We start from the raw sequence: 288,358 nt of genomic DNA on the forward strand, positions 1-288,358 counted from the left end.
GATGTGGGCGTGTATACAATGCAGTGGCAATATCATTCGTAGGGTTGGGAGCAAGTACAGCCTATTGCAGCAATGCAATCTGCAGTGATGTAGGAATGTGCAGGATACATAAAATAAAATTGCATTGATGTAAGGAAGATCAGACCAGGCTTATTTCTGCAATGACATCACCCTGACTAAGACATAACAAGGGTAATGCAGGCAGGCAATGTAGCCGACACCTGCACTGATGCGCAGAATTAGAAGTTAGGTGAGCATTTAGTGCTGCTTGTAAGTATAGGACAGGACCATGACGAAATCTGCAGTGACAGAACTGATGCGGCAGTGATGAAAATTGCGAGGGTGTACAGACAAAAAGTCAGATACGTAAATGCTGCCAGCGATTATACGAGAAAGTGCACGATATGGCCGTAATTAGACTGGGTATGGCTGGAATATCTGTTATGACGCAAACAAGTTCTTGTTATGAAAGGAAAGATATGCGCAGTTATGTAGTCAGATGCAGCACAGCAGCAATGCAGAACATGGCAGTGGGTAGATATGTTGTGCCGTACAACAGGGCACATGAAGATTCCGGAAATGCATCTCATGGGAAATTACAGAAATACCATCTTCATATAACATGTACAATTTTTCAATGGATCTTTGCAAAAAATGAATGTAAGCCTGGTTAGTCAGTCATTATTTCTTGACTAGATAAGCAAAATGATTAATAGATTTTTAATGCACATACATTTGTTGTGATCCACTAGGCTATTCCCCCACTTGGATATACTAATCTCCCCTTAATTTGGTTTTACTTTCGATGTTCTTAACTTCCTGAAGACCTGTACTTCAAAAGTCGATCACTCCTTCACATTTAGCTAGAATCCCCTGGATGTATTATAATTCTGGGCTAACATGATTCAGTTTCGAACAGCAAGCAAACTGCTAAAACACAAGGTAGGTAAACCCATAGGTTTCATGCTACAGTGTTCCGAGATTACCACGAAATAGCCTGAAATGAATGTCCAGCAAAAAAGCCGCAGGGAGGTGACCCTTTTGCTATGCAAAACCACAAAAAAAGAAAAGTAAGGGAAAATTAGTGTCAACTCTTGAAATAAATAAATTTAAAAAAAACACATTCCATCCAGGCGGCGCTGCTGATCAGAACTGGTTTGTCCGATCTGTCGACTGTCTTGTTTCATAAATCTCTGTCCCTTTGGTTGACCATCTCGTCAGCAATGCACCTCTAAAAATGCATAAACTTATCTTGCCCAACCCTCTAAATCAAGTGATTTGTTTGTCATCGCAGTTCATTGAGGTTCTGATTCCGAAAGTTCTGATGGTGGTGGGTTAGCTGGATTGAGTTCCTCTCGTTGTTGACATTGTCCAGAGTGACGCCACCAAAGCCGCACGGGGCAAGAGGCATGAACTGACGGAATATGCTGACACTGCCGTGCCAGAAGCTAGGCTGTGGGAGCCGGCCCACAATGTCCCAAGTCCGAGTGTCAGGATCGAATGTTTCTACCACGTCTGACAGTTCGAATGTATTATCGTAGCCGCCGGAGACATACATCTTACCGCCCAGTGCAGCAACGCTTCCACCGACGTGAACCTAAAATCAAAACAAGCAGAATGATCAACTGTGTTTCTTCAAAGATTGAACCTTATGCACCTTCCATATCAAAACCTGCCTGGAATTTTAAACCAATCAATCCTACCTGTTCCTCTGTGTACCTTCTCGAAGGACATTTTTAATGATCGCCTACAGCAGCTTTAGCAGTTTGCTGTAGAAGACCCATTGTGAACCATACAATACATAGCGTGGTCTTTGGGTCAGGGCCTTACTGGTGATGACTTCAATGGCTTTTCTCCCTATTCTTGTGTTTGTTCCACCTGAAGAACATTATGGTATCATCGTGTTTTGAATGGAATGTATCGTTCTACTGCTGACATTAGATCTTGTACTGTTGTTCATATGAACAACTAATTTATCTAAATGTTCCTCCTTCTCCCGCTTCCACCAACGCCTGCTTTATCAAAAACTATTCCCCACATAGCCCACTTGTCTCTCTAACACCCTTGCACTGTGAAAGCCACTGTATGGACAAGCAGCCTATCAAAAATGGCCTTTTAACTATTCCAAGATGGCGCTAAAGTGTTTGCATGGGTGGTACCTATTTTTGAAAAATGTTTTTTATTTTGAAGAATAACATTTAAATTGGGGGCATCCCACTGTGTGAGTGTGCACACCTGGTGGCTGCATTTCAATGTTTTTTCTCATACTTTAAGTCAATTCATTTAAAAATGGGCACCAAGCGTGACAATCTAGGCCTAGGTGGAGTTCGCAGGGTTCCGCAAAGTCACAAAAATCCTCCGCCGCATTACGCGAAGTTCTGCAAGCAGCGGCGTGTGTTAGGTCACACTGTTCATGCTGATTTTTAGCGCTGGGTGTTTGTCCCGTGCTGTAAAATCAGCGCAAACTGCAGCATGCGCAGGGCACGAGGGCACTGATTCTTTCTGTCGCTCGCGTTGATGTTCTACTCGAGCAGCAGCTTCTTCAATGCAAATGGAAAGTTTCTCAACCTGAGCAGCGGTGGCCATCTGCAACCGTCCGTGTTGAGAAATCTCGCCGAGAGGTGGTCTGGAGTAAGATTTTCCTCGCTCGCCAACTTTATGATGGCGAGCGAGGACAAAACTCTGCTCCATGGAGCGGAGTTTTTTGGAAAGCCGCGCACTGCGCAGAGCGGGAAAAACTCCGCAAACTACACGAGCGGAATTTCACGACCAGGCCTAACTACATCACATGCAACTCAATCACTGGCATCACTTCAAAAAATCAGTACTTTAATTGATGTTTTTGATTGTGTTATCTTATATGTTTTTCAAAGCTGATGTTATATCATTTTATTGTTACTGCACATTTTCCAGTGGATCCGCCTTTGTAAACTCACCATAACGATGTTTGCTTTATAAGTTTCTTGACATTTTTGCACCACTGGTATCTCTTTATGTGCTGCGAATTTGCTTTCTTCTTAAAAAAACAAAACAATCGCTTTTGCATTTTAAGGCTATTGTGCAAACACTATTAGCAGTTGCCTTAACCCTCACATAAACTAGGATTACTCAAAGATATCTTTTTTTTATTGCCCTTGTTAAATGCAGTGTTTCCATAAGAGGGCACTTGCTATGTAGTTATGAAAAGTGGCTACATTAAGTAAATAACTAATTTCACGACATGTTGCATTGTAAAAGTGTCAGGCATGATGATACCTATAACCTATGATGATTGTCAAAGAGTGACAACGTTTTTCCACTTTAAAAAAATTACAATCATAAAGCATATTATTTTTTTATTCTGTGACACATTAACACAAACATTTACACCAGAGAAATGAAAATAAATGTGTCCCAACAACACCCGTACATTTATTGCTAGAGGCAAATATAAAATACCATGATATTACTACAGTACAGCAAATCTGACATTAGAAAACCAATGTAATGCCGATATCATGTTACATACATTACATGTTCAAAGAAACACCTATGCTGATAGTCAGGAAGCCTCTTCAGTGTGATTTTATGTCTGTGCACAAATTCAACGTCTTGCATTCTGGTTTTGATCAAATATCTTTAATTTAAATAATACATATGAAAAAAACGCCATTGCGTTTATATAGTGCATGGCTGCCCAGAGGGCGTTTCAGCACTAACACGGAAAGGGTTCAGAGGGCAGCCACAATTGGGTAAAAGAGCCAAGTCTTCACTTTCGTACGAAAGATCTCAGGGAGGCAGCAGTTCGGACTTCGAGGGGAAGCGAATTTGAGAGCTTGGGATCTAATTATTTGAAAGAACTGCCTCCCTGCCTGGCCAATTTCATCCGAAGGACAGCCTTGAAGGCTAAGCTGCACGAGTGTAACACACGCTTAGGAACGCACAGGTGACCAGACTGTTTATGTAATTATGAGCCTTCTGAGCCATAGACTTTAACATATAACACAGTGCTTTGAACTTGACCCGTTTCTCAATGGTCAGCCAGTGACGCTCATGCAGATGGGAGGAAACAAACATAACAAGGAACATGGCAAAGAAGTCTGGCGACGGCGTTCTGCCATCTATTCAGAATTTTACACAGGCATTCAAGGAGCTCAAAACAAGTGCCAGATATCTTTGTTGATCTGGGAATCCATCCGGAGGCTGCTGGGCAAGTAGAAGCCTAGATCTTTTACAACCTGCTTAGGGGTGGGGACCAGACCTAAAACCTCTGGCCAGTGCGCCGGCCTCCAGAGTGGAGGTTGGTTACTTACCACCAGCACCTCAGTTTTATTGCCACACAGATGTAAGCACTCGTCTTTCATCCATGGCCTCAGCTTAGGACTGATGTTGTCCTCTGTAGAAGACAAATAAAAAATTATTTGAGTGCTGTTACCATAGGAAGATAAAGTAATGCTGAAAGCTTCTACAATGTCGGCTAGGGGTCGAACATAAGCACTGAAGAGAGTAGGACTCAAGGACAATCCCTTACGGTCCTCGAAAGGCATCTTAAGAACTGAAGAAAAGGATCCGGAGGTCACTTGAAAGGCATGATCCTGCAAAAAAAAGAAGAGCGGGATCACTGAAGGGCAAAGCCCACGATACCGTAGTCGGCCAACTGGTGGTGAAGGATGGCAAGGTACACGGTGTCAAACACTGTGCAGACGTCCAGAAGAATCAGCGCAGCTGTGCCTCCAAGAGTCAAGTGTCGTTCTAAGATGCGATTCCTAGCAAAGCTGACTCCGTACTATGGCCAGGTCAGAAGCCAAATTGCGAACCATGGAAAAAGTTGTGGAGTTCCATTTGAGAAAAAAAAAAACTTTTGAATTAATAATAGCTTTTTTTTCTCATTAATAGTGGCACAACCATAGCATTTTCCCAAGAGGTGGCGACCAAAGCCTGGATCATGGACGGGTTTAAAGGTTGTATCCAAATACGAGAGGGTGAATAGTGGCCAAGCTTAAGTATCCGCAAAAGAGCAGGGTCAGATGGTGACCCTGATTTGAGGATATTAAAAAATGGCTCAAAACTTTGAGTGTCAATTAAAGTTAAGGACTCCAAGATGGGACCATGTTAGAAATGGGGGTCTCTAGTTGGCAAGGGCTTGCACCTTTACCCAAATAGGGATCCTTCCTCCTAGTCAGGATAAGGGAGTTACACTCCTAAAATAACCCCTGCTCACCCCCTTGGTAGCTTGGCACGAGCAGTCATGCTTATCTTAGAGGCAGTGTGTAAAGCATTTGCACATAACCCACAGTAATACAATGTAAGCACTACAAACGGACACCACACCAGTTTAGAAAAATATCCAATATTTTTATATACTTAAGACAAGACAAAAACGATAAAAATCCACAATACAGTACTTAACCCGCAAACAGTAACTTTCAGAAATGCAGGGGCGTCGATGACCTCTCGTTGAGCTTCCGAACACACTGCGTCGGTTCCGGATGTAAGTGCAGGAGTCGTCAGGGCCCTCGACGTCACATGCGTTGCAGATCGAACTACTCTTTGTTGAAATCAGGAGCGCTGGCGTCGCCCGGCATCGGGTGCTGTGGTGCGAACTGCAGCGGTGCGGTTCCCTCAGGTCGCAGTGCGAGCAGCGGCTCGGTGGCAGCGTCATATGGTGTAGTCGGTGAGACCAGGGTCGTGGTGTGAGATGAAGGCGGTGCTTGTCACGGTGCTGGCAGGTCACGGTGCAAGCAGCGTCGTCGTCGTTGCTGAAGCGCTGTCGTCCTCTGACGAACTGGAGTTGATGGCAAGGCTGTGGTGCAGGATGAGGGTGGTGCGTCGTGTAACTTTACGAGCGTTGCCCCCGAACCACGGTGCAAGCAGCGGCGTCGATTCCGTCGTGGAGCGGCGTTGTTGGGGATACCCAGGCGTCGTCGTGAAGCGAGGCGGTGCGGAGTGCACAGGTTGCGGTGCAAGCAGCGGCTCAGTGGCGGCGTCAGCAGGCGTCGTCGGTGAGACCAGGGTCACGGTGCGGCATTGCCGTGGTGCCGTCAGGACACGGAGTCGGCAGCGACGTCGTATACGTGTCGAGCTTGAAGTCTTTGCTGTTCCTGAGACTTCTTTAAAAGGGGACAAGCTCTACCTCAAGCCCTTGGAGAAACTCACAAAAGTAGATTGCAGAAAGTTCAGTCCAGTCCTTTCACTGCCCAAGACAGAAGCAGCCACTGCAGGCCAATACAGCAAAGCACACAGCAAAGTGGTAGTTCCTCATCACAGCTTCTCCAGCTCTTCTTCTTGGCAGTCTTCTTGATCCCCAAAGAGTTCTGAATTGTTGGGGTTTGGGCCCCAATATTTATACTAGCAAATCCTTTGTCCTCTGAAGGCAGAGGCCGTGTACCTAGTTCAAACCAGTTCTGGGTGCATTCTGCCAGTGTACACCTTCCTTTGTCAGTGTGGGCCAGGGTCCACAGACGCATCACAGGAGGTGGAGCCAGCATTGTGGAAGGCAGGCACGGCCCTATTCAGACCCAGCTGCTACTGCTCCCACCCATCTACATGCAGATAGGTCTATTCAGCCCTGTGCTGACTCACCCGGTCTCCTGGAGTCTCCCCCAGCCCCAGTCACTCACAAACCAGACAGACAATACACAACCTAGCAGAGGCAGGCTGGATGGTTAGGCAAGAAAATACCTACTTTCTAAAAGTGGTATTTGCAAACACAGAATGTTAAAACCAACTTCACTAAAAGGTGTATTTTATCATTCTGAGTTAAGGCATACTAAACGTGAAATTCTACCATGTTCACTGGGTCAGTTAGGATTATAGGATGTTATAATCAAACTGCTGCCCATTCTGGTCTATGGGAACAGGTGGCCTTGCAATAGTGAAAAACGAAATTGGCTGTAATTCACTATCAGGGCATGTCCTACCTTTCATATACAATGCAACCTACCCACAGGGATACCTTGGGCCAACCTTAGGGGTGACTAACATGTAGAAAAGGGAAGGTTTAGGGACTGGCAAATGGGTGCACTTGCCAAGTCGACATCGCAGTCCCAGACTGCACACAGGCTCTGCAATGGCAGGCCAGAATTACACTTTACGGGCTGTTTGCGTGGGTGGCACAATTCAGTGCTGCAGCCCACCAACAGCATTTGATTTATGGGCCCTGGCACTCGCAGTGCACTTTACTAGGGACTGACACATAAACCAGATAGGCAAATCATGGAAACACCAATCCATAACACATTTTACACGGAGAGCATATGCACTTTAGCACTGATCAACAGTGGTAAAGTGCCCAGAGTCCTAAAACCAACAACCGCAGGTCAGGAAAAAATAGGAGGAAGAAGCAAAAAGTTTAGGGATAACCCTGCAAAAAGGTCCAGTACCTTCTACCACATATAGTTCTTCCACAACTGTGGAAGAGAGCCCCTCTTCCACTGTAGCATCAAATGAGGTACAGATGTTAGCTACTTTGTCGAAAAAGAAATCATCTGTTTTTTACAACTTTCAGAGGATAAGGGCACAGAAGGCGCCATATAGGCTGATCTGACAGGGCTTGGACTATCTGAAATAACTCTTTAAAAAGACCAACGCACACAAAGTAAATTTTAAGGCACCAATTCCACATAAGATCCAAGTGATTGCCAAATGTAACGAAAATAACTTCAGCCAGTCTTGAAAAACCGACAATAAAACGTAGACTAAAAAGCTTAATAATGAAAAGTACATTTTTAAATGCTTTATCTCCCTATTCCAAATAAATATTGAACTGCCAGTCCCAACTTGATGGATAAGTTACTTGCCTTGGGTAACACCTTATCTGGTAGAGGCATGATCTAGCTGCAGATTCTTTACCTTTGAATTTCCAAGGCGTCAGACTGGAACCAGAAGATTTTTCTTCAAGCAATACCTCTGTGCGCCAGTAGGTGGTGTCGGTCGGCTACGTGTGGCGTCATCTGCGGCATTGTGAGGTCCGCATCACCTATGTAGGCACCACCTCGACGCGCTGACGTCAGTTACTTTCCATTTCAGAAGCAGGGAGCAATGAAGTGCACTGCCATTGGTGTGTTTTGAATAACTAGGGGACTGAAAGGGACCAGCCCTGACCCTAAACACCTGTCCACAATGAGGTGAGGATGGGTGGGCCGGTAAAAAATCTGCAGCTAGACCATTACTGAAGGTAATTATTTTGTACATCTAATAGAGACATCTAGCTGCAGATTCCTTACCTTTGAATAGATACCCAAGCAATACCATCTCAAGTGGAGGGACTGCGGACAAGTTTAGACCAGGAAGCCCTGCATGACAGAGTAGCTAAAAAGGCTACCCCTGCAGTAGTGCTTGGTAAACGTGTGCAGGGATACCCACGTTGCTGCCTGACAAATGTCGAGGACTGGAACTCCACTTTGCAATGTTTTGGTAACAGCCTTAGCTCAGGTAAAATGAGCCCTTAAGCCTACAGGAGGCTGCTTTTTGGCCAGAGCATAGAAAATTCTGATGCAGAGGACGACCCATCGAGAGACAGTCTTCCTCTGCACCGCGAAACCTTTCTTTGATCCAATGTACTCCACAATGAGTTGGTCATCCACCCGGAACTCTTTAGTAAGGTCAAGGTAGAACGACAACGCTCTCTTTGAGTCCAGAAGGTGTAGTCTCTCCTCTTCTTTAGGGGGGTGTGGAGGAGCATAGAAAGTGGGCAAGGTGACAGTTTGCCCCACATTGAATAGTGTTACTACTTTCAGTAAGAAAGAGGCCCAAGCGTGAAGCCCCAATTTAGGGAAGATGGTCAGGGAACGAGGATTGGCAATTAACAGAGCCTTCAATTCGCTCACTCTCCTGGCAGATGTAAATGGCACGAAGAAGGCTTTTTTGATAGTAAGCAGCCGGAGGGGGCAATTGTGCAGAGCTTCAAATGGAGCACACATTAGGAAGGTAAGAACCAAATTAAAGCCCCACTGACGCATAATAAAAGGAGAAGGTGGAAACATATGTACAAGTCCTTTGAGGAATCCATCTACAAGAAAACAAGTTACTTACCTGTAACTTTGGTTCCCCAGTATTGGTAACTTTCATAGATTCTCATGCTTTGTATCATTCCCCGTCGTCGGAATGGGAGCCTCGGTAAACAACAAATATATCATAACCATAGAAACAAAAGAGAAAATGGGCTTAGGCCTCATCTCATTTTGTAGTACATCACCCTCTTTGTGTAAAAGAGCCCAAACTTTTGCCAGGACCAATCAGCACAGCCTCACCCTTTGGAACCTTCCTGAGAGAGCTCAGGACCTCAGATTTGTAGCCGTTGTGCAAACAGCCACTACCTCAGTAAACCGGCAGAGCTTTTCCAGGGGAGGTGGGTGGGCGCATGAGAATCTATGAAAGTTACCAATACTGGGGAACCAAAGTTACAGGTAAGTAACTTGTTTTCTTACCCCAGTATTGGAACTTTCATAGATTCTCATGCTTTGTATTAGAATAGCTAGCAGTAAATCACAAAAGCACATTTTGGTAGACACTTGGCCTTACATAACCATCTCAGTTTACAGTTACAACTAGTACATGGTAACCAAGAAAAAACAACATTACTGAACCAAATGTGCTTACCAGGATGGAGGGATTGTAGGGAAAGCTCACCTCTCAATGAAAAAGATTCCTGAGGACTGCTTGACCAACAGCAGCGTCATCTCGTCCCACCGACTCCAGGCAGTAGTGTTTCGTGAAGGTGTGTACACTGCTCCACGTTGCTGCCCTGCAAATGTCCTTGATAGCAACTCCAGCAAAAAGAGCCACTGAAGATGCCATCGCTCGTGTAGAATGAGCACGGGCCCTTCTGTCCAAAGGTTTGCCTGCAGCCTGATGACAGAATTGAATTGCACTGGAGATCCAGCGGGAAATGCCACTCTTAGCGAGAGGCAACCCCTTCCGTGGTGCACTGTAGGCAATAAATAGCCGTGTAGACTTCCTGAAAGATCATGTGCGCTCGAGATAGAATTTCAGACATCTCTGGACATCCAAAGAATGCAATGTTCGTTCCGCCTGGGTCGAAGGACATGGAAAAAAGGAATTCAAAATCAAGGGTTCATTCAGATGAAAATCCGAAGGCACCTTCGGGATGAATTTTGGGTTGGTTCTCAAAATTAGCACATCCTTTTTGAACTGCAGAAAAGGCTCCACTATGGACAGACCCTGGAGTTCACTAACCCTCCTAGCCGAAGTCAATGCTAAGAGGAGGGCTAGTTTCCAAGATAGGAACTTCAAGTCGGCCCTGTGAATCGTCTCAAAAGGAGCTTTCATGAGCTGAGCCAGTACTAGGTTGAGCTGCCAGATCGGTGGAGGTGCTCGGACCGGAGGATACATCCGAAACAACCCTTTAAGGAACTGTTTTACAATCCTTGCGGACCATAGAGATGGCCCCGATGTCTTCCGTCGAAAACGGGATATGGCAGCCAGATGTACCTTGACAGAAGAGTGCACCAGACCTGATTTTGCCAGCGACAGGATGTAAGGTAAAACCTGATGTGGCAGGGATTTATAAGGATGGAGTTTATTCCTCTGGCACCACAGACAAAACCTCTTCCATTTTGCCCTGTATGTCTTATTAGTGCTTGGCGCCCGCGCCTGAGACAAAACATCCCTGCACTCCCTGGAGAGATTCAGATGACGGAATTCTCTGTATTCAGGAGCCACGCTGTCAAGTGTAGTGACTTCGATCCGGATGGAGCACCTGTCCCTGATCCCGCGACAACAGAGGTGGAATCAGCGGCAAGCGAATTGGGCGATCCTGGGAGAGAAGCAGGAGTTCCGTGAACCAGAACTGCCGGGCCCACGCTGGAGCAATGAGAATCATCTTGCACGGTTCCGCCCTGACCTTCCTGAGAACTCGAGGAATGAGAGGAATGGGAGGAAAAGCGTAGCAAAATGCGCCGAACCAAGCAATCGAAAGGGCATTCCCCAGCGATCCTCGATGGGGAACCTTGCTTGCGTAGAACCGACATTTGGCGTTCTCCGGGGACGCAAAGAGGTCTATGGTCGGAGTACCCCATCTCTCGAACACTCCCTCCAGCGTGGTTTGGTCTAATTCCCACTCGTGAGTCACTTCCGTCTGACGACTCAGAGCATCCGCCGTGATGTTGAGGCAACCTACTAGGTGCTCGGCTTGTAGGGTGATCTTGTGAGAAATCGCAAAATCCCAGACCGTCTGAGCTTCCTTGGACAGAGTCCGCGATCTTGTTCCCCCTTGCTTGTTGATATAGTGCATGGCCGTCGTGTTGTCTGTCCGGACCAGCACTGCACGATTCTGAAGTCTGGGGAGGAACGCCAGCAAGGCTAAGCGAATAGCCATCAGCTCCAAGAGGTTGATGTGGTGTAGGCTCTGCGCTGGACTCCAGTGACCGCTGATTTGAAGCTCCTGGAGTACCACTCCCCAGCCTTCTAAGGAGGCATCTGTGGTCACCACCATAGGAGAAGGAGGAGTGCGGAATGTTAATCCTACTGCGATGTTCTCCTTTACCAGCCACCACTCGCAGGCCTTGCGCATCCCTGGTGTTATCCACACCTTGTCATTGAACGATCCTTCTGCCTGGCGCCATTGCTTGTCGAACTCCTCCTGCAGAGGACGCATATGAAGCCTGCAATGCGGTATTAATGGTATGCAGGATGATATCGATCCGAGTAAGGACTTGTACCGGCGAACCGACACATTTTTCCTCTGCAGCACTTGACGAGCGGAGGTGATCAGCTTGTGTTGACGCTCCTCCGACGGACGAGCGGTGCATAGTGTCGTGTCCAGAATAGCTCCAAGGAACCTTTGGGACCTGGAGGGTATCAGCACCGACTTGGATCTGTTGAGCTGAAGACCCAAGTGGGCGAACAATTGAATGCAAGTTGACACGGCTTGAGAAGTTGCCTTGAGCGATGGAGCCTTGATGAGCCAGTCGTCCAAGTATGGGAACACTTCTAGCGATTGCTTTCTGAGAAAAGCAGCGACTGGTGCCAGCATCTTCGTGAATATCCGAGGTGTAGACCGAAGGCCAAACGGAAGCACCTTGAACTGGAAATGGCTCTTGCCTACTGTGAAGCGTAGATATTGCCTGTGAGCTGGGTGGATCGGAACGTGGAAGTACGCATCCTCTAAATCCAGGGACGCCAAAAAAATCGCCCGGATTCAGTAGACGGAGAATATCCTGGAGAGTGACCATCCTGAAGGAGAGCTTGATGAGATAGGTGTTGAGCTCCCTTAGGTCTAGTATAGGACGCCACGTATCTTCCGTCTTCCGAACCAGGAAGAACCTGGAATAGAAACCCTTGCCTCTCTGCGAAAGAGGTACCGGTTCTATCGCCCCCTTGATGAATAGTTGGTGGGCTTCGAGATGTAACAGTCGGAGATGTTTTGAGGGACGGGCGTCCGGAGCTCTCGTTGGAGGAAGATCTTGGAATTCCAACGTATGGCCACTCTGAACAATATTCAAAACCCACCGGTCCGATGTTATAAGGACCCAGCTGTCCAGACAATAGGAGATCCTGCCCCCAACCGGTGTCCTTGGTAGGGGAGGAACAGTAGTCAGAGCCAGGAGGCCGCTATTGCCTCTTGGCATTGTCTCGTCCCTGACGATTCTGACGTCCTCTCTGGGACTGACGAGAGAAAGACGCCGATTGACCTTGGCGTTGGTTTGAGTACTGATTCTTAAATGACTGTCCTGACTGTGTGGAATACGGACGTTGGTTTCCTCTATAAGTAGAGAATCCACGTGCTCCTCTGAATGGAACCTTGCGATAATTTAAGGATCCTAAGGACTTTGCTGTGTCCGTGCCCTTCCTTATGCTTTGCAGGGCCTCATCGACATGCTTCCCAAAAAGCATTTCTCCGTCAAAAGGAAGGTCCAGGATCTTGTTTTGGACCTCCTGACGGAACCAGGTTGCTTTTAACCAGCCTTGACGGCGCAAGACCGCTGATCCTGCTAAAGCCCTGAAAGCAGTAGAGGCCATGTCCATAGCACAGTCAATGACTTCAGAAGAACATCTCTCTCCTTCCATGAGAACCTGCTTGGCCTCCTCCTGACTCGAATCTGGTAGCAGATCCATAAACGGCTCCAAGTCGCACCACATCTGGCGGTCGTACCTGCCTAGAATGGCTAATGAATTTGCCGCTCGAACCAACAAACTGGCCATGGTGGAAAATCTCTTCCCTACATTGTCCAGCCGCCTGCCATCCTTATCCGGAGGCGTAGTCAAAGGTGTTGACGGATTCTTGGACTTGCATTGTGCGGCCTGAGATATTACAGAGTCAGGCTTTGGTTGTCCTAGAAGACATGCAGGACTGCCCTCAGGGGCCTTGTATTTCTTCTCCAGCCGGGGAAGAACCGGGATGACCGTAGCTGGGTTCTGCATAATCTTAATTCCCTCATCCCACACATGCTCAATGATGGGAATTGATCTGACAGACTTTATACTGCGCCTTAAAGTCATACAGAAAACAGTCCGACTGTTCCACTGTAAGAGGCAGACCAAACCTCTTGGATGCACGCTCCATAAGATTATCGAACCCCCCAATATCTGCCGGAGGCGACCCGTTCGTCTCCCGCCCTGCAGCATCCGGATCTTGAATTCCAGTGTCCTCAGGGTCCACATCCGGATCCCCTGGATCAGTTAGTGGGAACACGTGCCCCTCATCGTCGTCATCCGTATCCACATCCTGTGTATCCTCATTGGTAGGTTCCGGATACGAAGTTTGAGGAACCACTACCGGTACCACCATTGGTGATGTACGGGGTATGTCTTTAGGAAGAGGTTGCAAGTCCACTGCCGGCCCTCGCGGAACCACTGATGTAGATGGGTGCACTGGTGGAACGTCAGGGTGTGATGGAAATCGAGCTCTGTAGTCCTGCAGCATCATCTGCAAATCCGTAACCAGAGCAACTGGTAAAGCTATCATGTCCTCCCTCAAAGTGCGAGGATGTACTTCCTGTTGAACATCTTGTTGCTCCTCCTGCTCTTGACCATAATACTCCTCAGTATCAGTGTCTTGCTGCTTTACATGCAGATCTGAGGGACTGTAGGCATCCCCATACTGCTCACCCTCATCCTCCGACTCATCCAGAAGCATAGATGGTGGTAAAGGCGTAACCCGCCTAGGTGAAGTCATGTCTGGCGTGATTTTCAACCTCTGTATTGAAAATCCTGAAATTTTCGCCGTGAAATCGTCGACGGCACGGTAGTCTTCGTCGACGGAGTGTGAATCGTCGTCGACAATGAGGTCGTCGACGATGCCTGAATCGTCGTCGACGGTAGGATCGTCAACGGAGCCTTCTTCTTCGTCGACGGAGCTTTCTTCATCGTCGACGGGACAACCTTCGATAGTCTCGTCGACGAACTCGTCGTCATCAGCATCGATGACGACGTCGCCGTTATCATCGTCTTCGTCGTCGACACCGCCGTCGAAGACGAGAATGAAGCGGTCGTCGACGATGAAGCAGACATCGTCGAAGGTCCCGTCGACGACACCAAGGAAACAGTCTTTACTATGGAAATCGTCGTCGACGTACCTGCTTTAGTCAGCATTGATGGACGCTGTTTCTTCACCGGAGCCATCTGAGGAGTTCCTGCAGAGTGTTTCTTCGCAGGCTTTTCCTTTTGGGACGGAGGAGAAGATATGGAAACCTCCTTTTTGTCCCTAGAGGCTGTGTACACACCAGCAGCCTGTCCCTGCCTCTCCTTTTCACTTCCGTGAGGAGATTTCATGGGACCAGCCTCCTCAGACCTTTCAGAGATCCCGTGAGGGGCTTTGACAGGGGGTTCCGCAGAGATGGAGGGAGATGACCTACCACTCTTCTTTGATCTCCTGGAGGAGGTGCCAGAAATTGAATCCTCCTCATCTGAAGAGAGAACCTCCTTCCTGGTCTTCAGCTTTTGCAGCCATGTCAGCAACCGACCTTCTCTGTCCCGCAAAGTCTTGGTAGATAAGGTCCGACAAATCTTGCAGTCTGTGGCCTTGTGTTCCGGGTATAAGCAATAAATACAACTGTCATGCTTATCCTCAATGAATAGTCTCTTCTTTCCACAAGAAGCACAGGGTCTGAATAAGGCTTTTTCCTTTTCTGACATAATGTCACTATAGATGGTAAAATGTAGACTTCTAAAAGAAAAATTTGTGAAAACTGAGCAGAGCTCAGTGGAGTCTCCCTAGCACAACGTGCGGTAGAAAAATCTGAGGTTCTGAGCTCTCTCAGGAAGGTTCCAAAGGGTGAGGCTGTGCTGACTGGTCCTGGCAAAAGTTTGGGCTCTTTTACACAAAGAGGGTGATATACTACAAAATGAGATGAGGCCTAAGCCTATTTTCTCTTTTTTTTCTATGGTTATGATATATTTGTTGTTTACCGAGGCTCCCATTCCGACGACGGGGAATGATACAAAGCATGAGAATCTATGAAAGTTCCAATACTGGGGTAATGGCAAATTTGAAAAATGAGGGTTTTTCTGGCAGTCTCAGGAAGGCAGACAGGCCCGAAAGGTACCCTTTGAGAGTGCCCAGTGCAGAGCCTTGCTAGGCAAGGTCAAAATAAAAAGCAAATCATGAGAAAGGGATGCAGAAAGAGGAACATGCCTTTCTGTACAATATTTCACAAATTTGTGGCACCGGCAGATGTACCCAGTCTTAGTAGAGGGCTGCCTGGCTGCCAAAATAACATTTCAGACTTCAGGAGGAAGGTCCACTGCTATCAACTGCCGCCGCTCAATCTCCAAGCAAGAAGGTATAGAGTTGAAAGGTTCGGGTGGAGGACCCTCCCCTGCTGGTGCGACAGAAGAGTCTCCAGAACAGGCACCCTGATTGTACGATCGATGCTCTGTCGGAGAACCTCAGTGTACCAGACTCTCCGTACCCAGTCCGGAGCCACAAGAATGACCTGGGCCCGGTCACTCCTGACCTTCTTGAGCACTCTGGATAGGAGTGGTAATGGCGGAAAGGCTTATAGGAGGCCTGTGCTCCACTCAAGATGAAAAGCGTCTCTGAGTAAGAGCCACCTTGGAAACTCCAGCACGCAAAGAACAAGTTACTTACCTTTGGTAACGCATTATCTGGTAGAGACTATCTAGCTGCAGATTCCTTACCTTTGAATTTCAAAAGCGTCAGGCTGGACACAGAAACTTTTGCTGAGCAATACCCCTTGCACACGCCGTCGGGTGGCTCAATTCTGCTCTTCGTGACGTAGTCGGCGTTGGTTATGACGTTGCGCTGCCTATATAGGCACCACCCAGGCGTGCGGACATCAGCACTTTTTGTATTTTCCACACCAGAAGTGCAGAGCCATGAAGTAACTGACAGTTGTGTGCAAAAGTAGGCCCCTGAAAGGGAGAGTAACCTTAGCCCTACAATATTAGTCCGCAAAGCGGGGAGGCATGGGTGGGGCTGTAAGGAATCTGCAGCTAGAGTCTGTACCAGATAATGCATTACTGACGGTAAGTAACTTGTTCATCTGATAAGAGACTTCTAGCTGCAGATTCCTTGCCTTTGAATAAGATACCCAAGCCATACCATCCTGCAGTGGGCTGCGGACAAATACCTTAAACTAGAAAGTCCTTCAGGACTGAGCAGGCAAAGTGCCAGTCTCTGCAGACCTGACCATCCAGGCAGTAGTGTTTTGCAAACGTGTGCAATGATGCCCATGTTGCCGCCTGACAGATGTCTTGGACTGGGACACGTTGAGCCAAGGCTGTAGTCGCAGCCTTTCCCCTGGTGGAAGGGTCCCTTAATCCATCAGGGGGCTGCTTCTTTGCCATAGCATAGCAGATCTTAATGCAGAGAACGACTCAGCGAGAAATGGTCCTTTTCTGCACTGCCCTACACTTCTATGCTGCTGCGTACCCCCACAAAGTTAGTCGTCCACCCGGAACTCTTTTGTGCAGTCACGGTAGAACGACAACACTCTTTTTGGGTCCAGCCGGTGGAGACGCTCCTCTTCCTTAGAGGGATGCAGGGGAGCAAAGAAGGTGGGCAATGTGATGGCATGACCCAGATGAAATAGGGTCACAACTTTTGGCAAAAAAGAAGCCTGGGTGCAAAGCACCACTTTGTCCAGAAATGACATTCGATAGGAAGGTGAGTACTAATACCTGCAACTCACTCATCTTCCGGGCCTATGTAATCGCCACTAAGAAGGCTGTTTTGATGGTCAACAACCGGAGGGGACAATTGTGTAGAGGCTCAAATAGAGCACACATCAGGTAGGTGAGGACCAAATTAAGGTCCCACTGTGGCATAACGTAGGAAATCTATGTACAATAGGGGACTTGAAGAGACGGTTGGTCTGGCAGCTGCAAAAAAGCAGACCGAGCAGAGAGATAACTCTTGAGGCTTCCCAAAGCAGAGCACTGTTAGGCAGGGGTTTGCATGAATAGAAGGACAGTAGAAAGGGAAGCAGAAAGAGGGTCAATAGACCTTTCAGTACAGTAAAAACATACATTTCTGCCAACGCCAGGCGTATACCTTCTTACTGGAGAGCTGCCTGGCTGCCAAAATAACGTTACAAACTTCAGGAGGAAGGTCAAAAGCCATCAACTGCCACCGCTCAATCTCCACGCATGGAGGCGCAGAGTTGACAGGTTCGGGTGGAGAACCGTCCCCTGCTGCTGCAACAGAGGATCTTCCCGAAGGATCGAAGCTCATCTTTAGAAGCTCTGGATACCAGACGCCCCTCGCCCAGTTCGGAGCTACAAGAATGACTTGGGCCCGGTCGCTCCTGAGCTTCAGAACCCTGGGCAGAAGTGGTATGGGCAGAAAGGCGTACAGCAGGACTAAGCTCCACCTGCGAAGAAAGGAGTCGCCAAGCGATAGCCGCCTTGGAAACTCCAGTGCCCAGTACTGCACATTCTCTTTGGAGGTGAACAAATCTAACCAAGGTTCTCCCCAATGTTAAAAGAGACCTTGTGCCACCTCCGACTGGAGAAACGATTCGAGATCCGCTAGGCATCGATGGATGAGCTCTTCTGCCATAGATTTCAGACAACCTGCCAGGTGCTGAACCACCAGGGTTACGCCCTGCTGTCCCAGCCATGTCCAGAGACGCAGGGTATCTCGACAAAGGTTCCACAACCCCACCCTGCCCTGCTTGTTGCAGCACCACATGGTGGTGGTGTTGTCCATGAACACCTAAACTAGCTTCCCCTTGAAAGAGGGAAGAAATACTTTAAATGCCAATCGAATCGCTTGGAGCTCCAACAGATTTATGTGGAGCCCTGACTCCGCTGGAGACCAGTGTCCCCTGATCTCTACCTCTCCCAGATGACCGCTCCCCATCATAGAAGTGACGCATCTGTCACCACTGTGAATTCTGGTTGAAGAAGGGGAAGGAGACTGCTGTTGCCCTGATCGCGGTTCGTCAACCATCACTGCAGATCTCTCAGTTTCTTCTGAGATTTGGACCATGTCGGTGAGCTTTCATCAATGCTGTGTCCACTGGACAATCAGGTCCCACTGCAGAGTCTGCATACGCCACCTGGCATGCTTTACCAACAGGATGCAGGAGGCCATGAAACCCAATAGCCTCAGAGTTAGTCTCACCGAAATCCAGGATAGAGGACGAAACATCGGATTCATAACTTCTCTGGGGCTGCACCAAGAATCTGGAACTCGCTGCCGTCCTCCATCAGAAGAATACCTTCCCTATCAATCTTTAAAAAGTAAGCAAAAATGTTCCTAATGAGCATGTTACTCCCATAAATCTCCTTCATCGCGCATACCGCTCTGCGGCATTGCTTTTGTTTTTCTGCAAAATTCTTGTCTGCTTGGTTGCTCGTATTCTTTGTACTGATTTATTACTCCCTCAAATGTAATTGCTGGTTCTCTCTGCATATTGCCGACATGTCACCCCCTCAAATGTAATTGCTGGTTTTCTCTGCATATTGCCGACACGTCGCTCCTCTGATTATTGTATATACCCTGTTTATGTCCGAATGTAGTCACTTCCTTCTATCCCTAGCCATGTTTATTGCTTATGTCAACCTTGTATACAACGTGTTATCACTGTAAAGCGCTCTGATACCCTAACGGGTCACTTTTGCGCTCTATAAAACCATAAATAAATAACCAGAATATCCTGGTCTCGTTGCTCGGGAGGTTAAGCCCGAAACTGCACTGTGTCCAGAACTGCCCTGATGAAAGGGAGCGTCGGTGAAGCAGTCAGGTGTGACTTCGGCATGTTTATAGAAAACCCCAGAGAATGTAGGAGGTCCACCGTAGTCTGAAGGTGGGCGACAACTGCCTGCGGCGACAACGCCTTTAACAGCCAGTCATCGAGGTAGGAGAAGACTGAGACCCCTAACCTGCGCAGATGAGCTGCGACCACCACTATCACTTTGGTGAACACCCGAGGGGCACTGGTAAGGCCGAAGGGGAGAACGGTTAACTGAAAGTGCTTGCAGCCTACCTTGAACCGTAACGCCTGTGGCTCGGCAGGATGGGGATGTGAAAAAACGCATTCTGCAAGTCCAATGCTACCATGCAGTCTTTTTGGTCTAGGGCAGACAAGATCTGAGTTAGAGTCCGCATCTTAAATTGCTCCTTCTTGAGGAAGAGATTGAAAGTCTGAAGATCTAAAATGGGCTGCAACCCTTTGTTCTTCTTCGGAATCAGAAAGTAGCGGGAATAACAAACACTGCCTACTTGTGAAACGGGACCCTTTCTATAGCTCCTTAAGCCAAGAGAGCTGTAAATTCCTCCTGGAATCAATTTCAGATGATCTTCCATCAGCCGTTCCTGATTTGGCAGAATGGGAGGAGGAGAAGAAAGGAAAGGCAGAGAATCTCCCTCCTGAATGATCTGCAAGACCCACTTGTCCGATGTTATGGATCTCCAGTGAGGGAGATGGTGACAAATTCTCCTGCCAACTGGGGTACTGTGGTCTTGCAGACTCAGACTAGGAATGCTTGGAGACTGCGGCTGCCGGAGGCAAGGTAGCCGATGACTTCTGGCCTCCATTCCTTGATCGTAATGTACCACGTCCACGTCCTCGCTTTGCTTGGGCAGTCTGTGCAGGATATTGGCTGGGATAGGGCTGACGCAGCTGGAAGCCACTTCTGTTGCCGCGAAAGGAAGACTGGCCACAAGGAGTAGAGGAGAGGCCCAAGGATCTGGCCGCAGCTCAAGAGTTCTTGAACCTGAACAGGGCAGAATCTGCCTTTTCCCCAAAAAGACGGGTTCCTTCAAAGAGCATGTCCATCAGATTGGCCTGGACATCACCCGAGAAGCTAGTTGTCCTAAGCCAGGCGTGGTGCCTTAAGGCCACTGTCATTGAATTCGATCTGCCCAGCGAATCAGTCTTATCTAGGCCACACCGAGTGGTGAATTTTGCTGCATCTCGCCCATCCCATGGCGGAGTACAACTGTCCTGTTCACAGGGGCCCCTATGCTAGGCTTGGACCACGTGCGTAGAAGGACGAGTGTAAGTGTCTCATTAAAGGGCAAAAGGGGTTCGGAGGTGGAAGCCCCAGGTTGAAGCACTTCAGTCAGGAGATTAGAGTTGACCTGCACGGAGGGTAGTTCTAGTCCAAGGACCAGAGTTGCCCTTTTTACCATCATGGATGCCCCCTCCTCTGTAGCCACTGTTGGCGGAGAGAGCATGCCAGTATCTGGAGAAGTGTCCAGTCCACTGGCTTCCGCAAGTTCCCCATTTCAGGCCAACTGCTACGCAGAGTCATCCTGGTGTTCCAGAGGGTCCATAGACTCCTCCCATTCCTCTCCTGAGCCTAGCACATCCTCAAAGTGCTCAGGCAACAACATAAAACCCCTGGGTTCAATCTGCATCAGAATCGGCGTTGAGCAACGTCGCTCCGACTCCGTGTCGTCATGGATGAGGATGGGGCTGGCACCGGCGGCGCTTCAGGCACAGACTTCGGGTCAGACGCCGGAGGAGGTCACGTTGGCATGGCCAGTGTCGACCCAGATCCTGAATCGGATTGATAAGGCCCCACAGACGCCGTGGCTGGATTCATCTCGGGGCCCGAGGGCTCGCCAGCAGGGTTGGCCGTTCAAATACGCGGCAGATGGCCTCGTAAATTCTTATATCTGACCTGGGGTTGCTCCGGCTGCCGGAAAGGGAGGGAGGGGCGAAGTTGACCCAGGCTCCGGCTCTGCAGAACAGTGCCTATAGCGTCAGTGCTCCTTACCTCTCTCGTCGAAGGACGACAGCAGTGGTGAAGATGAAGTCCGATTGGGCTTCCCCTTCTTATTCCTCTTCCCCGAATGTCCCAAGGACGTTGAGTGGGATGAAGACGACTTGGGGCTCCAGGAGCACTCCCACGACCTCCTCTTCCTCAATCGGGACCCCATCCGCGGAGTCTCGATCGACTGTGTCGACTGCCGGGCCGCAAGGAGCTTCATCGCCCTCTCCCTCAACGCCTTCAGAGCCATGGCCCGGCAGTCCGTGCACGGCTTTGAGTCGTGGTCACGCTCGAGACACCGGAGACAGTCTAGGTCGGTGGGTGGGGTGGGATGGGGGGGGGGTCGTCGTTAAATGATATCGTGGTGGCAGGCTCCGCACAGCTTGAAACCAGTCTTCCTTGAAGACATCCCTCGCACACAAAGTTGGAAAAATCTTCTGAATTCGACAAAAGTCGAGAAAAAAACCTGTCAAAAAGCGACAGAGGGGTAGCTCTTATCAGAACGGAGCTTAACTGGTGCGTAAAGAAAAGAACTAACGTCCGCGCACCAGGGTGGCCAACAACGTCACGCAGAGCCGAATGGAGCCACCCGACGATGTGCGCACAAGGGGTATCGCTCAGCAAAAGTTTCCGGATCCAGCCGAACGCCTGGATAATTCAAAGGTAAGGAGTCTGCAGCTAGAAGTCTCTCTCAGATACTGCCGACATTGCGTGTCTCGGCGGTGGTGAACAGATCTAACCAAGGCTTTCCCCACTGTTGAAAGAGGCCTTGCTCCATCTCCGGACAGAGACACTTTTCGTGATCCGCTAGACATAGACGGCTGCATTTATCCACCCTGGCGTTCACAGGAGGAAAGCCTCAAAACTGCACTGTGTCCAGAATAGCTCAGATGAAAGGGAGCACCTGAGAGGGAGTCAGGTGTGACCAGCTTGTTGATAGTGAACCCCAGCGAGTGCAGGAGGTTCGCCATAATCTGGAGCTGGGAGACAAACCTCCTGGTGCGAATTCACGTTCAACAGCCAGTCTCTGATATGGGGGAAGACTAGCACCCTAGATCTACGCAGATGAGTTGAAGTTTTGACTTATGTGAAGGTAGTGTAGAGGGTTAATATGCCTGCTGCAAAGAACGTACACCAAGTAAATTACAGAGTGCATATAATGTAAACAGATAAGCAGGTTACTGCTTTTAAAATATACATCCTTTTGTTACTTGCAATTAATAACTTAAAGTTCTAATATAGAACAGTGACCAATTAACTTTCATCATAGAACTGCATACACACTGCACAGTATACATTAGAACATTGAGTAATGTTGCAAAAAGGGTTAATTTGACTAGAAATCGATTCTTATTATTAAAGAAAACTCCCACCTAAATGCTGTTTTTTTGGACTCTGAGTTTGTGCATCTCCACACCAAGCCCCCTTAAACTATACTGCCTACCAGTATAAATGACATGTGACTCCTACACTTTTAGTTCTTTGGCTTATGTAACATCTCCTATACAGTGATTTACACACGTATGATTGATTGTCACTGTGTAATGTGTGTGTGATGCAAAGTGCTTTGACATCCTTTGGTATGAGTGGCACTATATAACTAATTCAATGCATCTGAGAGAGAGGTTATGGAGACTTGGTCACTGTTAAAGAGTGCTTGTGAGCGATTCTGTGGTGGAGATGGTCATTGGGGGCGCCAACTCACACGGTCGCACTGGGCGCCACCAGCACTAAAGCCGGCACTGAGTGAATGAACAGTTCTCGAAAGAGCAGTGAATGAACAGTTGCAATGATTTACAAGAAAGTTAATTGTTATTAAGATTGCCAGCAGGCTTTTGGCCAGGGACACCTCCGTGTTAGACAACATCTAGTTGGTGTGGGCAAATACGTGTGATCTTAGCAGATCAGTGGGCATCAGCGGAGTCAACGATTTGCTTAAGATTGGTATTGCTTTTTTATAGTAATGGAGCATTAATTAGACATTATTTTGCTCAACGCTTACCTTGATCACTCTTTGCTCTACTAGGGTCACTGATCTGATGAGTTGGAGGTTTGTTTTACAGTTATGCAGATTATATTCAAATTATTCTAGAACCACATTAGGAGGTTAAGAAATGTGGTGCATCCTGCAATTCTGCTTCTTCTCTGCCTGCGGGTAGCCCTGGTGGTGATGTTTAGATATTTTTTTTCTTTAAATCCATGAAGTGCCTTTTTCTATAAGGATCATTCTCAGAGTTATCCCTACTGCGATGCTCTGGATTGACTACAGCAATTGAATCTTTTTGGGCATTCTGGCAAAGCTGATGAAGAAGCTGCCATTCTTGCAACATCTGGCCACCAAACTCTGAACTCGCAGTGGACTGCAGGAACACATCTCTCTGGCCATGACAAACCCCATATTGCCTTCCAGGAAAAAAGGGGTCATTTTAAACGAATTATGCTTTGAATTAGTCATAATGCCATTTTTAATTCTCCGACCTAATGTCTTGTAAAATCATACCTCTTTCTCAGTTCAGTAGGCCAGTAGAGTCTCATGTGTACATGTAGTCACTTTTGGGCGGATTTCCAATCTTTCCATTCATGGATATCCTCTCCTTCACACTTATGCAGTATAACGGTCTTGTAGACCTTCCCTAATAAGTTAAAAACCAAGCTATCCTCCTTTTACGATCCGTAGGTATCAAGTGGTATCATCCATAAATTCCTCAGTAAACACCAAGAAAATATTTAAATAATGTTAAAAAGCGTTTTACAAAACTAACTTCAAAACCAATCATAACTTGAGGTAATGTTTTAGAGTACACAAATAATTCCCAGACATTTAAAAAAAATGAATACCTGTTTCATTGGAGGAATTTTACTCCATTCATTCTTCCTTGGGTTGTACACGTCCACTTCAGCAGAATCATCCCTATAAAAACAAACAAAAACATGGTGAATATGACAGACCATGATAAAAGACCCCAGCCTGTCTAATAGTTAGCAGATAGGTATGGTAATCGGAGGCCTTAGAAGCTTATCTCTTTGTGAAAACATAATCACTGACAAAGTCAGTGCCAGCTTTTGGGTTATGGCACCGCACCAGGCACCAAACGCATGCACCATTGGGAGCTACGTTCCCTGCGAGATTGCCACCAACCAAAATATTAGGCACATCAATGGTTTTGTAAGAGACAGACCGAACGTTAGTTAAGATGTCCTAATATTCTGTAAATGGGTATTTCCAACGATTTGAAATAAATAAGAACTAAATTAAAGGGGTACACATTTAAACAAAGCCAATCTCCTTGACTTTTTAAAGGGATTAAAGTCCTCGTATGGCAAGGTAAGCTGTGCCACGATCCTACTGTTTGAAATGTTCCAGCCAGCTCTGTGATTTGTCGTCCAGTGAACTCAGTGGTCTTTGCGTCCTTTGCAGGTGCACCTCATTCTCCCTGCGTTCCCCATCAGGGGTCCACCTAAAGCGCACACCCACACACAGTCCAGTGTGTTAACTGCTCTGCTTTCTAACATGAGAATAAAATACTTATTCTTAATAAAACTTAAAGAGCTGACTGGCCATAAGCTTATTTATGGAATAATTTGTGGAAGAGTATTAAAGTTGCAGACCATCTACTGCCTCTTGGAATCAGCCTTGACTGCTCACCTTGCTATCTTTGGAGGGTCAAGTGTCTAAAGGGAATAACTTGATTATCCAATTAGAGAGCATGGCATATAAGGCTCTGGAACACCAGCGGTGAACAGTGTCCAAAACAGATAATATCCAGTATCCAATGGATGCCCGGATCCAGAAACAAACTCCCACACATGCTGCTGTGCACTAAGTCACTGTGCACAGGAACCCTTCTTGTAGGAGAGCAGGAAATGGCAAGCCACTTCTGTACATCCTGTGCTCTCTTACACTCTTCATTAAACATTGTGGTGGCATCACTAGTTTTCAAAATGGAACAAACAGTGGCAAGTCTAATAGGTCAAGCGTTGCCAGTTTTTAGCATTGGCAGGTTTTTCTTTGTCAATATCTGTTTGGTCATTTTTGTTTGAAAAATTTTTTTGAAGACCTGCTGGTCAGTTGCCAATATATTTTTTTTAATTGTCTCAAAAAGCACACTTTGCCATACAAGTCTCTGGCACTCAAGAGAACTACTTAGTGTGCTGATGTGCTTTTGAGAAAGCGCAGAATGTCCTCACTCACAGTGAAGTTAGTCAATTGCTGAAGTGGGGTTACACTCGGGCCCAGGTTGTACGATGTAGTGGATGGAATAAAAATGTAAAAGACAAAACAATCGACTAATGAATGAAGAGGACCTGGCTGAAAGCCCCTATAAGTGTATTATATATAACTTTAGTAAAATCACAAGATTTTGGCTAACACCAGATCTACACTTTAGCCAGGTATTTCTTCAAAAAGAATGAAAGCTGCCTGCCTTGAATGGCTGGCATGGTTGAACAACCTTTACTCCTTCATAAACACCTAAGATAATGAAGCCATGGTAGCTAAGATAAGATGGTGGGGATGGACTTTTTTTTTTCTCCCTGTTAAAATAAGCATATGAACTAACGACCATAAAAAGCCAGGCCAGCTTGTGGCTCTGCCTTGTAAAAGCAAATAACGTTTCCTTTTAATATAATTAATTACACTTACTTTATGTCCTTTTCACTTGCTCTGTGGTATGTCTTTAAAGAAAAAATCTAAGCTGAAATACTATTTTGGAGACTAAAATATTATTGCAGGTCCCTCTGATCTAGTGTTATAAATTGTGCTAAAAGGAATGGCGAAGGAAGGATCACACAGAATTGTTATCCTACAAATCCCTCTTAATGGTAAACTCTCTAAATCACATTACTCTTCTTTGGTCATTGCCTGTAGGTTCACAAAGAGACCTCAAAAACTGTAGTTGCAGAGATAACATTAAGACCTATATGATGGTGGAACTAAATCACAACCAACTGTATGTGGTAATAGCATACACCGTAATTACCATATGTGGGTGGAATTAATTCCCTAATTATTATCTATGGATGGAACAATTGATCTAACAAATATCTGTGACCAGAGGTAATTCCCTCAACCTCCCTTTAATCTTCTGTGGATGGATCTAAAGCCGGAATAACCATTTTTGTGTCAAGTCTCAAAAACATTTCAGAGAAGAGTTGTATGTCTGCATATAAGTATATAGTATTTCTACAAGGTATTTAGCCAAAAGGCAGCTGAGCAGTGACTTAGGCTATCACTTAATATGTGGAAGCAGAACTGACTGATGCTAAATGCCTTGAACAACTTTCATCGTTTACAAACCTATGCTGCATCGGGCAATGCAAACCACGGAATTTTTCTTTAACTACTTCTCTGGTAATCAATCAGGACCTGATAAGGTCTAAAAGAAGATCGGTAGGTCTTATATAACATAGTAAATGTGCTAACCCATCTTTTAAGAGATTAACTTTTGTGGTGGGCATCTAAGGTTATTAATATGAGAACATTTAGAAACATACAAAAGCATGATTAAGAGTTTCGAGTGCACGGTTGGTATGGCTCTTTCGTCAAAGATGATGGATTCAGAAAGAATCTGGAAAAGAATTAGTCTGGTTTACAAGGAAATGTGACATCGCCATAGGTAGAAAACTGGGAGGAGTTCTCATCACTACTCTTTTCTTATGGAACAGTGTAAAAATCCTAACTACATAAGCCATGGATCTAGCAATCAGGAAAGCAGCTTTTCAAGTCAGATGTTGTAAAAATGGCTTATGTATAAACTCAAATGGTGACGCTACGAGCTTAGAAAGGTTCATGTTAAACTCTCAAGGTGGAAAAGGAGACCTAATAGGAGGAAATACCTTTCTTACACGATCTGACAAATCTTTCACCAATGGTATTCTGAAGAAAGAAAGAGGTCTGGGAAGGAGTTTTCCTATAGGTAGTAATCTTCGCAAGGTGTACCTTAAGTATCATTAAGTACAACACAAATCTTGCTTAATGGATAGGATATGGCAGTACCACTGCTTCTTGACATTTGGAAAGATCATAGCTGCTTTGGATACAGTAGACCCAGAACCCTCTTCATTTGAAAGTATACAGCACTCTGGTGGGCGAGTGCTTTGCCTATTTCAGAATGTGCATGCAGTCTAATGGTATATCTAAATGCTTATCATATATAAGTTCAGAAGCCAGGCTGCTAAGTTACACAATGGAAGGTTGGTGTGCAAGATTTAAACCAGCAACATTTGCAGGCCATGTGGTCTGCATGGCCGACCCCTATGTGGTAGCTCTGACAGATATAGAAGATCTGTAAACCACCACTGGCGACGCCACTCTGGAACTATGATGAGCATGCTGACTTTGCAGTGGATAGCTTGTTTAGCACTGCTGGAATCAGAAAAATGTCCCTGGTCAGCCTATCAGAAAGGGATTCCCCCAAATCCTGGTTGACAGCACTTGGAGGCCCAGTCTAGGGATTTCTTGTTTTCTGCGTCTGTGAATGGGTCGAACAGTAAAAAAAATAAAAAATACTCTAAAAACGTGAAAGACATTTTGAAGACCTTCACTACGCAGAACCCACCCAGGGTGCAAAGTGATGGTGTGCGAGTTTGCCTATGAATTCTGCACACCTGGAAGGTGGGCAAACATGATCTGCAAGTCCCAAGCTATGAGCCATTTCCGGAGAGTTTATGCTTCCACTGAGTGGTCTGAAATGTGCCCCTCCTTGCTCGTTCAGACAGTACATTTTTATTGTATTGTCTGTTTGAGAAGGGAATTATTCTTGAAGGATGGAAGAACATAATTTAGAGTGAACTGATCTCAGTTACAGTTGGTTGATGTGGTATGACATCTCCTATACTAACCTTGTTCCTGAACTTAAAGATGGCTTATATGAGCACCTCTTCACAGAAGAGAGCCATCTCTAATGAATGACTGTGTTTTGATTTCTCAATGAAAAAGTTGTTCAAAAGGAGCATTGGGTTGTAACATCATGGAAATGATTGAATAACAGACTGGGATAGATTGGGTTTGTCTTCCTAGCTGTCAGCCCAGAGGCACCATTTCCCCTCCAGGCATATGAGGTCTCACATGGAGCCTGGCATGAGGCACTATATAATGCAAGAGCCAATTGATCCAAGCAAAGATATCTGATGGGCAGTTGAATAAGTCCATAGTAGACTGTGGAATTTCAGATGGAAACATGAAAGTATTTTTCTTGAAGGATACACTCTTAACTGAGGATCTATAATTGTCCTTAGGCAGTTAATGAACTGAAGAGGAACCACAACTGACATTTTGCGATTGACTTGCAGAACCAGGAGGCCAAGATAAGCCAAGGCCACTCAGTATACCCTTAGAACTAATTTGGACATTGTAGCCTTGTTTATACAATCGTCAAGATAGGGACAGACTAAAAACTTATGTTTTCTTAGGTATGCAGGAAGTACTGCCAACAATTTGGAAATGTTCTTGATGTCAACTTTTGTTTCAATGGAATAAGTTTGAACTGGAAATTATTTCTGCCCACTAGAAACCTTAGGAACCTCTGGGGTTTCTTTGAGACTGGGATGTGGAAGTGCGTGTCCTGAAGGTCTATGGTACAGATACAATCCCCTTGATGTACCTACTGGCACACCTGATGAAAAGGCTATAGTTCTGAATTTCTCTTTTCTTATCCATTTGTTGATCTTTCAGAGATCGAGAATGAATCTGTAGTCCTGTTTTGGTCCCTTATTTCACACCAGACAGTAACAGAAACAAATCCTCATTCCTTTTTGGTGAGAAGGTGTTGACTTCAATTTGGAACTGCCCTGGAAGTCCCAAGTGTTTTTTGTTAGTGTAGAGGAACACAAGGCAGAGGAGACTTGAATCTCAGTAAATATATATTTAGCATACTGTTCAGCACCCATCTGCCTCCTCTTATTCTTTGCCTATCTTGTAGATGCCCCCACAACCCCAATAGCATGGTCAATAAGCAGGGGAAAGAATAGCCACTGTTTTGCTGGTGTCTCCCTGGCCGTTGCAGCTGGCTGGTGTCTGCCTCTCCCTTTGGAATACTTACTATGATGATGGGACAGTCTCTGCTCATGATGCTGTTGTTGTTACCCTGGTGAGTTTTCAACACTCTGTTAAAACAATATTTTGTTGTAAGACCTAAATGGAGGTTTTCTACACTGTCTTCATTCGATGCATTTCATCATCCGCATAAACTTCAAAAAGTGTTTTGACAGAGGATGGAAGATTCATAATTCACAATTCACTGCTGGTCTCGGTCTTCAAACCAGTCAAGGAGAAACAAGAACTCTGCCTTAGAGTCAAATAATGGAGTTATAGCACCGAGCAGACAGGTTAAACTTAAGGCGCTGTGTAAAGTATTCATGCAGTACCAAAACAAGTGATATAGTCAGAATACAAAACAATAAAAATGCCAGTAGTCACTAGTTGAGGTAGACCAGGACCTACGCACAATATGAGGCTGACGTTTATGGAGTGCTGAATAGATATAGCAGCCAGGTCTGCCCTGGTCAAATATTTTACCTTAGTCCTTTAAGTCCCAATCCACAACAGGAGTAGGTTTCTAAAGTCTCCAGGGCATCAGAGGGAGGCACTCAGAGACTCAAAGGGGTTCAGACAGAGATTAACAGCAGGGTTCAGCCCAGGTCCAGTTGCCACTGGTTAACTGGGTGCTTTCTGGGCAAAAAACCTCTTGCAGAGTCCTTTAGCAACTAGACAGTGGATCCACAAGAATTGTCCTTGCATCCTGTTCTCTTTCCTTTCAAGTGTGTAAACTCAACCAATCTGTCAAGTAGGGTCTGACACTCAAGTAGGATTTGCCACTCTAGTGTCAAAAAAGGATGACCACAGCCCCCGCCCTAAAGGAATCATCTCTGCACATTCAGGTCAGCCTACTGTAGGCTCCTGGGAGGCATTTCACACCTATTCACACTGGCTTAGGGGTGGAAGAGGCTTATGTTAATCAGCCATCTGACAGTTCAGTCAGGTAAAGGGTAACTTACTAAAACGTTACTTTTCCTTAATATTTATTGAACCTCTAAATTCATCACTGAATTGGATTTTGCTTAATTTATTTTCTAGCTGGTCAAACCTGAGGTACTTTATTTGTTTTTTAATTTGTAGTTTGCTTTTCTACCAAAGCGCAGATTGGAGCCAATGAATTTTAGAAGGAGTGCAGTAAATATACAAAATAAGATCAATTACACATCTAGATCAGTATTATACCTTCTAAAAGAAAGGCTGGGAAGTATGTATTAGGCCTCTGAGACATTGATTCTTAGCTAGGAAAGAGATAACTGTTCAGCAATCAATAATTTCAGTTATGACCCGAACACAGATTTTAATTTTTTACGTTACTTTAGCCATTCCATGAAAGCCTTAATGAAAGGTACTTAAAAGGTTGACTGATATTCTATAGTTTGCAGGCACATAGGTAGTGCTGCCAAGTGCAATTGCATAAAATTACAGATTAGCCTTGAATTTTGAAAGACAACAAACAATGTGCTGGACTGTGGCTGAATGGACATATCTAATAGTACAATGGCCAATAGACCCATATTGGAACAAGCTACTTGTGTTCCATACCAGTCTTTCTGGTAGAGACTATCTAGACCTCAACTTTAGAATATTACCCAGCTACCAGTCTGGATCTGGCAACTTTTCAGCAGTACTCGGTGCACTGTTGGATGGTGCTGTGGAGCTCCGTACAGACACAGTTTCACTCTAGAAATTACATACAGAGCCCATATATGCACTACCCCTGCATGCTTACGTCAGACTCTCCCCAGACTCAGAACTTCATGAGCAAACCGGTTGTGAGCAGTGTAGAGATTCCTAGACTTGTTATCTTATTAATGGGTAGAGTCCAAACAAAACATGGAGGATCGGTGAGGAACCGGCTGCTAAATAAAGCCTCTATCAGAAAGACTCACCAAAGGTAAGTATATTGTTCTTCTGATAGAGAGTTCTATTAGCAGATTCCTCACCTTTTGAATAGATACCAAAGCAATACCTATTTGGAGGTGGGTCTGTGAATGGACTCAATCCAGAGTGTCCTGCAGGACAGAGTGGGCAAAATGCCCTTCTCAGCGAATGACTATGCAGAAAATAATGCTTTGTGAATGTATGGAGGGATGCCTATGTAGACACATAGGATTTGTCCAAGACAGGGACTCCGTAGGCCAACACAGTGGTAGCAGCTTTGGCCATGGTCACGATCCACCGGGAGATGGTTCTCTTTTGTATAACCTTGCCTTTTTCCACTTCAGCGAACCCCACAAACAGCTGACCTTCCACGCAGTGTTCTTTGGTACTATTATTATTATTATTATTATTATATTTGGGTTTGTAAAGCGCACAGATACCCAGGGGTTTCCCGGCGCTGACAGAGGAAAAGAAGCAGGGAAACAAAAGATGGGAGAAGATTAAGCAGAGAAAAGCCAGGTTTTCAGGCCTTTCCTGAATTTCAGGTAGCAAGTTTCAAAGCGCAAAGAAATGGGGAGTGTGTTCCAGAGTGATGGCGCCAGATAGGAGAAGGAGCGACCACCAACTCTGGTGCGTTTGAAACGGGGCACGGAGAAGGTGCCAAAAGAGGAGGATCTGAGGGTGCGCACTGGACAGTACGGTTGAACCAAAATGGAAAGGTAGGGGGGGGGGGGAGTTGCCTGTTTTAATCCGGTGCATATAGCAGAGGGCTTTGAATTTTGCTCTTGATTCGATGCGCAGCCAGTGAAGGCTGCGCAGGGAAACGGTGGCAGAGGCAGTTCTGGGCAGGTTGCAGAGCAGGCGAGCTGCCATGTTTTGCACCACCTGTAATTTACGTGTTACCTCCTTGCTAGCCCCAAGGAGGAGCACGTTACCGTAGTCTAACCTGGAGGTTACTAAAGCCTGGACCACAGTTCTTTGGGTGTCTGGCGGAAGCATCCATGCTGTTTTTCTCAGCCACCGCATGATATTAGTACAGGTGGCTGAGACTTTCACAACATGCTGCTTCATGGACAGTTGGTTGTCAAATGTAACTCCCAGGTTGCGAGCCTTGGTGGATGGAACCGGCAGGGGACCCATTTGCTGAGGCCAATGCTTAGGGCCCCAGAGAGAGGTGTCAGGACCGAATAGAAGGAGTTCGGTTTTGTCGCTCTGCATCCAGTTGGCAATATTAATGAGCCCAGATCGGAGAGATGAAATGGGGGCGTTTTTATTAGAAGAGAGAGAAAAAATGATTTGGGTGTCGTCCGCGTATGAAAATATAGAGAGACCAGATTGTTCTGCCAGAGAGGCGAGAGGACTGATATAAATATTGAAGAAAAAGGGGGCTCAAGATAGAGCCCTGGAGTACACCGTGTGGGGACGGGAGGGCAGTGGAGGCAGAAGTGGAGGAAAAGACCTTAAAAGTGCGTGCGGACAGAAAACTGGCGATCCAGGCTAGAGCAGTGCCATGGATACCAGCGGCCTTTAGGGTGGAGAGGAGGATGTCATGGGAGACGGTGTCGAACGCAGCGCTTACGTCCAACAGGATAAGCGCCACCGTCTCCCCTCTGTCCACCTGCTGTCTGATAGCCTCTGTGACACCTAAAAGGGTGGATTCGGTGGAGAATCCAGCCCTGAAGCCAGACTGGGATGGGTGTAGGAATTTTGTGTCCTCAATGTGAGAGAAGAGGCAGAGGTTGATGTGTTTTTCTAATACCTTGGACAGGCAAGGGAGTAGAGATATGGGTCGGAAATTAGAAGGGTTGTTGGGATCGGCGTTAGTTTTTTTGAGAAGGGGAACCACCATGGCGGGTTTCCAAACTGCAGGAACGGTGGCTTCCGACAGAGATGCGTTCAGGAGGGCTAGGATGGGTAAAAGAGCGGGAGTGTCAAGGGTGCTTAGAATTTGAGGGGGCATGGCATCAAGTGGGGAGCCAGATTTGATTTTAGCCATGAGTTTAAAGAAGAGTTCTAAGAGATCGGATCCCATTTGTCAATGGAAGTGTGAGGGGCAAGGGTAGTAGTATCCTGGGGGAAGGTGGTGTCAGGATCTGTACTGGGGGGGTTGTCCAATGCTCGTGGGGAGGCATCAAAACCGGCATAGATGCGGTCTATTTTCTCCGTGAAAAATTCAGCAAGTGTATTGCATTGGACTGTGTCCAAACAGGGGGCTTTTGGAGAGTTTGATTGTCCAGAAAGTTCTTGGACTGCTCTAAAAAGAGCTTTTGGACGGTTTTGGGCTGATAGAATAGAGGTGTTTACATAGTTTGCCCTGGCAGATTTGCACAGGGAGTGGTAGTATCGAAGTTCCGTTTTATAAATTTCTTTATCATTGGGGGAATACTCAGATCTCCATATGCGTTCAAGTTTCTTGCACTTGGATTTGGCGCATTTGAGTTGGTCATTAAACCAGGGGGCAGGGGGGTGGGTAAAGTTTTGTTTTCCATTTCGGGCCGGGAGACAGATGTCAATGGCTGAAGAAAGCCATGTGTTAACTATCTATGTAGAAGCTCAGTGATCTCTTGGGGTCCAAGCAATAGAGTCTCTCCTCCTAAGAGCAGTGAGGTGAAGCATATAACATCTTCAGGGTGATGGTTTGACAGACGTGGCAAGGGGTCACAACTTTAGGCAGAAACAATTCCCAAGTCTGCAGAACCAAATTGTCTGGGAAGAAGGTGGTAAATGGTGGACGAGCCTGAAGCTCACTTCCCTTACATGACGTGGCATGGCCAAGGCACAAGGAACACAGTCTTGATGGTAAGGAGCCATAAGGGGCAGCTGTGAAGCGGCTCAGATGGAAAGCACATCAAATAAGTGAGGACTAGACTATGGTCCCTTGAGAAAAGGGAAACATATCTTGTAGACCTTTTTTCGAAAATCACATCTCACTGGTGACTTAAAGAAGGAGTGCTGATCTGGCAACAATAAAAAATGCCAAAAAGATAACCTTGAACCGTGCTCAAAACCAAGTTCTTGCAAGGCAAGAGACAAAACAAACATAACGTTAGATAACTTGGCCTAGAGTGGGCCAATCTGACATGTGCTGCACCAAACCACAAATCTGGCACACTGACTGGGGTATACAGTGGTTGGAAATGTGTTTGGAGTACGTCTGGTTGCAGAGGCTTGCACCACTCGGCCTTCAGGTGAAGGTTGGTGGCAGAAAAAAAACAGGGTCCCCTTGGAGCAGGGCGCTCATGCCTGGCAATTTTGTACAGAACAGGGTTTGGCCCAAACCTCCAATAAGCTATCCATCAGTGCCTCATTAAATGGAAGAAGGGGCTCCAATGATATATGCCCCAGTTGGCAGACTTCTGTCAAGATTTTCGTTTTAACCATCAAGGAGGGGAGCTAGAGGTCAAGTAATCTGGCCACCCTATGCACCACCATGATGTAGGAAGTGGATTTATCTGTGGCTGCTGAATGGGTGAGAGGAGACCAGTTTCCGGGGCGGTATAGAGACTACTAGCCTTCAGAAAGTCATTGTACCAATTATCATCCTGGAAGGGTTGAGCACAGGGTCACAGTCGTTATCGGAGTCCATTCCAAAAAGGGAATGCAGAGTTTCTGTTCTCCCTTGTGGAAGAGGTCAGTGGGAGAAGCGGCACCTCTGGCCGAATCGGGTGTGATGTTTGTTGAGGTTGGACTGCCGTTGACACATAATTGGCGCCGAAGTGCATGGGTTGGTGTAGGGAATGGAGCTAGGTAGGAAGGGCTAAGGGGGTGCAACTGGCGCCAAGGGCGAGCCTGCCGGCTGTACTCCAGATGGGAGGCCTTTTGGTTCACTGGGCCCAAAAATGCATAAGAGGGTGTCAAGTAAGCTGATGGGCACCCAGAAACTAACGTTGCGCCGGAACCAGCTGAGGGATCAGCTCTGAAGTCAGCCGATCGAGAGGTGTGGGGAACGCCCCGGAACCTGGTGAGGCGAGTGGCAGGGAGAGCAGAATCCAGTTGGATTTGTTGTGTTTCTTTTTCGACTTTCCCAGCAATTTTGACAACGAAGAAGCCCAGCCTCTAGAGCGACTTTGCTGTTCCGGAATAGGTCCAGGATCAAACTTTGGATAAGTACTGCTACCTGGCATGTTCACTGATGACTTTCGCGTTCATCAAAACACAGTTGCAGCAAGACTTAGAGCCGTAGCTCGACCACAGGCATACCTAATGGGGATCTGTCACAGACATTTATTGTTCTTTTGGGGGCTGATATTCCTTGCACACTGAAGACAATTTGAGGTAAATGTCTGAGAGACACAGAGAGAGCTCCAGATCTGCATGTGGTGGCACAGAAAGAAAGGAATGGGCACCAGCGCACACGGTTGCTTTAATATGGGGTTCGCACATCATTTCTGGAGCAGGACAGAATCAGTATGGAGCTGCACAGCACCTCCCGATGGCACACCAAGGTAATGCTGAAAAATGTCGGATACATTCTTGAGAACATTCGAAAGCTAAGGAACCTAGCGTCTAGAAGTCTCTCTCAGACTAAGCGTTATTCTGCCTGTCATATTTTCCACATTATATAAGTAATCAGTGGCAGTGATGGAAAAGTGAAAGCAAATTTTCTTGACCTGCTAATTGAGAGGACAATGCCCAGGGACTTTGGGAGTAACTTAAAGCAAATCTTTGGCATTTCTCACCTAGACAGGGCCTGTCAAATTCTCCCCTGAGCTTTTTTCAGTCTTGAGAATAGGCAAGAACCGAGTGCTGTGCTCTGTTTTTGACAGCATTTCTATGCCGAAAGCTTACTTCTCCTTTTATCAAATGCATCATGCCTTAGTGTTGCGCTTCCACTCGTGTTATGACAGCGGGTGGGGAGGAACACTGTCGAAGTTTGCTTCTCGATTTGTCCCTCTCTTGCTGTATGCAGATGATGCGGTGCTCATAGCAGAACTGCTAACGGACTTCAAATTTTACTTGATGCTTTTAATAATTTTATGGAAAATCTAGGACTTCAGACAAACCACACAAAATCATTCATATTGAAATGAGGCCCAATGTTAGCCAAAACAAAGACATTTTTATTAAGGGACACAAATTTAAATTAGAAAAAACATTTTACATACATAGCAGTTCCTGTGGATGTTGATTTTGAATGGAAATTGCTGTTGAACATTAGAGCTCTTTAATTTCAAAGGTCAATTGATGCCCTTTTTAGGTTTTCTAAAAGAATTGGACGTAGGCTTATAGAAGAACTACTGTGTGTATTTAAAAGCAAATGTCTTGCTACTGATTCATTTAGTGCTGGTGGTTAGGGACATACCAATAGTGAACCCCTTCAAATAATAGGGAATGCATTCTTAAGAAGGCTGCTGGCTGTCCCAAACTCTACCCCAGCCTCGTTCTGTCATGAAGAACTGGGCTGCACTAATTTGGAAGATTATTTAAAACTCCAGCCGTGTTAATTTGGTTTAAAATCCTGAGGCCCATTTTTATAGACAATTTCTGACTGATTGTTTGGCCCTGGAAAATGTTCTAGAAATTACTTGGTTGAAGTTTATTAAACTTAGTTTTATTTAGATAGGTGCCCCGGAATTTTTTTTCAACCCAAAATTTCTTGAAGGTGTTTCATCATTCCGAATCAAACAAATATTTTATAAACATAAGAATTTGGCTTGGGTGGTGAACAGAAGTACTGGAGCCAGAAAACTCTGCCGTCTTTTTCCTGTTTGGCCGGCATCCTATTTATGGATACTTCTAAATCAAAGGCAATATTTTTGGTGACAAGCTTTCGTCTCCAAACCCCAGGGCTTTAAGTGGGCCGGGTCTCACCGGTGCTGAGCACCGGCAAGGAGGTCTCGAAACGGGTCTCTATCGGGCTCTGTTTTGTGCTCTGGCACAGGTGGTCCGTTTTTCTCCGGACTGCAGTGACAGCAGGCACATCGATGTCCGCATGATCCCACTGCTTACTTCTCACTAGTACAACGCCCATTTGGCTCAAAGGGCTTCAGCCCTGTCCCCTCATGTGTGTCAGCCAGGGCTGAGGCAGCACTGAGCAGGTCTTAAAAGACCATTTACTTGGTAATGAGGCTTTGTTGTTCATTCACTCCTTCTTAGAGGCCCTGCATCTTCACTCTGCCGATTGCTAGAAGAATTAGGCGCCCCCCACCCCCCAAAAAAAAATTTCACTCTAGTTGCGCATCTGCAGGACGTCATGCCAGAGGAGCGTTCTGGGGAAGGGAAATCCTTTAAAGAGAGTCATTTTCTCTCTGGATTTCCCTTCTCTTTTTGAAACTCACGAGCAGCAGCATTGTTGTGGTGTCACCAGGGCTTGAAGTTTAAGCTTTTTCAATATTATGTACAAGCCAAAGTTGCTGATTATTTATCCTATGCAACTAACCATTGATAAAGCCAATAGTCGTGACTTGTTGTTGGTACGATGTTACTTGTATCATATCTGGATTCAATGACAAACAGCAAAATATAAGTAGGGCGGCACACTATGCTAAGCACAGATTTTTTCGCTCACGTGTTTTAAGCCACACCCTTAATTACAGTGGCCACACCCCTTTTGAGAGACCCTCCAGTTTTTTCATCCCACTTAAAGCCCTGCCAAACCCTACACTTCCTGATAGCCTTTGCAGAACAGGGTACATAAATTCCATCTTTTCCTTCTTGTCCCTGCTATTATGTTTGCACAGCAATACACCAAGCACTTTATTTTACCATGCACTCTTTACACCATGCAGAGAAGGCAGTTTCTCCGCCCTTTGCTTTTAACACTAGGGACAAGTTCTCATGAACAGGCTCTGGACTACCTTTAAGATTGGGGAGGCCCACAAGTCATATACGCCATTGTGAACTATAATTTAAGCACTTTAAAGATCCGCAATAAGTATTGATGTTACTTTTATGTAATACCATGATTGTGTATTGTATGGCAGAACATGTATGAGGAACTCACAATGTACTGCATGGATTAACTAGTTTTTTCACCAGTTCAAAACAATGCTGCTATGAAGATATTTTATATGTGAGAATTTTATCTGTACTTTTATGGTTTTATTTAAAAACCGAATAAAGACTCCGGATGATGATGCCAAAGCTTGTCTGATGTAGTCTCTGTTGCGTTTTTTTATTGGAGTGTGGTTCAGTCCATGTTCCTTCCTCTTCTTTGACCCACCCCACCCCACCGTTGCAGCTTGTCTGTATCACCACCTTCTTCCCCTGTCTTTGCCTGTCCATCTTGCCGGAAAAAAGAGCTGTGGCACTAGCCGCGTCGTAACGCTTTCTTCTACCTTTACTTTTAGCCATGCTGCACAGCCACGCTGCAGTACAACTTAGTTGAAATACACTGGCAAAGCCAGTAGCTCTCGCATAGGCAAGACCGATGGGCTTTATCAATGCTTGTTTATATAAAATGGTCACTGCTGCATTTGCCCTCCAGCGCTCATGCATACAGTGGCTTTTCTCATATATCCCAGTAATGGATACCACTCTGTTTATATGCCAAGAAGCGAGACAGTTCCAGGGCTAGGAACATGCTGTTCTCTGCTGTAACAAGATCCCCAGCCATTAAAGAGGACTGCGTTGCTTCGCTAAAACAGTATATTTATAGCGGGGCCTCTTCATAAAACGAAAACATCGGCAGCCTGTCATCAGACACACACGAACAGAAAGATGAAACGGACACGTGTGGCAGAGGTGCCCCATGCTTCATATATAAGACTTTCTAGACTATCCTTATGGAAACAGAATCCCACGACACATCGGGGCCTCTTTCACAAACCAGGCTGGAGCAAAATAAGTCACAAAACAGAGCCCGTAACCACTTGAGAAATCTCCGTTTTTCTAGGACCAGTCCGATCAGACTACGCAGGCAAGACTCTTGCCCAGCTCTGTCAACCTCTCACAAGCACTGGCTTTACACGATCCTGACGGTGCTATAATGAGTTAAGGGTCCCATGTATCAACGCGTTCATTTACATGTTCATTCTTATAAACAAAGAGTTCTATTTTGACAAAAACAGAGTCCCGAAAACAGGATAAATTGGCTCCCGAAACCTATGACCGTCCAAATTCCAGGCCTGACCAAACAAAAAACTTGGCCTGCCAAATACTTGAAACAATGAAGTCTCTGTTTACTGAGGACGGATGCCTTATGGGTAAATCCCACAGCTGCTAGGTCTAAACACGCTTGAAAATCAGAAAACATACAAAAGAACGACTAACAGACTAGCGTCACAAGCACATATGGAAACAAGTGAACTGCGAGTCAAAAGAGCCATTTATTTGCCTTTTACCGCAACAGAGCTACTGCATTTAGCAGTGTATTTGGGGCTCCATTGAGAAAAGAAAAGGCTGACCACCGTTGCCTCAATCCAGCCCCGATCCTTAGGATGCTAATCGAACTCGACATTACGTTTGACAGCGAAGTGTTCTTTAAAACGTAAGGGAGTAGTCAAGCCCCTGGCAGAAGCACTTGTGGAGCTCGGGTCACAAACGTCAGGCGGGGTTCCTCTCAGGTTCTCCGTTAGCATGAAAATAAAACCTATATGCATGTCCAGCGACAAATTTAGATGCAGCATCACCTTAAGGCATCATCTGGTGGCGCCTGCCATTAACCCCTTCGCCGCGGCAGGAATTCCGCCGCGGCGCTGGGGGGGTTTGGGGGCAGTTGCGGTGCCGCTGTGCTCGTGACGGAACCACTCTGTCACGAGTCACGGGTGAGCTGTGCTCATGACGGAGTGGTTCCGTCACGTCTCCGCCCACTGCGCTAATCGCCCGCACAGGCGGGGAATTAGCGCCGCGTGGGCAGAGTGGCCGCCAAATACAAAAAATTCTTCCCGAGCAAAAGAGATTCAGTGTCCAATATGAGAGTAAAAGTTATGTAAAAGTAGAGTCCAATCCATGGGTATATTCTTCTTTATTATCTTGGTTGTCAGGATCTCCCTTCATGGGATTGCATAGTAAATCATATATCACAAACAAGCCAAGGATGTTTGTAGCCAACACGTGTTTCGTCTAAGGGCAAGTAGCCCAAACGACTTCCTCAGGGCTACAAAATAATAACAAAAAGTACTGATCAGACAGTGTGTAATTGCTAATCATATAGATAACTGGTTAACAAAATCACCGAAGAATAAAGTGCTGCAGCATTAGCACAGGACAACCCAAAGGGTTAAAGGTGAAAAAAAGATCACCTTGTGAGAAATTCTATAAAATCAATAGTGCATTTGAAGCAGATAAAAAAATATTGTGATGAAAATGTGAGAAGTGTATGAAATGTATATAATAGTATATCCCGAACCAGGAAGGAGAAAAAGAGAGAAAAAAAGAGAGAAAAAAAAAGAGAAACGCCAGGGGTTTCAAAGACAAGCCACAGACCCAAAACAAGAATCTTCCACAATAATATAACACTCATAATGTCTAAAAGATTTTATGACAGATTATAAAAATCGAGCTATGCATAGGCATTCTTAGAATAGCGACTCCGGTTCCCCATTTTCAGATTAATCTTAAGTAGATAGGCTATATAAATTATCCGAACAAAGAGCCACTTAAATATGAGTAGCAGATAACACTCACCATAAAGGTGTATATTTTGCTTACTAGCGTGTAATACAACAGGTCTTCGTCATAATTAGCCAAGTTAATTCAAACATGATTCAACAGCGGTGGTGTTAGGCAAGAATAAATATCTGAAAAATGAATAAAAACGAATAAAAACTAATGTTGGTACAACATATGTAAAAAGCAACAATATCTTAAGAAAAACTTATCATAAAGTATCAAAGGGATACCACAATTTATGTCGAAATCCCCATACAGAGTAATGCCTTTAATAATCAAAACTGCATAGTGCTTATCTTAACGTAGGGTACATTCGATGCAGATCCAAACAATTAGAAGTACCTCTGGAATGACTTCAGGAGTATATCCCAGTCAAAGTGTGTAGTCAACGAAACAGAGAATAATCTGTAAACAGAGAATATATATAATGCATGGTTGTAAATAATCAACCAAGGGGGAACATGCATAATACTACTAACACAAGTCCCTATACAGACCGTCATCGACAGTGTTTCGTAATTTAAGAGTTAAAGATCCTCTATCTGGGACCACAATGTTTGATATTGCCGATGAAAGACCTCTTGATAAGTAAAAGCATCTAATCAATAGCAACAGTAATAAAGCCATCCTTTCCAAGTCCAAATATCGTGCCTTATAATCTAACTTGAGGTGCAAGTCAAAATACAAAAGCGTACATCAAGCTGCCATCATAGTCGCCATTAGTACAGTGATTCGCCATTGGTTAAATTGACAAAGTCTCGTAGTTAAATAATCAAGTGTACTCGAAGTAAGGGCACATTAAATCGCATTGCCGATAATCGGAGTCTCCAACAGCAAAGCGATACAAATAAACAAAAATAACAAAAACCAAGCCATTCTAAAATCCAAATGTCATACCTGGTAAACGGAGAGTACTCCGATAAGTTTCTGGAATCGGATGCGAGTAAGCGGGTGCCATGATAGTTCCGGATATATACGGACTGGCCCCAGTGTATACGTCACCACTGAATAATTAGAGAACGGACTCTCGAACGAAACCTGTATAGTGGGAGTCGCCATCTTGAAAAGGTGTAAAGCAAAAATGAACTCCAATAATATTAAGAGCGTGTAACGTTTAGTTGCAATAGTTGCAAAACTAATCTCAAGTTGCGTAAAAATCCATAATATTGACAACTATTTCAATCATGGGGTGGTGCAACCCTCAAACAATACATCAAACTAGATAGGGTCCCACGAGGGTTGCGGGCACAAATCTTCCCAACTTACGATGACTTAGAGCCTGATTTACTTCAGGCTTGGGAAAAAGAGCTGAATGACAACAGTATGAGGTTAATGAATATCCTGATTGAAAATGCTGATCGAAAAGTCGCAAAGACAGCTTTGGAAATAGACTTACTAGAGAAGGAGATCACTGACCTTAATTTGTTAGAGCCCACCAAGAAAATTTTTGTAATTTTGGAAGAAATTTTGGTTAAATTTGAGGAGGATATCAAACAACGTAAAGCTCGTAAGCTAAGGAGGGATGAGACTGACTATGCCACTGGTTGAATTTTCACTTTCGCAAAAAAATGAGACGATATTATTAAGTATGACCTACCAAAATCTGACACCAATACACCAGTAGTCAGTATTACCAGTGCAAGCTCCTCTGGCAATATATCCAGCAGTGGGGATGAGGGACCCAGTAGTGGACCCATGGTGACACTTCCTGATAATTCTTTTTTAAAGGAAGTGCAACGTATCAGAATGGGCAACAAAGGGAACGAGATGAGATCAAGACAGGATATAAAAGGAAAACCAGAAGGGGGAAGAGGGGAGGAAGAGGAAACAAAGAAGGTACATACCAGGTCTTGGAACAAGAACAGGTAATGGACACAGGACAAATAAAAAATGTACAGGTAGTTAACTTATCGAGTAAAACTCTGTCCAAGGAACTTATCACAGCACTTCAAAAGGGGATGAACTATTGTTCAACTATGTTATATGATGTCACTGATGTCAAAATTGATGTATTTAAATTCGTGAGACAACTAAAATTAAAAAAGTTTTTCGAGCAAAATCCGAAGCCTAATGTTTCTAAAGTATGTAATGAGATGATTGGGGATGTATCAATTCATGATGTCCTTAATGTGACCACTCTTCTATCTTTAAATGAGGATGCAGATGCACCAGTCAATATTCGTGATGTGGCTTCTGATTTAGACCATTTAACTAATCTTAGTATTGATAGTGGCCTTAAGAACAAGTCTCTTTGGACCCCTCAACTTACGAGTGGGAATAATATCGACCTTTTTTTCAAAAAGGTCAATCTAGAGACAGATAAGTGGGATAAACGAATGACTGCCACTAAATATATACCTAATCACGAAATTTGACTTGTAATGAACGCAAAGCACATGAAAATGTATCTAAAGATACAGACCTTATAGTGAGAGAAGCTGATAAGGGTGGAAATATGGTCACAATGGACAAATCAAAATATGATAAGGAGATTTTATCTCAACTTAACAATGACATCTGGTACAAAAAAATTGATAATAATCCAATGTTTGACATAACTAGACTTCTAAACTCCAAATTGCATAAATGGCACGAACATGGTCTCCTATCCCCCGATGAACTTCAATTCCTTAAGACGGACAAACCCAGATATCCCTGTATGTATTCTCCCCCAAAAATTCACAAAAATCCCAATAACCCACCAGGCAGACCTATAATATCTGGTATTGGAGGCCCTACTGAAAGGATGGCTGAGTTTGTGGATACTTTTTTACAAATGTATGTACATAACCTCCCCTCATATATAAAGGACACCAAACATGTTTTAAATATCCTTAATGACCTCACATAGGACCACGATATGAGATTCGTCACAATGGACGTTGTCCTATTGTATACCAACATCTCACATGAACATGGTATTCAAGCACTAAAGCATTTCCTGTACCGACGTCCGATAGAACTCCTTGAGCATTCTGAGATGCTGATTGAAATGTCATCATTAATTCTTAGCAACAATGCCTTTATCTTTAATGAGGAATGGTATCTGCAGACCTGGGGTGTGGCGATGGGTTCTAGATTTGCTCCGTCTTTTGCATGTCTCTTCATGGGATGGTTTGAGGCGGAGCATGTCTGGCGCCCATCGGGTGCTAAATGGCATGACTCCATTTTATATTATGGACGTTATATAGACGATTGTTTACTCATATGGACTGGCAGTAGTGAGGATCTGATAGAATTCTTTCAGTACATGAACACCAATATTTTAAATACGACCTTCACTATGACATCTGACTCTAAAAGTATCATTTTCCTTGATCTTGAATTATTCCATCAGGATGGGAAAATACAAAGTAAAATGCACCGAAAAACAACAGCATGTAACTCCTTGCTTCACACCAATAGTGCCCATCCAAAGAGTCAAATCAATGCTATACCCTTCGGCGAAATGCTGAGGGCCCGTAGAAATTGTAGTAGAAACGAGGACTTCCTTGAACAAGTGAAGGAAATTGAATGTAGATTTTTAGCTAGAGGTTACTCAGTCAAAACTATCTGCAAGGCCAAGAATAGGGCCATGCGACTTATCAGGTCTGACACTCTGAAGAGTACCCCATACAAAGATAAAAAAGAAACCAAGTCTCTAGTAAGACTTGTGACCAATTACCATCCTTGGTCACATAAATTATATTCGATCCTTAAAGACAATTGGTCTTTACTGACTGCAGACAGATCCTTGGAACAATACATTTCCAAATCTCCTAGTATTACTTACAGGAGAGTGAAGACAATTCAGAGTATAATTAGTCCAAGTTATCCCAAACAGATACCAGCTAAAAACACATGGCTGGGTTTACTCAACATTGGATCCTACACATGCGGTAATTGTAGCATGTGTAAGTTTACCAAGAAGGGAATAAAAGATTTTGAATACAATGGATCAAGCAGGTTTCAAATCCATGATCATCTTGATTGTTTAACCAAGTACGTCGTGTACGTGATACAGTGTAAATGCAGCAAGATTTATGTGGGTAGTACCATACGCCCTCTTAAGAAACGCATGGCAGAGCATTTTCGTGCCCTAAAAAACCTTGATATTAGATATCCAATAGGTAGCCATGCATCTGTGTGCCAGGAACGAGGATCCTCATTAGGATTTCTTTTTCATGGTATTGAAACTGTGAAGATTGACCACAGAGGGGGAAACAGGGAATTAAGGTTACGTCAATGTGAGGCACGTTGGATATCTAGACTACGTGCAGTCGAACTCGGGATCAATGTTGATCACGAAATACACTATTTTCTGGATACATGAATATGAATTATCTGTTGGCCCATTTTACCATTCCATGTTGTCTGCCATTTAACTCTATTGTATCTTGTCTGGACCATCTGCTTCAATACAGAACTGTTGAATTACCAGATTTTCAATGAGTACACCATGTGATATGTATGAAACAAAATATTATACCGGGGTATCCTATATATGGAGATCTGAACCGCCTCTTTGTCTGTCTATATATGTTGTAACAGTACGTTAGTATATTTCTTGCCATTTACTTATTCTATTTAAATATCTGTTATCTGTAATAAGCTTATGCTCATGATCATTGTTTGTGATTTTATGACCTTAACAATAGATCCTTTTGTTATTATTTTGCATTTTTACTTATGTAAACTGTCAAAGGTTTACTCAAGTTTATTCATTTCTTCTGGGACGTTTGGCCTTACTATATACCATACCTTAAACATAGGTGACTTCCCTCGCTCTCAAACATAAATATCTTCTCTTCTCTATTTGTTTTTTTTCCATTGATTACTCTTTGCGATTTATTTTTCCGGCATTTGATGCTGTCTGGACAAATATTCTTACATATTGCATTACGATTCAGACCATTGAACCGTTCTCTGTTTGTCTGACGATCTACTTTACCCCATGATTGAAATAGTTGTCAATATTATGGATTTTTACGCAACTTGAGATTAGTTTTGCAACTATTGCAACTAAACGTTACGCGCTCTTAATATTATTGGAGTTCATTTTCGCTTTACACCTTTTCAAGATGGCGACTCCCACTATACAGGTTTCGTTCAAGAGTCCATTATCTAATTAATCAGTGGTGACATATACACTGGGGCCAGTCCGTATATATCCGGAACTATCATGGTGCCCGCTTACTCGCATCCGATTCCAGAACCTTATCGGAGTACTCTCCGTTTACCAGGTATGACATTTGGACTTTAGAATGGTTTTTGTTATTTTTGTTTATTTGTCTCGCTTTGCTGTTGGAGACTCCTATTATTGGCAATGCGATTTAATGTGCCCTTACTTCGAGTACACTTGATTATTTAACTATGAGACTGTCAATTTAACCAATGGCGAATCGCTGTACTAATGGCGACTATGATGGCAGCTTGATGTACGCTTTTGTATTTTGACTTGCACCTCAAGTTAGATTATAAGGCACGATATTTGGACTTGGAAAGGATGGCTTTATTACTGTTGCTATTGATTAGATGCTTTTACTTATCAAGAGGTCTTTCATCGGCAATATCAAACATTGTGGTCCCAGATAGAGGATCTTTAACTCTTAAATTACGAAACACTGTCGATGACGGTCTGTATAGGGACTTGTGTTAGTAGTATTATGCATGTTCCCCTTTGGTTGATTATTTACAACAATACATTATATATATTCTCTGTTTACAGATTATTCTCTGTTTCGCTGACTACACACTTTGACTGGGATATACTCCTGAAGTAATTCCAGAGGTACTTCTAATTGTTTAGATCTGCATCGAATGTACCCTACGTTAAGATAAGCACTATGCAGTTTTGATTATTAAAGGCATTACTCTGTATGGGCATTTCGACATAAATTGTGGTATCCCTTTGATACTTTATGATAAGTTTGTCTTAAGATATTGTTGCTTTTTACATATGTTGTACCAACATTAGTTTTTATTAGTTTTTATTCATTTTTCAGATATTTATTCCTGCCCAACACCACCGCTGTTGAATCATGTTTGAATTAACTTGGCTAATTATGACGAAGACCTGTTGTATTACACGCTAGTAAGCAAAATATACACCTTTATGGTGAGTGTTATCTGCTACTCATATTTAAGTGGCTCTTTGTTCGGATAATTTATATAGCCTATCTACTTAAGATTAATCTGAATATGGGGAACCGGAGTCGCTATTCTAAGAATGCCTATGCATGGCTCGATTTTTATAATCGGTCATAAAATCTTTTAGACATTATGAGTGTTATATTATTGTGGGAGATTCTTGTTTTGGGTCTGTGACTTGTCTTTGAAACCCCTGGCTTTCCTCTCTTTTTCTCCTTCCGGGTTCGGGATATACTATTATATACATTTCATACACTTCTCACTTTTTCATCACAATATTTTTTTATCTGCTTCAAATGCACTATTGATTTTATAGTATTTCTCACAAGGTGATGTTCTTTTTTTCACCTTTAACCCTTTGGGTTGTCCTGTGCTAATGCTGGAGCACTTTATTCTTCGGTGATTTTGTTAACCAGTTATCTATATGATTAGCAATTACACACTGTTTGATCAGTACTTTTTATTATTATTTTGTAGCCCTGAGGAAGTCGTTTGGGCTACTTGCCCTTAGACGAAACACGTGTTGGCTACAAACATCCTTGGCTTGTTTGTGATATATGATTTACTATGCAATCCCAAGAAGGGAGATCCTGACAACCAAGATAATAAAGAATAATATACCCATGGATTGGACTCTACTTTTACATAACTTTTACTCTCATATTGGACACTGAATCTCTTTTGCTCGGGAAGAATCTTTTGTATTTGTATTTATCTTCGGTTGCTTAGTGTAACGGTGGATTTTGGGATTCCAAGTGGCTGTTTCCCTTTCATTCCCTGGAGCATCATGTCATTTTACCTTTGCATTTAAACTAATATTGATTTTTGCGCAAATGTAACCTAGCCACTGTTCGAAGCCTTTTTGTCTAGTAGATCCTTCCAGTTTTCCAATTTCTTATATACACGACCTGATCATCAGAAATCTCATCTGTTATGTCTTCTAGGCAGTAGCCATGGTCACTTTCGGCTCCCGTTGGCACCAAGTGAGTCCTGTGCATGTCTAGCACACAAAAAAGAAATCCCTGAAGGCTTACTGGAAAAGTGCCTTTTCTGATTAAAAGTAGCATGAACTGCCTGATGATGAACTGCATGATGATAAAAAGCGTCATGGCTACAAGATGTGTGTGGGGCGAATCTCCCAATGTGCCCAAGAAAATGCACCCACAGACATTGAGAAGTAGACTTGAAGTGTGAAAAATCAAACGGGATAATGAAAATCGTGGAGGGCTTGAGTACGAGTAGTGGAGAGGAGCGGGCGGAGGAAAGGTGAGGGAAATGAACAACGGAAAAAAGCGGAAAAAAGAACTTACCCGCTGCCTGCAGCTCGCCGCATCGCCGTCTTCTGCTCCTCGTGGCTCCACTGCAAGGCAGAGGGTCACAGCTTCCCCTACGACCAATCCTGAAGCTGTTCTCATACTTGCGCTGATGATTTGCGCTCCCAGGGAGACTGGGAGCCTGTGTTTTGCTGTCTCCAATCCAGCAATGCAGCTGGGTTGGAGAGAGCATTAATGCACATGACAGTATGGCCGGCCTGAGACAGCCAGCCAAACCATCATGCACATTGATAACAGTGTATACCTCTCCCTGGGGGTGCCTGTTATCGCCCCAAAGATTCCAGGGAAAAAAATAAAGCGATAATAAACTCAGGTTTATTATTATTTTATTTTTTACCCTGCTGGGAGGGGGGGGGTGGGGGGGGCGATGCTTCTATCTGGCTGCCACAAAAATGAGGGGGGCACACCAACAGCTCAAAAGGAATGGTATTCACAGATAATAATTAACTGGATGCCTGTTCGAAAATGTAAAAGCGTACACGTGTTGGCATTTCCATAGCATGGACCTAACCAGAGAGCAACAGAGCCTTGCACATTATGGGAGGTAATGGAAAATGATGCAAGCTTGTATTCATCAAGTGGTGGCATAAATCTTTGTGTTACACACACTAACACTAGTATCTCACACGTTTACATTTTAGGCACATTATGATTAAGTGATTTCCCAGAACTGCACAATTTTCAGTCCATGCCAAGCTGGATTCATACTATGGTCCTCAGATTAACAGCTGAGCCACTAGACCACCTCTGCTTCCTTAGTTGATGTAATATAACTTTCAAACAAAGCTTTAAACATTTGATTTCATCACTCTTTATGAACACTTATGTTCTGCTGATGTTATAACTATTAGATAGCATTCCTCAAGCTGTATTGTAATTAACCGGAATGCAAATTATTTTGGTATTTATGTGTTATACATGGCTAGCACCTAATTGAGTTGTCTCTTGTTTACGGTTGAGGACTATCTATTGCATATGCACAGTGATTTAAAGTTATGTACATACAGAGCATGCATAACAGGTAACTATGCAATCTGGTCCAACATGATTATTGAGGGGTTCTGGTGATATCTTTCCCGCTGTAGTTTGTAAATGTCACCAGAAGAACAAGATGGCAACAACGAGGTAGCCATTATGTATTTTTTATATTACAAGCTGTTTTATTTATAGGGAAGCTAATAATGGGCATTGACTGTAATTAAAATGCTGAGCTTTTGTTTACCTTCCCAAATAAATTATTGATAAAACAATATGCAATGATGAGATCAGTCGATCCATGTGAATCTGCAGAGTTTACAGCATAACCATGGATTTACTGAATTTTCCACATATTTTCTAAAATATGAAGATTTCACAATTGTTGTTTTTGGCTCAAACGGATGGAAATAATCCCACAAGATAAAGTGCCACATATTTGTCTTTTTTGTTGCATAGTATAAAGATAAACACGGTCCTCCAAGCTACATAATCCTAGTAGCCTGGACAATGTAAAACCTCTGCACAGTGGTTTTGGGGTCTACCATTAGGACGACAAAATCTGTTTTTCATTCGTAACCATGAAATATTTTCCATGGTTACTTAATAAATGGGCTTTATACCCCTGCCTTTTGTGCAATAAAACCACCTAAATATGTAAAACACATTTTTACTCAAAAGACGTAATGACCTCTCAATAATCTTCATGCAGAGCAGAAATCGTGGTGGGGAGGAGTATCATCCATAATATGGTATTTTTCTGTCATCTAAGGTAGTGTTCAAACAGATGATGAATTATTTTTTGGTTTTTGGCTCTGCAATACTTCTTTAAAATGGCTAAGCATTGCTGTGAGAAATTAGGTAATATCTTAAATTACAACTATAAGGCCAGTTCCCATTTTGTTAGCTATGTGTTCGTTTTCTTATTAACATCCAAAATTACGCCTAAGCCGAAATTGTCACCGTTTTTTTCTCTTCAAAAAGATGCACAGATTTCAATGTGTGCATGCTGCAACAGAAATTCATCATGGGAAGTAGTGTTGGCAGCCATATTAGTGAAGGAGCTGAAGCCATTTAAAAATTAAATTCATTCTTGTTATGGTGAGCAGACCGAGTAAGACACTAATGAGGGAATAGATTGAGATAGCCATATGGAGACCTGTAAGTAGACCCATGCATGTGGGAAAGTGTATGCCTGCCCATGGCCCTGCTGCACCGCTCTAAAAGGGCTCCTGTAGCTCCAGTCAGTGCACGGCTGCACCCTCAGCCAGTGTGGAGCTCATGTTCCTCCACCTGAACTGGTGCTCTCTAGCATAAAGATAGAAGGTACAGCTAGCATTATAGGGGAGTATGCAGAGCTTTTGTCCACTAAGGGGACCATGATTTAAGAGCACTTTGATTGGAGTCCCTCCCTTTGTTTGCGGTGACACCAAGCCATACATTAAACGATTAGTGCACATGCACTAATAGAGGCACTGCAATAAAATCCCTCCTATTGTACCCCTGAAGTTGAGCTGCCCTCATAAGCTTTATACTTTACTCTTCCATTAACTCACTTTGGGTTTGCTTGCTTTAACCAAGCCAGGGAAGTGACTACATAAAACGCAAACTATATCAGTATCTGAAGGGTTTACGTTTGATGTTCCATGTGAAACACAATTTCCAAATGGACTAGACCACCTTTTACAATTCTAAAACGTATCTGCAAAGTGAATCTGTCAATTGTGCAACACCTTCACTCCAACCCAGTGCTTAATTTGCTAAAAATAAAAGTGTGATGGTGACCAAAATGTTTCTTTTGAGATTGGTATTGGTACGATCTACAACCAGCACTGCCCGACACAGTGAAGGGCGGACATCTGATGATGGGAGCAAAAGGAATGGATGAAATGTGCTGTAAAGTTTGCTTCAGTCAATGTAGTCACCATTTCCTGCTTCCACATTCTCAAACAGCTCAACTAAATGTTCAAATGTCTCCCAGCCAACACATGCAGAATGGTGACCCAAACCCTCATCACCAGCAAGCTGGACTACGGCAATGCACAGTCAGAATAATGGTCTACCTGCAAGAATACCACAAATCCCAGTGGCCAGACTCACACTCAAGTTTTCCCTCGCATGCCTCTCAAAGACCTCCAATGGCTCCTCATTCCCTAACCCACTCTTTAAACTGCTCACACACAGATAAAAATGCCTGCACAACTTTTATCCCACCTACTCCAATAGCTGCATCAACTATAACAAACCCAACAGACACCTCTGCTCAGCCAGACTCTTGCTCGCACACATACCCCACATACAAAGAACCAGAGTCTGCTATTGTGCTTTCCCCTACCTGTGCCCAAAGGCTAGAACAACCTGCCCCTACAAATTAGAGCTGGCTCCTCAGTACTTGAGATCTGCAAGAATCTGAAAACATGACTCTTCACATGGAAAAGGCCCGGTCACAGCAGACATCACCACTGCTTTCTCAGCACCAGGATACTCTCTGGGGTAAACGGTGCACTTCACAAATACCCTGAACACATCATAATATAAAGTTTGCTTAAGCAGTATTGTTGTGGTGTTGTTCTTATGTCTCTCACTCTGGTGACTCCCATTTCACACTCAGTTTGTATTCTTTTCTATCTCAGTCACACTCTCTTCTCATTACTTTCTCCTCTTTCTGTCCATATTCTCCCACATGCTTAATTCTCTTTCACTACTATCTACCTTGTCTCTATCTCTTTCTCTCTTCAAACACTTGTCATTACCTTCCCTCTCACCGTCATCCTCCCTCCTACCTGCTCCTCCTCACCCCTATCAGAAACAGGCCATGTAGAAGATTAACCCGGGTGAGAGACGTGTGATACTCTCACAGAATATTAGCGGATTCTGGTTTCTCAGTCCCCACAGAACCTCAGGTTTTAGATTATAGGAATTAATGTTAAAAGACCTCAGCTCTGCCTGTGAACTGGCCCACCTCGTTCTAAGTCTGCACAGGGGCTCAGCACTGCCTGCAATGGAGCTCAGCTCCATACTTGGAAGAGCTCAGCTCTGTTTGCCCAGAGCCGCAGCAATATGTATGCGGGAACTCCACTCCAGTTCAATGAAAGAAATTGTGTATGGGTACACGGTCTCTGCTCTAAATGTGCATGGGTTAAGCACTATGTATGCAGGGACTTTGCTGCAACTATGCTGGAGCTCAGCTGTAGAGGAGTGAGTTCAACTCTACAAAATCATGAGGTCGTTTTTTGGCCAAGCGCCATGTTTCTGTAGGCACACGGACCTACTTGTCTCTGTGCAAGAACTCGTTTATGTCTTTTAAGTGTTCAGCCTATCTCCAGAGGACCAACCAACGTCCTCCCCTTAATAAAATAAACAACAAAATGAGCTTCTTGATACCAAACACACTTCCTCTTTTTGAATGGTATTTTTGCTGCAAATGTTTGGACACAAGGTGCTTTGTTGCACAGTAGCACTGCTGATCTCCATTTACCTGGTCTTTTTATAACGTCTCTACTGTACAGCCTCTTCCTTTACAGAGTATACTTTAATGTGAACCTCTTCTTGATGTTCATTGCTTTTATGTCATTTTGGTATGTCCTTTGGTCTACACTTCTAGTGAGAAAATTTAGAAAGAGCAGGGAAGATCAGGCTGAGACAAGGAGAGAAAGTTAAATATGAAACGAGACAGAGGTGAAATGTATTGCGTGGGAAGGAGCAGGTTGAGAAAAATGAAAAGGGCTGATGACAGGGACGAAGAGAGAATGCAGAGACATGTGGAGAGTGACATAGAGCAGGAACAGTGCTGATGTCCAGTTGACTACCTATGGGCAATTGGGAAGTTAAAATGTACTGTAGCACATGGGAAGGAAAGACTGGGCCTGAGCAAAAATGATATGTTAAATGAAAATACATAAAATTTGAACTCTTGTTTCACAGCACCACGTTTGAACTTTAAAGAAGGCGGATTCTGTAAAGGGGGGAGTCAGGTGGACCATGGCTCTGAAGTAGGTGTGTTAACCCATGGCTCTACATTTACCAGTTTAGCTCCTCTGAAATGTGAACGTGTCTTGGATTTGGAGCAGGCACTGTCCTCTCTTTGGCTTAAAGTTTTCCAACCACTAACTACTGCTTGCAGAGATGGTATGGAGGATCAAGAGGTAGAACACATAAGAGCATAGTAGACTGGGGAACACCATGCTGATGTGGCAGAAAGCTTAGGGTGGAGAAATGGCAGGTGCTGTCTATCCACAATGTAATTCTGATCTGTCTCTTCAGTCTATTATATGGCTGTCCATCAAACACAAAAGGGGAGAGGCACACAAGGACCTTCTGGGAGGTGAACCATGAAAGGTCAGAACCCAGCAGTCCTCGGCTGTGCTTAGGAAAACAACTGCATCGCATGTGTGTCCCTACTGTGTTGCGCATGCCCAGCCCTACCAAACTGAGCGAAAATTTAATTTTGACGCAGACGAGCACAGTGAATTGCTGCACTGCACCACTGCATGCATACTGCCTGTTAGAGTAACTGCGTGACATGACTTCATTGTGAAGCCACCACATTGATGCAATCAGCAGCAGCTTCTTATCAGGGACTTCGGGACACTGGGCACAGCCCCCTGCCTCCTGTGAGGCCATGTGCATTTTTTTATTTAGCACTGTTCATGAAAACACAAGTTTTGTGTTTTCATGAACACTGCCGGTCAGCCTTCTCTGCCTCCACCCCAAGCTCCTGACGACAGAAGGAGGAGGCTTGAGAGGGCTGGGGCATGATCCAGCTACCGAGTGTTGTTTCAAAATAAAACACTCTGTAGATGAATGTCTGGATTGTGCATGTGAGGGGCATAGTTCAACTACGGTCCCCTCACATAGGCACAATCCATTTTTATTAAGGAGGCATACTGTGTATGCCTCAGGCAGCACAGTATACCTGCTAAAATGGGGCTGTCAGGTTGCACATCAGTGCATCGCTGAAGCCAATGATAAGCCACCGAGAGTAGCAGGGGCAGGATACTCAGCACTGCCCCTGTTTCTTTAGGCCTGAGCTTCCAGCTCTATCAAAAAGCTGAGACAGGTATTGAGGTGAGTCTTCCCATTTTCAATCCTCCCCTTGCTGCTCTATCTGGCACCTCGTTGGGAATCATGGATTACTGGTTTCAATGCCCAGCACCAGATTCCTGTTTTGTTTCTGTCATAGAGCTTCCAAATTGCCAGCCAATAAAGCAAGGTAAGTAAAACAAAAATGTTATTTATCTATCCTTTCAGCCAAATGGGTGTTGTGTGCCTGGTTGAGGCCCAGAAAATTATCAGTGGCTAGAATATAAGCATTCTGTCACTTTTCTAAATTTTTCATTGTCATGCCTTGAGACGGGTATTCCTGTGCTCACTGTACCACAGAAATGAACCTACACCCGACTAATGAGGTAAAAATATCCATGGGTCCATCTGATGGGAGAATCCAGGTGTCGAACGGATGCCTGGCTTTGGATTATGTGTGACTACAAGCCAACGCCCCCCAACAGGGACCCCTAGTGTAAGGCTACCCTACACTATATATTCACTTTGGCTTTCAGGAATTCTGAGGGCCCCACTTAAAACCGTAAGTTGCATCGGTACTTTTTACTACCACAGGTCAGGGTGCGCCTTAGCGTGCGCATACCGCTGTGGTATACGGTCCTGACGAATGCCTCGGTAAGGGCGATTGGAGGCAGAAACATGTTGACCACACCCCTTTTCTCACATAGGATGTAGCTGGTCAATTTATCCAGCCCAAAACATCAACCACACCGTTTTTAACTGTGCCTGATTTTCCACTAATAAACTTTTTCTGGATGTAATCAAGGCATTTGTTGACTTCACTCTTCTGTTGTTTAAGTGATGATGTAAAAAATATCCAAAACAGTCATGGGCTGCTTGTGCTCCGGTCCAGAGGACGGGCTTGGTTATTCATCCTGGTGCTGGACCAAGACTGACTTGTTCACACCTGGGTCTAATCAGAAGTGGTATGATGGGCAACAAAACAATGGCTTGGTATGTAGCCGAGAGCAATTACCAGTGGCAGAGATTAATTCAAGCAGTCCATCCAACACTTTTTTTGTATTGTTCACAACAAATATATGGAAAAAGAATGACAAGCCAGGTTTTTGTGATTACAATTCCATTAAACAGTGGCAATGCTGGGGCCTGAAAAGAGAAGAGCTTGTGGCAAACAGCCAAGTCTGTTCTCCCATTGAGATGGCCCTACCCAGACTACTTCCAGGGTTTTCTACAGTGCCAGTCTGTTTTATTATTTAATTTGTTATACATCAATATATATTGTGGGTAGAGACTGTCCTCTTCCTAAGTCCCAGTCGCTTGTTGCTTTAGCACGGGCAGCTCCCATCGATTCCATTACATTGAAGACATTTCCCAGTGTTATGGCACTACAGTATGGACAACTCCTTGTTACGTCCCAGCCCAGCAGTTAGCACAGCTACCACTGGCATGTCACTGTAGCAAGTATAACTTTCAAGGTCATGACAGTGCAGCAAGAGCAGCTTCCAGTTTGCAGTCACGACAGTGAATGAAGCATCCAGTGTTGCGTCACAGCAGTATGGGCAGGCCAGTGGTCGCTGTAGAGTATGCAGCTACTACAAGGAGGGCAACCCACAGTACTTTTTGTAACTGCACCAGAATGAGCACTCTGATTTATATCATTGCAATTAGAGCAACCCCCAGTGTAATACCACTACTGCAATCACAGCTGCCAGTGTGAAGCATGATGTCCCTAGCATAAGCAGTCCCTTCTTGCAACTCTTGACCAAAGACATCATAGGAGCGAACAGACATATCTCAGGGCAAACTAAAAAGAAAATCTAAATAATATCACATCAAAAGAGAAGTGTCAGAATAAATGTCAAAGCCTAAAAACACCCAACAAAAGGGGGAGATTGTTTTTTTTTTTAAACCTGCTAAACGTAGCTAAAAAAATAATAATAATCATCACCACCAATCTCTAGTATTCTAGAAAAAAAAAGTTGAAATCAGCACTAGGCAGTTACTTACCTTACAAAATAGATGAGTCCGTTGAGGGTCACTGTTTTGGGTGCGAAGGACCATGGGGGCAGCTGGCCGGAGTTCACCAGGGACCACAGGTTTATTTCGGGATCATAGCACTGTATCACCATGGCCTCTTTGCCTTCGAGGGATCCAATGGCATACAGCTTGCCACGGCATGAGGTGGTGGAGCAGTTGTCCATAGGATGAAGCATAGGCTTCAAGGCCTCCCATGCATCAAGGGTGGGATCATAGCGCTCTGTGCTGTCCGAGGCAATCACGTACAACAGTCCCTTGAGCACTGTCGAGCTGTGGTACTCTCTGGGCTTCAGCATTGGCGACGCCTCGGTCCACTCGTTCACACTAGAGTTATATCTCCATACATACTCGTAGAGCCTGGAACCATCAGACCCGCCTACAGAGATAAGAAAGCAAAATCAGCATCTTTCATGGCAAAACGTACAAAGGGATACAGAACAAGTTTCCCCGTGTTCGAACCTACGCATCAATATATTACATATTTACACGTATATATCACACGTGTACAAACAAATCTGTATGTGTCATGATGTTTAGAAAGTTAGCAAAGAAAATATTTCTTTATTTTAGTTAGTGTTCCATTTATCTATCAATTCATTCAACACAGCTAGGGTATCCAGTCATCAAGTATGCATCAATCCATCGTGTAAGGCAAAGAATATTTTAAAAAGACAATATCCCTGTCATTCCTTATAAATAGACATGATGGCCTGGAGGGGTCTCCATACAGCAGTATGGCCAGGGCCCCTGGAATTATGAGGCAGGGCTAAATTATGTGGCAAGAACAGCCACAAATTGGCGGTGTAACGTGGCACATTTTGTGGCAGAGTTACTTCATTTAGTTGACATTTTGAAACAAACATTAATGTTGTCTGTGAAAAGGCTTCATTTCATTAGTGCAGTTTAAGACCTGACGATAGCAATCAGCACATACATTTTGACCTGAGAACCTTTGAATTGGCCAGCCACTACGGGCACCACGTGTGTAACTTTGTTCTAAGTAGTTTTAGATCCCTTTGAGCAAAAAAAAAAAAGTTTTTTAATCTGCAAAGTTTACAGCAGATGTAGGATTTGGTGGAAAGTGTGGGGATCCATAATTATGCGGAAAACATCGCAGCTGCAGTATCACATAATTCCAATGGCACTGTGCAAAGGAAACATGTGGTTGTGACGATTAGGCTACAGTTGAGAAGATGCGGGTTGGGAGTCCAGCAAAAAGGTATAAGATCCCAGTGGATACAAGCAGGCTTCTTTGTGTAACTATCAGAACTCTCACTTTGGTCTAAGCCAGCTATCCTGAGCAAAGGATTAACCTTGGCGGTTCCCCGCAACATGTGAAATAGCTATTAAAACACTTACCAGAAAAGGTAAGGATTTTTTGCTTGACTGTCCATGTTTGTTTCTAAGATCATACTCACAAAAATATAGTTCAACAGCAATCACCTTTTCCTATTTTCTCCATACCTTGCTGTGTAGCCAATATATTGTCCTTGTATTCGGTGCAGTTGTTCACCGTGTAGATATAAGCCTTTTGGAAATCATTTACTATTCCGTGTCACTTCTTCCACTAGGAGACTGTACCATGCAATCCATCCCCTTCGTAAAACAAATATAGCCTTTAAAATTCAGTTTCTCTTTCCCTACCATTCCCTATTAGGCAGCCTCCTATTATAAAAGCAATGACCCGGCCAAGATTTCACAAAGGTGAGGCTTTTCACGTTACGTGGACAGTGGTTTTATTTTTCTGGGGAAAACCGTCTATATAAAGCTGCATGAATAAATAATCTGTGGATTTTTTCGCCTGAAAGGAACAAACTGGGGATTGGGCTGGGTTACCATTTGAAAAATTGCTTTCTGCAGAGTGATGTTAAATGTTAATGTCTTAATTGGTAAGGGCAATGAAATGTGGGGGGCACTCTCATCTAATGAGTAGAATGCCACAGAAAAGTGGCAAAACCATCCTTATAAATTAACAAGTTACTTAGCTTCAGTAACACCTCATCTGGTAGAGACTCAATCTAGGCGCAGATTCCTCCCCTTAAAATTGTACGGATCCGAGGAGGAGCCAAGATGGCGACCGGAGCAGACGCTTGAGCGCCCGGCTCCGTCGGTCCGTGGCCTCGGACTACTATCCTGATGCCCATCCTCGCCGATTTTCGAGGTGCACCGTGTGCGAAGACGCGCTGACCGCGCTGCTGCTTTCCCGGAGTCTCAACCCGCCCGGATGCCCGAGTTCTGGGTGCTTTTGTCCTCGGCACTGAAACCCTGCGCCCTTACGGCCTTTGCCGGCCTCCTGGAAGCTCCGCAGTTACCGGACCAGCTAGCGCTAACCTGAGCCCCGCGGTCCCGATCTCGCCTCGCACCATGGATCGTTGCCGGATGAGCCCGGGGAGAGACGGCCGGACACCTTCTGCACCCTGTGCCTGACGGGCTGGAGCTGTGGGGTGGGCCCCGGTGCGGTGAGTCTCCTGCCCCGCTCTGAGGACCGAGCTGTGGGGGGCTGCTGCCCCCTTTGCCTATTGCCTAGCCGGCGGCGAGGGGGACCGGCGAGAAGATAAGCGACTGTCGGCCTTTCCTGTTGCGGCGTAGACCTGAGGGGAATTGACCCCTTGCCACGACCCCCTCCCCCTGGCCATTGCACGGTATAGCGGCAAAACATGGCGTTGAGTGCCTGCTCGCGGCTGGGGGGTGATACTCCGGTCTCGCCCGCTGCCCACTTCGCCCTCCCTCTTCCAGACACCAGCTCCACAGTGCCGTCCCGGATTGCTGCCGATGTTGGGGCCCAGCTTCCGCTGACATGCGGCTCCGTTCTGGCTGTCCTGCGGGACTTTCAACTACAGATGTGCGCTGGCCTGCAGGCGCTGAGTGAGAGGTTTGACCCCATACTGTCGGCTGCGGGCCGTGAGCGCGCTGTTTGTCATCCACAGGGCGTGGGTCATCCGGTGCTCTTGTCCTCTTGCGGGGACGCAGCGGCGGTGTATGATTGTGCTACATTGGTGCCTTCATCTAGCGCTCCCGGCGCCCATGGTCCACCGCTCTCCACCTCAACTGCGGATACTTTGTCCCCCTGGTCATGGCTGCCTGCTTCATTGTTCCCTGCCTCACCGCGTCCGCGAGGCTATCCTGCTGAGCGATACCTAACGGCTTCGAGGGACCGTCCGCGGTGGCCCACTGCTGCCTTTTTGTGGAACTCCTGTACCTTACTTGCCAGGTTTGGATTTTATGTGGTGCAACGAGGGACCTCAATCGATGGTCGGCGGCCATTTCGTGATCCTACTTCACCATCCTCTCACAAGCGGCCATCTTGTCTTTGTCTGCTCGGGACACGGGGCCTTCACGCAGGAGCTGGTTTAATCCCAAGCCCGCGATCGGGCCAGGGCTAGACTGACTTCTATCGCTATGGTTTATGGACGGGCTGGACTGGGACTGTATGTATGTTTTGCGCGCACTCGTCGCGACTTGTATCCCTTGCTTAAACTGTGGTGCCATGGTATCTTTGCATGCCGTTTTTTGGCGTAGAGGGCTCTCAGTGTGTGGGGGCCATAACTGGCTGATGGTTCGGGGCGCTCTGGTGTCCAGTGGGCTCCTCCCCACCTTCTTTTCTGTTTTTTTCCCTTCTTTACTCTGTTCCTACTTTCTCTCTTCTCTATATTTCGGGTTCATTGGGCGACAGGCACTATGCTGGGGGGGGGGTAGGCCGTAGCCTCCGCATTGGTGTAGGGTGGGGGGGTAATACTCTGTTCTCAATTAGTTCTATGGGCCTTTCTTCTTTTATGTCTCTGTGCTCTACTTTCTTCGATTCGGGGTCCGGGTGTGGGGTGGATCGAGTGGGGGCGGCTCTGGAGGGGCGCGTACTTGCTCATGTGACTATCCTGATATATCTCTGCACCGCCTCACTGATTGAGACTTTACTCCCATTGTTGTTCTTACTGATGTTGCTGCTCGCCCGTGTGGTGAAGCTATCTTGCGGACTCGAATCTACTTTGCTCTTATCCTTCATTGACCTTTTTTTCTGATAAAATTATCAAAAAACTTAAAATTAACCTTCACCTCTCCTTCCCCGGGTTTCAAAGATATCTCCAGTATGTGACTCATAACCTGTTAATCCTGACCGCTGATGCACGGGGGCTGTAATGTGGGTATTAGTGCTTTACTGTATCGTGGCCGGCCTGACGGTTGTAGGCCCGTATTTGTTCTTTTAAGATGCACGAATAAAGGTTTTTAAAAAAAAAAAAAAAAAAAAAAAAAAATTGTACGGATCCAGTGTGAAGCCTGGGGTATATTCTGAGCAGTACCTCTACGCGCCAGAAGGTGGCGCGAATCCGCTCCCCATTGGCATCTTAGGCATCGTCCACACTGAAAGTGATGTGCGCTGTGCCTATATAGGCACCAGCACAGCGCACTGATATTAGTTTAGTTACATTACTATTTTTGCCCCAGCAGCACAGAGCTACATCAGAAGACCGGTTGACCAATGTGCAGAAACTAAAGGCCTACAGGGACATTTTAGGTAGAGGAACAAATTCGCAGAACGGGAAGGATAGGAGGGTCAGTAAGGAATCTGCTGCTAGATAACGTCTCCACCAGATAAGGAGTTATCAAAGGTAAGTAACTGGTTCATCTAATAGAGACTTCTAGCCCCAGATTCCTCATCTTAGAATAGGTACCAAAGCAATACCTCCATGGAGGTGGGTCTGCCTCTAGCTGGTATATGAGTGGGACAGTCAGAGCCCATAACTCATTGACCCTCCTGATCAATGTGATGGCCACCAAGAAAACAGTCTTGAGTGTCAGACGTCAGAGAGGTCCGCTATTCATCGGTTTGAAAGGGGAACACATGCAGTAGGTCTGCACCAAATTAAGGTCTCTTTGGGGAACAACAAAAAGGTTTGGAGGGAACATGTGTTGAACACCTTTCAGGAAACGTGTCACAACAGGTAACTTGAACAGGAAGGGTTGATCTGGAATCCGCAAGAAAGCCAATATAGCAGAAAGATACCTCTTAACTATGCACAGGACACGGTCTTGCCACGATAAAGATAGAACAAACACCATCATTTCGGGACAAGGGTGCATCAGATAATGGATCAATATAATTTGAGGCACCAAGCCACAAACTGTTCCCAACGGCAGGCGTATACAGTCTTTGTCAATGGACGCTTGGCCATAAAGATGACATCACATACTTCAGAAGGGAGATTGAAGACTCAACTGCCACTGCTCAATCTCCACACATAAAGGCAGAGCATGCGCAGGTTCGGGTGTAGGACCCTGCCCTGTTGCTGCCACAGGAGATTGTCTCACAGGGGCAGCCTGATCAGAGGACTGATGCTCATTCCCAGGAGCTTGGAATACCATACTTTCCATGCCCAAACTGGAGCCACTAAGATGACTTGGGAAAAGTCTATACTGATCTTTTTCAGAGCTCGGGGCACAAGTGGTATTGGCGGAAAGACGTACAGACATCGAGTCCCACTTGGGACGAAATGTGCTCCCAAGCACGCAGGATCTTGGGAACGCCAATGTACATTCTCGGCAGTGGTGAATGGATCTAAGCAAGGTTATCCCCAGTTGCGGAAGAGGCCTTGCACCACCTCCTGATGGAGACACCATTCATGATCCCCAAAGCATTCACGGCTGAGTTTGTCGCCCTGACATTCAGAGATCCCGACAGGCATTGTAAAAGCAGAAAGATGTTGTGACGTTCTAGCCATGTCACGAGGCACAGGGCCTCAAGGCACAATGTTCAAGACCCCACACCACCCTGTTTGTTGCAGTACCATATGGCGGTAGTGTTGTCGGATTACACGAACCAGCCTCCCCTTGATGGATAAGAGGTTGACACATCGGAATCATAGCCTGAAAATCCTGGACTCATCCGCTCCAGAGGATTGGCGCTGAATTGTAATGTGTCCAGAATGGCACAGATTAAAGGGAGTGTCTGAGAGGGAGTCAGGTGTGCCTAACGCACGTTTATAGTGAACCCCAGTGATGCAGGAGGTTCGCGGTCATTGGAGCATCTACTTGTCCGTAAATATGGCTTGCCAGTGGGCGGATGGTGCCTGATTTGGCCGCCAACTGGTTGCCGTGAACTTGTGAGGGCACATGAAAGGGGTTTGGAGGCTGCTGGTGGGGTGGAAAACTGGGCAGATCTCTGGCCCTGGGTCCCACGAGGCTTGTGGGATCCACGTCCCTGATCACGAAAAGGACTGCAGAATCTGTTTGCTGTGGTGGCTGGCCTGGTTGAAAATGAACGCTGTTGGCAGCCCCTATCAGAACCACAGAAGGAGTGAAAGGAACAGTGTGGCTGGCGTGGGGTCATTGTGAGTACTCACGTACCGGTGATGGCCCTACTGTCCTTAAAGCACTTGAGCGGTGTGTCTGCCTTGTCGCTAAACAGACAAGTGCTGTGGAAGGATATGTATCTGGCGAGGTGTCCAGACCACTGGCATCTGCCAGTTACTTATACGTTATCCTCAGCCACGGGTTCTTCATGGAGGTTAGGATAACCATAAGGATCCTCAGATTCACCCCAAGCATATTCCTCATAGGGCCTTTCAGAACAAGCATTGGCATAGCCAATAGGTCTCCCTTTTGGGACCTTATAAGTGTTTAGCCATGCAACAGTTGCATAACTAAATACTTAAAGGGTCCCAAAAGCGAGACCTATTGGCTATGCCAATGCTTGTTTCTGTTTATTACTGCTCTGTAGTAATGGTGGCGCACGGGTGCCACCCTTACTACATAGAAGTAATAAACAGGGAAAAAAAACCTGGCTCACGGAGAACATCAAAGCGGTCGTGAAAGTGAAAGTGATCGCAATCAAACATCAAAGCAGCCGTGCGGCCGCGAAAGTGAGGCTCGCGCGCCCGGGCACATGCACTGTAGCTCTAGGCTACAGTGGTAGCACTTTTTCGAGCCCTCACAAAATGTCTCGCCAGACCAGAGCATGCGCTGGGTCAGGCGAGACCTAAAAAGGAGGCACTGTCTTCAATCCCAAAGGCCTTGATCCGGTCGGCGCTGCTGTCAACGTCGGAGGAAGCCAATCCGGCTCTGAATCGGAGTCAGGTAGAACTATGGTGTTGGTGACGGAAACAGTGCCATTGAACTGAACTCGGGTGAAGGTCATGGATTTGTGACTGAAGTTGGTCCAGATCCAGGAACAGATCCAAAGGCCCAAACTGGAGCCGGGATGAAAACCCGCTGGTGGAAAACCTGTCAGGACACATCCTAAACCCATGGGGCTTGAAGGTCCTCCAGAGGGGTCAGTTCAACCAAGGTGAGTTGCAAAGCCTTGTAAAATTCCTTCAATTGGGCAGGGGTCACGCCAGCAAATTCAGGGAGATGCAGAGAGGGCCCAGAATCTGGCTCAGCGAGGGAAGTGTAGGAGCGGGACCTAGACTTGTGGCATTGTACCCGTGCCACTTCCCTTGATTTGGAGCAGTGTGGTGAAGTCGAAGAATACTTTGATTTCTTGTTCTTCCCTTTGTGCGACTCACCCGATGAAAATTTGCATTTCCATAATGATCGTCTGGAACGACTCGGTGAGCCTACCCGGGACCTTCCACGAGACCAGAATTTTGAGTGGCATGGAGCTGTTCGTGTAGAGCAACCAGAAACTTCAAAAATCAGTTCCTGGACCATTTTGGGATTCATTGTGTAGCAGTCAGGGCAGGACTTCGAGTTGTGGACGGCTCCTGGCACCATAAACAAACCAAGTGGGAATCTGTAACGAACATTTGTCTGTGGCAGTCTCCACAGGGTTTATAACCCACAGGTTTCTTAGGGGACTGCGAGGAAGACGCAGGGCCGGCAGACCGGAAGTGGAGCGGAACGGGTTGGGACACCCTGCGGGGTCCGGAAGAACCCAGCAGTCTAGTGGCAGTGGGAAGGATCCGAGGAACACACCTGACGTCACGAGCGGAAGGCGAAGAAGAAGGCGTGGACCCAGACGGCGTTGTCAGCGGTGGCAAGAGCTGCAGGAGGACGGAGCGGAAGACGGAGACGGCGGAGAAGAGTGGAGAGCGAGTAGAGGTGGAGGAAGGACGTGGAGGAGAGAGGAACGGAGGTATTGAGACATCTGGAAAATCGTACCCTGTTGAAACGCCCGGCGGCCCAGAGAAGGGAAAGGACGCCCCGGATCCCGATGCCGCAACCCAGATCCTGGGTCGTGGCACAAGGCGAGTACCACTGACGAGTTTGTTCTGGTGGGGGTGGTGGGGTGGCACGGGGAACCAGGGCACGGGTGACGTTTGAAGAACCTGCACGGAGAACCCCCCCGCCCCTCCCCCCCCTTTTTTTTGTAATCCCTTTTTGTTATCCTGCACAAACGGCCGGTGGTGGTGGCGGCACTTCAGTAAAACTCATAGGGGCCCTGAGACTAACCCAGACCTATTGTTTTTACCTTTTTCTGAGTGCCTGGGTGACGAGAAGACGGGACGCCCCTGACTGTGCTGGACCAGGAGTCTGAGAAGCCAAAAGAGGGCAGTTGGAAGGAGAAAACAAAAGACCCAGCCGTGCTCCCCTTTGTTTTGTGTTCTGACTTTTTGTTCGCCTTTGAACCCTCTGTTTCTTTTGCCTGAGAATCTGAGTCTTATGGGACTAACCACCCGAAAAACGCAAAAGCGGTCATTCCATAGAAAAATAAAGACCCTTAAAAGCCTCTATTGCGTGTGTCCACTGTTCCCGTCTGCCCAAAGGGCCATTGAGCCGCTCACAGGGACAATCCTAAAGGTACAGTGGGAAAGTAAAGCTCAAACAAGAGTCAACAAAAAGTCGAAAAGGCAGTCAAATAATGACTGTGGTCGCTCCTCCAGAGCCATGCGGATGGTGTGGAAAGAAAGGAACAGATAACAGACCTCAGAATCCCCACAACCCTCACTGAATACCATCCTCAGTCACGAAATCACAGTCTTAGTTCTCTGTGGTTATGGTTAAACTCCATTGCAACCAGTCTCAGCCATTCAGTGCATGACCAGTTAATCGAGTAAGAGGCAGCAAAGAAGGGACAATACAGCCTGAGCACCAACCCCCTCCAGACTGCTAGAGGATGCTAGTGGGTCAATAAAATACTACAGGATATCTTAAATGGTGCCCAAATTAACGCAGAGGATTCTGGAAAGGTGGGGTGCTTGTCGAGGTAAACTTGTTGTTAATGGCTCATAAACATAATGTGTTAACACAAAGCACAACATTAAAGTGAATAACTTTTAAATTAAAAGAGGGGGAACAGACAGTTTGTGGTTGTAGACTAACAGGAGACAAGACGAGGGCCAAATGCAAGAATGTAGGACTGCGTAATCAACCAAAAGGTGTCAAGAGAGTGGGTAAGTATCATTAGTTGCAGGATGCCATCTAAGTGTCCTTTAAAGTAGTCTGTAATGGGTGAGTATTAGAAGTAGTAAAGGGGCTCCAGATAAAAGGCAAGCAGGGCGACAGATTTTACTGAAGTATATAAGGTGGCACTGAGGGAGATTTTGTGTAAAAAGAAGTAATGGGACAAGGGTATCATCAAGAGTAAAATAGCAAAGTGAGTATCAGAGAGAAACAGGAGACAGAGATGGTGTCATAAAAGTGACAAAGGAAAGCGTCAGTTGCATAGGAACAATGAAAGAAGGGTATCTTAAGGGGTAATATAGCTAAGGATGGTTGCTACTTGCCAGGAGAGGCAGAAATTAGAACCACTGTTAACATTAAAAATACAGCAGGGTTTCAGACTTGACAAGATTAACAGGAGTAAGTGCGAGCTGTAAAAGAAGTAGCAAGAGACAGGGTGGGTGTCAGACGAGGTAAGGGGGCACAAAGCATGAGTGGACATGGTCAGTACCAAAGGGAGTGGTGGTGTGAATGTCACGATGAATGTCACTTGACGAGTAACTTAGTAAAATGGATACTGAAAAGAGTGGCAGAGGACTAAAAGAATATGAAAAGAAGAAACAGAGACAATGTGGGTATGTACAGAAAGTTCAGGATACAGGTCATAATGAGTAAGAGGACACGGCTAGGAACATAAGAAGTAACCACAGAGAGTGTGAATTATTAAGAGCAGCATTGCACAATACGTACCAAAGGTGCAACACAGACAGACAATATCAAAAGAAGTTATGGAAAAGGACATCAAAAAATACAACTGAGGCCATGGATAGCGCCATATGAGTAACAGAAGTCTGGGCAGGTGCCAAAAGAAGAAACAGGTAAAGAGTAACTAAATGTGTAATAGGGAACAATGTGATTGCCAGGAACTAGGGGGTCAGGAGCAGAGTCAATGTATTAAAAAAAAGCAATGTATCATGGGCCCTATGGCTTGACAAGGGTTATGAGGGAAAATGTGAGTCTCAAAAGGAGTATCACTGGACTGCGGGAGTCAGAAACTCTTACAGTGTAAATAATTAACATCTAAAGAAGTACAAGTTCAAAGGAGTGACAAGGGTAGGTTTAGTATCACAAGGGGGTGGGGAATTAATCCAATTAAGTGTAATGTGACATGGTGTGCATTAAACGGAGTAACGGAGAAGAGGGTGAGTATCAAAGGTTAATAGGCACCGACTGTCAGAACAAGTAACAACAGAGAGACAAAGTCAAAATGATAACAAGTGTCATATCAAATGCCATGGGACGAACAGGGTAATTTTTTATTAAAACAAGTTATGGATGAAGTGTTCAAAAGAGCTTACTCGACAGGATGAAGCAAAACCAAAGGGGATGATGGACGGAGTGTTGAACAATGCAAGCACTCACCCCAGTCAACTGATCTGGGTTTAATCCATCATCATTCTTTAGCTCACTCTGCCACCCAAGTTCAGACATGGACATATGCAAATCAGTCTGACCCTGTGCCTCATGGGAACAGTCCAGCCCGAACTGCCAAGCCATGTCTTCCCTGGACCGGAAACAAGCATCCTGGGACCGGTTTCTGGCTAATCAGCCGTCATCAGCCAGGCTAGCTTGAATCCAGTGGCAAAGTGAGCAAGGGACCCACATCTGGGCATTCCCTGCCAACTTAGGGCGAACAAAACAAAACCAATGGGGATGACTGTTCCCATGAGGCAAGGGTCAGACTGATTTACATATGGCCATGTCTGAACTGGGGTGGCAGAGTGAGCTAAAGAATGATGATGGATTAAACCCAGATCAGTTGACTGGGGGTGAGTGCTTGCATTGTTCAACACTCCGTACATCATCCCCTTTGGTTTTGCTTTACTCGACAGGATGAGTCGTGGAGGGGTGACAGAGGACTAAGTATTGAGACAAGTAAGAGTAGGCAGAATGAGCATCAAAAAAGACTTGCCTGGATTAACGAAGAACAACAGTTCAGGTTGAAAAAAACTTAAGCGGTCAAAGCCTGTATGAGTAACTAGGTAAGTAATTTTTTCAAGTGCGGGCAGGGTGTGCGTTTTAGGTGCTATGGACAGGTGGAGTGTCCATAAAACATATTATGAAAAGGATTTAAAAAGAGGCAAGTGACGGTCTAGTGAATTACTGAATGGCTGTCAGGAATAAATCATAACAGGGTACATGGTGACAGACACTTGACAGGAATATAGACACATGTGCATGCATAAACTCGTGCCTTAAGGGGGCACATACATACCAGTCACATAGATGTCGTTGCCCAAAGCTGCAATACTGTAGCCGCCTCCGAGGTGGTCAGGAAACTCAGCCAGGTAACGCCACTGGCCAGTGTGCGTGTTGAAGCAGTCCACAGTGACAAGCTCGTCACAATCCTGGTCGCAGCCCCCAATCACCACCAGAATTTCAGCCAGGCCGGTTGAGGGACGCGGCCGCATACGCTCGCATGGGTAGTCGTGGCGGTCATACTCGCATGATTGGAAAGCACGGGCCTCAGCAATAAGTTTGAGACAAGGCGGGCAGTAGTAGACAATCGGGTCGCTCTCCACGTGTGCCAGCAAGTAGAAACGGCGGATGAAGGGCAATCGTATGTGCTCAAATAGCTCAGGCCAGAAGTGTTGGCGCCGCTTGGGATCAGCCTTGACCCAGCGCAGTGCTATCTGATAGGCCGTCTCTTCCTTGTCCACATACAGACGGTCGTCCCGCACGTACTCCAGAATCCGCTTCTTCGGCAGCCGCTCGAACTCTTTCACCTGTGCCAGCTCCACAATGTGGGCTAGGATAAATCGCTTGGTGCTGTCGGCCAGGCCACGGCACGCGTAGGCCTCCGCAAAGTCCTGGATCTCCAAGCAGTTGGCCACATCTAACTGCTGCTCCAGGTAAGCGCAGCAAGCCTCCTTCACTGAAGGGAACTGGAACAGGTCCGCTGCCTGCAGCAGCAGCTCAACGTTCTCCTGCGTGACGGTCACGCGGCCAGTGTAGCAGAAGTCCACCAGCAGACCCAACGTGCCAGCTGACACATCGTGCAGCTCCACCCGCTCAGCTTGGCTCTCCCGCAGGCACCCAGCAAACATGGCACGGAAGTAGTTGCTGGCAGCAGCGAGCACGGTGCGGTGGCATGGGAAGTCCTGGCCATCCACAGCGATAGTCATGTCGAAGAACTTTTGCTCTGCCCGCAGTTCATTGATGCCTCGGAGTAGGTGCAATGCATGTGCGTTGTCGTAGAATGGCAGGGCTGTGGTAGTGCTGGCAGGCAGCAGTGTAGTAGGCATGGTGGCAGTAGCCGTGGGTCTCTCCATGCTGTGCTAGCAGCCTCCCTCAGCTCCGGAAGCAGCAGACCATCTGAAAAGAGAACAGAGAAGTCTTTTGGTGAACAGATATTCACACATACCACGCAGAAGCACAAGGACGCGCTATTAATACACCTCTCCGCCTCCTCGGGACACGTGTCTGCCGCCTGCGGTGACCTCAGCTTGGAAAGCCTGCTGTAAACAGGCGCCCTGTCCAGCTCCTCAGCTAGGCCCACGAAGGCCGCTGTGGAGCCTTAACTCTTTCAGAGGCACCTGGCAAGCGAGCATCCACCGTTGGTTTGGAAGCTAAGTTTACAAGGAGCAAACTGGAGCAAGAAGAGATAGAAAATAAGATGACATTTGGTCGTAATACTCGCTGAACTCAAGCCCTTTATCGGCAGACTGCAACATTCCTTCCTGAGTCTCTGCCGTACCGTTTATAGCCTGTGTTTCCGGGCTGACAGCAGACGACGTGTTATGTCTGCGTGTTCGCCCACCCTCCGGAGACGATTGCATTTAGTCATCTGCGGTGATTAGTTAGGAGGGAATGGCGGAGAAGGCAGGAGAAATGGGATCCCTTCTCTTTTCTGAACCCAGTTTTAAAGTGCTTGCTTCCTTTTTAGAAAGTGTCAACTGAGGGACAGTAAAAGAACAAGAGACGTGCTGAAAACTTCTGGCCCCGTCACAGTAAACGTAAAACGCCCCGTACAGAAGAGCCAGTGTGGCCGCTTGAGAAACAAAGTAGGATGCTGAGAAGCAGCAACACTGTCCACTGCCAGTACACTTTCTGAAAAGTACACTCTAATAAACCACTACCATCCTGTTAGAACTGCTGGTGTTGTGCCTTTAGAAATAAGGTTTATCTGTAGGTGGCTTTGGGCTTTCACTTTCTCTTTACAAACATGCACCTCAGCACACAGTGCCAGTCTGTGTTCTACACAAACACTTTACACCTCACTGTGTACAATGGCTACGAATGCGTTTTGGCTGAGGTTTGCAGACTCCAGACGCATGAGTACTCGAGTTTACAGGAGTGGGTTGGGTGAGTGGGCAAACAATGCACAGTCTGCATAAACTGGGAAAAGGACGCATAGGACTTGGACGACTTGTAAAGTATTTCTGGCCAGTCTTGCTTTTGCCTTAACAAGGAGAGAGCCCTTCCACGTAAGCAGTGTCCTGGAACTAAGGGCACTGTGGGAGGTTTAGGCTACGGGTACGAAATGACTTCATACCACTGGGGACATAATTTTCTCCCCATAAACCATCCAAGTACACATCGTTGAGAATTAGCAATTAAATCCAAGTGGATAAATGATGTGAAGTAAGACTACAATTCCCAAAAGGCTTTACGTTGTTTAACGGCCCCTGCATCTAAAGGTTGAGGTATTGATACAGTACCCACAAACCTCGGAATTTTCCCTTTCCGCTCTTTTTTTTGTAATACATATTTATTTATTATGATAGGGATACAACATCAATAACAAAATACACCATTAGTGCAGAGTCACACTACGAGAGCATTGTAGAGGAATACATTTCATTCATTTTGGATATCGTAGAGAGTGAGTGTTTGTGTACACATAAACACACTCAAGCAAAAGGTTAAATGGACATTATAGTTAGGAGACAATTTAAGTGACAACTTAACGTTAACTCAAAACCCCACTGAAATTCACCAGTTATAGCTATCTCTAGTAACTATAATTCGTGCCCCTAGACACGCAGCCTTCTCATTAATTATGTTATTTCAAATGTTAAAGTGAAGTTATAAATGATGTTATAAAACATGCCATGAGTGATGTAATATGTGGGGTAATTAGCTGTGCATGGGAAGCAATACCCATGGGGTTCAATACCCGAGCGGGGAACCAACCCCGCAGCACATGGCCTTTTGGCAGTGCGCAGCATGGAGGGGGTTGGCCACAGGGCAAGGCCTGTAGCCAAGCCCTGCATACGACTCCCCCAAACTGGCAGCCAACCTCCCACTGCACACTGCGTTGGTTTAGTGAACTAGTACTAGGAGCTTGGCTACTCAATAACACAAGCTCATGTTCGTCACTGCATGCTCCCATCAAAGGCGATGGGCACAGTTCAAGGTGAATCTGATTCTGAGGGCTGGCATATATATTTCTGATCTATGGCAGGAAACATGTCAACAACCCATGCTGGTCAGTATCCCGAGAAGGAACATCCAGTTGAGGGTATCAAATGTCTCCGAGTTTGACCCAACATGAAGGTTTCAGATATTTGAAACTTGTGAGCCTGTGAGCTAGTTGTAGTCTAGACGCAGAGCTTTGTGCTCTGTTTGTACATAAAGCTACATTGATTGGAATACCATCAAGGGGATGAAACCAAAAAACTTCCCAGCAAGTGCTTTTGAGAAAATCTTGGTCTCTGTTGTAAACAGAAAAATTGGTTGGTACAGTGCAACCATCATGTTGTTGCCACTCTTTTGAAATGACGACAATTGTTGCCAAGTCAAATAGGGAGGAAGCACCCTCATAGTACATTTGCAGCTGATGCATCTTACAATATTCAAGCGGAAAGCCTTTGGGGCCGCGTGTTTTGCCAGTCTGCATATCTACAATGGCCTCTGCAACCTCCTACTCAGGGAGAGGACTTTCAATCACATCCTTTCTTGGGCACTCAGGGTCCAAAAAGGGATGTCAGTGATAAGTGGGCTAGCCTGTTTATGGGTTGATAATTTGTGCTAAGTACACAAAGTCTACGAGTAGGAGTCAAATGCAGAGTAAATATATTCTGCCTTATCTGCTAGAAAGCCATCTGGCACTAATAACTGGGGAACAATTTGCAGTTTCCCTTTTCTCTGTGCAAATTATCATCACAGGTTTTTTAGGTCTCGCCTACGCAGCGCGCATGCGCTGCATAGGAGGACCTTTAGCCGTCGTTCTGCTCTTTTTCGAAGCACATACTCGTGCTTGTGGCAGCATCCACCTTGCGGGAACGAGCAGGGAGCGCGCCACAAGCACGAGTATGTGCTTCGAAAAAGAGCAGACTGCACGCGCACTCCCTCCCTGACGTCCCTTCATTGCTTTCACCAGGCATTCATCCCCATTGTGCGTGTGCCTGCTGCCTGCCTTTCTGTTTGACATGACAGACATGGTGCACTCCTCCGCCTCTCTCTCCCTCTGTGACGCCCCTACTGCTGCAACCTGCTCGCCTTTTTTTAAAATTTATTTTTTAACTTTTCATCAATCGGGGATAACATCGGTACATGGGTGAATCGTTCCCACGCCTTCTGGGCAGCTCTCAGCCTCCTCCACTGCCACACTGTTATGGGAGTCTATCAGAAGGCAGTTCCTGTTTAATGTGCGATCCAAATGCAGGGTCATTCTTTGAATTGCGACTGAGAGTTTTACTTGTGTTTTTAAGCAGTCTCCCGAAAGCACAGTAATTGGATGTGAAAAGGTTGTCCAGGGTCTACTTTTCAGCGCTGGCACCAACAAAATGTTTTTTGTCTACTTTTGCTCAGATCAGATCTTTGACGCTGAACTCTTAGAAAGGATTAGGCCATATAAGGGAAAACTGTGTTCTCGCTCCCTCGCGGCTCTGCCCTCCTGCCTTTCCTCTGGCTTCCTGGTTTCCTTATTATACCCCCATCGCTCTTACTTGCTTAATCCCCCCCTCACGCGGCTTACTCTCTCCTGCACCTACTTACTGTCTTTCTTTGCGATTCTTTTGACAGCACTTTACCTAATTCTTTTCCCCGCTTTTTCATCTCTCCTTCCTCTTTTCCGCTCCCCATTCGTTTTCTGTTCCTCACGCAGCTGACACCGTATAGATTTTTCTCCGCACGAACATCACTACCCCTTCTAATTTCCTTTCCCAATGTTAATTTATTTCATTTCTTGGTTTAAGCATGACTTTCTCCTTTTCTGCCTAATTTAATTTCATTCTATGCCCCTTGTATTTTTGCCATTCTCTTTCCATGTGGTAGTTCTCTTGCTTGAACATTTTCTAAAAGCATAAGCCACAACTTGTGGGTCAACACGCTTTTTCCCCTATGTTAAATCTATGCATAGTGTAGCGCCAACCTGTGGCGAGAAAAGGGACTGGCGTCAGTCCTGTGCGTGTAGGAGCCCCCTAAACCTTTTGGCGGATGATAAGATGTACCCTTACAAGTAAAGGTGGAAATGAATGCCTTACCGTCCGATCACTCAAGAAGTAAACACACTCCTGCACTTTACTGCAGTAAGGAGACACCGTGCAATAAAGGGCACTATACCATTACGCAATCACTCCACATCAAACCTCTCTTTCTCGTCCTTCCTCTCTTTCTTTGTCACCTGCTCACCCCTTAATTCTCTGCTTTGCCTCCTTGTCTAATAATTTCATGATCTGCCCATCCTCTCTTCGCCTACCTTCGTCTTCTCACAGCTCGCACCCACCTACTCATTTCCCTCTTCCATCTACCCCCTCTCTCCTCCTCCTACCCCTCTCTCCTCCAGCTTCTTTCTTTGTATATTCAATTCGCTTCACTCCCTCGTGTCTTCTACCTCTGTCGCCCTCTCCTCTCTTCTCTCCTCTTCATTCCATCATCAACACCTTTCTCATTTTCCTTATGTCCTTTATACCCGTTCTCCCTTCCTTTACCTTATTGTCTCCATCACAACATCACTCTTATCGCTTTCCTGCCTGGATACCCCTTTTACACAGGCATCTCATTTAAACCGACATCATTGATCTCCACCCTTATCCACTATTATGTTTCTCCCCCTATCTTCCTCTGCTCTGCTCACCCAGTGTCTCACGCTTGCCACTGTCAATACTTTTCTTCCTTTTGTTTTTTTCTTTGCATCTTCTTTTAGCCCCTCTTCCGGTCTACTTCACTCTTTTCCATGCTGTCATTTTCACTCTCACTGTCTCCTCTTTCTTTTTCCCCTCCTTGCCTTCCATCGTTCTCCCTCCCTTAGCCCCTGCTGGACCCCTGCTTTCTCTCCATTTCTTTTTTCTTCTCTCACTTTTTGGTCTTATACCTCTGTCCTTGTGTTCCCTCTTCTTCCTTTTGTTTTCCTATTTCCCTCTTTTCTTTCTCATCCTTTCTCGTCTCCTTCTATGCTATGCTATTTTCTTTCCCCTATGTCCCACTGTAAGATGGTGCTGGTATATGAATGTGTCAGAAGGCTGGATAAGGATGAATATCTGATTCTTCCTGCTCTCTCCTCCGACATGATGTTAGTGGACTAGTTGAGATGACGCAGAGCTAAACCTGCAACCAGCAAGTCCCACCATTGGCACCCTTGACATCCTGATGATATCACGATCTGCCCCACTCCTAGCCCCTCAACAGTTTTCTGCCGAGGGTTTAGTTAAAGGGTAAAAAGTGCAAACTATAGAAAGTAAACTGGGGTCTGAGGCCTTAGTTACGAGCTGGCTAGCTAGGTAACAGGCGCTATTTATCACACCCATTAAATACTGATTCCCCGGGTAGGGAATTTAATGGGTACTATAGCGAGCACCTAATACCAGATTTCCTTATTGCATTGGGAAATAATGAGCATTTTGCAGTTTTCCACACCAAAAAATAAACATCTGCTAGTTAATTGATCTTTTCACCTGGTAAATATCAGCAGTATTGACCTGCTAATATATTTAGTAAAAACTCAGAGGGTGCAGACAATTCGTACCAACAGTAAACGTTTTCATGTGTCACAATTAACCACGGCACTCCTAATCCAGGGTATGTGTCCTGGTTTCTTCTATTGCTGGAGCTCCTTAATGGCTGATGAGACCCTGGTAGTAAAGTGGTAGCAAAGGGCAAGCTAGGTATGGCAGCTGCTGCTCTTTGTTACCCCTTCTGTCATCCCTGCTCCAGATCCCTTAAGCGGACCCCACTGCACCGAGCTGCTATGCCAGCAGGCCCTTCCAGATCTGAGAGCTTCCTTTTTGTGATGCTCTCCAACATCAGCTACCACCCTCTTCTGTTTTTAGAAACTAGTTTGCCCCACATCCTGTTTCAACCTCCCGTTTGCAAGCATATAATTCTAAATCAGACTACTTGAACTAGTGTGTAGCAGTTGTATAGCTCTTCAATTTCTGGCTGCACAACACCCAGGAAAATGTTCTGCATGGCTAAACACTTATAAAGTCCCAAAGGCGAGACCTATTGGCTATGCCAATGCTGGTTTCTCTTTATCCTGGTACTTGTAGTTCTGAATTCGTAATGGGAACAGTAAGACTACAAGTACCAGAATACATCGAAAAATAACGTGGCGGAATGTGCCACTCACTCCTAGAATTCGAATACTGGAGAACTATGCAACCCATCCTCATAAAATTTGAGAGATGTGATCACTGGTTTACATCTTGTGATTATATATCCCACACCTGCAATATAAAAATTAGATTCAGCACACTGACTAGAGCCAACCATGAGCACGCCCAGGAAGTCACCTCTGCCCATTGCTCTAGCTTACCAGAAACCTATCTCAACTTGTCAGGAAACGCATGTTCTTGAATTCTCCTTCCCACTCCCTCCCAACAGCACCTATTCACCGGCCTCGCAGGAACCTTTTCCAACATACCGGCATTTCTACAAAGCCCACCATGATTCTGTCACATTTTGCTAGAACTTTACCACAGACCAGAATTTCACCAGGGATAAACACCGCCCAATGTAGAGGCAGACCCAGTGCAGTCTACCAGGACAATTCCTTGTCATCATAGGGACCACCTTGGGCCCCAGGATCTTCTCACATTAAAACTATTACATGCAAGTATGGATGAAAAGTTTCCTATTAGGAGATTAGCCTTCTTTGACAGAACCAACAGTTCAACTGTCAAAGTTAAGTGTCATAGAAAGGGAACACACCAGTCATTCCAAATAGAACATTTCTACTCTGTCTTATAGGAGAGACTCTACGTAGAACTCCAGTCTTTAAAAAAGACTCAAAAACCAAAATCTTACTATTGCTCCAGTCTAAAAAATACATAACAACATGGTTGCTATACACTTCCAAAAATGTAAGTTATCCCCAAGATCACAGGGGCTTCCACCAACTACATACTTCTGTGGTCATGGGTAGCTGCATCCAGAAGTCTTGCATTATAACACGTTCTAACTTCTAATCCAATTGTGTGCCATTTTCCTGACTATTTCCTTTTAACAACACTTTCTTTTACCAACGCTCCACTTGTCCTTCTATCCCCACTTTTGTCAACATCCTCATCCAAGGAAGAATGCTTTCATCACCCTCACAAGCAGAGTTGTTGCCATCATAGTTATGCAGTTGATCATCATCAAAGCTTACACTTACATCTTCCAATCCATGTCTACCTCCTCTCCCACTCTAAAACTTGGACAACCATGTCATCTCCAACAGTTAAAAAACATTATCTCCTAGTTCACATTTTACCCCTTCTTCCTTCCCTTCAGTAGAGAATATCTTCACACAACAATGAGGCCTCGTAAATCATAAAAATGTTACCAGAGCTGAAGATCTTGTGACCTGAATAATCTACTCAACTTTAACTGTAATGTTATTTATGTTTATGGTGTGTTCTATGGGAGCACCTTCAAATATGCAAATTCAGCATTTCTGATGTACAAAAAAGCCTTCTTTTTGATTGAATAGGCTAATCTTTTGCTAAATGTAGAATAAGAATCCAGTTCACATATATGGTACACATGATCTTTGACTTGCTAATTAGGTCACTAATAGCATTGTCGTCAGGGTATGAACAAAATAACATTTCTCATTTCATGTTTAAAAACACGTGTAATAAATATATTACTAAAGTATGATGTGTTAGCGCATTGTCAATTACAAACAGCCAACTTTCCATTTAGATGACCACAACGTTTCCAACTAATGTGCAGTTCTACTGATGAAATATATAGCGTATAGATAATCTGTAGAAATTGGGTTTCTGAAAAAACATCACACAGTTCAAAAAATGTGGTTTCATAACGACTGAAATACATTTGAAAATGTTAGTACAGTTCATTTACAAGCGATTTAAATGTTGTGTTAGAAAAAAAAAGACATCCTACAACCTTTCACTTTACACTTGTACAGCACAAATGTCAGACAGTTCACTTTAAAAAATCGTCTAACTTGGAGGTCCGAGAAAGAAAAGTAAACACCAACCTCATGATGCAATAAGCAGCAAGTTGTAAGAAGACAAAAGCTGGCATCTGACCTCTGTCTCGAAAAGGCAGAGCAAACGTAACAAGATAAAAACAAGATTTAAATACATCTTTATTGCTCATTCACTTTTTGAGTGAACAGAACACCTGTTCTTTGTCAGCTTACCGGAAGGGCCAGTAGGCCCTAAAATGAGTTCTGCCATGGCGAGGGGGCTAGTAGATTTCTGAAGGCCAACAATATAAGTGAGCAAAATTCAAGAACGAATGTCACAAAACCTCCTTGAATTACTTGGGTTCACAAAAGAGTCTCACCCTTTGCCACCGTAGCAACATTGTGATGTATACACCTTTTTTCAGTTTGTTATACTACTCTTTCTGTTACTGCATCTTTAGCAACTTTGAACTGCTTTCACATGTGACCTTTTCTTGGTACCTTGGATTGTGGCACCAACAGGAGTCATCTATATGTTTGTTATCCTTCACCCCATTAACCCAGATCGGCAACATACAGCAGTCTTGTTGGCTGTAGTTCTGTATGATTTGTTTGCACATCCCCCCCCCCCCCCCCCCGCCCCCAAGTCATTTCTACTGTGCCTGTCCCATTATGGAAAGTGCACTATACCTTTAACCACTGCAATAAACCTTCCCACTTACCCAATTCCTCTTTAGATGATACTTGAAAATCTGTGTATGCTCTATTCTCATGCTGTATTAAACAAACATTTTTTTTCTGACCCGAATTGTACTCCATTGTTACTGAGACCGAATAAGCACCTTTTCATAAAATTGTGGACAGCCTCAGAGTGGAGTGTTTCCACATCTCCCAAATCAAGAAATTTTGAAAAAGAATCTGCTTCCTCTAGTGTCCCTAGAATTATCCCACTCATCTTCACACCCCTATATCTTCACTAGCAACCCATATAGGAAGTCAGCAATTAAAATTTATTTACGGAAGAAATCTAAATTATGTTATATGTGTACTCTTATTTCCGTTGATATCCTATCAATCATTGCTGATGAAAATTTTCTATTTTCTGTAACAAGTCTTCTAGCGGATGCATAATTTCCCTCAGATTACTCACATTAAGAATATATGTCCAGGCGTCAGACTGGTCTATAAAACCATTCACTAACAACGACTCCTCAATGCTTCCTGGTGGCCCCATGCACCTTCAGATCTACAACTGGGCTCATCAGATATGACAACATTAGAATACATTAGGCACCAACTAGGAGTCATAATTATAATCTGTTCAGGAGCAAACTCTTGAGGATCACAACATTTCCCTGAGTTTTTATTTTTCAGACATGATAAATGATGGTTAACTGCTTTTATTATTTCTTTTGGAAAACATGCACATCCATAGCCACACAGTTTATTCAGGAACTCAACATTTGTTAAAGGTGCATTATAAGGATTTATTTCCCTCTTTATCAGCATCTTCATTTGAAACGGTTTTATCTTTGCTCTAGATAGATTCCACTGGCCTGACAGAATGCAACAGAACGGCCTTCTTCTCAGGGGTCAATCTTTCCTCCTCAAATGTAATTTAAAAACTTTTCCTACTCACCAGTTGCCACTACCGGCTCGTTAGGGACTGAAAGCAAAGGCACTGGGAGAGTAAGCACATGGTCAAGACAAGTGTAAATTAATCAAGTTTCCCTAATTTGACTATGTTGATTAGTTCCAAATCCAGTCTTCCAGCACCATAACCCTCGGAAACAACTAGTAAAATACAGTGGAAAACGCCTAATAGGGTCTAAACTGAATGTTCTCACCAATGAAGAAGTACAGAAATCCCAGTTTTTTTGGGAGGAGGACCTCTATGAACCATCGTCATTCTACTTAGGCGGTTGCCTAGACTACTGTTAACCTGTATCTTTCATTGCAACATGTTATTGCCCGTAGCCAAATAAACTAGCCTAGTGAAATGTTCTGTGTTGCATCTTCCAAAGAGTGCTGGTAGAGACAGTTCCAAAAGACCACACGGCTTCAGCAGGTTCACAAAATCACCTTGTGCTTAGAACACTCAAAACAGATTGTGCTAAGCAGCTCAAGTGTGCGCTGATCTCTGCACAGAGTTCTCTGATGCACACAGGTATGCCAAATGTTCATGCCCATGAGACATAGCTAGACAGGTGATATCTCTCATTGTCTGGGATGGTGCTTTTGCAGGGCTGTATCACAGCCTGCTCTTTCAAATATTGTGAATCGATCTTAGGATCTACTGGTTCTCCAATCACATTACACTGGTACTCCCAACAGTCGTGCACCCCATAATTGGCACTGTTAGAAATGTCCAGCGGCCTAATATGCATGCCGGACCATACGGAGAGCAATGGTTCAGAGGATCCTCATCGTGTCATTAGCAGGACAGTCAAGTCAGAAATCTTAACAGCTAATTTTATTCCTCAACATGGGAAATAAAAGCACTTATTGAGCTAACACACTCCCGAGCCATGGAGTACTGGCCTTGAAACTGATTATCTCTGCCACGGTACGTACCAGTCAGCAGTTCCATGGGGCACGGTACGACCAGTGTGCGCGCGATATCTTGATGAAAGTGTGACAATACCAGGTGCCCACCCTGAACTGACCATGTGGCAACAAGCATTTAAAAACAAGGTTAACAGACCTGGAGATTTTAAAGAGGTAGGTCTTCTCTACATATTTTCTATGGTACTCTGCACTAATGCTACAGTAGGGTAGGGATACACAGATTTTGCCCTGAAGAATGCCGGAGACCGTTTGGCTAAAGACTATAGGTAGAAACATGTTGGCATGAGAAATTTACCAATTCAGTGACACATATAGGTCAAAATAACAGTATATGTTCCCTGATAATTCCTGTTGGTGTTTTTAAAACAAGCCTTGAATACCACTTTGTGGTTTATCCGAAGGCTTTTTTAATTTAGAAACTGGATCCAAGTGTTTATTAAGAAAAAATTAATTTCTTAGAACTCCCTCTGGCCAGCGCCCTCTTGATTTTGAGTCTGCCCTGATAGTAGCCCTTACCAGTGTCGGACGAGGTGGTAAATTACATTACTTGAGCAAGCCTACCTCGTACAATTATTGGAATTGCCCCTTTTTTCTGGAGTTTTTGTAGTAGTAGGTAGCAAGAAAAACATTTGTGCGTGTGTGCTTGAAAATAACTGATTATAAGGGAAAACATGGTGGAATGCCATTTTTTTTGTGTTGTGATTCTAGTGTGAGAGCAGGCGTGAGCCTAGCAGTGCACTTTTTCTCTCCTCTTTGTGTGTTATATGGCCGGTCAATTAGATTTCTCCTTATTGTAAATTTGATTGAGAACATACCCAGGTAAAGATGAAATTTACTCAACTGGAAGATCAGCCAGAGACCCTCTAGCACTGACGGGACTTACGATTTAAATGAACAGAGTTCATGGGTAAGCAAAGTCTCAAAAACGACATATGGGACATTCCCCAACTCATTAGACTTTCACAAAATACAATATACTTAAGCCTGCCAAAAGCCCACTCCAATCCTCCTCAAAACCATAAGAGCCCTCCAGGAGAGCATCAAAGCCCGCTAGAAGCTACCACCATTACATTGTACCAGGGGTTGCAGAACTGGTACATTTTAAGAATTTAGGCACAGAATCTTCATACATAAAGGCCAACCCTGATTGGCGAAATTCAAGAATAGCAGGAAAATCCCTGGGATGGAGGCACTGAAGCACTAACTTCAGAAATTCAAGTTTAAAGCCCCTCAATGCTTGTGGTCGAGGGCTATGTGACTCTTTAAGAGAAGTAGATTTCGCTATGCTTTTGGCTCCCTGTAGTACACTGAAACATGTGACATCCTCACAAATGCTAACACACTAGTGAGTACCTGTTCCCACTCCTGCCTGGAGTACTTATATTATTAATTAGAATTAACCAAGACCGAATCCTCTGAAATGAGGAACATAAAAAATGCTGCCAAAGACACCTCGAAAATCAAGACCATCAAATTTTTTGTATTACCAAACAATGCACTCCTCATACGCGTCTTTTATACTTGCAAGGATGAAATCTTGTGCGTAACAACCCCCCCCCCACCCCATTGTTCCCTGACCCAGTGTTTTGATCTGAGGTGGCCCCTGGAGCTCATAACCTGATGTTAAGCCAATGAAGTCCCTAGGTGCGTTTCTCAAATCTGAAATGTTAAGGGTATGTCATGGGTGCATATAAGACTTCATGCTTTCAATTTGAGCCCCATACTGAACTAATTAACATGGACAATGAAATACATTCACTTTGTGTTCTGGAGGGCTGAGAGGTCAGTGTGTATCATTGGGGAGAATCGGCTGCATATCAGGCTAGCATTGCAAAGGCTAGTATGGATGGTGCTTGCTCTGCGAGTTACATACTAGGCACACTTGTTACAAGCTGCTGGTAGGGCGGGAGGTGGTGATGACAGAGAGGTGGCTGCACCCTTGTATGACCCGACCTTTCACATGAACATGAGCATGTGATGGCTTGCCTTTCCTGATTTCCCAATCCGGCTCTATTCCCTATATATGATTGTTGTGTTTCTTTAAATGGTAATGTATTACTCTGGACCTCGCGCATAGTACGAGAAATGTTCACTCTGTTTACTTTCAGAATTGCACGTTCCATCGGTCAGTTCTTTGTCCTGGTAACCGGGATTCTTGTTTACGGTTGGCCAGGGAGAAGAACTGATGGTGGTCGCTCTGTCGGTGTCTTTACAAGAATAAACGTATTGGATTGAACTACGCTTGTGGACCCCACTTCTTAACAAATTTGGCGACGAGTTTGAACGACACCGACTTCACGTACCCACAATCTTCTTCATTTTCGGAAAGCTGCAGGTTTTCTCTATTTCAAAGTAATCGGCGAACCTGATGTAACTCACTTGGCTTAGATCGCCGACCCAAATCCTTGTGGAGCGCAACAGAGTCTTCCTCTGCCTTCCTTCGCCCTGATTTTTGCCGATCCTCGTTTCGTGAGGTGCAGATTCATCGGCTTCATAAATTCAGACGCATTCTCCGCGTCGAGTGGGCGGAGCCTCCAGGGTTGCCTGCAAGTATTCCGCTGAGGTTCTAAAGGGTGCCTGTTTTTCTTCAAATAACCTGAGCTGCTTAAAAGAGATCCTCCCACACACTGCAATCATTTTGGCACGCACGAGTGAGGGGCATCTTCATGTTTAACGAGGATTATTTCATATGCTGTGAAAGTCACTGAAATCATTTTAGCAAGCTCGAGTAAGAGGCACCTTCGTGTTCATTGGTGTTCTTAAGAGAAATTTGCTCAGCAGCGCGTTTCCTCGTTAACAATCATATTTTAAGCAACAACAGTTTTTCCTTTCACACGTTGGGCAAATTCATTCTGCAAAGCGACTGGTACTAGGTATGATACTTATTTTCTTTCTTATTTAACAATACTTATAACAACAGAGTCATTTTAACATGGCTTCCCAAACTTACACCATTCAGCCTCCTCAACCTTTTTGGCCTGCTGGAATTGAACCATGTAGGAAATGGTTAGATTGGAAAATATACTTTCTGAATTTCATTAAAACTATTGATGAGGATAACATGATGTCAGCTGACAGGAAAAAATCTATTTTTCTAAATTCTGTGGGTCCAGGTGGAATAAAAGCATACGACAGTATGCAAAAGGGAGCAGTAAGTGGAGATACTAATGAATTTCTAGCCATTCTCAAAGATTTTGACAATCATTTCGCTCCCAAAGTCTGTATTGGTATTAGTAGATTCAAATTCTTTCATAGAAAACAAGAATCTAACTGTAACGCCCTGAACGTCTCAGGATCGTTTAACAGACACGACAATGAGGACGCAACCACTAGTGAAGGGTTAGTTGTTTTAATGAAGGCAAATATAATACAAAGAATAAACAAAAGTTATAGTCACTGGAATCCTCCAGGCTAAGTACGTTACCAGCCCACAGCACGGATGGTCCTAACCGTCCTCTGCATATACGCCGGTCCCGGCGTATGCCAACAGAGGGCAGAAATGAAATGGCCGACAATGCCAATCGGTAGGCTGTGAGGGGCACGAAGAGTGTTGGGGAGAATCGAGGAGTCAGGGAAACACCCAGCCGGGGTCTCTACCTGAAGGGAGCAGCCGCTCAACCTCTTCCTCAGACTGCACCGGGACGCGGAGTCACCTCCTGGTGATGCGTCACCGATACCCCAATCACAAGCAAGAAGACTGAACCGAGAGCAGCCGCTCGATCGATCGATCCTGTGGACTTCCGAGTCTGTAACGCGGCAAACACCTCCTGGTGTGCGTTACAGCTGGCAGTCCCTGTGTCTCTGGTCGGGCTGGGAGTTACGACTCCAACCAGCAAAAGCGCCACTGCGCTTGGACTCAGCCGAGTCAAAAAGCGAAGCTCAATGGTTGACCGGTAGAGCTTCCGGGTCCTTCACAGGTGACGATGGGGCAAGACACGGCCCAGGGAGTAACGACTCGACCTACCTCCGTTCTTGCCTTACTGGAGCACCACTCCGGAACACTGCTCTTCACGAAGCAGGTACGTCGGTGTGAACACAATATCCGACAGCCTTGTACCTCCCGGTTCCTCCCTTTATAGGGCGTGTTTTCCTTGAGTTATGTAACAGCTCTCCTGTTTACATAAGGGCGTGTTTCCCTTGAGTTATGTAACAGCTCTCCTGTTTACATAAGGGCGTGTTTCCCTTGAGTTATGTACCAGCTCTCCTGTTTACATAAGGGCGTGTTTCCCTTGTATGACAGGAATTCTTGACACTAACGAGTCCATCGATGACTACGTTTCTGACCTTAGAATTATTGCAGATGACTGCAAATTTGATCACTTACAAGATCAATTCATAAGAGATCAAGTCGTCATGCACACCAAGGATCCTTCAATCCAAGAATGTTTATGGATTAATGGGGATGCAGAATTAAAGGACATTTTAGCTTTAGCGAGAAAGGCTGAACTATCCAGCAGAAGTGCCAAAGCTTTAAAAAAAGAGTCAAAACTGGATGATAAAACTGAAGTTACTGTCAGTAGAATCAGAGAAAAGTCTTCTGATAAAAACAAGAAATTCAATTTAAAATCATCAAAGTATGAGTCCTCCAATAAGAATGAAAATGTTAAGTGTTACCGCTGTGATAGTAGCTCACATCTGGCTTCTAGTAAATTTTGTCCCGCTTTGAAACATAGATGTTCCAATTGCAACATTATGGGACATTTTGCCAAAGTTTGCCACAGGAAAAAATTTCTAAAAGTGAAATGTGTTGATGATAATGAAAATGTTTCTGATGATGATGAACAATTGGTTAAAAGACTCTCTTCTCACATAATCACAAGTGTTGAGTCCAATGGTGGATATGAGGGCAGAGAGTTATTTCTACTAAATATTGTTGATAAGAATTCAGATAACAAAAAGAAACTGTTATGTTTAATTTCATTTGGTGGTGTAAATGTGCAAGTATATGCTGATTCTGGTTCTCCATATACCATTGTAAATGAGGAAGTTTGGCAAAACAAATTTGTAGACAAATTAGGGAAGGAATTACTCCCACCTGATATCCAACCTGAAGGTTTTTCGGGGGAAAAGATTGATATGGTTGGTTACCGTTCCCTCTTATTTAGATTCAAAGGAAGAGAAGCATTTGGGAAACTATGTTTCTAGAAAGGGACCTTCAGTACTTGGTTGGAAAGATCAAGGGAACTTGGGAATTATACTCAATCCCAATAGTGATGATCCTGTAATGTTATTAGATGATAACACAGATTTGTGTAAAGATATTTTAAGTTCATTCCCAAAAGTGTTCAGGAAGGAAATAGGCAGAATTAGTGATTTCGAGCATAGAATTGTTTTAAAACCTGATGCTTGTCCAAAGATTCATAAAGTAAGGAACATACCCATTTTATTAAGTAAAGAAGTGGATCTTGAGCTTGAAAAATTAGTCAAGGCAGACATTATTGAACCTATTGAATCCTCGCAATGGATTTCTCCGATTGTCGTTGCACGTCGCAGTAATGGAAAATTGAGACTTTGTATTGATTTGAGACATCTGAACAATAATATAGCGGTTGACAAATTTCCTCTGCCAAAAATCTCTGAGATGCTTACCCTAATTAAGGATGCTAACTAGTTTTCCACAATAGATTTGTCTGCCGCATATCATCAGATTCCTCTCACTAATGATAGTAAACCGCTAACTGCTTTCATTACCCCTTCAGGATGTTTCCAGTATAAACGTTTACCTTTTGGGCTTGCCTCAGCTGCGGCAATTTTTCAGAGATTGATGCACCAACTTTTTGGGAAATGCAAAAGAGTACGGTGTTTTCAAGACGATATTTTAGTCTTTGGAAAAGACAGGCAAGAACATGATTCTATGCTCAAAGAGGTACTAAATACACTGGAGCAAAAGGAATTAACTGTAGAACACACTAAGTGTAAATTTGCTGTGAAATCCATCACTTACCTAGGACATGTAATCAGTGGTGAGGGTATTTCCACTAAGCCGTCTTTGGTAGATTCTATAATGAACGCCCCACACCCTAAAAACAAAGATGAGGTATGTTAATTTGTTGGATTAGTGGAATTTTACTCCAAATTTGTACATAATTTCTCAAGTAAGATTTTTAACATACGTCAATTACTAAAAAACAAGAATACGTTTGATTGGTCTATTGATTGTGATAAAGAGTTTGAAGGAATCAAGAGATCAATTTCTGATGCTCCAGCATTAAGTGCCTTTGATCCAGATCTAAAAAACTTTATTACTGTGGACGCAAGCAATAAAGGTTTGGGGGGTGTTCTTTCTCAGGTCAATTCAGAAGGAAAGGAATTCATTATAGCTTATGCTTCCCGTGCTCTTTCACCTACTGTGGAAAAGTTCTCGGTAATTGAAAAAGAGACTTTAGCTTGCATTTGGTCCCTGGAACATTTTAGAGAATTTGTGTGGGGTAAACCATGCATCCTTCACACAGACCACAAACCCTTGGTAAAACTCTTTACCACAGAAGGATTATTCAATGCTTCTCCAAGAATTGCTAAGATGTCCTTAAGATTACAAGACTATATTTATAAAATCATTTATGTCCCTGGTAAGGAAAATGTAGTGGCAGATTTTTTGTCAAGAATGCCCACAAATTTGTTGGACAGCTCAGAACATGAATGGGAAAATATTCAAGTAGCATTAGTCCATGATCATGGTTTACCTAACATTGACAAATGTGAATGGAGAAGACTTTATGAAAAGGACAGTGTATTAGGAAAATTATCTGAATTCATTACGAATGGGTGGCCATCCAAGAATAGATTGTCAGAGGAATTTAAACAATTCTGGGAGGTTCGTGATGAACTTTTAGTGTCACATGAGAACATTAAAGAGAGGAGACAGAATCATTCCTCCTTCATTAATCAGAGATGATATCATTAAAATGTGTCATGAAGGACATGGTGGTATTGTCAGAACTAAACAAAGGATTAAGCAATGGTATTGGTGGCCAGGCATGGATTTGGCTATTGAGAGGATTATCAGAAATTGTGTATGGTGTGCAAATTCTGATAAAACTCTGGTCACTCTTAGACCGCCTATGGCTGATCCCATTATTCCAAAAGCACCTTGGCATACTGTTGCCGTGGATATTATGGGACCCATTGGTTCTCAAAACAAGTATGTGTTGGCCATAATTGATCTATTTTCAAGATGGCCGGTTTTGAAAATTGTTGACAGGGTTAACTCTGAAGTGGTTATAAATTTCTTGGACTGTGTCTTTGTTGGTGAAGGACTCCCTGCTCTTTTGATTAGTGACAATGGTGTTCAATTTACTTCAAAAATAGCTAAAAGCTACTTTAGTAAAGTAGGAATTAGACATTGCACTACATCGTTGTACAATCCAAGTGGAAATGGAATGATTGAGCGTTTCAACAGGGTATTAAAAAATGCTATACAATCTGCAGTCAGTAACAATGATGACTGGGAATTACAATTGTTCAAAACCATCTGGATGTATCGTACCTCTCCCCATGATGTTTTAGGGGTGTCTCCTTTTGAGGTTATGAGAGGAAGAACTGTTCGAACCAAATGTAATCCAGAATGGATGTTTGATGCTGTCAAACCTTGTGTGTCTATGGAAGTCATGAAGTCTAGAATTGAGAACAAGCACTTAAAAAGCAAGGAGGTCTTTGATCTCAGGCACAACGTAAAAACTTGCGATATTAAAGTAGGTACATGGGTTAAAATCAAGAAACCTTGGAAAGTAAAGAAAGGAGAGAGCCAATTTTCTGAACCAATGAAAGTTGTTAAAATTTTTCGCAATGCTGTGCAATTGCATGATGGGAAGGTATGGAATTTAAGGCGTATTGCAGTTCTTAAAAGTGAAATTAAATTGTACAAAAGTACTGAGGATCCAGCCTTGTCAAGAAAAGCGTCTCAATATTTTTTTATTGATGATGATCTGATTGATAATGGATCTAGCAGTGTTAATATTTCTCATCCCTGTGTTTTGGGGGATACCACTCTTGATGATCAAGTTGCTATAGAGTGCCCTGTTGATGACAATGATGTCTCCTCTGCTGTAGAAACTTCTATTGCGGCAGACAACATGGTTGATACTAGTGTTAATCCAGGGGGCCATGGCACGTTACCAGGGGATGGTGTTTCAACAGACACTACATGTACAGACACTACATGTACACATGATAAACTTAACAAGGCAACAGATGTTTTGAATGATCTATCTATAATTGCTGATGAAAACAATAGTGCGACAGCCATCACTACTAAGAATTTTATTGGTGATGCTGATGAATGTTCTAATGTAGTTACCACTGAAGATTGTACTGATGTTGTCAGTGAACGTTCTGCTCGCACGCGTAATAAACCGAGATGGTTGGATGATTTTATATGCGATGATCAATCAAATTGATGTTGAGCAATTATTTTGTATTTTTGTATACTCTAATTTATTGTTACTTGCATTGTAGCTTTTTTTTTTTTTTTGATTAAGGAGGAAGATGTGTTGTTTCTTTAAATGGTAATGTATTACTCTACCTCGCGCATAGCACGAGAAATGTTCACTCGGTTTACTTTTAGAATTGCACGTTCCATCGGTCAGTTCTTTGTCCTGGTAACCGAGATTCTTGTTTACGGTTGGCCAGGGAGAAGAACTGATGGTGGTTGCTCTGTCAGTGTCTTTACAAGAATAAACTTATTGGATTTAACTACGCTTGTGGACCCCACTTTTTAACAGTGATGAATTTTTGCAGCCATTAATCAGACCTCCTAGGATATTGCGGCATAGTTTTGCAAATTTTGCGGCTCTTTAGTTACTCAGAATCATTCGTTTTCAGCCTTAAACGATTGTAAACTGTTTTAGGAGAGTATTCCACTTTGAAGTAGGCATGTTTAAAGAGTCGAAGTGTTTGTTTGCTATATTCCCCTTTGTGGTAACATTCTGGAGTATACATTAAGCCAAGCAGATAGGCAATATCAACAGCTGCCATTAACAACAATTCAAATCGCAAGTCTGCATGCAACACAAAGCACTATATAAAGGCATGCGAGTCACGTAATCTACCTGCTGCCTGTTTCAACGTAAAGTACAAAATAGGTGATGCTGCTAATAAGGAGGACCACGTTTATCTCTTTTGAAACTAAGTTTATAGAGACACTGGGAAATACATACCTAGTTAGTTGCTTAATCTACATACAAAAGCCACTCAGAGACTTAGGGACAGCTCCACTGAGACATACTGAAGCTGTACAGAGACACTGGAACACAGACAGGTCGATTGAAGCTGAACAGAGACAGCAGAGCATACGTAGCTAGACAAACACTCTACACAGTAAAATAGGCAGAAATACATGCACAGTGTCGAGACAAAGGAATATGAACAGAGGTACTGAACAGAGACACAGAAAAGCAGACAGCGATACTTCATAGTAAAAACCCATTCAGATGGACTAAAACTATTCAGTGACCAGGACAGAACCTATTATATCGACCCAAGCTATACCGAAACACACAAAAAGTGATAGGAGGAATGCTTGCAATTTGTCTAACCACTGGCGATCCCTCGGGGTAGCATCCTAATCCATCGTTCTTTTGCTCACTATGCCACCCCAGTTTAGACCCAGCCATATGCAAATCAGTCTTGAACCTTTTTCTCATGGAAACCCTGAAACTGCTCCCAGGATGCTTGTTTCTGGACCAGAAAGGACCTGGTCTGGCAGTTCGGGCTGGACTGTTCCCATGCATATGGCTGGGTCTAATGGTGTGCAATGCACAAAAACAATGGATTTAACACACACCTGTGATTGTGTGAGGGGGAGGTGTGAATATGTCTTTGGTTTATCATTCAGTTCATCATATGTTCTTTTTGTATTTGTCACCTTAAGTGGGAAGGGTATGCGCAGACGTGGGACCCTTGTTGACTACGCCGCCTGATTCAAACTAACCTAGATGATGAGGGGTGTAACCCTGAAACCGATCCCAGGATGCTTGTTTCTGGTCTAGGGAGGACCTGGCCTGGCAGTTCGGGCTGGACTGCTCCCATGGCGAGCAGGGTCAAGACTGATTCGCATATGGCTGGGTCTAAACTGGAACGGCATGGCATGAAAAATAACAATGGATTTAACCCAGATCTGTGACTGGAGGGGAATGTTTGATTTGTTCATCATTCCGTCCATCATCTGTCCTTTTTAGGTCTCGCCTGACCCAGCGCATGCGCTGGTCTGGCGAGACTTATTGAGAGGGCTCCAAAAAGTGCTACCAGGCCAGCCTAGTGCATGTGCGCGGGCGCGCGCTTTACCGATATTACTTTCGGTTTCGCGGCCGCACGCCCGCTTTGATGTTTGTTCGTGATCGCGATCACTTTCGCGGCTGCAGGGCCGCTTTTGCATAGCCAATAGGTCTCGCTTTTGGGACCTTATAAGTATTTAGTTATGCAACTGTTGCATGGCTAAACACTTATAAGGTCCCAAAGGTGAGACCTATTGGCTATGCCAATGCTTGTTTGAATTGCCGCCCAAAGTGGCAAGAGTATGCCCAGATGTGGGTCCCTTGCTCGCTATGCCACCGGATACAAGCTAGCCTGGCTAAAGAAGGGTGAAACCCTGAAAACGGTCCCAGGATACTTGTTTCTGGTCTAGGGAGGTGGCCTGGCAGTTCGGGCTGGACTGCACCCATGGCGAGCAGGGTCAAGACTGATTTGCATATGGCTGGGTCTAAACTGGAATGGCATGAAAAATAACAATGGATTTAACCCAGATCTGTGACCGGAGGGGAATGTTTGATTTGTTCATCATTCCGTCCATCATTTGTCCTTTTTAGGTCTCGCCTGACCCAGCGCATGCGCTGGTCTGGCGAGACTTATTGAGAGGGCTCCAAAAAGTGCTACCAGACTAGCCTAGAGCTACAGTGCATGTACGCGGCGCTTTACCGCAATTACTTTCACTTTCGCGGCCGCACAGCCGCTTTGCATAGCCAATAGGTCTCGCTTTTGGGACCTTAAAAGTATTTAGTTATGCAACTGTTGCATGGCTAAACACTTATAAAAGGTCCCAAAGGCGAGACCTATTGGCTATGCCAATGCTGGTTTGAATTGCCGCCCAAAGTGGCAAGAGTATGCCCAGATGTGGGTCCCTTGCTCGCTACGCCACCGGATACAAGCTAGCCTGGCTAAAGAAGGGTGAAACCCTGAAAACGGTCCCAGGATACTTGTTTCTGGTCCAGGGAGGACCTAGCCTGCTAGTTCGGCCTGGACTGTTCCAATGAGAAGCAGGGTCAAGACTGATTTGCATATGGCTGGGTCTAAACTGGAATGACGTGGTGTGCACAAAAATGATAGATTTAACCAAGATCTGTGGCTGGGGGTGAATGTTTGATTGGTTCAGCATTCTGTCATCATGTTCTTTTTGCATTTGTCGCCCTAAGTGGGAAGGGTATGCCCAGACGTGGGTCCCTTGCTCACTGCACCACCGGATTCAAGCTAGCCTGGCTGATAAGGGGTGAAACCCTGAAACCAGTCGCAGGATGCTTGTTTTTGGTCCAGAAAGGACCTGGCATGGCAGTTGGGGCTGGACTGTTCCCATGGGGAGCAGGGTCATGACTGGTTTGCATATGGCTGGGTCTGAACTGGAATGGCGTAGCGTGTAAAAAAACAATGGATTTAACCCAGATCTGTGACTGGGGGTGAATGTTTGATTGGTTCAGGATTCCGTCCATCGTCTGTTCTTTTTACATTTGCCACCCTAAGTGGTTAGAGTATGGCCAGACGTGGGTCTCTTGCTCACTAAGCCACCGGATTCAAGCTAGCCTGGCTGATGAGGGGTAAACCCCTGAAACTCGTCCCAGGAGGCTCGTTTCTGGTCCAGGGAGGACCTGGTCTGGCAGTTTCAGGCTGGACTGTTCCCATGGGGAGCAGGGTCAAGACTGATTTGCAAATGTCTAGGTCTAACCTGGAATGACGTGACGTGCAACAAAACAATGGATTTAACACATATCTGTGACTGGGGTGAAAGTTTGATTGTTTCAACATTCCATCCATCATCATCTGTTCTTTTTGAATAAGCTGTACAGAGGCACAAGAAAAAAAACAAGTTAGACATACCCCAGCAGTGCAGACACACAAACAGACCCATCCAGATAGAAGATATTTTAAGACACTAGAACCGGCCTAACTAGGCCAAATACAGTAAAAGAAAAATGAATAATCAAATAGAAACTCCAGAGAGACACAGGAATTCCAATGGATACATAAAGACACAGCAAACAAACATTACTGTACTGAGACGCATACACCATAAGACACTTCATGAGACAGAAATATGGTCATCAACAAATGCACTCAAGAGAAGGAGAAAATGGGACAGGTGCAGCCAGATAGACACAATGATCAGTGATAAATGATTGGTTGCAGTTAAACAACCCCCTCTACAGAGACACAGGAAAAGGTGCAACCAGGCAAAGTCACTGTACAGACACACATTAGAGTAGTGTAACACCCCGGGCAAAACCTCAGGAACATTAACACACTGTACAGAGACACATGGGCATTCTCAAACACACTGCAGACTAGAGAGAACAAGCATTTACAATGCAATAGGTCTCGCATTATAAAAGTGTGAGCAGTTGGCATTGCTAATAATAATGCAACACTAGCTATTGGCATTGTGAATGATAATGGCATTTATGTGTTTGTTTTATAACCACCTCCACCAACTACATCCTCCTCGGAGACCTGAACTATCATCTGGAGAACAACAACGACAACTCCTCCACCCTGATCGAAAACCTCGCCAACCTCGGACTAAAACAGCTCGTCACAACGCCGACCCACATCGCCGGTCACACACTTGATGCCATATTCTCCTCAAGTCCCCAAGTCACCTTCAGCCACGCCGCCGAACTCACCTGGACAGATCACCACTGCATCCACTTCTCCTTCCGAAAACCCCTCACACACCACCGCACCATACAGACTCCCCGCCGCTGCTGGGGCAAAGTCACTGAAGAACAACTACAGACAAGCCTCGCACTCAACCCTCCGACCAACCTCACCAACCCAGATGATGGTGCACTTACCCTCGAACGCTGGATGAACGACTGCGCCAACACCGTAGCCCCGCTGAAAAAAAAACACCAACAGAGACACCAGCAAAAGAGCCAGCTGGTTCACCCCGGAACTCCAACTCAAAGCGCACCTGCCGGAAATTGGAGAACATATGGCACAGCGACAAGACGTCGGACAGCCGCGCTGCCCACAAAGACGCCATCCGCAACCACCCCTACCTCATCAGGACCGCCAAAAGGACCTTCATAGACCGCCTTGACAACAACGCACACAACAGCAAGGAGCTCTTCAACATCGTGAAGGAACTCTCCAACCCCAGCTCCAGCGCCAACGACATCCCTCCATCGCAAGCCCTGTTCGACTCCCTCGCCACCTTCTTTCACCGAAAAATCACCAACATCCATGACAGTTTCAAACCCCGGACAACCCCTGCGGGTCCCGCCGCACCGGACCCACCGCACCCCACCGTCCACGACTCCCTGGGCCAACATGAGCATCGAGGACACAATCAAGACCATGGGCACAATCCACTCCGGATCCCCGTCCGACCCTCTCCCACACTACATCTTCAACAAAGCCGGCAATTCCATCGCACCCCACCTGCGCAACATCATCAACCTCTCCTTCGAGAGCGCTACCTTCCCTGAGAACTGGAAGCACGCAGAGATCAACGCCCTACTGAAGAAACCCAAGGCAGATCAGAGCGACCTCAAGAACTTGTGGCCCATCTCCCTGCTTACATTCCCAGCAAAGGTCATCGAGAAGACAGTGAACACCCAGCTTACCCGTCACCTCGAAGACAACAACATCCTGGACCCCTCCCAATCAGGATTCCGCAACAACCACAGCACCGAGACCGCCCTCATCGCTGCCACAGACGACATCAGGATCCTTCTAGACAACGGCAAAGCGGTGGACCTCATCCTCCTGGATCTCTCCGCCGCCTTCGACACCGTCTGCCACCACACACTACGCACGCGACTCCAAGACGCAGGGATCCGGGAGAAGGCCTTGGACTGGGCCACCTCCTTCCTCTCCGGCAAAACTCAGAGTCCGCCTCTCCCCGTTCAGGTCCGAGGTCTCCGAGATCATCTGCGGCGTCCCACAAGGATCCTCCCTCAGCCCGACACTGTTCAACGTCTACATGGCACCACTAGCACGCATCGCCCGACAGCACGACCTCAACATAATCTCCTACGCCGACGACACGCAGCTGATCCTTACCCTCACAAAGGACCTTCTCACCGCCAAATCCAACCTCCACCAGGGAATGAAGGCAGTCGCCGACTGGATGAAGGAAAGCCGACTTAAGCTGAACTCAGACAAAACGGAGATCCTCATCCTCGGGTCCAACCCCTCAGCATGGATGGGACGACTCATGGTGGCCCGCATCACTGGGGACCCCTCCCGGCCCCCACCGACCACGCACGCAACCTGGGAGTCATCCTCGACTCAAAACTCACCATGACCAAACAAGTCAACGCAGTCTCCTCCACCTGCTTCAACACCCTCCGCATGATCTACAGATGGATCCCGACAAACACGAGGAAAACAGTCACCCAGGCCCTAGTCAGCAGCAGACTCGAATACGGAAATGCCCTCTACGCCAGAGCCTCGTCCAAGCATCAACAGACTACAAAGAATCCAGAACGCCTCCGCACACCTGATCCTCGACGTCCCGCGCCGCGACCACATCACCCCCCCACCTGAGGAACCTGCACTGGCTCCCCGTCGACAGGAGAATCTCCTTCAAGCTCCTGATCCACACACACAAGGCACTCCACAAAACCGGCCCAGCCTATCTCAACAGTCGGCTCTCCTTCTACGTACCCAACAGGAAACTCCGCTCCGCTGACCACGCCCTGGCCACGGTCCCGTGCATCCGTAGAACCCCCCCCCCCCAGCGCCTTGAACCTTACGGGTAAGTAGTGCGCTCCACAAATTAACTGATTTATTGATTGTGTGTGGGGTTGTGTGTGTGTGTGGTTGTGTGTGTGGTTGTGTGTGTGGTTGTGTGTGTGGTTGTGTGTTGTGGTTGTGTGTGTGGTTGTGTGTGTGTGGTTGTGTGTGTGTGGTTGTGTGTGTGTGGTTGTGTGTGTGTGTGTGGGAGTGTGTGTGTGGGGGGGGGGGGTTTGTGTAACCTAGTCTCATTAGTGTACCCCATTGTGTCTCATCTACTACGCAGTACATGGCTTACGTTATTGGTGATTCATGAGGCAGTAATAGCTGATCATGATTGCTTGCATAGTATTTCCAATAGTTACACAGTGGATTCTTAATAGGACTGCTGTATTAATGCTCTGGTATTTAATAGAGTAGTATTGATGGCTCATTGGTATGTTTGGAACTAGGCCCTCAGTGTATCATAGAAACAACCACTGTTCCCATAGTTGTCTGAAACTCAAAAGCGACTTGACTATAATCTTCTAACACCAAATGTTGTCAACGGGCTGCTAACTTGTTGTTCATCTAGCTCACAGGATAATAAAAAAGTCTAAAATGAACATAAAGTTCAAGTTTTACTCCTACCACAAAATGTTCACTGAATTGTTACAAGTTACCGGTTTGCTATTTCTGACCAGCAGAGACTCATCCCTCAAGAAAACGTAGTAAGCCTATACACTTCTACAAAAGACGACCACAGAGAAAATTATTCACGGGGGCAAGCAGAGGGACATGCTGTTATTTGTATAACATTTTGCAACACACACTGGCCTTATGACTAAGTGGCAGTGTGTAAAACTGAGAATTGTTTTGATTTAGCGTGATTGAGCTCTAAACCAACAGAAAGTGATCGCTAGTCACCGATTTTACCATACAAAATGTCCTCCTTCTCCGCGGGTAGCTTAATCTCAATCACATGCCGGGTAAAGAAGTGCCACAACAATGGTACATCTTACAAATATCCTCAATCAACAAGCGCGAGCAAAAAGCATGCATGCGGAGAGCGTGAGAGAACAAGGAAGTTAACGAAAAATGCAACCGCCGGCCACAGCTTGCAGTGCATGCGCGCGAGTGGTGCGCGTGCAGCAGTAATCACGCCATATGGCGCCTCTGCTCAAGCGCGCGCCCGCGCACATGCACTGCAAGCTGTAGCCTGCGGTAGCATTTTTTGAAGCCCTCACTTAAAGTCTCGGCCAGACCAGCGCAAGTGCTGGGTCAGGCGAGCCCTAAAAAGGGAAACAACAAACACACTCAAGCCCTCCAATTGTAATTGCATTTATATAGCGCTTACTACCTCCGACGAGGCGTCGAATGGCTTTTCTGTGAGTAGCACGCTTCTCCGGAACCCAAAAGGGTCAGTGGTGAACACTGAGATAAGAAATTAATTGGAGCAGTGGCCATGTTAGTTGGGTTGAAAAGGATAGTGGAGGGATAGAAGAGGGAAGGGTTTGCATTTATATAGCGCTTGCTACCCTTGATGAGATGTTAAAGTGCTTTTTGGCGAACTCAAAAAGGATTAGTGGTCAATTAGTATAGGGAAATATGAAATTCATTTGAGCAGTGGACATGTTAGTCTTATTTGGATTGAAAAGGATAGTGGGTGTATAGAAGAGGAAAGGGTCTGCATTTATATAGCGCTTGTTACCCTTGATAGTGTTGAAGCGCTTTTCGGTGAGTAAAACGCTACTCCGGAACCCAAAAAGGATTAGTGGTGAATAGGGGAATATAAAATACATTTTTCGCGGTGGACCTGTGATTCTGTATTTAAAAACGATAGAGGAGGGATAGAAGAGTGAAGGGTTTGCATTTATATAGTGCTTGCTACCCCTGATGAGATATTGAAGCACTTTTCGGTGGGTAGCACGCTACTCTGGAACACAAACAGAATTAGTGGGAAATTAGTATAGGGAAATATGAAATTAATTTGAGCAGGGGACAGGTTAGTCTGTTGTTTGGATTGAAAAGGAATAGTGGAGGGATAGAAGAGGGAAGGGTCTAGAAAGCTTTTTTTTTTGTTCATAGCAGAAGAACGAGGCTTGGCTTGAGTAAAGAGGAGGTGGAGGGAGAAGAGTCAGAGGAAAGGGTTTGTTTGGGAGATTTGAATAGTAAAAGAGGTATGAGATGATGCAAGGAGGGAAGAGTAGAAAGGGTTATTTTGGCGATCATAGTAGTGGAATTGGGTTTGGGATGAGTGAGAGAGTAGAGGTAGTGGATATATTGAGAGAGGTATAGGGTGTGAAATAGGGTAGTGCATTGGAAACAGTAGTAGAATGAAGTTTGAGAAAAGTCAGAGTGGAGGTAGAGGATATATTACGAGAGATATAGGGTAGTACATTGGAGATGCGGATTTAGAAGCAAAGTAATAAATATAAAGATACATAAGTACATGGAAGGCTTATATTTTTGAGGATGGTAATATATATAGATTAAAGTTGGGTTTAGTAAACTCAGACTTTCAAGTGCTGCGATAATTTAAGTTAATTTGTGTTTTTTGTAATTCAACAGTGAAGCAATTCTACATAAATAGTTATGATAAAAGATTTACTTATTAATGCAGTAAGCTATATACATGTTAAACATAGAATAATATAAATATATAATATGTACATTTGTTAAACAGAACTAATATCTATATATTTAAAAACAATTATACACGTTTATACAATGCAAAACACATGTAGGTACACATCTTTAGTCCAAATGAATGGTTATATACTGAAGGATATGCTGTATATTTATGTTTGAGTATGCTGGTTATGTGGGGAAGAGCTAACTCTCGAGTAGTCTACTGAAGATAAGGTAATTATCCATGGATCTTATGTTTGGGGGTAAAGAGTTCCATAGTTTGGCTGCTTGAACAGAGAAGGATGAGCTACCTATGTTTTTTTTCTTGTATGGTAGGATTTTGAGGTGAGGTGCCAATTTAGAGCGGAGGTTCCTTTGCTGAATGTATTTGGTTATTCCTGATGAAGAGCGGTCCTGTTCCATGCATCGCTTGGTGGGTGATACAAAGCAGCTTGAATGTGGATCTAATAGCAACCGGTAACCAATGTATAACTTTCAAGGCTTAGAACAAATCCAAATCTGCCTTTGAAAAATAGGCAGAGGAATTTAAACCAAATCCTGGCTTCCACCTCCTATTGCCGACATCTGACGTGCTGTGTGTGTGCACTGCAGCGAATCTGTGCTTGTGCCCGCCCATCAAGTTGTGAATCACTGTTTTTCAAGAATGAGTTGTTTGGTTGGGGTGTGACCCCAACGTCGCAAGTCTAAATATCGCAGTCTGCCCTGACAGCAGTTCCAGGTGACAAAAACGGAACCCGGCTGTTACCCAGCCTCCCACGGCTGAAGGAAGCGACACATTGTGTGCACCGATACTGCTGGACCCCGAATCTCCCACACTTACTGTGTGCCATGCTCATGCACATTCCATATACTATACGCAAGTCACTCTTACAGCAGGCCTTAGCTCTCTAACGAAGGGTGTATTATATGTGAGGACATATCTGCATGAGCGGATATGCCCCTGTGATGTCTGGTTCCATTGCCACAACATTGCAAGATTTTAAGAAGCCACCTTAAACATACATACGGGGCACTGGTGATTAAGAGTTATCCAGCTACATAATGGCTTCACTGAAAATAATGGTGTTTGGTACTGAACACCTCGTCTTAATTCTGTAATGTTGCCAGTACCAGATATATTGCGACACGCACCCAAAGAGCACCTTGGAGGTGCCCCTTGAAAACCTACTAGTCCTTTAGTGTGCTGGCTGACTGGTATCACCCAGTCTGACACCAAAGACGAGTTTCAGACCCCCTGTAGGCGAGAGCCCACATACGCAGAGGTCAGAACCAATGCCTGCTCCGCCAGAAGGTGATCACACGTCCTTCAGCAGGATAGCTAGTGATTCAGCATATCAAGGCCAATGGTTTAAAAGCCTCTGCAGCCTTTGATATGCAACCCCGGCTTCCACCAGGCCTGGGAGATGCCAACCCCTGCCCTGAGGCCTATTTGGCACCAGGACAGGCAGGAAGATTAGCTAGTCAGAAGGTGTGTTCACTCTAGCGCACGGGTACTCATAGTACAGCCTGCGGGGCCCGGCAAGCCTTCCTTGGCGGCCCACAGAACTTGCAGACATTGTACCTGTGGGTTTCCCCCCCCCCCCCCCCCCAAGAGTGTCAGCAAACACCACCACAGCAGCGCGGACTCCGTGACTCTCTGCTCTATGGGGGCTGGGCGATTCCAACAATAGTCAGAGTGGAGATGCAGGGGCGCTAAGAAGAGGTGAAATACAACAAAGTCTCATTAACAAGTAAATGGTCTTTTAAAGACCTGTGAAGTACTCTGGTGCAGCTGTGTGTGTGCCCGAGAAGCTGTCTCAGCCCGGGCTGCCACATGCGTGGGGTGAGGTGACAGAGGGTGACAGACAGGGGGAGATAGAGAGAGGGAGATAGAGAGAGGGAGAGAGAGACACAGAGGGAGGGAGGGATAGACACAGAGGGAGGGAGGGATAGACACAGAGGGAGGGATAGACACAGAGGGAGGGATAGACACAGAGGGAGGGATAGACACAGAGGGAGAGAGAGACACAGAGGGAGAGAGAGACACAGAGGGAGAGAGAGACACAGAGGGAGAGAGAGACACAGAGGGAGAGAGAGACACAGAGGGAGAGAGAGACACAGAGGGAGAGAGAGACACAGAGGGAGAGAGAGACACAGAGGGAGGGAGAGACACAGAGGGAGGGAGAGACACAGAGGGAGGGAGAGACACAGAGGGAGGGAGAGACACAGAGGGAGGGAGAGACACAGAGGGAGGGAGAGACACAGAGGGAGGGAGAGACACAGAGGGAGGGAGAGACACAGAGGGAGGGAGAGACACAGAGGGAGGGAGAGACACAGAGGGAGGGAGAGACACAGAGGGAGAGGGAGGGGGAGAGGGAGATAGAGAGAGGGAGGGAGAGATAGAGAGAGGGAGAGAGAGATAGAGAGAGATAGAGAGAGGTAGAGAGAGGGAGGGAGAGATAGAGAGAGGGAGGGAGACATGTAAATGAAGACGCCTGGAAGTGCAGTGATGTTTATTTGCTGCATTTCCAGGCTGTCTTCATTTTCTCCAAAGCCCTCAGAGTGCCGTGGGGCCAGAGGTCCGTGGGTGTACTGCTGGGGGCTTGGCTGGGCAATGTCTGGAGTCCTATTAAGACTCCAGCACGCCAGAGTTTTTCACAGGTCTTTAAAGACCATTTGCATACCTTTGGAAACTGGTTACCAAGGCTTAGTTTTATTCTTTTTCCAGTACCCCCTGGGCCCTGACTCTTCCTTACATTTGTATTGTAAATTTACTGCTGTAGTGTGAAAATGCATTTATGAAAAGGAATATAAAAAAGGGTTGCCAATAGAAAAAATGCCAGCCATGTATGTTTAAAGAGCCTGCAAAGACCTTGCTTTGACACTAAATAGGGTCTTAAATAAAAATGTATGTACTCATTTGTTATTTGACTTTCTGTCTGTTTCTTTTATTTTCAGTCATGAAACATTCAGGCAGCCCTAGAACACATTTAAAAGTGCTTTATATTTGATTTTCGAAGTACGCACAGATAAGAGCTGAAAATAGGGCTTTAGGTGACTGTTTATTTTTGTACCATCTGCAACATCAAAATAATGAGCTGGCAACCCTAATCATAAGACTGGAAGTTTGCTGCAGGATCAGCACATTATTTATTTCCTTCACCCTCGATTTCCCTGATTAATTCCATAATAGCAATAGTTTAACTTATATCTGAAACCCTACGCCCCGTCAATAAAATGCTGATTAACTTGAAGTGTCTGGGAATTCACCCTGCATTCAGACAACTCACTCCTCATTCTCACCTTTCACTTTCACGCTCACCCTGCACTCACAGCGCATAGTTATGGTTTTCCCACATTTGCCACATAATCTATCGTCTGCGGCATGATTTGCAGATTAAAAAATGCAGCAACACATGTTACCTCACAGTGGAAGGCCCTTTCTACAGGTTGACTGGTCACCTTTCTGTTGCTTATTGGGTGTTAATGTGGTACTTATGAGGGGCAATAAAGGCCAGGACAATGTTAACAAGTGTAAAAATAGCAAAATAGTGCAGTAATGCTATCGCAAAATATGCAGCATAATTCGCCTTTGCTTGCTGCAGAATTTAGTCATCCATGCTGCATAATTTGGCCTTCTCCTGCCGCATGATTCCAATGGTCCTGTTTCTAGTGCTATGAGGTCCCAGCCTGTGGCAGAAAGCACTGTGAATATGTCATTATTTTAAAACAGTATTTACATACTCTAAGCTAGGCCGCTGCAAAAGGATGCAGTGATTGAGATAAAACAAGTTCTTACAAAACATACTTTTTAGTAATAAGTAATCAAACTATATCTAATGCAGACATTTTTGTAAGTGTCTCCACTGTTCCAGATCCCAGACTCCTTTACATTACATATTAAAAAGAATAGATCTTTGCCACCATAAAGCTTTAAGCAGATCCACTGGAATTATTTCAGCAGAAGAGGACAACATTATGCGGCAGGTTTGACTAAATTATGCAGTAAGAAAAGGGTAAATTATGCGGCACAATGCGCCACATTTTGTGGTTAGCATTACTTCATCATTTTGTCAGGGGAAATATTTCACCTCATTAGCACCAGTGTAGCACCCAAATACAGCAGTAAGCAACTACAAGATTACCAGTCAATCTTTGCAAAGGGCCTTCCACTGCTGCGGAACACTTTGTCACGCTTTAAGTAACTGCGATTGAGAATACTGAGAGACGTCACTCCCTCCAACTATGTGTTTTTCAACTCAACAGATAAATACATCTACAACAACGGCATATTCTTGTGATTCCATCCTTATGGATTCTTATGCAGACTTTCCAGGAAAAGATGGTGACTGTGTTGCCCAGTTAGAACAAAATTTATCTAATGATTTTTCATGTCGGGCTAGCAGACCTTCTATTACACGATGATGCGGTCACAACAGCTAAGCCAGGAATCATCTCTCCTCATTAACGATACAGTAATTGTAGAGGAGAAGGATGCCTGTTCTATTGTTGATTCCAATCCAATAGACATGGCAAACAATGAGAACCACCCACAAATATCTAGAGGGTGAAAACATAAAGGTAAAGGAAAAAAATTAACTAGCAGGAAAGAACAGCCTGTAAATAAATCTAAGGGGAAAGCTAAAGGCGATTGCAAGAAAATAGTACACAATCCATCGGCAAAAAAAGGGGATAAATGTGAAGCCCAGCCAGTCACTGTTGAAGGACAGATTAATGAAGAGAGATGTAGTGTCCAACCAGATATTTTACCACCAAAGCCAGTGGGTTTTATGATCCATCTAGAGCAGCTAATGAAATCTTTAACTTTACCGCTGCTGGGAAGAATAAAGGACCTAGCAGAGAAAATAGGGAACCTAGAAAAGCTGGTTATAACAAATGCAGATCTATTGAAACAGCTTGAAACCTATGATAGACCTGCTGTTAAACCCAGTTCCGGTTCAGTTGTAAGTACAGCCAGGGATGCTCAAAAACAACCTCTCAATCTAGGTATACTAGAGGCAAAGAGTGATAATTGCCAGGCTCAACATATTTTATCTGCAGGGACTAATGTACAGGTTCATAACAGTCCTGGGCGAAAGGGGGTTGAAAGGGAGACGGTAAAAAAGACGATAGGGAAGGAACGTACCGGGGATCTTAGTAAAAGAAACCCAGAAAAGAATAGTTGTGATTTTGAGCGGGCCAACTATCCCTGTATTGATCTTCCTCCACAGTCTACCCCTTATACTGTGGTGTTGACGGGGGTGCCAGAGCTAACAAAAGATAGAGGGGAATCTTACTCGGAATTAAAGAACAAGGTTTTATTTTGGTTAAATACCAACAGACCCTTACCAGGGCATGTGCAAGTTGAAATTGTACATGTCCGTAGAGTAAGTTGGATAGGATCTACAAAAAAAGATCTCCTTGGGGACTGTATAATTGTCAACTTTAGAGACAGTCATGCAGTAAGATTCATATGTGGCTGGAATAATCACTGCAGGAATAGTGGGATTCAAACTGAACTTATCTAAATTTTATCCTCCCACGAATCTTATGATGACTAAATTTAACTTATGGCATCAAGGGGAGTTGAGGGTTAGAAATAGAGATGATTATGATTTACCAATATCAAATCGATATCACATTTTGCAGGGTTTAGAGGACATTGACTGACTCAATACAGATACCCGGTCCACTAATTTTATAAAGCCTATGATATTTTGTGGACATCGGACAGCCACTGATGAACGAGGTGTGGACATGATTAATGTAACGGATGACACAGGTACGGCGGGTAAGATGAGTAAAGAGCAGATGTTTATGAATGATAATACCCCACTTGATAAGTCATAAGATAAGGGGTTATTCCAGAGCTTACTGGTAATACGGACGCTCTGGTTAGACAAACAAGTAAGGGAACATGGTCTTTTATGAGCTGGAATATTGCAGGGTTAAGGTCAAAACTGGATAATGAAAACTGGGTAAACTTGTTGAATAATTACGATGTTGTCAGTCTTCAAGAAACCTGGACATTGGATCCAGATCATGTGAATGGTTTTAGAACTTATTTTTCCCCTGCAATCAGTTCGGCCCATGGTAGGGCCAAAGGAGGTTTATGCACCTATGTTTCTAACATGCTGTTATGTACTAAAGTGGAAATGGTATTTAGCAACATGTTTTATCATGTTATCAGGATTACAAATAACAGTATGTTTTTTCTTGTTTTGGTGAATTTTTATAATAATGTCCCGGGAGGGGACGTGGATAAAGTTTTTAAACTATTAGGGGGTAATATTAAATCCATGTTGGATGGAAGATCAAGAGAGGTCTGTGTTATATGGTTAGGAGATTTCAACTGCCCTATATGTATGAAAGGAGAGAGAGGAACATGAGGGGTAATGTTGGATAAAGATAACAGTTTTAGTCACTTTGAACATACTAAATCTGGGGATTACCTAAATGAAATTATATTTGGCTGTGATATGAATTTTGTTAACCGAATGACTAGCCCTGAGATTCCATTTCTCCCCACTTTTAATGGAAGGGGAGCAAATACAACAATTGATTTTGTAATTATGACTTCTAGTCACGGGGAATGATTCAGGAATTTACCATTCTTGATAACTCATTGAGCGACCATTTTCCCCTCAGTTTAGTTTTACAAAGTAGACTAAAGGTGATAAGTGGAAAGGATATGCCCAATATATTAGTAGATAACATCTTTATGGCTAGGAAAAATGGTTATTCTGTAAAGTGGACAAAACTTGTCCCGGAAGACTTTTTGCAAAACTTAGTAAAAAGTACTGTGCTTCAATTCTATGCTTGCACAGATGTGAATACTGATGATCCTGACATTATTAAGAACTTCCTAACGATTATTGCAGAAGGCAAAAAATTACTATGGGTAGAAACAAAAGGTGGTAATAAGGCCCAAAAGGGGTGGTTTGATACGGCCTGTACTAAGGCCTATTCAAAATTAAAACATGCTCTAAACGCCCCAGTGAGAGATACTATCTTAATTAGAGAGTGTAGAAACACCTATAAGCAGACCATAAAAAGGAGGAAGCTGATTTTAAAGAAAGAAGCTTGGGATACCCTGTGTGCAGCGTCATTAAGTAAAGATACTGCATCATTTTGGAAAGTTGTTAATTCCCCTTTCCTGAATTATAACAACACTGCTACAATAGAAGTTGCAATACCTGAGAAAGAGTGGGTGAAACACTTTTCAGAACTGTATTCTGCTAAGTCCAAAAAAGGGGACTATTTAATAGAGAAAGATACAGTGCGCAATTGTTCCTATTTAACCCCTTCCCCAGCCACGGTCGCCGTGTGCTCATGACGGAGTGGTTCCGTCATGCTGCGGCCGTTGGAGGCCGCGCCGCTAATTCCCTGCCTGTGCGGGCGATTAGCGCAGTGGGCGGAGTCATGACGGAACCACTCCGTCATGAGCACAGCTCAACCGCGGCTCATGACGGAGCGGTTCCGTCATGAGCACCGCGTTGCCCCCCCACACCCCCCAGCGCTGCGGCGGAATTCCCGCCGCAGCGAAAGGGTTAAAGAATAATTTAGTCCCTGACATTACTGTAGCAGAAGTAAATGCATGTATCGATGCAAGTCTGGGGGGCAAGGCACCGGGCCCTGACGGGGTTCCGGTGGACCTATATAAAAATAATAGAGAACTTTGGGCCCCGATTCTCACACGACTTTTTAATGTTACATTTCAAAACGGCCTTCTTCCTTCTTGGTGTGAATCATTGATAGTTCCTATATTTAAAATGGGTGATAGAGCGAGTTGTCAATGCTATCGCCCAATATCCCTTTTGGATTCAACCATTAAGGTCTTTGGTCGGGTAATTTTAAATAGACTCCAAACCTGGGCAGAGGAGAATATGAACCTTAGTGACTTGCAGTATGGTTTTAGAAAAGGGCTTGGCACGACAGACCAATGTTTGAATTTGCACCTTCTAATAGAGAAATACACAAAAGCAAAGGAGGGTTGAATGTTTTTAACTTTTATAGACTTAACTTCTGCATTCAACTGTTTCGCATAGTAAACTTTGGCTGGTTATGAACAAAATGGGAGTAGATCCTACAATTATTAACTTCCTTCGGGAACTCTATCTGGGTGCATCAGCCAGAGTCAGATATGGCAGAAATGGTGAATGTACAGAATCCTTTGAAATTGCAAGAGGAGTACATCAAGGCTGTGTCCTTGCCCCGTTTCTTTTCACACTATACATTAATGATATAGAGAACATTTTATTGAACGAGTGCAGGGATATGCCAATGGTGGGGGAAAGACCAGTCCCAATCTTGCTGTACGCCGATGACGCTGTCCTGATGGCCAGAACCCCCCAGGCTATGCAAAGGTTAGTCACCTCCTTTGCAAATTTTATGGCAGGGTTAGATCTGAGTATTAACTGTTCAAAAACTTTCACCATGAATTGTGGTTTGGGTGCACATAAAAAGAGAAAGATAGTTTTGATTGGTTCGTCCCCAGTTGATTTTAGTTCAACCTTTTCCTATTTAGGGGTTTTACTTGATCATACAGGATTATGGAATAACACAATTAACACTAGGAAATTACTGTATTGTAAATCAATTATGGCATTAAAAAATTTTAGTCATAAAGTAGGCAGGAAACCAATCGGGGAAATGTTAACTGTGTATAAAGCTACTTGTGTAGCAATTGTAACATATGGTGCGGGTTTGTGGGGCCATGCGAATGTGTCATCTTTACAGGTGGAGGAAAACCTCTTTATGAAATATCTTCTAGCCGTCCCAAAAAGTGTATCCACATATGCCTGCAATGTAGAGCTTGGGGAACCATATCTGGAAGATATTATAAAGACTGCTCCAGTACTACTATGGCACAGAGTCTGGACGACTGATGAATGTGGGTTAAATCGCCTGATTATGAATAATGTGATTGGGCTAGAAAAGAGTGGTAAAATAAGATGGTTGTGTTATGTGAGGAAATTCCTCACGGACTTGGGTATGGGGAATTATTTTTCTGAACCATCTTCACTTTGTAACATTTCAAGAAAGTTTTTGAAGGAAAAGTGTATGACCTACCTACATGTTCGCAGAACATCAATCGAAATGAAGAAAACGACGGTGGCGGCCCACGAACAAATAGTGATTTCTAGAAAAATGCAGCCATATGTTAAATTACAAATGAGTGATCAAGAGAAGTTCTTATTAACCCGATTTAGATTTAATTTATTGTATAGGTTATTCAGTTTTCCTGTTATGAATGATTGGTCTAAAAGTTTGATTAAGTGCCCCTGTGATGATATGTCAGATCAATCAGATATACATATACTATTTTTCTGTAAATTTTATACAATGCCAAGACGGCGGTGGGTTGTTCCCTTACTGAAGACAATGGAAATCAATCGTTGTCACCCTGCCTTTTTAGCTGTACAAAAATTGGATAATATTTTAACTATTGTACATATTTCTTCATTTTTAAAAAATGTTTTAAAATCACGTAAATCAATTGTATCCTGAACTATGATGACTTGATTTTGTTATACTTGATGAAATTAATTGTGATATTTACATGTACTTTTATGGTTATTCTGTTTTAATAACCGAATAAAGAAAGAATTGAAGTAACTTTTGTTCCGTTTGAGCTAGAATCAAGATTTTTTTGTTGAAATCTGCAGATTATGTAGCAAATGCCTTACACTGATAATTATGTGGAAAACGCTGCTACTGCTGCAGAAACTCATAATTCCATGGGTTTTTTTTTAACTTTCTGCATTACCACCCACACTTCGATTTCAGGCAGAGGCATCTCAAAGTCAGTATTAACCATTCAGGGGCAGTTTTTTTGTGAAAGCTGGGTCCATGGAGTGGCAGGTAGAAGGCCAGCAGGGTTGCATTCAGATGCATAGCCCTAATCTTCTCGATCCCTGGGGCCTCACAGTAATGGTCTAGGAGACAGAGGAAAGGAGCGCGATTCATAGATATTGTCAAAGAGAAGGCCCAGAATAGGGAGCACTGTATGCGGACTCATTTTTATGTTTACAAATGGCCAGAGACCCCTTCTTCAGAGAGATACCCCAAAGAAGGGGACAATATAACTGTTTTTGTTTTTTTAAAAAGGACATTCATTAGTGAAGCTGGTACTGCTGCCAAGTGTGTAAGTGGCCACTGCTGGTTATCATAAAGGAGCAGATGCAGCAGGACTAGGGCCCAGTGATTTGGGGGGGCCCACGGCATCACAATTATGACGGTCTACCTTTAAAAAAAAAAAAAGGGGGCACGAGAGCTTATTATCCCCTCAAGCATTAGGACAGAGGTGATGATCCATCCTGGAGGGGAAGAGGTAATAAAAAAGGCAAAGGAGATAGCCTGATACTCAAGACTGCAGTTATCATTAGTGCAGCAGGTATAGTTGCATTGGAGTCAAGGAGTGTGAGGGGCTCACAACACCCCAATTATGTGGAGCAGTTTGTTTGGGATATCAGTTTTTGTTTGATGCCTTTGCTGTTTTATAAGTCTCATATTTGGTGCAATTCATAAGCTAGACAAAATATTCCTGAAATCATCTCATAAGCACTGCTCCTTGTACGCAGCCATGTCCCTCCCGCTCCCTCAATCCTTGTCATAAAGTTTTGGAGGGGGGCCCGACCTCAAAACATTTTGCTTAGGGGGGGCTCAGAGTAAAAAAGTTTGAAGACCTCTGCCCTAGGGGTAGGTAGCCCATTGGCTACTACCTTACACTCCCCTTAACACCCCTAAATTCAGTATTTAGGTGCCCACCCCCGACACCATAAACTCACATTTGACTACTGGGAGCTGGGGAAGGACAAAGAAAGACTGACAGAGCGAGAACAGAGGACCTAAACCAAAGATTGGCGCCAAATCCTGCCAGGTTGCTTGCACCTAAATAATGAGCAACATTTCCTGCTATTATTGCGCTTGGGCTGGGCGTGAAGTGGCGCACTGGGCGAGGATTTTGCAAGTTTAAAAAGTCGTCTATGAAAAAATGTTTTATCTCGATAGGAAAACGTAAATCACGATTTTAATGCACGCACCCTAAGGTGACATGACTACTTTCTTGGACCGGTATTTAAATGCATCAGGGTTCTCTCCAAACCTGTCACATGTAGCCACTGATCAGGGATTTTCAGCCTCCCACTGCACATGTTGGCATAGCAGGTCTGCAGGTTTTGACTGGGGTCCAGCGTTTTCAAAGGATTAGTTTAAACGCCAGGGCTTGCAGCTCTAAAGACCCAGCGACCTCTGCTGGACAGTGACAGATTCCGCGTTCATTTCTAATCTGATCTCAGCGCCCAGTTCTGCACCACATTTTTTATTCAAACTATTCAATTTGTTTAGTGGTCCGATCAAATCCAAATGTATGAGCACAAAGTCTAATTTAGGCTTTCTGTTCATACATTTAGATCTGTCGGGGTAGATACGGGCAGGCTCTGCTGTGAGTTCTAAACATCGCTTGATAAAATGTGATCCTAGAAGTATTGGCTCTGTATGTCACGGCAATGTGAATTGATATTTTCCTTGCGTTTCAGTAGATATACTTACAGATAAATAAACGGAGAACACGCGAAAGCAGCTATTTACGGCTGTATGGCCGTGTATTCTTAGCCAATAAGATGTCCATTTTTTTTTGCTGCTTGCCAAGAGACCATTTTTTGCGGCCAAAATCGTATTTTCGCGTTAATCACGCTACTGAGCTGATTTCGCGATTAGTACGTGAATTGGAAAATAGCTAAAAAGCTGGAAAGTCTGATTAATGTGTTCGCTAAATGAGACTTTCTCCTGTGGTTGCTTCAGCTGTTACTGTCTCGCAAGTAGCTCGACCTGTGGAGCGACAGACACAGGGGTCCTGTAATCTGATACCTGTGTACACCACACAAACCCGCCCCCTTTCTCCACTTAACCCCACCCAAAGCAAAGGACGGCACATTCTGAACATGTGCCGAATGAGGTCGCTCAGTTTTTTTCCTAAAACTTAAGGGATGACACTGACCTTTCTGCATGTGGCAGCGCATGTCAAATATATACCCCACACTGCTACAACGGCGCTGTTAGTTAGCTATTGGACCGTCAGTACAAGCTATAAATAATTTTGAGCACTGGATGTCCTTTATCACTAAGGAGTCTAGCAGGAAACAGAAAAGTCCCAAGGTCATCCATATAGCACACTGCTTTACCACCACTAACCACTCGCTCCCCATGGCTGCCAACCGGCTCCCATGATGTCCTCAGAGTCACCTTCATCAGTCCGTCCTTTGTTGGGTTTTTATTTTTGAGCCATCAGCACCCTCCTCGCTGGGCCATATTGGACCATGTTAATGAGGAAAGGGGCACCAAACCTGCCACGATTCAAGATGCTGTGAGCAAAAAGTCATATCCCGCTTATTTTGATCCTAATGACGGTTTGCATACAAGTAACGCCAAGTTACGTTATGTGCCTTTCGTATAGCCTATTTGTAAGGTAGTGTAGCCCTTTCAGAATCGGCTCTGGGGTACTTGTGCACAGAACCAAAGGCGGTCTGATGACGTTGTATCTTCATGAGTTTTTGTATTCTTTAAAAGTTAACCAAACAGAATAGTGGTCGGCAGAACTAAAAGAACGCGTTCTTCATGCTCCTCGCACTCGTTTTGACCTCGGTCTCGGAAACACAAAGAAAGTCTTTAACAGCATAAACAAATCAATGTCTCAGTGGGATACTGTTGCTTGGAAACCTTTGTGACTTTTTTTGTTTTAGTAAGTAATCGGAGAAACTATTCGCAGAGAGTCAAAAAACAGAAAGTAAGCTTCTAGACACCCAAGATTTGGTCTATACTAGATTTATGGTCCTCTACCAAACAACTGGCATTTCATAATCTTCTTGGTGAGTCTGTGGACTCGGTACCAAAGCCTGGCAGTATTTTGAAGTCGATGTTGGTGCTTAAGACCTTTCCATATTATCTTAGCCTTGACATTCTATATAGCCTGGAAAATCCTCTCAACTTCGAGAATCTAGACCTTTTTGTCAGCATACCCATGGTATCCACGATGCCGTTTGGTACAGAGTTGATCCTAGTGCAGTGGGCAGTGCCAAGTGTTAAAGCTTTTTCAGTTGCAGTCATTCAGATAAGCCAAGGCTGACTCAGAGCAGTTCCATTCCACTGAACGCAGAGTCCATTCAAGGCTGATCCCTGGACATAAGTTCGTCTTTAAGTGGTTGGGTTCTTGAAGCGTTGGATTTTCAGAAAATTAGATGTAACTGCTCTATACAAATCAGTCATTCTCCTATTTGTACTTTATAGCTTGTATAATGGATTTGCGTTTCCCTTCCTATGTATTACATTTGAAATAGTTTGGGTCAATTAATTGCAACTAATTGCATTTACATTGCGCTTACTACCCCTGACGAGGCGTCAATGCGCTTTTTAGTGAGTAGCACGCTACTCCGGAACCCAAAAAAGATGCTTTGTTTTCCAGGGTGTCTCTTCGAAGAGCTGCAAGGCCTGATCTTTGTCCGGGACCAGTCCGTATGCTAGGGCGTCCCTGGAGGGACCTTCACCACAGGAAGATGTGGTGGAAATAATAAAACAGCAGCCGAGACAGCCAGCGGTTGATGCTGACTGAGGCATCACAGAACAGCCGCAAAAGCTAAGAGCAGCTCACACGACAGCCTTTGCTGGCCCGGCAGGCCTGAATATGAGGCCGACCTCGATTGGGGCATTGCCCCCATCGCACAGCATAGGAAGCGTGGCCAACAAAGAGGACCCCTCAGGAAGGGGGCAGACACCCAGTCTTGTAGACTCACGGTAGCAGAGGAATGCCAGTATTGCATCAGAGGAGTGACCTTTCTACCTCCTGTAGAGTCTAACACATGAATGCCTGGTAGCCTTTGCGGTGGGGCTTCACTGAGAAGCACAATCTCCTCTGTAAGGATATTTGATTTGAGCATTTTCCCTATGCAGCCGTTGATGTTCGCTGCACGTATTGCAAAGCTATTTAGTGCTACAAGCAAGGGCCGTCTGGCGACTTTAATGGCAGTTCAGCTGCAGGCAGTACACCACACGGCTAGCACCTTCCGAATCACAGCATAAACATGGTTTACATTGATATATTGATATTTTGTACATGATGTTTATTCCCTTCAACGTTAATAAAAAAAATTATTAAACAAAGAAGAAGCACAGGACAATCATTTACTGGGGTTGCAGGATGGATTTTGAGCTATGAGCCTCTGTTCATTTTGCACTTGCCTCCTATTTTGAGAAGTCATGGACTGCTCAACCCGCACTACCACTGAATGTCAATGGCTGGAGTGGCACTTGGCCCAGTTGAACAAAGCTCAAAGTAGGTTGGGCCCCGGGACATCAGGAATAAAAGGCCTCAAACACTACGGCTAAGCCTAGTAGCTCTGCTTGTCATGTGGCCCACCAAAAGGGGATCTGACACTGAGGTGTTCAGTTATCTGCTTTTCTGATATGTGTGTTGGGGAGGGGTTGCATGTTAAAAGTGATCCGAGGTATAAGACAGTAGATACCACAATAGGATTCTGAACTTTAAATTAAGGCTTACACCAAAAACGATCTTAGATAAAAGTAAAAACCACTGGACACTAGATGTGGGGAACATGGTTGACACAGAAGCAGCTAAACAACATTGGAGGGAAATAGCAATCAGAGGAGGATTCATACGGTACGATTAAAAGATTAGATAGAGAACACTTTAAGAAAAAAAGGCTGGTAACAATCTGATTCTGATGTATACAATAGAGGCTGTAGATAAGTGGGAACCAAATTCCATACTGTGTATGCCTATGGCTAGCTTTTGGGCTGAGATTGTAGCTCAACTCTATTGCGAGTGAAACTGAAATACCTCTAGATCTTACGGTTATATTTTGGGTATGTGTGAAGGCATATATGGCCCCCTAAATGTACAAGATTATTTGGGGAGTAGGATTGATGGTGGCCAAAAGATTTTTGGAGAGCTTCTGGAACAGCAAGGAGGCAACCTCAGTGGAATACGGATTGGTGCATATTAGTAGAAACATACGTGTACGAGTGTAGGGAACGAGTGTAGGGAATACCCAAACAATGAAAAAAATTATGGGTTTCACATGGCGAGTACAGAAGGTCACCGGTTTGATGAGCACTGAATGACACTCCCATTCCAGAACGGAGCCTTGCATAATATTAAAAATGTCTGCATTTCTTGGTGTCCAAAGTTTGTTGCTAAAAATATTAGTATGCATGAAATGTTTAACTGGTAGACCTCGGATGGAGAGTGGGAGGACACTGGCTTATCAGTACTGGGAACACCAACTAACATGTATGTTTCTTTTTACTTTATTATATTGGAGAGCAATTAAAATACCTTTAAAATATTAATTTACAAAGTCGGTACATCCGGATTTACGGATATTCCGCTTAACTCGCTTGCAATTAGGTACAGAGTACAATTTGTTATCAATTTGTGTTTTTATGTAAACCTCGAAATGTCCTCATATTTGTTTCTGTTTGGCAGCCAGGGACCATTAGCACCCAATCTTCATACATATACACATCTCTCGATATACATTCTGTACATACAGAATGGTCATTATCCTTCCATTAAAAAAACGACATCTGTTTATACTCACTAGAACTGCGGTGTTTAAAAGAAATCATCAAATGGTAAAATGTACTGAAAGCGACTAACTAATTAAGTAATTAACTGTGACAAGGACTTCTGACCAAGGATACTGAAGATTACCGGTCAGTAAAACAGGCATTAACCAATCCTGCTATTCGGTGGATTGTTTTTCAAGTATTTAAAAAAACTTTAGTTAGAGAGTGCTATGCCTCGCCATGGCAATTAAGTTCATTGCACATCCCTTGATATCCAGGACTGACAAAGACTTTACATATTGGAGCGCAGTTCCCTTTATAGTTCTGTGATGTTATTAGGACTTGCTTCTTGTAAGTGAGGTAGTTGATGCCGGCAGTCCATATACAGTGCATGTGGCCAGCAGTATACCTTAAACTCTTCAGACTGTGCGTACTATTGGGTGGACAATAAAAGCAAGGCACCTTAATATACAAAATATAAAATATTGGAGCATATCAACGAGTAAGAACACAGTTATAACAAGTTAAAATATAAAGGAAGGGAATTAAGGATCCCGTAGGATCTTTTTTTGCGATACTCATGGCGATGATACCTTAAGCATATTAATTAAATGTGTATGAAATTTGACATGGAAGAGAATAGTATATTAAAAAATCATGTCTATTGATGCTTGATATGTATAAATATACACCTATGTTGATAATCATGTTTTTTGTTTTAATATGTGGTATGTATAAAAGAATTATAGTAAGAACATCGTATACCCAACCGTATTTGTTTAGGTAATCTGTTTAACAACTGTTTTTATGGAGATATATATTTTATGTTTTCTCCTAGTTTTAATTCAGTTACTGTTCCTGAAGAAGGTGGACTAATGGTCAAGGAGCCAGTGAAACGCTGCCTTGACACAATACCTATTTTAGTATTTAGATTGTATACAGTTGTTTTCTGTTACTTTTGGACCAAATGTTTTTGATGATTTATCTGGTCCAATGGATGATAAACTAGATTAAGAAATGTCACTTGTAGGTTCTTAAATATTTATGAGATTCTGAATATTGTGGTTGGAGCATAATTGTTTACTGCTTTGCATCAAAAGTAGATCTATTGTTCTTGTGTTGATAATTATGCATCCACATAGCAAACATTTGGATTTTACCAATAAGTTCAGGGGAAAAACGTTTATATTGGTTTGATTGAATCCTATCCTCTGTGCCTTTATAAAAGGGGATACTCTCTAAATTGTTGATGTCATCCAGTACAAGCCTATATTATTTCTGCCACAAAATGTGCCACCACAGTCCTAAAGAACTTTAAGGTAAGCGGAATTGTGGGTATTGTGACCTATAGGTTTAATAAAAATGAAACTTACCTCTCTAGTCCATAGCTCTGTGTTCATTCACCAAACATAGATAGACATAAGTTCTGCCACAGATGACTAAGCACTAGCCTAGCCTGCTGCCAGTGTGCTTGTTTCTTCGTTCCAACTCAACCCAGACTATGGTGCGAGGCTGCCCTGGTACAATAGTGGTTCTAGGAAGTGTCACAAATATGTTGCCCTCCTGCTGTCTACTCGGACTTTTGTACAATGTTGCCTATGGAGCACAACGTTGCTCTGCTACAGTGGAGAGGGGTTGGAGCAGACTCTCACCATGGTCACCCGCAGAGGCTCAGGGAGGTCTTGTATGTCTCTATGAATCTCTTGGATGCCCTATGTGTCCTCCTGGAATGTATGGCACCCACTAACATCCCACCCTATAGAACAACTGGCAGAGTCAATGTTAGACCAAAGAGGAGTCCGACTGTTAATGATATAGCTCAAAGCCGCTCGATCATGGATGCCTCCTTCTGAAATGACGTCCTCCGCCCTGTGTGCACAGCATCGTCTCCAGACACCCAACATAGAATTGAAGCAGTGCATTATCATGTGTTTTGGCTGTCGCGCTTATCCTGTACGAAAAATCTGATCATTGCTTGATCTAACAGACTTTTTATTCAAACTGAACGTTACCCTTACACAGTGTAGTATCAGCATCTTTCGCTGTATTTACCGGACGGTACTTGACCAGACAAGATTGTGTATTGAATCTTCCAACTCATTAGTTGAGAGTACAGACGCTGTACGTATTATTCTCACTGATGACAAATTGATACCAAGCATCGTCCACATTGATCGTTGCTGAACAGAGGATATTAAGTTGTCAAAGTTGTGGACGTTCCTGACGAAGGCACGCTTAGTGCCGAAACGCGCGTAGAAACGGTCAACTGAGTTTGTGCCACACTGCTTGTCCTAATGCTAAGAAAACCTCTTTGGGAATGTTTCACTCTTATTTGAATCTGTAATAAAATATTCAATTATTGTCGAAGTAAAAAAGAGTAGCTCCTGTCAAAAAATATATCAACTATCTTGTGACTGTTCCTATATATTATGTTTTTAGGGCTCGCGCCCTGCGTTGCACAGCGCAGCAGTGCTCGCGCAGGCGAGAGCCCTTTTGTCCGGGGTTTGAAAACGGACCCTGGAATCGCACATGCTCGTGCTTTTCCTTTTAGGTTTCGCTATTGGGCTTTGCTCCGCCTATGGCCTATTGGTGTCTGTTAGGCGCACCAAAGCCCATATGTTTTCAATTATCGTGCCCAGACACGGGCGCGATAATTGAAAACACATATGGCTCACAGTGGCACGCGCGCGCACCTCTTGCGGGCATGTTTTTTAAAATTTTACATTAGCGATCGCTTTTGTTTTTGCCTGCCTGACCCTGGGTACCTCTCAGATATCAGTCGATGCCACAGACCTCAGCGTGACCCTCAAGCACCGCCATTTCCGCCCTCCGCCTGCAGGTTTGTAAAGCTCCAAAGATGCCATTTCCGTGCTTGCCCCTTAGCACCATGCCTTCCCTCCTCTGTGCTTCCATTTGCACCACGCCTCCTCATGGACTGGACTCCCCTTACTACAAGCCTCTCCTTGCCCCGTGTCTCCTCTCCTCTGTGCTCTCCCCACCCCCGCCATGCCTCCCTCTGCTCGAGTCTCTCCTTGCCTGTTCCTTTCATCAGCCGCACTCGGCTCCCACTCAGCAGCTGCTGCCTTTTACACAGTTCCAGCTGGGGCTTGAGCTGGAGGCCTGGCAGCCCTTCTGCAGGAGAAGCCATTCTCCCACCACACTACCCCAGCCACCCTCCTGAGGGAAGCGGATGGGGTCACTGGGCCAGGCTGCTCTGACTGCCCACCTGACACAGCACCGCAGCCCCCCAGGTCCATACGGTCCTGAGCGTATCACACTGTACCATTGCACAGTTGCTATGGCAACAGGTTTCAGATCCTGTACCGTTCTTTTTTTTTTTTTTTTACAGCAACTCTTTATTCTATAACAATGCACTCTGCTCTCAGATAGAAAGGAACAAAGTGGGCACTCTTCTATACGCGCATGTTAAATCATTCATGCGTACATTCATCAATGACATGTATGGGGGGGTCGCTTTATATATCGCCTTTCTGGTGCTGCAATATCAGATAAAGTACGTTCACTGTGTTCCGAAAAACCTGTAAGACGATGGATCAACGTCAGTCAATCAGAACATGGCAATGAAGCTCCTCGCAGCCTTCTAGGAGCGCTGAAGAAGGGGGATGTGCTGCCCGTGGCAGTGCTAAGCTTTCTTGGATGCTAATTCCAAAGAAACTCAGTATTGTGCAGTGTGTCAATGGCCCTACTGCAGTGGTCTGTGCATTCACATAACATGTAAAGCGCTCTGATACTTTCGGGTCTAGCTAGCGCTATATGAAACTCTAAAAAAAAAAAAATATTGCATACCCTTTGAGAGTTGAAGGGGGGGGGGGGGGGGGGGATATTCAGGCGATCCCATATCTGTAAGACGCAGAAGTGTCAGGGGTCCTATATCCTGTTTACAGAAGGCCATGGCATACCAGGCCTCAATCCTAGCAATGCAGACTCCGATTTTCTTTTTCTGATGTTGGTAAACAGGGTTGGGTGATAATATCAAAAACATTACAAACAGCAGTGATTGATGCATATACACAGGGGCACATTCTTTTAACAAGCATTTGCAATGCAATAGGTCTCGCATTATTAAAGTATGAGCTATTGGTGTTGTATTATTTAGCAATGCCAATAGCTCAAACTTTAATAATGCGAGACCTATTGCATTGCAAATGCTTGTTAACCCCTTCAGTGTCCATGACGAGACTATCTCGTCATGAACCCCGCCCGCTAATGCAACGCCCGGCACAGGGCGGGGAAAGGGCGGGGCACCGAAAAGGTTAAAAGAATGTTTTGATGTGAAGTATGCATGTGGACATGAGTGAGTTTGTATGAGTGAGTTTTTCAGTGTAATATGTATTGACGAGTATTAATAAAATCCTGCTTTGTATTTTTGGATAAAAAAAAGTATGTTTTGGTTCTTTCATTGCATGTTGCAAATATTGTGCTGTTCAATAGTAGTTAGTTGCCTTAAGTCTTTGCACTGATTCACTAATCCCTGCCTTAAGGAACGTTAATTCTATTAGGAGGCCCTCTTTCTCTCTTTTCAGAAGCTAATGCAATTCCATACATTTTACAAAAGAAAGCATACTACATCTGGTTACGGATTTAAAGAGACAGCGACAAGCCTATCAGAAGTGCCAGAACACTGGTGTGACACCTTCAAATACTGATATATTTTAGAGAACTGCTAGCACATGTGGTTTTGCTTCGCATGCTGAAAATGTGGTTGTACTTTTCCAACAATAACCATTGATCTATATGTCGCAGAATATAATAACAAAGCACTGGCAAATCCAATAGGCCTGGCCTTGCAAACATTGTGATGGCCAACTTTTATTTTTATTGCTCCAGGTGCGCTTCTGCACTCATGAAGCCAGGACCAGAGCCCCAAGTCTCTTTGAAATGGCTGGGGTTGTATTTTCCACCGCCAAAGTTAACACTTAGGGTGGGATTATCACCACTCATAATGATGAGCCAAAGTGTAATACAGCCCTAAATGAAAGGAAAACAGCAGCACCATCTTTTATTTAACCTGAGGCGAATATTAACGTAGATTTAGCTGGCTCAAACAGCAGATCCTCTTTTACCTTCCAGTAAACTGCACCAAAATAAATATTAACATTGCAAAAAAGACATTACATTCTAGACTGCAAAAACAATGTGATGTGCAGAGAATTTTGAGAGTTTATATGCAAATTGACTGAAAAATGGCTGGGGTTCCACTTCAATTTCTTTCCCCAATATTTTGTTTGCCATACCTAGAGGTGATGTGCTCCTAAAATGTTTCACTGAGCTGGAATGCACCTAAGAAATACATTCTAGTTTCAAATTGTTATCATTGCAAATGCATTGCCGCATCTATGCCACCAGCAAAACAAAACGTAGACAATAAATACAAGTCGGTCTGTACAACCATCATAAAAAATACAATAAACTGAGTTGTAATCGCATATTGTACTTCATTAAAAATAATGTATATGTGTATGCTTCTTCTAGGCAGGGCACTTCACATTTTCTGCTCTCTTTTGGAGACAGGAGTAGACAAAGAGAAAAGCTGCAATTCCTCAATCAACCAACCAATCAGGGGAATTGTAAGCGCGCTACACTCACCCGTTAGGGTCTCAAGGCACTGGGAGGGGGGTGGGGGGATAAGCAGCTCTGTTCAGTTGAAAAGCCAGGTCTTGAGTGTCTTCTTGAAGGTGTTCAGGGAGAGGGGCGCGTCTAATGTTGATCGGGAGCTCGTTCCAGGTCTTGGCCGCGATGTAGGAGAAGGATCTTCCACCTGTTCTGGCTTTGCCGATGCGTGGGGTTTTGGCGAGGGCGAGGTCGGTGGATTGGAGGTTTCTCTTGGGTGAGTAGAAGGAGAATCTCTCGTTGAGGTATTGTGGGCCGGTGTTGTGGAGGCATTTGTAGGCGCGGGTATCTTGAAGGTGACTCTTCTCAACGGGGAGCCAGTGGACGGTCCGTAGGTTTTGGGTGATGTGTTGGTTTCACAGGACGCCGAGGACGAGTCTGGCTGCAGTGTTCTGTCTGGTCTGGAGTTTGTGGAGCAGAGATTTGTTGATCCCGGCGTAGAGGGCGTTTCCGTAGTCCAGTCTGCTGGTTATGAGTGCTTGGGTGACGGTCTTCCTAGATTCGGAGGGGGGGGGGGGGGTTCCATTTGAAGGTCTTTTGGAGGATGCGGAGGGTGTTGAAGCAGCTGGAGGCGACGGCATTGACCTGTCGGGTCATGGAGAGGAAGGAGTAGAGTATGATGCCGAGGTTTCGGGAGTGGTCCATGGGTGTGGGAGGGCTGCCGAGGGCGGTGGGCCACCAGGTACTGTCCCATGCTGAGGGGGAGGGTCCGAGGATGAGGACCTCTGTCTTCCCCCAGTTGAGCTTCAGGCAGCTGCTGCTCATCCAGGATGCAACAACCTTCATTCCCTCCTGGAAGTTGAGTTTAGTGGTTGCATGGTCGTTGGTGAGTGAGAGGATGAGCTGGGTATCGTCGGCGTAGGATATTATGCTGAGTCTGTGCTGTCTGACGATGGCGGCGAGGGGGGCCACATAGATGTTGAAGAGCGTGGGGCTGAGCAACGATCCTTGGGGTACACCGCAGTTGGTTTCCATGAGTTTGGAGCGGAAGGGTGGCAGTCTGATCCTTTGGGTTCTGCCGGTAAGGAAGGAGCAGATCCAGTCGAGGGCGGTTGCCTGTATGCCAGCGTTGTGGAGTCTGGCGTTGAGTGCGCGGTGGGAGACGGTGTTGAACACTGCAGGGAGGTCGAGTAGGATCAGAGCCGCGGTGTGTCCTTGGTCGAGGAGGGTGCGGATGTCGTCTTTAGCGGCGAGTAGAGTGGTCTTGATGCTGTGGTTGCTGCGGAATCCGGATTGGGAGGGGTTTTCTTCAATTAATTTTCTCAGCTGGGCATTGACGATCTTCTCTGTGACTTTGGCCGCGAAAGGGATGAGGGAGATGGGTCAGTAGTTATTGAGGTCGGTGGGGTCTGCTGAGGGCTTCTTGAGCAGAGGTCTAACTTATGCGCGTTTCCAGACGTTGGGAAAGGTGCCGGTCTTGAAGGTAGTGTTGATGGTGAGTCATAAATCTAGTGCGATGATGGTGGCTCTGTGGTAGATGTGTGGTGAGCAGGGGTCAGTGGGGGGCCCTGAGTGGAATCCTTTCATGGTCGAGGTGGTGTCTTAGGAGATGACTGGGGTCCAGGAGGAGATGGTATGCTGGCTGGTGTTTCTGGGGATGGAGGTGGTTTCGGCGTCAGGTGTTTGGTCGTTGAAGTGGCCGTAGAGGCCCTTGATTTTAGGATGGAAGTAGGATCCGAGCTTGTCGCAGGGGTCCGTGGTTACGCAGGGGGACTTGGTGAATTCCTGGATGAAGCTGAAGAGTTCCTTGGAGTTGCTGGAGTTGGCGAGAATTTTGTTTTGGATGAAGGTCCTTTTGGTGGATCTGATGCGTTGGTGGTATTCTGTCATAGTTTTGTAGTAGGTGGTGTGGTCTTCTGGCATTTTGTGTTTCTACAGTTCTTCTTGAGACGTCTGCAGGTGCGTCTGGTTTCTTGGCGGTCGGTGGTGAACAAGGTGACCTTCCTGGGGCGCTGTCTGTCGAAGTTGCGTAGGGGTGCGAGCTTGTCTGCGCAGTTGAAGATCCATCTGTGGAGTCCTTTGGCCGCGAGGTTGGCGTCAGTCGAGGTGGTGGGGGTTTCGCGTTTGAGGGTGGAGTTGAGCTGTTCCACCGCGATTTTGCTCCAGTTCCTTCGTGGGGGTGTGGTGCAGGTTTGGGGGCGGTGGGTTTTGTCGATGGTGAAGTGTACACAGTGGTGGTACGTCCACAGGGGTAGCGTTGTGTGGCTGAAATGGATGCTGTTACCTCCTGCGAAGATGAGGTCGAGGGTGTGTCTTGCCTTGTGGGTGAGCGTGGTAACGATCTGTTTCAGGCAGATGTTGGCGAGGTTGTCCAGGAGCGTGGTGGAGTTGGGGGTCGCTGGGGTTGTCGAGGTGGAAGTTCAGGTCTCAGACGAGTATGTAGTCCATGGAGGTGATGGCATGGGCTGCGATGAGGTCGGCGATGGTCGTGGTTAACGAGGCACGAGGTCGTGGGGGTCTGAAGGCGAGGGTGCCGCGAAGTGTGGTTCTGGGACTGGGCTGGATCTGGAAGTGAAGGTGTTCTTGGTGGCGAGGCAGTCGTTTGTGGTGGAGGAGGAGAGTCGGAGGGAGCTCTTGTGTGCAATGGTGAGTCCTCCTCCAGGGCGGTTGGGACGGTCTTTCCTCTGGATCTTGTTTCCGTCGGGGATGGCTGTGGCGATGTTGGGGGCGTAGGCGGCGATGGTCCAGATTTCTGTGAAGAAGGCAATGTCTGGTGATAGGGTGTCGAGGAGGTCCCAGATCTCAACGGCGTGTCCGTGCAGGGAGCGTATGTTGAGGAGGATGCACCTCAGGGTTCCGGCGGTGTTGGCGTTCGGTGCGGGGGTGATGGCCGTGGGGTGCTGATGGTGGTGAAGGTCTGGCGGCAGTGACGGCAGGAGAATTGTCCGTGGGTGGGTCTCGGTGTGGACAGCTGGCAGTTGTTGTTCTTCCCAGGGTTGAGTGCGAGGTGGGTGGCTGAGTCGTAGCTGTGGATGATTGGAGATCCAGGGGTCATGGTCGCGGTCGGGTTGCAAACGGGCGCAGGCGGGCTTGCCTTCGGCGTGTCTGCTGTGCGCGGCCGCTATTAAGTAGGGAGGGCATCGCAGCTGGGAGGCGGGACCGGGGAATCGGCGGGGAGGAGGGGCCGCGGGAAGGGGAAGAACAAGCAGGAAACAAGCCAGAAATGGGGCAAAAAACAGAGAAACAGCACAATTAGAATAAAGTAAAAACTAAACAGACAAAACAATAAGGCACAAACAGTTACAGTGATGCACTTACAATTAAGGCAGAACGAAAAGCAACAGGACAACAAACAGAGGATGAAGAGGGCCTCGACCTCCTGACAATGCAGAGTGCGCCGCAGAGCGGGCAGTGGCACTCACCAGCGGAGCTGCAGGGGGAGAGAGCTGGTCCCTGACCTCCATACAAATCCTTAACAAATTCCTTGTAAAAGATGGCTTAATGTGGTGCCGGGGGAGAGTAGCCACCTCGACGTCTAGTCCTTGGGCTTTCTGGACTGGTGGTCAGACCAACACTGGTCGGGTTTGAGGATTGGTTAAGGTTCACCTCCAAGCTTGTGAAGAGTGGGACAGAGCGCCAGACACTTTTCTCCAAAACACCAAAGAGACCCTGCTCAGCATGGTAAGATGGAAGTTCAGAGGAATAACTCATTTGATCCGTGACCTCTATATTGAGACAGAAAATATGGACCCAAAACAGTTGAAAATATTTGAAACGAACTTTGAATTAGAGAGTTCCAGATTAGATTACAAATTCAAAATCTGTTTTTCCCTATGCAAAAACACCTCAAGTACTTAAGATGTTATTTTCGGAAGATGTCTTGCACATGATGGTGTCATGATCCTCAGAATGGCCCATCACGTATTCCTAGCGGCAACTGGGTGGGCTATATATTACAAAGCATGCAACGTAAGGCTTAGTTCACATTTTATAGTTGGACGAGGTTGAATCCCGAAAAAAATATCGTCCTTGTTACAAGCCTATGACAGCACAAATGCGACGGAAAGAAATATTTGCATCAAACCGAACCACTCTTGGCACATTCCCTGTAAAACGTTATAGATCGTTTGTACTTTTATAGTTGTGGGCCAGTCATATTCAAATCAAACTTGCACTGCGTACAAAGCAGGACGGTGGGGCATGACTTCCAGGCCACTTCCCACTCTGAACGAAAAAACAAGCGACTCCAGGTGCAATGCGTGCTTTTAGGGCCTCACTGGCAAAGTGCAGCTTGAGTCCCTATAATTCAGCACACTGGGAACGCACATCTGGCACACCCGTGCCATTTTCCACTGTCCTCCCACAGCTGCCAGTAGAGACCAATAAAATATGTTTTGTATTACTACCAAACGGAATCCGACAATCATTTTCTGTTAAATTGCAAACATTTCTAGTGGTAGACATTCATCTATTTACTACTTAATATGCCCTTTTCACGTAAAATGTTTTCAGGCTTGTAGCCCTGCAAATACTATTTCTAGAATGGACTGCACTGTAGTCTTTATCAATATCAGCAAACGAAAGGCTCAGTAAGCCTTTTGAGATTTGAACCCAAGGTTTCACGCAGATTACTCCTTCAGATGTAATACACCACTGTGTTGTTTTATAGGGGCTGGGAAAGCACAAACTCTTACACAGCATATAGTTGTGTTGTCTTTCTGTTCTAAATACTGTACACACATTTTTCCTTGAAAAAGTTTGTCTTTATGTGAGACACAGCAAGTAACCTACCCATTGGCATGCTGGGTCTTTAAAAGGATGTACGTAATTTTGGGTTTGTCTTGCATTGGGATATATTTGGTTTTATGTAAAATGCTCTAGAACTTTACATATTTTCATTACTTCACTTTTCGTCAATTCTCTGGCTTGTTTTTGCGAATGAATGAATGAATGAATAAAACTTTTAAGAAGTACTGTTGCTAGGGATCAGGGCGTCCTGGAGCTGCAAAAAGGTCAGACTGCGAGATTAGAGGGATTTGAAACTCAAATTCAGATAGTTCCTAAAAACAGCAAATGCGAAAGTAGATTTTGGAGTAGCAGGCAAAGCATCCCAATCATGTAACAAAATTATCAACACCCTAATCCGAAAATGAATCCCTCACACAAGACACACTTCAGTGCCACTGAGCTACATAAAACTACGAATAAAATAATTCTGCAAAATTCTTTAGATTACTCCTTGAATCAAAAACGAGCCACTGAAAAGCACAGGTCGCCAGTAAGTCACTTTTGTATTGCAGCAAAACACACTTGCCCCTTAATTCTTCCGAAATCCACAAAATGGAGTACCACTGAAGTGAGTAAGACTTCTTCTTAGTTAATCCTCAAGTACTGAGCATCCTTGCTTATTGATGGGCCCAGGCTTTAAGCATACGTGTTTATGTACGAAGATTCAGACTGTTCATTTCCACTTAAGTCTTTTTCTCATTATGTAGTAAGCTTTATTATGACTCCAGCCCTGGTCTGAAGTCCTGATGTTTTCAAGTATATTTAAATACACGTCAAGACTCCGTTTCAACACTATTGGGTGCAGCTTATTATTGGAACCCCTTGAGTCAAAGTACTGTAAAATGTGTTTAAATGATTATAAAGAATTCTATGTGGATGAATATTTCTTCATAATCATTCAATATATGGTAGAATTTGGCGTAATTTTCAAATAAGCAATTGAGAGATTGTCACCAAATGGCCAATGTTATTCTTCGATTCAGGTAGTAAGCACCATAGTACTTTAGCTGTTCACTACCATCATTAACGATCCTTGAGTTCACAAAATTAGATATCTTGCAAATAAATAGTATTGTGATATTCTGAACTTCCAGTTATAGAACATTAGAAAAGCTAAGAAATAGGTGTTCAGAATAATTTTCGGCAGATGTTGTGAAATACTTCTTTGGCTTCTAGGATCAAGGTTTGAGAGGGTCTCGTCTGATCAGCCTCAAAGGCTTACACAGGAAAAGATTGTAAGGAGATCACCTAAGTAACGATGCAACCTACCGAGTTAGTTTAAAAAAATAGTGGACTCAAACAACTGTGTCCATGCGCTTAATTGTTAGGCTGTACCCTTAAACGGGGTAGTTCATTTTATAGATTAAGGAAGGATGAAAGCCTAAATTTGCCTCACCGAGATCCGCAAAGTCCAAGCGGATTTCTGAAGCCGGGGGCACTAGACTTACAGTAATATGTAAGATGCTGTGGAGAAAAAGAAACGTTCAGGCTTTTCTCATGTTCTTCAACTAAAAAATGGAAATACCAATTAATGATGCAATTGAGGCGGAGGGGGTTCACTAGGAGTATTACAAAGAAACGTAAACCTGCTTCGTCCATCAATAGTTTGAATCAATGTGCACAGAAGCGACTCGCTCACTGATTCTTGTATGACTGTATACTTGGCTAAGTAACACCTCTACTGGGTAAAGCGTTAAACAAAGGGGGCATTATATAAAATACCACGATTGCATTTCATCCCACTTAACGTAACGTTTTAAAACCAGTTTTTCTCGTGGTATCTGAACTCGCCCTGCCTATAACTCATCACACAGTCTTGTGATAAATACTCCGAGAATCGTTGTAGGTCAAGATATTTATTTTGCTCAGAATAACGAAGCCAGCACAGCAACGCAGCTACGCACAGCTGCACTCCACCGGTGAAATCTCCAACTGATCACCGATGACACTCGGGGATTCCGAGCGTCATCAGTGATGCCACAAAGTGCACGCTACAATACGTAAATTAATTCTAACTTAAACACAACACACAGTTTAGATGTTGTTGTGCGGCGAAGGACTTGTCGATGCGATATACGTGGCGCAGGCATGCAGATAACCAAACGCGCTGCGGCTCGCTACTCACAAACACAGGGCCCGGTGGATGAAGGCACAGCTGCCCGCTTTTGCGAAGAGGGCGACCCGGGGCCGAGAGAGTGCGCTGTGGTCTCAAAGAGCCGTTACAGCGCATCCCGTGCCAGGCCTGCTCTGGCCAGAGGCGGAGCAAGGTGGCTGCATCAGGTCCATAGAGGGATGCGTGCTGTCCCAAACCCTGCCCCTAGCCCAGACAGAGGCGGCCCGCTCTAGACAGACACTTCCCACTGCAGAAACGTACCCCTTGAACCGAGAACCGCCTCCTCGTCACATGGCAAACAGTGTGACAGTGACTCTGCGCAATCTCCCATATACGCCCGTCGACCATAATGGAAGTCGGAAGTGACGCTCTGTGACGAGCCTGCGCGAGCTGCCACCTCCAGCGCGTCACTAGCTGTTCAACGGGTTAAGTCTGAGGCTTGAGCTTCACCGGTCGGGTTGCTCGCGCGCGCATTCTGACCTCCCCCCATCAACTAGCTGCCAAAAGCTCGCTTCCGCACTCATGCTTCACCTCTCTCCGCCGCCCACCCCCCAACAAACTGCCGAAAATTTGGCAGACCTTTGAATGTTTCTAGACAAATGCCTTGTGAGGAACGTGGAGTACAGGCGAGCCATAGGGCCATTTTAATATGACAAGTGAGTGAACCACGGGCGTAGGAGCAAAGAGACGGTTTCCAATTACTTACACGCTTACTGTGGGGCAAGACAATGCGCAGTCGCATGTAAACAATCTTGTGACCCCAGGAGAGCAGCCTATTTTATGTGACAATGGAGTATTTTTCGCTATAAGCTTTGTTTTGAGGTTTTATTCATTATACTAGATGGAAACCGAGGAGAATCTTGGCTGGCAGGATTTCAGTTTGCCCATCTTTGGCATACATGTAGCGCGCTTATATGTGATCCAAATACGTGTGACACGATACTTTGTAAGGAGCATAGTGAAGTAATTAAGTAGATTTAGGTAGCACTGTCTGTTACAGTCATTTCTACCTGTTTATAGAGTAGAATACGCCCCAAATTAAGGTGTCAAAATGTAATCTCCCTGCAATCCTATGTAGCCCTTAGCGTTTCCACCCTTAGCCCTTATGTCACCTGACGTGTCTACATACATAGTTTCGTGGCAATACACAGTTGCATCACTAACAAAAAACTGACCACACGATGTTTGTGGGAAAACGGTGTCAATTTCATTCATATTCTGTTATGCAGTACACACGTAGGGTTAACATACGGGTAATTATATGAGTGCAGCGCCATTTAAACAATAATGACACATGTGTGCTAGGCTCCATGTATGAAGAAATACACATACATGAAGTTTGATTTAGATACTGTATTGCAAAAGCATGCAGAATGTTAGAAGTAATTTTCCAATAACACCAGACAGTCAATAAGTAGATGTGAAATCTGACAACTTAATGGCATGTGTTCTTATACTTAAACATGATAAATAAACAACACAGTAAATTTCTATGTGAGAATAAAATTGCTTCATGTGTTAGAAAACAGCTAATACTAGAATGTGTAACTTGAGCACTGACATTGACAAGAAAAGTAGGTGTTGTACGAGGTAATGTTATGATTTGCACTTCATAAAGTTCATTTCAGATGTGCTTTTACATCTTGTATGCTGTAATAGCATATAAAGTGCAAAAGAAACTTACAAAACTATATGTGAGGTGAAAATGAATATTAAACATTTTTTTTATGGGTACCCTGTACTTAAATGAACTAATTGGATTTCATAATGAACTGATATTAATATGCTTAATTGAAGAATTAATGCATCATTCTATGTAATGTGAGATTCATATTTCAGTACAAATTCATCGTGCATGAGCTGTATTTCATGAAGGCCTCAAACTTTGCTCCCTTTCCTAGTATGAAAATATGAACTGGGACCCTTTTATAAAATTACCACTTGTGTTTCAACACTCAAATACCTTGCCTTCTTTGACGTTTGTAGCTTACTTGATTAGTCTTGCAACAAAAGTGTTACTTCATAGAGTAAATGCTTGAGAATGGATAGACAAGAGATGAGAGTATGAAATCGCCTATTTTGTAAATGCAACAAATGTTCGTATGACTAAACTACAGTGACTAAGGAAATGGCGAGTAATGGACTGCTTAATTCTTCCAGATCTGTATATTCTTACCAACTAGAGGGAGGGCGTGGCTAACCGCCGTGAATGGCGGCTGCATAATCGCGGGTCTCTGGCCAGGGACCCCTGTCGGAGCCGATTGCGGCAGAGTGACGGCACCCTTTAACCCCAAAAATGCAGTGGGGAGCAGTGCCTCCCTAGCGGAGGCGGCGCTGGCACCGGAACCTTACATGATCGCCGAGAGCTGTTTATGCGCGGAATGTGTGCCATCACCCACTCTGAGGCAAGATGGCGGCCTCCGTCTTTCTCCAGCTGTGATGCGCATATCGTGAGGCCACCACGAAACCCTTTGATGAGCCCTGACAACATCAGCAATGATTTACTGCTCTGAGAGATTGGAGGCTTTCTGGCTTTGAGCCGCGGACGCTCTATGCCGTGAACCGGACTCCTCTACACGACCACGGAGGCGGAGACCCGGGACACGCCAGATGATTTAAATAAGGTGAGGGACGAGAGATCCGGCACTTGAACTGAGCCTTCTGTACCGGTCTGGGCTGCATACTACTGTTCTGGAAAGCGAGCGCCGGGCCGTAATTGTATCTGGCAGCAATGACCGACATGTGGGGCGCCCCAGATGCTCGGTCATAGTGGTTAACCCAGAGACATTTATACTGTCACCCGTCCTCCAATTGAAAGACACAGAGCTGCCGTGAGCTGTGCCTGGGCAATTGTATGGCCTGCAGTATGAGGTGTTTTGAATCTTGAGGCACCCGCAATATATCTCTCGCGGGCAGAAGCTGCACTTACGCTTATCCTGGTGGTGCACACAGCGTGTTATAAGCCTATTAGACCTGCCAACACGAGACATTACAGAACCTGATCAAAGCTCCTCCCTGGGTGTTGTGACACTGAGATTCACCTTCTTTTACAAGAGCAAGGTGACGATTATTGATGAGGCAACACTTAATCTTGGACTGCTCAGACAGCGAGTGTGCCTGAGTGCAACTTACTACATCTACAATATGTCTGCCCTTATCTGAAGCACGCTGCTATTTACCAGGAAAAGTGGTATGTTAATGGAGACTAATAGACTTGACGTGCCTGACTCTAAGATGGCTGCCAAAACCACACCCCTTCTCCTACCTTGCCATCCTCGCCAGCGCCTACCACCTGTCTTTGGTTTCTAGCCTTCTGATCCCCTCCTGATCCTCACTCTTCTTTGGCGGAGCCCTAAACGCATACATGGCCGCTTCCCGGTGGAGCTGCACCAACAGCTACAGGGGAGATTGGCCCTGGCACACCGCTATGGCCGTTACCTACCCAGCCGGATCACAGACATTTGTCTTGTTTTCTTCCCGCTGCTGTCTCCTTCCTGTGGATTACCAGCTGTCCCTGGTCTTTCCTATCCTGACTTTCATTTTCACTAATTTATTGCTGTATTGTTTATTTATCTATTATGTAACTACTGTAAAACTTTTGTAACTTGTAACTCGCTGTGTCCTTATGTAAAGCGCTCTGATACCTCCGGGTCTAGCCAGCGCTATATAAAACTCAAGTAAATAAATAAATACTACATCATCTCATCCTATTATGAGCAACCAATGGGACAGAGTGGTCCTTACATATTTGGTGATGTCAAGGGGTGTAAAAATGGAATCCATGAAGTATAATTGCCTACATTCTGAACTAAGGGGCATCACCCTTTTCCCCATCTTGCGGTACAGAGACTGACAACTGGGACTTCCAGAACAACGCGAACTGTGACGAAATACTTCGATTTGCTGCCGGCTGGTATGCGAACGTAGTGGAACCTTTTCAGCTGCATGGGTTTGCGGCAGAGCAACTGTGCCATTGAAGATACAGTGCAGACAGAGACAGATGATTCTGTCCATGAACTGGAACTGGTCATGCGGAATTTACTGAACTCTTCTAATAGGGTTGGTATGAGATGCAACTAATTTCCCTATTAAATTCTTTCCTTTAGGATAAAACCTCCCTAGGCTGAGGAAGATATTTTCTTCATAAATGGATCTCGCAGAGTTTGCAAATGCTTATTAAACCTGATCTAATTTAACTTTTGGTTGTATGCTAATTATTTGAAATCTAAAGAAATACAATTTAAGATACATTTCTCTGCTGGGTCTGTCTCATTATTTGTTACAGTTAAGTTCAAATTGAACTGGTTGTTAACTAAACTAGGGGTAGGATTACTTGAGAGACTACACCCAATATTGAGTGTTAGCAATTATCTTATTCCAGGTCCTCATATGATATTGTTCATCCTCTAAGTGATAGCTGAGGTTTAATCTGGGATGAGATAAAAGAAAAGTATTCGCTTATGAGGCCCAACATGTAAACGCTACAACACTTTTTCTGGTAGGGTGTCCGATGGTTACAGTCTGACAAAACTGGGATATAAGGGGGATGTGTAATAAGGACACTTCAGATTTTCCCAAAACCCAAGTTCAGTTCTGAAGACGACGAGACAAGTGTTGTGAGTATAAATAGGGTTGTGAAATATTGGTACTTAAATGTGTTACTAATGATAATAGGTAGAAAAATGTTTTTGTATTTTGTGTTGAATAGGGTATTGATGTATTGAAGTTATCAGCTCTGAAGTGGCTAAGATCCCGGTATATACACCTAAGGGTGGTCTCAGTGTGGCATATGCTGAGTAAGTTTGTCTGCTGTTTTGAAGGTGCTGTACGTGAGACGTCGTCGGCAGTACCACCAGAGAAGGGAACTTTGTGATAGTGTGAAAGTTGAAATCGTTGGATTTTCTCTCAAGTTTATAGAAATTATTCGTAAGTATTTTTAGGTGAAGTCACGCTGGCTGAGATTTTGCTTAAGATTGGATTAATTTATTCTGGTTGTATCAAGAGCTATAATTTCTTTTAGTGGAGCAGACAAGAATTTATTTGTGTTTAGTGGGTTGTTTAAGATCGGAGTTGAATACGTTGGATTTTAAAGGAGGGGTCAGTTGTGAGGAGTTGGTTTGATGTGATAGAGTGTTGTGCTGTGATAGGATGGTTGATGTAGAGCTGCGCTGAGACTGATCGAGGGTGTCAGAGAGAGCTGTGCAGTTATTGGGAGCCAGAACAATATTAAGTAAGTGTATTTCTCTGGAAATATGAATGAGATAATTTGTAGAGGACATAAAAAAATTGCAGCCGAACTCATGAACATTTTAAAGAATTTAAAAACGTTGATACATGGAGATGTGAGTGTACCTACTAGAAAAGGAGTACAGATAGCAACCAAAGGCACGCCTGCTTTGTATATGACTTTAGAGAAAGGATATCATACATGTACTTTGTCAGAGAATTCAATGAAGTATACTGAGAAAGATAGCAGTTTAGCTTTTTCCCAATATGGTACCTTTAATGTACAAATTCTTGCAAATTTAAGGAGACAGATGAATGATATTAAAGCCACCACTCAGACTTATGCAAGTCGAAGCTCTTGGAGAATGGGAACATTTGGCTCTTCAGAAAGAGAAATACCAGGGACTATATAAAAACACTTTAAATAAGTATGTAGAGGCTAAGTGGGACGCTCAACGGAAAATGTGGAGAAGGGATATTGCAGAGGGGGTGCAAATGTATCCTGTATTGGTTGCAGAAAAAAAATGAGGGAGAAAAATGCAAAGAAAAGAAAAAACATCTTGAAAACTCTCAAGCTCTCACATTGACTGGTGAGAGTGGTGATGAGATCGATTGTGAGTTTTTGAATCAATTATTGCTGTATCGACCTCCACCTTATAACAAACAGGCACAGACAGGGTCAAACCCATTAGTGGGAATTCAATCAGATGCTTCCACATTACCAAATAGTTTAAATCCTTTCCTGATTGAAGAGCAAATGCCCAGAGGAGTGGGGTTTAATAACCCCATAATACTGAATGCCCCCAGATGCTCTTTCAGTTCCAGTAACCATAGAAACTGTGGTTCCTTTGTATCAAACAGATATGGGAAGACAGCAAATACATGCACTGTTCCCACTGGATTTGGGGCGGCAAATACTGCTTCACAGGAATTGAGTAGAGATCAAATAACTTCCAATTTGACATTTCAGAATGAAAATACCTTACAACAAGGTAATGAATCAGGAGTTTGCGAAAGGACCATTTGGACTTCTGTATCATCTAATCAAGTGAGACCAACCCCATTATCTAGTATTGCAGAGAGGATTTACGGAGACTCCTAATAGAGGAACACAAGCTATGGCAGGAAAGGCTTTACAAATGGAAATTCGAGGTCCTGGAACCTGCGTCACCCCACGGATGGAGGGAGCTAGTGGAGGATTACAAGAGAGTGTATTAAATCAAACAGTAGGGCCAACCCCACCGGAACTTGAGGACTGTATTAAGGACATAGCTCCTTGGACTTTTGACAAGGGTGTGAAAGAACAGGGAATTTCAAGAACAAGAAATATAAGCAAAAACTCATTTGATGTAGCTAAACTTAAGTTGGAATTGAAAGAATTTATTTTGGGGACCATTAGTTCTGGAAGGATTGTTAGTAATCAGGATGATTAATTATTTCTCGTATGTAAGGATATCACCAGGAGAGCTAGAAATACTCATGAGAAATTGGCTGAAGTTGCACAGAAATATGGGGGGGGACATACAGAAATCAAAAACATGACAAAAACCTTATCAATTGGATTTCAGTGACAAAGATCTAGAGAGTCTAAAACCATCAGGAAAAAGATTACAGATTGAAGAATTACTGTCAACACATGAAAATGGGGCGAGTTAGAGAGATCGGAAAGCAGATGGGCTAAAAAGAAAGAAACGAAAAAGGCAACTATGCCGATGCTATGCAATGTGTGAAGGGGGAACTGAAGATACAGAGACGAAAATATTTCCTATGAGGGAAGTGGCAGGAGGAGGGTATGTTCATGTTCCATGGACTACACCAGATATATTGTCCTCCACAAATGATGTCCCAAAATTGAGAGAAAAACAGTTGAATGGTATAGACAGGTTAAGTGAAGGTTTCAAATGTTTTATTAAAGGACTAAGATACCTTGTTTAACATTGTGGTACCAAGTGATCTATGTACAGAATGTAAGATTGCAGTAGATTGTAGTGTAGGTTTAATCCACTGAATCAGATGAATGGGAAAGTAATGCAGGGTGTATCTATGCAGGCCCACGCAGGTGACATGATGCAGAATCTGTAGACTCCCAAGACAGAAGAACTTAAATTTGACTATACCACAAGCTCCTATGCCTCATATGAATGTCAGGTTCAAAAATATGATGCAACCTTGGGATTCCATACAAATGAATAAATTGACACAAGCCCGAAGGTAACAGTGGTGGAGAGGACTGAGGGACAGGTCATATGTTCCAGAGCAGATCAATATTCAGGTACTCCTGACAGACTGAGTTGCCCGTCCCTTAATTGAGAAATCAGATCTCCTCCTGGGCGGAATGGCAGAGGGAATAGACTTGAAAGCCTTAGCATCCATATCGGATGGTATGCAAAAACAATTGAATACGTTTAGGGGTCGCGGCCGTGATGGACACGCCGTAAGGAGCCCCGGAGTGGGCCCACTCACTCTCCTCTAATATCCTTCCCATCCTGTCTTATAAAGTGGGGTCCTTACCACCTTACCTGCTGGAGTAGAGACTGGAGTCATCGGCGGCCCGAGCTAAGCTAGCGGACGGCGCTGGACTGGACTACACTGGCTGGCTTCTGCCGCGAGGCTAGGCCTTCCTCGTGCTGGGAACAGCTGAGGCGGGCGGAGGACTACAGGCCAGGGCCATCAAACTGGTGGGGGGCCAGACGGGCTCTCCACTGCTGCTTGTGACTCTGTCACAGACCTGCGCGGGGACGAGAGGTACGACTGGCTGCATCTAAGCCGACACCCAGGACAGTTCAAAGTTTAAGTTTAAAATTATAGTGATATCTCTGGCCGCGGATATTTCGCAGAGGTTTTGTGATGAATCGCAATTGCACGCGCAAACAAGAATGCTCTGATTGGCTGGACGCACCCTGAACAGAAAGTTGCGGCTGCCATTTTATCTATCGGGTATGATACCCGGGGCTGAAATTTGTGTGAAAGCCCACATAAGGGGTTAGGGCTGAGATATTCTGACCCCATGATTGAGAATTGGGGTTCTTAGTGACACAAGTTATGTGTCCAAAATGGATTTTTTTAATAGCACACAATATTCGCGACGATGCCATCACCGCTAGTGTGGCTCCCATGTACCGTGGAGGGGACATTGCGACTATAAACATCATCACTAATATTGGTGTAAATATTAAACAAAATATCAGTGAATCATTAATACGGATTGGTATAGAGATATTAAGATTCTGATAAATGTTTTTATAGAGTTATTTAGATAGTGAGTTATCTACTGTGATGGTTTGAATTAATTATATAGTTATAATTTTTTTATGTGGTGGTGGCTATTGAATTCCTGCTTTTGTTTTCCGTTTTCGTGACGTGTCTTGGGGGATCATTTCCGGAGTCATCGCAAAAATATTAAATATATTTTAGAGATGGTTTTTATAGAAATTTTCTAGAAAAACATGAGTTTAGGGAATACTGTAAAAAAGCCCTAGTGTGTAAAATACTGTAGTATGTGTGTAAATATGTATTTTAGACTTTATGGAAAAGAAGCGATCGTCGCAGTTAACGTTATCGCAACGTCCCGAATAACTGCAAAAACAGAAAATAGGTCTGAAAGATGGTTTTTAATGAAATTTAGTAGAAAAATATGAGTTTAAACATGCTTTGAAAGAAGTATGTTTATAGTAATATGTGTAGGGCAATGTTCAGAATAGATTTTTATCACATAAAATTTTTGAATGTGTTGGTGGCCATTGAATGTCTGCTTTTGTATCACACTTTCGTGACGTGTCTGGGGGAATCTCAATTACCGACGTAATCGCTTTCTCCGGAGTCACCGCAAAAACAGAAAATAGGATTTAGAGATGGTTGTACTAGAAATACACTAGAAAAACATGAGTTTGAAATGTACAGTAATACCCCCTAGTGTGTGAAATACTGTAATATGTGTGCATATATTTGTTTTCAGTTTATGGAAAAGGCGAAATCATCACAGTTAACGACGTCATCGGGACATCCTGAATAACCGCGAAAACAGAAAATAGGTCTGTAAGGTGGTTTCTAAATAAACTTAGTAGAACAAGCATTTGCAATGCAATAGGTCTCACATTTGCAAGAGTTTAAGCTATTGGCATTGTAAATTACAATGCCTCTTATCTGTTTCGATAATTAACACATAAATAAAAGGCACTGTCATTTACAATGCCAATACCTCAAACTCTTATAAATGTGAGACCTATTTCACTTAAAAGAAGCTGCCGCCATTGTCCCGAGCTGCATGAAAAGTGAAAGTGCGCATGGCACTCTGAATTTTACATGAAAGCATGTTGTGCTGCATTAGGAGAAACTCATTAGAGAAAATAGTACTCACAGACTAAGACATCAGACGTACCAAAAGAAATAAAAGGGCCAGTCCTCATGGCAGGTTACAAATAAAGACAAGGGGGTACTAAGGAGGGACAATCTAGCCTATTGACGAATCAGAAGTCAGCATTTACAAAGGACAATGACACAAGCCTATGCAAAAGATGGGAGGAGAGTGGGCGGAGCTTCAAGTCCATATTCAAATACAGGTTGCCTCGCAGAGCAGCGCATGCTCAGGCTCGACAAAAAAATATGAGTTTAAACATGCTTTGAAAGAAGTATGTAGCTGTGTAGGGCAATGTTCAAGATGGACATTTTTTTACATATTTTTGGATGTGTTGGTGGTCATTGAATGTCTGCTTTTGTCTTCTGTTTTCACAACGTGTCCACGGGGATCGCGATGTCGTCGCGTATATAAATAATGTAAAGGAAAAAAACAACGCTTAATAATCCACTGAAGAAAATACAAGCTTATAAAAATACCCCTTATAGAGCCATTTTAGATAGAAAATACAATCTAAAAACCTTAAAAATTCTATAAACAAATCACAGGCTACATGGACGTTATAGTTAGGAAATAGAATTTGAAACACCTTAGAAGTTCACTGAAAAAGCCAAAAGGTTACAGGGAGGTAATAGTGAGGATTTTACATTTTAAAAACCTTAGAAATTCACTGACAAAAACAAAGGTTACAGGGGCGTTATAGTTAGGGAATAGAATTTAAAAAACCTTAAAAATTCAGTGAAAAAAAGAGGTTACAGGGACGTTATAGTTGGGCTGATATTTCACTCTTACAAAACCAGAGAAATCCAGCAGTTATAGTTAGCTGAGCTAACTATTAATTTGCGCCCCCGCAATGCACTACTTATGATCTCACATATTAAATCACTCATGACATGGTCAGTGACATCACCGATAACATCTCAAATGACATCACTGATGGCATCATATGCAGAATCTCTAATGCAACCACTCACACCCCAATATATCCTTTCATACACCCACTCCAACTTCCACACTACCATTCTCAAAACTATTGGCATGCCCATACCAGTACTTACACACCCACTCTGATTCATAGGTCTACACATACATTAACTCAGTCACCCCATGCATCCACTACTATACCACCTCGCTCACTAATACAGCCACTGATATATTCACTCATACAGCCACTCACACACTGTCACTCAGAGCTACTCACACACCTACTCACTCACCTAGTCACTCACACAGCCATTTATTTACCTTTACAGTTGTACACACTCACTTATTCATACAGCTACTAACACACTCACAGTCCTATACAGTCACTGACACAGGCACACACTCACCCATACAGCCACTATCACAATCCTTCACTCACACATAGTCACTCATATATTCCAACACTCACCTATACTGCCGTTCACATATCCAGTTACTAACCCATATACCACTGACACATTCAATCATTCACTGACACACTCATACACACACTCCGTCACCTATACAGCCCCTCACTTACACACCCACTAACCCATACAGCCACTGACTCACTCATCCATGCAGGCAGTCCCACACCCTCTCATCCAGCCACTGACACTCCTACACCCATACAGGTACTCAGACACCTAATCAATGACCCATATAGAGACTCACGTACCCACTCACCAAACTATACAACCACTTAGACACCATCTGACAGACTAATAGGCATTTTCAAAACCTAGACATTCACCCTTACATTCACTGAGACACCTAATCACTCACTTACACAGTCAGTCAAGCACCCACTGAATCATCCATACAGGCACTCATACAGCCACTGATTCATCAATACACCTTGTTATAGATATTTAACACTCATAAACATTTTAAAAACACTCACAGTCACTGGATGATGTCACCAGTGATGTCATTTGAGATGTCACTGACCATGTCATGAGTGATGTTGTAAGTAAGGTCATAAGCAGTGCATTGCGGGTGTGTGAGTAATAGTTGGCTTAGCTAACTATAACTGCTGATTTTCTCTGGTTTTTGCACTAGCAAAATATCATCCTAACTATAACATCCCTGTGACCTTTGTTTTTTCACTGAATAGTTATATATATATATATATATATATATATTCACTGAAAAAACCATAGGTTTCATACATGTTATAGTTAGCTGTACATTTCACTCGTAAAAAACCAATGAAATTCCCCCGTTATAGTTAGTGCAGGCAACTATAACTTACGCGACCGCAATCCTCTGCTGATGCTAATACTGTATTTAGACACTTATTTGCCCCTGTCTTCTTCCATTAAATTTTAGCTATACATATATTACAAATATTTTTTTTTCATAAAGACACATATGTCATCAGCAGAAGATTGCGGTAGCGTGAGTTATAGTTGCCTGCACTAACTATAACGGGGGAATTTCATTGGTTTTTTACGAGTGAAATGTACAGCTAACTATAACATGTATGAAACCTATGGTTTTTTCAGTGAATTTGCAAGGTTTTTTAAATGCTAATTCCTAACTATAACGTGTGTGAAACCTAAAAATCATTTCATAAACACAACGGCTCTTTTTAGAGCCCCCTAATATCTAAACACTTAAATCTGAATTTCATTTATTTTTTTTATTTTTTTCTACCGTACGCTTACCGTAAGCTTACCGTACGCGTACCCCGTGATTTTTTTAAAAATCAATAAATGTTTTCTTTGTACTTTTCAGTCCTTCTTTGACCCCCTCACAAATGTAAGGGGGTCTGTAACTCTCCTCATTGCCCCCTTTTCTTGTTTTCACTCTTTTTTTTCTGAGTGAAACACACAAAATGGCGGCCGCCGCTTCCTGGTTTCGGCCGATTCGAATGTTTACTAAGATCTAACAGCCAATCAGAATCGCGCTCGCGCACGCCACCGTACGCGTACCGTAAGCTTACGGTAAGCGTACGGTAAGCGTACCGTAAGCGGGCTCAGATATATATATTGATTTAAAGGCTATTTTCTCAGAATCTACTGAACAGATTTACACCAAACCTACAAAAGGCACTTCCTTGACATAGGGACTACCTCTCTGCCAAATTTCTAGTAATTCTGTTCAGCCGTTCGGGCTGTAGCTCGTTCTAAAGGTCCTATGGAAAAATGCATGGGAAAAACGCGTTTTGGGACCCCCCTTTTATCTCAGCCCCCGCTTGACGTATCCCCCCGAGACTTTCAGGGTAGGAGCGGAGCGTAGCGCCCCACCTATTTTGAGAAATTCGCGAGGATTCATCGACCGGCGCCAAAGTTATTCAAAATAGAATGTTGCGGATTTCCTATGGAAAAGGGGTCCTAACTATAACTACCTACTGGCGACCGCCAGTAGGTAATAATATGGTTCTTGTTTTCCCAAATATATATATAAATGGAGGTAGGTGTATTGCTCCATAGAGTCTCCACCGTTGTAGCTGGGTATTTCCTGCATGTGAATCCCCAATCATTAATTCTCTCATCCCTGGAGGCACAAATGCTGGCTATTAAATCTTGGAGTATAATATCCCCAGTTTATGAAAACCTACATAGTTTCTGAATCACAATCCTAGGCGTGCCTCCATCCCACAATAATATGAGCTGTGTTTTATCTAGCCTTATAAAGAAGCAGTCCAAGTTTACAAAGGGGGAATTTTGCATAATTTACAGCAGCTTCAGCAATGTCATTGTTTAAAAAAAATCCATGCCCTCTATAGTAAGGTGTGCAGAAGTGTTTACCATCACAGTAGTGGCAGCGCGTACCTGCAGAACCGCCAGCTCTGGTTAAGGCATTGTTGTTTTTTTTCAAAAATCTTCAAAATTGAATCGTTTTAACTTGGGGGAATATTTTTTAACTTGGGGGACTGCACTCAACGGGCAGCTTTTATCCTACCTCTGCACTTTGCTCCTTTGCGCAGCCGGTCCCCGGTCCGCCACAGCTCATAGCTGATTGAAGCGGAGGGACGTGGCTCTTCCCCCTACCTTCACTCACTTCCAGAGGCAGAACCCTCTTAATCAGGATGCCTGACAGGACTTGCAGTGCGCCAAAGGCAAGCCCATCTGCGCCTGGTCAGGGCCAGGGGCCATAACCCCTGCATCTTGCCTTCCTAAACGGAAGCAGTATGAGGCAGAAGAGCTACTCAGCCTAGCAGGCCTGATAAGGAATATATGTAAACACTCCATCTCACCTGCCAGCGACCCTCTTGAATGCCCTCTCTGCAGATTTCAATCAACAATAGACTTCCACACCTACTCTACCAAATCCAGAAAATACAAAATGTTCCTGCTAAACTGCAGGTCACTGCCCAAACATCCGGCAGAAATCTCTATCCTTCTCGAAGAAGAAAAGCCAAAGGTCTTGTTCCTCACAAAAACATGGCTCACACCTAGTTCTGACCCTGACTTCGTCCAGGCTCTCCCCCCTGGTTATTCCATACAGAGGCTGGACCGGCCCACAGGGAAAGGGGGCGGAATAGCTATTATCTATAAAACCTTTTTGACCAGTCGGATGACTAACAGCCTTGTCCCTGACTGTGAGAATGCTGTTTTATCCATTGAATTTTCCCCAGCGCTCACTTTCTCGGGTATATTAATCTATTGGCCCCCGGGTCCCTCAGTGGAATTTGGTAACTCCCTACCCGATCTGGCAGCAAATCTGGCTAGTACATCGGCCAATTTCACTTTATTGGGGAACTTTAACCTCCACTTTGATGACCCACTACAGACGGCGGCAACCGAAATTACAGAAGATCTTGCGGCCTATGAGCTCATACAAAAGTCAGTGAGCCCACCCACATAAAAGGGCATCTACTAGATCCCATCTTCTCAAATCTGGAGGACCTAATGGGAGAGCAACCTACCCCTGTCCCATGGTCAGATCACTTTTTTCATATCTTTTACCTGGTCACCGTCCCCCCACGGTCCTACACATGAAACCCATCTACTCAAAATTACGCCCCTGGCCTAAATTGTCAATTGAACATTGGACCACAATATTAGAAGAAACTAGACCGGTGTCTTCTTCGGATGTTGTCACGGCCAATGAAAACTTCAACAACTGGCTCCAAGAATCACTAGATTCGCTCATTCCCGTAAAAGATGCAAACTAAAATAGGAAGCAACCGGAAACCATGGTACTCAGACAAACTTCGGGGTCTAAAACAAACTTGTAAAAAGCTTGAGAGAGACTGGAGGAAAAACTTCTCTATTGATAGGAAACTTAATTTTAGAGAAGCCATCAATTTATACAAATCCGAAATCAAACTAGCTCAGGCAGCCTTCTACGAAAGTAAAATCTTATCAGCAACCAACTCTGCCCGTGAGATCTTTTGTATTGCCAAAACTCTCTCCAGAGTTCCCCCCCCCCTCCAGTTTTCCCTGATACCTCAGGCGCACGTTGTAACAACTTAGCGGAGTTCTTTTTCAATAAAATTGAAACTATTTTCAACTCATTTCCCCCTATTAAAGATTGTACATTATCCACACTCATAGCAATCAGCCTTTTTTGGAAACTATCTCGGTGATTGAAATGCCAGTACTAGAAAGCCTCCTGACTCAGGTAAAAAGTGGGTCGCCCAAAGATCCAGCCCCTTTAAATATACTGAGGCAGGTGGCAGGAGTTGTTTCCCCTGTCATCTTAGAGTTGATTAATACCTCATTTTCTACTGGAGTGGTCCCTCCCCTATGGAATGAAGCTATGGTAAAGGCACTTAAAAAAAACCTAGCCTTGATCCTTCTAATTTGGGAATTACCGCCCCATATCACTGCTCCCAGGGGTCAGCAAAATCGCTGAAAAATACTTCAATTCGGTACTGTCCTCTTTCCTAGAGACCCACAAACGTCTCCACCGGTCCCAGACAGGCTTCCGACCTCTACAGGGAACTGAAATGGCTTTGCTATCAGTCGTGGAAGAGTCAAGAAAGATAGTGGACTCCGGAGGCACCACTGTGGTCCTTCTCTTGGACCTCAGCGCGGCCTTCAACACAGTAACCCATCATATCCTGGTCCATAGACTCAGAAAACTGGGAGCTACTGGAACTGCTCTGTCATAGTTACAGTCTTTCCTGAGTAACAGATCCTTTCAGGTCTTTGACAACGAGGTGAACTCTAAGCAGATGCCCCTTTGTTGTGGAGTACCGCAGGGATCATCCCTGAGCCCCACCTTATTCAACGTTTACACGTGCTCCCTAGCAGAGGTGGTATTACCTTTTGGAGTACACATAGTCACCTACGCAGATGACATACAACTTGTGATTGGGCTTAATAGAGCCGAAAATCTCCCCCCCCCAGTCTGCGCCCATGCTTAGAAGAAATTGCCAACTGGGTGAATGAGTCCTTCCTGAAACTGAATGGGGAAAAAAGTGAGTTAATGATCTTGGGCAATCGCTCCCCCCTTGATCTAAACTCAATCTGGCCGACCACTCTCGGCTTAGCCCCCACCCCTAAGACCCAGTTAAATAGCCTGGGTGTCTGGATCGACCAAGACCTCACATTTAAGGTACACGCACGGAAGACAGCGGCCACGTGCTATGGTATCTTGAAAATGATTCGGAAAGTTCTTCCCCTTCTTCCTTTCCAGGCAAGAAAAGTCATGGTCCAGGCCCTTATCCTGTCCCGGTCGGACTATGGGACCGCCCTTTATCAGGGTGCTCCTGCCGCAAGTCTCTCCAAATTTCAGACTATACAAAACTGGGCAGCAAGACTTCTATTAGGCACTCCTAAACATCATTCAGCCAAACCTGCTTTGAAATCACTCCACTGGTTACGCGTCCGGGAGAGAATTAACTTCAACGCTCTATGCATTATCCACAAATCTCTAGCTGGAACAGGTCCCGCCATTCTCCACAGCACCATTCAGTCCTACCGGCCCAACAGAAGTCTTCGCTCTGAGACTATGATCCTTGTCACTGTCCCCTGGATCAGGCGAGCCAGAAGCGGGGTTCGGCAATTCTCATTTAACGTGGCCAAGCTCTGGAACTCCCTCCCTCCCCATCTACGTAAAGAAACCAACCACCTAGCCTTCTGTAAACTGCAAAAAACTTTGCTATTCCATTAGTTGGTGAAACTCCCTACTACTGCTGCTACCAGCGCAGGGATGCCTCCGGGTATCCGTGCGCTATACAAATGTCTTTTCATTCATCATTGTGCGTCGATTTGAAAGTCCTGGAGGACTTAAACGTCTCTTCCGAACAAAATGTCTCTTCGTACATCTCTTTCCCACTCAAGTATAGTACCAACTTACTCCAGTTTATGTTGAACTCAGCGTATGTCTTAAATCCTTTAAAACGGAGAGCACCACCGGAAGAGACCTCAGGGTCCATTAGATATAATGGGACATAGTCCACTTATAACGAAAACATCTCCAGCTCTTCAAAGACCTCAGAAAAACCCCTCACTTGTGCAGTAGATGTAACCCAGCATGCCAGTGCCACTATGCAGATAGTCAAGAGCAAGGATGAGAGTGGGCAGCCCTGCCTGTGTCCACGCTCCAGGGGGAATGGGGAAATGATGTCGGTGACTCAAATAGCAAGGCCGCTCAGCTACAACATTTTGGCCTGAATCTAAATCTTTTCAGGGTGGGTAAGTGATGGATCCACATAAATTAATCAAAAGCCTTCTTGGAATCTAGGGACAGGATTGTTAGGGGGTCCTGTACATTTCTGATTGTGTCTAAATATGCAGCCATCTGAGGTTGTGCCTGGTCACCCAGCATGAATCCTGTTTGATGTTTGTGAATAAGAGTAGTGATGACTCACTAACCTAGTAGCCAGAACATTTTAGATTCTAGTTTCTGTGTTTAAAGGCGAAATGGGTCTGTTCAAGGCACACTCCTATCTGGATATTACTTTTTTGTGTATAACAGTTGTCAGAGGTCTAGCTGTAGCTTTCCCATCACTCTAGCATCCTAAAACCTATTAAGAAGATGTGGCGCTAACAAGTGTGACAGTCTTTTTGACAGTTCCGCAGGGAAACCATGAGAATTCGGTGTCTTTACAATTTGCATTTTCTTAAGGGTTTCTTTCATCAATCAAGTGCAAGATCCTCCTTAAGAGCCTTTGTCTTCCTCGCTCAAGGTCGGGACCTCTAGGCCAGCGGTTCTTGACATTTTTACTTCAGTGGACCCTAACTGAATTATTACTGGAATCTGAGGACCCCCACTGAGATATTACTGGAAGCCATGGGTCCCCGGCCTAAGCAGGTTCAATTATTTGAAACTAAAAACAATACATGAAAATACAAAAACAAGTATACACCAAACAAATTCTCATATATTGAAATATTTAGTTTAATTAACAATCAAATATATCAAATGCTTTCAAAGTTTACATTTTGCTTCTTAATGTGTATGTGTTTTTTTTAATTTAATTTATTAATTTTAATGCTATTTCATTTTGTAAAACAGTTGCAGACTCCCTGAGCAGAACTCATGGACCCCAATGAGTTCACAGACCACAGGTTAAGAACAACTGCTCTAGGTAATCCAAAAATATCTCAGTCTCTGCATCCCTGCTAGACCCCCTGGCTCGATATAGTATCCTGGAATATGTAGCAATAGCTGTGCAATTGCAAAGTTGATATGACTACCTCCCCCTTTTCATCCACCCATCTAGCCTCTTCCTTTCTACAACCCAACCATGCCAAGAGTCGACCAGTTTTGTTACCCACCTCCTATAATTTCCTTTGCATGACTAGGTAATACTGCCTAGCCACATCGTCAGTCAGATTGTGATATTCTTTTCTAAGAAATTCAAACTTCCTATTTTGATCTTGCAACCCCGTGTTTATGAAGTGCCTTTCAAGTTGCAGAATTTTATCTTCCATTTCAGTCACCTGTTTGGCTCTAAGCTTCGTTTGTGTGATAATGTTCTCCAATAAGTCCTTGAGTACCATCTTGTAAGCATCCCACAAAGTCACTGGGTACTTAACAAATCCCATATTTTCTTCGAAATGGAGGGAAGATTCTAGTCAAATCCCAGTCTTAACCTCGGTGTCCTTGAGCTTCCATGAATATAGCCTTCAGTTTGACCGTCTTTGGCCTACATTCTCCCCTATTATGATTCTGAGTGGAGAATGGTCTGATATCACTTGCGCTAGATAGTTTACCTCCTGTATGGGTGCAAACTCGTCCCCTGGAATAAATATTCCCGTCAGGAAGGTGTTCTATGGGTCCCAACATATATGAACACTGTGTTCTGTAGGTTGATTGAGTCGCCTCACATCTGTCAGTCCCAAACATGTGGGAGTCTGGGAGGGTCGCAAGGTGGTAGTTGAATTGTCCAAGTCACGACATTACGTCATTGAATTCTCCATGCACTACGTGAAAGGTGGCGTCTGATTCCAGTAGTATGGGGCCTAATTTATCCAGGACCCTCCACCGTAACCTGGGTGGTGCATAAATGTTCATTGCAATCATGCTCCACCAATCCTGTGTGCCTTGGATACCCACAGAACACTCATCAGGGTCAATCCATCTTTTGGTAGTTTTTTTTTAGCTTTGAAAGCCACCCCTCTTGAGTAATGTATAAATCCTGCATGGCCCAGTGAGGTGTACAGACCTCCATTCAAACATTTGCATCGTGTACCCAGTAGAAGCATTTCTTGTAGCAGCACTAGGTTGGGTGATTGCCTATGGAGATACTGCACCACAACCACCCTTTTTTATTTTACTGCCCAGGCCATTGACATTCCAAGAAAATGTCTGCAACATGAAGGTCTTGAATGCATTCTAAATCTGAAATATTACCTAGCTTTCCTGATGATTCAAACAGTTGTAACCTTGTGCCATGTGATCCGCTATCTTGCATGTTGTAGCGTAAACAAGCATCAAAAATAACAGTCTCCCTGGCCCCATTCCGCTTTTCTACGGCAAGTATAGAACAAATTGCTTCTCCAATTTTGGATAAGTCTGTCATCCTCCACATTCCTGTAAACCACTACCTGTCCACCTTAGTGTTCCCTATTCTCTCAGGTCCTGGACCATGTATGCCTTCAGTCAGCCCTTACCACCATCGCACATAAACCCCAAACTTCCCCGTCCACCAGAACCTCACCCCTTTGCATTCTCCCCATCATCCGTAGACGAAGCACCAGGGTTTCTAGTTTGTTATTATTGTGCCTTCATCATCCACCTCATTAAACACCATTCTGGGGGTGCCTTGAGTATTCTGCTGTATTCCCAGTCGACACTGGCTTTGCACCAACATCCGAGTAGCTAATAGAGAATTATTCTCACTCGCCCAGTCCCAGGCTTCTTTCAGTGTGTTGAAGAAGAGTTTTGGAATTATCAGCTTCAGTTTCCCAAGGAGAAGGCGCATGAATTGCATATTCTTTGCTCTCATTTTTCTTTTTACATCTTGAAAGGAACATTGCAGTCTTCGCACACCTTTGTGTAATCCGGAAAGAACATGATCTTAGTCCCTTTGTGGGCACCCTTTTTCCGCTCAGTGGATATGGTGAAGCCCCAAGCTGCAGTGTAGGAATCAATGCACCCTGGGCCCTCTTGATAACAAAGCAAGCTGACAGGGACTCCAGGCGCATCAGGGACTGCAGGCAATACTATAGGAATATCGCTTGGATGAAGCCTTTACAATGCTGATTTAAACAGAAATGCCTTTACCATGAAAGGTAAGTATATTTAAGTGGGCAGGGTGTGCGTTTATAATGTGGTTTAGGGGTGGGTATTGGGTCATAAGGGTATTATTGGTGTTTAGAGGTGGGTATGGGTGGTATGGGTGCTTTTTTGGGGTGGGTAAGGATATCTGGTGAGAAGGGGGTTATTTAGGGTTTAGGGGCGGTGAGGGTATAGGGTGGTAAGGATGCTTTAGGGTGTGGGGTGGGTAAGGTTATTGGGTGGGCGTTTTTAGAGTTGGGTAAGTGCATTGAGTCGTAAGGCTATATGGAGTTTAGGGGTGGGTAAGGGTAGTGGGTGGTACGGGTATATGGATTTTAGGGGTGTGTAAGGGTAGTAGGTGGTAAGGTTGTTTTTGTTAGGGTGGGCAAGCGTATCCGGTGAGAAGGGTGTTATTTAGGGTTTAGGGGTGGGTGAGGGTATAGGGTGGTACGGGTGTTTTAGGGTTTAGCGGTGGGTAAGTGTATAGGATGGTAAGGGTATTATTAGTGTTTCAGTGTGGGAAAGGGAATAAGGTGTTAAGCTTACAAACAAAATTGGGCCATAGGCTTCCCGCCCAAAAAGCAAACTTTTTTTATAATTAAAAATGATTTTGTATGCCCATGCAAGATGGCAGACAGGACGCGCTTCTAGGAGGCCCCCGGCCTGCCCCAGTTTATCCTGCAGAATCCTGCCTAATTTCTGGTACCAATGTCCTGCGAGGTGGACCCCCGATGAGCCCCTCAACTCAGATATGTGGCCTGGTGTGTTGTTGAGTCCTTCCTGGACGGGGCCCCTCATGATGGCCCTGTAGACTACAAAGGGGAGGTGCTGCAGCAGCCAGCACTGAGGGAGCCCCCTTTTCCCTGTGATCTGGGCCTACAGGAGTGAGGGCACTTCTCCTGAGGAGTGGAGTGACCCGTCTGGCAGCCGAGGGGGGAAGAGTCAGGTGGTCACGTGGGGAAGAGATTCTAGCCACGGTGGCGGCCGGGGCCTGTGTCTGCTGGGCGCTCCTCCCTCTGTTGAGCCACCCCGATTATAGGGGAGGTCTAGCCGGGCTATGCAGCTTCCTGAAGCCCCGGCGCCCCAGATGCGGCCTGAACAAAGGGCTGAGTAGCACAGCGCTGAACGCGGCGTCTCTTCTTGTGGGGACCTGGGGGACATCGGAGGCATGCAAGTCGATGGCGGAAAGACAGGAGAGGCACTCGTTGAGGCCAGGCCTGATGGATCTCTCTGGAGCGCAGCTGGGGGGCTGAAGCTGAGCTACTGTACCACATCGTTGGAGACGATGCCGCCTGGGCAGCCTCCGCTTCTGCAGCCCATGCTCTAGATTAGTACGCGGACTGCTGGACACTCGCAGGGGCATAGAAGTAGGAGTTTGGGGCTCAGCTGGAGCCCCTCAGGCCGAGTTCCCCTATTGCTGTGCAACAGGTGTTTCCTGGGTCTGCACTGGATTCCCGAGACTTGTTATCCTTTCTACTTATTGGGAGTCCCTGGGGTCCCCACATCTCTTTGATAGGCTGCGCCTCAACTGGCAAATACAGGGGCTCCAATAAGGGAAAGCGGACTGGTCTTGGCCTTACTGACTCACCTCCCTTGGAGCACATAGGGGACTCTTGCGTTTGAACCTGGTGGGGCCGGGGTTCCGGGTGAGCACTGAGGCTCCCTCTTATGATCTACCATGGGGAGAAGTAAACAAGTCCGCCCAGGGGAAAACCATGGAACATTACAAAACTCTGGCGCCTGCTCACAGCGCAGTACACGGCACATCTCTGGCCGTGGAGACCAGGATCCTGAGCCGCCTGCAGAGGAGCCTACAAGGGCTGAGATACTGGCAGCCATTCGGGTCTCTAGATTGGCACTGGAAAACAAAATAGAGTCTGTGGCCTTCAAGGTCAATTTACTCTGCACATACCTACCATGCCTCTAAAAAAGGGAGGTTGGCTGAGGGTTATATTGAAGAGTTTCAAACTGAAGTAGCCACGCTGCAGCAGCAGGTCGCCGCAGTCATGTCCAGGTCTGGTAGCAAGAGTGGAGGATGTGGAGGGGCAGTCACACAGCAATAAGGTGTGCTTGTTGGGGTTTCCTGAGAGGGTAGAGAAGTCGGCACATGAGCATTTTTTTTGAGTCATGGATTTGGGGCACCCTGAAGACCTCTTCCCCATGTTTACCATCGAGAGGGTACACTGTGCGCTGGTGGCTCCGCCTCGCTCTGGGGCTCCACCATGGGCCATCATGGTCTGCATATTGAATCACAAAGACAGTATCCTCAGGGTGGCCGGGGGACACTGAGTCAGATTCTCACCTTGTATTTCCGCAGGAGCTACAGGATGCCACAAAGCTAATTCACAATTTTCCCCTCCAACTAGGAAACTCAACTCAGTCAAAGTTTTCAGAGCCCAATGGGGAAGTGTGGAAGGGAAAAAATGTAAATAATTGTCCCTCACACACTGCTCTGGGATTCGACTGCTTATTACCGCCAGGTATGATTCTTTCTATACAAAGAGGTAAGGGAGAATGAGAGATAGCTAATGTATTTGTAAGTACAATAATATTCTATGGTAAAGACACGTGTACCTTGTTGCTCCCCTCTCCCTCTTGAGGACAGATCGGAATAAGGGCTTATCAGTATCATCATGTGTTGTTCTAGGAAAAAAAGGAAAATATATGTATAAGATGAAGAACTACTAACTGGTCACTGAATGTAGTCTCTATGGTATTTTCCACGTCCCTACCTTTATACTATGAATCAAGGAAATACGTCCCAACCACGAATCACTAAATATAACTAATGACATTCATTAACTACATGTATGTCTATTAATAATGCTGATCCAAAAAACAAAGGGGAAAAAGAAAAAAATACAGGACTTTCTTTCATAAAATGTGTAAACTAAGTTATGCTTTCCAAATATGTAATGTCCCAACACATTCGCCGATCAGCCTTTGTCTTTTTTCCGTAGGAGTAATAATGCCCACAAGAATCATGAAAGTATCAGATAAGTATCTTTACTTAGTACTTTCATTGCAGTGCGTAGCGTGTTACCTTGCTTTGTATAGTCACTGATACTTTCAATTTTCTTTTCTGATCTAGTCTTTACAGGTTTCCAAGTACTCCAGGATTCAAGTGAAACGAAATGTGATGGGAGCCGCCAGGATCGTTGGAAAAAAGAGGACAGCCAACGCCACAGGACCGCAATGCCACAGTGTGTGAAGACTCAAAAGCAAAAAGGTAAGTGAATCAGATGGCAGGAAGCTGCAAGCACGAAAATCACTAGAACACCAAGTAGCTTCCTGCCATTGCCGCCCGCACTTTATGCAAGTCGGCTCCGCCCCTGCCATGTCCCATAGTCTGATTGCACCAGGCATGACACACTGCCAGATGTGAGAACCAGAGGACCCGGAAAACATTCCTGGAGGTCAAAGATCATCCTGGTGATGTGTGGCATTGGTAGAGGTCTGAGATAGGGTGCCCAAGGAATGTACTGGATCCTGGAGGACTGCAACCTGGAGGACGACTAATGCTGAGGGTTTAAACTGCAGAGCTGGTGGAGGGCCCGAGACTGAGGGCCGAGAGCCCCCTGAGAAGAGTGATCCTGCCAGAGTGAAGATTCAGGACTATGGGACCATGGCTCTGCCCTGTCTGTTCGGCAAACAGAGTTGGGGGGAACCTTGCGAATGCAGGAGGAGGCTTCAATGCATAACAATTCTGCAACATGATGTGGCACTTAATATTGTACAAACTTCTGCAATGATGTCTAACGGCCTTTCCTTTCCTTATGCAGGGAGAACCTACCTTGTTTCTTATTCCATTGCATGTTGAATGTTAATGGTTGGGGTTGGCATAACTGGGTCTGTTGGATTGCATAACAATCATGTGCTGGGGTGTGTTATGATCTAGTTAGTTTACAAAACCTGGTATTCTGTGTGTTGGTTGTGCCTTGTCGGGCAGCCTCTCCACATCAGTGGTAGGCAATGGTTTTGGGGGGGGGTTTGGTTAGGCTGCGAGTCCTGACAACAAGAGCTCAGTTGGATTTGTAGAGTGGTATACTGTTGATATACTGTTGATATGCTGCATGTCTGGGTTGGGGTATGTTTTTAGCTCCCACTGTGTTTTGTTGATTTTCATTAAGGTGTTGTATTTTCAACAGTGCACATATTCTCCTGTTTGGAGGCGTTTGATGTGGAATCTCGGGGGGTGGGGGGGGGGGGGGGGAGAGACAGGATCAGGGTGTGGCCAGGTACAGGAACCTGCTATGCCTATCGCTGATCAATTTGTTTTCGGCTCAGATAATGCGTAAAGCCGACTACAGGGTAAGGTAGCACAAGGTGTTAAATCACTCCTTCAGTCAAAGCAGTGATGTGGGGTTCGGATGGGTGCTTTCATTTTATCAATGACATCTGTGTATGACAGGTTTATATCAGGAAACGATGGAGGCATCAATTCCAAAGATGCTGCACATGCCAACAGTTACCCAATCCAAGGCTTCCTGGTAACAATATTTTAAACAATGCTGGGAAACCAGGGTCACTGTTCATGCGGCCCAATCGATTTTGGGGTTGTGTTGTTGCAACCAAGGTACATCTAAAATCGCTCCAAATACTGGTGTATCGATTAAGTCAAAACTCAAACTTTCCGGGTTGCCGTTGTCATAGAGGAGGATGACTATTACAGAATTGAAAGCAATCAATCCAGAGGATAACTCTGACCCATCCACAGATCGTACTGGTTCTGGCTGGGTCTTTTGTAGAAAGAGAATATCCAGGTTTTTGGCTAAAGTGAGGTCAAAAAGTTCCCGGTGGCTCCGGAATCCAGGAGAATCAGAAGAACCTTCCTGATCTGTTATACCCAATGTTATTGTTATGGTGAAATGTCTTGGTGTCTGTACAACTGTTGCAGAAGATAACATGGGGATCTCACTATCTGAACTGCTTGAGGAAGCGACCCCATCCATCGCTTGCAGCTTAATTTTCCGATGGTGTCTCTGCCACAGTCTTTTTAGGCGTTTTTGGTTTCACTGGACATTCTGGGACAAAAATGTCCCCCCCCCCTTTCCTCAGAAAAGACATAAATTCAGCGGACGACTTTTGTCCTTCTCTTCTATAGTCAGGGGATTACGGATCCCTCCGATCTGCATTGGTTCCATTCCATCAACAGACTGATTAGTACCTGCATCCTTCTTTGCTCCTCGAAAGAACAGGTTCCTAGGATTGTTATCTCCCTTGGACTTCACACCTTGTCTTTCACCAATACTGTGATCAAGCTTTACTACTAAATCGATGAATTCAGAACAGTCTTCGGGAGGATCCACAGTTTGGGAAAGAAAGTCTTTTAAGTTGTCTCTCAACCCACGATAAAAGACGTTCTCTTTTCCTTAGGCCAGTGAGTTTCAGAAACCAACCTGTAGAAATTGGAAATGTAGTCAAGAGGTCTTTATTCCCCTACTGTAGGCTCAGTAATTAGTTATCACTTGCATGCATGAATGCGTGTCTTGCAAAGTGGCATCGCATTTGTTCCTTAAAGGTGGTAAAATTGTACAGGACTGATCCTCGTTTTTAACCAATGTGACCTACCACTGGACTGCATTCCTACCAAACAGAAAATAACGAAAGCCACCTTAGCTGCGTCATCAGGAAAGGCTGCAGGTTTACTTAAGAACTGCAAGCGACATTGGGTTATAAAATACTGAATTTAGCCCTATCCTCGCTAAAGCGTTCAGGATGGGATTGAAACTGCTAGACTCATAGGCTGGGCTCCTGAAGGCCCTAATAGATGTCCCTTTCTGGAAGCCACTGTCCGGGCGGGTAAGGTTGCAGGACGTAAAAAGGAGACCCTACTGTTGGGTATAGTGCCAGCCCTGGTCCCTCGGCCTTGCATTTTGGAATTTCAGACCTCAATAACTGGTTCTCATGTTTTGGGGTTTGTAATTCTTTCTGTAAGTTACTAAATGCTCCTGCTAATTCACTAATAGTGGGCCTTGAAGCTATCTCAGATATGGACTAGGTAAGATTTTGCCTGACAAAGGGACCAGCTGAATCAGTCTTCACTAAGGCAGATAGAATTTCGTGGGCTTTGCTTTCTGTCAAGTACCACTCACCTGTATTCCGAAGTCTGCAGGCGTGAAGCGAGTCCACCCCAAACACCTGTTAACCAACCCCTGTCACTCTTGAATATACCCCAAGAGTCAGTGGTTACTTCCCAGGGGAAAGGGGAGAGAGAGAGAGAGAAGAATCCCCAGTGTTCTGCAGCTCCGTTAGTGCCTGTATTTTGGGATGCTTTGTTTTAGACGGGTAGTGGTTCAAGGAGATGGATACCTTATGTATGCAAAGACACAGAGGACAGTAATGAGATATTCCGCATACAAGGAATATAACCATGGTGTTCAAATGGCACTCTGATCTTTGTCTATTACCTTTGTGGGATTTTCAGCAGTCTCCAAAAACCAGTTCCCACGGTTATGCTGCTTGTGTGAATAGTTGTGTTAACTATTGAGGTAAGGGTATGCAGGACTCGAGTGGAGAGTATTAAATCAAAGCAAAAGTCAAAATTAAGATCCAATCCATTCCATTACAGATTCTCTGGTGAATAAAACATGTAAAAGGGGGGGTTCTGTGCAGTGACCTTAAGACCTCTAAAGTCTTCAGATTGTTCCCTTCAGAATAGCAGAAAACCTCCAGTAACACGCAGGGACTACAGCCAAGACTGAGGAGACCGCCGCTGAAGTAACAGGAATTAGGCAGGCCAACAATATGCAGTTGTGCAGAGACTGGCACAAAGTCCTTAGCCAGTCAAAACAAGAAGCACCATGGAAGTGGAAACCGCCTCAAGAGTCAGGAGCGGTACAGATCCTCCGCCGACAGAGAAAACAGCTGATGAGGTGGACCTCGCCAATGGAGACCAAAGCAGCAAACAATCACATTTGCTCAGGAAGGCAATTGGGGTAATGGTTGCCGCCACCAGGGGACCATGGCTGCAGGAAACGGAAAACGGGATAGGAAGAGAAAAATACAAATGTGGGCAAAACAGGGGACTCTCTTGCACGGAAGCTTGAAGCAACGCAAAGTCAGGCGGAATGGGCGCTGTATCTATAGCACCGCCCCCAATCCAAAATGGCCACCATACTAGGGTGAAGTGAGATCTTGGCCCATACAGCAAACTCCAGAATCGTGAAACAGGAAGGAGGCCATATGCAAAGGACTACAGCAGCGATTTCGAGGGAGGTAAATGGGCTTCATAGCGAGGAATAATGGATGGTCGAATGACACACTGAATAGGAGGAGCTTAGCCTAACATTACCTCTATACTGATCCGGTCATTTTGAAGCCATGGGCTCATTTTCTTTATAAAATGTCTTCCTTCTATCCCCTCTGCCATTGGAAAACACGCACCAATTGGCTCTTTTGCAAAACAAAAGGGAACTGGCGAACACACATGCTTGGATGATGAAAATTTGTGAAAGCTTCATATTGAACATTTTTAGCAATAGGTTCCAGTCTGCCACTGGGTGACAGTTGATAAAGGGCCTGCGTCTATAACCTGAGTGCAACTGAGCCATCATAAAGATAATGTTATCCCTCGGTGCATGTTAAATTGTTCTGGTTTAGCATTTAATTGAAGTACTCTACACAATTCTACATAATTTGAGCCTTTTTGGGCCTAATAAAACAAATGAGTATTTGTCAACTGCATACCCAGATTGCAGCAAAGGGTGAAGAATAGAGTACAAAGGTTATGATAAACACCTTTTTTACGAGACACGTTTTTGTCTTTGTCCACATTTGACATGATGTTGTGCACTGATGGCGCTAGTCTTTTGTGTTGGGTGGGTGGGAGATGGGTTCTAGAGGTGCTGAGCTCCCACCCCCAAACCCAAGGATGCCTCTTTTGGAGCCTGATGAGTGAATGAACTACAAAGCACCAGCTTGCAGGAGAGCTATGAATCGAGTTACTAACGAATGTGATAATGGTGAAGGGAAAGCGAGTCCACCGAGAAGCAGCTGAGTGTCTGCTGCCTGCAACCCCACAGATCCTGACGTGGAGGTTCCAGATTAGCTACTAATTAAGTCAATCAATCAACATTTATAAAGCACCAGAGAGGGTCTTTAGGTGCTGGAGATGTTTGCTGCTTAGCTCATTCGAAAATCCTGGTCTTTAGTTCTTCCCTAAATTGCTGGGGGCGAGGTGGCAGTTTTGAGGTGCAGGGAAAGGCTGTTCCATGCCCTGGTCACCAGGTCTGTGAAAGAGCATCATCTGCTATTCGTTCAGTGGATCGGGGGAGGTCTCTACGAGGGTGAGAGAGGCAGCTGTTGTCTGGTCGGTTGGTGGAAAGCCAGGCATTTGTTGATATATTTTGGTCCTTCGTCATGCAGGCCTTTGTAGGCGTGGGTCAGCATCTTGAACTGGCCTCTCTTTTGGATCGGGAGCCAGTGTTGTTTCCTGAGGTGGGGTATGATGTAGGTCCTTCTGGGGAGGTCGAGGATGACTTGCTGCTGAGTTTTGTATTGTCTGAAGTCTCTTCAGGAGGTGTGCAGTGATTTCCGAAGTCCAGCTTGCTGGTGAAGAGGGCCTTCGGGACGATCCTTCTGGTGTTGACTGGGAGCCACCGTAGTTCTTTCGGAGCATGCGATGGTTGTGGTAGAAGGCAGATGAGACTGCATTGACCTGTTTTTTCAAGGATAGCTTGATCATGATGATGCAGATGTTGCGGGCGTGGTCTATCAGGGCAGGAGTTGTGCCAGGTTCCCCCGTCCACCATGAGTCGTGTTGTTCCCAAGGATGAGGACGTCCTTTTTGAGAAGAAGTGAGTGAGCACTGTACCTTGCGAGTGGGTATTTCATGCCCAGGTGCAACTGTTGCTAGCTGAGGGCAAGTATGCCCCTGATGCCTTATTCTTTGTGCCAGTCGAAATGCCCAGACGGGAAAATCCGAAGGTATGTCAAGCACGACACAGTCTAGCATAGCCTGAAAAAAACACAGCATGGACAATGCAGCACATAAGACTCGGATAGCCATCGCTGAACCTTTTGCAAGTCTTTCGTCTCTTAACTAAATTCTGCCGAGCAACACACAAGAGGAGAGGCTAAACCTCCACCTCCCTCGGGGCCGTTCCAAGCTCAAGAGGGACCGCAACCCCAGGGGGTGGCCAATGTTCACGCCACCCTCACAGGAGAAGCGCTCAAGCCTCGGCCCCCTTTGCGCACAGAATGGCGAGGAAACCCCACCTTCGAAGGATTCAAACCCTCAGTGAAAGCGACTCCAGCAGCACCCCTCCCTCCTTTTCATGGAAGGGACCACGCCAGAGGGTTCTTAAAAGACAAGGCTGGCGTGACTCGACCGCCCACAAATCTTCCCACCCAGAGGGTCACCCATGTCCGACACCCCAGGGAGGAATCCAAGACCACACTAACTGAATAACACGACCCCCTTTTATCTCCACGCAGAAAAGTGAGCCTTAAGGTTGCAGGGCTCAGAGCGCCTCCCACCCATGAAAGGGGCACCAAACACCCTACAACGCCTTCCCCCTAGATACCAGCTCTCCTCATCCCTTCGCGCGGGCATACCGAGGATCGCAACGCCGGCCGCCCCGTAAGGACTGGGACTGTCTTTTTGCTCATCCTGGAGCCCCTGTGTCTGAGAGCAATGCCCCCATATACCTCCGGAAGGGATTGTTAGTAGCAATGTTCACAGTCAAAAACTAGGGAGGATCGCCAACTCCAGATACGCAGGGAGTCTCGTTTCCACCTTGCACAAAGATACTGTTAGTTTAACCCGTTCCCCCTCCTGCCTTGTTCCCTCGAGGGAGACTCTCATCGGCTCCCCCACAGAGGGCTGTCACCTTCCCTCCCAGCAGCAGAGTCTGTGCAAGAGAGGGGGCGGGAACCCTTGAGCCGATATCGGATTGGACAAGCGAACACCTCGAGCACAGCAGTCCAGCCCCTTGGGCGTGTGCCCGCCCACGGAGGAGGCGCAGACCCTGTTCCCCTCACCGATTCCGGACACCCATCCATCGAAAACACCCCCTAAATCAACCCCGTCCGTTAGAGGCAAGTCGGGGCTAAACCTCGTCTAGTGGGATGTGAAATTCCCTCTAACCACCCCCCCCGCCAGCGGCGGTCACCCCCTCCTGCCCACGAGTGTTACTCCTTTCGTAGAGACGGGCTGACGCCCACTCCTACGGACCAAAACTTCGGAGTAGATGCACAACTCGCCCCCTTTAGTTGGACGAGTAACCCTTGCGTCCCTGTCAACCCACCGCCTACTCAGGACAGAAAGAAGGACTCCAGCAACGCCCTACCCTGGGGAGCAGCAGACGCCGGGCCAGTCATACAGCTCACCACAGACGACAGCTGCGGCCGCACCTCTCTGTGCCGGTGCGCCCCCCCCCCCCCCCCCCCCCCGTTCAACGCCACCCCACAGCCAAGAGTATAGCACGACGCGGCGCAGCAGCAGGAACCCACTCCGAAGAGCAACCACCCACCCCGTCACAAATCACTTCCCTCGCACAACCAAACCCTTGCAGAGGAAGGCAGCAGGCAGCGGTACCCTACTCCGAAAGACAGCAGACTGCAGACACCTTCGTCCTTCCAATGAGGGACTATCATCACCCCGCCCCTTTCACCAACCACATGTAACAGCACCCTTTCTCCGAGGACGCAACCCTGACAGGAGCGGGAGAGTACAGGCGGAACACCACCCCCTCCCCCTTTGCCACCACCGCACCCGCACAGCTGAGTCTGCACAGGAAGCAGTAGCGCTGCTCTAGAACAGAAGACAGCAGCCACTCGGCTGACAGCACCCGCGCAAGAACCTGCACGGGCGAACGACAGCACTACGGGTAATCCCCCCCTCATCGGCGGGTGGGAGGAGCCATAAACCCACCTCCTCTGCCACCCTCCTGCGACTGGATGTTCACCGGAAGAGGCACCAACACCTCTGCAGGAGAAGCACGGCTATCCACTCCAAAGGAGCGATCACCCCTCACAAGGACCCGGACCAGCGCCCACACCTAAGTCCCTGTTTATCGGAAGCTCAGGGAGAAGATCGGCACCCCCTCAAATTTCTCCCCGCCCACACCGGGCATGTGGGACTGAGTGCCTTTAACAACGATCCGTGCCAACTCTTCCCTGCCTCCTTCTGCACCGGCTACTTCTCTGGGACCGCGCCGACATGGACACATCCTCCTCGTCTACTTTCGACTCCGAGGTAAGTGTACCCCGTAATATTTTTTGAAGTGGGGTATGAGGGTAGCCGGGATCGATATTATTAGACGTGCGTAAGTCCGGGTGTTCACTACATGTAGGCTTAGTATTTTATGTTCGGGTGTGTTTCTTCCTGAAGATAGCGCAGTTCTGTAGTGTTACAGATAAGAGTTACGGTACCTTCGGCGACCCTGATCTAGTCAGATACATTTTGAGAAAATAGATCGCAGTTTATTGCTGGCCATTAGGGTACCGGTGCAGTGTTAACCTGCTGTCGGTGTCTGAATTAAGTGCGGCATGAGGCACTATATAGGCTGCAGGTCTCGCCATTCACCTACACATCGTGTTTGTTGCCTGTCTGTACCCAAAGGTCCCCCACCCTAGTGAGACCCTACAACGTTAAGGAATACGGTTTCATTGAGCACTTATGGATGCGTGGCTGGGTCGTGGTCTGAACTTTACGCCATCTTGCCCCCTTACTTGTTTTTCCTCCTTGAGGCAACACCCAGCAAGTGCTCTCTGCCCCTTCCGCGAGGCTGTGTGTTAGGCAGACGGTTGTGGGCTTCTCTAAGCAATGGTTGTTAGTGCTCGTACACTTGCTGTATTTTGTTTTAAACTAACAGTGGGCACAGCCGATCCTTTTCGAGAGCTTGGTACAGTTTTTGTCGTTTTCCCATTTGATATACTGTGTTGCAGTTCCTCAGCACTTGCTTCTTTTCGTGCGGGCTGATTAAAATATGCTTTTATCGCACCCACCTTGCCAAAAATATGTTAAGGACTGCTGCCCAGAAACGCTTAGACATCTTTCAAAAAGTGGTTCCCCACCCCCACCTCGATCTTTAAAGGGCTGCATGGCCAGAAAGGCATCGTTCAAAAACTGGTTCCGCCCCCACAGACCGCCCCTTCCTATTCTGCTCACGGATGCCCTTTGTGTGTTTTTTATTGTAGATTACCGTGAGATTTCTGGGGTGATCCTTTGGAAAGATGGTGGTGGCAGAGTTTATTCTATCATTAGGTGAATGTCTTCCTGAAAAGGGGGCTGTGGTGCTCAGCTCGATTGAATGTGGGGGTGCCTGAAGTACTGCCCTCCGTGGCTGCTAGCAGGGCTGCAGCGAATTCTTTGTGCGATTGGTGAATCTTGGAAGGGTGGGTGAAAAGTTAGATGTGGGGTGCTAATATTTGAGTGGGGTCTGTTGAGAGTGTTTCAGGGGTGAGGAGGCATCTGTTTAAGGGGGCAGCACAGAATGTTGGAATAATTTTGGGGTGCTGATTATAGGGCCATTCGCCAATGGAGGAGCAGACGGCTGTGGTGCCGTGACAGGCAACGGTCATCCCCAGCCATGTGGGGGCTGTAGTAACAGCTCTCGTACTGTGGTAACGAGTGCGATGTCGCAGTACAGGTGCATTGGCAGCATTAGACGGGCCCCGCCAGTGGTAAAGACAAGATATCTAGTGATCGACACCAACGAACCCTCCACCCCGTGCTTGCTTTCTGAGCTGACAACCCACTACCCCGCCTGCTCTAAGTACTGGGCAGTAAGAATCCTGCATTCGTAGTGATGCCTCGTGTCATGCCACTCCTCGGATTCCCAGTACTTCGATGTAGCAACCCTAAAGCGCAGGGCTGTAACATAACTACGCCGATGCCCGGTGCGGGGCTGGCTGTAATAACACTCCATCATTGGGTATGAAATGCTGTGAACCCCAACCTCCAGCGAAACGGTTCCACTCCGCACTCTTCCCAACCTGAAAGGCTGACACAAGTACCCCTCCCCCCAACGTCAAACTTGAAATACTCGCTATCCAGCCTTGACACAACTCACCACAACAACAAACAATCATAGAAGACCCTATAGAGCGATGCTTGGCGCTGCCGAAGGGGCGCGTTACTACGCCCAGGACGCGAGCGGTGGCGGCGGGCTCCTGACCTGGCAGCTGTACAGCAAACCACCGCTCAGAGGCCGAGTGCCGGCGGGAGGGGCGGGACAGACGGGCCTGTGGCGGAATCCACGAGAAGGAATGCCCACCTCGCGCACCATTTTGTGTTTGTCCCTGCTTCTGACGTGGTCTCGCAGAACCCACAGACTGTCGGCGTTCACGCCATGGGGGATGTTGGGCCCTGGAAACCTAATTAAAGGCTGAGGGCACTTGGTCACATCCTGCCACTGAGGGGTCTGACCTTCGTACACGGAGACCTGCGCTTTAACGAGTTACTCTTTCCACACTACGAATGTCGGTCGGCATTGCCCTTCAAATTGCGTTCTTGATTTCGAAATGCAAGACCGACTCGTAGAGGACAGGGACTAAGTCAACCAACGCGACTTGCTCCTCCTTGTATCATACTCATAACGATTAAATATGGAGTTAACCCCCTCCGGATTTAAATGTTTTGTGGCTTGACTGTACAAAGACATCTTAAGCAAAGGTATTAGCTCGCACATATAACTGGCGTACTCTCAAGAACGTGACAGCCACTACATTAGCTGCGTTATTGTACCGGCTGTCCCGCTGCACGATATACAGAAGATGTTTTTCACTATTTCCTCGGCAGGAGAGGAGGGTTTGTTGGTATGAGGCTTGCAGGGAGTGTCGGCGCATCAGGGGAGTGACGGCTTTGGGTGGCAGCAGGCTTTCTTGAGGCGCGGTTCGTTACCAGTGAGATCAGACTGGTATGACGAGATAGAAGTCATTTTGCAAAGTGGAGTTGGGATGAAACCTAGCAGATCTGAACTGGAAACCTATTTAAATCACTGGAATATCACCGGTAAACGCCGCTTTTCATGTCGCCTCCAGGACACGTGGTTCGTGTTTTCAAATGTTTCCTCTAATTTCGGGATCAGGTGTAGTGGTGTAGCAAAGGGGGGGGGGGGGGGGTGCGATCCGCCCGGGGCAGCACGACTCGTGCTGCACCTGCACGAGGTTTTGGGGCGACCCCCGCCGCCGCCTTATCTGCGGTCATCGCGGGGCGGAAAACGCAGGAGCGCGTCAAGGTCTAGCTATACGCCGCTGATCGGTGCTAAACGTATAAACATTCTGAAAGAGGTTTTGTTTGACTTGTCCGTGTGGACGCAGGCATCTGTGAAGGTCCGTCCGTATCCGCTTTTCTTGAATGTATTATATGTGGTGCACCTACACTCTGTTTTCTGACAGTGCAATTTGAGATTTACACAAACAGACCAGTGGCACACACATTAGGTATGAGGTAAAACTACATTTCACATAGATGTTAATACGAGCTGTTGGCCTATACATTTCAAAGCATTGCGTTCCAACGGATACGGAATCATTCTCCACCTGACTTCACATTAGCAAATGAGTGTGGTGTTGCTGAAATTCGGTGATTATAATCTGTCGTCATCGGACGGTGGCGCTGACCGTGTCGTGAGTCATTTGTTCGCGCCCTATATCTGGAAGTTGAATGATCCTAGAATAGATGATTAAACCAGCTCCGCACGTGAGCTTAATAAAAAGAAATATAAATGGAATGTGGTTCCCTGGGATCGCGAGGTAAAGTATATAGTATTATTCACGCAAACCACCATTTAATGAAGGCGCGGCAGCTGCCCATTTATATAAAGCGCAACTCTGACGAGACACCCTTTAACTTAAGTTTGCCGTTCTGACCATTGCCGGAGCCCCCACTCAATTCCCCCACAGCAGCCTTCGCCTAACGCATCCCAGCTCAAGGGAAGGGAGGGCTTCTTCGGAACCCAAAAGATAAGCTACAATAAGTAAGAGCCATTTTTGGCGACGAGCCCACGCCTCCAAGGCCAGTTAGACTGAAAGCAAAGAGCACGCTTTTAGAGCAGCGGGCTCCCATGGCCCCCCGTTTTACTGCCGCCTACTGCTCAGCCAGTTTGAACACTTCTTAAAATCTTCTGCATACCTCTTCATTTGGCTTCGCTTAACCGCGTGAATGTCTGAGCAGTCGCCGACTTAAGTGGTCGCTAACGGCACTTGGAGTGAAACGGTAGTCAAAGCCTCAAAGGCGGTTGACCGTTGCAAATATGCCTTCAAACCAAAACTGGTAGGTAGGGACAGTCACAACGCGTTTTACTGAGTTTACAGCTGATTTCTTAGTTCCCCACGGACTGTCAATATTTTGTATTTTCTCCACCAAATTGTAGAATTTCTTGCAGAGGTTTTAGATCTACCATAATGTACTTGCACGGTTAGTTAGCTTGTATAGCAGCTTCAGAAAAGACCGGAGAAGGGTCTGGGATATTCTTCATTAGCTCCGCCGAGTTTAGGCCAGCCTGAATGATTGGCGAGTGTGTGTTAAGAGTATGCAGTGAATCTGTCCAGCCTAGTCACCCTAGCTCTTCTAACTAACACGGCATGCTCTATGGTGGGCAAGAACGCGAAGGTTATCATAGGAAAACTGTGGGTGCACATAACCTAACAAAAGCCCCAAAAAGTTGTTGACCGAAGTGTGGGAACAGGAGATGGGCGACCAAGATGGGGGCCTTCACATGCACACATTGTAGCTAAAGAGAGCAGTTTACAAGGGAGGAGACACCCAAGTTATATATTGCCTTATGTTCTAGAATTGTAGGGCTCCTTGAGACACACAGTGGGCGCAGTTTTATGTACCTTTTCTTTATTTTTCGCATTGGTCTAAGAAACATTAAGATAACTCTTATCCATCCTCACTACAGATTTGACCCTTTCCCACAGAAATATTTTCATATTTCTGCAGGTTTTATTTTTCTGGCGTTTTTGTCCACCACTGGGAATTTCATCATTTCAAGGTCAATGAAATGAGTATTCGTTATATACTTTTTCAGAGCTATGAAACCGCACAATTTAATGGCAACCACACTTTTAAAACGCAAGTTAATACGGTCATAGTGTAGTATTCAGTTAATTGTCTGACAGCTGACTGGTTTAATGCATTTGTTGCAGAAATTGGGGAAACTTACTGCTCACAGGTTTCGATGTGAGTGAGTAGCAACTTGGTTCTTCCAAGGTAAATAAATTGAGTACCCTTTAGGACCTCATTATGAGTTCTCTATAGCAAAAGGTGTTAGTTACCCAGAGTTTACAATAGAGTGGGTACTGTAAACTGCAGGGATGAAAAGTTAACATGGATTATTGGTCGAACCCTGAGAATCCCCTGAGTAATGATGCTGCTCTGTACAGTTCAATGAACCTGTGAAACTGGTAACAAAAACTACAAGGTAAAAAAAAAACAATATGTCACATTGGTGAACCACCTGTTTTAGGGTGGAATGCGATGGATGCTGTACAGTATGTGAACAAAGGTACCCCTGAAGTCTCTGGCCATTCTCCAACCATATGCGCCTCAAGTATACTCAGCGTTTGCCCTCGTCAGTCCTGTTCCCAATTTTTTTTGTGTATTTGCATGGCAGAGACCTGAAATACACCTAGGTGGTACACTATAGCTTTTTACAGAACACATTCTCATTTGTTGACTAGTTTCTATTGACACCTTTGTTCTCAAGATTGTACTACCTTGTGTACATGGTATTTACAGTTATCCCTTTTGACTGGGAAGTAATAGAAATTGCTGTTGTGATGCAAATGCAATTATTGTATTTTCCTCCAGGGTGAGACCATTGTAACGAGACAAAAAAACTAGAGATGAATTGATTACTTTCTCCGTGTACTGCATTTCCATCCACAATACTTTCACTCAAAAGCTGTGAGTCCAGTTTCATCTGTTTCTCATACACCTATGGGGCTGGGGCCACACCTTCCCTAAGCTTTATACCCCAACACTGCTTTTGTGGATGTGTCACTGGTTACTTAGCTTGTGCGTGGTTTACATTGCGCAAACTTAGTTACAAAGAAACTTAAATACTCTACAAGAAGGGATTCCTCAGAGGGAAGACTCGGTGTGGAATGGAGAACAGCAGCGGGTAGGAGGTTGAAGCTGGGAAGGTGCTCCTGAGGTTACATTGGTTCTTCTTTGTATGGAGCCACTTGATGCTCCCTTTCATTTGTATGAATCCGCAGTTGCTTATCTATAAATGCTACTTTGCGAGTTGCAGTTGGTAGTCGAGTAACCAAATGTTGGTTTGGAGGTTCCATGTTTGCATAAAGCAAACTGTAAATCTGACTTGTGAAGCACTTTACACACATTTTTAGGCCTAGCTTAGTTCTATAAAGAACTGACTATATATTTTTAAGACAAAGTATAATAACACTATAGCGTATGCTTTATTATGTTTGCTGTTTTCCACACTCTTCTGAGACTTCGCTGGTTATGGTAATTTTTGTGTGGGGTTACCATTCACACCTGTATTTTAGTATTCACTTTTAAACTCAAGTATTTAGTTGGCTTAAACCTGTGCTTAACGTGTTAATAAAGAGTGCTTTGTGTTAAACGAAACCCACGCCCTCCCACCGCGCGTCACGCTGCAGTATCTGCCTCCTGTCCTTCGCCTCACAGTTTTCCCTTCTAAGCTGAAAGACAGGGCAAAGCCATAACCACATAGATATTACTTGCAGTAATATTTCATGAATGATATTCATGAGTTTTAAGTCACAGAAGCCATATTCTGTGAACAGCTTGATTGATCAGTAATAGAAGAAAGACGCTAATGCTCTCTGGGCACCGCTTGGATGACAAGTGAGGAACTGCCTTGCCTGATTGTGTTAAGCATTGCCTTTTCGATAGAGGTAATATAGTGTGAATAATTTCTGCGAGTATAAAGGTGTGTGTACACACATATCAGTTCCTGGTATAATCTGACTTGGCAGTACTCATTTGCTCAGCTTCCAGAAGTAGAAGGGCATGCAGACTGCATTCATAATTCTACTTTAGCAAGATGCATTATCCCTTTGAGCTTTCTCACCGTGTGCACATAGAAAAGTGATTGATTTACATAGGTGGTCGAGGTCTTAAATGTAATATAGCCACGCCTTTTTTCAGACCAGAAGTGACTTTACATGTGTAGTAGAGGTGCCTTTAGCTTTTACAATACTGCTTTCTTCAGCCTTTTATGTATTGCAGATTCTCAAGAGGGATTGTATTAGTTTGTCATTTATTTTTGAATGTCAAGTGATTAGAGATCTTTTTAGGTGCTCTGTGAATGTCCATTTTCTTTCAAACCTCTCCTTCATGGTTGTTATTTTCTTCATCACAGGATGGTAGAACTAACTACAAAAGAAGGAGGACCGTTGAAGATTTTAACAATTTTTGCACCTTTGTCTTGGCCTACGCCGGCTACATTCCCTATCCAGATGAGGTATAGTAAACTTTCTTTACAAACAGATTATTCAGTATATGTTTGTTCAGCACAAGTTATTAGTGTTCCGTTTGGATCTCTGTACAATTATGCAAGGTTATTTTCAATGCATAAAAAATGTTATTTGTCACTGATCCAGTGGCTCAGTGGAGTAACACATCTGCTCCAAGGATCTGTGTTGGACCTCACTGACTCGAGTTGAAATCCTGTGAGGGCTCACTCCGCCTTTCATTCTTCTGAGGTCGTTAACATAAGTACCATTGAGTTGTGCAACAATAGCTGGTTGTCAGTAGCACCAAAGACCTTCCTTAGGTGAACGTTACAGTGTACAAAACGGCATGTCTGCCGTTTGAAAGGCTGGTAATTTGTGTCAATCGCGTAATGTCAAAGGAAAGCCTTTACCTGGCAAGCAAATTACGTATACAGAAAAGTGGGTAGATTCCGTTTTTTTTTTGTATGTCAATATACCCGCCCCCCCCCCCCCCCCCCCTCTTTTTTTTTTTTTAATTTTTTTTTTATTTTGATTGCTGGGTTCTGGATGCCACTTGTTTCTGAGACACATGTTGCAGATAGTCGAGGGGCAGTCCCCAGGGCTAGGATGTCCACTCTTGTTTTGATAGCATTCCACCAGAGAAAAGAAACCGAGAGATTGAGTGGCAGATCTATATCCTCCAGACTTTGAGTTATTTAAGAGCCGTTTTAGGTTGCAGTTTTGATGGCTCAGAGGACAAGAAAAGTCCTGTTTAAGAAGATTGCGTGTAGGATCAGACCGCTTCAAAATGTCAGTGTGAAAAGGCAGTGGTGTTCAGAAGTTAAGATGCAAACGGAATGTATGTATGTGTGTTGATGTTAGTAGAGGATCTCATTCTAATCTCTGCTTCATTTTCACTTTATTAACTAGGGGACTCCAATGCGAAACAGTTCCAGCCCTCCCAATAGCACCGGGAGCCCTGTTGACAGTGACAGCTGGGACTCTAGATTCCCTGATCTTCCATCCATGGAACCTGCACCGGCCAAAAAGCGAAAGCGACTGGGAGACCTAAATCAAGCAAGGTCACACCCACCCGTCCTGAAATGGTCCAAGCTGGGCAACTTCCTGTCAGACAGGAAAAAATCAGATAAAAACAAGAAGAAGAGGAAACTGAAGAAGAAAGAACTCAAGGTGCCTGGAAGTGAATCCTTTGTAAAAGAGTTCACAAAGTTCGAGCCTGCCAGATCCACTCCGGAAACCAGCACACACGTTTCACCCAAGGATCCCAGTGCCTTTGTAGAAATAGGCACAAGACTTTCAGGTGAAGAGTCCATCTCCTCATCAGAAAGAGGCACAAGCCAACCAGCTAAGAATGTCAGCTACCCTCTGGAACTAGGAACCTACTTTTCAAACAGTGGCAGTTCTGCTCTTGCACTAAACAGACATCTTTCAGGAAGCGATTCAAGCTCTCTCGAGATACGCACATGCCTTACACACAAGGATATCAGCCCCTCTCTGGAATTGAACACACAACGTTCAGCCAATGTTGCTATTTCCCCTCTCGAGCCTGGCACACACCTTTTAGCCAAGGATGCTGCTGCCGCTTTGAAAATGAGCAAATGCCTTTCAACCAAGGATACACGCTCTACTTTAGAGCTGGCCACACGCCTTTCACCCAGGGAGGCCATCCCCTCTCTGGAAATGAGTCTTTCAACCAAGAAGGCAGGGTCCTCTTTGGAAATTAGAACATGTCTTGCAGGTAATGACATTGACTCTCTTCCAGAAACACACACACGACTTTCAGGCAAAGATGGGGACTCTTCTCTAGAAGTAGACACTTCGAATGAGGATGTAATTTCCTCTGTAGAAGAGAACAACCCACGTTCACAGAAAGATGAAATTGTTTTTGCAGACGAAAATTCTCATTTTTCGTGTAAAGGTGACCTCTCCTATGCAAAAAGTAATATTTCTGTTTCAAGCCATGATACCAAACCTTCTTTACAAGACAATACTCCTCTTTCAGGCAAGGACACAACTCCCTCAGTGGATTGCAATGATTCTCGTTTGTGTGTTGTTAACATCCCCTCTGTGGAAGCTGACCCTGCACAATTCAAAGACTTAAGGCCTTCTGTAGAAGGTGCCATTCGCAGCTCCGTGATAGCTGACGGATCCTCCATAGGAAGCCAATTTCCTATTGCGGGTCACATTTTGAACTCTAACGTGACTCGGGGTAGTGAACAGCAGAACTCTGCCTTAGACTACCAGACCAGCACCAACCAAATCTTGCCTTCCATGTCCAGCCAAGCGGAGCAGAGCAAGGAGATCAAGATTGAGTATGACATATTGACTGTGGGAAAACGGACAGTAATCCGTCAGGGGAAGCAGGTGGTCTTCAGAGACGAAGATGGCATTGGAAACGATGAGGATATCATGGTAGATTCAGGTAACTTGTCATTTATCATGGTCTCTGCTTTCTTTGCTTGCGTGTGAGTACGATGTGGTGTGTTCTTTCTTGTTGTCTTAGATAAAAGCTTGCAATGGCTTGAGTCTAATCAGATATTCTATAAGTTTTGCTGCAGACTTCTTTTGTAATCTCGAAGTTCCAAGTGTTGATGTGGTACAAACAGCTTTAATAGTCCTAACCTGTTTTTACCAATGCTTTAATGTATACGTAGACCGGGCTTTGGGTTTGCCCACGAGGAGTATTACTCTTGTCACCTCGTGCTATTCACTTTTTGGATGCATCCTAGTGCCTGTACATGCATTTTATACTCCAAGCAATCCAGTTTAAAAGCAATTATTTTTATAGCAATTTTTTTGTCGGTGCTCTTGAAGTACGAGCCTGGACCTTTATCATTTTAAATGGGGATATCATAACCCAAAGATGGCCACCCTAAGTCTTGATCTTGTGAGATGTCTGACTGTCATCTACTGATGGCTCGCATTCATCCTTCCTCTAGGCCGTTGCTGTTTTTCAGCTTGCCTGGTGCTCCTTCCTATCCTGTTGAAAGGACACTGCTACTTTACAGGTGCCGGGTGACTTCATTCATCCTGTCACCGGTCTGCTGTTTGAAGGCCTCAATACAGGTTGGCTGTACTGAATTCTCTAGCTCGGAAAACATTGTTGCCATCTAGCTTTCAGCGCACCACAGCGGTATCGTCCTGATGTCAAGCAATTCCTGCAAAGGCTAGTTCTTGTAACTGAAAGTGCAAGCCAGACTTGATGGCTTTTTGCCAGTGCTTCCTGGTCCTGCACTTCACTGTATAACATCTGAGGTGTGCTTGGTGGAATACGCCTTGTTCCTCAACCCTTGTTCCAGTGTCTTATTTGCTCTAGTACTCTCTATGGGTTAGGTAATTTCTAACCCATCAGATAGGTGCAGTGTTTCAAGTAGTACTAGGCTATTGTCTTTGCCTAAACTTAAATATTGTGAGTATTCACAGAATGGCACAACCTTTGGGTGCCGTGCCGGATTCGCTTGTTTTTATGCAAACTTCCAACTCCACCATCTTCAGTTTCCTATCCATTGGGTCTGCCCTAAGGTGATCCCACTTGAGAATGTTGCTGTGTTGTGCGGACCTTATGCTTTGATCCCTCTCGTGGGACTTGAAAAGTGGCAGCTGGGATGCCAGTCCAACCATGGACTGGACTACACTGCTGCTTTGAATGTTCTTGGTAAACCTACTACACACATGGGTGCCTTTCCTTTGGAGTAGTCGGGATAAGTAACTATATTATTCCTACTACCTCCACCGTACGTGAAAGGACCCATCCTCCTCTTTGGGTGCATATTCACCATCATTTATTTCGGATGAACCTTTAAGAATGTGTATCTCTGAGGTAATGTTTCCAGGTTTGTTTCATAAATTCTTTCAGTTAACAACACCCAGAGCAAAGCAGACATTTTGTCAATCCCGCGTCTGTAGTTAAAAGCAGCCCAAGCCATCTGGATACAATGCTGAGATATTAAGTTCTAATTTTAGTTGTAGCTCCCCCTGTTCCAGGATAGCCGGACCCTTCTATAAGAGATGGTCTTTTCAAAATAGGAAAACGAGGTGATAAAAACCCTATGCGAGTGATTCTCGTAGAAGTTTTTTTTTATCACACCACTTAACGTGGCAGTATGTCAGCTTTCTGTACGGCACTACTTTCAGATTAGTAGCCAGCCGTGCCTTCATGTGCAGAAACTTAATGCAAGGCTAGAAATCTGCACTCACCGACCACATGCTTGTCTGAGTTCAATTTGTAGTATGACAGTTGTCTTAGCTTTATCTTTCACTCAGAACGTAAACTTTTGTGTCACCATAGCTGATGTCTCCTTTGGGTATTTAGTAGATGTCGTTTCCAATAACAGCTTGAAACAGTGTTCATATTAGACTCTAGCCTGAGTAAATGTGCTGTCGGCTCTCTTTGAATGCTATGTGATTCGGGCAATAATCATGTCCAAGACTCAAAATTGGGGTAAAAGGACGCTTTATTGGACAGGTAGGCAAAGACGATATCTAATTGCATCAGTTCATAATCAAACATATTCCGAACTAACATCCCCCGCCCCTAAGCAATATCCCCGTACAACTACCACCCCACCTTGTTCGGCCTAATCCTCCTCCCCAAACCCCTAACTCCATCTCCTGCCTAACTCCTGCCTCCAATTTCTCTCCCTGCTTTCCTCTGTCCGAAGCTATTCCTAATGCCCCCAAACCTTTCCTGCCTGTCTTGATCTCCTCCAACTCTGCCACCTATCCAAGCGACAACCTCCCAGAAAATTTTATATACATAACGATTCACCGAAAAAGAGAACCATATTTATTTATTTATATATATATATTATGGGTGGGACAAACTTTGTTGCCCTACCTCACAACACAAGCTAGGCGCACCACATAGAACGTTCACGACGCGCGGCACGCGCCAATAAAAACGGACCAATCACAAATGCCTACCTGTCCACAGGGCCATACCATATGCCCGAAGATACCCGGGGGTGCACGCTCTGCGAGCGGCACCCCCAGGAGCCCTCATTGTAGAGCACGAGGCATCACAGCGCTAAGAGAAAGGGGAAGCACAGCAAGCCTGAGATCGGGCGTAGTCCATCCCATGGAAAGAGCCAGGTTTTAATGTCTTTGCGTCCACTGTCCAGACACCTAATGGCCAAGAGGAGATAATTCCTGCACTGTGCTTCAAAGGAGGGAAGCTGCAGCTTCCAGGCTGCAGTGCTTTGGGTTGAGGGAGTCCAGTCGGAGTTGGCACAGTGCCACAGCCCTGGGGTTTCATTACGTCGATTTTTTTTTTTTTTTTTTTTTTTTTTTTTTTTTTTTTTTTTTTTTTTGCGCCACTGCTCGTGTGGACAGTGTACACTGCTCCCAGGGCACACACTTTTCAACTGCATGCATCAGGACTGCCAGAATCCCATCAAAAGCCACATTCTGGCTGTGTTGGGTGTTTAAAAAAAAGCAGTTATGTGCACAGGCCTGATATGTCAGCTGGGTTGCACCGGGGCTATTGAACTAGGCAAACCAGCCCCAAAAAAGATCTATTGAGAAATCCTGCTTGTCAATTCTTCGTGGTCATGGCTCAATCCTGTACCATTCTACACATCACCTTGGTTAAAAAATAAAAATAAACTAGGCAAGCACTTATTCAGTCTTGTGCCCTATATTGTGATTTATCTTGTCATTTCCAGATGCTTCTCTTGGCGCTTGCGACTTCACATTTCGACATCATTTAGCCAGTTATTGTTCACATGCAAGACGTACATGTGCTGCATACTTTGTTTAGAATGTACCATGCTATAAGGAGGCAATCATAAAAAACAATGGTTTGTGATAAGCAGACATCACCTGGCAATTACTGACCTTTGCAGATGGCATTAACAGTGGGTAACGCCCTCTGCCGATGGTATCTATTAACTGATGTTAATTGACTGGCCTGCAACAAGAACACAAGTCAAACGTGTGCGGGATCTATAATGAGAGGAAGGGCATTTAACGATAGTTAATGATTGCGAGCGCCCATACACAGACACAAGTCTGGCTGCTGCATTTGCCTCCTTCATGTCCCTGCCACTGAACCTAGAAAGCAGGCAGAATGCGTGCGAACAACAGTAGTTAGCGCCAGGATTGAAGCATTCTGATTGGCTGAACCGATCTCCACTTTCGATAAGGGATGCCATTCGCTCTTGGTTCGTGATGCACTGTTATGTTTAGTAGAGAACACCCACCCTTCCTGCTTAAATGCTAAGTGAAAGAAGAGAGCCGAGTTTAATGCCTCATAACTTTATCAGTTTGAATATTTCCTGTTATAATGAGGGGAAGAGAATACTGGAAATTAATACTCTCCTTTTCCCCTTCAGATGATGAATCCTGGCACCTCGTTACCTGCTTCTGCATGAAACCTTTTGCTGGGCGACCAATGATCGAATGCAACGAGTGCAACACGTGGATCCACTTATCCTGTGCCAAAATCCGGAAATACTGCGTGCCTGAGATCTACGTTTGCCAAAAGTGTCGGGACACTAAATTTGAGATCCGGCGATCGAACCGGTCGCGATTCGGCACCCGGAAGTTGTTCTTAGACTGAGGCTTTAAGTTGGAGCTAGACACGTTGCTTACGTGCCCGGACAAAAAGCGTGTTAGCAATGCAGATCGCTCACCGTACAAACACTGGTGCAACTTGCGTTCCGCTTACATGTTGACTTACAAGTGATAGAGCACTGTTTTCACTTTTTTTTCTGAAAGAAAAGAAAACTTTAAACTTAAAAAGCTGCCTTTGTAGCCGGTGATGAAAACCTTGCGATGGGCAAAACTGATGCACCATTAAGAGCTGTATTTTTTCGCAGCAGATGTGATACACGCACATGAAGATTTCTAGTTTTTGTTTCATCGTCTTGTCTTTTTGTCTGTCCTGAAAAAGGTGGGTTTTTACCACTGGATATTAACCTTCTACTGTGAAAGTGAAGAAGATTTTCTATGGTTTCCTATTTTGCCTGCACAGGTTAACTACTCAATTTACTAATTTGAGAGTTAACCATGAAAATACCATATGTACTTATCCACAGAGGTACTATAACTGTACAGATGTAAATCTCCAGTGGCGAAGTTCCAAAACAAGCATACACAATCCTAATAAAATGTAAGCCAAACTGTGTGTCAACTTTATAATTGGGTTTTCTCAAATCATTTTATTTTTACGTCCGATTACAAACGTTATGTTGTGAAGTGATTCTGCTTTTTGAAGGCAATTTTGCGACGGCAGGTGGAGGGAAATATTCCTGATAAAGCTGGAGCAACCATAAATGCATTCTGAACAAAATGATCGAGTTTCTCTCACTTTTCAAATGATATTACAATTAAATTGTTGATCTATTTATTTATACGTTTTCACTAGTTAGAAAAGCCTCCTTTAGGGAAAAAAATACATTTGGTATAATCTTTGAAGCTGTTCAGTCTCTGGGTAATGTGTATTCCCACACAATGCATTTTAAAAGTAGATCTTTCATTATTGCCATCCTAGTATTATTACACATTTTATGTTTCAAGGTTGCTATGCATTAACAGTCAGTAATATTCAACCTAAAGCATGCAATGTACTAATGCCCACAAAGTACTTCTCTGCGATTGCATCTTTCATAGCTTGACAAATGCTTAAATTAGATCGAGTAAACAGGCTGGAATTCCTGCGTAACATATGTTAAAACCGCATTACACTAAACGCTTGTGCAGTTCATTATTTCATTACATGGTGCAGACTCGGGCCACTGGGGTTACAAGCCACAGCCCCAGTCCTCACAGAGACATTCACAAAAGAGATATTTGTAGACCTCAAAAGAAGAGCCTCAGAAAGAACGGAGGAAGGGCGATTGCATGTGAATTTTTAAAAGATACTATTTCTGGAGGACGCTGGTTACATGTAAGTATCATCTTCTCCAGCATAGGCTCTCTGGTAGATTCATACTGAAATGAATCAAGTGACGTAAAAAAAAAAGCTACCCATGGTGCCGTGCAGTGGCAGGCTCTTTGCAAAGGTTAACTGGCTGCTTGTCACTTGCTGATTGATGTATTCTGCTGTTAAACTGGTATTCATGAGAGGAAAAACTGGCATAGACACTATTAATGTATTCAAATTACAAAAGCGCAAGATGATAATAGCGGCATACAATGTGCTACATATCTGGGTCTGGTGGCTCAGTGGACTAATAGCATCCACTGCAGGGGCCTGTGTTCGACTTCATGGTCACAGGTTCAAAACCTGGCGGGTTCACTCAGCCTTTCATCATCCATCTGAGGTCGAAAAAATGAGTACCGTTGAGTAACGAGAAACTTCTGTTATTCAGCGGCAAGATACCAATGGATGAACGTGCGCTTTACAAATACACGTTATGTTTATGTTACATACTGCAATATAACGTAACTTTTTTTGCATATTATAGTCACCCCGCTACATCATTTGGTTTTCCTTTGCTCAATTTGTGGCCCTGAGTAACAAACCAATTCAGCAGTGGGCTGCAGATAGTTGGAGTGAGGCTCACCTTAAGCAAACAGATTTCACAGCACCGCCTATCCCATACCTGCTTCCAATCTGGTATTGCACATCAAGATGGTAGTATTTTGAGAAGGAATAATCTATAGCCTATATTGCTCCCTTGCACGTCCGTTAACAAGTTTCCAGCGAAGGCAGTACCTGTTGCAACCATGCCTCTGGTAATTCAGGTAGCAATCCATCTAGCTATCCCCCCACAAGACGTGACCTTTGTTGGGGTTACCAAATGTCACAAACAACTTATGCATATTACTTATTTCTGTTGTTCTGGAGAGGCAGACCTTGAAGTATATTTTTACGTCCAAGGAATGCAACTTCTGGCTGTTGAAGAAGGTTGAGAAAGAAGATTGGCAGAACAATTTCTGATTCCAATGTAAGTCAGCACTTGATGAACAAATCTAATTTTTGTACTGACAGGAACCCTAGCTTTAAAAAAAAAAAAATTGGAGGTGTGGCTCTCTAATGGAGAAGCTTCAATGTTTCCCAACACAACTATTAGATGATCTGTAAAAGGAAGGTGGCTGTCCAAGATAAGAACTAAATGGACAGACATCTCATGAATGGAAATGCACAAATGGAGGAGAGCACATAGACTTCGAGCGTCCTAAACAGTTTCTTTAACTAAAACAAGATTTGTTAATAAGTAATTCCCACTATTGTATTGTGTATACTATGCTTGTAAGCAACAAGTCAATGCAGTATGCGGAACATCATAAGCATACATTTCTCAACAAAAGGAGGAGAAGCTTTCCATATATTTTTTTTTTTCTTCATGCATCACAAATACTTAGTACAAAAGACTTGACACAACTAGATCACAGCCTACGCGTTTCGTCCCTGTTTCACAGGACTTCTTCAGGGCAAACTAATCAGATGTGTATCCATGCTCACAGCAAAGCAACGAGCCTTTCTCTCTCCACTTTAAAGCTATTTTCTACTCCTGTGTCGAAATTCACCTCAAGATAGAAATATAAATCGTCCAAACACGTGGTTCAAATTGAATACTCTCCACCGTAGTCAGTTCATATGATCCTCTCTTTCACTTTCGTCGCTACGGTACACCACAGACTTCCTACTATATCAGTCGTAAGGCCACGAATGTACGTCGGTCCTTAATTTTCTACGCCTACTTAGCGTTTCAGCGTGGATGTCCCATTGCGTACTTGTACAGGGAGCGCTGAAACGCTAAGTAGGCCTAGAAAATTAAGGACCGACGTAAATAAGTGGCCTTACGACTTTTAGTAGGAAGTCTGTGGTGTACCGCAACGACTAAAGTGAGAGGGTCATATGAACTGACTACGGTGGAGAGTATTCAATGGTGCCAACATGATCAAATATGGACAAGCCTCCGGGGTTAGGTTCATTGATATCGATTTAAGTTAAGTGGCCTGGCCCACCCTCTTGCGTGTCAATGTCACCCCCCACCACCTACCTCCCTCTTCCTCCTGCCACACCCAAAGATGGTATTTCCACTCTTGCTTGTTCAGGCTTAGTCACAATGGGTCGATTAATCGTTGTGCTGGGTAAAAGATGACTTTCTGCAGGGATAATCTTAGCCAGAGCGGGCTGCTCACTGTAGGTTATCAACCAGAATAAAGGAATCCATGGGTGGCGCCACCACCTACTGTTGTGAGAGTTTATCGTGCTTAATGAAAATTCTGTTACATCCAGGTTTGTTGATTGGCTACAGTTTACTCATCAAAGCCTCTGCGAGTCTACTGCATCGGTCCTTTATTGTTCAATTGATTTGTCCTTATCCACCAACTTTGGATGTCTCGCCAGAGGGAAGAGAAGTATACAACCTCCTTGATTTAGTACCTGCATCAGTTCTCTTCCTTTTCCCAGCTGACCTCAGTGTGCCCCACTGCATGGCTGCAGTTGAGATTGTATTACCTCCTGGTCCACAATAAATGCACTAGCTGGTAAGTTTGTGGCACATGCCCTGAGCTCAAACAGGCAACTGTGGCTCTAGTGTCAACAGACACTGTTGCCGGAGAGGGCAGAGATGCACAACGTGGTGGGGGAGAGGAGAGCGATAAACGTCGTTCAGCCACCTTAATTTCTTTATTAATTACTCCAACTGCCCTGTAAAAACCCATCAAGAGTGATAGCAGTAACAGCTTTATAACTGCTCTCCATGGACTTCCACTTCCCTATTTTGAACCAGGTCCTAGTGTCAAGATTTTGTATAGGAGTAAAGTATACTCGCAGTACCTGTAGAAAACCTGATGAGGGGTGGCCCAGCCTCCTCCAGGTGATAATGAGCCACTCTTGCCCTGGACTGCACCTGGGCATGTACCTCACCCGCGGGTTCTGGATCGCTTTTAAGCGCGAAGGCTGCAGTTCCAGGAAAGTCCTTCTCAGCTGCACAGAATCCTGGTGTTACTGCCCTTCCCTCACCAGCGACCACAGAAAGTGCCCCGCGGGCCCTGGAGCACTTTTAAGTGCAAGTGCTGCAGTGCCTAGGAAGCCCTCCTCAGCTATACGGAATCCTTGGATCCCCCATCAGCCAGCACCCACAGAAAGCGCCCCGTGTGCCGTAGGTCCTGGAACGCCTTTAAGCACAAGGGCTGCAGTGCCTGGGAAGCCCTCCTAAGCTACACAGAATCCTAGGGATTGTGGTCCCACCAGCAACCACATAAAGCATTCCACGGATCCTGAAGCGCTTTTAAGCGTCAGGGCTGCAGTGTCTGGGAATCCCTCCTCGGCTGCATTAAATTCTGGGAGTTGTGGTCCCCCACCAGTGACCACAGAAAGCTTAATAGTCTCTATTGCCGCCTGTAAGGCATGGCAATTGCCACATTTAAAACAGCCCCCCTCACTCAGGACAATTATTCAGAGAGTATAGTTGTGGTGTTTTAGAAGTCGGAGTGCATGAACCGATTTGTCACTTAGGTTTCTGTTTCTACAGTATGCAAAAATAGGTTTCTGAAGAGAAATGTCACCATCTGTATTCAAGATATGCCAGTTGGACATATTTAAATCTGTGAAATTATTCGAAATATTACTGTGGTTGGTGACCACAATATTTTCAAAATAGTTTTGTGGTCTGGTTTCATTCAGAAAGACAGTCACGGATATAGAACATGGTTATTTTAAAGGCAGGGTTTACTAACCGGGTAGGGTAGCCTCTATTATGTAATTTGTTTTAGAGGATTTTAGAGTGTTTTTTCTCAAAGTCGTTGATGTAAGAACAATTCCTCCGTAAACGTAAAAATTGTCCAAAAGGATTCTCTATGGCATTTGAGATGGAAACTTAAAAAGTGTAATAAAGTGTTGCAAGCTGTGGGCTTTGTAAAAAGTTCCACTTTGAAACTATTTTCATTAACAAAGATCCAAATATCCAACTGTATCCTGGTACGGCTGATTTTGAAGGTAAAATGTAAGTTGATGTCACAGAGATTCAACCACAGAAGAAACTCCTTTAGTTGATGTTCAGGTCCCCTTGAGATAATGAAAATATCATTAATATACCTTGACCAATGGATTACATTCTCAAACACCCCAACATGTTAGCTATACTGGGAGCACAATTGGCTCCCATACTGGTCCCTTACTTTTGTCTCCAGATTGTATTGTTAAACATGAAGTAGTTATTGTTAAAAATAATTTCCAGAGGGGCATGGCTTACTGAGCCAAGATGGGGGTCACACCATGAGTGTGCTCCTGGAGCCATCCGCCTGCAATCCGCTCGTTTCTGGCATCATCCTGCCTTCAATCCTGTTGCCGATGCCCTGCTGCACCCATGGCTGAAATCCTGGCCTTGGGGGACCTGTCGATCCGGTGTTTTCATGGTTCTCGGCCTGCCTGCCAAGCGCCCTCCTCCAATATGGCGGCCTCCTAGCTTTGAAGCCGGGACCCTGCGACTCTCGGATCAAGCTGCCGCGGCACGCTCCTGGCCTTTGGGTGGGAGGACGTTACCCATCAGAGCTGCAGTGCCTGGCGGCGACTTCTGGGCTCCCCCGGTGAGGTACCCGCTGTGCCCTCCTCCCCCTGCCCTGCTGAGATTCTACTTCGGCGGCCGTTGCCGCTGCTCCCTGCCTGCCGGTGCTGAGTTGCTTTGTCGAACCAGAGGGTTGGTGCTGCTGGCTGCGGCGGCCGAGACGCGCTGGTGGAGTGCTGACTGGCACCCTCTGGGCCACGTGATTGGAGGCCCGATCCTCGGCAGACGCGGAGATCTGGTGAGTGGCGTTGGCGGGTGGGGCTCTGACTGTGTCATAGGAGGGCCCCCCCTGCCCGCACGGACCGTCCGCTCTGAAGGTGCCTTGGGCCCTGGACGTTGCAGGTTGGGTATTGGCCCATTGTCTCTTCCCACCTACCATGAGTCGCTGCACCCATCCGGCCTGACTGCCCCCCGGACCTGCTCCTGTGCCATTCCCTAGAGGTCCATACGCCGCTCGTGAGGGGACGAGGCCTGAGGCGGGTGGACCCGGTTGTGCCCATTGGACGGCACGCAATCCCTGGGACGGGCCCCTGCTCCACCTCTCTGACTGTGAGAGGCCCCCCGCACGCACAATCCACCCGCTTTGAGGGTGACTTGGGCCCTGGACGCTGCAGTTTGGGAGTTGGCCCACTGTTCCTCCCTACCTACCATGATTCATTGCGCCTGACCGGCCTAACGGACCCCCGGTGCTGCTCCTGTGCCCCTCCCTCGGGCCCTACACCACTCTGGAGGAGACGAGGCCTGAGGCGGGTGGACTGAGTTGTGTCCACTGGACGCCGCGTGATTCCTGAGAGGGGCCCCCTGCTCCATCTCACTATGGTCTTTCCTGAGCTGTCCTTGGGGCCCTCGGCTGCGGCGACTCTCTTGCTGGTTTTGCTGCCTTTGGTGTCGAGCTGCGGCCGTGTTGCCCCCCCAGGTGCTGTGGCTCGGGGAGTGGGTGTCTGGCCGCATCCATCAAACTGCGTGAGGCCCTAGGTGGGATCTCCCCTGACGCCCACCCTTAATTGCTCCCCTACCACTGCTGCGCTGCCTCTGCTTGGGGGGTGCAGCCAGGGGGGTGGACTCGGCTGCATGTAGCGAGCGGCGTGGGGCCCTGGAAGGAGACGGCTGCCCCTGCCATCCCCCTGTTCCCGAACTGTGGCTTTTCTTGGTTCCCGGAGTGGCCTCTGGCCCTGCCACGAATCCTGGAGTCGGACCTCTGTGCTGTTGCTTCGCCGTGGGAGCTCGCCAGTGGAAGCGAAATCGGCCGTGTGTACCGTGCGGCGTTGGGTCTCACAGAGGCCTTGTCCATTGCCCCCTGCGGCTGTCTTGGCCTGCGGCCCCCGCTCCAAAGACCTTGTAAGAAACGAGACTGGCTCTCCTACCCTGCTGACTTGTGGCCATGGGTTGCACCCAATCCGCCAAAACCCCTGCCACTCAAACCAAAATGGATCGTTTCACCACCACGGATTCCGGGGCGACTGGTGGAGGTGCGGAGAAGGATGCCTCAGCTGTTGCAGACCTATCTACCATCCTTCAAGCTATCCATGCCTCACAGTCCTCCGTAGAGGGCAAGATTGCTGAGGTCCGGGTGGATGTGACTCTCCTCCGGCAGGACCTTCGAAACGCCACAGCTAGGATTAAAGAAACTGAATCCCGAATATCCACCGTGGAAGACGACGTTCAGCAACTTAAGGGACAACTTGCTCGCCTCCAGTCACACACCCAGGAGCTGCACCGGCGGGAAGAAGACGATGAAAACAGGTCCCGCCGCAACAACCTCCACCTGGTGGGATTTCCGGAGGGAGCGGAACAAGGTCGGACGGCGGACTTTGTGGAGAAGTGGCTGGGCTCCTAGATCTCCGAAGGCTCCCTCTCCCCGTGGTTCATGAATGAGCGTGCACACCACTCCCTTGCTCCCAAGCCGCGCCCAGGGGCACCTCACAGACCGGTCATAATGAGGATTCTCAATTTTAAAAACCGTGACTCTGTTCTGGCCGAGGCCCGCAAGCAGCAGCACCTCAAATATGACCATCATACCATCATGATTTTCCCTGACTACACTCGCGAGGTCCAGGGTCAGCGCCATTCGTTTGGGGAGGTCAAGCAGAAGCTCCGCGCTCTTAACATCCAGTACAGGCTCCTCTTCCCAGCGCGCCTGTGCGTGATGTATTCCAACAGGACCCTATTTTTTTTACACCCCTGAGGAGGCCTGGACTTGGGCCACGGAGGAATGCCTCCTACGAGTCCGTGCACATAATCACCCTGAGGTGCTGCTGGGGGGGGCGCCTGGCAGTGGCTCCCCGGCCTCAGCGCAACCGCTCACGTAAATGCCGTGGTCATGTACGTGCCCGCTCAGACTCCCCCCCCCCCCCCCCCCCCCTGGGCCCCTCTCGGCAGCTGACACCACTCCCTGGGAGCCGCCTGGTCGAGCAGCAGTCTGGCTCCTCTGGCCGCCTGGACACTGGGGGTGCTTCGCCTCCTCCATCGCTGCTGGACCTGCCAGATACAGACTTCGGACTTCTCACGTAGCCCCACGCTCCTCTCAGGCCCCGCCTGAACTCGTCTCTGCCTGCCGGGCTTGGCTCCGCAGCCCGAGGCGGCACATTGGCTCACCACTACTTCCATTCCTGACGGACTCGCCTATGCACATCCTGATATGAAGAGGGGTCCTCCATGCTTCCCCCATTCCCAAGCATTCTAGTTTGGTCTTTTGTTAATATTTCACTGTTCGGGTGACAGATGCTTCAGTTCCTGAAGTATAGGGTGGGGGGTCGGGTGGGGGAGGGGGGACCGTTGGCCCGCGTTTTATTGTCTGTATATTTTAGCTTTCTTGCACTAACACGTCTGCTTAGCAGGGGAACAACCTTACAGTGACCAGCATTGTAATCCTGTGTCTGGTACCCCTCGCACTTGTGCTACTGTAGGTGAACACGTACTACCCTACACCATGACAACATACCCACTGGCTCTAGACGCAGTCCCACTTACACATTTTCTGCTATGCTCGCCAGCTGCCCGGCCCCTTGCACGACTTCCCCCTGCCTGGCGATTCTAACAGGCCTTCGCTGCTCCATATACTGTCCTGGAATGTTAATGGCCCGTTAGAAAAGGTCAAGCGCACAGCGGTCCTGCAGTATGCCCAGCATCAAGCCGCAGACATACTCCTGCTTCAAGAGACCCACTTGGATGGGCAATCATTGCCCCTTCCTGGCGCGGCATGGCTATGGCGGAGTCTGGCACTCTGGATTTAGTAGGGGGTCATGAGGAGTGGCTATCTTGGTGCGTCCCACTCTTCCTCTGGTGGTACGTAAAGTGACGCACGACCCTCAGGGTTGTTTTATTCTCCCGGAAGGGACCCTTGGAGATCGCCCTCTTAATCTACTGGCTGTCTATTCTCCTCCCACCCTGCTGGCCTCCACACTCCAGGGACTCACCTCAGAAGTCGCAGCTCTGCGCCTAGGAATGACCATCATTGGGGGTGACTAACGCAGTTATGGACCCCGGCCTTGACACACCCTCGCCCCCCTCCGCCTCCAGGACTGCCCAATCCGGCCTCCTCTCAACTTGGGCTGCCAGCCTGGGTCTCAGGGATGCCTGGAGACTTTGGTTCCCGACAACACACCTATACCTCAGCCTCACACCACACGCGCACATAGATTACGTTTTCCTGACGGCCCAGGACTGCCGGGCAATTCAAAAGATTTCTATCCTTCCCAGGGGCTTGTCGGATCATTCCCCGGTGATGCTGCACACCGGCTCCCCTCCCCCGACCCGGCGACTCAACGCCTGGTTTCTTCAAGATGAAGAGTTCAAAGACCAAGTAGGTGCCGAGCTTCGCCTCTACTTTACCACTAATCACGGTTCAGTGTTCAGTGTCTTCCTCTCGCGTTCTTTTGGAGGCCGGGAAGGCCACCATTCGGGACTTTGCCAAAGGCCAACTCAAGTCCACCTGTACGGCGCATGACTCCCAACTCACACGGTTGGAGGCGCAGGGCGCCCAGCTCGAGACACTGCCACCGGCAGATAGGTCTGATACCCAAGAACGAAGGCGTGCGTTCCTAAGGGATGAAATTAGACAAACCTCTCTAGAAGCTGCCAAACTGTTTTGGCGAACTTCCGTGGCCCGAGTGTATGGTTGGGGAGAAAAAAATGGGAAGCTTCTCCATCGCCTTGCCACTTACCATATGGCCAATCGTATAATACCTGAGGAGAGATCCACCGCGCACCGACTGCGGTGGCCAAATGCTTTGCCGCTTACTATGCCACCCTCTATTCGGCGCAGGCGCCTAGTCTTTCGCTCAATGAGCGCCTCAGGCGGGAACAGTTTCACCTTCTGCGTCTTAGTGAGTCTGAGGCAGAGACGCTGGACCTTCCAATCACCCCTGAGGAAGTGTCAGACGCTATATCCCGCATGGTGGCCGGTAATACGCCGGGGACCAGATGGGCTCCGCCAATAATTTTATGCATCGTATCGAGACGCCCTAGTCTCGACTCTAGTGGTGTTGTACCGCGAAGCGGTGGAATGCGGCTCTTTTCGCCCAGAGACGGGCCTGGCTACCATTGTAGTGATCCCTACGTCTCAACCCCCCTCGAGTTGCTGTTTGGACTACCGTCCCATTTCTCTTCTAAATACTGAGCTTAAGATCTTCGCCTCTGTTCTGGCCAACAGCATACGACCGCATCTGGCTAGTCTGGTTCATCCAGATCAATGCGGCTTCATGCCTCTCCGAGGGACTACACACTGTCTTAGACACCTTCATCTTGCTCTTGCGAACCGGCACGGGCTATCCCCCTATTTTTCTCTCCTGGTGGATTTTGAGAAGGCTTTTGATTCGGTTTACTGGGGCTATTTGGAGGCAGTACTGGAGCAGATGGGCTTTGGAATCCCTTTCCGCAACCTGGTGAGGACGCTGTATTACCGGCCCCGTGCGCAGGTCCTTGTCAACGGGGCTCTATTTCGTCCCTTCTCTATCACAAGAGGTACACGGCAGGGGTGCCCCCTCTCGCCGATCCTGTTTGCTTTAGCAATGGAACCCCTTGCCTGTCTTATTCGATCTGACCACTCTCTCACTGGCTGGCTCGGCTTTGTGGAGGATAAGATTGCGCTCTCTGCAGACGATGTGCTGCTGTTCCTGGCGGACCCGGCCCAATCGGGGCCCAGATGCCTTCGGGCCCTGGACCTCTTTGAACGCACCTCCGGTTAAACCCGGCCAAGTCCATTTTGTTTCCCCTTCATCGGTCACGTGAATGCTTTGATTGGCAGTCGACGATCCCCCTTCGACGGCAGTCCTTCAAGTACTTGGGGATCTGGGTGGCACTTCTCCCTGACCTTGCATGACTCACCGTCACCCCTCTGGTTAAGCGGGTTCGCGCTGACCTCCTTAAATGGCGTACTCTACCCCTAAACCCTCTGGGCAGGATAGCCCTTTTTAAAATGATGATTTTACCTCGGTTTTTCTATATGCATCAAAATACACATCTTTCTTTAGGTAGGTCCTGGTTCTGTGAGATGGATGGTGTGGCCACTAAGATCTTATTGGGGGGACGGAGACCCAGGCTGGCCCTGGCCCAGGCCCAATCCCACCCTTTGATGGTGGTCTTGGGATGACGAGTCTCTTCCTCTATTATTTGGCGACTCCGCTTCTTACGATACACAATTGGTTCAACGGCGGCTGGTCCAACCCGGCGAACCGCCTGGAACTGCACTCCCTTGGCTTTACCACTATCCAAGTGATGAGATACGGAGATGTTGTCCCCCAAGCTCTCCCTTACGTCACACGTGGAGTGCTCTTGGCATGGCGGGCCGCCCTGCGTCATACCCGCTGGTCAGGTAAGTTGACCCGGTATACCCCCTTGTGGTGCGGCACCAGGCTCCGGGAGGTGTCTTCCCTTTCGGGATTCCCGCCCTGGGACCTCATCGGGATTTCCCTGTTAGGCGATATATGGAGCGGTGCCCACTTACGCTCCTTCCAGGATTTGCAGACCCGACATTCCCTTCACTCATCTCAGTTTTTCCGCTATTTGCAGCTACGCCATGCCCTCCACCCCTATATTTCGGACGGCACTTTGTTGCCCGAGTATAGTCCACCTGAGGCCCAGGTCATGACTGGCGATCTGGGACGGGTGGGATCTCCTGTATTTACCGTTCACTCACCAACACTACTCCCTCTCTCAACTCCGGGACAAGTGGGAGGGTTGGTTGGGGACTCTGGAGGACGCTGACTGGAAGGACGCCCTGATGGCCCCTAAAATAATTGCGTCTCGGCGAGGCTGCGGCTAGGTTAAATCTACTTCTTGCATGCTGCCACTCTTACACCGCTGCGTCTTCACCGGGCGGGGCTTCAACCCGATGCCCTCTGTCGCCACTCCCAGGCAGATTTTTATCATATGGTGTAGCTTTGCTCTGCGAAACAGGGGTATTGGGAGTCAGTAATGGGGGAGCTCTCGGAGGTCTTGGGCTGGGAGGTTCCCACCAACTCTACACATGTTCTCCTGGGCATCACTGAGGGTCTGGATGGCGCCAGGGCTGAGAAACTCTTCCTTAATACTGCACTAGCAGTGGCCAAGAAGGACATTGCAGCTCACTGATTGAACAATACCACACCCACATTGGTGCGTTGACGCAGGGGGGGGACTGGTGTGCCGCGCAGGAACGGCCTCTTTATGTGGCCTGGGGTTGTCCTAAGAAATTTCGCCGAATGTGGGGCAAATGGGTCGGAGTGATAGAAGACTGATTTGATATCTAGATTGGAAGTGGGTTTGCTGATATTGGCCCTATACACGTCAAATCTTTTATACCAATGTGATATGCTTGTGTCTTGGTCTTGTTTTCTACAGGGTATTTCTAAATGGTGCTGTGTTCTTTGTTGCAATCAAAAGTCAATAAAATTGGTTTACCCCAAAAAAATCCAGACTTGTATTAATGAAGTAAGTCAGGAGTGGTTCAGAGTGAGTTAGTAGACTATAGTATATACCATCTATGCACTCTCAGAGGAATATTTGTATACAATGCCTCAACATCTAAAAAGACTAGGAGATCAGTGTCACTGTCAAATGCTAATCTTTCAATTTTCTTTTGCAAAGATCTTACTGTGGGTTGGAGAAAAACCATCAGCATATTGCAATAGAGGTTCAGTCAACAATCCTAATCTAGATCATTGTCTGAAAGGAGGATCTTTATCATTCTTATGTATTTCAGGATGGCCACATAGCACTGCAATTTTAGAATCACAGTTATTCAAGAATTGAAACTCTTTCTCGCAAATTATCCCCTTTTCAAGTGCTATTGTAGTGATCTTCATAATTTCAGCTGCTATGTCTTTTTGTCTATAAGAACTTACTTTCTTGTAATATCAGTGGTATTGAGCATCATCTTAATCTTAAGATTCTATTCAGAAGTATCAAGAAAGCATCTATATAATTACCTTTTCAAAGACTGATAGTGCGGGTCCAACCATATCAAGAGTAGGATTAAAAGAAGAAGGGGGTTGAAGACCTGATCGGTTAGTGCCTTGACAGACTCAACAAGATGGATGGAAAAATACTTCTTTAGTCGAATTTTGCAAAAGAAGCTATACAGAGCCTTAAACAACCCAAATGTATTCAGACCCATAGGATGATACAAACGAAAGCCCCCTTCACAAGATAGCCTCCTCAGCCAAAGATAAAGATCTTTTAAACAAGTTAAATAAAGGGATACCTACTGATTCTACTTTCGCCAATTCCTGGTCTGAATGTACTCCTGCCCTCTGAACCAGCTCCCTCAATGGTTCCTAAACCCCCTCTGGTTCCCAATACAGTACCATAATAGCATTCCAGAAGTTCGATGGAAATGTCATCAAAGTACTGAAATACATTGAGTCCCTCCAAATGTGGGGACACCACCAGGGGAGTTAACAGTTTCATGTAAACTTGATCCCAGAAGGCAAAACGTGGATTGCACATAGCGAGCTGAAGAAATTTCCAGTGGCATATTGTAAACGGAACATGGATGAAATTGTCCATAAGAGCCATGGATGCAAAATACACAAAAATGATGGACGGGACGTGGAACAAATCAAACATTCACCCCCCAGTCAAGAGATCTGAGTTAAATCCATCGTTCTTTTGCTCACCATGCCACGCCAGTTTAGACCCAGCCATATACAAATCAGTCTTGACCCTGCTCCTCATGGGAACAGTCCAGCTCGAACTGCCAAGCTAGCTCCTCCATGAACTATAAACAAACATCCTGGAACCGGTTTCGGGGTTTCACCACTCATCATGAAGGCTAGCTTGCATCCAGTGGCACAGCGAGCCCTGGACCCCGATCTGCACATACCTGGTGCACTTAGGGTGAGAAAGCAAAAGACACAAATGATGAACCTGGACTAATGTGTAGTTATGTTATGACAATTTGTATGGTGCACTAATCACCTGTGAGAGTATCCAGGGGCTTGTGTAGGCATGTAGTCCCTATGGAGTTATTGAGCCAGGGAGTCAGGTATTCAGCCTCTTGTGGAACTCAAGAAGTGTGGAGGAGGCGCTGATGTGTTGAGTGAGGTTGTTACATGTTTTGTGTGCGATGTAGAAGAATGAGTGACCTCCTACTCTGCGTTTGTGAATGCAGGCAGTGTGTGCGAGTGAGAGTGAAGCAGAGCGTAGGTGTCCGGCAGTCTGGTGAGAGTATATTCTGCTGTTCAGGTATGCTGCTCCAGTGTTGTGCAAGGCTTTGTATACGTGTGTGAGAAGTCTGAATAGGCTGCACCTGTAAATGGGGAGCCAGTGCAGCTCCTTAAGGTGCAGTGTGTTGTGGGTGCAGCATGGGAGGTCGGGTATGCGTCTTGCAGGGGTGTTCTAGTCTGAAATCTGTTTAGGAGTTGCTTGGATATTCCATCTTAGAGTGTGCTGCCATAGTCGAGCTTGCTTGTGATGAGTGCTACCATGACGGTCCATCTGGTATTCTGCGGCAGCCACTTGAAGATCTTTTGTAGCATGGGTAGGTTGTGGAAGCATGAGGTGTTCACTGCATTGATTTGTGCACTAATGTTGAGCTTATCTAGACTCTAGGAGGATCTCCAGATTTCTTGCGTGGTTGTTGGTCCTGGTTGCAACGGCCACCAGATGGGGGTTCGATGGGGAAGTCTTATTTCCATAGACAGTACTTCCGTCTTGTTGAAACTGAGCTTCAAGCAGCTGGTTCCCATCCACTCTGCTACTACGGTCATGCAGTTGGTGAAGTTTGTTCTGGTTGTCTTGTCTGTCAGGGAGAGGATGAGTTGGGTGTGGTCCGCACAGGAGATGATGGTGATGTCTTGGGATCTGATGATGTCAGTGAGTGGTGTCCTGTGGATGTTGAACAGGGTGGAGCTGGAATATGATTCCTGAGGGACTCTGCAGATCAGGTTGTTGGTCTCTGACTTGAAGGGTAGCAATTTGAACCTTTGGGTTCTTCCCGTAAGGAAGAAACGGGTCCAGTTGGGTGTGGATCCTTGAATGCCAGTCTCATGGAGTCTTCTGATGAGAGTGTTGTGGGAGACAGTGTCAAAAGCGGCGGAGAGGTGTTTTTCCTCATTCCAGGATGGTATGTGTTGGACTTGGCCCTTTTTGCAGGGTCATCCATGAACTTTTTTTTCTTCCTTCTAGCCTATTTTTCTGACATGGTGTTGGTGGTTCTAAGACTCTGGGCATTTTAGCACTGCTGTCCATTGTAAAGTGCGTGTGCTCTCTGCGGTAAACATGGTAAGATTGGTCTACACCTGTTTGGCATATTTAATTTACCTGTCAGTCCCTTGTAAAGTGGTATCTCAGATACCCGGGGCCGGTAAATTAAATGCTACTGGTGGGCTTGCAGCGCTGATTGCGCCACCCACCAAAGTTGCCTTTCAAACCTGTCTCAGGCCTCTGCCATTCCAGGGCCTGTGCGCGCAGTGTTACTGCCGCTGTGACGTAACACCTAAAGTAGGTTGTAGGTACAAGGTAGGACATGTACTTTAAGTGTGTGACATGTCCTGGTAGTGACAAACAGCCATTTTGTTTTCTCACTGCTGTGAGGCTGCCCTGTCATAGGAATGCATTGAAGATTCCCTGATAAGTGTTTCAGTGGTAATTCCTGATATGAGAGGAGCAGCGTGGTCAAGTTTGGTTTGGTTAGAATAGTAATAATAAATGCTGCGCAATGATGTGCGTGGATTTATTATCACTATTTTAGAAATGCCACTTTTAGAAGTTGGCATTTCTGTGTGCTATGTGTCTGCCTGTCTGCTGTGTATTGTATGTCTGGCTCTGGAGTGACAGGGGCTGGTGAGGTGTGTGTGGCTCCAAGGAGGGCAGGGTGAGTCAGCGCTAGGCTGCATAGGAGATTTGCATTTGGAGTAGTGGGAGGAGTAGTCCCCTGACCAGGTCGGTGCCTGCCTAGGTGAATGCTGGCTCCGCCCCCTGTGGTGTGTCTGATGACCAAGCCCCTACCTACAAAGGGGAAGAGGAGTCCTGTAAACTAAGTGCTCCAATACCCGTGGGGATTCCCTCACATTGCGAGAGGAAGCGGGAGCCCACCCCGCATATATGTCCTTTTACAGCGGGAGCCCACCCCGCAGTTTTTGGTGCTCCTGTTAGCGGGAGCCCACCCAGGATTGGTGTATTTACCAGTGGGAGCCTACCCCGCACTTGTGAACCGAGAAAGGAGGCCGCCGCCCTACGAGCGGCGACCTGGAAGCCAGGCCAGCTGCCTGGTTGGGGTTTGTGGCTGAAAGGAGAATCCAGGCGGGAGCCTACCCCGCGCTGGAATGTGTTGATGGAGCATTGGAGTCATCGCTCCGTGATTGCCGACGTTCTGGGCGGGGCTCCCGTAGGCCAGAAGAGAGCCCCGCATTTTTGCCAAAGTGAACGGAGCGGGAGCCAACACCGCATCTCCGCATTGCTAGAAGAGGCTGCCGCACACCGAGCGGCGACCCGGAAGTCAGGCGTCTTCTGCCTGCGAGTGGGCGGGGCTCCCGTGCACCGAGGCGAGCCCCGCATGCCGACTTGAGGGAGACGGAGCCTTGTGTACCGCCGAGAAGAATGGAGTCGAGAGGAGGGACCCAACTAGAGTCTTGCGGGCTCCCAGCGTGGATCGTCGGCGCTCTCCCTTTCGGCGGAAGGACAGCCCCGGTGAGTGGGGCTGAACGTGAGCCCTTGTCTGTGGTGCCTGGTAGTGGCACTAGACGAGCCCCGGTGAAGGGGAGTTCCTGTGGCATTGTTGGTGCTGGGCACCAAGGGTGAATATTGGGGCTTGAAGTTGTTTGGCGCATTGCTGGTGCCCCACAAGCACAGTTGGTGCCGGTGCTTCTTCGGCGCGAGAGGAGCCCCAGGAAGAAGTGGCTCCCACGGCACGCTGTTGGGTGCCGATTCTTCACAGCTGACCCGCCTGTTGGAGGGCAGCTGCAATGTGGGGGCAATTTGTGCTTTATAGTCCCAGTCGGGGCTCAAGGGGCACGGCAGTGCCAAAGGTGATTCCTCAGCTGTACCGCAAGAGCGCGGGCAGCTGCAACACGGGGGCATTTTCTTTTCGTGAGGAGGAGAGGGTGAGGCGCCCTGCCCCAGTGCGCTACGCACATTGTTTTTGCTGCATTGGCAGCCACAGGGTCAGTGGAAGGCCCCAGTTGGACGCCCTGACATTTGGGACAAAGGGTATTTGAGCCCCATGGAAGGCCAGTTGGCCTGGGGTCAGTTTGGGTACCTGTGTTTACCGGGAGGGCGCAAGGCCCTAAAGAAAGGCATAATGAAGTTATGCCAGAGGTGATGTATGTACCTGGGGAGTGTTACTGCGGTGCACTTCAGTAATGTGAGGTTTGGGCATAATGTGTTTTTATGCCTAAGGTTATTGCCTAATGTGTTTATGCCTATAATGATTATGCATAATGTGTGTATGCCTAATGTGATGCAGACATAATGTGTTTATGTTGCTAATGCTGAGTTCATTATTTCACCAGTAATTACTGGTTGTGTTATTACTTGTGCGTGTGATGGTTCTGACAGTGGCCCGATTGGCCCTGTCATGTGTATATAATCCCCTGTGAATATTGCCTAGTGCCAGTTGGCACAGTGTATATGTCTGATTATGATTCTAATGTGTTTTGGATAATACAAAGGCTATTTTTTATATATAACCTTGTGTGGAGTTTCTTTTGTGGTGTGCCTAGTGTGTTGCTGCTGTGTGTGTGTGTTGCGGAAACGCTTTACACATTGCCTCTGGGATAAGCCTGACTGCTTGTGCCAAGCTACAAAGGGGGTGAGCAGGGGTTATCTTCAGCGTGTAACTCCCTTGCCCTGACTAGAGAGGTGGTTTCTGCCTGGCTTAGGCGCGTGCCCTAGCCAAACAGAAATCCCATTTCTAACAGTATGGATGTCATTTGTAGACATAATGAGGGCTGTTTCGGTGCTGTAGTTCTTTCTGAATCCCGATTGGGTGTTGTTCAGCTGGTGGTCGATCTCGAGGTGGGTTGACAGTTGCTTGTTATTATTATTGCAGTCTTATATGGCGCATAGCTGCCCATAAGTTTTCCCAGCGCTTAGTTGGAATACTAAACAACTTCAGGAGTGGTACTGGAGTTATCCAGGGTTTTAGGCACTTCAGCAGGAAGTGGAGGATTAGACTAGCAACATTTTTAGCTTCCGGCGGAAAGCAAGTAGGGAGGCGCATTTTCAAATGGATTCCGGGAGAGTATTCCACAATCTGGGACCACTTGCCGAGAAGGAGCGCCGTCCACCAGGACTCGATTGACTCTAGGCACCCGGACTCGATTGACTCTAGGAACTGTAAAAAGAGAGCGATTGCTTGAGCGCAGAGTGTGGGAAGGGTGGTAGGGACTGACAAGGTTATGTAAATATTGAGGCAGAGAGCGAGTGTATTGTATACATATAGCGCAATGCATTTGTCCACTGCCGGCCAATGGAGATCCTGAAGAAGGCGGGACACAGAGGAGTGTTTAGGGAGCCGGAACAATTGTTTGGCAGTGGAATTCTGAACCGCCTGAAGGCATCTGATCACAGTCTGATCTGCTCCCAGATGTAGGATATTTCCACAATCCAGCCTGGGCAGAATCATGTATGACAGTTCCCTGGGCTGAGAATGGAAGTACCCACAGGATCTTTTTGAGCCACCTCATGGTGGCAAGGCATGAGGAGGCAACCTTGGTTACTTGGGGCTTGCTGGAGAGACTTGAGTCTAACCAAAAAACTATTTCTTCACCTTGTGAATGGGAACAGGAGGAGTTCCAAGTGAAGAAGGCCAGTATTGGGGCCTCCAGAGTTGAGGATTGCTACATAGTACCATTACCTCAGTCTTGTCACCATTCAACTTTAGGGAGTTCGAATGCATCCAAGTGGAGACATGGCCGAGGCATGAGTTGAGATCTTCCAAGGAGGCAACCGATGTAGACGATAATAAGATGATCATCTGGGTATTGCCTGCGTGTGAAAAAGGAGTGAGGCCACAGCTTTCCTCTGGGTCTGCGAGAGGGAGGTCATATATATTGAAAAGCATTGGGCTATGGGCAGAACCCTGTTGGACTCCGGAGGAGAGCGGGTGTGTGCTAGATGCAACATTTGTAGAGAAAACCTGAAATGTGTGGTCTGTCAAGAAGGAGGATAGCAAGGACAAAACAGTGCCCTGGAATCCCAGATGGATCAATCCTTTGATAAGACGGCAATGGGACACAGTGTCAAAAGCGGTGCTGAGGTCTAAGAGGATGAAGGCAGCTGTGTCCAGTAGTCCCCTGAGATGGTCTGTAACACCCAGTAGAGCGGATTCAGTGCTATACACAACCCAGAATCCGGACTGGGAGTTGGTGAAGGGCATGCTGGGTTTCCACAAACAAGATGAGCTAGTTGTTGACCTGCTTCTCCAGTATTTTGGAGAGAATGGGAAGCAGAGAGATGGGCCTGTAGTTGGATCAGTTGGACGGGTCCAAGCTTTTTTTTTTCAACAGGGGTGGTACCAGGGCATGCTTCCAGGTTCTAGTGAGGAATCCCGCCTTTAGGGAAGAGTTCAGTATTTCGACCAGGGGAGACAGAATATGGGGAGTCAGGACGCTCAATTTAGCCGGGAGAAGAGGATCGAGAGGAGAACCTGACTTAATGGATTTAAGCAGATGCCTAAATTTCACTAGCTCGGGGGAGGGGGGGGGCGGGGGGGCGGGGGGGGGGCAGAGAGTGAAATTGAGCCACAGGCTGGCTCAAAATCGGGTGAGTGTTTACTGATAGAGCAGGAGTAGGAGGTATGTTATTAGTTCTGGACTGGGACCCAGCAATGCTTGCTGAGGCCAGAGCGAGTTGAAAGTTTGTAACTTTTTTGACAAAATAGGCTGCCAGCTCTTCGCACTGGGCGTGTGACAGTGTTGGGGATGGTCCTGTTTTGCTGGGGCTGGATCGATCTTGAACTACTTTGAAGAGCGTTTTCGGATGGTTTTGGGCTTTAGAGAATTTTTCGGAGAACAAGGAGGCACAAGCGTTTCTGCAATTCCTGTGGTAGTGGCTCAATGTCAATTTCTATTTTAGTTTAGAGTTATGATCAGAGAACTTTCTCCACTCCATTTCAAGCCGCTTGTAGAGTTGTTATTTCTCCCAAGAGAGATGGATTATACCAGGGAGCAGTAGGGTATTGCCTTGACACAGGTTTTAATTTGGCTGGTGTGTCAAGGGAGTTTCTAAGCCAGCTGTCGACCATGGCCTGGTCTATGTCAACCTGATAGGCCAATTAGGGAGAGGTACTGGATAAGTGGGAGTGGAGAGCAGGAATGTAGAGTGTGGCCCAGTTCATGACCTTTTCGTTAGGGCCTCTTGCACCAGGACAGATAGAGAAGTGGTGGGGAATGAAAAAAGGCACTGCAACGTGGTCTGTCCACAGTAAAGTAGTTGATGGCTTTCTCAATCACTTTGGCTGGGTAGGGAAGCAGGGAGATGGGTGGGACCCTGTTCAGTTGGTTTGGCTCGGCTGATGGTTTTTTGAGGAGGGCGTTGACTTTTGCATGTTTCCAGTTATCCTGGAAAATGGCAGACGTGATGGAGGTGCTGATGTGCATGAGGGTGGTGCTGATTGGTGGTGTTCCCAGGTTTTAGATGTAAAGAGGACATGGATCAGCTGGGGCTCCTGAGTGGGTGGTCGGCATGATTGTCGCTGTGTCATCTCGTGGTTGGTGATGGGTAGGTTAACAATGAGTTTGCTTGGGTCAGGTTGTGGTGCAAAGTTGCTGTAGATGTCTGCAATTTTGCTGAGGAAGAAGTTTGATAGGTCACTGCAGAGTCCTTTCATAGGGGGTTATGTTGTTGACAGTGGCTGAGGGTGTGGTGAAGTCCTTGACGATTGAGAAGATCTCCTTGAAGCTGTTGGAGCTCCCTTTGATGCGATCAGCTAGCGCTCTTGTTTGGTGTCTCTTAGTTGCTTGTGGTAGCATCAGAGTGCAGCTTTCTAGGTGGTTCTATCGGTGGTTTCCTGGCTGGCTCTTCACTTCCTCTCTAGGGGCCTGATTCACAAAGGTAAAGTTAGACCTGAAGTCTAATTTTAGACCTGCAGTATAACTTTAGACATGAAGTCTAAGTTTAGACCTGAAGTCTAAGTGCCTGATTCACAAAGGTAAACTTAGACTTCAGGTCAATGTTTACCTTTGTGGTTAGGGTATTAGATTTTTATAGTGTCATTTGGTGCCTAAAAGATTCTCTGTGAACCAGTTGGCATGCTTGTTGGATTGTCTTTGCCTGTTAGGTTTGATGGGTGTGGAGAAGTCAGCACAGTTGTTAATCCAGTTGTTGAAGCTGGTGATGTCCTTGTTGAGCTTGTCTTTGTGGTTGGGTTGGTCCATACTGAGAGCACTGAGCCAATCTGCTTCTGAGATTTTCCCCCAACTGTGGCTTGGTAGGCTGGTACAGGTTAGTGCATTGACTTGTGGAAGTGATTGATGGAATGGTCGGTCCATGAGAGCTGCGAGGTGGAGTTGTATTTGAGGCTGTCGCTGGTGGTGAAGATGGGGTCCAGTGTGTGTCCTGTGGTGTGTGTTAGTCCAGAGACAAGCTGGGTAAGACAGCCCTCTACTACAGAGAATCCAGAATGCCTCCGCACGCCTGATCCTCGATGTCCCGCGCCGCGACCACATCACCCCCCACCTGAGGAACCTGTACTGGCTCCCCGTCGACAAAAGAATCTCCTTCAAACTCCTGGTCCACGCACACAAAGCACTCCACAAAACCGGCCCTGCCTATCTCAACAGTCGACTCTCCTTCTACGTACCCAACAGGAACCTCCGCTCTGCTGACCACGCCCTGGCCACGGTCCCACGCATCCGGAGAACCACTTCCGGAGGCAGGTCCTTCTCCCATCGCACCGCCAAGACCTGGAACACCCTCCACCTCGACCTGCGACAAACCGAAGACCTGCTGTCCTTCAGGAGACAACTCAAGACTGGTTCTTCGACCAGTAACAGCACCGCCCCCCCACCCAGCGCCTTGAAACCCTACCGGGTATGTAGTTCGCTTTACAAATTATGTGATTGATTGATTGTTGCCCTGACTATCGAGGAATGCTGTGAAGAAGAGGTCGGTTCTGTCTTCTAGGTGGAAGTTGGGGTTGCCGTGGAGTATGTAGGCTCTGGAGTCGATGGTGAGCGAGGTGTCAGTGATGGGGCTGGTGAAGGTGGCTTGGGTGGTGGTAGGCGAGGGTTCTGTTCAGGGTGAAGTTTTCTGAGATTTTTAGCTTGAAGTGCAGATGTTCCATGAATGGGGTGGTGTTCTTCGTGATGTTGTGCATTTAATAGATTCCTTGTAGATGATTGCGACGCCTCCTCCTGGCTTGTGGGTACAGCCCTGTCATGCAATCTTGTAGCCTGCTGGGATTACTGCAGAGATGTCGGGTGCCAATGTGGAGTTGCGCCAGGTTTCAGTGAGAAAGAGGAGGTCTGGGGCGTTGCTGCTCAGCAGGCCCCAGATGTCAGTTGCATGTTTGCTGAGTAAACGTGTGCTGAGTAGCATGTATTTGAGAGAGTGTTTTCATGCGAATTTGCAGTGGCTTGTGGTGTTGAGTGGGATCGTTGATGGCATTACTCGTGTTTGTGTGGGATATGTGGGTGAGTAGCTGCAGGAGACAGGCAGCAGGTGCAGGTGAAAGCTCCTACTATGGTGTATGGCGCACCAGGAGTGGGAGGAGAGGTGTCCTAGGTCCAGCAATCGAAGGAGCACTGTGGAGTATTCCTGGGGGTGATCTGACCAGGGTTCCTGGCACTGGATGCGATCCAGAACGGGGGAAGACAGGCTTGCCTTTGGCACATACAACAGATGCCATTAAGTAGGTCCCAGGAGTGGAGGGGGGGCGAGGTGGCCAGTGGGTGGTGCTACCATGGCACAGGAAGGAGAACGCAGCAGGAGCGTGGGAAAGCAGGAAAAAGCACAGGAGTGCAGTGGGAAGCTGTAGGGAGTGCAACAGAGGGTACAGAAGGCCTCACACGGGGTGAGAAGGTCCATGAGTGACACAAATCGCAAATGCATACAAAAAAAGTACAGAAGGGCACAAAAAAGCGCATAAGATCACAAAAGCGAGTGGTACAAATCTGACAGGCAGACAGGATGAAAACCGAGATCAGAGGAACAGAGCGAGCTAAAAGGAGTGATCCGACAACCTCAAGGCAATGGAGCCGGCTTCAAAAGGGCCTTGACTGGTCTGAGGACCGGTCCAAGTAAGTGGGGGGCTGGGCCTAGGCACCTGCTCAATGGGGTCTCGCAGCGGCTGCCATTAAGTAGGCCCTGGAGGGAGAGGAGCGAGGGGGCGGTGGTAGCAGCTACTGCAGCCCGGGAAGGAGAACGTGGCAGGAGCGCAGGAAAGGAGCCGGGGAGGCAGAAGGACAGAAAGAGCTCAGGAGTGGGGATGGGGGTCTGCAGGGAGCATAACAGAGGTGGCAGAATGCCTAACACGGGGTGAGATTGCCCAAAAGTGAGAGAAAAAAACAAAAATATAGCACAAAAGACCCAAAAAGTGAGTATGACAAACCTGACAGCTGACAGTGCTCCATCCCCATTAGCCCTAACAAAGCCAAGGACTCCTTTAACTGTCCTACCTGTGGCTTCCACGTGAACCTCACCCCTGGTACAGAAGCTTCCTTTCATCCCCCGAGTGTCACTACATGTAGCAAGACATACACAGCCTTTTTGATTAAAGCACATTCCATGCAGAAACCCGTAGTCCTTTTTAGGTCTCGCCTTGCGTAGGCTGCGCGCATGCGCAGTCTCGCTGGCAAGATTTAATGAGATGTGGGTATTTTCTGTAAGGGGCATTAAGCCCCGCCCCTCTTTTCCATTGGCTGGCGTCACCGTTTATGCTAAACGGTGGCCAGCCATTGGAAAAGAGGTGTCCGTGACGTATTTGCTTGGCTTTCTGAGCCGTCCCATTCGGACGGCCTCGCCTGCTTTGCGTTCGTGGCAAAACGTTTCTTATCTTTATGGGGCCAAACACATGGCCCCATAAAGACAAGAAACCATTTGGCAGGCAAGGCCGGCAGAAAAAGCCGAGCAAATACGTCATGGCGTAATGGCGTCCGCTTGGCTTCTAGGCGTGGTGTTTACTGGGGGCTGGAGTCTCCTCTGGCAGCGGGAGGCAGCTGGCGGCAGAATGAAGCAAGTTGCGGGCTCCAATAAGTACATAAATCACATCAACAAAGAGCTGTTCCTTGTACTGGGGGCCAGGGATACAATACCTTATATGGAATACTTAAGCGAGGCAGGTTTTGAGGGATGGATTACTGGGGTACAATCTTTATCCTGAGTCTCGCAGAGCACATCTACCCTGATCTCCTGACAGGTATTGTAAGAGCCACTAAACAATCAGATTGTGTCTGTTCAGACTCCAATATCCATGGTCTCCACAGAATCACTCCCCCATGTAATCTCAACAATGTTGTTACTATTTAAAGCAAGCCCCAAGGCGATGTCACCGGTAGAGGTTTGCCCCTGTGATCTTTTTACTGCAGGAGTATGTGAAATGGCCCCCTTTGCTGTTGTCAGGAAGTAGAGAAAGAAAGTGTGCCCCCGTAATGTTACAGGTGCCCCGGCCGCCACCAATCTCTGATCAGGGGCGGTTACTACTAGAAAACCCCTTCCCGGTTACTACAAGACGGTAATAGGGCTTCGGGACGCGTTGAAACTCCGCCACCGCCTCTGCTGTTCGTGTCTCTCTCGGGCACCTCCACGCTCCAAGGCTCTCCCCCTCCCTTCCCCGCTGGAGCCAACACCACTCCCACCGTCGACGTGAAAAAGGAGGGCCGTTCCGCCCCCCAACCTCCGGCTTCTGCTTCGCAGCTACCAGGGCCTCGGTCGCCTCCTTGGTAGTAACAGGACTCCCGGTCCAGGGGAAAACATCGCTTCGCAGTTCCCTCTGGCGACACTGTGTGGGGGAAGGCGCAGTTCCTCAGGGAAGGGAAGAGCACTCCTCACTCTCCCGCTGCTGACGACCTGCTGGGCGAAATTTTAAAGTCGTTTACACCAAGCAGTAAATCGAAGCGGCAAGATTTATGTGCCCCCAAAATACAGGGGGAGATTAATAGCTGAGATGCGGCGAAACGTCTTTTTAGCAGGAAATATTTTTCGCACTATATTAATCAGACTGACTTATGCATTTTTTTCTCAGCTTCTTATGCGGGGTCCATGTGAATGTCGAGGTTGCCAACACAAAGCACAATACAAAAACGTTAGTTATTGTATTTACGAAATGTAGGTTTCTGAGCTAACATTGAAAAAAGGTTTAGAAGCAATAAGAGGACTAAAGTAGCATCCGCTCACACCAGGTACCATCCTGGGCTGGTTCTGGGAAAGGGGAAATTTGCTTTTCCTCTCCTAAAAAAAATAAACAAGCATTTGCAATGCAATAGGTCTCGCATTTATGCTAGTTTGAGCTATTGACATTGTAAATGACAATGCCTTTTATTTATCTTTTAAAAACAAAAATAAAAGGCATTGCCATTTGCAATGTTAATAGCTCAAACTCTTGTAAATGCGAGACCTATTGCATTTTTAATGCTTGTTTATGATCTCTATTGAGACAAGTTACCGGATTATACAAAATCTATCATTTAGACAGCCCTAATGGAAGAAGTGGTGGAATCGGGGGGGCGCTAGGTGGCGCACACGCGGAATGGCCGCACTGAGGTGAGGCTCCCGCAGCCCGATGAAACTATCCTGAATATATCCTGCTCAAGAAGGTGGTCGACGGATCTGTCCGACTCGGTGGTGAGGGGGGCCCCTGAGGGACACTCGCTGAAAGTCCCAGGCGAATCGCGCCGCGGAACCTGGAGTAAAGAGGCGGTGAAGGTGGACCGCGGCGTTAATCGGAAGCTCAGGGGAGCGGACTGCCGGCTGGAGGAGGGACCTGAGACCGTGGCTTGTCACGTGATTGCGGGCCGCAAGGCGAATCGGAGCGGTGGCGGCTCACCGGACCCCCGGGGACGCCGTGCCTTGGGCCTAAACAGAGCAGGAGCTTTGGAGTGCCAGAGGCGGGAACAGTGATGAGGCGCTGAGGACTCGGATCCTGACGCGGTGAGTGCGGCCGGACGCCAGACTTCAGGCAGGGAGCGCTGCCGGTGGACTGCATGATTGACGGGAGCTCCCGCAGGCTGGGGTAGTCGTCGGAGGGTTCCCTACGGCTGGAGAGCCGCACACGCACGAGATTGAGGACCGTGGCTAGATAGCGTCACGAGCTACTGGGCCGCTAGGATCGCGGGGGCAGAGACTGTGCTGAGCAGCGACAGAAGACTGGAGGGCTCACTAGGACCCTGATTACCTGCTGGCAGCGACCGGCGATACAGGGCTGGGTGTGCGGGCGCTGGGCACGGTGCACTGAGCAGGGCGTTGCGGTCTGGAAAGTGTGCTTGCGAGAAGTGGGGATGCTCGCTCTCCCCGGTGGCTGCAGGTGAAGGTGGCATAGGGAGCAAGGCACCGGTGCGTTTGACTGAGGAGTGGAGCAGTGAGAGGTCTCCCTCGACCCCCACGGACAGAGCTGGTGTGCCAGATAAGAGTGGACGCGGATTGCTGGCCTCGGAAGCGAAGGAGTGTGGTGGCAGATAGTGGCTGTCGTGACTCAGCAGGCAGTGAGGAGGAGGCGACTGGACCAGGTGTCCTGGTTGAGGCGGCAATATGGGCAAACCTGAGGCAAAGCAGTCGAAGCTGCATTTCGAAGGGGCGCGGCGTGGTGCGCAGTCTCAGCAGAGTGGCCACCACCAGGAGGGGCGCAACGACGTCCAGGAAGGAGCTGCGGGCACGACTGCGGACACCCAGAACATCCTCCAAGAGATTCGGCAGGGGTTTGCCACCGTGGTCGAGAAGGTGGATCACATGTCGACCAGAATGGACGCGCTGGTCCACAAATTGGAAGGACACGAGGAGCGGATTCAAGAGGCAGAGCGCCGCATATCGGAAACGGAAGATATAGCCTCCAGCCATACCACGCAGCTAGCTAGAATGGACAATCTGCTGCGAGTGATAGCTGCTAAGAATGAGGATTTGGAGGCGCGCAGTCGGCGCAATAACATTCGCGTTACAGGAATCCCGGAGTCCACCAACGTGGGGCGGCTGGAGATCTATGTGGAAAAATTGCTACTGTCCACTATCGGCGCAGAAGAGGTGTCCAGCCAATTTATAGTGGAACTGGCCCACAGGTCGCTGGGCCCCAGGCCGCAGCCAGGGGCATATCCGCGGCCAATAATTGCGAGGTTGCTGAACTACAGGGACCGTGATGTGGTGCTGCGAGCTGCCAGACAGAAGAAATCCATGGTATATGACGGGAATGCCTTCTCGATCTATCCCGACTTCACTCCTATGGTGCAAGAGGAGCGGCGCAAGTTCATGGATGTGAAAGCAAAGCTGCGTAAGGCGCAAATAGATTATGCGCTGCTCTACCCAGCGCGCCTGCGAGTGACTCACCAAGGCAAGCAACACTTCTTCACCAAGCCGAATCAGGTGGAGGACTTCCTGAAACAAGTGAGAGCAACACCTCGCGGTAGAGGTGGGGGGTCGGCGGCCAGATCCCTGGAGGAGAAAGGAGACTAGGAGGGTGCGGACTAACCAGGCATGTGAAGTCCCGAGGGGGCTCCCTACGACTTGGAGTTTCTACCGGACAGGGAGGACAGGTGGGGGTCGACTCATTGATGGAGAGGCAAGGGAATGGAACACCGTATTGAGTGACTGACTGCCTTCATCGGGCAACCTCTGGCCCTCTGGCCCTTGTCTGAGTTGACTGGGAACGGCTAGAAGGGCAGGAGGCTGATGTGGGACCACCTAGAAGAAACCCCCAGCGGGTATTACCCGGGGCAAGGCGCTATACACCCTGGTTGGGGGTGACGGCGCTGATTGAGATTTTGTTGGGGAGGGGGAGGGACGGGGTGGGGAGACTTTACTGGCAAGTTGGGGATGCTTCAGTGGGAGGGGGTTAAAGGATTGTTTGATGGTTTGCAAACGTTGTTTCTATGGGTGGAGGTTAGTGGGCGTATACCACGGGGAAGGTTGGGGAATTTCGGCATGAGGGCTATAGAATCGGCTGCAGCACTGGAGTGGTTGGCACAATTTGGGTTGACTGGTCCTGCTTGGGCGGTGCACTGGGTTATGTCTGAAATGCTGGGCTATGGCTGATGGAGAGGTAAACACACTGAACATCATAACGTGGAACATCCGAGGGCTGGGGGATGCGAGGAAAAAGAGACAACTGCTGGCCTACTTAGATAGACACCACACGCACATCGCTATGTTGCAGGAGACGCACTTCTCCCCTCAGGGAAGCAACCGATTTGCATGCAAGTGGGCAGCCCACAGGGTGTTCTCTTCCTATTCATCATATGCGCGAGGGACGGCGATACTCATAAAACGACAGGTTCCCTTCCACATGGGGGGAGTGGTGGAGGATCCGAACGGTCGATATTGCCTTATGTGGGGGCGACTGGGTTCGGTGTCAGTAACGTTGGCCTGCTGTTGTGGGCCTAATGTGGATGACCCGCTTTTTTTTTCCAGGTTGTGGGCTAAGATTATCGAAGTGGGCTCCCAACATATTATCTGGGGTGGGGACTTCAATGCTACGCACACTCCAAGCTGCGACAGATCACACCCGGCCCCGCATCATTACACAAAGGCTGCTGGCATACTTAGAGACACCATTGAGGAATACCAGCTTGTGGATGCCTGGAGGCATCTACACCCTATCTCCCGGGAGGGGACCCATTACACTGCACGGGCGGCTTCCTGGGCGAGACTAGACTATTGGTTGGTGTCTAGGGGACTGGGGCCCGCGATCGTTAAAGTGCAACACCTGGCCCGCACTTATTCGGACCACGCTCCGGTACGCCTCGCGCTATCTTCATCGGACCTTGAGGTGCCGCGGGGTGGCTGGCGGATGAATGCGGCCATGTTGATAGATACAGTATTTCAAGAGGAGTTACGGGAGGAGGTGTATGACTTCTTCGCCCGCAATAAGGGTTCGGTGAAAAGTGTGGAGACCATATGGGAGGCCTTCAAGGTTACGATCCGGGGGTTTTGTATCTCCAAAGGGTTGGGGGTGCTAAGAGACATAGTCCATTCACTGCACTCACTAGAGAGGGAGCTGAAACTGATTGAGTCGGAGCTGGCACTGGGGCCGTCTGCCGATGCCCAGATAAGGTTTAGAGATAAACTAACGGAATATATGAGTATGGCGCAGAGGGAGGTGCGATTCCGGGGGAAACACTGGAAAGCTAGAAGCTATGGAGAGGGAAAAAGGCCAGGGAAGATGTTGGCGGCATTGGTCTGTAAGCCTCGCTATGCCACTTATATCCTAGAGATTGAAGATCTAGAGGGAATAGTTTACCAGGACTCGGACGGTATACTTACTGCAGTCAGGAGACACTATGAACATTTATACACTACCACAAGACGGGATGATCTGAAGCTGGCAGAATTTTTGGACGATGTGGCACTGGGCTGGCTTAGTGATAGGCAGCGTGAGTTTTTATGCGCTCCCTTTGAACTAGACGAAGTGCGGGAGGCAATAATGAGTATGCAATCGGGGAAAGCTGCTGGGACGGACGGTATCCCAATCGAATTCTACAAAACATATATAGATATTATGGCCCCGGTGCTGCGCGAAGTGTATGAGGAGTCGCTGGAGGTCGGTCGCCTGCCCCCCTCTATGAGGGAGGCACTTATGGTCTCGCTGTTGAAGCCAGGAAAGTCGCCGAGGGCGTGTGATTCCTATAGGCCTCTGTCCCTCCTGAATTGCGACGCCAAGATCCTGGCGAAACTGATAGCTGCTCGCTTGAGCCTTTTGCTTGAAAATCTGATACTCCCAGACCAGTCGGGTTTTGTCCCGGGAAGGGCCACATCGCATAACCTGCGGACGTTGTTTACTGTACTCAATAATGTTTCGCCGGAACTCCCCCTGGCTGCGATTTTTTTAGATGCCACTAAGGCGTTTGATTCGGTGGAGTGGGACTATGTTTTTGGCGTACTGCTGAGGATGGGCTTCCCCTCCCTTTTCTTGTCATGGATCAAACTATTATATACAGAGCCGGAGGCTAAGATATTGATAAATGGGCGCACGGCTGAACCGCTATCTATCACGAGAGGCACTCGGCAGGGGTGCCCGCTTTCACCGTTGCTTTTTGCAATAGCAATGGAGCCGCTCGCGGCGAAATTGAGGCAACATCATAAAGATAAGGCACTGAGATGTAATTTACGGCAGATCCTTATATCTATGTATGCGGATGACATCACACTGTACATCCGGGACCCGCAAGATAATTTGAACCCACTCCTGAGGGAGTTTATTGTATTTGGGCAAATCATGTATCTTCCCGCTGACGCAGGCGACCAATAGGTTCGAGCCGGACTACCCCCTGGAATGGTGCGATGAGGAGGTGCGGTATTTGGGGATACGGGTGACCAGAGACAGGGACGAGCTTATGCGACTAAATTATGGCACTGCGATAACGCGAATTGGGGAGAATGTGTCCCGTTGGATTGCATTGCCCCTGTCAATGGCGGGACGAGTGTCCTTGATTAAAATGGTGGTGCTTCCCCAGCTGCTCTATTTATTCCTTAACATCCCATTTTATCCGGGGAGACATTTCTTCGAGACGCTCAGGTCAGAGCTTACGCGACTGGTCTGGGGGGGCCGGCAGCCGCGGCTGCAGTGGGGCACACTCACTAGACCATACTCGCAGGGAGGGTTTGGAGTCCCTGATTTTGAGTTGTATTACTTTAGTGCGCAGGCCCACTACGCTTGGTACTGGATAGCGCAGCCTAGATATATGCCACAGGTGGCGGCGGAGCACTGGCTGGCTCACCCGATGCCGATAGAGGGAGCAATATTTGGGCAGGTGACGCCGAGAAATAAGAGCCCGACCACAGTCACATGTACAATCAGTGCCTTGGACCGGATTAGACGCATATTGGGTGCTCCCATGGCGTATGCGGCCTCGTTGCCACTGGCGTATCACCCTAGCATGCCGTTGTTGCAGGAGGCTGTGTTCCATCAATTCAGAAAACGGGCAAAGATAGAGACATGGGGGGACCTGTATAGGGACGGGCGTTTCCGTACGGTGGAGCAGCTGCTGCAGGGGCAGCAGCAGACGTCGCTTGACGTCTTCCTTTATCTTAGACTGCGACAGGGGATGCGTACAATCACCCCGAATTTCCCGGAGGAGCCGGAGGCGCTGGCCCCGCTGCAGGCAATGCTCAAATGCACGACAGCTACACGATTAGTATCACTCGTTTATAGAACATTGCACACACAGAGAGTACTAGCTGACCCAGGCTCACGGGTGCGCTGGGATGAGGAGCTTGGCATGGAGCTCTCAGATGAGCAGTGGGAATTTTGCTGTCTACAGACTGAGAGGGTGGCGGCCAGTAGTAGACTCCGCATGATACACTATAAATACCTACATAGACTGTACTATACGCCAGCGAAGATGTTTAAATTTAAATTGAGGGACTCGGACAGATGCGACCGGTGTGGAGTGTCTGGGGCGGATTTTTTGCACCTGGCGTGGGAGTGTTCGGGGGTGCATGAATACTGGAGGCAAGTATTCGAGGCTCTTTCCTGTATGACGCACACACACATAGAGCCCACACCTGTGATGGCATTATTGGGGTATGTTAAAGCAGTGCCGGCGACAACTCGGAAATATGTTGCACTGGGGCTCCTCATGGCGAAGCGAAGGGTGGCATGTAGATGGGGTAGGGGTAGGGGGAGAGCCCCGAAGTTTAAGGATTGGATCGATGACTTGGTCGTGTGCCAGGAGCAGCTGGCCCTGTATTCGGAGCTGCTGCCGAGTGCTTCCAGGCCGCAGAATATTTGGGCCCCGTTGACTTGCTACTTGCTGGAGCACCCACAGGAGGGAGCGAGACCTGTGGAGGTGCGGGAGGTTGCTGGACGTGAGGGAGGAGTGGGCCCTGAAACGAGGAGTTGATAGCCATGCGACAATGGAATGGGGTAGCGGGGAGGAGCTGAATTGCTACCCTATACTGCCAAATGTTAGTACTGCTTAAGAAATGAGCTGTTGTGACATGAAGATAGTCTGTTTCCATGTACAGAATGGGCCCCAGATGGGGAGTGGCAGGGGTGGATGACCTGTCCGGCGCTGAGGACTGGGTGATAGAATCCTATCCTATGCAGAGAAGTGGTGGGAGGTGGTGGAGTGCACCGCCATAGGTGCGCGTCTACTCGACAATGTCAGTGCAATGTGTGTAAACCAGCAAAATGCCCGAAATTGTACCATGTGTTGAACAAAGAAAAACCTAATAAAAAGAGTTTTAAAAAAAAAAAAAAAAAGTGGTGGAATCACCATAGTTTATAAACATGACTATAGCTGCTCGATATTCCCAACCAGCGGCCTGCTAGGTACTAAGGCATTGGGTTCCACCACTCAACTCTCAACAATCTCTAGGAGGGGTCCTTATATACAAAGCACCAGGACAGGCAGGAACCTTTAAGAACTCCTTGGGTGGTGCCATGTCCCATTTGGCTTTGAGGTTCTCCCTTTTTATTGTATTAGATTTTAACACTCATTTAGACTGTTCAACCGAAAAATAAAAATACGAGAGTAACCTGCTAGATACAATGTTATCCTTGGTCCTTACTCAATGTATCTTCAAGCCTACTCATCAGGCAGATCACATGATTGACCTGGTGTTTTCCAATGAAAAGCTGCAAATGCTCGATCCTAGGTTAGCAAACAGCCCAGTCACGCCCTCCACTCATTTCAACCTTATAATAAGGTCAAACAGAACTAGCTTTTAGGCTCCTGCACTCTCCGGATCTGTTGAGTCAGTATGCACAGTGATTGATATTTGGATCTGTAATGCGGTTGAAAAGCTGCCACCTAAAAGTAAAATTGCAGAAACAGATCCTCTGGGCCGTGGTTTACTGAAAACCTAAAGTTGAAGAAAAAAATACTGTAAAAACGCAGAGAGAAGGTAGCGCAAATACAATAAAAATAATAAAACCATTTGAAGGGCAGCTCTTATAAAATACTTGGCCTCGGTTAAAATTACAAAAATACTCTATTATGAAGGAAAGATAGCCAATAGACCTAGAGAAGCTTGTAAAATAGTGAAAAATGTAATCTCACCAAAGGCTAGTGTTAGAAGCCCAGAGCCTTAGGCCGAATGGTGTGAACAACAGTTTTCTTTTAATATCAAAATTCAGAACATTCAATCTAGACTCAACTCAATTACGCTTGGGTTTTAGGCTCAATTTTAGCACTGAAACAGCCTTGCTCAAGGTTAAAGAGTATGTCAGAAATATGCGGCTGCTCACCTGCTTCTCAATCTTCTACTTAGAGCTTAGAATTCCAACAGCGACCCGTTCCCTGCCAAAGTGGTTTGGGGGACAACAAATAAATAAATAACTTACCTGAATAACGCGGCCGCATGGAGCTCTTCCGCCTTTCCTCTGGGCATAGGCTCCAAGATTGCACAAATTCTGACACTACATGAAAGCAGCATCGAGGATTGGCTTGTGCGCTGGCAATTTACGCTCCCAGGCAAACTGGAAGCCTGTGCCTGCTCTCTCCAGCCCCAGCAATGCAGCCGGGGCTGGGGAAAGCTTCACTGTGCATGAGGGTTTTGCCGGCCTCAGGCGGACGGCCAAACCCTCATTCTCAGTGAAGGGAGTGCCCGCCAGCAGTGTCATCCCATGGACCCACCCCAAAGACTCATTTTATTTGCTGGTGGTGGCGGGGTAGACGGCGCTCCTCCGCTCTAATGGTGTGGCCGCTGCTGCAAATTTCCTCTCACCTCCATCATTTGTATTGGCTGGTGGTGAGGAAACGCATTTTGTTCAAAACACTTATACTCACTCAGAGAGCTTTGCTCTTAACTGGCCCCAGATAACTTACATCCAGACTACTTGCTTATATCCCAACCAGGAAGTTGCGTTCCTCTAACTGGTGCTTGCAAAAGTACCCAGGATTTGCCTCTCCAGAGCAGGTGGCAGTTCCTTCTCTTATTTGGGCCCCTCAGCCTGGCACAAACGTTCCCTAGACCATCACTTAGTTAAATGTGAACAATGCTTCAAGAAGAAGTTGAAAACCAGGCTCTCTTCTCAAAGCTAATTGCCTTCACCTAGAAGCTTCCGCACAGTAATACTCTTTGAAGTAGCTGCACTCTTTTTTTTTTTTTTTTTTTTTGAAACCGTTTATTACAAGTCTCAAGAGTATACAAGTATGGGCCTACAACCTTCCGGCCGGCCGCTAGCAATGACAGGAACATACGACATACATTTATGGAACACGTGGTGTTGCGGAGGAGCATGCTCAGGAGGTAACAACGTCAAAAGCCACATCATCCAGACCCCACTATACGGTTTCATTTTAAATTAAGAACAAAAAAAAAAAAACCAAAAAAAAAAAACCACACCCACAAGGCAACCCACAATCGGAAATAGCAGCACGTGCTCCCCTAGAGGGGGGATCCCAACTATCCACAGGAGTCTAAAGAGGGGGAAGAGAGCAGAGCGAGGACTGGGGGAACCCAATGCCAGGCAGCGGGGGAATGAGTCGGCTAAGGGGATGGGGCTGGCGAGGTATCAGGCAGCAACGGTGGCACACAGATACCCCCACGGTAGGCGTTCCAGGGGCCCCATACTTTCACCCATGTCCCAGGCTTACCCCTCGCCACATACACCACTTTTTCTCGAAACATGCACCAGTCCATGTGTTCTTTCCAGGCCGAGACCGTCGGGGGCCTCTGGGATCCCCACAGTTGAGCAATATCACGCTTGGCTATCATATATCCCAGAGTCACCCACCACGTCTGCGGCGCCGAGTAATCAGTCGGTTCCCACACATTCAACAGGCATCTCCTCGCTTCGGGCAACAGCGCCACATGCGTAACCAGTCGCAGCACCTCATGTACACCACGCCAGAACCCCTCCACCTCCGGGCACTCCCACAAAATATGCAGAAAGGTCCCCAAAGCACCACACCCACGCTTACACAACCCATCTCCAGCATAGCCCATACGCAGAAGCTTTGGCCCCGTCATGTAGACCCGGTGGAGTATCTTGAGCTGGACGAAGCGAAGGCGAGCCGGTATGGCCACCTCTTTCGGGGAGGCCACCGCGGAGGTCCAGTCCTCGTCGTCCAACTCCAGCCCATCGGCAACCCAAGCCGCACGAAGGGCAGTCAACAGGCCCGAGCGGTCGTTTATCAGCTTTTTGTATATCAGTGAGATCGTGCTGTCCGGGACGTGCCCATCCAGCAATCTATCCTCCAGGGGGGAATATTCCGGGATGGAGGCAACGTCCGAAAAGACGGAGCCCAGCGCATGACGGACCTGCAAATACCGAAAGTATTCACTGCCCTGCAACTGAAATTCCGTCTGCAGCATATCGAACGTTTTAAATCCTCCCCTCGTCCAGAGATCCCCCACTTTACTGATGCCTATTATGTCCCACTTCTCAAAGCCCTTAGAGGTCCACAGGGAGCCCAACCGCTCAGACGCGTATAGTGGTGACGCCCGGGTCAAACGGTCCTTCCACCCCATAGCTGCATTGGCCGCGTGCCACACTTGCACCATGACACGCGTTGGGCCCGTCAGACGAGCGTCGGGCGCGCTAGAATAGAGCGCTCGATTGTAGTCTCCACCTGGCAGGAGCATCTTGTCCATTTCGAATGCCGGGTTTAAGGCGGGCCCGTATAGGCCATGGTTAATTGCAGCTAGCTGGGAGGCCCAATAGTACCGTTTAATATCCGGGAGGGCAATCCCCCCGTCATACCATGGGAGCGTCAATTTCGCCAGGGCAATACGCGGCCTCCCGTCCCAGAACAGGCGGCGTTGCAGACTCTCCACCTCACGGAAGTAGCGCGCCGGGACTAAGTCCATAGTGTTCTGCAAAGCGTACAGGAAACGCGGCAGAGACATCATCTTGAACAATGCCACCCGGCCGAGCGGCGAAAGCGGCAGGCGCCGCCAGCGTGCGACATCTACCTGCAGGCGCTGGAGGGGGGGAAGCAGGTTCCGTTCATACCGGGCCTCCGGGTCCAGAGTAATGAAGACACCCAGGTACCGAAATCCCTGCGGGGCGATCTGGATCGGACAGCCCCGCGGGAGAATAGGAGCCTCCCCAGAGAGAACATACACGCACGATTTAGCCCAGTTGATGACGAGACCGGAGTTACGACCAAATGAATGTAAAACATCAACCAGCACTATAAGTGATTTACGTGGGGAGGCTAGGTACAGAAGGATGTCATCAGCGTATAGGGATACGCGGTCCTCATACTCGGGGGTCCAACGGAGACCACGGATGGAAGGCTCCCACCGCAGCCACTCCGCCAGGGGCTCCAAGGCAAGCGCAAAAAGAAGCGGCGATAAGGGACAGCCCTGTCGCGTGCCCCGGCCCAGCTCGAACGGGGCCGATACTCTTCCGTTCACCACCACCTGCGCCAATGGGCCCGAATACAACAATTTGACCCAACTGATGAATCCTGGGCCAAATCCAAACTTCGCAAGCAGCGCCCAGATGTATGGCCACTCAAGCGTATCAAACGCCATGGTGGCGTCCAAGGACGCCAAAATGGCCGGTTCCCGTATAAATGGGACGTGTGCGAGCACCCCATGCAAACGCCGCAGGTTAAGGGCTGTGTTGCGATGGGGAATAAAGCCGGACTGGTCCTGATGAACCAGATCGCCCACCACACCGACCAGCCGATTGGCCAGTACCTTGGCGAGAATTTTGGGCTCCGTATCCAGTAGTGAGATAGGCCGATAGGAAGTTACCCGGTCCCGAGGTCTCCCTTCCTTGTGGATCACCACGATTGTAGCCAGACGCTGGTCAAGCGGGAGGGAGCCCAGCGAGTGGGCCGCCAGGAACATTGCGCGGAGGTGGGGCACCAGTGTATCCGGTCGCAACTTATACAACTCGATAGGGATACCATTCGGGCCCATGGCCTTGCCAGAAGCGACCGAGCGTATGGCAAGGGCGATTTCGTCGGAGGTGGGAGCGGCGTCCAGCGACACCCTGTCCTCCCCGGAAAGGGACGGCAGCGCGATATCCCTGAGTAGGGCACGGGAATCCTCTTCAGAGCAGGAAGAGACCGGGGAATACACCTCGCGGAAATAATCCGCGAAACAGGTGACAATTTCTTCTGGCTCAGTTACACACACACCATTCGTTTTCTCAATCAGCGGGACCACACGATTCGCTCTCTCCTTTTTATCCAACCACGCTATCAATTTACCACCCTTATCACCCACATCATACAGTCGCCCCTGTTGCTCTCTACTAAGGCCCCTGGCCGCCTCCGTGACGAGGGCCCTATAGGCCGCTTGTTTGAGTTGGAGGACATGTAGTGCAGCATCCGTCACCCCATCTGCTAGATTACCCTCCAACTCGGCTATTTCAGCCTCCACCCGGGTCACCTCCTCCCGCTCGCGCCTCCGGGCGTGGGAAATAAGGGATAGGGCCTCCCCTCTGAGTACTGTCTTGAAGGCCTCCCACAGGGAGATAGCCGAAGGCACTGACCCCACATTCTCATCAAAATATCGCTGGAGGGATTTAATCAAGTCAGCGCGAATGGTGGGGTCGCGCAGGTACCAGGAATTGATTGGGACCACCCTGCCCTCACCCCTCGGAAAGACATCGAAATGTAACAGGAGCGGGGAGTGGTCCGAGATACCCCGTGCCAGATGGCGCACCTCCCCCACCCTCCCGACATAGGCCGCCGGGACAAGGACATAAGCCGTGAGAGACTACCATGGGCCCCCGAGTGGAAAGTGTACTGCAGCTGCGTGGGATGTTTTAAGCGCCAGCAGTCCACCAATCCCAGTGTATCCAAGAGGCCGGATAGCCACGCCTGTGCCCGGGGGAGGTCCCTAGGGGGGTGACGATCCACAGTCCCAGAAACCACCGCATTGAAATCCCCCCCCACCACCAGAAGCCCCCCCGGAAGGGCAAGGAGGAGGCGCCCCAGGTCTGCAAAGGTGGTCGACTGCAGCCCCGGTGGGACGTATACTGACACAAAGACAGCCACTTTGCCCTCCATTCTCCCCACCAAGACAGTGTAATGTCCCCTATCATCGTGGAGCACCTCATCAATTTCTAACGGGAGCGAGTTCTTTACCATGATACCCACACCCCTTGAGCCTGACGTGAAGCCCGAGTGGGCCACGAGGCGGTAGCCACGCCGATTCATGGCACAGAAGGAATTGCCAATAAGGTGTGTCTCCTGCAGAAAGACTACATCGGGCGAGAGTCGCTTCAAAAACTGCAGGACCACACCTCGTTTGATCCTGTCCCCCAGTCCATTCACGTTCCAAGACAACAAAGTTAATTCCCTACCCCCCATCATACACAGAAACCATCATTCGTCCCCCCGAGAGCACCTTAGAACCAACACAAAAATAAGTTTGCCTTGTGATAAAAACGAACAACACCCCATCCCTGCCCACCCACCCCAACAGAACTCCCCCCTCCCTGCACCCCTGCATGAGCCCAAACAGCCCCCCCAACGTGCAGTGTGCCTGTCGCCCCATAGATAGTTAAACTAACTAGACCCCCAGAGGAGGAGGGAGAACCCCCAAGAGACCCCACACAACCTCCATAGGAGGGGAACTTAAGCGAACAGACGCATGGTCAAAAGTGGCATCATTTTTGTCCCGAGCGAGGCCTAATATTAGTCCCTCAGTCCTGATCCGGCGAGCCCTCTCCCCCCACCGCTCCCCCCCCGCCCCCCCGATCCCCAGACAGAGTATCCAGCCAGTCTCCGGCCGCTTCGGGACGATCAAAAAAGTGCGTGCGACCATCCACCTCCACTCGCAGCTTAGCTGGGAAAAGCATGGCGTATTTGAGGTTTAGGTCCCGAAGACGGTGTTTGACACCGAGGAAGCTCAGTCTCTGCTTCTGGACTGCTGGGGTGAAATCAGGATAAAAATTAACGTCCATATTGTCAAGTCTAATCGGTCCCTGTAGTCTGGAGGATTGCAGGATAGCGTCTCTGTCCCGAAAATTAAAAATCCGGGCAATGAGAGGTCTCGGAGGGGCTCCGACCTTAGGCCTTCCCCCGGGAACCCTGTGGGCCCTCTCCACAGCAAAGAATTTACTCAGCCCCCGTGGCTGGAGATGGGTAACAATCAGGTCTTCCACGAAGAGGTCCGCCGCCGCCTCCTCACGTCCCTCAGGCACCCCGATGATACGGATGTTGTTCCTCCGGGCCCGACTCTCGGAGTCCTCCAGGCGGCGATCCATCAGCGCACTCGCCCGAGTAAGCCGGCGCACCTCCGTTTGTAGGGCCGCCACATCTGTCGTAAGGCCCGATGCGGTGTGGGCCAAAGAATCGACTCGGTCGTTGGTCTTGGAGAGATCGGCCCTTACCAGGCCAACATCCACGAGGACCGAGTCGATCTTCTGCGCCAGTGTATCGAAACGCTGGCCCACCGAGGCCTTCATCTCGGCGATGGCGCCCATGACATCCCGCAGAGTCAGATCCGTGGGCAGATCGGGGGCATCAGTAGGGCCCCCAGGGGACCTGCGTGGCACCTCGGGAGATCCCTTCTGGAGGGTATAGCGGTCCATGCTGTTGGACTGATGGACTGCGCCACGCCGGGTCGATTTTATCTTTGCCCGGTCACCATCTTGTTTCGTGGCCATGGTCCCAGTCTCCCGGTCGCACCAGCCACGTTGTGAAGGGCAGGCAAGCCGGTCCACGGGCTCCGGGGGGGGGCCACCTCAGATCTGCGGGGTAGATCACAGCCGGCGGGCAGGCAGGGTCCCCCAGCGAGGCCACACCAACACACAAAGCCCCGCGACCCAACCTCGCAGAGACAGCAAGGGGGGTGCGAAAGCGAAAGTGAAAGTGCAGGGTACGCGAGTCACCAAGCCCTGCCCGCCGCTGTTGTTCACTTTGTCACTGGATCGCCCCACAGCGCAAATCCGGGGTTCGGCTCGGAGAAGGCCGCAAATCTCGATCGGTGCTCAAGCCGGTGTCCGAGGTCCGATTTGGAAGCGGAAAACGGGTGCCACCTCAGCTCAGGCTCACCAACACAGTCCCCTCATCTGGGACAGGATAAGTTCAGGATAGTCGTAGGAGGTCGCGGAGGTCCTCGGGAGCCTCGCACCTACGCGGCCATCTTGGTTGCGCGCTAGGCTCCTCCAGCTGCACTCTTTTTAAAGCCCATTTCATCATCATCACAGGCACAAGGGGTGAAAATAGAGAGCGGCGAAACAGAAGAGCCAAAAGGAGTCAGGTGGGAGCATTGAGGCAATGGAGCCAGGTTTTTCATGAGGACAGCACATTCCATAGAACAGATTGTAGTTTAAAAGTAGGTCGGGGTCTATCTAGGGGTTATGGTAATGTTGCGTAGTTCCCACTAATCCGAAGGATCTGCACGTTTGTTGGACAACATAAACCATAAACCAGCTAGCACACAGTGCCACCATAATCCCCCCTAACCTGAACAGGGTGCGAATGGTTTCTGGCAACCACTGAGCCTGACAACCCTGACCCCTCAGGAATCGTGATAACAGATCAGAACATCTCGCTCAGTCACCCGTGCTCTTTCGTTCTCAGAGAAATATGCAGAGAATACACACTGGGACATTTTCAATATATTTATTGAACCAACATTATTCTTGTATAAAATACATGTGCTGCGATAATCAGTAGACAGAAACAGATGAAAGTGATAACAAGCACCAAAAGAGTAAATAGCAGATACTGTTCTACCATGGTGCTAACACAATGTATATAAGCAGGCATATAAAACAAGAAAGTAATCAGGCATGCATTCGTACATTTATGCATAAAGGTCTTGTACTTGGTGTTCGAGACATAGTGATAATGCTATGCAAAGCTCGATGTGTAAACAGAAGTAGTTTCAGAGAAACTAATCCAACATTGTCACACATGTGAATATGTGCAAAAGGTCAAAGAAGTAATGTTATTGTGCAAAAGAGGACAATGTAAAAAATTAGCAACTTCGCTACATTGGCCTAACCCTGGGCGCGTAACAGTAAGGGCCAGGAAAAAGGATAGCCCATTTTGGTGAGGCATCCTTCTACACCTAGAGATGTGAGGGAAAAGTCCCCCTCCGACCTCCCTATTTAATTGGTTACATTGTTAATGTTCGTCTTTTTGGGGTAGGTTATATAATGGAGATTGGGCTCTGGGATAAAGGGGAGTTTGGACTCGGGAAGCAGTTTGAGTAAAAGGAGTTAAAAACATGTTCTCATTGGCTAGCACTTATGTAACAGGTTTGTGCAATGGAGAATTATGTATTGTCACTGGTAGGAACGTTTGCAAGTGTGAAGGACTGGAAACTAATACTTCAGCCAATTATAGGGGTGGGTGTTACAAATCGGATTATTTCAGCTGTGGGGAGGAAGTAGATGACAGACCTAGTATGGTGGTTGATAAGGAAGAGTTAAGAGACATGGGGAAGAGTTTACAGGACAGGAATAAGAAGGGACTTTGAGATGAATATAGGACGGGTTACAGGATTGAAAAAATGTGACCAGGTTGTGTTTGCTGAGTATGTTTTTGTTAAAGGGAGGTTTATGTGTTGGGGGATGTTAGGAAATGTATTGAATGAGTTAGGTGGGAAAATTACTTGTAATGGATGTTGCCATGGGCTTGGAAGCACAGACCTAGTATTTTAAGTATCGAATTGCATTTATGTACGCTGGCCTATGGTTACTTAATACCTTATCACCCAAGAATAGATGCCCATCACTGTAGAACTTCTCCAGCACAAGAACATGAGGTAACAACACAGAACAGCCGACATGCATGCCTGACCGCTGTGGAACCGATCCACCCCACCCCCGACTTCCTGGGACAAGCATCACAGCATCCAAGCTCACCCAGGTTCGAAGCCACAGTCATGCTGGTCCCAAAGAGTGAACCATGTGGAGATTTCCAGCAGCATGCCCATGTGCTGAACTGCAGGTGCAGGATTGGTTTGCTTGAGTCCTCCCTTGTTATAGTCTCCTCACAAAGGGGCAAGGCAAATTCTGTTGGGGGAGGACATCTAGACTGGAAACTATGTTTTTTTTAAACTGTGGGCCAGAGGCTTCAGAAGTCTGATTGTTAGCAGAATGCCTCGGGAGGCAAGATGGCGGCCGGACCTTCGGCCGGGATAGCTGGTTAGGAACACTCTCTCGGCTGACCCGCCAGGCTGCCTTTTCTTCGGATCCGGAGGCTTTGGAATAGCGGGATATTAGATCTCAACCACACTACCTCTGTTTTGGACCAAAAATCCTCTTGTATCGGCATGCTCTGGCGCTCTTTCGTTTTAAGGAGCCGACTTACCTGTCGGATTTTTGCCTGGCGTGTGGGACTTTGTATGCGCTACTCTGGTGGTTCGGGTGGCGGCGTTTCTTACTGCAAGGACATGCCGCCAAAGGGGAAGAACACGGCTACAGCTGCGGCTACGGCTCCCGGTGTCACAGGTCGAGCCTTGCTCACCCGGGGCGGCGGCTGCTTGAAGGTAAAGACTGAGGAAGTGTGTGCTGTAACATCGTCGATTCTGGGAGCTGCTACCCCGGAGGAAAACTCGCATACCTGGCAAGTAGCTCCAGTCACAGTTCCCACTATGTTTAAAAAACCTGCAGTTAAAAGCAAGACGCCACAATCATCTATTATGTCAACTAAAGGTCAGTCTGTTTCTTTAACCTCTGATGCAGCCGTTTCTTTAAAACTTCCACCAAAGCCATTTCTTAAAACTGACGCTGGCCTTTCTCCCCCGAGCGCATTAATGTCTGCTTGCTCCCCCAGTAGCAAGGGGGGAACTATAATGAATAATGCTGCAATCCCGATCGCAGCAGGGGGGGACATTAATGCAGAACCTGGAGCTACTATTGAAAATGCAGCTGGTGTCTTACAATCCTGTGGAACTCTGGGAGCTGTAGTTTCAGTTCGGGCTGCTGGAGCTGTAGTAAAATCTATTACGCCAGGGAAGGCCCAGCCATTACTGTCACAGTTAAATGAAACTATACCAAACGGGATATCGCAATCAGCTCAACAAGCGTCAGGCTCTAATGGGGACCCTGATAAATTCTACTCTCTATCTGATCATACAAGCTCATCCAAGGATGATTTTGGTGAAGACAAGGACTGGACGGATGATGACAGTGAGCCGGGGGAGTGGCGAGCCAGCTGGTCCCAACACAGTTCGTAAGGTAGCCAGAGATCAGGGGGCCCCAACATCTTGTCCTGACGCAGGCTCACTAGCCTGGGACTATTCTTACTCCATGCAGTCTGTTATGGAAAATGATACGACTGATCTAGGCAATTCGAGCGGAGCCAATACATTACAAGGGCACACCGGCGAGATGACACTGGCGGTTATCTATCAGACTATCATGGCCCACCGTGAAGAAACCCAACAGGAAAGTGCTCGGACACAGGGTGCATGTCGCAGGGTACAAAATTCTATCCGCAGAGTAGCAAAGACTTGCTCAGAGATAGCTTCTAGAATTGGGGAAGCGGAAGCAAGGATATCTACTCTTGAAGACGATATGGCTGCCCAGAAAGGAGTTACAGACCTCATAAAGAACCAAAGAGAAGATATTGTGTGGAAGCTCACGGACCTTGAAAATAGAGCTCGGCGGAACAATCTAAGAATTCTTGGTGTTCAGGAAGGAATTGAAGGGTCGGACATTAGACAGTTTGTGGTAGATCTTTCAGTGAAGCATTCCCTGAGGTCAAACAATGGGACTGGCAAACCGAAGTTCAGCGTGCCCACCGCTTTCCATTTAAGCAAAAGAAGCGCACTGGCCAGTTAGAAGATAAACCTCGTGCCATTCTTATTAGTTTAAATAACTTTCTGGCCAGGGAGAAGATCTATGACTTGGCCCGGCCCGATAGGAAGCGAAGGGGCCAAGGGTGCGAGTTTTTTGTTAGACCTGATCTATGTCCGGCTACGGTTGAGCGGAGGGGGCAGCTCCGCCAGTTAATTTCATCGTTTCAATCTAAGGGAGCCCAGGCTTTCTTGCTTTTTCCATCTAAATTGAAAATTATCTATCAAGGTCAAACTAGATTCTTTGTTTCTGAAATCCAGGCTCAGGACTTTTTGAACTCACTTTAGGGGGGGGAATGTGGCGTTACTGCTAAGTCTAAATTTTATTTTATTTTTTTCTTTTCTTTCTCTCCTCTGGTTCTCCTATATGTAAAGTGCAGGGGGGTGCGGTTCTGGAGTGGAGTGGAGAGGAATACGAAAGTTGTTTTTCTTCTTTTTTTCTTCTCTCCCGTTTTTTTTTTTTTCCTCTTCTCTTCTTGGGAGTGTACCCCTTATTGACATTAGCAGTCTGGCGTGGATGCCGGGGGACCTTGTGTTCCTCTTAGCTCCTCCATCACAAGGACCTCGGTCCTGGTGCCTCACGTAGGGGATGGTGAATTGGGGGGGGTTCTAGTGGGTGGATTCGGGGAGGGTGGTTCGGGGGGGGGGGATTGTGGGGCGGGGGGGTTGGGGGTTGGCCCTAAAAGGTAAAATTTGCTTGAATATATGCTATAATCATGGCACATTTGTAAGGTTTTGTACAAATAAGGCATGCCTAAGGCTTGAAGGAGGGTTTAAAGTTATTTTATGTGTACTTATGTTTTATGTTTACTTAGTGCGCTTGGTTTGGTTCAATATGGGAAATAGATGGCACAGGGTAAGATTTCTTTAGCCTCCTGGAATATATGTGGGCTTAATGACGGCAAAAAAAGGGCATTACTCTCAAAAATTGTTCCAGCTTTGCATATTGATTTACTGTGTTTGCAAGAGACTCATGTCCCCTGGAGTGATCGGGACCTTCTCAGAATACCAGGCTTTGATTTAGTCGGGTGCTCCCATCAGACATCAAAAATTAGAGGAGTTGCAATTCTAATGAGAAGAGGAATCTGTGTCTGTAGGAAAACCGGCCAAGATAATTCCGGGAGGTGGGCTATTACAGAGCTGATTATCAATGGTAGATTCCTAACCGTGTGTACGGTTTATGGCTCCAATTTAGATGACCCTGATGTTTTTCATCATTTGAATGTAGAGCTGGCATTATACTCTCATCCGATTTGTTTTTGTGGGGATATGAACATTAATTTGCCCGCGGATTTTAATATAGTGTGTGATATGGGATATAGGGGTAAGAAACCCAGGGTCTTTAGTGCACTTCAAGCCCTGATTCAAGAACATCGCCTGATTGATCTTTGGTTTCACCATAACAAAAACTAAGATAGCTTTACGTATTACTTGGCCCCTCATGACAAAACGCTCTGGTTGGATTATTTTTTTATGACGGATCAGCTGGCTGAAGATTCTTCTATTTCAGCCCCTCCAAGAACTCTATCAGACCATAATCCCTTGATCGCTGAATGTCCCTTTTCTCAAATTCTTGGCCCTTCAAGGATCTGGACATTTGAAAGGAAGCTCTTAATGGAGCAGTCCTATTTAGATCATATGAGGATGTGGATACCTGAATTTTTTAATATTAACAGGGGGACAGCTTCTGGCACCATTTTCTGGGATACATTTAAGGCTGCGGTTCGTGGAGAGACGAAGAGCTTTTCTGCTTTTCGACGTAAAACGATTAAAGACCAAATTATTAGTCGAATGGAAGAGCTCAGATTAGCAGAAGTTCATTTAATAGATAAATGGGGGATGGGAGCACACTGCCACACCTCCCAGCACAGTTCGCCCCTTAGCATTGTGGTAAATGCAGTTCACAGTGATTTCTTACTTGAATTTTAGCTGTAGTGGTTCACCAAAGTTGGTGCAGGTTAGTGCTGTGAATCTCTAGACACATGTGTTTCTGGATATTATCCGTCTTCAGTATAGATAAAAAACGAAAATTCTTTCTGGGGTTGCTGGAAAGGCTGCCATAGTCTCTCAGGTCTCAGTACCTCTCTCTGGCGCACAGGTGCATCGCCATGAGCTCGTCAGCTCAGTGGCTCAAGGGAGCCTTTTCAAACAAATGGGGGATGGGAGCACACTGCCACACCTCCCAGCACAGTTCGCCCCTTAGCATTGTGGTAAATGCAGTTCACAGTGATTTCTTACTTTAATTTTAGCTGTAGTGGTTCACCAAAGTTGGTGCAGGTTAGTGCTGTGAATCTCTAGACACATGTGTTTCTGGATATTATCCGTCTTCAGTATAGATAAAAAACGAAAATTCTTTCTGGGGTTGCTGGAAAGGCTGCCATAGTCTCTCAGGTCTCAGTACCTCTCTCTGGTGCACAGGTGCATCGCCATGAGCTCGTCAGCTCAGTGGTTCAAGGGAGCCTTTTCAAACAAATGGGGGATGGGAGCACACTGCCACACCTCCCAGCACAGTTCGCCCCTTAGCATTGTGGTAAATGCAGTTCACAGTGATTTCTTACTTGAATTTTAGCTGTAGTGGTTCACCAAAGTTGGTGCAGGTTAGTGCTGTGAATCTCTAGACACATGTGTTTCTGGATATTATCCGTCTTCAGTATAGATAAAAAACGAAAATACTTTCTGGGGTTGCTGGAAAGGCTGCCATAGTCTCTCAGGTCTCAGTACCTCTCTCTGGCGCACAGGTGCATCGCCATGAGCTCGTCAGCTCAGTGGCTCAAGGGAGCCTTTTCAAACAAATGGGGGATGGGAGCACACTGCCACACCTCCCAGCACAGTTCGCCCCTTAGCATTGTGGTAAATGCAGTTCACAGTGATTTCTTACTTGAATTTTAGCTGTAGTGGTTCACCAAAGTTGGTGCAGGTTAGTGCAGTGAATCTCTAGACACATGTGTTTCTGGATATTATCCGTCTTCGGTATAGATAAAAAATGAAAATTCTTTCTGGGGTTGCTGGAAAGGCTGCCATAGTCTCTCAGGTCTCAGTACCTCTCTCTGGCGCACAGGTGCATCGCCATGAGCTCGTCAGCTCAGTGGCTCAAGGGAGCCTTTTCAAACAAATGGGGGATGGGAGCACACTGCCACACCTCCCAGCACAGTTCGCCCCTTAGCATTGTGGTAAATGCAGTTCACAGTGATTTCTTACTTGAATTTTAGCTGTAGTGGTTCACCAAAGTTGGTGCAGGTTAGTGCTGTGAATCTCTAGACACATGTGTTTCTGGATATTATCCGTCTTCAGTATAGATAAAAAACGAAAATTCTTTCTGGGGTTGCTGGAAAGGCTGCCATAGTCTCTCAGGTCTCAGTACCTCTCTCTGGCGCACAGGTGCATCGCCATGAGCTCGTCAGCTCAGTGGCTCAAGGGAGCCTTTTCAAACAAATGGGGGATGGGAGCACACTGCCACACCTCCCAGCACAGTTCGCCCCTTAGCATTGTGGTAAATGCAGTTCACAGTGATTTCTTACTTGAATTTTAGCTGTAGTGGTTCACCAAAGTTGGTGCAGGTTAGTGCTGTGAATCTCTAGACACATGTGTTTCTGGATATTATCCGTCTTCGGTATAGATAAAAAACGAAAATTCTTTCTGGGGTTGCTGGAAAGGCTGCCATAGTCTCTCAGGTCTCAGTACCTCTCTCTGGCGCACAGGTGCATCGCCATGAGCTCGTCAGCTCAGTGGCTCAAGGGAGCCTTTTCAAACAAATGGGGGATGGGAGCACACTGCCACACCTCCCAGCACAGTTCGCCCCTTAGCATTGTGGTAAATGCAGTTCACAGTGATTTCTTACTTGAATTTTAGCTGTAGTGGTTTACCAAAGTTGGTGCAGGTTAGTGCTGTGAATCTCTAGACACATGTGTTTCTGGATATTATCCGTCTTCGGTATAGATAAAAAACGAAAATTCTTTCTGGGGTTGCTGGAAAGGCTGCCATAGTCTCTCAGGTCTCAGTACCTCTCTCTGGCGCACAGGTGCATCGCCATGAGCTCGTCAGCTCAGTGGCTCAAGGGAGCCTTTTCAAACAAATGGGGGATGGGAGCACACTGCCACACCTCCCAGCACAGTTCGCCCCTTAGGATTGTGGTAAATGCAGTTCACAGTGATTTCTTACTTTAATTTTAGCTGTAGTGGTTCACCAAAATTGGTGCAGGTTAGTGCTGTGAATCTCTAGACACATGTGTTTCTGGATATTATCCGTCTTCGGTATAGATAAAAAACGAAAAAAAATTCTGGGGTTGCTGGAAAGGCTGCCATAGTCTCTCAGGTCTCAGTACCTCTCTCTGGCGCACAGGTGCATCGCCATGAGCTCGTCAGCTCAGTGGCTCAAGGGAGCCTTTTCAAACAAATGGGGGATGGGAGCACACTGCCACACCTCCCAGCACAGTTCGCCCCTTAGCATTGTGGTAAAAGGCTCCCTTGAGCCACTGGGCTGACGAGCTCATGGGAGGCACCTGTGCGTCAGGGAGAGGTACAGAGACCTGAGAGGATTGTGGGAGCTTTCTCAGCACACCCCAGAAGAATTTCGTTTTATCTCTACTGAAGAAGGATGAAATCCAGAAACACATGTGTCTAGAGATCAACAGCACTAACCTGCACCAACTTTGGTGAGACACTCTGCAAAATTTCAAGTAAGCATTTAAATTGAACTGCATGTACCAGGATGCAAAGGGGCGAACTGGGCTGGGAGGTAGCAGTGTGCTCCCATCTCCCTTCTGTTTCAAAAAGGCTCCCTTGAGCCACTGGGCTGACGAGCTCATGGGAGGCACCTGTGCGCCAGGGAGAGGTACAGAGACCTGAGAGGATTGTGGCAGCTTTCTCAGCAAACCCCAGAAGAATTTCGTTTTATCTCTACTGAAGAAGGATGAAATCCAGAAACACATGTGTCTAGAGATCAACAGCACTAACCTGCACCAACTTTGGTGAGACACTCTGCAAAATTTCAAGTAAGCATTTAAATTGAACTGCATGTACCAGGATGCAAAGGGGCGAACTGTGCTGGGAGGTAGTAGTGTGCTCCCATCCCCCTTCTGTTTCATTTAATAGATGCTAATAAAGACGGACAGGATACAGCCGAAAATCAGGCATTGGTTGCCAGGACCAGGGCTAGTGTGCTGGAGTTCTTTGGCCGGGACCTTGCTGCCAAATTTCTGCAGTTTCGTACTGAGATGTTTGAGTTAGGTGAAAGATCTGACAGGGTTCTGGCCAAACGACTCCAGCAGAGGAGCCTGGCTAATCGTATCTTCAAGATACAAGATCATTTAGGCCGGCTTCAGACTACACCAGAGGGGATTATGGGTGTTTTTCGTAATTTTTATCACACATTGTATACTGAGGACAATACTGGCATAGATATAGAGGCAGAAGCAGGGACCTTCTTTCAGGATATTCATACCCATCATCTTACATCTCAACAAAATGAAGCTCTTTCTGCTCCTATAGAATGGGATGAGGCCGAGCTTGTGGTTAGCTCTTTAGCCAATGGAAAGGCTGCCGGTCCAGATGCAATTCCTCTGGAACTCTATAAGCTGTTTTGTGCAGAGGTCCGGCGGGATTTCTTGCTGGTTCTCAGAGACGCGCAGCACGGCTCCATCCCTGATTCTTGGCGCCAGACTATTATTCTTTTTAAGAAAAAAAATAAGCCGGAGCTTGACCCTTCTTCATACCGTCCCATTTCACTTATAAACACTGACAATAAAATCTATGCCAACATTTTGTCCACTAGGTTAGCTTCGGTCATTACTCCTCTGGTGTCACTGCGTCAGCACGGGTTTATCCCGGGCAGGGATACGGCCGATCATATCCGCCGAGCTATTGCATTATTGTATTGGGCACAGGTCACTGGCTCACCCATTGGGCTGATCCTGTTGGACGCCGAGAAGGCGTTCGACAGGGTCACCTGGGGATTCTTATGGGCGGTTCTTCGGTGGAAGGGATTTAGTTCTGAATTCATTCGTGCAATCCAATCATTATACATTGCTCCAGTAGCTACCCTATCCATCTCTGGGCTAATATCAAATTCATTTAACATTAGCAGGGGTACTCGGAAGGGGTGTCCCTGCTCGCCGCTGCTATTCGCCCTATATATTGACCCGTTTTTAAATAAAATTGAACATTCAGTAGACATTGCGCCGGTTAGGGTAAACTCCACAGATTATAAAACTCTGGCCTATGCGGACAATATCGTTGTACTGACCAACGATGTGGCATCGGCCTTCCCTGTGTTACAGACCCTAGCAGTACAATATGGCCAGCTCTCCGGCTATAAACTTAACATTACTAAAACTCAAGTTATTCAATCTGCTGCTATGGGTCCATCTCAAGCCCCTGTGATCCAATCTGCAATATACCTAGGAGTTAAAATCACTTCCTCAGTAAGTGATATCCCAGATCTGAACATTGGACCAATGATTGAATCAGTCAACTCCATTTTGACAAGATTGAATAACTTACATCTTTCTTTATTTGGTAGGTGCAACGTCTTAAAGATGCTGGTCCTACCAAAGTTCTTATATCTTTTTAGAACTATTCCTCTTGCGTTTTCCCAATTGAATATGGCTAGGGCTGAGAGGACCTGTAATAGATTTCTCTGGGGATATCGTTGCCCTCGTAGGGCAGCAAGGTGGATGTGCCTTCCTAGAGAACGAGGTGGCTGGTCAATACCCAATTTGTTGCTGTATTTTTGGTCTTCATTGATCCAACAGTTTGGCATACCACTGCTCGGGATAGGGCGGTGGTTCCGTTGTCTTGCAGACCTTCAATTTATGAAATAGGACTAGGAGAGGAAGCTAAGGGGATTTTTTTTTTTTTTTTTGTTTTTAAAAGTTTTTATTGAACAATAATTCGATTACAAGCACGGGCCTACAACCACCAGGGCCGGCCGCTAAGTACAGAATGAAATATACATTTATCAAAGCTGCAGTCGGTTCCCGGGGGTCGGCCCCGTAGTGAGTCCGGATAGTTCTAGAGGCACAGGAGACTTAGATCAAACAAACACAGAAAACTAAAAGAAAAACAAAAGGCGAGGCATAAAGACAAACGGCGCAGGTCAGGCTTCCTCCGGGGAACTCCAGGTCAGACCATTAAGCAGCACACGAAAGGAAGGAGTACCGGGAGGCTGGGGACGGGGGGGGGGGGGCCAAGGGAACTGAACGTCCATATGTAGTCATTCCAAAAGGTGCCCGGAACCGTCAAGGGTCAGGGGGACATGGCGATATCGGTGTCCACCAGGGGGGGCGTACAGATACCCCCGCGATAAGCATTCCATTGCCCCCAGATTCTGCCCCATGCCCCCGGCTTACCACGGGCAACATACACAGTCTTCTCCCTGAACATACACCAGTCCATATTCTCCTTCCATACTGACACGGTGGGCGGCCGCTGGGCACCCCAAAGCTGCGCTATATCTCTCTTGGCAATCATGTTCCCCAGGGCCGCCCACCGAGTCTGAGCCGCGCTATAATCATTGGGCTCCCACACATTCAGGACACAGCGACGCACCTCCGGCAGCAGCACAACCCCAGTGACCTGTCCCATAACCGTATGTACCCGGCGCCAGTAGTCCGCCACCTCGCGGCACTCCCACAGGATATGGAGAAAGGTGGCACTGAGCCCACAACCCCGCTTACAGAGCCCATCGTCGGAATATCCCATCGAGACCAAGCGAGGACCCGTCACATACACCCGGTGAAGAATCTTAAGCTGTACCAACCGGAGACGGGCTGGAATGGCGACCTCTTTGGGGGACGACAGTGCAGACTGCCAGTCCTCGTCGTCCAATTCCACCCCATCCCCCGTCCAAGCCTCCCGAAGGCGCACCAAGAGGTCAGCCCGATGATTAATCAGTTTCTTATAAATTAAAGAAATAGTGCTGTCCGGGACATGTCCGTCAAGTATGCGGTCCTCGAGGGGCGAGGAAACCGGGATCGTGGTCCCCTCTCCAAAGACCGAGAGAAGGGCGTGTCGAACCTGGGCATAGCGGAAGAACTCCCTGTCCGTAAGCTCATATTCGGCCTGAAGAGCCGCGAAAGTCTTAACCGCGCCCTTATGCCACAGGTCTCCCACTTTGCTGATACCAATCGTGTCCCACTGGTCAAACCCCTTCGTAGTCCAGAGGCTCCCCAGGCGATCGGAGGCAAACAAAGGAGTAGCACATGTCAGTCGCTCACCCCAGCCCGTGGCCGCAGTGGCGGCCCTCCAGGTCCGCACAGCAATCTTAGTAGGACCCGTAAGGGTCCGGCCAGCCGAGCGGGAGTACAGCGCCCTGTTATAGTCCCCGCCGGGAAGCAGGAACTTGTCCATCTCATACGCCGGGTTCAGGCCAGGCGCATACGTGGCATGGTTGATGGCCGAAAGCTGCGCGGCCCAATAATACCTGCGAATGTCGGGAAGCGCGATGCCCCCGTCATACCAGGGGAGAGTAAGCTTAGCAAGAGCAATACGCGCCCGCCCGTCCCACACCAGTCTCCTCTGCAGACTCTCTACCTCCCGAAAGTAGGCCACTGGGATGACATCGAAGGAATTCTGGAGTGCATAGAGGAACCTGGGAAGGGACATCATTTTGAACAGCGCGGCCCGACCCAGCGGGGACAGGGGCAGCCTGCACCACCGGGCCGTATCCTCTCGCAATCGCCGAAGCGGACGCAGGAGATTCAGCTCATAGCGAGCCACCGGGTCCAGCGAAACGTATATCCCCAGGTACTTAAAGCCGCTCAGTGATACCTGGATCGGAAGCCGAGGCGGTAGGAGTGGAGGACCACCGGAGATCGGATAGACGCAGGATTTAGACCAATTGATCGTGAGACCCGAATTATTCCCAAAGGAAGTCAGAACGTCAAAGAGGACGTTGAGCGACTGCCGCGGTGAGGTGAGATATAGGAGAATATCGTCCGCATACAGCGAAACCCGATCTTCAAAGCCCGGGGCCCACCGGATCCCTCGAAGCGAGGGCTCCCAGCGGAGCCAAGCCGCGAGTGGCTCCAGGGCGAGAGCGAAGAGCAAAGGGGACAACGGGCATCCCTGCCTCGTGCCCCTGCCGAGGGCAAAGGGCCGAGAGACCCGCCCGTTCACCACCACCTGAGCCATGGGTCCCGTGTACAGAAGCTTCACCCAGCCAATAAATCCTTCTCCAAAGCCAAATTTAGCCAAGACAGCCCAGAGGAATGGCCACTCGATGGTGTCAAAAGCCATCGTGGCATCCAAAGAAACCAGCACGGCCGGTTCGGAGAGGAGCTCCGCCCTGGCAAGGGCGCCATGAAGACGCCGCAAGTTAAGAGCGGTGTTACGATGCGGGATGAATCCGCATTGGTCCGGATGAATCAGATCGCACACGACGCTCAACAGACGATTGGCAAGGACTTTCGCCAGGATCTTAGGCTCCGCATTTAGCAGTGAAATAGGCCGGTAAGAAGTACAGCGATCTCGCGGCTTGTCCTCCTTGGGGATAACGACTATCGTGGCCAAACGCTGATCGGCCGGGAGGGAACCCGCCGCCAGAGACTCACGGAACATGCGACTGAGGAAGGGCGCAAGCTTGTCAGGGCGCAATTTATATAGCTCAATGGGCAGACCGTTGGGACCCATAGCCTTGCCCGAGCGAAGGGAGCGGATCGCGGTCGCTATTTCATCCACCGACAAGGGGGCGTCCAGCCGCTCACGGTCCTCAACGGACAGGCAGGGCAAGGCGATATCCCTCAGTAGAAGGCGAGAGTCGTCCTCATCCCTGTCAGTCACTGGGGAGTACACAGCCCGGAGGTGGTCGGCAAAACATTCCACAATCTCGTCAGGCTCCGTCACACACACACCATCCGCAGCACGCAACTCCGGGACCACACGATTCACTCTCTCCTTCCTGTCCAGCCACGCGATCAACTTTCCCGCCTTGTCCCCGGCATCGTACAGTCGACCCTGCTGCTCCCTATACATAGTTTTGGCCGCGTCAGTGACCAGGGACCTATATTCAAACTGTTTCAGGCTGAGGGCATGGAGCCCGTCCGGAGTAACATTCGCCTCCAAGGCCGACTCCAGCCCCAAGATGTCAGTCTCCAGCCTCACCACTGCCTCACTCTTGACCCTCTTAGCCACCACTATCTGGGAAAGGGCGTGTCCGCGGATCACGGTTTTAAAGGCTTCCCACAGGGACATTGCAGAAGACACCGACCCCTCGTTATCCAGGAAGTATTGGTCCATAGCCTTAACCAGGCTGTCACGAGTCGTAGGGTCTCGCAGGTACCATGGGTTAATGGGAGCGATCCGCCCTGCAGACCGCGGCCCGGTGTCAAAAACAAGCCACAGCGGAGAATGGTCGGAGATACCCCGCGCCAGGTGCCTGACCTCTCGAATCCGACCAGTCTGCGCCGCGGGCATAAGGAAGTAGTCTAACCTAGAGAGACTCCCATGCGCCCCCGAGTGAAAGGTGAATTGACATTGGGTCGGATGCATTAATCTCCAACTATCCACCAGGCCGAAGGTCTCCAGCATCCCACCCAGCCATGCCTGGGCAGCGGGGAGGGTCCTTGGTGGGTGACGATCCAGTTCACCCGAAACCACAGAATTAAAGTCCCCGCCCATGAGCAGGAGGCTGTCCGGAAGGTCAAGCAGCATTCGACCCAAGTCAGTGAAGGTGGAGTTCTGGAGGCCCGGGGGGACGTAAACTGAAACCAGGGCAAGGGGCTGCCCCTCCCACCTCCCAATCAAACACACATAGCGCCCTCTGTCATCCGAGACTATCTTAGTGATCTCCACCGGAAGTGAGGTTCGCAGCAGAATGCCCACCCCCCTGGAACCAGTTGTGAAACCAGAATGGGCCACGAGGCGGTATCCCCCCCTGTTCATTGCATGACAAACATTGCCAACCAGATGCGTCTCCTGGAGAAACACCACATCAGGAGTCAAACGACGCAAATATTGCAGTACTACACCCCGCTTGATACGGTCCCCCAACCCATTGACGTTCCATGACATAAGCCTCAACCCGTCCCCCCCCATCCCCCCCAATAGATCAAGGGTCCCCCAGCCTGCAGCACAGTTCCCAAATGTGGACAAAAATCAGTACCTCGCCCTGTAAACAAAAAACACACAGCAAAACAAACCCTCCTCCCCCCCAACCCCACCCCAGGACCAACTCCCCCCACCCTGCACCCCTGCGGGCCAAAAAACCCCCCCAACTTGCAGTGTGCCTGTCGCCCCACTAACCCCATTCTACGAAAAGAACCCAGAGGAGGTAAGGGACCCGTCCCCGCCCGCCCCCCTCACTGGTCCTGGTAAAACACAATATGCAAATGAAATAAGACCCGACTGTACAGTGCAAAAAGGCAAAATCAAGGACCAAAAGTCATTCTAAAGGGGACCCATCACCTGCGGTGCCCGCAGAGGGTCCGGGACGGCCACCTCCGTCCGGCAGAGAGTCCAGCCAGTCACTTGCAGCCACAGGAGAGTCAAAAAAGGCTGTCCGATCCCCATGTTCCACTCGGAGTTTTGCAGGGTAGAGCATCGAATACTTTAGGCCCAGCTCACGGAGACGACGCTTCACCCCTTGGAATCCCATCCGTTGTTTCTGGACCAGTTGCGTGAAGTCCGGGTAAAAATTGATGGTCGAGTTCTCATGACGAACCGGGCCGTGGGTCCGTGAGGCCTGCAGAATAGCGTCGCGGTCCCTGTAGTAGAACAGTTTGGCCACGATAGGCCTCGGGGGGGCCCCCGGCCGTGGCCGACCGCCCGGAACTCGATGGGCCCGCTCCACGGCAAAGAACTTACTTAGGCCAGCCGAGGACAACTGTTTCAGGATAAGTTCCTCGACCACGAGGTCAACCGGGCGGCCGTCAGAGGACTCCGGTACACCTATGACGCGGATGTTGTTGCGTCGGGCCCGTCCCTCGAAGTCCTCAAGCCGCCGGGCCATATGGTCGTTAACCACCCTGATGTCTCCAAGCGCGGCCCGCAGATCCGACACATCCGCACCGAGGGTGGAGGTCCGTGCGTCGAGAGCCTGGACCTTCTCGTTAGTTTTGGAGAGGTCGGCCCGGATCAGGGTGACATCGATCGCGACAGTGTCAATCTTACGGGCCAGGGCCTCATATTGCGTCGCGATGGTTTCCCTGATGCCATCAATGGCGCCCATAATGTCCTGCAAGGATAGTTCCGTAGTGGCGGTCGCGCCTCCTTCCGCAGTATCCGAGGGGAGGCCAGCAGCGCCAGAGGGCCCCCTGCCCTGGGTGTAGCGGTCTATGTTATTGCTCTGGACTGCCCCCCCGCGGAGGAAAGCCTTGGTCTTGCGGCCCTCGGGACCCCCTTTGCCCCCCATGTGAACACGGTCACCCGAGGGGACCTCCAATCAAGAGGTGTAAGGCACCAGCAAGAAGACCACAAAATGTCGGTATAGGGGGTCCGAGGCGATAGGCGCTCTAGTGGCAGATGAAAGAAAACCTCATGCAGAGGCCCAGGAAGCACCTCTCCACCCCGAGCGCACCTCCCTGCCGGTCTCCTGAAGTGCAAAACCGAAACCGAAAGTGGTGGATCGGCAGCTGGCACCGCGCTGAAGCCGCTGTTGTTCAATTGCAGCCCGGTCCCTCGGGTCACCTTCACCCCGGTCACCTCCGTCGGGTGGGTCCCAAAAGTTCAGACGACGACAACTCAGGATTCCCAGGTCCGATTTGAGTTTTGAAAAGAGATATACGCTCAGCTGGTCTTTATCTCCCAGATTCCATAAGCCACGTCAGGATATTCTCAGGATAAATTCCGAGGAGCAGAGAGGGTCCGGGGAGCCCTGTGCTCACGCGACCATCTTGGATGCGCGCTAGGCTCCTCCAGCTAAGGGGATTTTGATGCAAATCCTTGAGCCTAGTTACTATAAGAAGACAAGGTTCAAGGTTATTGGGACAATGTTTTCTGTTTGGCGCAAGATCCGACGCAAATGGTCTATTCCAAACATTAATCTTTATACGCCTTTTACAGCGGCAAGACTTTTACCCCCAGTCTTTCAAGATTATATTACTTTCAGATGGGCCTCTTCTGGTCTGACAGTTTTAGGGGATCTAGTTTTGGATGGGGCTTTGATCTCTTTTTCTCTTTTAAAGGATAAGTTTAATCTCAATACACATGATTTTTTCAAATATCTGCAGATTCGCAGCTTCGTTGATAGATTGAAGGTCCAAACAATTACTATATTTGATAGGATTATCCTGTTTGAATTAATTTCAAAGAGGTCTAAAATTGGTGGTATCTACCAACAACTACTCTCAGGCCTTCCGGATGATATCCTGCTGCAGAATACCAAACTGGAGGCTAAGTTAGGGGTCTCAGGTGTGGACATCACCCAAGTACTCGAACTGTCCAATAAGGTCTTCATTTCTGGAAGACTACGCTCTCAATGTTGTATGGCCTTATTCGACCTATATTACACCCCGGCAAAGATTTCTAAATGGGGGGGTAGCCGGGGGTGCTTATGTTCAAGATGTGGATTCCCAGCTGCAAACGATGTACATATGTTTTTTGTTTGTCCTAAATTGGGGTCCTTTCTTTTGGAGGTAGAACAATTTATCAACTCAAGGCTTATGATATCAGTTTCTCTCTCACCCGAGTTGGTGGTATGTGGGCTAGAAAACATCGGACCACCTGGGAGATCCCGCTATGCATCAGCTTTTTTGTTTAGTGCGATGTCCTTAGTTCGCCTTTGTATTACATCACAATGGATTAGCCCAGATGCGCCGACCTTTATTAATTGGAGAGCAAGGATTCTAGCCCTCTTTAATTTGGAGTCAGCAGTTTGGTTTAGATGGGGAAGAAAGAGGCGGGTGTGGGGTCAGAAGATTTGGGCTCCAGTGGTTGAGTGCCTTAGTAAATAGATCCTATTTGGGCTTTGTTTATTTCTCTCTTTTTCATGGTTCTTTCTGGATTTAACGCACCCTCTAGCCTTGTTTTTCTATGCACATTGCTTTTTGATTTTAAATAAGTACTTTTCCCTATTTGTTTTCGGAATACTTTTCTGTATTTTCAGCCATGATTGCTATGTCATTATTATATGTTTTTTGCTTATCAAGCTTTAATAAAATAAAAAAAATAAAAAAAAGGTAGCAGAATGCCTCATTATTACATAAAAAGGTATGAGGAAAAGACGAGGGAAGTGTAATACAAATTACATTTTAATTAGGTGTCTTACTCTTCTTTGACAACAGTGCCCATTATCCCTCTAACTATATAGGTTTTTGTGCTAATTGTAACTTTCTCTTTTGCATGAGGTAATTAGTAATACCTGCCAATTCAGGTTTGCTTTTCCCCTTTCTCTCTATCTTTCCTTGTCATTGTCCACAGTTTCAACATTATTCAGAGTTGTCCACTGTACTGTCTGAAATCTTTTTGGGGCACTTTTATGAAAACAATAAAACTTTTTTTAAGTTTCCTTAAATAGGAGGGCTAAAAGGGATAGTCTGTTCTACCTTATTACCTACCAGAGGGGGGGGGGGGGGCATGGCTTCTCGCTGAACATGGCGGACATTCTGTAGCGGAGCTCCGGACCAGATCAAACAATCTGGCAGTTATCTGCGATGTTGGGGGGACATCCGAGGCTACACCCTGCCCCAATACATGTAGGAAAAGTGTAGAGTGCTGTTGGTGGTGTGGGCACCCCGCTCGGCACAATAATTTGAAGCGACACACGCAGCAGGGGCGGCAGGAATCAATTGTGGTGTGAGAGCCTGGGCCCGGCGGGCTAAAGTTGACAGGGGCGGCCTGGTAGACCTGTGAACCACTGCCCTGAGAGGCCCTGAGACAGCTTGAGGACACAGAGGCTCACCGTGCTAGGAGGACACGCTGAGCGACTGCCCGGAGGCGGGGGCGAGATTGCTGCACCAAAACACTCCGCTGGAGGCCAGGCGTGTTGGCCCCCCCCTTTCCAAGTGACCGTGCAATCGGACCCACATAGGCCGCGGTGGAGGACATACCTCTGAGGGCCGATACCGGGCGCTGCCGCCGTGGGGAGCACTCCGCCGCATGCACCGGACTGGCGCTGCAATCTGTGGGGTGGGTGCCCTGCCCGCTGAACCAGTGGAAGCAAAGCGGATAATAAGCAGTGCACAGCCATAGACCAGGACTGTTTGGGGGCACTTTGCACTGCTGTAGACCTGGCGCACCAAGGCCTACCCAGCGAGGATGTGATAAGTCACCTGCGATAGCAGCGGGCGGGAGTGCGGCCTAGCGTGAGCCTCCTTTCCCTTCCCGGCCCTGGCTGCTAAACTACACGCACCGGCAAGCTTTGTTGTTTATGGCGCCTTCCTGCTGCGCGGGACCAGCTCTACGCTTCTATGGTTGGAGACACGGCGTGACCGTATGCCAGAGAGACTGCTGCTGCCCGCGGGCATAAGCCACAGGCTGCGATAACTGTTGACTAGGCCATGGAGTGCTAATGGCTGCTCCGGTCCTCTGGATTGAGACTGTGGTGCCATATTGGTGGGGTCTCTAGGAGTGCGGCGCTAGCAATGTGTGCTGGTTATAGCAGTTCCGCCTTTGCACTGTAGCTGGCCTGGCTCTGTTGAGAGGTAACTACAGCAGTGCCTTTGCAAGAGGATGCGCTGACTGCCGGGTCGACCCTGGATCCCCAGACCCGGTCTTGCGCTGTCTCCAGCTGATGCCCCGACATCTATGTGCCTGGCTCTGCTCTGCTTGCCTAGCATGATGCCGGGAAGCGGGGGTACCCCTCAGGAACGCCCGTGCTGTGATTGCGCGGTTCCTCCGGTGCACCTACAGGCAGGGGTACTACCGGCCCTTGGCTCCAGTGTACTACAGCAGTGGCCGGTTCTACTCAGCAGCACACAATGAGGCGCATGAAAGTGAAAACAGCCGGAGTTAGTTTCCTCTGGCGCAATGCAGCAGGAGGACATGGAGAGTACCACCCAGCTGCCCCTTACGGGCTGCGTCCCACCAAATAACATGGAGGCTGCCCTGGACAAACTGGGCCTAATATTACAAGACGTTCAGGAGTCGCGGAAGGCAATAGAGCAGCAAATAGGCTCATTAACAACTGGCTTTAAGCTGCTCAAGGCAGACCATGACAAGCTGGCCACTACAGTGAAAAGCAACAAATTACTTATTGCAGAAATGCTCCCACAGCACAAGGACTAGCAGGTCAGATAGCACAACTACAGCACCAGGTGTCTGGCCTACAGGACAAAGTTGAAGACGCGGAGGGCCAAGTACGAAGAAATAACATCTGCATAGTTGGCCTGTCGGAACGATGTGAGGGACCCAATGCCACTTGCTTTGTGGAACAATGACTGAGGGAGCAGGTAGCCCTGGAAGGTCTATCTGATCTCTTCTGTATTGAAAGAGAACACAGGATCCCCACGAAAAAAACCGGTTGTGGGTGCTCCTCCTCGTCCATTGATTGCCAGGATTATAAAGATCGGGACATGTTGCTCTGCATTGCCAGGGAGATGTCCCATATCCTGTATGAAAACCATCAGATCTCATTGTATCCGGACTTCACAATCCTGGTTCAGTGCCAGAGGGTCTCCTACCAAGCAGCAAACAAGCATTGGCATAGCCAATAGGTCTTGCCTTTGGGACCTTATAAGTGTTTAGCCATGCAGCATATTATCCCCCACTGGGCAAATTTCTGTTATGGAACTAGTGCTTACGTAAAGCGCTTTGATACCTTGATTTGCGCTATATAAAAATGCAAAAAATAAAAAGGTATGAAAGGAGAAGTGCTTGGAGGTTCCTGAGGTGGGGGAGCGAAAAGATGCAGGCTCTACACAACTTCTACCAGGTCAGGGTCGTACACGTAGTGTCACAGTTGTTCATTAAAAACAGAGCAAACACCAAGAGGAATTCAGGGACGATTGATGGAATTTGATCACAATTCAAATATTTAAACAAACATGCACACTTGCGAACCCATGCTCAGAATGAATTGAACCTCAACTCATATGAAAAATCCGAGAAATCATACAACCACGGTTATATTAGTAAAAGCGTTTGCATTAAAGACTTATGATTAATTATTTTGCCAAAACACTAATGATACCTGTCACTTATTCCATCAGTAAAAGGGCATTTACTAACATATCAACGAGTATATTTATTTATTTTGACTGCCCACATGAAATTGCAAACAGATAAACTTGCTACACCACTTTCTACATGATTCACTTCTAATTTACTACGCTCACCCGTCCCCGAGGTTTGCATAAAACACAACTGTGTATGCCTCATGGATAATATATTTACCAGTTCAAATCAGTATAACAACCTGTACAGAATGGTAATGCTACACGACCTAAAGGGGGCATTTTCGGAATGGTAAAAATGTGTGCAAGGTGCTCGATTCAAGAAGAAAGCCGATTCTCTCACCAAAATCATGGCCCTGCCTGTGACTGGGCTCCCTGTTGGACGAGGCCCTCTCTATTTTGGACACAAGTTGCTAAGTTGCAACTTTGGTGGTTGACGTTTCCACCAGCGTCTCAACAATATGAGCTGGAATCCGCTGCGAGCCGTGGATGTGGTCAGCTGATTCCAGCACGTGCTACTGGTGCCTTTCCGCTAATGGGTGACACAGGCAGCCACAAGGCAACCGGTTTCTAACATCGCCTCTAAGTACCAAACCTAAATCGCGTCATAAAAGGATTCACCAATTCAACAGCTGGTTGCCTTTTTTTTCCCTAAAGGCTGTCTTCATTCAGGTCTAAAATTGCTTTTGGCGGTAACGATTGGTCAGCAAAATCATCCGATTCGAAATGCCAAAGGGATGTCTGGCACCAATCCATTTCAGAAAGGTGTACACCGGCATTCTTTGAAGTCATAGTAAAAAGCAATCTTGCGATCCCTCTGAAAACTATGCCAGTGAATGGCACACAAATCTATATTTTCAGCTTTAACAATATGGAACTCAAGTGATTCATGTTAAACTGTATGAGTGCGCTCATATTACCTCCACCTTCCGCCAGAATTAGGAAGGCTGAAATGTATAAGTAAGGATGATCATACATTTTATTAGGAAAGGGTCCAAAGATGGTCCAAATTACTTGAGGACTACGTAAATAATGTTATTTATACAGTTTTTAACATCGAGGTTTTGTAGCTTCAACGCACTGTAAATAATATTCCTGTTACCCAACCTCACCATAATCACATTCTATTCGTTGATACAATGAACGACCATATGGTAGTACTGTGCGGTGTCAAACCTATGAATCACGCAAATGTCTGCAAAGCAGCAAAACACGCAATCCACCTAAGTGCTTAAAACAAATTGCCAAAGGGTGTAGTCCAGTCCCCCTCAACCCCTGCCATTTTGGAGCCTACCAAACATGCACCCCTCACACTGTTACCCCATTTAAGAATATGACACCGCTAAAATAAGGTAGAACTCCTCTAAACAGCCCTAAGTAGACAGCTGTCACTACACATGTTCTAGAGTGCATGGTAGAAGATGACGGAACATATAGCTCTTACTAAACCCAAGATGCCAAGTCAGAGTTATGAAGGAAATCGAAGTTTTGCTAAAAAAAAATCTGTTTTATTTGAAAGTAACTTTGAGAAAAGAGTATATCAGACAGACCTACTGTCGAGAGCATAAAATGAAACGTACCAAAAACGTAAGTAGTTCTTTATTAATTAACATATTTAAAAAATCACTCTTTCCAGCAAGACAAGTTGTGTTTTTCATTAAAAACAAGGCCCACACAAAACAACAAGCGCGGCCGCTAAAGTGAAAGCGACAGCGCTGTGTTTAATTAGTAACCTGATCCACGACGAGGTAGGAATGCATCTGCCAGCCTGCGCGCCGCTGCTCGCTCCCGAGAGCAAAACGCCGTGGGAGTGAACCTTTGGAGAAGAGGTGGGACATGCACCCGCCTTTGGCCATTTGCATGCTTTCATTATTGAAAGACACACGCAAAGGCCAATCCAAAGTGTGGGAGGAGTGTGACCCACATGGAGAAGTTTGGAGTGCCCACAAGAAGCCTCCCATAGAGCAGCGCATGCTAGGCAACAGTTGATCTTATTGCACCAAGGATATTGTGCTGCATAACTAAATATTTATAAGGTCCCAAAAGCGAGACCTATTGGCTATGCCAATGCTTGTTTATCTTGTGATGGTTTTAAATAACTTGAAACAATAACAATGTATCTATCTTATCTATCTGTGGAGTGAGGAATAGGTAGGCCCATCAGGTGTTTAATACATTGATTGTCTTGTACAGCATTCTGCTTCAGTTGGTGACTTCATTGACATTGTTGGTATAGAACTGCAGTGGCTGGTGTGATGGGGTGTCTGCATGTTACACGGAGGGACTTAAAGTTCTGTTTTTCCTCCATTTTCTTTCCTGTTTGCAGATGGATTGTTTATTGTTAGCACGGTCTTTCGGGTACTAGGGTGGTGATGGCTTAGGCTTGCACTTGCATATTCCAATTGGAGTATGGATGCTCATATAGATTCCCCAAAAATTGTTGCAGTTGTTTAGAAGGGCGTCGGAAGTGGAGTTCATGATTTCAAGCAATAGCATAGCTTATGGACAAGTCTCTTTTACAGGTGGATCTACAAAGACCAGCAGTATCAACACCCCCTCCTCCGATTACGTCCGTAGATACAGCAATCTAAGACAAGATATGAGCACCATTCACACCAAAATGCTTCCCACACAGGCAATTTCAAGACTTTCCCAAGTGAGAACTCCCTCATGGGGTAGTGTGCTGTTTGCTTATGTGCTTTGTTGCCTTGTCAGGAGTGTGAATTGTTACCTAAATTCATCTATGATGCAACTGCAGCAGTATTTCTGTATCATAGCATGATCCATCACTTATATTACTATATGAATATTCCAATAATACCAGACTAGGGTGTGCTATGCCCAAAATGCTACTACAGGAATTCACAATAGTATCTAATCTTTGTGGCGTATGAGTGAGAGGGTTGGGAAGGACGATTGAAGTTTGTATTGGTCCCAATAGTCGCACTAGCATAAGGAGATGGGCTTAGGTTTCATTAAGAGCTGAAGAAGGTGGTTTAGAAGACATTTATATTGACTAATGAAAGAACCATAACGGGGATGCTTAATTTAGACACCCCTGCTCAGTGACACACTGTGTTATCTTATGCGGTTTTGTACTGCGTAGCATTTGCCAATAACGTGGCCTTTCAGCGTTGTTAAGAAGTCGGTAAAGTCGTCTTTGTAGCTGGAAGACTACCAGTGAAGCAGCAGGTCAGTACTGAGGTGGTACTAGCAGACATGAACAGGCACGGTACACTTCTCTAGCTTCAGTTCTACATCATTAAATTGCTTGTGAGCCTTTTAGCCTACATTTCATTTGAGAATTAATGTTGGAAAGTCAACAGACTTTTTTTTCTTCCAGAAAACAAGAGAGAATATATTTGACAATGTGCAAAAATTGCACGGCTTCCTTTCTACATCTGTGCCTTTCAAGTTCTAACCCCGAGGAAAGGGAACGGGAGATACAAAGTAAAATTAAGAAGCCAAAAAGAAGAAAGCAGGCAATCGCACCTCCCTCCCATGTTGAGAGCTCCCTGCAGCTTCGAACAAGCTGTTTCTCTGTGGAAGTACAAGAGCATATGTCTCCTGAGGAGACAGCAAATTTTACCAAAGGGCTCCCCGAGACAGTGCCAGCTGGAAGGGGGGAGCCCGCGAGGAAGTGAAATAGAGGGAGGAAGAGTGGGAAGCAGAAGCAGACGGGGAGGAAGAGGAAAGGTGCCAAGAGTATGGAGGAATAATAGCAGCAGGGAGATGAGCGCAGACAGGATGGAGCGCAGGGCCGGACTGGCTACCGGGTGTTTTGGCATGCTGCCGAGCTGGGGGCTGATGTCACTGCGGTGGGAGCTAATTTTGTTGATGGAGACCTGCGTGTGCTTCAAAATAAACAAGGAAAAACGAATTTCGTTCGGCACACGCAGGTCCCCATCAACGAAATCAGCCTCCAGCTCGGCAGCATGCCAGAACGCCCGGTAGCCAGTCCGGCCCTGATGAAGCGAACAGGAGGAGCCGTCATCGAGGAGGGTAGAGCAGGCTGGAACCCGAGATGGAAGAGAGGAGTGCAAGGAGAACAGACAGGCGGGGTGAAGAGGTGGGAGAAAAGACGGGTGTAGTGAGCCACCCGACTACATGACGTCCAGATGACGTAGCACGCAGCCCGACGTGATAAATAAAGAGCCTCGGCTCGCTCTAGGTCAGAGGACGGTAGAAAGCAGAAAGCACGCTTTGGTGTTTGTCAGTGGGCCAGTCCTAATTCATGGGCCCCTGTGAGCAAGGGCCCTCGCCACAACGAAGAGTAGAGCCGGTAGTGATTGGGAGCAAGACAGGGGGGAGAGGAAACAAAAACACATGAATTAAGAGCGAGGAGCTTTGGGGAGGAAGCAATATGAGCAGGCAAACGGGAGTGTCAGAGGAGGGCAAGATAGGTGAACGGAGGCAAGGGGAACTCAAAGGGAGGGGAACAGATACAGGGAGGCTGTGGAGACAATATAAAGTACGAGTTTAGGGAAACAGTGGGAGCAGAGAAAGATGGTACGACGTTTATAAATGGCAGGCATGTGTGAACATATACTAAAGGGACTCAAAGAGGTAGGAGAAAAAAGAAGGGTAGAAGACGAGGTGACTGGAAATTGAAAGGGAGGAGAGTAGATAAGACCAGTCACCAGGGAAGTAACGATAGGAGAAGAGACGGGAGGGGAGGGAAAAAGAAGAGGGCAAGGGGCGAAGCATGAAAGAGCAGAAACTGCAGGGAAGGGAATAGCGGTATAGGAGACAAGAGAACAAAACTGGGAGAGGAGGGAAATGAAAGTGCCCAGAGACACGCGGGAAATGGGGAACAAGCATTGGCCGCGCGGCTTTAAAAGTAAAGCCGCGCGGCCGTGATAGCAAAAGTCATCGCGATCGCGGTGAAAGCGAAAGTGATCGCGATCACGATGATGCGCTCTGTGCAAAGCACGCAAGGGATGCGCGTGCAGCAGTTATTGGAGAGGCGGAGACTGGCGCGCGTGTGCGCGTGACTCCAAGCTGGTGGCCGCTTTGGTAGCACTTCGAGAAGCCGCTTACTAAATGTCTCGCCAGAGCAGCTCATGCGCTGGCTCAGGCGAGACCTAAAAATCAACTTAAAGATGAAGGGAAGAAAATAGTGTAGGGCAAAATTCAATGGAATGACTCACCATAATCTTTCGAGTTCCAGGCTGCAACCTCGCGACAATATCTTGTAAATGATACATGTAAGCAGAACTTCGTGCCTCAGCCGAGCACCTGATGTAAACCACTATCAAGAAAAAACAACTTAGTAACAGACACAGATCAACATTATCAATGTCTTAATGCAGGAGACACACGTAAACACGGACAGTACGACACACCTGCTTCGCTATGCGTGCCTCGCTACGCAGACGAGTGAATAGGAAGTGCGGGCATGCGGAATGAGGTCTTGTGGGGCAGTTGACCACAGGGAGGCCCGCCCCTTGGGAGAGGTTGAGGAATGGAACAGCTGAACGACTGCTGCAGTATTTGGGCTGGTACTGGGCTAAAATATAGCCAGGGGAAATATATGCGGCCATTTTCTGCTACCAGCCACCATTTTATAGTAGTGACACCGTGGCTGGTAGCAGTTTATAGAGCGTTTTTCAATGTTTGTCAGAGCATTTTGATGGTTAGGTTTTTGGTCGATCCAGTGTCCAGTCGTTAGTTGGCTGCCTCTTACCTGGCGAGATGTCCAAAGACAAGGTGGCACACGTGATGCGTCTGCTGGTGGAGGCTGGGGGTCTCGACCTCCTGGCAGGGATCGGGGATGATTGAGGTCCCCCAAAGCACTGGGCGTCGGCAGGGGTCGCCGCGGTGGTAATCGCCTGTTTGCTGCCGCGTCGGACCCCTTCTATTCAAGAAATAGCAGTAAAGGAAAGGGGCAGCTCTAGTTTCCGGAGAGCGGCACCGAGAGCATGGGCAGTGAGCTGCAGGGTGGAGCCTGGGTGGCCCGCTTGCTTAGAGAATGCGGCGTGTGTGGGCGCTTGAGGGGCCCCGGGTAAGGATGTCAGTGCCAGGATGATGGGCTGCGTCCTGTTACTGGCCGTTGGGCTGTATGGCGCAGGCATGGCCCGAGCGGTGGGCATGGCGTCATTTGGGAGGGGTATGAATCAATGAAGCATATTAAAGCTAAAAGGAGGATAAGGGCCCAAATGAGACCAGTCTGTCAAGGGCAGTGGGCAGGGCTACCGCCAGCGCACACGCTGCAGCTGGGAGGGAGCATGAAGGGAGAATGTTGGATGAGCCCAGGCCTTTTTTGGGGTCGGGTGAAAGAGCAAAGGGGAGAGGCTGAAGAGAATTGATTGCCCATAAAGCAGGCAAATGCTGGGAGGGTAAGAGCAAGTTGGAAAGGGGACATTTTAGGGCTGCTTTTGAGAAAACAGTAGGCATGGCAGGGCCATAAGTTTAAGCCGAGCCAGGTGGAGGTGGACAGGAGTCGGGGGAGGAGGGCCTTCGGGTTCCGGTATCATTGGAGGGATGGGGCTTAATGGACCGCACCCCAGCAGGAGCCATGGAGCATCTGGGGCAGGTCATGTTGGTCGACTGACAGTATGCAGCTGCAGGGCGCCTGGGGTCCACTACACAGGGTGGAGCAAGAGGGAGGGTCTTCAAGCCAGCACACACAAGAAATATAGTGCTCCTGCTGTGGCTATTTTGGTGGCAGACCTTGAATGGAGCGACGCAGAAGATGGCGGTCAGGATGAGGACTTAGGATGGATACTATAATGTGGTGTAGGAGTATTTAGCTCGGGAGGAGAGAAACAGGCCCAGGAGAGTGTATGCCAGTGGGGCTCGGTGGTCTGGTGTGCCGGGGGCACAGAGTGCACTGGCGAAGGCGCGAGCAGAGGAGAACTTGCAGCGGGACGTGGGCAGTTGGTTGCCAGACGCAGGGCAAAGTCCGGTCAGACATGATGTAGTTACCAGCACACCGGGGCTCTCTTTCATTTTGCATGGCAATCAGTACACCGGTTTGGTGGATTCGGGGGGGCTCAGTGCGTCTCCACTACCCCGAGGGGAAGAGAAGGCTTGGCCCAGTACGGCCAGCTGGACGGCAGCAATGGACGGCAAGATCACTGCCCCAAGAAGGTCCAGAACGGCTTCAGTGGTGCACCTGGCTGGAGGGTACAGGGCTACCCCTAGTGACAGACAACATGAGATGCGGTCTCCTGCATCGGAAGTGGAATTGAGAAGGCATGGTACGGCCCCTCAACGCACACCGGAGAAAAACACGGGTATCAAACAACTGGTCACGCTGCGGTGGCAGGTGGCCAACACTGCCACAGGTGATGATTTTGGAGCTACAAGGGTGACAACAGTTTTAGATTATGATGAGGAGAGCTTAAAGGAAGGTAAACTAGTGGAGGATGAAATACAGCGGGATGAGGAAGACAGGTGGTGGCAACATGAGACGGACAGTCGGGGCACTCGTTCAGCTGTGGATAATGTTTTGCAGAGTCTCAGCGCTGGGTAGCATCAACATGGAGGCCGTAGAGTGATGGAAAGGAGGGGATAGGTGGCGAAGCAGCGGACTCCAAGAACGGGCACTGACACTAGCCCCAGGTAAGGATTGCAGCAGTAAGCATATGGCTGCTAAAATTGCATCCGTTGGTGTGATTGCGATGAAGTCGCAGGTTGGGGGCATTATACAGTTACAGAAAGGTTTTTGTGTGTCCAACATGCGGGTAGGCACAGATGAGCAAAGCTCAGTGGGAGAGGACAACACAAAACCTGGAGCCATGGACAAGAAGTCGGGGTCAAGGAGGCAGTAGCGGGTTCCGAGGGTAAGGATGGTGAGACACCAGAGTCCCAGGACAAAGAAGCAGTTAAAAGTGTAGAGGGGCAATGAGAGAGAGAAAGCAGGGGACATAACAGAAGGGAAGGAGAGCAAAGAGTTAAAGATTAAGAAACTTTCCTACATTGGGGTTTCAAAGCCTTTGGGAGCACACCTCATGCTGGCGACAAAGGAAACAAGCATTGGCATAGCCAATAGGTCTCGCCTTTGGGACCTTATAAGTATTTAGCCATGCAACAGCTGCATAACTAAATACTTATAAGGTTCCAAAAGCGAAACCTATTGGCTATGCCAAGCAGCCGTGCGGCCGCGAAAGTGAAAGTAATCGCGGTAAAGCGTGGCGCGCTTGCCCGCGCACATGCAGTGTAGCTCTAGGCTGGCCTGGTAGCACTTTTTGGAGCCCTCTCAATAAATCTCGCCAGACCAGCGCATGCGCTGGGTCAGGCGAGACCTAAAAATGTGTAATGGGGAGCATGTGGAAATGCTAAAATTGTTACATAGGGAGCAGAGGGCTAAGGAGGGCTCCAATGAGGAAGACTATGAGCTGGCCAAGCAACCTAAGGTCCCCATGACGATAGAGAATTAAACAGCGGTTTTTACATTTTAGCTAGCATCTATCGCGAAAAATATCCTGATAGGTGTGTACCGCTTTTTAAATTTACGGACACGATACAAAAGGTGCAGATCAATTATAGGGGTTATGCCAGGGCCCAATACAATGATGAGTTTAGGGCGCGCATGGCCCTGGATCCCGATGCACAGTGGGGGAGGTGGATTCAAATCTTTGGCACCCTACCATGGGCCCATCAAAGTCTGGCAAGACAATCTTTATGGCCAGCAGCTTGCCTATTGTGTATCGGCTCTTTCAAGGGCGCCCTTCCCAGGGAGGGGTGGGAGCAACAGGAAAAGGACCGGCGGGACAGACGGGTGCATGCTTGGATTTTAACAAAGGAGCTTGCACCAGGGAATGTAGTAAGTTCCAGTACAACTGTTCAAAATGTGCAGGCAAACATCCCCTTGGTAATTGCTACAGGGCGGTTCAAAAACATACATGCACTGTTAACCACTTTAATGCATGAACTTACACCTGAACTCCAAAACACAAGTCTAAGTCCTCGTACTGACACCATATCCATTGTATGATTAAACAATGGCCCTTACACAATTGTGTATACTTCAGACTTCAAAATCGCCATTAGTGAGTTAGTTTACACTCAAACAAAGAATCATTAAGACTGGTAAACAACAATTTCCTAATACGGAGTTCGAAAATACACAATAGTATGATCTTACAGTAGAACTAATATGTATACCATTGAAGAGCAGACGTATTTATATAAGGGTGTTGAGATAATTCCTTTCAAGCAACAACAAAACAAATCAACTCAAAGTTGAAGGGAAGAAAATTGCGTAGGGCAAAATACAGTGGAATGACTCGCCATAATCTTTCCACTTCCAGGCTGCAACTTCGAAGACGATATCTCGTAAATGATACACGTGACGTAAGGAGAAATTCGTGCCTCGAGTCGAGCACCTGACATAAACCACAAGTAAGAAATAACAACTTACTGACAGACACAGATCGACGTTATGAATGTCTTGAAGCAGGAGGTACGCATAAACACGACAGTACGACACACATGACACATGCTTCCCTGTGCGTGCCTTGCTACGCTGACACACGTGAACAGGAAGTGCGGGCACCGGCAATGCGGAATTCTATGAGGCAGGCACAACGACACCCGTGAGCCGCGATACAACACTACGCAACCAGTAAAACAAAGAAAGGACGCGGCCATGCCAGATCTATGTTGTGTGTAGGCAGGCTAGGAGTCAGACATGACAAAAATAATTTAAAGATGTCACGTGACGTGCTACTAATAGCTTTATTTGTTTATGACTTCGGTCCATGTTCGCGCTATAGAATGTGGCCAATAAATAAATAGAATTCAGGCTGCGACAAATAAAACCCTTGAACCATCAAAGAGAGAAGCGCGTGATCCGGATACCCATGCACGCCGCTCTCCTGCACACGTTTAGTTTAAATGATCGGTTTTAATGTAAGTTTTTTTTACATAGATGGCATTGCATAATCCCCTTCCTGAGCGGCTCGCTTTATAAATGAAAGAGTCTTGAACATATAGGGCACATATTTAGAGGCGAGGCTGTGACGATAGCAGAAAAATAGACCCTTCACATAATGACTCAATATGCTGTATTAATATACACTGTGTCATCCGATATGAGCCCGTACCTGTACTTGATAACGAGAAATATGACCTACATAGCAAAGAAATGTGGAAACAGAATAGTGCTAAATTCTTATGTGCTATCATGCTTATGTATAAAATAGCAATAAAAAGATGTTTAAAAAAGAGAAGCGCGCGAAACGTTACTGCCACGCTTGCTGATATTCACAAAGAAAGTACATTTTAAGTCCCAACACTACAACTATTCCTGATATGCAAAATCTAAAAAATGATGTTGAGTGTTATGTAGCCGTTTATTTACTGATGATATTGCTGTATGTATGTGGGATGGGGAGTGTTGCTGATATTGGCAATATGGATGACGCATTGGAATTTTCAAGTACAGTCATTTCTAAATCTGAATGGTTAGATGCTTTGAACTTATTGATAGTGGAAGAATACATGCTGAAAGGGTGGCCTCCAACAGGGCAATGATATAATAGGCCGAACACTTACATAGCTGTTAAAATTTCCCCATCAAGGCATGAGTATCTCACCCAGTCCACACTTTTTCCTTTGCGTTCTGGGACTTGTAATCATGACAATATGGTAGTATAAACAGGACTACAAAGCACAGAATATAAAGCAATAACCTGGACCGAATGATCCACTCACTCGTGGACAATTCTTCAAAACGGAAAAGTTGTAGTGCCCCTGAGTAATGTAAGAGCTATGCCCTCTTGTGTACCAGTAAGCAGTCCAAATGCTCCAGTCCTCGCTACCAGTGAAAAGACTGTCTGGCACATCTGTAGCCACAGAGGTGAAATGGGAAACAAGCGTTAGGGTCTACAACCCAATTATTGTTTTATCAATAAGTCACTAACAAGAGACCACTAGAGCTATGCATAAGACAATTTGGTGTGAACAGCGCAGCACAACTGCTAACTGCTCACCTCATGCATGTTCCTTAAGATTAGCAAATGTCCACGAGCAGAGCTGGCACATAGTTAGTACAGTGTAAAGGGGAAACGCCCCTACCAAACTCAAACATTCAAAGTAAATGTAGGGGAAAGAAGGATAAAGAGAAATATTAAAACCAAAGTAATTGCAGAAATTGCCTTTCTGTTTAATTGGAGGTCCAGTGGAACCTTCATTGAGCATCTGTCTTGGATAACCTCATATGTTACATGCTTACAAGTATCTGGTTTAGAAGTCTCAGTAATGTGGCTGCGGCATTCTTTAAGCCAAGTGTTATTATATTAAGTTGATCGATGCCTTCACGGATGATTCCATCAGCTCCTCCGCTCCAGGGTCAAAGCAGTTTACCAGTAGGCACTTGTGGTATTAAAGGTACTCAGGAATTTGGCTGCACTGGAGAACCAATACAGAGAAATGGTGCACAGAGCAACCAACCACTTATCTGAACAGTAATCAGATAAAAGGTCAAATTACCACCGCCCACTGACACATCTTTCTCTGGTCACTGTAGCAGGCCAGTGAGGGGCTCACTCTCATCCTTGACAGGACCGGTGGCCAAGATAAATGCTGTCACTTATTCCAGTGGTAGAACTTGAGCTGAATAATATGGAACACCTTACAGAATCCCTCGGGTGGCATCAATACTGACTCCATTTCATTTGTCCCATGGGTTACTGGTCATGAGGCTGTGTGTCTCCAGACCATTCTGGTAAAACAGTAACAGATGTCTTCTCATCACAATACTCCTTCAGTAGTTTTTAACTAAGCTGATGGCTGTCCCTTTCCTTGAGGCTCAAAAGGGTCATCTTCCTCGTGATGCCCACCATATAGTTTACAATGTCATATGCAGGAAATCTCACTTTTCCTTCCCAGCCCTCCTTCATTATGAGGAGCCGTACCGGAGATCATATAGAGATCCCACACCTCTGTGCTCCTTTCTTCAGGTAAACAATAATCATGCCAGGGGGATGCTATACCTCCTCCTCAAGGATTCCCCTACAGCACACATCATGCTTTTCAACATTTTAAGACCACCACCAACCATTTGTTTGGGTGTAGTATGAGCTGAGAAATTATTTACTCAGCACTCATTCCACATGGTCTTCATGAAGGTCTAACCGAAGCTGGACTCTCGGTCAGAGAGCGCAATCTAGAAGAACCCAACACAACAAAAAATACTAATAAGGGTTGGAGCCACTACAGGGGCTGCAGTGCCTCTCAGTGGCACTGTCCCAATATACTTAGTGGTGGAGGCCATGACAGGAGATGTGTGTTTGTTCCTCAAGGTTCACGCAGGGTAACTCCAGAGAACTAACAGAGTCCTCTCAAAAGAAATTCCAGTGCAGGGCAAGAGGCCTCATCCACCCTTTCTAATTTAACCACTCAGCTGGCAAGTCTGCCAGATCAGAAAACATTTCTAAAAGAAGGTTCTTATCCTGCCTCGGTGCATGGTAGTATAATACGGGATACAGCCAGTTCATGGATTTATTGACCATACCACCCAAAATCACCCAAAAAGACAACTGCAACAGAAAATTCAGTTAGATCTGTGAAACAACTGGTCTCTGGTTTCGGGAAGCGGAGAGCTTATTGCAAAGCGACCCGTCTTTCGCACACAGTCTTGTGGTGTCCAGCTGCTTCACCTTCAGCTGCACATCTTCCATCAACTATAGCCACGCTTGATCAAACTCAGCCCTATTGATATCTCTAGCAGGGAACAACTGTAGCTCTTGTAGGATCCCAGACTCTTGTCTTCCTATCTCCTCTTTTCAATATGAACCATCGGCCGCACATTGAAGTTATTCCCCAAGAAGTAGCCTTTGTTGATGCCAGTTTTCTTGCTCACATTGACTAGCTCATCAGATTTTTGTCTTAACAGGCATCTCTGAAAACGGACAGTGACACATGATCCAATATGCTACACTTCAGATTCCCATACCCCCTTAATTCATTTCTTTAGGATAACAACTTATGTTCAACCCTCGTCTTGCTTGCTCCATAATCCAGTGATACTTCTCTCGTGTAAACCCCGGCGAAGGTACTCACAGGCATGGAATTACATTTGAGAGAACCTTGAGTTCTGCTTCACAAATATTTAATAATCCCCGACTGCTCCCTCAGAGAAAACAGGTTGTAAATATGCTGGTGCATGTCGAAAGTTTCCCAGGGCAGCCCATTTTATATAGCCTTTCTCACCACAAGAAAAGTAATGTTCCCATGGTTTGACACCATGAGTCTTTTGGATCTGATGAAAGAGGCAATTTACCTTGGGCTTTTGTCTGTGTTTGAAGCCCCACCAATTACTGTGTCCATTATGCAAAGGCTTTCTCCTTCCTTGACTGTGCTATTGATCACCTCCCTGTTACTACTCAGTGTTCTACCCAATTACATATAGCCATTAGCCAATACATATCCAATACATATAGCAATTAGCTTGTGATCTGCAATCTGAGACTCAGCCAAATGCTGCTGCAGTTCTACAAGATAATCATTCTAAAGATATTCATCATAAAAAGACAACTCAGTGCCTCACAAACCACAACTTTCCTTCTAGATTCTATTATATTAAAATTCCTTTACACCCATGTTTAGCTCCCCCTTGCGACACCCTAGCGGTTGCCCACATTTTTGATGTTCTTATGTTTCTCGGCTGCAGTGGGCCCAAACCTAATAAAACCATATTCACACTTCACCTAGAGACTATTATTTTTTTTTTTTTTTATTTTTTTTTTTAAAAACCTTTATTTTCAAAAGTCAGGACACAGCTATTCAGCCGACAACCCGGAGGTTCGGCAGCATCGATATATAGAAACAGAGATGCGTCCCCAATACCATGAAAGGAGAAGTGCAAAGGTTCAATTTTAATTAAACACAAAAACGCACAACAAACCCCAGCAAGGCAAGAACACTGAAAGCCCATGATGAGCCCCCCAGGGGAGGCCGGACCCCACTCATCTAACAGTTACAGTACAAAGTAAAGAGGAAGAAGAGGGACTGTAGAGGCCAAAAAGTCCATAAACCATACTGAGCTGGAAAGAAGGTTAGGAGGAAAGCTGTTCCTCGGGAGGATCCAGATCCGGGGCAAGACATATTCCCCCCCTGTATTGATTCCACCGCCCCCATATGGCGTGCTACTTCCGGGGGCGGCCTCTAGCGCAATAGACCGTCTTTTCCCTTAACATACTCCAGTCCATATTTTCTTTCCACGCGGTCAATGTGGGGGGCCCCGCAGAGCCCCACAATCGCGCGATATCTCTCTTAGCGACCATGTTGCCCAGAGTCACCCATTGGGTCTGCGCCGCATTATGATCAGTGGGCCCCCAGACATTCAGTAGACAACACCGCGCTTCCGGCTGCATAGCAATGCCCGTCACCTCCCCCATCACTGCATGGACTCTCCTCCAAAATTCCGTGATGACACCACATTCCCAAATGATATGCAGGAAAGTACCCACCATACCACATCCCCTCCTGCATAGGCCGTCCTCCGAGAATCCCATGTGAACCAGCCTTGGCCCCGTCACATACACTCGATGCAGTATTTTAAGCTGCACCAGCCTCAGACGCGACGGGATCGCGACCTCCTTAGGAGAGGAAACAGCCGACTGCCAATCCTCATCGTCCAACTCAAGGCCATCCCTAGTCCACTGGTCCCTCAGCCCCAGAAGCATGTCCGCCCGGACGTTGATCAGTTTCTTATAGATGAGCGAGATCGTGCTCTCGGGCATATGGCCATCAAGGACCCGGTCCTCCAAAGGAGAGGACTCAGGCACCTTCTCACCCTCTATGAGGACTGATCGGAGGGCGTGACGCACCTGAATATAGCGGAAAAACTCGGATGGCCCCAGCTCATACTCCTTCTGCAACTCTTCAAAGGACTTCACCTTCCCCTTATTCAGCACATCTCCCACCCTGGAGATGCCGATCAGGTCCCATTTATCAAACCCTTTTGTGTGCCAAAGCCTTCCCAGTCTCTCCGATTCAAACAGCGGGGTAGCGAGGGTGAGCCTATCCTTCCAGCCCAGCGAGTCAGTTGCCATCTTCCACACTTGCACCGCCACCGCAGTGGGCCCCGTGAGGGACGAGTCCAATGACCGCGAATACAACGCCCTGTAATAGTTACCACCACGCAGCAACCACCTGTCCATGGCATACCCAGGGCTGAGGGCAGGGCCATAAAACCCATGATTGATCGCACTCAGCTGGGTGGCCCAATAGTACCGACGGATGTCTGGGAGCGCAATGCCCCCGTCGTACCATGGAAGCGTCAACTTTGCGATAGCTATTCGCGGCCGCCCATCCCAAAGCAACGTTCGTTGGAGGCCTTCGACCTCCCGAAAGTATTTGGCCGGAACCCAGTCCAAAGTATTCTGCAGTGCGTAGAGGAAGCGGGGAAGCGACATCATCATTTTGAACAGGGCCGCACGCCCAACGAGGGAGAGCGGCAGCCTCCGCCAGCCTTCAACATCCCGCCTCAGGCGTGCCAGGGGGGGGAGCAGGTTCTTCTCATATCGCACAGCAGAGTCCATGGAGATAAAAATCCCCAAATACACGAAGCCCCGCTGAGCGACCTGTATCGAACATGTTCTAGGGATCGGGGGAACCTCGCCACTAAGGACATACAAATATGATTTACTCCAGTTGATAACAAGGCCCGAGTTCCTACCAAAAGATGTGAGTACGTCACAGACCACTATAAGTGATTTCTTGGGTGAGGCAAGATACAGCAGGATATCATCGGCATAAAGCGAAATACGGTCCTCGTGTTCAGGCGACCATCTAAGGCCCCGTATATCCGGGTGCCAACGTATCCACGCAGCCAGCGGCTCAAGGGCGAGGGCGAACAACAAAGGCGACAGGGGCTAGAGACTATTATTAAAGTCCAGAATAGACTAATCCCTGCTTGTTATCACTACTCAGCTTGTGATTCTTACAAGCTTTTTTAAAACGTTCCAGTCAAGCCAACACATCCACGTTAGGAATGTAGATCTGAAGAAGGCCCCGAAGTCCATTAAATGGACCAAGGGCTGACATTCGGTGTGACTGACCTTACATTAGGTTCTGGGGTTGTCCTCACCTTTTCAGTTTATTTTTATCCATATATCTTCAGGGCACTGCTTAAATTCTCCAGACAGCTTATTTATCATAATACTCACAGTACTAGTGTAAAGGTTTCCTCTCAAACCCTCTCTCTGACTGTTGTGCTTTAAACTCCCTCTTGGTTTTTAAGAACAGCTTCTTGAGCTCATGGCAGTAAATTTAGACATGATTGGAATCGTGGTGTGGAACAAGACACACCTCGAGCTGGGGAAGCTGGGTCTGCCTATTGAGATTACTGCTAAAGAGTTCTGCACAAGAGAGTTACTAGGGAGCCTCAACCATCAAGATCCAGAGCTCTCCACGTCTGGTTTGGCTGCCAAACCAGGAGCTTCTCTTTTAATTCACCCTCATATTGTTTAGTTTACGGGTTATGATTAGCCTTACACAGTCTCCTTATCTCAGCCCCTAATACTGATCTCTTAACTCGCATGGTGTCAGCAATGTTTTAAATGGCCCCTACTCCAAATGCGCAGAATTTGAATCTATGTAAGCACATACCTAAAGAAACCTGGAATAAAATAAATGCTACTTGCTGTACAATCTGACACATTGTTCCTCAGGCTTGGGCCAGTGAGTGGTTTCTGGGCAGTTTTCGAGGTGCATACTGTTGTTTAATACAAGTGTCAGATTACACTATTTTTACTAATCAGATAACCAATCGGTTTCTTTTGGAAACTTGATTCTTCAAACGCAGCATAAGTGAGCAATAAAGGCTTACCTCACAAGGTGGGTGAGGGTTTGGAACTAAAATACACAGTGACATAAGTAGGACTCCTGAATAAACACATTTTCCACTCACACTTATATATTTTAAAAACAATAAGTATTTTACTGACCTTTTGCGAAGTGGGAAGTTACTGTTGTCAGTTTCACTCATCATTTCAGTGAGTACAATTTTTTCTAAAAAGATATCCATGCATTGGCTTTGCTATATGAATGCTGTCATGCTGCAACAAAAGACAAAGTAATGGAAGTAATCCTAAAATAATCTCATCTGATGGTAATCCTAGGGCCACATTCCAGTCCATGCCCTTTCATCCACTTTGCCATTCTAGACAAAATCAACCATATGCAAATAAGTCCTGCTCTTGTTGGAATAGTCCTTCCCTAACTGCCAGTCCAGGTTGCTTCCTAATGATAATACCAGCAGCCCCAGTCCAATTTCAACCAATTTAGTCCTCATTAGTGAGGTATACCTTACGTCCTATGACACAATGATCACTGCACACACGTTTGGGCATATCTGTTTCCAATTTAGTATTCCATTCTAGATAGAGACCAGTCATGTTTATTTATTTATTTATTTTTGCAGTTTTGTATAGCGCGAACAAGACCCTTACAGGTATCAGAGCGCTTTACAGTACAGAGATAACAACATAGAGAACATATAAATATCGTGAAATAGGTGAGTAAAGTAAAGATGAGCATACACTAGTATCACGTATTTATAAGGGAGTATCAAAGAATCATGTGAATTTGGCTAGAAGAATAGCTTTCACTTCTTTTTTAAAAAAAGCTGCCGATGGATTAAGTCTCGTTTCTTGGGGCAAGGCATTCCAAATCCTGGGCGCCATTCCTGAGAGGGAGCGGTAGTGTGTTTTCTGCTTGGAGAACCGTTGTGGTTTAAGCAGAAGATTGTTGGAGCTCCTAGTGGATCTGTTGCCACCCGATAGTACCAATTTCTCCGCTAGGTATCTCGGTGTTTTGTGATGTAAGGCCTTATGAGTCATACAAGCGATTTTCAAATGAATTCTGGCCTCAAAAGGAAGCCAATTGAGGGCACGAAGGTCAGGGGATATGTGGCTGTTTCTTTTGGAGCCTGTGACGAGCCTAGCAGCTGTATTGATTGTGGTTCTTTTTTTTTTTTTTTTTTTTTTTTTTGGAAAACCTTTAATCTTTGAAAACATGGACACAGCTATTCAGCCGACATCCCGGAGGTTCGGCAGCTTTGAGAAAGCAGAACAAAGAAACGTCCACAGTGCATAGAGGAGAAGCAGAAAAGGTTCTATTTTAAATAAACACAAACTCACACAAAACCCCAGCAAGGCGAAGGACACTGAATACCACTGGTGATTGCCCCTCAGGGGAGAGCAGACCCCCCTCGTCTAACAGTCACAACACTGTGTTAAGAGGAAAAAGGGGGAAAAGCAGAGGCCCAAAAAGTCAACTAACAATCAGATACATATACAAAAGCTGGAAAGAATGTTAAGGAGAGAGCTGTTCATCGGGGGGATCCAAATCAGGGGCAAGACATATGCCCCCCCTATACTGGTTCCACCTCCCCCAAATGGCGTGCCACTTCCGGGGGCGCCCTCTAGCACAATATACTGTCTTTTCCCTTAGCATACTCCAGTCCATGTTTTCTTTCCACGCAGTCAATGTGGGGGGACCCGCAGAGCCCCACAGGCGCGCGATGTCTCGCTTAGCCACCATATTACCCAGAGTCACCCACTGGGTCTGTGCCTCATCGTGATCGGTAGGCCCCCGAACATTCAGGAGACAGCACCGCGCCTCCGGCTGCATAACAATGCCCGTCACCTCCCCCATCACCGTATGGACTCTCCTCCAGAACTCCATGATAACGCCACATTCCCAAATGATATGCATAAAGGTACCCACCATACCGCAGCCCCTCCTACATAAACCCTCCTCAGAAAATCCCATATGAACCAGCCTTGGCCCCGTGACATAGGTTCTGTGGAGTATTTTGAGCTGCACCAGCCTCAGACGTGATGGGATCGCGACCTCCTTAGGAGAGGAGACCGCAGACTGCCAATCCTCGTCATCCAGTTCAAGTCCGTCCCTAGTCCACTGGTCCCTCAGCCCCAATAGCAGGTCCGCCCGAACATTTATCAATTTCTTATATATGAGAGAAATCGTACTCTCCGGCATATGGCCGTCGAGGATCCGATCCTCCAATGGAGAGGACTCAGGCACCTTCTCACCGTCTACGAGAACTGATCGCAGGGCATGACGCACTTGAACATAGCGGAAGAACTCGGATTTCCCCAACTCATACTCCTGCTGCAGCTCTTCAAAGGACTTCACCCTCCCCTTAATCAGCAAATCTCCAACCCTGGAGATTCCAATCAAGTCCCATTTATCAAAACCTTTCGTATGCCAGAGCCTCCCCAATTTTTCAGATTCAAACAACGGGGTAGCTAGGGTGAGCCTATCCTTCCAGCCCAACGAGTCAGTCGCCAACCTCCAGACGCGCACCGCCACCCCAGTGGGCCCCGTGAGGGACGAATCCAGCGCCCGAGAGTACAACGCTCTATGATAATTACCGCCGCGCAGCAACCATCGGTCCATGGCATAGCCGGGGCTTAGAGCCGGACCATAGAAACCATGATTAATCGCGCTCAACTGGGTGGCCCAATAATAGCGTCGAATGTCCGGAAGCGCAATACCCCCGTCGTACCACGGAAGCGTCAACTTAGCAATCGCTATGCGCGGCCGTCCATCCCACAACAACGATCGTTGGAGGCTTTCAACCTCCCGAAAGTAACTGGCCGGTACCCAATCAAGGGTATTCTGCAAGGCATAGAGGAACCGGGGGAGAGACATCATTTTAAACAAGGCGGCGCGCCCAACGAGGGAGAGCGGCAGCTTCCGCCAGCCTGCAACATCCCGCCGCAAGCGCGCCAGTGGGGGGAGCAGGTTTCTCTCATACCGCAGGGTGGAGTCAGTGGAGATAAAAATCCCCAGGTACACAAAGCCCTGCTGGGCGATCCGGATCGAACACGTTCGCGGGACAGGCGGAACCCCGCCGCTCAGAACATACAAATACGATTTACTCCAATTGATGACGAGACCCGAGTTCCTGCCAAAGGACGTCAGAACGTCACAAACCACTATAAGCGAGTTCTTGGGCGAGGCGAGATATAACAGGATGTCATCGGCATAGAGCGATATACGGTCCTCGTGCTCGGGCGACCACCTAAGTCCACGTATATCCGGATGCCAGCGTATCCACGCCGCCAGCGGCTCGAGGGCAAGGGCGAACAACAAAGGCGACAGGGGGCACCCCTGCCGAGTTCCCCTCCCAAGCTGGAACGGAGTCGACGCCCGCCCGTTTACCACAACACTCGCAAGGGGGCCCTCATAAAGCAACCTCACCCAGCTCAAAAAACCAGGGCCAAAGCCGAACTTGGCAAGCACAGCCCACAGATATGCCCATTCCACCGTATCAAAAGCCATCGTGGCATCGAGAGATGCCACAATAGCTGGTTCTCGGAGCGTGCCCGCCCTGGCAATCACTCCATGGAGGCGCCGAAGGTTCAACGCAGTGTTACGGTGCGGGATAAAGCCGGATTGATCCGGATGGATCAAGTCTCCGAGCACCCTGACCAAGCGGCCTGCCAGAATTTTAGCCAGAATTTTCGGCTCAGCATTAAGGAGTGATATTGGCCGATAGGAGGAACACTTATCTCGGGGTTTACCCTCCTTGTGTATTACAACAATCGTCGCCAGTCTCTGGTCCAACGGAAGGGACCCGCCCCCCCGCGCCTCCACAAACATGGCGCGCAGGTGAGGGGCAACCCTATCCGGGAACAGCTTATACAAGTCAATCGGCAAACCATTAGGGCCTGAGGCCTTACCCGAGTTCAGCGCACGGATGGCACCCGCCACCTCATCGACCGTTATGTCTCCATCGAGGTCATCTCTATCTACGTCAGAAAGGCAGGGCAGATCGATGTCCCGCAGGAGGTCAAGCGAGTCCTCGGTCGGCCTATCCGAAACTGAGGCATAAACCATAGGGAAATAATCCGAAAAACACTGTACTATCCCCTCAGGGTCAACAACCACCTCTCCCCCCTCTCTCGTCAGCTCCGGCACCACTCTATTAACCCGTTCTTTTTTGTCCAGCCAAGCTAGGAGCTTCCCGGCCTTATCACCAACATCATACAAGCGGCCCTGCTGTTCCCTACTGAGGGTCTTGGCGGCATTCGTCACCAGGTCCTTATATTCGGCTTGCTTCAGGCTCAGCTCATGCAGTGAGGCCTCTGTAACCTCCTCCTCCAGGGCCACCTCTAAAGCCGCGATCTCCTCCTCAACCTGCATAACCTCGCCATCTCTCCGCCGCTTGGCTGCCACTACCAAGGAGAGGGCCTCTCCTCTCAGCACGGTCTTAAATGCTTCCCACAACGACACGGCCGAGTCAACGGACCCCTGGTTGTCCTTAAAAAAGTGATCAACTGTCTTCAACAGCGCACTGCGCATCTTGGGGTCACGAAAGTACCAGGGGTTAATAGGAGCAACCCTGCCCCCTCCCTCGCGCCCGACATCCAGCCGGACCCACACTGGCGAATGATCCGATATGCCCCGCGCCATATGCCTGGCCTCAGATACCAATGAGGCATGCGCAGCCAGAGTGAGCAGGTAATCAATCCTAGAGAGGCTACCATGCGCCCCGGAGTGGAAGGTGTATTGGCTCTGTGTGGGGTGCCGGAGCCTCCAGCAGTCTACCAGGCCGAGTGTGTCTAGAAAGTCTGGAAGCCACTTCTGAGCCCCCCCGGTGTCCCTGGGCGGGCACCTATCCAGCAGCCCAGAGCCGACAGCATTGAAATCACCCCCCACCACTAGCATACCCTCCGGGCGGTCCAACAAGGCCCTACCCAGATCTGTAAACGTGGAGGCCTGCAGGGCAGGAGGGACATAGACCGAAACCAAAACCAGAGTTCTTCCTTCCCACCTCCCCGCCACCGCCACAAACCTCCCCCTATCATCAACAATGGTGGAGTTCACCTCGAACGGTAGTGAAGCTCTAACTAGGATGCCCACACCCCTGGATCCGGAGGAGAATCCCGAGTGAGCTATGAATTTGTAACCTTTCCTATTAAGAGCATGGCAAGTATTACCTATAAGATGTGTCTCCTGCAGTAGGACGACATCCGGCAAAGACCGTTTCAAGAACTGCAGGACTATCCCCCGCTTAATGCGATCCCCCAAACCATTAACATTCCAGCTAAGAACATTTAAACCCCTACCCCCATCCCCACACCACAAGAGGCCCACCCCACACCCGAAGAGCCACCATGGAAAAATCCTGACAATGATTACTGCGCCTTGCAAAAACAAACCCCCCAACAACAAACACAAAATCCCAACTATCCCCCCCACCCTGCACCCCTGCTGCAGCTTACAAAGCCCCCCCAACTTGCAGTGTGCCTGTCGCCCTACCAAAACCCAAATCTACAAAAAGTACCCTGAGGGAGGAAAGAGCTCCCATCGTCCTCCCGCAACCCTCCGTATTGTACTGCAATCAGTTCAAGTCATCATCCGGAACCAAATCAAGTCAGTCCGGCTCCAAAGGCATCAACCCTGCCCATCCCGGCCACTGTCCCCGTCTGCGGCGGCATCCTCGCCAGTCCGTCGTCGGGGCAAAGCGTCCAGCCATTCACCAGCCATAGTAGGCGACTCAAAGAAGAAAGTTCGGTCTTCATACACCACACGTAATCTGGCAGGGAAAAGCATGGCATACTTCAGGTCCCTCTCCCGAAGCCGTCTCTTCACCCCCAGGAAGCTCTGCCTTTGCTTTTGCACCAGCTGGGTGAAGTCAGGATAGAAACTCACCGACGCGTTCTGAAAAGGGACCGGGCCCGTCACCCGCGATGCTTGCAGGATAGCGTCCCGATCTCGGAAGTGAAAGAGCCTGGCGACAATCGGTCTCGGTGGAGCTCCCACCTTGGGCCTCCCACCCGGCACTCTGTGAGCTCGCTCCACTGCGAAGAACTTCCCAAGGCCCTTAGGCTTCAGATGGTTAAGCACCAAGTCCTCCACGAGAAGGTCTACAGAAACCTCGTCCGAGGACTCCGGGACCCCGATAATGCGCACTTTGTTGCGCCTGGCCCGGCTCTCAAAGTCCTCGAGCCTACGGGCGGAGAGGTCACTCTCGGCCCGCAGCTTACGAACCTCAGTCTGAAGTTCCGAGACATCATCAGCGAGGCCCGTGGTCTTGAGATCAAGGGTTTTAACCCGTTCATTAGTTTTGCCCAAGTCCGCGCGGATCAGGTTAACGTCCACCAAGATGGTATCCACTTTGTGCGCCAGGGCATCAAACTGTCTCCCAATCGAAGCCTGCATCCCTTCGAGCGCGCCCATGACATCCTGCAACGAGAGCTCCGAGGCCGGGGGTGAGGCAGTCTTCTGTCCATCCAGCGACTGGCTCGATCCACCAGGCGACCCCTTCTGCTGGGCATACCGATCCATATTATTGGCTTGAGTATAGGCTCCCCGCCTGGTAGCCTTGGGTTTCAGCCGATCCACCTCTGCTTTACCCGACATGTCTGGCACCAAGCAGTCCGGTGCAAAAAGACGGCCCTCTCTCAGGTAGAGGGAGCAGGAGAAGTCAGATCTGCAATAGCCAGCCAGGGTAGGGCGCAGAGCGTCCAGAGGATAATAAAGCAGCCGAAAGCACTCCCGGGCCAAGGCAGACAAAGGGCGAGAAAGTGAAAGTGAAAGGACGGGATCCTCCGTCCGACCGTTCACACCTCGCCTGGCCGCTGTTGTTCAATTAGAGGTCGGGCATCCTGCCAACGCCAGCCCCTGGCATCCCTCGGAGACAGGCCTCAAGCTTCCGCCGTGCACAACTCCGGTTCCCGGTGGGCAATCCGAACCCGGGTGGCATCAATCGCCTCCATAACGAGTCATCTGCAAGATGCCGTGCATATAAAACAGGATTGAAGACAGGATAGTCGACGGAGGGCGCGTGGGTCTCGGGAGCTCAAAGCTCACGCGGCCATCTTGGTCAAGCGCTAGGCTCCTCCCCCGTATTGATTGTTGTGGTTCTTAACCGCTTCAGTGCCCATGACGAGATGGTCTCGTCATGGAGCGCGGTTGCGCTGTGCCCATGACGAGACTATCTCGTCATGAACCCCGCCCGCTAATGCAACGCCCGGCACAGGGCGGGGAAAGGGCGTGGCACTGAAGGGGTTAAGGGAGCAGTCGTTGATCTGGGTAGGCCGCAGAGAGCAATACTTCCATAATCCACTTTGGGAATTACTAGAGATTGAACTGTCTGTTTAAAGTCTCTGGCCGGTATGAAGGGTTTCAGTTTTCTCAAGGTGTTAATCTGGAAATTAGCTCCTTTAGTTGCAGCGCTGATGTGCTTCTGCATATTTAACTTATTGTCCAAGGTTATTCCCAGTGATTTAGCTGAGTCGATGATGATAGGTTGGCAATCGAGTGCTGTAATGTGCTTCATCCATTCAAGGATGGTGGTTGTTTGGTTGGGAGGGGCGATAAGGAGAAATTCAGTTTTTAGACTGTTTAGTTTTAGATGATTTTCTGCCTACCGGATCTGTGTTTTGTGGAGTGTTGAGTTAAGTGACTTGATGTCATCAAGTGAGTGTACTTTGATGTAGAGTTGTGTGTCGTCGGCATACATGTGATATTGAATGTTTGACGAATTGAGTAGCTCCGTGAGAGGTTCCATAAACAAATTGAAGAGAGTCGGGGAGAGGGATGAACCCTGGGGTACTCCCAGAGTGACCGGGGAGGGGTTGGATAATGATTGGTTAATCTTGAATCTTTGTGTTCTGTTTTGGAGGAAGGACGAGAACCAGTTAAACACAGTACCAGATAGTCCCATCCTATGTTTCAGGAGGTCTAGAAGATTGTCATGTTTGACTGTGTCGAAGGCTGAGGATAAGTCAAGCAGGACTAGCAGGCATCCCTTGTTTTGATCCAGAATTTGTAGTGTGTCATCAATTATGTGGGTCATGGCTGATTCTGTGCTGTGTCCTGATCGAAAGCCTGATTGGAATTGATCTAGCAGGTTGAAGTGATCTATGTGCTTACTAAGCTGCACGTGGACACATTTTTCTAGCAATTTGGCGAGGGTCGAGATGTTGGAAATTGGGCGATAGTTTTTCAGGTCAGATGGGTCCACCGATGGTTTATTTAGGATGGGGGATATCTGACCAACTTTGAGGATGTCTGGGATGATTCCTTGTGAAAGAGAAGTGTTTATAATCCTGGTCCATAGGGGCAATATCAGTGGCGTGAAGGTTTTTAAATGGGTTGCTGGGAGAGGGTCTGTGAAGTGATTGGAAGGGTTCAGTGCTGTGATCATTTTTAAAATGGTTTCTTCATTGTAGAAGCTGAAGTCGGTCCAGGAGGCCATGTTTTGGGGTACGAGCTTTGGAGAGCTTATTATCGAGATACTGGGTGTGATCGGTGCATCACTCCTTTGTGAGCCAGTTTGTGATAATAGATCGTTATGTAGGACTGTCTTTAAGTTTTCAGTCTTGGTTGAGAAGAAGGATGCAAGATCCTCACAGTTGGGAAGTGTTTCGGGATCAGCTTGGGGAGAGTGGGAGACACCCTTGGATTGAGCTTTGATAATTTCGAATAGTCTTTTGGGACGATTCTTGGCTTGGTCTAATTGTTGACGAATGAAGTCAGCTTTCGATCGTCTGATTTTTCTATAATAGGAATTTCTTTTACTTCTTAGCAATTTAAGGTGGGCTGCTGATGGAGCAGCTCTCCATTGTCTTTCAACTGTTCTTAGAGCTCTTCTGTCTTCATTTAGCCTGCCATCATACCAGGGGTTTGATCCTTTTGTGGTGGCTCTTTTCAGTTGTAGTGGGGATAAGTTGTCAAGAATCTGGTTCATAGAGTGAAAGTAGTGGTTGGTTAGAACATGTACGTCCTTTAGACCCTCCAGTGGGGGTGTGAGGGTGTGACTAGCGGTTGTGAGAGAGGCAGGGGTAATGTTTTCTAGGTTCCTCTTCCAAATTTTCGTTCTCATCGGTTGGATAGAGAGTGGCTTGACTACCTTCTTGATGTGGAAAGTAATTATGTGATGGTCAGACCAGTCGCAAGGGAGGATCGATTCCAGCTGGGTAGAGTTTGTTTTGGCAATTACTAAGTCGAGGATGGAGCCCTTTTCATGGGTGGGGCAGTCACATATTTGGGCCAAATTAAGGTCTGACAGAAAAGCTTTGAGGCTATTGACCTCTGGGTCTTCCGGATCATTCCAGTGGAGGTTGAAGTCCCCCAGGAAGATTTGCGTATTTTGTTGGCCGACATTTGCGGCTATGATATCCATTATTTGTTCGATGAAGATGGGATTGTTTCCAGGAGGGTGGTAAAAGGAATGTAGAGAGCATAGAGGCTTGTTATTGTTTGTGATGTCTAGGCAGAGGTTCTCACATAAAGAAAGCGTCGGTGAGTTGATGCGGTTCACCGAGAGGTAGTTTCTATGAATCCAGGCGATGCCACCCCCTGGTCTATCTAGTCTGTCAAGTCTAGAGATGTAATAGTTAGGGGGAACTAGTATGTCTAAGATGGGGGTGGAGGAGTCATTTAGCCAGGTTTCAGTCAAAATTATGAGATCGGGTTCCGTGGTTAATATGAGGTCAGCTATGTCCGTGGCATGACGCGATGCAGATCTACAGTTTAGTAGGATCCATTTGAGCTGGGTTGTAGAGGGAGTAGTATTGTGGTTGTGGAGGATGGGTACTCTCTTGAGGTTGTTTTCAACAATACCTCTAGGAGTATGTCGTCTCGAGACTCGAGAGGCACTGGGTTGGATGGGTTGGATAAAGGACACTTTTTGCAGGTCGTCTGTCTGTATAGTATCCAAGGAAGGGGGTTCAGGGTGCGTAGGAGCGAAGTAGGGAGGTAAGATCATTCGCTGAGATGGGGGATGTTTTCCTGTTGGGACGTGATGGGACATCGGGGTAAGGTACTGTCTTCCATCTGGGGGGCGACTGAGACCTGGGGCTAGTGCGTGGCTGATGCGTGAAATGTGCATGTGCAAATCAGTCTTGGTCCTGCTCCAGTCTGAACAGTTCTTCCCAAATAGACAGCCCAGGTCCCCTTTAGATGGGAACACAAGCAACACAGATCGTTTTAAGACAACATAGGCCTTGTCAGTGAGGCACAGCTTGAGTTCTATGACACAGTTAGCACGGGATACATGTTGAAGGTAGGGCATCTGCTGAAAGAAACAACAAAGTGAAGGAAAGAATAGGAGAAAGCTAGTTTGGGGTTGCTTGTGTTATTGTTCAGGGGTGACTTTGTCTGGCAGTTCGGGCTGGACTGTTCCTGTTGCAGCTGGACTAAGGTTGATTTGAATATGGCTGGTTCCTTCCGAAGTGACATGTTGGGCAAAAGAACGATGGACTGGAATGGAACCCTAGTCGTTCCCAGTGGCTGAGATTAATTCAGACATTATAACGAGAAGGGGGGGCTCTGGACTCTATATAGGTCCAGCATACAAGCCCAAATGTAATCAAACATAATAGGTATGTAGTTCCTAACAGGCAAGAGGGAAAGATTGGCTAAGTGTGAGACAGTACTCACTTAGTGGCAGAAGAAAAAGGGGAATTCCTCCTTTCGGAATTAGGGCCCTCACACACCCAGCCAGCTAGGTGTCATGCTTCATCATAGGGTCTGCTCCTCGTCAGGTCGGCCCTACAATACCTGACGGGCACCTTATGAGGGGCTCTTTGGCAGAGATCTTTTATTCCATGCCGTTTGGTGCAGTGGGTGTGAGGGACCTAAGGGTGTAGATGTGTGGTATGTGGGTCACTAGACTGTGCAAGGATTAAAACAGGAAGTAGAAGTCCAATCAAGACAATTTTAATGAAAATGGCTCCTAACCTGATTGAAAAATAGATATGGCGCACTCCTGTTGTAATGCTACACTGTTTTCCTCAGTGTGATGCCATAACTGCAATAGGAATGCAAAGATGCGGGTCCTGTGCTCACAGTACCATAGCTTTCAAGATGCACGCTACTGATGAGACCAAATAGGTTGAAAGTGGTCTGTGGTTGCTGTGTTCCTTTTATCCAGGGACCTTGCCTGTCAGATCGGGCAGGACTGTTCTGATGAAGCAGGAGCAAAGCTTATTTGCATATGGCTGGTCCCTTTCTGTGGTGGCATGGTGGGCAAAAAACACAAAAGGCTGGAATGGAACCTTAATAATTACTAGTGGCTGAAACTAATTTAAGCTTTCTGCCCACCACTTTTTTTTACTGAATGTTAAGAAGAATCTGCTTGCATCAACTTAAAGTGATTATCTATGTCGGTGATCGGATGGGCAGCCATTGCCAAGATGGTCTTTCTTCTTCGTTGCCTATACCATATTCAGAACTCACTGTTCCCTCCTCGGGATGGACTTCTTTCGTCATCTCGAGGCTGTTAATCTCTCTGGTGTGGGCTGGGATGCGTAGTCGTGTCGCCCTGCCAGTACTCAAAAGGGACATAGAGGAGGGGGTCTAGCATTGCTGGATATGCAGCTTTACTATTTCACAGCACGCCTCCAGCATGCTGCTTGATGGCTAACAGACACAGATAACTGGGAGAAACGGCTGGTGCAGGGTATGATTTGTGAGGACATCTTGCCGCATTTGTTGATGAGAGGTGGCCTCACTGGTGACCCGATCCCCTACCTGGTACAGCACACATCACGAGTGTGGGAGCTGGCAGTGAAAAGGTACTGTGCAGGGCCCCCTTTGACAGGGAGCTGCAGATCTGGGATCTTGAACTTTTTTGGTCCATAGACCAAGAAATTTCTATGAAAGTATGGAGAGTGGAGGAATGCCTTTTAGCGGGGACCTTTTCCTAGGAGAGGTTTTCCTCACAGTTCAGGATGCACAGGACACCTTTGACATAGGGCAGGGTCACTTCCTACACTACGCCAAACTGGACAACAAGGCCAGGGAAATCTGGCATACCCACCCGGCAGCACCGCAGACTTCTCATACACTGGGAGGTTTGGTCTGGTGGGGTGAGAGCAGACACCTTGTTGCACTTTCCTATAAGCTCTCAGGGAGGATATCACTAAAATTCCCTATCAGGGGTGAGTGGCATGGGAGGTCAACCTAGGTGTTCCAATTGCGGACTTAGACTGGGATCTTGCATGTGGTCTGGTGCGAAGGGTGTCATGTAACCATAGATTTGAACTGTTCCACTTCAATTTTCTACATCACACCTACATAACTCCTGTGGGGCTTCACAGGATAGACCCTTATAGGGCAGCAAAATGTTTTCATTGTGGGGAAGAATGCGCTACCTTTTTGCATTTAGCATGGATATGTCCCGAGATTTTAAACTTCTAGAAGGAAGTGGTCCCTAGATTGGAAGAAGTTTCGAGCATTGAGATCCCTTGCATGCTGGTGGCATGCTTGCTGCATATGGTAAAGAGACCCCGAAAACACAAAATGCCCTACAAATTTCTGCAACTTGGATTTTTCCTGGTGAAGCTCAGAGTAGCCATAGGCTGGATAGGGTCCCGGGTACCGAGTATAGACCTTTGAACATGAGATGTGTTGGAATGGGGAACTGCGGAAGAGCACCGTATATGAATTTCCCACGCTGATGAGAAGGCCCCCGAGACAATAGTGTCTTGAAGGCAGCTGTTGGACGAATTTAATGCATATGGAACCTTGGACTCTGACCAGGGTGAACAGGTTATTTAACTCTTAGATTGGGTACATTGCTGTTATCGGATGAGGTCACCTAGTGAGGATGTATGCAATGCATAAGTTCTCCGGCTTGTAGACTTGGTGTACACAGGGATGCTAGAGGGGGAACACACAGACTGCACAGTTGATTTGCACTGAATGTCATGTTTACTGTTTTCGAAAGAACATGGAGACTCCTTATTCCATAACAGTGCATCCTTAAGTCTGATCAGATCTTCTTACAGAATGCCATTGCTTGTTTCCTTTTCTTTCCCTGTATCCTTAACATCAGCTCCTGTCATCTGTATTTCAATTTGCTTCCAGTATCTGTCACTCTTGTTTGTACCTTATCTAGTTGTAATATTAAGTGTGACCTCTTGACTCCTGTGTGCTTGCCATGCCTCCCTGACAACTGCTTTACTGTAGCTCTTGCAGGTCAGCACTGGTATATCAAGTCCTCTTTTTTCAGGTGCTTTGGGAACTGATAGGTCAGAGGTCTAGGATATATTTTAGCACATTATAAAATTGGTTAATTTGAAAGTTTTCCACAAGTACAGAAAATGCCTCTCCCCTCTTAATCTTCTCTTGGCTTCCATGCACAAATCCCCCTGCTAAGCAACTTTGAGGTCAGATTATTTTCCCACGTATTCTTAGGTTTTTGTAGCAGTGCTTGGGAGCACTATTCAACACCCAAAAGGGATTTTCTACCTTGGGTGTACTTGCGCATGTTCCTCTGAGTGGATGCATGGGTGGCCCTTCTGCTGGCATTACCTATGGTTCCCATGGGCTACGCTTGCATCCTTACACCGGAGCACCACCCCTGGTGTGAGTGTGTGTGCAGCCAACTGGCTTAGCATTTGTCCATAGTTGCCAGTTTGGCTCACATCGAACGGCAACGGTTCAAAGTGGTTTTGGCCCCAGGTCCACCAGAGGGAAGAGTTACTCATAAGGGTAACCTTACCCTTTAGAATCTCTGATAAATCCACAAACTGAATTAATGAAAGATCCCCTAATGACATCAAAAATATGTCCCTTTTGAGCATCCCTGAGTGACGCAACACCATCTAAAGCTGAATCCCCAAAATAGGGTTCCAGTTTATCTGTCATCCCTATACAGACCTTCTTGTAAATTTACCGCTAGAGTGCATCACCTCTGCATTAAACTACATCCCCACTGGGTAACCAGTGTGCTCTTCTAATAAATATCATATTCAGATATGGCAAACAGATAAAGTAGGCATGCACTTTTGGATCCAATGACCTTGAGTGTAGAAAGTGCTCTTTATTATCACCTACAATGAATTCAATCACCTGCCTTTTCAGAAAAAAACCTCAAAGCTCATGTTTTCTGATTCCTACATCACAAACTCATACATTCCTCCTACCTGGAAGTTCCGTGAGGCGTGATTCATTTAGTAAACCATTGCTACACAAGTTCTTTAATTCGTTTAAGGGTTTTGTAAGGTCGATGTCTTCCTGAGATGTTTACTGGACCTAACCTCTCGATATGCAAAAGTAAAATACTGGGGGATTTCCAAATAGATATCAAACCTGGCGGCAGAACCAAGAGAGCCACACTCCAGGTAGTGGATGACTAATTGAGAGTCCAGCCTGCTGATTCTATTAGATTTGTCTCTCGCCTTTAACACAGCAAATCACAAAGCCTTGCTCAAAAAAACCTTAAAGAATGAATGTATCTAGGTGAAAACGTTAGAATGGATTCTCCTTCTTGTTGACAAGTGATTCTAATCAGGCAAAAACTTAGGTGGATCACTCTCTTGCCCAGTCCATTTAATGCATGGAGTCTCTTACCAGGATACGTTCTTGTCTTCACCATCTTTAATATATACCTCAAACTTCTGACCTACTCCAGAACTGGCCCTTGCTCCAATAGCATCCTGGATGGAAAGAAATGGTAAAATAAGGCAGCAGCTAGAAAGAAATGGTAAAATGAGGCAGCAGCCCCTTTTCACAGGCTAGTCCCTGGCTGGCTACATCGAGCAGCGACTTGCCTCTGAACACACATCTCCGCACCTTCCCTCAGCTCAACTAAATCACCCACAGTGTAGCTCCCTCTGTCAGGCTGGTTGTAAATTATTTGTTTGGTTTAAGGCGGCGGGTTGCTGTGTGACGGCAGGGGGTTAAAGATAGATGGAAGGACAAGGTAGGAATGGGCGTAGCTTGGTCAGTATGATTAGGGGGGATGAGCCTTAGATTTCCCAACAATCACACTGGCATGTAGGGGTCCATTTATCAAACTCTCACGCAGAGCAGCAGCCAAAAATACTTCGCTGTGCAGTGTGAGAAGGAGAGAGCATGATAGCCCAGTATTAACAGAGATATGGCACTCTCCTCCCCTCTCCCTAGCGCCACCGCACAATCAGGTAGCCATGCACCACATACACACACCGTTGCAACATAGTGCAAGTGTGGCTGCGTGAGTCTAGTATAGGTTTTGTGCTGGAAGGATACCCTTCAAGTACAAAATACAATGCTTAGACTAACTTTAAAACATTTCCCACTTTGTATGTTTGCTTTACAGTGCAGCAAACATGCAATGTGAGAAAAGAAAGGAGAAATAAAAGCATTTCTCTTTGATAGTGCCTATTTGAAATGTGCATTCTTTTTTTATGCAAAACTCTGTCTACTTTTTTTTAGTTAATAGAGTTATGTGTAAAAAATACCCATGCACCACATATGGCATGCCCCACTTGGTGCAAGTAATTCAAAGCAGAGCTTTGCGCTTTTTTGCATTACTTTGCGCTGGAAAGTAACTTGGGAAAAAAAGCTTTTGCGTCGATTTGCGTCACTTTTGTTATGCAAACACGGCACAAAATCATAGTAAATATACCCGATAATGTTAAAATACACTCTGACAAGCAGGGTCAAGAGAGGGGCTTAAGGGGAAGTGAAAAGGAAGAGTTATCGGATTGGTATGGGTACAAGGTGAGAGAAAACATTATTTTGTGAAATAAGCAACATGTTTTTCATTCTCTTTCCAAACAGAGAGTGTGTGTGTGCGTTTTTAGTCTGTGTGTAAAAGTTTCTGTTGAAATCCAACAGACACCTCACCATACTCGACTGAAAGCACCTGTACCCAGCTATTTATCACAAAATATATTTATTAGGGTGTGTGACACCCCATACAACCTCCCCGCGCTACGCCCCTGAAGGTAGGGGGATGACATGGTGCTAAAACAGCAACTACGGCACATTAAAAATAATTAAAGAAGCGCTTAAAACTGAGTCACTAGAGCCAAGGAAGAGAGGCGTTGCTGTTTGCAGGCCCTTTGCACAGACAGTTCTTTTCGCCACTCTGAAGGTTGGCGCTTTGGGCTTGGGCCCAGTGTGACTATGCCAAAAGCCGCCACTGACCTACGCAATAATTGGGACGCTTAATGTGTTCACTATAGTAAAAACAGCCAGCAGCGCTTGAAAAGCTCTCTACTCCTGATGACACCAGACTTTTCCCTGACTCTTGAGAGAAATCATCCCGGATGGCCTAACATCATCCATAGCTGAATCCCATAATACAGAATTCCTACTCATCTCGCATCCCGATACAGACCTACCTGTCCAATTACGGCTAGACTGCATCACCATTCTTAATTGCAAATCTGACATCATTGATTGCACCAAATCAGTAGGTTCTATCTGCACCAAGAGACATAAGCTACATCAAAATATTGTCACAAATGCACAGTTTCGAATAAGACTTTTGAAAGGGATGACATATTAAACACCTGAACTAGATAGACCTTGAAAGATTACAGACCCCAACAGTTTCTAAGTCTCATCATGAATGAATGATTAAAGCTTATGAAAGCACCCAGTGACCTAAGTATACCATACCATACAGTAAACATATAATACCAAACCGAAGTGCCTCTAGATCTTCAGTAAAAAGCCAGGGTTTAAATCAAGCTTCAATGGTTGTACATAGATGTCAGGTGCAACTACAAAATGGCCTGCTTGGTGTGTAAAATACTATATACAGGCGTTTGTTACTACTTGACACAGAACCTGAAAATCTCAGCAGGACTGTATTCACTTCTAAGCTCTCAACGTTCCATCATTATTACAGGATCTGAGAAACATTGCACCATCTTCACATATTCAATCTGAACCCTCGTCCCCTGATACTCCGATTGTGGATCAAGGACTTTAGATGAGGGGGATTGTGGATCAAGGACTTTAGATGAGGGGTGGCGTAAAGGATAACTTGCCTATGCCCGGGTGAGGCTAGACCCGTTATAGGCCACTTCCTTGGCAACTATGCCAGCTCAGGTCTGGATCTGATCACAGTAGACTCCACTTTCTTCTGTCTGCAAGTCCAAAACCATTTATGATGCGAGAAACCGACTCATTAGGTTGCATAACGACACTGTTGTGCTGTTGCACAGTGTATAAGGACTGGTTTGATAAGGGAAAGGTGGATGTCTTTTTCCCCACGTAGAGATTATCCTTGCCACATCATCTCACACGCAGGCATCATCATACCATGTAGTATGGTTTATGTTTTAACATAGCCTGAAACAGAAAATATGGCTATATGCTCTAGCTCCAAAGAATGGTTGTGGTAACCTTTTTGCGAACTTACAGTAACCCTATCTGCTGCATTAGTTCCATCTTCAACACCCACACAAATACGGATTCTCGCCTCCAATGAGCTGGCACTAGAGGATGGTTACAGTCATGGTTGTGTCAAAGCTGTCTCTGTGAGCCGCCAGGGTTATCAGCAGGGTTGGGGGCCCTGCACAGCTTAAGTGCCTTGGTTTGCTTTGATCCTTTTAAATTCTTTGGTTCCATCACACTTCAGAATTCTAAAAAACAATATGACTCGTGTAAACTTTTCTTGCTGATGATCAATTTTTAAAATATTGATTACGTTCATTTTAAATATTTAAGTTTTGTATGTTAGAAAACATTTGACATGGTGCAGAGCTTGTCACTTGGTTCGGGTTACAAAATGCCCTCATTCTGGGAGAGCAAAATTAATCACCAATCACCATGGTAAATCATCAGGGTTTTGCCATAAGACATTGCATGACACTTAACCTCTGTCTTAGCGCTCACAGCTAATGCAGCAAGATAAAACCAAAATGTAAGGTCCCTTTATTTCTTTACCCCTTTCTGAATCCCTGGAAGGCTAACTTGGGGGTGGTGCAGCACCTCCCTCACCCTTACTTCCAGCATCCCTGTTAGCATGGTATATGGCCAGTTAAACATAATCACTTGGGCTCTGTGAACACTAAGGGGGCATATTTACAACAACCGGCGATAATTATCGCAAAGCGCACTTAGCGCTAGGATAATTATCGCCGGCTAGCGCAGATTTTTATCGCTGAGATAGCGTGCTATTAGCAACGCTTATCTCAATAGCGATAAAAATCCTCATGCTAACTGGCTAACGTGAGATTATCGCTGAAAACCCAGCGATAATCTCACGTTACCTTGTTGATATGGACTCACAAACTTAGCCATGATATCCTCCTCCCATAGGATATCATGGCTAAGTCAGTCCTGAAGCAGGTGTTAGGAAAGTAGCGATAACAGGAGTTATCGCTACTTTTCCTGACGCTATGCTTCATAGCGTGGGGCTTGATGATAGGAGAAATGTCGCTTAGCGACAATTCTCCTATCATGTTAGGTCAGGAACGCCCACTTTGCATCTCATTAGAGATGCAAAGCTGGGCGTTAGGAATCCTGACGCTAAAGCAAGGTTTCACGCGTTAGCGTGGCCTTGCTAATTTAGCGATAAAATTATCACCGCTTTTCGGCCGAAAACGGCCGCAAAAGCGGCGAGAATTTTGTATCGCCTGCTTGTAAATATGCCCCTAAGTTACCTTTGGTAGCCAAGACACTGCAAACAGTAGTTCCATTGGCTTGGAGATCATGGAATCCTAGTTCTCGCTGAGGGCAGCAGGGCGTCTCTTTTCTCCCTCCTGCGCCATTCAGGGTGAGCCAACATCTTGTACCAATCAGAAGACAGTGTTACAGCTCAGGGAGCAGGGTCGAATCTCATCACGGAACATCACTTCTGCCAGACGAAGGTTAGTGCTTATGTGCGCGGGATTTCTGCTCCAAAATGGCCTCTTCCTGGCATGGAGCAGTGAACAAAATGTACTACCAACTTTAGTACCAAGTACTTTTTTATTCCTCTTTTCGGTTGTAAAACTACAGAACTCCATTGACCACCTGACTAGACGTGAGATATACAAACACTTTAAAAAAATATATATATATTATTCAAACAGACAGACATCTTTCGAGCATCAACAGCAAATGCATCACATTTTAAAGCAAGCCCGAGGGTGCTGTTACGAATTTCTATATTTGCTTGAACTAAATTGCAGCCAAGAAATGTAATAACACTATACTTCGCAGAAGCCCAGTGAAGTGAAAAACACAAATCAGAAAACGTTTTAAGTTCGACCTATCAGCGGTCCTACCTCTTTAGAATGTTCGCGAGTGTGACCAGCAAATCCTCTTGTGTTGCTGTTTGCAGGTAAATTAGCTACCTCTCACATTTCTACCGTTTTTATTCTTTTGAATTGCATTATTGTACTGTTGGGTTTGAAAGTTTATATTGATCTGGTAGCGTTTCCTTTTCTTTAAAGTGGCCGGCTGCGTCCTCTACCCTGCCTTTAAATAATGCGCCAGTCATGGCTTTAAGTGGGCCGGGTCCTGTCGGTGCTCAGCATCGGCAGTACTAAAAAGTAGGGGCTGAGACAGTTTTCATAAGGGCTCTCATTTTGCCCTCACCCTCAGGGTGAAAAAAACTCAACTCTGCAGCAGTACCACCCTTCACTGCCTTTGAGGTAACTTCAAAGAGACTCGGTATAGTTCTTTCACAGTCTCATAATTTCAGAACGGAAGCATTTTCAATATTCTATACTACGAAGCCATAGCTGTTGCTATTTATCTTATGCAACAAAATACCACCAGTAGCAAAGCCAATAGCCCTGACCTCTTGTAGATCTAATGTTACTTGTATTATATATCTGGATGCGATGACAGAAGCAGAAAAATACCAGTCGGGCGAACATTATGCTAAGCACAGATTTTTACCTTGTATTTTTAAGTCACGCCCTTAATTACATCGGCCACGCCCCCTTGAGAGACCCCTTAGTGTTTTCATTCTACTTAACCCCCGGGTGCCAGTTCAAGCTGAGATGATTTCTCTGAACTGTTTTTCCAGTCAGCTTTCTGCACTCTTACTTTAAGCCAGTCTGTTTAAAGCGCCTGTATTGATGATTAGGCAAGCACACACCACTGTGAGCTGTATCATGTTTAAAGTCCCCAGAAGAGACAAATCTTTCTATTACTTTGAAGGAGAATCTTCCTGCTTAAAGTGAAACTTCAATTAACAACCAGTGATGAACGGATGCTTGACATAATCTCTGACACCGGTGATCACTCGCAGCCTCATTCCAGTTTATCATTTTTCAACCACCATGCCACTATACACAGAGACCAGCCAACAGACTCAGAACACCACATAAATGCATGTGTTTTCTCCATCAATAGTAGAATTGAGCCTAGATATAATCACGGACTATCTGATTTGGTAGTCAAAATTGGTGTTAAAGGAGTGGCAGCTCCACATTTAGTAGACATAGGTGCCATCATTAACGTTATGACTGAGGTTTTTATTTATTTATTTTTATTTTATTTACTTGAGTTTTATATAGCTCTGGCTAGACCCGGAGATATCAGAGCGCCTTACATGAGGAGAGTTACATAGGTTACAAATTACACATTGTTACAGAAGGTACATCAGTTACAAGTTACATTTTTAGTTAATGGCGTGTAGAGGGGTAAGGGGGTAATGTAAAAGGGTGAGGGGAGGAAGATTAAGCGGAGTATAGGCATAAGGATAGACAAAGCAGGCAGGTGGAGAGGAATTCAGGGGGAGAGGAAGGGAAAACGGGAGGTAGCCAAAGAATGAAGGAGGGAAGCGGAGGTGCAGGGGGTAGGGGACACAGCGTGGAGACGGGGAAGTAACTGTGTCTGACGTCCGGCTGGGTGGGACAGGGATGATTCTCAGTCCTCAGCTATGTGTGATTCCCATTTTCACGGTGGACTCTCTCAGCGGAGTTGCTGAGACTCCTGGGCATAAGATGCTGGATCCCTCCCCAACAAGGGGAGAGGAATGCTTTGGTCACGAGCACACTCTGAAGAATGAAGGAGGGAAGAGGTGGGGGAGGGGGTAACAAATTACAGAATGATTGTATAGTTGAGACAGGAGTTACTAGCGAACATAAACATCAAGACCCAAGAAGACCAACGAGAGCTGGAAGTCCACTGGGAGGTGACAGCAGCAGAGAAAATGACGAGACAATTGTCCAAGGTCCGGCTGGGTAGGTGACGGCCATAGCGTTGTGCCAGAGCCAATCTCCCCTATAGCAGTCGGTGCAGCTCCACCGGGAATCGGCCATGTTGTTCGGGCTCCGCCGGGTTAGAATATAGATCAGGAAGAGACCGAAGGTCTTGAGTCCAGAAACGGGCGAGTGGAGACGACGAGTATGGCAGGATAGGAAAGGGTATGTAGCTTGCACAGCATGGCGACAGGGAGAATAGTGCCCAAATATTGAGAAAACAAAAGGCTGACTACCGTTGCCTCAATCCAGCCCCGATCCTCAGGATGCTAATCGAACTCGACATTACGTTTGACAGCAAGTGTTCTTTAATTTTGACAAACATTCCCTTATGCCTGATCTTCAGCATACCTAAGTGCACATTTATGAATATGAGTTCAGAAGACCTCTCAGGTGTCTAAGGGCTTTTCACCCTGAGCTCACACAAGGATCTGACTCCATTGTTGTAGATACTGCATAGAGAAAGCTGTTGTTGTGGGCACTGTTTCCCAAGCTTCAGGGTGGCCATCTATGTAGACCTTTTGCAGATACCTTACAGTATTAGAGACAGGTTGTCAGCTGAGGGCCAAGGTAATGTGGGAAAACAATTTCAGGGCATAAGAAAAAAGAAAAAAAACAGACAAATTTGTATTCTTGTAGATGAGACAGTAAACAACGTAGCTCAACACTTAAGAGGGATTCAATTTAATATCCAAAAATAAGTCGAGGAAGACATAATTGAATCTGTAGAGGTGCCGACCCCATTGGTCTCTCCAACTATAACAGTGCCCAAACAAAAAGTTGAAGGCAAATTGTTAATTTAATGTGAGAAACACTTAGCGCTGAGAATGCAAGATATGACTAACCAGTTAAATGAAGCCCACAAGTTTTCCTATCTTGATTTGCTCAAAGACTACCGCCAGTTTCAGGTAGAGGAAGGGTCTGGTCAGATGAAATAATAAACGCTGCAACTCATTGTGGTTTATTTTGGTACAAGTGCCTCAGTTTTGATGTTGCCAAAGTATTCCAAGATGGATTATGGAGAGTAATACAAGGAATACCCAGTTACCTGAACTACTGTGACTACGTACTACTTATTGGCATATCCAAGCAGGAACACACCGAGCCACTTATCAAAGCCTGCCAAGCCCTTCAGGATGCCTGCCTTACACTCAGAAAAACAAAATTCCACTTTGGAGAAATCTCATTGAAATACTATGACAACATTATCTTGCAAGACAAAGCATACGTTTGGCTCCTATTACATTTGTTGTCCTAACATTGGACTACTCCATCAGAATTCTTTTTTCATGGATTTGCTTTCTACTGTGTACTGTTCCAGGTACCTACCTGACTTTGCACCAGTTAGTGCATTGCTATATGAACTCACAAAAAAAGGGAACGAGTTCAGATAGAACCACCAGTGCCAAACAGCATTTGACAATATTTGCACAAGGTTGCCTGAAGCAGGATATCTTGTATATTTAGACCTCCATACACACTGAACTGGCAGTTGATGCAACCATGTTGGTTTAGAGTCCATTATTACTGAAACACATGTGGACCCTGAAGCCTTTTGACAGGTTGTTGCATGTGCCTAGCCGAGCATAACAGACCCAGTGAAGGCCTACACACAATGAAAAAGGAAACCTGCGAACACTTCCATCAATTTCTGTATGGTAACATTTTCTGTGTCATAATCTAAGCACTACTCTGCATCTTTGCAAACCCTGAGGCAAAACTTGCCCTATTGAAAGAGGGATGCAGACTTTATTCGCAGAATAACTCATTCAAAATCCGTCATTCTCCAGGGAGAGAACACACATGCTGATTTTGTCTCTAGATTCCCCCTCATCATTTTGAAAAGCAAGCCTTCTGTACGTGATGCATACCTTCTCTATGCTTTTTGACAGTTTTAACCTTTTTTCACTGATGATACTAGACCTCGTCTGAACTTCACTGAATGATACCACCTTATGGTCAGCAACTGACCTCTTGGAGATGCAGAGGTAGAAATGGGTGTAGCTTGATCAGTACGATTAGGAGGGTGTGAGCTTCAGATTTCCCGACAATCATGCTGGCATATGGGGGTCTATTTATCAAATTTTCACGCAGAGCTGCAGCCAAAATTGTTGCGCTGTGCTGTGTGAGGAGGAGAGAGCAGGAGAGCGTTGTATTTAGGGATATGTCTCTCTCCTCCCTTCTACCTAGGGCCAGCACATAATCAGGTAGCTGTGCACCACACACACCTTTGTAACATAGTGCAAGGGTGGCTGTGTGAGCTTAGTATAGCGTTTGTACTGTGAGGATACACTTCCAGTACAAAATACAATGCTTAGACTAACTTTAAAACTTTTCCCACTTTGTACGTGTGCTGAACAGTGCAGCACACATGCAAAGCCAGTAAGGAAAGGAGAAATAAAAGCATTTCTCTTTGATAGTACCTATTAGAAATGGGCGCTACTTCTTGAAGCAAAAACCCTGTCTACTTTTTTAGGTCTCGCTGGCGTTGCAGCGCGAAGCCGCCAACGAGAAACTATTGTTGCCGTGATGCCTCTCAAGGGAGACAGACTTGGGCACGAGCCGATTCTGGTCCGGGCACGAGCCGATTCTGGTCTGTGAACGCGCTTCACAGTGTGCCCGGACCAGAATCGGCTCATGCCCAGGTCTGTCTCCCGGCAACAATAGTCTCGTTGGCGGCAGGTCCCTTTCACCCTCCCAAAATATCATTTTCTGTTTCCCTTGCACTCACTTGCTGTTGGTCTGCCCTTCTCCGGTGATGCTCTTCACCCCCTCCGCTGCTGCTTCCGCTGCCCCGGACCCTCCATGCTTCTTTCCTTGGGTTTGTTTTGTTTATGTTCTACCTGGCGGGTTCCCGGAAAGCGCGTGACTCCCCCTGGTCACGTGTGACTCTACAGTCCAATTGCAAGACCCCGGCAGCAGGCGTGGGCCAATCACTAGCCGCCTGCTACATGGGCAGCCAATCACAGACAGACTGGTTGAGTGTTGCGCGCACGCCGTGGCGAGTCTTTCGCTCATGGCATCTCTTGCACGCGCTGTTTTCTACAGGGCCGCGGAGTAGGGGTCCGGCTGCATGTCCTGTAACTGGCGCTTCAGCTTCATCCGGAGAACGAGAGGACTATCCCCCACACGCCCAGCTAGATTCCTCACCGAGGCAGGTTATTTGTGCCTTTCTGCCCTCTGCTGCTCTCCATTCTTTTGTGCCCTTCTGCGCCACTCGTTTTTGTGCCTTTCTGTCCTCTGTTCCACTCGTTTCCCTCTTGTTTTGTGCCTTTCTGCCCTCTGCTCCTTTCGTTTTTTCTGCCCTCTGTTCCACTCGTTTTTTTGTGCCCTTCTGCCCTCTGTGCCACTCATTTTTCCCTTGTGTTTTGTGCCTTTCTGCCCTCTGTTCCTCTCGTTTTTTTTGTGCCCCTCGTTTTTTTCCCTTTTGTGCCCCTTTTGCCCTCTGTCCCACTGGTTTCCCCGCCGCTGTGGACCCCTTCCAACACTACATATTCACCAAAGGATTGTGTGTTTGTGGGTCGGTGTGTGGCTCTTTTGTGCCCTTCTGCCCTCTGTGCCACTCGTTTTTGTGCCTTTCTGCCCTCTGTGCCACTCGTGTTTCCCTCTTTTTTTGTGCATTTCTGTCCTCTGTTCCACTCGTTTTCCCTCTTTTTTTGGTTCCTTTCTGCCCTCTGCTCCTCTCGTTTTTGTGCCCTTCTGCCCTCTGTGCCACTCGTTTTTGTGCCTTTCTGCCCTCTGTGCCACTCGTTTTTCCCTCTTTTTTTGTGCCTTTCTGTCCTCTGTTCCACTCGTTTTCCCTCTTTTTTTGTTCCTTTCTGCCCCTCTCGTTTTTGTGCCCTTCTGCCCTCTGTTCCACTCGTTTTTTTTTGCCTTTCTGCCCTCTGCTCCTCTCGTCTTTTGTGCCCGTCTGCCCTCTGTGCCACTCGTTTTTGTGCCTTTCTGCCCTCTGTGCCACTCGTTTTCCACTCTTTTTTTGTGCCTTTCTGTCCTCTGTTCCACTCGTTTCCCTCTTTTTTGTGTGCCTTTCTGCCCTCTGCTCCTCTCGTTGTTTGTGCCCTCTGTTCCACTCGTTTTTTTGTGCCCTTCTGCCCTCTGTGCCACTCGTTTTTCCTCGTTTTTTGTGCCTTTCTGCCCTATGTTCCTCTCGTTTTTCTGTGCCCTTCTGCGCCACTCGTTTTTTCCCCTTTTGTGCCCCTTTTGCCCTCTGTCCCACTCGTTTCCCCACCGCTGTGCCGCCTGTGGACCCCTTCCAACACTACATATTCAAAGGATTGTGTGTGTGGGGCTCGGTGTGTGTGTGTGTGTGTGTGTATAGATGCAATAGGTCTCGCCTTTGCGAGAGCTAAAGCTATTGGCATTGTAAATGACTATGCCATTTATTTATCTGTTTTCAAAACCAACCCATAAATAAAAAAGTTTGTCATTTACAAAACCAATAGCTCCAACTTATGCAAAAGGCAAGACCATTGCATTGTAAATGCTTGTTTAGTAAATAGAGTTTTGCATCAAAAACAATGGGTGGATGCCCCAAGCACCACCCATGGAACGCCCCCCTTGGTGCAAGTAATTCAAAGCAGCGCTATGCGCTTTTTTGCATTACTTTCCAGTGAATTTCCAGCTCAAGACTAGGAACAAAAGATTTTGGGTCGATTTGCGTCACTTTTGTGATGCAAACACGGCACAACATCTTAGTAAATATACCCCATAATGATAACATACACTATACGACATGCAGGGGGCACGAAAGGGGCTTAAGGGAAAGTGTAAAGGGAGAGGTATGTGGATTGGTAGGGTACATGGTGGGAGAAAACACATTATTTTGTGAAATAATCAACATTGTTTTCATTCTCTTCCCAAACATAGAGAGGTAAAGAGAGAGAGAGACAGAGAGAGTGTGTGTGTGTGTGTGTGTGTTTGTGTGCACGCGTGTGTGTTGTGTGTGTGTGTGTGTGTGTATGTGTGGGCGTTTTGGTCTGTGTGTGTACAAAATCCTGGTGAAATCCAAGACACCTCACAACACTCAACTGAAAGCACCTGTAACCAACTATTTCACAAAATACATTTATTAGGGGGGTGTAACACCCCAAACATCCACCCAGACGGTATGTCCCTGGAAGTAGAGAGACCTTGAGTGCACCCCTAAAATACGCAGGCATGGCTGCATCAACAATCTCAGGGCATTCAGATATGTCAACGATGAACTTGTTGAACACCACATTGAATAAATACTGGGAGGAAATCTCCTGATCCTTCCTCACTCACATATTTGCAACCATGAGAGTCTTGTAACTAAAGGTCTGGTTTCCTTTTCTCTTCAGTTCATAGAAAATAAGTTGGGTGAATGTCTAAGGAGGTAGAGTCTGAGGAAGGCAAGAAGGCCAACCCTCCACAGATAATACAAATTCCCACAGAGATATGGAAAGAAGTTGCAGTTGATTTCTTTGTGGCAGTCGTGAGTGGCCTTCACCTGCTGGTGGTCATTGCTGAATCTTCCCATTTCCTTGAAGTAATGGCTGTTACCACCACTGCTTCTGATGTAGTCATATCCGTCAGCCATACCAGTTTCTTGGCATTTGCTATCATCTTGGTCTCTTTCCAGTTGTTGCATTATTCCTAATTGATGCTGTCACACAAAAAATAGTCTCCTTTACTGGTTGCAGTCAGGGAGATTCTACATGAGTAGAACAGATGCTATGTGCAACAGTTCTTTCACTTTCCTGAAATTATGGGATGTTTAGTCTCTGTTATATTTTCGGGAGCTAAAAAAACTAAACAAAGAAAATATAAAACTTGCCGCTGTGTCCTTAAAACAAAAATCAGGACTTTCTCATACTTTTGTTGTTAGGAAAATCTGAATTTTACAATTGAGATCTTAAAAAATACATGAACATCTTTACTTTGTGTCTCACCGCAAAATGTTGAAAAATTCAAATATAATCTTGCAGGTCTTGCGTGGCCACCACATGAATTTACAGAATCTCTGAAAAACACATTTTCTTTCACCAGAATTCTGTGACTAAGCAGGATTTCATGAAACACTAAAGACTGCCCTTCTAGTGGCAGTTTCCTTCCACCAGACAGAAAGTAAATTTCTGTGGTGTGTGGAACTTTAAACTGCATCTTACCACGATAATGTTGTTGTCCTACCTCATCCTTCTATGATACCAAGATGTATTTATTGTTTCATGTTAATTAGTAGATTATTCTTTCTCTTTTTTCTGAATCCTTCGACAGATGCACAGGGTGTTCTGCTCAGTCTGGAAGCCAGAAGAGATCTCAAGGAGAGGTCTCGAGTTGTGCTTAAGAATGTCAACCAAGCTCCTTATAACTGCAAAGCAGGCTAGTCTTAGTGGATTTGTGCTGTATATCTCAGTTCAGGGCAGAGTGCTCTGTCTGGACAGGCCTTGCTAAAGAGCTAATGCAAAATATGTTACCCGTCCCAAATATGAGAGATTGTTTAAATTTTCTATGTATAACAAGTATTGCTATGGATTTGTGAGATGTGTTGACCAACGTGAGTTATTATTATATAGAACAACAAGAAAACTTGCGCCTTCATATTGTCTTTCTATATTTGGCAAGTTTCTTTAGGTTTTGAAGGTTGGTGTAGTTATGATATATTGTATATTGTACGTTATTGATTTCAACCGAAATTTAGTAATAGAAATTGACGAGTATTCCTGATGAATGATGCAAAATCTGAAAAGCATTGAGAATTAGGTAGCGGAAAATTATTTGTGGATTAGCTTGATTTATTAATGTTTGATACATGTGGATTATTTGGGTGATTTCATGGAGTTACTTGAAGAAATAACTACTTAGAATAAGGAAAATATATATATTAAAAATGAATGTTTGAATGGCATTGTTCCCCTGTCCAGAGCAATCTGAGCATAATGGACTTACATGCGCATGTAAATAATATGCAGTAAATACACTTATTTATGGGTTATTTAAAACCAGTGCTATACAGTTACAAGATCCACCATTAAAACAAGCATTTGCAATGCAACAGGTCTCGCATCAGTTAGAGTTATTGGTATTGTAATTACAATCTTGCGTAATGTTTTTGTTTGTAGTGTAGTGAATGTATTTGACAGATAAAGAGCTGCATGTATATGTGGAGTAAGTATAGCAACACACACAATAACACAACATGGAAAATTACGATCTAAAATGAAGCTTAACAACATAAAATAACACACTGTAACCGGTGCAGTTAGGGGAGTAACTCAATCTTATGCAATGCCCCAGAAAAATATATGACCACTGCCATACACAGAAACACATAAATAAGCATAAGAACACATTCACAAACACAGAGACACATACAGAACAAACATGCAGCCAAAGATATTACAATAAAACACACTATCATTTCGACGCACAAACAGGCATCTACACAGAGCCTAGAGACCCAGCCAAAGGGTAAGCAGGGACACGCACATAACATACACACATCACACGCCACAAAGGGAAACAAGCCAACATTCTCAGTGCAAAGTTAAATGTACAGCTATACAGGCACACAGAGATAGAAAAGGAGAGATAGATTTGGAAATATATGCACAGGCACCCTCACATTCACACAGAAGTACAACAGACAAGTTCAGCATAAATGCACACAACCGACCCATTAACCACAGCTACATTTGGGAGCACACCTATAACGTGACAAGCATTCGCACGCACACACACAGATACACATGCACACACATCCATGCAAAGATAGCTAGACCTGGGAATAGATTTACCAGGTTGTTCACAGAGAGACACACGACACACACACACACACACAGACACACACACAAATAGCCAGGCCTGCAAGTCTGCACACTCACACCAAGTAGGTCAGCATTCGCACACGCAGAGGCACGCACACAAACATAGCTACACATTAAATATTGCACATAGACTCGCACTGAAACAATTCACTTCAGTTCCCAAAAAGCTTACGCAAGTCTTCACACAGACATGCACTTCACCACACATGTAAATGTGAACACATGTGTAAATAGAATACCTAAACAGGCAATGTCGGGGAGACACACATGCACACTTACAAGTGCAAAGCCATTCTATCAGAATGTTCCACTCAGGAACAGCCCAGTAGATGAATATGTACAGGTGCATACCTATAGATGCACATACATATAATCTGAATACAAGCATACACCTATTGATTCAGGTGCGCACAGGCATGTAATGTAAATGCACACTTAGATTCATGCGCATCCATGCCTACACACTCACAAAATACCCCAGACACTTAACAAAATATATATCAGACTCACAAAATACCCCCGGCAGACACACACACACATTCCTCACACACACTAAGATGCAGAAGCACCCAAGAAACTTACCTACGTCAGACACACAGATGAGGTTATGCAAATAACCCCCACACACCCTGCCGAATACCTTAGTCTCACACAGATACACACATACCCTGGACACACTCCTACATAAATAATAAAAGGCAAAGATTAAATTCTCAAAACTCTTTAAATAAGACACCCCTGACATACATAGAAACACAAACACCTCAGACACACACAACGATGCATAAACACAGGAGAGACACGTGGCCATGGCACGCATAGATTTACCAATACCCTACACACACACAAACATCACAGATATATAAATATGAAAGGTAAACACATATGTGGACACAAATACACAAATACCCCAGCCATAGATACAGGGCTGGCTTTAGAACTGTTGGCGCCCTGTGCGACAATCATTTTTGTCGCCTCCCCTGACCACCTACTTGGATTCCCTCAGGACCACCAGGCAAAAGTGCCCCTCCTCTCTCCATAGCACCTCTCTCGCATACATTTGATATGTTTTATAGCACTGGTAAAGACTAAATTTACTAATAAGAATGTATATCTACTCAAAGAAACACTTTATAGCAACATTAGGAATGGATAGTGAAAGACTGGGGAAAAAAACAGAACTTCCTAACCTATTTTATACAGTTTGCATGCAGTTCTTTGATGACAGTCTGTAACAGTCACTGTTCTATATAAGCTTTGTGTCTTAATTAGGCTCGCAAGGAAAGACTACTCCCAGACTATAAAAGTAGCAAAAAGAGTGTGGGAGGAAAAGTTCTGGGCGGACCTTTTGGAGGCAAGTTTGGGCAGGGATGCTAGGGGATTTTGGAGTCTGGTAAGATCTAGGGACAGGCCTGTCGGCACTTTGCTGACGTGTAACATCCCAGCCCAGAACTGGTTCAACCATTTCCTGTCCCTCTATACTCCTCCTGAGGGGATTTTTATCGACTCCTTTCCTCTGGCCGACTACACAAGGGTCAGTGAGGGTGATGCTTTTACCGCCAGAGAAGCGGAGGTCGTAATCAAGTCCCTGGTACCCCTAAAAGCTGCTGGGCCTGATGGTATACCCGGTGATTTGCTACGTGCCAAGCCTAAGGAATGGGGGAAGCTGGTTTCCACCCTACTTAACGCTATTTTGGGGGGGGGGGGGCTGTACCTGAATCATGGAAGGGGGCGGAGGTTGTCCCTATATTTAAGAAGGGATGTCGAGACAACCCCGCCAACTATCGGCCCATAAGCCTTATTGACTCATCCCAAAAGGTGGTAGGGAAGTGGATTCTGGGGAGGGTGCTCCAATGGCTGGATGACAACAACATTCTGTCAGATCTCCAGGCTGGATTCCGCTCTGGAACTGGGACCACTGAGCAGGCCTTCAGATTGGCCCTCCTGTATTGGAAGGTGGTCGTGCTGGGCAAGGGCAGTCTTTACTTGGCCTTTATTGACCTTAAGACTGCCTTTGACCTGGTACCTAGGGAGGAACTGTGGAGGGTCTTGCAGGGCCTGGGGTTGCCCCCTTATATCCTATCGCTCCTGATGAAATTACACGCAGGCAACTATGCGCAGGTGCGATGGGGTATGAATGGGGTGAAAACTGACAGGATTCCAGTGAGGAGGGGTGTCCGCCAGGGATGTGTGCTAGCTCCCACCCTATTCTCCCTTTATGTGAATGGGATGGTTGAGTATCTGCTAAAAGAACCCGCAGACGCACCTTCCCTGGCGGGCAAACGGATTCCAACACTGCTCTTTGCAGATGATACCCTCCTCATTTCAAAGACCCCCCAGGGCCTTCAAAAACTTTTAAACCGCTTCCAGGAGTTTTGTTCCCTTAGGGGGTTGGTGATCAATGTCGACAAGACCAAATTCTTGATCATGAATCCTCCTAAGAAACTAGGGCGTCCCCCGGCCTTGAACTCTGTTCCTTTAGAAAGGGTATCAGAGTTTGACTACCTGGGAATCCGCCTTAGCGATTCACTGAACTGGACCCCGCACATCCATCAGATGCTCCTCACCCACAAAAGGGTGGGTGGTGTTTTGCTTAGAAAACAACGTTCTTCCACAATTAAACCTATCGCCACAGTTGTGGAGATTTATAAAGTCAGAGGGGCTAGCGCTGCTTTATACGGGGCGGAGTTGTGGGGTACATGTAACCTGGAAGTACTAGAAAAATCTGAGAGCAAATTTCTGAAAGACCTGATGGCTCTCCCTTTGAGCACGCCCACAGTTCCTGTGCTGTTGGATCTAGGCTGCAGAACGATTGCAGACCAAGCACGACTTCGTCCCTTGCTCCTGTGGGCCCGGTTGTGGAGGGTGCCCGAATTATTCTCTTACTCTGAGGCACTGTCCGAGGTTATGGCAATGGGGGGCTGGCATAGGATCAAATGGTTAAGGGACGTTAAATGCCTCTTAGGGGAGCTGGGTCTTGGTGAAGCTTGGGTCACTCGATCTGCCCCACCTAAAGCCACAATAAAGAAATTGTATTGGGAATGGGTCTCCTATAAGCTCACTGTCGATCCACGTCATTGCAATTCCACCGCAGCCTTTTTGAGGATTAAAGACGTGGTGGCCTATGAACCATATCTCGACATGATTCGCATTCCCTTTGACCGGGCCTTGTACTTCAAGTTTAGAGTGGGGACTTTACCTATAGGCGACCTAACAGCCCGGTGGAAATCATCCCTCCAGTCCTCCCCCTTCTGTGCCCTTTGTCCCACGCGGGTCGAGACGGTGGCACATATTCTTTTTGTATGCCCAGATTATTGTACACCTAGGAGGCGCTGGCTCAAACCACTGTGTAGACTTTTAGGTACTCGCCAGCACATTGTGGCCCTACGCATCTTATTGTCCGACACATCCACCTTGGTGGTTTGTGGGGTGTCAAAATTTCTAAAGTGGTCTTGGTTGATTCGTGTAAAAAGGCTGTCAGTCTATTTTTAACTGTATTTTATTGGATCATGTCACTGTTTTTATTTCTCTTTTGTATATATTGTATATATTGTAATAACTGTGACTTATGAACTGCGGTGACAAAAGGATCTCTGTGACAAAAGCAGTAATCCACTCAGCTATCCACATAAATACAGATCTGTGATCTGTGATCTGCACAGTACGCATCCAATGCAGCAGGCACATTAATCCTCTGTGCTTTTTATGGCAAGTCAAAACTAGATAAAACTCCGATTACACTCTCTAGCTGGAACATTATTCACAAGAGTTATCTTGACATCTTTAATGCTGCCTGAAAACTGTACGCACAAGGAAGTATGCTGAAAGTGCTTTTAAATCACAAGTTATTGCTAAACACAGCACCCCCCTCTCTGAGGTCAGTGTCCCATCCCCAGGTCAGCACCCAGTGCGGCGGCACCAGTTGCACTGCCCTAAAACCGGCCCTGCATAGATACTTGTACTCTCGCAGAGACAAATACTTCACACACACATATAAAACCCAAGATATACATGTAGACAAATAGCTCAGACAACACGGGCACACACAAGCCTTAGATACTCTTTAATAGCCAACTGCCCCCCCCCCAAAAAAACTCACCATTAATGCACGAATAATTTAGACACTCTCAAAAGAATAACCTGGTCTCTCACAGATGCACACTACACACTGGACATACGGCCACGTAAATAACTAAAGTACAGATTAAATACTTAGAAAGGCCTTATGTGCCATCTTTGGCACACTTCGACACACAAACACCGCAGAAGCGCATAGATACACAAACACTCTCAAGAGACAACTGTCACAGGCACAAAAAGATTAACACATACACTACACAGACACCTAATGAGTGTGCTGAGCCTGTGAACCCCAACAGCAGCACAGACGGTGGCATTGGCCCAGACACTACAAGTCATATGTCAGGCGACAGATGCGCTGTCAAGCCAGACCTAAAAAAGAACCATTCAACTACTATCGACCGGGCTGCACAGCGGAAGGGACCAGGAACAGGGAGGCTGCAAGCGAGGGATAGGCCCCAAGCGAACTTACATCGGACCCACCCCTCCCCTAAAATACCTCCCTTTCCTCCTGCCAAGAGAGACTGATCAACTCCAAAAGTCGAGAAAGACGGAGGAGGTGTGAAGCGGAGACTCACTCTTCGATGGTTTCGCCACTGCACAGAGTTTCGTGGTAAGGTTGACTAGGAGACTCCAGCATTACCACCTGAGGACAGCTCGGGCAGTCAGACGCCTCCACCTGGGAAGAGACTGTCGAACACCCCCACTCCAGAGACCAGCAGAGAGTGCACCTCCAGTATCCAGACGGACAATGGACTGTCCAACTCCTCCACCTGTGAGTGACAGCTCACAGGCTGACACCTGTATCAGTGTGAAGGTACGCCCCCTAACACCTGTCTTGTGCTCAGGAGCACACAGTGCGCCACCACCACCTGTGAGGTGGAGCACAATCCAGTGACTCGAACTCTGATCCGACAGCACCTGTGGGCATACACGCCCTAGGGTCTCTCCATCCCTGCAAGTGAAAGAGGGAGGCGGAGCATTGAGGGGCAATCCCGGCTCCTTGTGGCAGCTCTCTCCAGTGCCTTAGCTCGTGAGTGCTGGCCCTGCAGCCAGGCATTGGCCCCTTCATACACTTCCACAGCCAGCATCGTGTCCGAGCCTGCCTCTGCTGTAGAAAGAGCTGCAGCAAGAGGAAAGTGAATTAACTCCTTGCCCACACTGGGAGACAATATGATGGGCACATTGTCGTTCAGGTCGAAAATGAACACGTGCACAGTGGTTCTGCGGGTGAGCGGCGGGGACCCAGAATCTGTGACTTCCACCTTGAACTGGAAGCAGCTAATCTTTTCATAGTCAAATGGGAGCTCGGCGTAGACCAGGCCATTCATGGAGTTGATAAAGACGGGGAAGGCAGTGGTATCTGCGTTGTCGCCAGGGCCATGCAAAATCGAACCTGAAAGGAGCGCGTTCTGAATTAACTCTTGCATTGCTGCAGACCCCCAAGCTTAGAGCTGAGGAGGGGCTGACACTGGAGACTGACTATAGGCACCGAGGGTGGAAACAGATGCCGTGCGCGTGCACATCTCCTGTCCAGGCAGGCACGGTAAACAGGAGACAGGGAGGGAACAAAAATGCCTCCCTTCCAATTAAAAGCACGCATTTTTGACACGCGCCAATTAGAAGCATGGGTGGATCTCCTACCCCGCTTCTGAAGCAAAACCGACGACAATAGTCTCGCAAGCAAGCAGCGCATGCGCTGCATCGCTAGGCGAGACCTAAACAGTACAGGAAATATTACATGCTAGCACAGAACCCAGCCCATCAAACAGAAGCCAAACATTTCTGTTAGTCACAGGAACTGCATTGTTAAAATAACGGCTAGGGCGGTCGACATCGGAGCTGTGGAGCTGAGTTCGAGTCTCGGAAGGGATGCTCAACATTCTGTAATTCTGGGCAAATCACTTAATCTTCCTGTGCCTCACAAAAAAAATGAATGTGTCCGTCTGTAACGTAACTGGTGCTCGTGTAAAGGGCTCTGATACCTTCGGGTCTAGTTCACGCTACATAAAATATCACCCCAAAAAAGTACATTGACCAGTGCTATAATCAAGACAAGAATCCATTAAGTAATCCCAATAAAATGCCCATACTTTAAGATTGTAAGCACCTTGACAGAATAATCTTTAATTGCACAAATTTTACAAATAATTGAACATTTTATAGATGTGACAATACATTGCTGCTTCCCCCAAATGTTATAAGATTTATTAGTTTAAATCAAGGCTTCAGTAATTGTCCGAACTGCTTGCCAGTAGTGGAACAATACCGAGCATCTTTGGCAAATACTCCTTCCTGTAACCTAAAAGTAGCATGTATTTAAATCTGATGCTAACCTAGTCTATTGGTCCTTGGAATCGTGGGTTCAAGTTACTTCAACAAAGGAGTACCTCACCTTAAAATCTTGACAGCTGCCAAGTCACATACACATTTTGTCCCAAAGCAGCAGGGAACATGTATGGAGGACGTGGCGCTGCTTGAGAAGGCTTGGAAGGGTAAAAACACAGGTCTTACAGGGTACACTCAGCATGCTCAACCAAAGTGTGGTCATCTTGACTAGTCTTTCCCTACAAATAGGGCAAGTGGTACATGTTTCCTCCCTTGCGGTCTGGCATTCCGTTTGTTCCTGCAGTGAAGGGAGGGCCTAAGACGCTAATGGCAGTCTTAATAAATAGGGACAAAAGCTGTATGCGTTTAAAAATGGATTTATGCACACAGAACTGGGGATGAACACTTTTACAAGCAGTATTGGGCCTCCAACTTTCCATTCACTCACGCCCAAAGGGCTGAGTGTATACCTAAATCCACACCACTACTCAAAACTTTAATCTCTACCTAATCCTGCCTCTAGAGGGGCACACTGTACATGCCACACACCATACCCCACACACCACTTACATTATTTATACCACACATACAACACCCTCACTATAATAGGATGTACTCCTGATTACCTTGTTGTTTATTCTTCACAATAAGAAACTCATGCTGCACTTCTCAATCCTCTGTTGCTCATCATCAGAGCATGTTTCATCCCCATCTTCAGTCCTGAAGGGTGGCTTGTACACATAAAATCTACACGTATCCTTCATTATCCTATAACCTACACCACTACTTGCATCCTGCAGTAACATTCACAACACTACCCACACCTACTCCACAACTACATCCTATTTTATTTTATTCATTTTATTTATTTATTTGAAAAGTTTTATATAGAGCTGGCTGGACCCGGAGGTATCAGAGCGCTTTACATGAGGTAGACATTGTTGCAGAACATTGTTACATAGATTACATCAGTTGCTGGTACGTCGTATAACATAGAAAAGGAAACAGTATAGCAATGTTACATGAGTTACTAAAGTAGAGCATAAAATAGCGAAAAGAAACCGGCAAGGGGGAAAGTACTTCATGGGGGCACAGAAAAGTCAGGCTGGAAAAGGGGAGGCAGTCAAAGAATCACGGAGGGAGGAGGCGGGGGAGGGAAAAAGAAACACAATGGGGAGACGAGGAAAACAATGTCCGATGTCCGGCTGGGTAGGTGGCGGCCGAGGGGTGAACCTGATCCAAACTGCTCTATAGCTTCATAGGACAGCTCCACTGGGCATCAGCCAAGGTTGCTCTGGCACCGAGGTAAGTACAGACAGTTTATGTTTCCACCCAGGGGGCATCGTCAAAAGTTCCATGGAGAGCACCAATCCAGCTCGCCCCCAGGTCAAGAAGTGGTGAGAGGAGAGGTGGAAAGGACAGTTCCAAAGTCTGCAGATCTACCCCATTCCCAGCAGTAGTAGTGAGTGCTGGGCATTTGTGCAGGATCCCAGAGGTAGGGGGACCACTCCCAATCCTCTACTGGGTGTGTCTCCCTCCCTTGCCGCTGTGGTCACTCGCTGAGAGGTGCCAGTAGCCCTGGAGAGCGAATGCTGGATCCCTTGCCAACAAGGGGAAAAAAGGGTGCTTATGTGGAAGGGCACTCATGGCGGTCATCTTAGGGTCAGTCGCTGGTATGAATATCCCTCATTGCTGTAGAAGGTATTGTCTGCATTGGCTTGTCCTGAGTGTTGTCGGCGGTTCCCAGGTAATCTCTATTCCAAATGCTATGCGACAGGAAAGCCGGGAGCTCCAGAGTTTGTCCTATGCCCTCCCCGCTCTGATGAAAGCGTGCCTGTGCAGTCAAGAGGGTATGGCACAAGGCGCTGCATCCAGGAAGGTGCCGCGATCGGCATCAGGGCAATCACCACATCTGAGGCTCATGTGGGGCCCTACGAGTGTCCACAAAACACCGTGCAATCTCCCTGGCCGCAGCTGTCTCCCTAGCTCCCCGCACGCACTCACCATGCCTACCTCGATGTGTTCGGTCAGTTTTGGTGTTGCACAGGGCGTCTCCGACGCCGCCAGGGCTGGAGCCCTGATGATATTCTCAGGCTTTGGCCACGCAGTTAGGTGCAAATCCTACTATACCACCTAAACATACACTACATGCCATACACAATCTATACCCTACACCAACAGCAATATAATGTCCAGCAATATACAAAATAAACTACCACCAACACGCCTATACTACACCACATTGCAACACCTACATTCTATCTAAACCCTACATCACTGTCAAGTCCTCAAAAACTCTACACCACCACATGCACCTTACACACTTCTTATTTCCTACAACACCATCTACATACTATATACCATGGAAAACATACACAGCCACTTTTACACCACCTACACTATACACCTAATATCTCTTACAATCTCCACAATCTACATTCCTTACCACTTAAACTCTGCACTACTGCTGACACACCCCTGTGCGTGCTGCTAATTTTCTTCACTACACTTTTGTCCCTGCTGGTTCCAAGTGGCAGTGCTTCTCTTTCTTCCATTCAATTGCCCCTATTTAACCTTTTGAAACACTTCCCTTTACACCACCATATTTAACCACACAAACACTACCGGCTACACCCTACACAACATGTGTCCTGAATCAAAACACTCCCACCTACACCACACCCTGTGACCATATCTTAACTTCACTACAAATATGTGCCACCAACTCTTTGCACCATCAACTACACCCATCATATCAGTATGCATCCTACACTCCCACGTACATCCCTACAGCCTGGATCCCCTGCACTAACACCACCACATAAAACCTACACCACCCAAACTCATTACATACCCCACCTATACCACCAATTTCTCTCTATATCATCACCTACAGCCTGCACCTTGCTTGAACTACACAACCTATAGCTGACATGCCTTATCCGACTTACACCATATAGTCCACAACTTGACCACTGATACCACCTACAATCCATAAACTGCATGCACATATTAGACATGCTCATACTACACATCTTTATTGTAAAGCACTTACAACACATACTTCTGATCAAAAAGACAAACTAGCGGCTATCAACAAAACAATGATTAAAATCACCCAAAACATAATGTATGGCACAGGGCCTGCCTAACTTAGCAGGGGTTTCATGATCTACCAATTAACCATATACCAAAGCTTGACTCACAATATTAGGCGGCCGTTTGCAGTAAAAATATAAAAGCTCTGTTCAAAATCCCTTAACTTCCAGGTCTCCTCTCTCTGGCACTACTTCCCTCCTGCTCGGCCAAGAGTGCTTCAAGTACAGAAAAGCACTTATGACTCCCCTCTTTAGCTCAGCCTACAGGCCATAGACCACTACACTATTCCTACTGCACTTATAATATCAATTCAAATACACATAAACCCACCATTTTTTACTTTTACTTTTCGAATGACACATTTCAGTCTTTTACATCTATGCATCCAGGATCTAGAGCATCCCTGAATCCATCAGAACCAGGGACATCTTAGGGATTTTAGGGGCCCTGGGCCAAACGTATTTTGGGGGACCCTGTATGGAATAGCATTGAATTTATGATCCAATTCCAGCTCTTTCATGCCCTCTCTGGCCAGATCACTGACAGTGCACAGGCATACTCATCCACATTCTAAATGTGTTTACATCTGATATTCAAGGATAGTGGCACGTGTTTTCAATACTGTAACACAACAGCACTAATATTACTGCAAATAATATCCGTGACACCCTCACATTTCTCATATGTGAGGTCCTGTTTTGATTTAAAATAAACTTTTTTTATGGCTCTTGTATGAAACAAAACACAGATCACCCACATTAAAAACAAATTAAGGTAAAACAGCATTTCTGTTTAAGAATGATTAAAGGTCATCAGGGCAAGACTCTCTGTAGAACAGATTTGGTCCTCTAAGGGCCCTCTCCCCCACCCCCCGAAAGGCTGGGGCCCGGGGCCAAAGCCCACTTTGCCCATGTCTTAAAACTTCTCTTTTCAGAACCGCTCCAAACGCTACTTCAATTCATGCGTTGAAACTGCATCGCTATAATGAACACTATTTAACAAGGCACTGAGGGCCATATGTATCAAACTCCCGTTTTGCGAATCTCAATTTGCGATATTTTCCGAATCGCAAATTGAGATTCGCAAAACGGTATGTACTTAAACAATCGCAAATAAATAGCGATTCCATAAAAATTGCTATTTTCATTGCGATAACCGAAATTGCGATTCCTTATTACAAAAAATTGCAAATTTGCGAAACTCGCTAAATACGGAATCGGGAACTCAGGTGCTGCATGATGACATCACAACCAGGAAGTGTGACTACCCATGCTGCACCTAAGTTTCTGAAGCACAGTGAGAGAGCAGGAGTGGAGGTGAGGGATCACTGCAGTGCTAGAAAGAATGGCAGAGACTGGAGACATGGCCAGCAAGGACAAGCAGCAGCAGGGGAAGAAACAAAGAAGGTAAAAACAAAAGTTTTCTAAGAGTGAGCTGGAGGTCCTGATCCAGGAAATGGTTGCCAGCCATGAGATCCTCTTCGGTAAAAAGTCCCTGCGAGTGCCTGAGACACGCAAGTGGAGGATTTGGGCGGATATCCAGCGCAAATTTAATGCAATAGGCGTCACCCACAGAAGCGTTGAAGACCTCAGGAAGCGCTGGTACGACCTGCGCCAGCGCTCCAAGGAGAAGGTTGCAAAAAGTTTGGAGCAAGCCAAGAAGACTGGTGGTGGGACCTCTACTGCCACCGCCTAAACACCACTGGAGGAAATGGTGGAGGGGACTCTTCATCCGGAGAGCGTAATGGGCGTCGCCGACCTGGACAGCTCCGCCCCCCCAGAACCAAGACAAGGTAAGAAGCATGCCATCACACCCCTGATACACCCCTAATACCCCCACACCACCAGGAGAGACCCAGGGGCACGACAGAACAAAAAGTCCAGTGCAGGTACACAAGCACACACAGCAATGCATTATGGGAGATGTAGTCACATGCACATA

The 288,358-nt window shown here is 46.7% G+C and overlaps 2 protein-coding genes across 7 annotated transcripts; one reads left to right on the forward strand and one right to left on the reverse strand.

The window, feature by feature from the left end:
* Positions 1–701: 701 nt before the first annotated feature.
* Positions 702–125,335, reverse strand: KLHL21 (kelch like family member 21). Of its 4 annotated transcripts, none has more exons than XM_085604409.1 (6): positions 125,211–125,334; positions 85,284–85,359; positions 67,682–68,781; positions 56,062–56,467; positions 23,965–24,037; positions 702–1,597 (listed from the first exon to the last, which is right to left on the reverse strand). In XM_085604409.1, exons 3-6 carry the CDS (start codon positions 68,736–68,738, stop codon positions 1,286–1,288), a joined length of 1,848 nt encoding a protein of 615 aa, XP_085460535.1. In that variant the 5' UTR covers positions 68,739–68,781; positions 85,284–85,359; positions 125,211–125,334; the 3' UTR covers positions 702–1,285. The 4 variants fall into 4 exon arrangements, with proteins under 4 accessions (XP_085460535.1, XP_085460528.1, XP_085460552.1 ...); XM_085604402.1 differs by lacking the exon at positions 125,211–125,334 and adding an exon at positions 124,962–125,097; XM_085604426.1 differs by lacking the exon at positions 85,284–85,359 and having other exon boundaries at positions 125,211–125,335.
* Positions 125,336–148,215: 22,880 nt separating this feature from the next.
* On the forward strand, positions 148,216–170,642 carry PHF13 (PHD finger protein 13). 3 transcript variants are annotated; one of them, XM_085604437.1, is made up of 4 exons: positions 148,216–148,348; positions 163,428–163,529; positions 164,431–165,943; positions 169,854–170,642. In XM_085604437.1, the coding sequence occupies exons 3-4, from the start codon at positions 164,440–164,442 to the stop codon at positions 170,078–170,080; spliced, it is 1,731 nt and encodes a 576-aa protein (XP_085460563.1). In that variant the 5' UTR covers positions 148,216–148,348; positions 163,428–163,529; positions 164,431–164,439; the 3' UTR covers positions 170,081–170,642. The 3 variants fall into 3 exon arrangements, with proteins under 3 accessions (XP_085460563.1, XP_085460558.1, XP_085460567.1); XM_085604432.1 differs by lacking the exon at positions 148,216–148,348 and adding an exon at positions 154,185–156,319; XM_085604441.1 differs by lacking the exon at positions 148,216–148,348 and adding an exon at positions 158,147–158,740.
* Positions 170,643–288,358: the final 117,716 nt, after the last annotated feature.

This window comes from Triturus cristatus, chromosome 1_2, assembly GCF_964204655.1.
Source record: "Triturus cristatus chromosome 1_2, aTriCri1.1, whole genome shotgun sequence".
Classification (NCBI taxonomy): domain Eukaryota; kingdom Metazoa; phylum Chordata; class Amphibia; order Caudata; family Salamandridae; genus Triturus; species Triturus cristatus.

What these genes read in the sequence shown, in the direction of transcription:
- KLHL21 (XM_085604426.1), bottom strand. Translation starts at nt 68,738, where the DNA reads ATGGAGAGACCCACGGCTACTGCCACCATGCCTACTACACTGCTGCCT. An exon ending in CAACGACATCTATGTGACTG is followed by an intron (nt 56,468 to 67,681) that starts GTATGTATGTGC and finishes TTATCTCTGTAG; the next exon opens with GCGGGTCTGATGGTTCCAGG. An exon ending in GGACTCATCTATTTTGTAAG is followed by an intron (nt 24,038 to 56,061) that starts GTAAGTAACTGC and finishes TTGTTTTTATAG; the next exon opens with GGATGATTCTGCTGAAGTGG.
- PHF13 (XM_085604432.1), top strand. Translation starts at nt 156,284, where the DNA reads ATGGACACATCCTCCTCGTCTACTTTCGACTCCGAG. An exon ending in CGTCTACTTTCGACTCCGAG is followed by an intron (nt 156,320 to 163,427) that starts GTAAGTGTACCC and finishes TCTTCATCACAG; the next exon opens with GATGGTAGAACTAACTACAA. An exon ending in GGATATCATGGTAGATTCAG is followed by an intron (nt 165,944 to 169,853) that starts GTAACTTGTCAT and finishes TTTCCCCTTCAG; the next exon opens with ATGATGAATCCTGGCACCTC.